The following is a 288,358-nucleotide window of genomic DNA, read 5'->3' on the forward strand; positions in this document are numbered from 1 at the left end:
CAGCTTTCAGTTCCCTGCATTTCAAATGTCAGTCCTGCTTGTCTGTAGCGGAATTCAGTCAAGCTGGGAAGAGTTTCTCACAGCAGGTGCTAACCTAAATTTCCAGTGGCTAAAATATCTAATTCTTAGGTGTTTCGCCATGTGAAGTTATAGTTCTCAAAAGTCAGATTTGTAGCATACTAGACCAGAAACCTTTAGTCTTAAAACACTTATTTTACTTCTTAGAGTGCTTCATCATTCCTACAGGTAGTTCTCGTAGAGCTAAATGTTTACATGCATTTAAATAAATGCAGTATTGCAAGGATATCATAGAATCATAGAATCACAGAATCATAGAATAGTTGGGGTTGGAAAGGACTGTAAAATCATCTAATTCCAAACCCCTGCCATGAGCAGTGACACCTCACACTACACCAGGTCGTCCAAGGCTCTGTCCAGCCTGGCCTTGAACACTGCCAGGGATGGAGCATTCACCACTTCTTTGGGCACCCTGTGCTCAGCACCCTCACAGTAAAGAACTTCTTCCTTATATCTAACCTGAATTTCCCCCGTTTAAGTTTAAACCCATCACCCCTTGTCCTATTGCTACAGTCCCTGATGAAGAGTCCCACTCTGGCATCCCTGTATGTTCAGTACATCCTTAGAGATGATAGGATTCCATGCCTCTGAAAAATCTGCTCAGGGTTGTCTAAAGGCTTTCTCCAGTGTCCTCTTAAATGTTCTTCAATCCTTTCAAAATACAGCTGCCTTTCAAAGTACAGCCTGTTTGGCCTCACCCTAGACAGTAGCTAGCCCTGCATGTCTGAAACTTTGTTTAGAGTGCTTGTACAAACTCAAATTTGCTGTGACATTTGGCAGTAATCACAGAAGCATCTTGGATGGAAGAAGAGTCAGTGCCCTTCAAATGAAACTCGAATGTTGAGATTCTCTAAGTGATTGCTTTTCCCTCCACGATCAAAAATAGGATTTACTCATATACCTCAGTTGTATCCAGATACATAAAGTATCAGACATACAGCTCCATTAACCTCCATATTACCTCCTGGATGGGCACATGACTTAATGAAGACTGCAGCAGCAGAGGGACAGGGCTTGATTCCTTGGAGCTTATTTGCTTTAACCTTTCATAATGAAAACCAAACGACCAAATAACATGTTGTGTAATTGTATAATTAGATCACTCATATTGCTAATGAACTGATGACATGAAACTTAGGGACAACTTGAATCTTGCTCTTAAAGCATCACTTGGCTGTTTCCCCTGGCTGATCGCAGCTGTACTGCTCATCCCTGAAATATAAACTTTCTGGGAAGTAATAGATGCCAGTACTAAACTAGTACAGCTTTCCTTAAATTGAAAACTAAAATGAAGGTTAATAGATGTGGCTGTACTGGCTCTTACTTTTATACCTTAATTCTGGGCACGAGCCACAAAATTCAGATCCCAGTTTTATACTGAACCAACAGGAGCACTGCTGAGGCATTTACTCTATGCAGGTAAAGACAAGAGCTCAAATCCTCATTTGGTCTAATTGCAGTTGATATAATTGTGGTTGGTGTAACTCAACTAACTTCACTACATTTAAGCTGTGCTACCTTTTGAGAGATGACCATTGGCAAAGATAGCTGCAGGAAATAGGAAGAAAATAGGGAAACAATAGGACTTAGTAGTTTGTAGATCTACTTTATTAATAATGCTTATATTATGCAGACTGGTGCCACATTCCCACACGGAATTACCACCAGCACCCTAGGATGATCAGTTTCATCTCTATCCATTTTGATATGATTATTTGTAATGTTAGTGTTTCATTGGACTGAACCTTCTTTTGTTAATACAGCTGCTGTTGATTCATCTGCACCAAAGAGTCTGCATACCAGTGTTAAATGTGAGTAGTTTTGTTTCATTTTGGTTTGAAAATAGCTTTGTCTCCATTTGTTTGGTTTGGAAATACTCTTCTTTTAGGATGAAAGGTGTTCTGAAGAGGCATCTACATGCTGAAAACATGCATCATTGTGGTTAACACAATATTATCTAGCATCTACTAATAGCTGTATCAAGCACTTGGTTTGTGTTTACACAGATTTGCAGACTGTGGGACTCTGATACACTCTCTTCAAGCAATATGATTGTTGGAGGCATAAATTGCTTTAGTTTTCCAGTCTAAACTCAGACTTCTGGCCCTTTGCATTCCTTGCTAATCCACACTGCGTTTTTCATTTCCTTCAATGCTTCGTGTGTCTCTGGGCATCAAGCATGCTACAGTTAAGACAGGTTTTGAGGAATGGATGGCGTTTTGGTAAGAGAACATTGCACTGCACCCCAACGCCACCTCTTGGCTGAAGCCTGCAGTACCCAACGTGTAGGAACAGTCTCTCCTGCCCTTCGTTTTTGGAAAGGAAGAAAGATTGATGAAAAGGAATACATTCATCCCTTACCCTGGAAAGAGAGCATTCACTTTGGAATGTGTTTAGTTTTCTTCTTTCACCAGGTTGTGTGGCACATGCTACTTCTCCATTTGATAGTTACGTACAAGGGAGCATCTACCTTTTCTACACAGAAACACCCTATCTTAAAATGAAATCCCAAAAGCTGGAAAAATGAAAGCTTCTATTTTTCCACAGTGCATCCATGATGGGAGCCATGTATCAGAGGTCTGCAGTGGGCTATTGCTTTGAGCAGGTTATTATGTACTCGGAAGCAAAGATAGCTCAAAGGCAATGGTGAGATGCAGTCATTTGAGCAAGATACAGGCCAAGGAGGCAAATATAACTCTTGCCCATAAAGATTTAGAAAAATCTATCATATGAAATCTTCATGAACATGAACATGAGCATAAACATGAGCCAGCTTCAGTGTGCACTCGCAGCCCAGAAACCAACCGTATCCTGACCAGCAGGATGAAGGTGATCCTGCCCCTCTACTCTGCTCTCGTGAGACCTCACTTGGAGCATTGTGTGCAATTCTGGGTTCCTCAGCATAAGAAGGACATGGAACTGTTGGAACAAGTCCAGAGGAGGCCACAAGAATGATCAGGGGACTGGAGCACCTCCTGTATGAAGATAGGCTGAGAAAGTTGGGGCTGTTCAGCCTGGAGAAGAGAAGCTGCGTGGAGAACTCAGAGCAGCTTCCAGTATCTGAAGGGGGCTACAAGGGTGCTGGAGAGGGACTCTTCATCAGGGACTATAGTGACAGGACAAGGGGTGATGGGTTTAAACTGAAACAGGGGAAGTTCAGGTTAGATCTAAGGCATTACTTTGGGGGTGGTGAGGCACTGGAATGGGCTGCCCAAGAAGGGGTAAATACTCCATCCCTGGCAGTGCTCAAGGTCAGTTTAGTCAAGCCTTGGACGACATGGTCTAGTGTGAGATGTCCCTGCCCATGTCAGGGGGTTGGAATTGGATGATCTTAAGGTCCTTTCCAACCCAAACCATTCTGTGATTCTATGATTCAGTAGAGAAGAGCAAAAGAACAAGTTCAGGATCATAACACATCACAATCAAAATTCCCTTCATTTTTTAACTCCTTATCCTCAATACTGTGTTCTTTTTTCAGAGCTGTCTTTTATATAATCAGTTTAAAATTCATAATTTTGATTGATCACTTTATGAAAACAGCATTGTAGTAACAGAAAGAATTGCCAGGGGCAGCTTTCTGAGGATGCTAGTTTGGCAGAGAGATGATCCTGACACAGAAGCACATGAGGAGTAGAATCTCACCTGCTTGAGATAAGGAGGACATAGAATTGGTTCAGCTACCTGCATCAGCTACCGTAACAAGTTTCCCTGGATGATGTATCAGAAGGAAACATCTTTATTCTTATAATGCTTTCTTAGGAAGGTATTGCTCTTACACAGCTGTGCAGGACTGTATTGTTGTGTGGAGTTTTTGTTAATTTAAAAGCCCACGTTGAGTACAAAACATCTGGTGCACACAGAGGCCATAACATGAGATTCTCCATCAGAGGAAGTGAGGACCCAAACCCGTTTTTGTCAGTAGCCTGCTGGGGAAATGCAGATTACCTTTGTCATTTAATATTTATCTTCACTAAAAGATACTCTGTAACAGCTAAATCCTTTTTCTGATAGGTTAGTTCCAGAAATATCTGTCTTGGCATAAGAAGTTTTGTCCCTTGAAGGAGAAAGCTCAAAATGTAGAAGTCACAATGAAAAGGTGTATCGGAACTTATGTCTTCTGAAACATTAAGTAGGGCAGTAGCACAATGAAGGTACAGTTGCTGCTAGTGGGGTTGATGTGCAAATCGTTTGAGGACTATAAAATGAATTTATTTCTACAGAAATAGGCTTCTGTTTATCGTTTGCATATTCAAAGACACAACATAAATGAAGGCTGGTTTGCCAGCCTACTAGAATAATAGGAGGGCAAAACTAATTTTCTGCTTAGTACAAGATTACAGTGTTTTCTTCTTTTAATGTTTCACACCAATCTCCCACTGTTGCTATTACTGGTTACTAAGTGTGGTATGCGTTTAAAACCTGGACATTTATCAGAACTCTGACAGATACCCATTCTGACACAGCAGAATTTCTTACCTGCCCTCAGTCCATGCGCTCAGGTAGGTGTAACTTTGTTTTCCAGATGTGTGGTTGGATACCGTGTGTTTCAATGGTAGGCTGGAAGTAGAAATTCAGGTAGTGATGCAGACATATGCAAACCTATTAAAACAAAGAGAAAAAGATCAGTTCTGATAAGACAGAAGAAAATACAGCGTGCAATGTTATGTTTAAGAATAAATGCACTGCAGGTAACATAGTGTATATAATTGGCTTTTCTGACAATCTCAAAATGCATCATTTCCTAAGCTGTCTGTACTGTTATACTTCAGATTAAGAACTCTATAGACAAAGTGGGAGATGTGCAGTGTACAGGACTTTCTCCTGAATATCTTCAGGAATATCTTGGATTTTCAATTCTAGGGTTTAGAAGGGTACTGTTTTAAATTTGCTGCTTCATTGGGCATTTTGCTGGTTTAGAGTTCATGAAGTTACTAATGTTGCAGTTGGTAAGAGTCTCATTGAATGAGATAGGTTTGTTTCATCTAGTGACCTTTAAAAATGGTTTATAAAGCATTGCAAATGCCAGCTTTCATCATGTTTTAATAGCATAGTATAGCATACAATACAACTGTTTCAGTTGGAAGGGACCTACAGTGATTATCTAGTCCCACTGCCTGACCAATTCAGGGCTGACCAGAAGTTAAAGCATGTTATTAAGGGCATTGCCCAAATGCCTCTTAAACATTGACAGCTTTGAAGCATCAACTGCCTCTCTAGGAAGCCTGTTTCAGTGTTTGACCACCCTCCCAGTAAAGAAATGCTTCCTAATATCCAGTCGAAATCTCCCTGACGCAGTTTTGAACCATTCCCATGCACCTTATCACTGGATACCAAAGGGAAATACTAATTGTGTCTCTCTACTGTCAGAGCAACATTAAAAAATTGCACAAACTTTGATCGAAGTTAGGTAGAAACAGCTAACACAAAGCCTCCTGAGCAGTCCTTTCTCTCTGACGTGGAGCTGCCTTTGTGCTAGCAATAAGACTGCATCTCTGGCGTTCTCATGCTAACAGTCGCGGTCCATTTTTCAGCTGTCATCAAAAGATAGAAACATGTATCTGTGCCCAGCCTTAAGACTAGATATATTAGCTGGAGATGCATCAGAGGTCGGAAATATGGGAGACCTAGTTCAGCATCATAAGCGGTCTGTGAAAATAAAGTTAAGCAGAGGTGTTTTAGGAGTCATGAGAGCATCGTGACTGATGGAACTACTGTGAGAACAGTGATTCCCTGGCCACCTCAGTGTGGAAAATGTCTGACTAGGAGGATGTTTACAGTTTTTACTAGGAGCAGAAGCCACATTTGCTAGAAAGAGCATCTAATGAGTATGGAAAGAGCATAAGCAGTGCTGCTGCTGAACACACACCAGTGACCAGGTTTCAGAAGAGTGTCTTAGCAATCAAAAAGCAGAATTTCTGTTCCAATGGAAATGTGAAAGTTCTGGGGAAAAAAAAATCCATTATGAGCAATTGTTTTGATTCAAAGGAGAAAATTCAAAATCATTTTGTTTTAAATCAGATACCTTATTTGTTTATACAGCATTAAGTCAGAGACTTAAACTTACCTGTGGCACTAAAGAAGTCCTCCAAATGTCTCAGTTATTAGGAATTAATAATTACCAATTAATTAGTAATAAAGAGCTGTATTACATTCTTGGACCTTGGAAGCATGAGACAGTGTTTCCATGACCAGCTCTAGAAGTCTCTTCCAACCATTATTTCCATGATACTATAATGCTCTGCTCCAGATTCACAGAGCCCAAGTTTGAGTCAGATCTCCTGAGGCTGATCAGCTTAGTAAGAGGAGTAGAAACTGGCTGATGTGCATATAAGCTGTCCCAGATGAGCTGGCGAGAAAGTAGGAAAAACTTAACACTCACAAAAGATTAATCAAAACCAGCCCCAAACAGGGGAATCCATAAAGGTAACCCACACTTCATACAGGAGAATACACTAATTATGAAAATCCCTTGCTAAAGCTCAGGTCTTTGGCTCCATCACAGACTCAGCCCACCACTCCAGGGAAGCGTGGTGGTCCAGGGCTCCCTGCCCTAATTTTCTCCTTACTCTCCCATTCCAGGAATGAGAGTGACTTCGCCAAGGGCTGCTCTCATGTACTGTTTGTCTCCTAGTCCTGCAGTAAGCACTCTGCTTCCGTTATCCATTGAGTAGCAGTCCAGAAAAATAAGCACACCAGCATGGGGAAGCTGTGGTAGGAAGCAGTCAGGTGCTTTGGGCTCACTCTACCCAAGTTAATCTGAAGGAAGACCTAAAGTAAATCTGGCTCTCCGGACACACCTTTAGGTCTCCATGATCTTGGTCTTAAGGCAAAGCCATTTCTTCTCCTCTCTGTTGAGCTGTGATTGGATTACCAAGCTAAGCTCAACTACTTACAATGGCAAAACTAGCTATTCAGATCACCTGAGTATGTTCTGCACAATTCCCTTGGACTGTCAGGAGTACAGCGTATACATTCACCCAGGAGGAATTGCAAGTAATGTATATATGTATATAATTAGATATATTACATTATATCTGACATGTGAGTGTTTCCTGTTCACCTATTATGCAGTGTTGACCATCTATTTGCATATAGGTGCTGTGAATCAGTTTTATAAATATGAAACCTAAACATACATCTAAGTGTGTGCAGCAGCACATGCTTTGGTGACTGGAAAAAGGAATAGTAAACTTATTTAAGAGGAACTTTACATTCCTGTGTACCAGCAGAGTACTGAAGTGCTCAGATATGGCAGAGTGGTCTTTTTATAACCCATGCTTTTCCCTAATTCTCTGCATTTGACAGGCATTAATCAAAATAATAATTTCCAAATGGGTTTTAACCAGTTTAAAATGAAGTTGCTTTGTGGCTTTGAAGACCATAACACCTGTGAAAAACAACAGGGTGTTTCTCCAGGCAGTTCAAAGAATACAAAATTGCATTTTACCTACAGTTTATATGAAAATTATATGTAAGCAGTTTTATCCTTACAGAGTTAGAATCTTAGTCACAAATCTTGGGCAATTGCATGGATCATTTAGCAATCATAGAGTAATAGAATGATTTGGGTTGGAAAGGACATGAATGTCATCCAGTTCCAACCCCCTGACATGGGCAGGGACACCTTCCACCAGAGCAGGTTGCTCCAAGCCCCGTCCAACCTGGCCTTGAACACTGCCAGGGATGGAGCATTTACCATTTACCACTTCTCTGGGCAGCCTGTGCCAGTGCCTCACCACCCTCACAATAAAGAACTTCTTCCTTAGATCTAACCTGAACTTCCCCTGTTTCAGTTTAAACCCATCAACCCTTGTCCTATCACTACAGTCCCTGATGAAGTGTCCCTCTCCAGCATCCTTGTAGCCCACTTCAGACACTGGAAGCTCCTCTGAGGTCTCCACACAGCTTCTCTTCTCCAGGCTGAACAGCCCCAATGTTCTCAGCCTGTCTTCATACGGGAGGTGCTCCAGCCCCTGATCATCCTTGTGGCCTCCTCTGGACTTGCTACAACAGTTCCATGTTCTTCTTATGTTGAGGACAGTAGAACTGTACACAGTATTCCAAGTGAGGTCTCACGAGATCTGCTGGTCACGCTCCTTTTGATGCAGCCCAGGATACGGTTGCTTTCTGGGCTGTGCGCGCACACTGAAGCCGGCTCGTGTTCATTTTCTCATTGACCAACACCCCCAAGTCCTTCTCCACAGGACTGCTCTGAATCTCTTCTCTGCCCAACCTGTAGCTGTGCCTGGGATTGCTCCCACCCAGGTGTAGAACCTTGCGCTTGGCTTGGTTGAACTCCATGAGGTTGGCATCAGCCCACCTCACAAGCGTGTCAGGGTCCCTCTGGATGGCATTCCTTCCCTCCAGGGTATCAACTGAACCACACAGCTTGGTGTCATCGGCAAACCTGCTGAGGGCACACTCAATCCCACTGTCCATGTCAGTGACAGAGATGTTGAACAAGACCGGTCCCAGCACCGATCCCTGAGGGATGCCACTCGTTACTCGTCTCCAGTTGGACTTTGAGCCATTGATCACAACTCTCTGCGTGCAGCCATCCAGCCAATTCCTTATCCACCGAGTGGTCCATCCATCATTGCAAGTTTATGGAGCATGACTGAGATGGTTTTCAATCAATTTTTTAGTCTGTGAAAAAGAAATGTGTATATCACTGTTACAAGTGAGCTGCATCGAATGTATAACTGCACTGTGTCATTCAGCTGTCAAAGATAAACCAACAGGTCTGCATCATAAATTCTTCTTCTCCCACTCTGAATCCTGTGCTATGCTAGCAGCTCCATTCAGGATCTGAGTTCCTTTATGGTAGCCCCTGCACAGTTTAAAGATCATCTTCTGGGGATAACAGCCCAAAATGATGTGCCAGCAAGAACAGAGTAAGTGTGTACTATCCTCCTCTTTTGCAGGGAGGAAATTAAGACATCAGAGATTAATTACCATACCTGTGATCACACTGTTTAGAGCTGGGAATTAAATGATAGTTTTCCAAGTCCTACCGCAGTGCTTTAATCGCTAAACCATCTTCCCCATCAATTTCAGAGGCAGTGCTGTTGAAAGGAGCATATGTAAAAAGAGAAGAAGAAGGTAGTGGGAGCTACTGCAGGATGCAGAGAGCAGGAGTCTTGTCATAACCACTGTGCACTGACTATTTTAACTTTGCATTCCTACTCCACCACCAAAGGAGAAAGCAGCGTATGTTAGTGATCAGTCAGTATTTTAAAGAGGGATGATACATCTTGACATTTCTCTGGTAATTCAACTTCTAGAATTCCTTTCCTCCTTGAATACCTCTGTGCAGTATCAGTATATAAAAGAAGTGCCATTATCCCTCTAGAGGCTGTTTATTCCTGCCAGTGACCTTCAGACAGATGTTATGACTTCTTCTTCTGGCCTTACCAACAATGTCTTTTCACCAGAAAACACAGAATCAGTTCAAATAATGAGTGACTTGGCCATAGGAAATTTTGTTTGCCAAAGAATAGGAATTCTAGAAAAATCTCTTGATGGATCCTTGGTCTGAAGCAGAGTTGTCAATTGAGCACCCCTCTGTCTGCTGCCCGTTGGCTTCGGGTGAGAGATTAAAATCTCTGGTTTGGCTAAAGAGGTTTTTATCAATTTTTCAGTAATTTTTAGAATTGCCAGAATCAAAAGCAGTGATGGTGGATGTATTCCTCTGTTGGACCACATTCTCCCAGCACTAATTGCTGTTGTAAATCTGTACTGACAAGAGGGAAAAAGGGAGGGAGAGTTGGCCTTTTGTATCAGAAATGTGCTGAAACACGCTTTAGGTGAGAAATGGGCTGCAAGAATGGGAGATGCTCTAAGTGTCAGTTTGCTTTTATTTGCTTAGGCAGGAAGTTGTCAAACCTTAAAAGACTAATAGTGGGTGGTAATTACACAGCTGTGAACCTCACCTTTTGAGTATCTTATTTATACTCACTAAAAGATTAAGAAAAATAGACTAACTTCCCCTACATAAGTAAAACCAAATGCTAATTCTTGTCTTTGTTTGAAGGAAAGAGTGTGCTCTTTCTTCATTTTGATGTGGTCTACAAAAGAATTGCATCAAGTGCTGTCAGGTCCATTGATATCCATGAATTTTTTAAACACTTGATCCTCACTTACCACTGGTTTCTGCTGAAGGAATGGTCTTGTTTGATATGAAATGCCAAAATAATAGTGCCTAAATTCCGAAAGCAGACAAACTTACCAGTGCAGACTGCAGCATCTGGCCCTTAGATGAGAGTAAGTAATGAGTACATCATGAGTGATTGGCCTGTGTCCTTTTCTATTGCACTGACCACAAATCTGAGATTACATCAGCTAACAATAGCAGCAAAGACTGAGAAAAAAATACATTTCAAAGAAGCTGATAGGTGATCCCTGGTGACTGATGCATATCTCAGGAGCTTCATAGACACAGCACGAATAAACTGCTGTGGTTGTACACACTGGTTTTGCTCTAAGTCTTTTCTCCATTCATTGCTGGTTTACAGAGCTAGGGGAAGAAGGGATTAGAAGTGTGTCCAAACCTGATTTATTTACATCCCACTTCACATTAGTCTTCCAAGACAAACTTACCTTGCTATGAGGAACATAGACTTTTCTTACAGGATGAGTTTGTCCAGTCTTCGTAAATCTTTGCTTGACAAACTGTATTGTTTCATTTCTGTTTTGTCTGTAGCTGTTTATAAACTGGAATAAAGTTACTTCTTAGCCATCCTTTTGAGGAACTAAATCCATTCAGCTCCTTAAATCTGTCACCAGCAAGAGTGTTTTCCAGACTTCATCATTCTTACAGATCTTCTCTGCATCCTTCCCAATTTGTAAATGCTTTTGGAGTTCAGAGCAGTTTTAGAGCAGGATATATAATTCCAGCAGCAGCCATCCTCCTGTCAAAGGAAACTGCAGTAAAGGCTCTGTATTTACTGTATTTACATCTGAGATTTCCACTCCTTATAGGTAATAATATTACACTAGTTTTGGCTGCACTGGGAAATTACAGACAGCTCTTTGTCTATGACAAAGTATGAATGTTTTTCAGCGACACTGGTTCCCAGATAAGACTCACCTCCTTTAAGAGCTTGCATTTTCTGAACGGAGAATATTCCATTCTGAATGGAGATGTTCTTGTATGCATGCTGAAAAGTCCACTGCTTGCCTACATCTGCCTGCCTACATCTACCTCACTGAGCAATGCAGATCACTTTGTTACAGTAAATCACCCCTTTATTGTTTGTGATCTCCCCAGCTGTAGCTGTTTAAGCTTTAGGAGGAATGATTTTATGTTGTCTTTCAGGTAACTGAAATAATTTCATGATATAACATTAAAAATGATCCTTGCATTAGAAACACCTGCCTTGCAAGGAGTCCTCACTTAAGGTCCTTTCCAACCCTAACTATTCAATGATTCTATGATTCTAATTGCATTTTCAGAGCAGCCCATTAGCCATAATGAATTATACGTGTAATTCCAGTGTTCTGATTTTCTTACTCCAAATGTCATGCAGAACAAAGCCAGGGAGCTTACACAAGTCTTTTAAACTAACACCTTTATTGGACTCAGCCACAGTCAGAATCTTTCAGCTCTCTCTTACCAAATTAGAACGGTGATCTATTTTTCTTAAGCTTTTTGTCTGGCATTGCTCACATTTCCCTTAACTGAGTCTTGTAACAGCCAGTCAGTTGTTATGCTCAGGACTGATATCAGCCTGTGGTTCAGTAACCACTTTTGCTCTTCTTCCCCCCCCCCCGCCCCGGCTTTGGAACTTCCCTGTTGTTTCAAAAGTCATCAGGAGTTAAACACCAGCCAACTCTTTAAAACCACTTGGTAGGAATTAAACCAGAACTCCCACTCCGAGGCGAAAATGAAGGCATGAGCCAAGGTGTGGATTCTATTTCTAGCTATAATCACTGAGTTTTATAACATCTGGTAAACAACTTAGGGGAAGCCTGTTCCAGCTTTATATCCCATCTTCATGCTTGGGCCGTAAAATTCAGTCTTAGACCTGAAAACAGCCTTCTGCCTTAGGAGGCAGCTGTGGAATCAGTCAAAGGTGTTTGCTGGCTCTTCTTTACTATTGCAGCTAAAGATAAATAAAACCGAAATGCACTAGATTAAAAATAGATGAATCAAAAATCTGCTTAGTTTGTTTCATTCTCATTGGCCAGTATTATCAGCTAAACTGTTTCTACTATGTTGAGTAAGTTTGCATCCATTCACTGCATCCATGGGCCTTTCACGCAGCAGCAGAGGAGAGACAAGATGTTTTGTTAACTGGCAAGCCACAAGAACTGCCAGGAGAAGAGAGCTGGGGCCATACTATCTGAATCTCCCTGTGTTTTTAAAGGTCCAAATTTAATCTAAATCCCTTCTATTTTCTGTACTTATGTTACACTGACAAGTACCAGATATCAGTACAGGTATCAGTGAAATTGTACAGTAGCATGATAGATTAATACCTGCCACAGTTAGAAGGATGATAAATTAGCAAATAAATGAGCTTAACAGAAAGGCTCTTTGAATGCATTTGGCTAAATAACTGCTTCATTGGCCATAACACATGATTCTATGCCCTCAGAAGCAGCAAAAAAGTAGTCAAGAGATGAAAATAATCATGTCCTGAGAGGTTGCAGGTGACACACTGAATCATGGTAAGCTTCTACAGGACAGGTTGGATGGGGCTTTGAGCAGCCTGGTCTAGTGGAAGGTGTCCCTGCCCATGGCAGGGGGTTGGAACTGGGTGATCTTAAGGTCCATTCTAACCCAGACCTGAAAACCTAAGAATGACTTCCATTCTTAGTCCCTTCATTCATGCATCTGGGGAGCATGCCAGGTCACCACAGGGCAAGGTCATTTTTAGCATAAGAGGGGAGAGGCTTAGACTGAAAGCAGCCTGGGACACTACTGGCAGCCTGTGGGTGCTGGGAGCAGTAAGACTCAGAAGCCCTGGAACTGTGAGATGGAGCATGGGGAAAACCATGGATAAGAAAAACTGGTAGTGAGAAAAGAGAAACTGGGGAGAGCAGGGCTAGAAGGGGGTGAGGCAAGTAAACCCCTTACAGACATGTCAGCAAACCTCTGTCTGCTCCCGTGGCTGAGTCATGTACAGACCCTGACAGTCTGGTGTCTGTTCGAGAAAGGGAAGGAGAGCTGCTATGAGACATTCTGGCCCTACTAAACTACTCAAAACTATAATGCAGTGGCACAGTACTTCTTTGAATAGGCTTAATGCCACATGGCATGTTTGTAACCCGTAGTTATAGTAAAAATATCAGTGAAATACTACACAGTCTGTTTAAAACCTGTGCCTCTTTGACCTGGAACATTTGATTTGCTTGTCTTTGGCAAGGCTTGGCAAAGGCTCAGCCGTGCCTCAGGCAGACAGTCGTTGTCCTGCCTCACCTGCACACAGATGGATGGCACATGCAGAACGGTGGACAGGCATGGTTGTCACTTATTCCTGTGGCACAGATCATTGGCACTGCCATGAAAGGAGCCAGGTATCCTGACTGGTGGTACTATTGCACAGCAAGCTGCCTGGCCTCTGAGTTTTCAGATGACTGCAGAATGAAACATCTTTAATCAGAATTAGGGGGTTACTTGGATCGGACACTACATAAACCTAGATACAAGGGGAAGGTATTAATCTCTGCATGAATGCGATTGAGCAAGTACATTTTGTTATTTGTTCCAGTGAGTTGTATAATCCTGCTTCCCAGTCATCCAAATAGGATTTAGCATTGTCAACATGTTTTTCTTGATAAGATGATGCTATGAACTCGTGTCCATGCAAGATGGGGAAGGCAGATTACATGCCTCAGGAGACTATATATTGGGTTTAGCTATTAGTGAAATCTGTTTTTTTCAATGACTAGGGCACAGCCTTGAGGCCACCTAACAGGGGAATTGTCAAGAGATGGCGTGCCCCATACAGGATCCATGACAAATTCCAGAGGAGCCAACCCTTTAGTGCAGTAACCAAGTGTTTGGATTTCCTAAATTAAAACCCAAAAAAGTCTCAGCTATTCCTTTTCCAAAAGAAGTATTACTTAAGACCAAGTAAAACCCTGTAACCCTTTTGCTAAGTCAGGAATGTACAACATTAAATTCAGGTTGATGCATCTGCCTTTCGAAAGTGCTGCTTTGCCAGGCTTCAAGCGTTATCACTAGTGAGACGTGCTGCAATTACACCAGTTCAGAGGAGGAGGAACTGCTTGTTACTAGCAAAGGATTTGCAGCATATTGTAAGTTCTCACAATTGCAGTGTAAGGGAGCCCTGGGCTGATTATGCATTTTGTCAGGAGTAAGTCAGTATAATACAAGTGACATAACACTGCCAGAAGTCGCATCTCAGCAGCCCACCTGAATCCCTGCTATCCCTCCAGAATGACCTGTTTGAGTCTGTGCAGATGCACCCAGAGGGGAAGGAGCAGAGCACATCTCTACTGGACTGCCCAGCACTACTGGTGTGTGCTGCCATGTGCCAGAGCTCCACAGGGCAAGGAAATTCTGTCAGAGCTGTATTTTCAACCCAAGAAGAGCCATAAGCAGCTTGTGAGACCTCAGTGGGGCCCACTTTATTGGTATTTTGTGTGTGAATCCTCAGTTTAAGGCAGAACTGCTGGGGCTATGATTTTTTAAATGCCATCTCCAAAGAGAAAGGTATTGTTGCACATTGTAATTCATATCCCTTTTCTCTGAGCTGTGCTTGGAATGCACGCAGCAGGTAAAAGGGCTTGAAAATTTTGGTCATGCATCATGCTTGTTTACACTGCTAAAAGTAAGGGTCTGACAAAAGATGGTGAATTGTGAGAGGCTTTGCATTATCCATCATTATCCCTGTGGGCCTCTGTGGTTGTGGGTAAGTCATATCCCTTTCTTATTCCTAGGTAGTCTTCTTATTATTTTGTAAGACTTAATGTATAATACAACATATATAAAAATACGTAGGATGATATATAGCAATAATGCTTATTGTGAGAATATTTTTATTCCTGCTCTAACCTACATAGAAACCATCGAATGGTTTGGGTTTGGGTTGGAAAGGACATTAAAATCATTCATCTCCAGCTCCCTGCCACGGGCAGGGACACCTCACACGAGACCAGGTTACTCCAAGCCGCTGTGGCCAACCTGGCCTTGAGCACTGCCAGGGATGGGGCAGCCACAGCTTCTCTGGGCACCCTGTGCCAGCACCTCAGCACCCTCACAGGGAGGAGCTTCTGCCTTAGATCTAACCTGAACTTCGCCTGTTTAATTTTAAACCCATTACTCCTTGTCCTGTCACTGATGAAGAGTCCTTCTCCCAGAAGACTAAGTTTGTTGCTCTTCTTTTTGTGTGTGAGGTACTAGCAGAAGAGTCACCCTCCTCTTATCACCCTGAGCAATACAAAAAGCACACTTTCTTGGCTGCACAGTCCACAGTGGCAGCCTGTCTTTGGTCACCCAGCTGTTAGTACATGGACTTGAATCCTTACTTGACTGCCTCAGCTTTTCTCCTGTTTTGCCCTGACTCAATTGCTGTCTAGGATAAGGAGAAGAGTGTGCAGGAAGTGGAAACAAAATGTTGCTGTACTCTCTCCAGTAGCTCATTACTTAATGTGTGAGCGATGTCGTGAAGTCCTGGCTTGCATTTATTCCAAATTCAGAATTTATTCCAAGTTATTCCAAATGCTGGGCATGGAAACAGCAAGTGCCAGCTGTAGAGAGTAAAGTGATTGTCTTCTTTGTCTGCTACTTGGTATTAAGAGGAGGAGACAGAACAGTCTTTAGTAGCAAAAAGAAGAGTGAAGAGAAATAGCTTATGACTTGACCATTGGTTGAAGTGTGAAGGGTTGTGTTTCCATATTTCCATACACAGACAAGGATCAGCAGAAAAGAGACAGACTAATTCAAGCCCTTGAGAAATACAAGAAGAACCTTGCACATGGTCTTCCTCCCTCGCTGCTGAACTCCAGAAGTGCTTCTTCAAGACAACAGAAGGTATCGTGATGCTGAGATGCATGATAGAGACCAGCTTCCCTTAGTTAGCTGTACTCTGAGGTGCTGAGGCATGCCTGTAAGAGCAGTTAAGTGCAGGTTTAGTCAGTGTGGCTTTTTATACTGTAGTCAAAATGAAATAAGATTTGACTCTCAGCTTTAGCAACTGGCAGTTATCCTCTCACCTAACTGTTGCTATCCCTACATGGCCTACAATGGCAGGTACCCATGTCATGGCTACATGTGCATGGCTAAAATATGTCCCTGCGCTGACAGCATGGGTATGTGTGTGCCACTCACAAACTTGTATGAGTTCTCTTTGTTCCTTGGGCAAATGGAATTAGAATTCTTAATTAAGTATTACATAGGTGCCCAGAAATTTGCTGCTGTGCGTGATAACATTCTTATCAGATGATTTCTGTTCACAATATTTGCAAGAGAACTAAATCACAATGATTTTCTTATCACGCAATTCAATAACTTGACACTGGTTTACAGTATTCTCTGAGTTTCAGAATGGTATTTACTGGTAAAAGCAAGACCTCAAAGTAGTTAATCTTAATTCTATATATTCTGCCAGATACCAGAAACTGTACAAACTCATGCTGGTGTGAGTAGGCCCGCTCTTCACCAAATTCTGCCAGTGGACGTCACCTCAATAGACAAAGTCTTGCAAAACATTTCCTTGTACATAGTCCACTGTCTCTTGGGGGCAGAAATTCCTCAGCAGGCTATATTTATATTGTAAAACTTTCTAATTTGTTGAGAATTATAGTGGGTTTACCGCTAGATTACTAATGATGCTGTTTAAACAGAATGCCATCCAGTTCAAACATGAGCATTGTTTTCATTTGTAAAACTTTGTGCCCCACAAAGATAAACAGCGAAATGACAGGCCACAATTTCACCAGTGGTATTTATGAGGATAACAGTGGTTCTGTTTGACTTCAAACTCACGAGATGGAGTCCTGCTTACACCTGCATGGGCATCAAGGAGGGAGAAGGGAAGACGCCCCTGAGATTGCCACTGAGACGTTAGTTCCATAGATGAGAATGCACAACGTCCAAGGGAGGAAAAACCTCCTGTTCTCCCTTATGGGCCCTAGCAAGCAAAATGGAATGTTTCTATGTAATTTCCCAAGACTACTTGTCATTAGCAAGCTCAACCTGGTAAAGAGAAGGAAGGCAAAAGAACCTAGAAACAGGTCTCTTTAGCTCTAGAACAATGGCAGAGTGGCTTTACTCCTGACTGTGGTTCCTGAAACTCAGCAAGTCACTTTGAGCACTTGAGACAGTTTGAAAACAGTTACTTAGAATTCCTCCTGTGTGAATCAGTTTGTAGAAGACAATGTCTCCAGCACATCACTTTTGTGATTTTTCTATCAGTTATTTTGTTCTTTAACTTACAGGAGAGCTGCTCACTGTTGGAAAATGGTCATCTATATCTGATGTCTGGTCAGAACAACTGTTACAGGACAAAGAAAGAGCAACCCCACTCTGTATCTATTCAGAAGCTCACTTCAAGGACTCTGATGCCAGCTCCTACTGCAAGAAAGAACATCCGAAATACTGCACAGCATGCTTTGTCTCAAATTCCTGTTCACAACTCTAGGACAGACAGATCACCTGTTTCACCACTTCTGCAGTCATGCCTGCATTCAGGCAGTCACAACAGGAAGAAGGCAATTCAAAGCTCTTTTAATAAAACATACTCTGGGGACCTCCTTGACAAACATTCAGTTTACTTCACAGCAAAGGAGCAGCGTTTTACACCCCAAATCTTAAAGACATCAAACCAATCTTTTCTTGTAAAATATAGGTATTATAATCCTCCTTCCCCAAAAAAGAGCTCCTCCCCTGGCAGACCATCACTTAAATCAGCAGACATCAATAATGGAAAGAAAGGAGACTCGCACAGGTACTTTGCTTATACCTAAGTGCTAAAAGTTAAGTCGTTTCACTTTCAAACACATCATTTGAAGCATGACTGCTTTTCACTGTGCTTTTAATCTTTCAGGGTTTTAGAAGATGCACGTGTGAGACCACATTCAGTTCGCTTTTCTCAGCAGCTAGTTAAGGTTGGTGTACCCGGTTTGTTACAAAGAAAAGGAATGGAGCTCATACACAAAAATTGCCTTGGTTGTGTAGAAATGAGATGGATAATTGTCGTGGTTTAAGCCCAGCTAATCCATTGTGCTTTGCACACGTGGGGGAGTGAGTGAGTGGCTGCATGGTTCTGAGTTGCCAGCTGGGCTTAAATCACAACAGTCGTTGGCTTTGGGGAATATATAAGAACAAAACCTAAAAATGAAATCATCTCATAAGAAGTCTATAAGACTGAAATTGTGAAATCTAGCTGGCACGGCTAGATAGGGTCAACAGACTGTGAATAAAATAGGAACAGGTAAAGTAATTGGTCTGAGAAACACAAATGAGGTATTTTGCACCATGAAAAAAACACTGTATTCCAGCACAAATCTGTTATTTTCAAAGCAGGGCTTTTTCCTCCTCACTGCACTTAAGGTTTCAAACACTTGCTTCAGCTGTAACCTGCTCTGGGTGGCCCTGCCTTGACAGGGAGGTTGGACTGGGTGCTCTCCAGAGGTCCCTTCCACCCCGAACGGTTCTGTGATTTACAGCCTTTCACTCCATCCAGATAATAATTTGGAGCCCAGAAATGTGCAACCAAAGTGCTCATCACCCAGCCCACACTCAGTGCTGTTTATGCCATACAGGACTTTGGAAGTTGCACTCCATTAGTTGCCTGGATTTTTTAAGATTAATGGGGGATTAATTTAGGGAATTTTAGTGCTCTTAAGAAAGAATAAGGGTTCCTAAATAAGTGTAGCCAAACCATGCATGACAGGGAAATTTTGTATGATTCTTTGGCCCGCTCGCCCCTTTACAGAAGCAGTGTTAAACTCCTACACAGCTCAGCCAAGGCACCACAGGCAGGATTTGTGATAGCCCTCTGCTAGCTAGAACTATTCTGTTCCTTGTTCCAACCACCAAAACCTTCTTTTTCTAACATTACCAAGAGAAAATCCAATTCCCATTTGATAATCTGCAGAAAAAGATAATTTCTATATCAGTCTGGGTTCCTAGGTCTTCTTTCAAAGATACGAATGTATTTTTCATGTCCTTTTAAACAAAAAGCTGCGTTATTTCACTGAAGTCTGCAAATATATTCTATTACATCAGAACTTCTGATTTCCCTTATAGTCTTTGCATCATTTTTTAGCTTATACAAGCTTGTTTCCATTTCCAAACCTACCTAATAATAATCGTTTTTCACTATTTATATGTGATTGACACTCAAGACATTTATTTCACATGAGTTGGCATGTCAGTTCAGTATGATGCTGTTATGATTTTGATATGTTATGAAATCAGATCAGTTCCCATGGTGCTCTGAATGGAAATGTGGGATATTAATACAAAGACGATTATAACAAAATCTACTTTTCCTCTTTACTTGTTTGTGGCAGAACTATGAATTATGGATTCCTGATTCTGAAATGCCACTTTCTTCAGGATCGCAACTTGAAGAAACGTAAGTTAAATATTTGTTTGTCCCTTTTAACTAAGTTTCCTATCAAAATATTAAAGTAGGAATCTAGAGGAACATTGAAAACATGGCACAAGAGCCAATTAGTAATGGCTGTATGCAGTGAGCAGAAGGGACTCTATGAGGGACATAGGATTTAGCTGTGTGCTTGGGAAGTGTAAAGATCGGAAGAGATTTTCAGAGTCATGCCACCCCTCTTACTGTAGGCAAACTAGGTATGTTAAGAATAAGTACATAACAAATAAATAAAAAGTGTAAATAATAATTTATCTTCTGATACTTACGCTTTGTGCATTGGGACTATTTTTAACTGAGTATTCACAAAAGGCATAGATATTCTTGGTTAATGAAATTAATGGCTTAAAGTAATCAGGGAGTTGGCCAACAGAACCAGTCATTTTAAGTATAAACCTAAACAGTAAAAACTGCAGACTACTAAATAGATTCGTCACTTTTGGCTATGTTGACACAATTCCTTATTTGAGTTGGTTTAATCACTCTAAACCTGCTACCTCTTCAGCTGGCATTTTAAACCTTATTTGTCTTCAGTGTGCGTTAAAGATGCTGACAGCTTGTGTATTTGTGTAGAGAAGAAGAGTATCTTCACTTTCTACAAGATCTTACTAATGATATTTTGATTAGAAGTTGTTTTCACAAAGAGTAAGTGCTTCCAATTTCTTGTTTATTCCATTGGGTAACAGATATTTGACAATCATTCAATCAGTGTAAAGAATTGGTGGTTTTAACGAGATTCGAGTGAAACTTGAAATCAGTTGAATTTAATGAATACTTTAGTGACTGTGGTTTATAGGAGTCAGGATTTCAGCTGAGTAGCTGAACAGAAAGTGTTTTCAGCCACCCTCATATTTCCCAGTGGCTACTAACAGAAATATGGAAACATCATATGCTTTGACCTTGTATAGTATGGTGATAGACATTATTGTTACCAGAGTCTCATTCCAGTTCCCAGTCAATCCAGTGCAGCCATGGAGCTGCAATGGGTCTTTGCTAACGAACTGCATCAGAGCAAGATTTTGTATTTAGACTTCTTCCTCCCTCCTATAAGAGCAAACTAAATAAATGCAATAATTGCTTTCTTAAGGACTTATGCACTATCAAGTTAATGATCAAGACATAAAGACTAGAGCCAAATGCAAGCAGTGCTGCTGGTGACTAACTGCAGCATCCTTTTCTGGTTTCATGTTCTGTCCATGAGATCCTGTTACACACGTGCACCACTTCACACTGCCATTTCTAATTGAAATCTATGACATCTCTAATGTTTAGAGAGCTGTGCTGAACCACAGGTCTGTTTGTAGACTTGTAACTGTGTGCTCCTTTTCTGTGCCATTTCCTAGCCTGCATCCTAAGTGGGAGAAACTCTTCCTGTGATAGAGGTTTTAACCCCAGTGTTTAAGATTTCAGTCTTTGTCAAGTGCTGTGCTTTGATGCTGGAGAGGTGCTAACCCACTGGAATCAATCAAGCTCAGTCTGACACCAGACCAAGATGCTTCCCTTTCAATCTAGAGGATTTCAGTTAAAATCCCTAAGGCTCTTTCAAATGTTGTTGGGGTTTTTTTTTAAGTGCCCATTAATACAAGTGATTAGTTTGTTTTCTGAGCGGTCAGTTAAAGGTAATAGTTTTCCCCTTCCTTCTGAAGCAGCTTTCCAACTTCAAAGCCCAAATTAGAAGTGAATTTTCTGGTTACACTGGGAGAAACAACAGTAGATTTGAAAAACACTGACTCACCACACATTTTAAACATTGCGAAGTATCATGCCTGCCCATATGTACAGTTAACAAGAAGATAACATTAAAATAACCCCCTAAAAACCTACTGTGTGCCAGTCTCCATATTAACAGGATTAGTATCCTTCAGAAAAATAAGGGGGTTTGTCTATAGATAATGAAAACCAAATGAGAGAACACAAACTTGTACCTGGATGATGTGAGTCGTGTTCTACATTCAGCCCAGCTCATAACACAGTGGGGCACCAAGGTGCCCGTGCTCAGGCTTGTAGGGTGAAAGGACTGCTCTGTTGACTTTAGATGGAGGTTGTTTAGATGCTGTGCACTCTTCCCTCAAAACCAGAGGTTATTAAAACTCATCCATTGTTTTCTTAGGTAGTCTCTAATAACAACTTGATTTCTCTGCAGAATAAAAGCGAGCAATCAATAGTAGCCTTTTGTCTCAAATCACAAGTTGAATTTCTAAATCGATTTAGTGACAGACTAGAAAAGACACAAATAATGGCTTTAGCTAATTTGCTGTCTGATTAATATGATAGACACATTTTAATATCTCCATTTATTTAGGCCAGTTTCTCTACAGATAAAATCATAAATGCCCTCCCAATTCAAAAATACAGTATAGAGCCAAAACAGCTCTGCTGAGCCCTCCAGCTCACTGCAGGTATTTTCAGCTTTTATGATTGCTTGAAAATGCAGCCATTGGGTTATATTTACCCAAGTTATGATTTTAGAACCTGGAGATCTCATTTTGCTGCTCAGTTAGGTCTTTATTTTTATTGATGCTCATCACTCTGAGCACGTTTTTTGCTTGCAGCTGATCGTACACCATTAAGAAAGGATATTGAGAGCACTTTCTGAAGGCATCTCTCTTTCCTTGATACCCCTAGTTAACAGAAGTATGAAAGTTCAGCCTTCCATGTTTCCCTTAGAAGGAAGCCAGAAAGCAGAGACAATGCAAATGACCTTCAGAGGTCTACAAAGTATTGGATAGAGGCAATTTAAAGTCCTGGGGGTAATGCAGTATCCCAGACAAAGGAATACCAGCTATACGTGAATCTAGGAAGCTGCTTGCAGGACTGTCCAGTACCCTCAGCATTTTCACCCAGCGAATGTGGTGGGACAGGGCTTGACAAAAGCAAGAAAGATTTAGGCCCCATCAAGATGCAGAGGGGGATGAAGAGCACTAATACTCTTATATTTGTATTGACTGTGGAAGTAGAAATTGGAATTGTGTATGTGAGACACAGTTCCTGTCCAACTGCATGCACTTGCAATGAGAATATTCAACAACCTTCAAATGTTTAAGATTGTATTTTTTAAATCCAGTGACAGGTATGATAGGACAGGGCAAAAGTGAGAAGTTGGGATGTATTTTGAGTGATCTGAGAGACAGGCTGAGTGGTAGCTTTCATTTGGAAGTGTATGGCCTTTGAACAATCTTTGTTTGCAGTGATGCTGCTTTTCATTCTTTTTTTTAAGGGCATTAGAAGATGTATTTGAAATGCACATTAAAAGCAAGAGGCATATCCTTGATGAGGTGAGCAAAAAACATCTATTATTAACTATTCTGTCACCTCCAGTAGAAATGTTGTATATCAATGCTGAGCAACAAGTTGTGGTAGATTGACTGCTATGCAATTTTAATACAAGGTGAGGAGAAACTAATTCTTCAAAAGCAGCAGTAAGCGTGTTTTCCACGAAGGACTGCTAAAGAGAGATTTCTTCTGTACATTTTTGTCTATTAGTCTAATTAGGTTTCTAAAAGATAGATAATGTACTTAACATGCAGAATGGCTTTAATTACGTAAAACCTATTTACAAAGAATGTTTGTTGATGCACTTTTTTGTTATGTTCTAGAGTAGACCAGCAAGAGAGCCTTGCAGGCTCTGACTAGATCCAGTAAGATAGACCTTAGGTTTTGATAACTTGCTTTTAAGAGTTTGGTCACCAGAGCAGAGTATAAAACTCTTAAGATCAACATTAAGGCTCCTCTTATGTGGTGCTTGCTGAGAATTATACAGCTCAAAATGCTTATCTGAACATCTGACCTGCCGAGAAGGAAGCAGCCTATGGAGATGCAATAGGAGATGCCAGGCACAAATACACAGCCACAGTCCTGTCTACTCTACAAGTCTGGCATCTTATTTAGGATGAGCAAAAGCACCTGTAGCTGTTTTAATCCAGATCTTAGAGCTGGGCTTACAACTGTTCTTATAAAAATCAGAAAGAACATGCTGTTTTCCTCTTGAAAGTCATTCACAGAGAAGATGGTATTAGCGGTTGTATTGTTATTGCTGCTATCCCAGACTGGTCAAAGCCCATGAAATGTAAATTCTTTCTTCTTTACGGTCTTTGTAGTAAATCAAAAAACAAGGAAGAAAAACACATTCCTACGGGCCTGGAACAGAACCACAAGAGCCACAGTAGGTTCAAGAGTTTAGTCACAGTCTTCCACATGCATTGCCTGCCAAGTGCTTGTTAGAGGGTCCCTGCCCAATGCATGGGGCTTGGGTCTGTTTCATCCCACACTTCTCCCATGTCCTGCCAGAGGTCAGGCTGCTAATTGTAGCCTTGACAGGGATTTGATGCCCGAGTCCTCCTCTAGATCTGACTTCAAAGGCCTCTATACAAAAAGGCATTTCATTTGGTCTGATGATCCAGAGGATTCATGGGCAGGCGTTTGGACTTTGCACTCTAAAGCTCTTATTACTGCAGCAGATTCAGGTGGGAACATTTCTGAGGAGCTGGCATAGCGAGGCTTTTAAATGGGCTACTTTTGCTTATTTGTTTCTGCAGCTTTGGAATGCTGCCATTTAGAACAGTACTTTCTTCAGCAGCAGCCATGTGGAAATTACACGTGTGCTTTGCATGACACATAAATAACCAACAAAGGAATTGTAAGATAATTAGAATGCAGAAGGTTATTTGGTCTTTCAAAGTGCCACAATTAGGAGAGAGATGGTGTTTTGGTATCTGTTTAGATGCTGGTCTGACTGACAGTCAGTAGGTGGCAAAGTGTGTGAGGAATAATCCGATGTGAAATTAGTGAATTTTAAATCAGTTTTGTGGGAGAGAAATCAGCAATGCACCTCAGTGTGAGGATATGCAATTTACAGCTGACTAGGGGATGCTGAACATGTTTGCGAGGTCAACTCTTGCAAGGCTCTCAGTGCCTTAGAAACAGAGCATCCTTTAAGAGGAGACGGAAGATCCTTGATTCCTTCCAGAAGGAGAAGTTTGTAAACAGTAGTGGATTTTTAGTATATCCTGTTGCAACATGTTTGATATATTTCAGCGTGTTGCTCTGCACCTTAGGAGAGCTTAAGCCTCTTGTTTTCCTCTCCAAAAATACTGTCTGAAGACTTTATAAAGAAATTCACCAAAGAGGAGTAAAATTAATTGGCCAAGAACAGATTTAAAGGATTTTTTAAACCACGCATTTGCATGTTTAGTCATGCAACGATGAAAGGAAGAAGACCAAAACTGCCTCTATTTATTAGAAGGCTGTAGCATGCACAGGAAAAAGCAGCATCTTTTGAAGAGATTAACTGAGGAGTGTGAGTGTAACCCATGCCATGAGAAGCTGGTGGGCAATTCATTAGAACAGGCACAGTTCCCATAAGAGAAGTAATGGAAGTTGAATCGCTTTGAGAGCTTTAAAAGTGAATTGGCCAGGGGCTGGAAAGGAATTCCAGAACGAGTGGACTTTTTGTCCTACAAAAATATATTTGTCTCTTTCATTTTGTTGTCTTCAAACCAAATACTTTTTATTCACTATCACTGTTTTCTGGACCACACAGACAAAATAAGGAGATGGAAACATTTGTCAAGGTCTTTGCAGTGTTTTGGTAGGGTTCTCTCTTTTTTACCCATGCTGGATGCCTTCCAGCTTGTTATTTGGGTACTGTCTTCTCTGGGCTCTGCTCTTCTGTGTGCTTTCTATCCAAAACCAACACCCCTGCACAAACTCCTGCTGACACTTTACTCCAGCATAGTGTCTGAGATCTGTTCCCTAAAACAACCTCCACTCTGATCTACTGCTGCTTCATGCACCACGAGGGTGCTTAAACTCATCCATCTGCATTGCCTGACCCAATGTCCACGTTCAGCCGATCAGTCCTTACCTCTTACCAGGGAATTTATGGCTGTAGTACCTATAGCCTCTTCTCCAGCTTTAAGAGGGTAGCACCATCACCCTTCCAGGGAGAAGGTTATACACTGAATGGGCTGCTACATCGTGACAGAGGGGAAGGAGAAAGCAATTAATTGCCTAATTCCCCTGTTTGGGGGGAAGTAACTGCATAGACAAGGAGAGAGTGAAAGACTATAGGAAACACATAAAGGACAGTGCCTCAAAGACAAGAGACTTTTAAAAAGACCAGCACCTTCAGCTTTGATGCTATGCTCTAGGTAACAACATGGCATAGCTATTGGTGTAAAGTAGGGCAGAGAGAGCAGTTCTTTCACTGAACTCGAGCCCAAGGCAGTTTTCAATGTGGTTCATCAGGTATACCTGAGAAGCAATTTGCTTTGCTTTAAAACACACCATTTCAAGTAGTGTGCCCAGGAGAAAGCATGCACCACTGCTCCCATCAAGATTTATTTCTGCTGTTCACACTGGTTTACTACCTCTGCATTCTGCTTAGAAATCTTCAGCTGAGGACTCCTTTCACCTACCCAGCCCTGGAGGTTCAAACTGTGCTCTGTGTTTTAGAACTGCATTACTTTTGAGCACACTTATCAAGAAACTGGATTTTCAATAATAAATTCCCACAGAGCAAACAGTGAAATGGTAGTGGCAATGAATTGGTCTCCTTGCAGGAAAGCTTGTAAAAATGTTCTTATCTAGCCACTTGCTCAAATCCAACAGTAGGTATAAAACACACCTTTAGAAGTACAAGGGTGATATTTGCCCATAATAGTGAGCTCAAACCCTGATCCATACTCAGATGCAGTTGAAGAAGCTATCAATTCCATGAGAAATATTTCCTTAAAAAGAGAAAACCATGCTGGTTCTTGCTAAGAAGTACAGGCAAAAGTGTAGCTCTTTGAACCCACGAGGGTAGAAAAATATCACTTCTGGGCTTGAAATAGCCTCTGAAATGGGTCTGCGAGTGCATCATTTCAGGACATTGATGGGAAAACAACACTGCAGGGGTGCAGGATCTGGTGCCCATCTATCTTCCAGGGAGCAAACTGCTCCAAGTAGCTTATTTCCTGAAGTTTTATCAAATAAAGCCAAAAGCTCCTGAAGACGCAAAGCAGTGTCTGAAACTTGCTTTATGCCTTCGCTTTTCGGAGGATCCTAAAGTGCTCATTCTCAAAAAATGCAGTGTAAAGACACCAAAAGGTTGACCTCAGGTGAGGGGGTGATGTTTGGTAACACATCCAGCTATGTTACCAAACATTTCAGTACAGGAACATGGAACAGCATAGGCAGCTGAATGGCACAGTGGTGTGGAAGCTGAAAGGGCATCTTACTCAGAGAGCCCCAGACTGGTTTGAGTTGGAAGGGACTTTAGAGCTCATCCAGTTCCAGCCCCCTGCCACGGGCAGGGACACCTTCCACTAGAGCAGGTTCCAACCTGGCCTTGAACACTGCCAGGGATGGGGCAGCCACAGCTTCTCTGGGCACCCTGTGCCAGTGCCTCAGCACCCGCACAGGGGAGAACTTCTGCCTAAGAGCTCATCTCAATCTCCCCTCTACCAGGTTAAAGCCATTCCCCCTTGTCCCATCCCTACATGCTCTTATAAAAGATCTGCTCAACCTAATAAAATCATTTGCTTTGATTACTGTGTGAGTATAACCTCAGTGACAAGACCTGGCAGGAAGCATCACGGGGCCTTTCACAGCCAGCACTAGAAATGTCTATTTTAACATTTCTAAGGGAAATAATAAATCCTTTTTGATGTATCACACCCCTTTGATGTACCACCCTGAGTCACACTGAACCAGACACAGGAGAAAGCACCTCCACTTAATCCCTGGCACTATCTCCTGCATGTTCTTTGTGCTTCCCTTCTTCCAGTGCCATATCCTTTCTACTCAGCCCATCACATCTCCTGGGATTGCCTTAGGAGGAGATACATCAGCTGAAAAGAGTGATTTAGATTGCTAATGCAATAATTACTGGCTTAATCATCAAAGTGCATAAGCAATTTACCAACAGTCCCTTTCAGCACTGTGCACTGGTACCATTGAAACACAGGTTTTTGTAATGTACCATAATTAGATACTGCACATGGGAAAGTTTTTAAAGGAAACCAGTAAAAATGAAAATGACTGCTCTGGGATGAGCACAGGACCCAAAGTTTATTCTTCTCACAAGAATATGTCAGTGAGCTGGTATGTGGAAACTTTCTTCCAAACCAGTATTGACCCAATGGCCCCACCATAAGCAGAAGGGGGAATGTCCTGTGAAACAAGTTTTCTTCTGCATGGGACTTAAAGAAGGAATCTTCAGTTCTGGCAAAGTGGCATGGCTAATATTTATAAAAGTTCCAGCATGAATAGTTTCATCTCAGTGTCTTAAATTTTATCTAAGTTTTAGCTGGACATGCTCTTTTCACTGCCTGCTCTGGCAAGGGACATACTGCACAGCCAAGTAGACTGAAATGTTGCTCTGGTTCTTCCCATTCCATATGCACATTTAGCTGTGTGTGCAGAGGCGAATACCAGCAGAACTAGATGATATTAAGGTCCTTTCCAACCCTAACTATTCTATGACTGTATGACTCTACAAGTACATAGGTACCTTCCTGTGTAAACCAGGCTTTCCATACTTTGAGACAACTGGGAAACAGGGACTGTAGTGATAGAACAAAGGGTGATGGGCTTCAGCTTAAACAGGGGAAGTTCAGGTTAGATACAAGGCAGAAGTTCTTTACTGTGAGGGTAGTGAGGCACTGGAACAGGGTGCCCAGAGAAGTGGTAAATGCTCCATCCCTGGCAGTGTTCAAGGCCAGCTTGGACAGAGCCTTGGGGGACATGGTCTAGTGTGAGGAGTTCCTGCCCATGGCAGGGGGTTGGAACTGGATGATCTTTGGGTCCTTGCCATCCCGAACTGTTCTGTGATTCTGTGAAATACAAACAGATGACAACATACTCTTTACACCTGCATAGCTTACAGCTTTGATTAGTTCAGCACTGCAGCTAAGCCTGATCCAGGCCATGCTTTAGTTATATGTCAGCAAGCTTCAAATGAGATCTAGAGGGGGGGCAAAGAGAGGAAAAGGTGACAGACACATAGTTAGAACACAGGATCAAATCTCAGCACCATGCAGGTCCGGCCACAAGCTCTCAGAGTCCTCAGCCTTCCATAGTCTTGGCTGCTGTACTGGATTTTTCCCTTTTGGTGAAGGTTCACTTTAGCAGTCAACTCAGCAAAACAGAGCAGAGAAGATAGAAAATTGCCCTATAATATTTAGAAAGAGCAGCCTTGCAGACAGCTTTTAATGACTTTTAAATTAGTTCAGAAATTATTACAAGAATCGATTTAGAGCTATGGAAGAGGTTTTGAAGTTGCTCTTTTCACTGTTCTTGGGCATTTCTTAATGTCTGTTAAGGCCATAAACTTCTCAAAAATAAAACCCCTGACACTGCAGATTGCAAATCTCATCTGTCATTTTATCAAAGCATATGCACACAGAAATCCCTAGCACAAGGAGTTTGGATTATGTATGTTCTGAGCACTGGTGTAGTGTTCAGAACTAATATAGCACTGAGCTAGAAAAGTGATTCTTTCAAAGCACTGGACATTATTGGTTTCCAGCTCCATTATTCATTGTCCTTAATATGTTTCAACAAGAACAACTCCTTTCTGTTAAAGGATTCAATACCCATTGTAATGGCCTTTCAACTGAACTGGAGTTTCTAGATTTTCCCCCTAGGTTTCTTGAAATCTGCCCATCTTTTGCCCTTTCTATGTGACAGGCTCTAGACTCCATTTTATGTCATGGATACCCACATGTCAAAGAGAGGCCATCATGTTTATCATCTCTTAATAAAGCAGAATTCCTTGGGGATGCTCTAGTAATCCTAATTGATTAACCCATAATCCATTTCCCACTTGATTCATTCTTAATGTAATATTAATCATTTCCTCAGTCTTGAGCAAGTCAGCCACACTGGTCAGGTCCATTCTGCAATCATCTGCCACTCAGGTAGGTGAAGTGTTTAATTGCTTACTAACAGCTGGAATCCAACCTGTGGACCACATATTCATCACCATTTTCCTGTCTCCCATGACGACTGTATTGGATCATCGATGTATGTAGCTTATGGCTCTTTGTAAGGCTGAAATAGACAAACACATGGTGTCACAGGGAAATGGGCTTTTTATAGAGAAAAAGCAACTCCTTTTGCTCCAATGAATTCTGGAACATCAAACTGGTGTTTTACTTCTGAGAAAAGGGTGCCCATGGTAGGCATAACTTTAGAGCCCAGGCTATGATTTAGTAGCAGTCTTCCACATTATTTTTACAAAGAAAAGGTAAATTTGCTGCTACCTTATGCAACATGTTTTATGGAGCTCTGCTCCATGGTAGCTTACTGCATGCAGGCTCTTACCTTCCCACAGGCGCTTACAACAGAAGAGGCCACACTGAGGGAAGGGGGATGAAGGGGAGAGTCAAGTGCTTTCAAGCAGTTACCTGCACTGTAGATGCCTAGAGATATTCTTCTACAGGCACAGAAGCACCACAGATGTTGCTGAAGCATTTCTAGCGCTGTAGTAGCTGCAGTCTTGTAAAGCAGTGCTTGTATTTAGCATAGATGGAAACTGTTTTTGCAATGTTAAAACTAAACTCTTCCTACAAAGTTCAAGACTGTTCTGGTAACATGCTGCGACTCCTGACTAACCCCTCTCATGCTGTTACTGCAGCACTGTTGGAGGCACATAGAATCATAGAATCAGCTCAGTTGGAAAAGACCTTTATGATCATCAAGATCTTTACCCCAGCACTGCCAAGGCCACCACTAAATCACTAAGGGCCTCATCTACATGCGTTCTGAACACAGCCTTTTGTCATGGCTGGCTGAATAAATGACCAGCTTACGTACACTCACTGCAGTTTTGGTTTGATATTGGATTGCTTTTCCTACCTCTTCTTCTGTCTTGCCTCTGTGCCTCCTCCCAGCACAGGATGCCTTTTCCAGGGGGATTTAGCTATAAAAAGAGATAATCTAGACTGCAGAATTTCTTGCAAATGAAAAATGAAGTCCCTGCACTAGAGTGAGCTAAAAGAAATAAATGAATGAGATAGTGGGGACAAAAGTGAAACACCTACTGAACTGAAACTTCATTTCAGGCTTTTTCTCCATGTTAATTAAGTATTGAGGAAAATGGATGCAGAAAGCACATTTTAAAGCAATCAAGTACTGCCAGAAATCAAACCGGCAATTTGAAAAGAGAACAACACTGCTCTCTGGCATCTGACGAAATAAGCTATTTGACAGGGAACAATATGTGCAGTACTGGTTAATTGAGAGGTGAGGAGAAGAATAATCATAGCTACATTACTGAATTTATAGAAGTATCTCCAGCGTACCACAGGGACGATATGAATGTGTGGAATCCTCCTGCCTGCTACACCAAGCCAGCAATCACTTCAGTTTTTACAATGTACCCTAGGCAGCAATGCAGAAATAGCAACTGTGGTGGCTGAAACTGGGAGCCTTGCCTTTAAAATGCCAGTAAAATCCCACACTTTCCTCTGCTGTGAAGAGATACGGGATAAGAAACAAGTGGAGAAGAAATCTCCGCTAACGCTTGCTGTCCTTTGTTATAGCTCAGGGTACGGTACAGCCCTTTACCAGTTGACAGAGGTTGGAAAACAGCTATTCCAGCACCATTCTCTTTCCTGCAGTTGATTCAATAACCTTCCATTTTTCCCCATGTCATTTCAGCACATTCAAGTGATGCTTACAACGCAGGCAGCATCCTGCTGTGTCAAAGAAACCAGAAATAGGGATCAAGACAGCTGAACAAACCAACCATTTGGTACCCTCCCATTCATACTAAAAGCACTGTGTAAGGGGATGTGGAGTTAATGGGAGATTATTATTCAGATTCTTTGCTATAAGCCAATAGTTCCACATGTAACAGGCTGGTTTAGCAGAAAAGTTGTTGATTTGAAGATAATATCAGAAGCCAGACACGAAACAAATAAAAAGAGGAGTAAAAGCTGACCAAGTTAACCAAGTTAAAGAAGCACTTAAGCAAGTAGGAGATCTTGGAATCACAACACAGATTCTTTTCCTCTGTAATTTCTCACAAGGAATTAACAAGAAAAAAAACAACAAAAGGATGAAGTATTGGTCATTTCCTTTAGTACTTTCAGCCTCTATGATCTGAATCCAAGTTAATTAAAAAAGATCCAAACTGTGCTCCTCAGGAGAACTAAAATCTTCAATCACCCAGTGCCAGCCAGCGACCGAAGCCACACGTACCTTTAAGTATCAACAACAGTACTGAAAACAGGTTGTTTTTCAGCATGGGGTCAAAAGAATACAGAACATTTCCCCTTCTCTACAGTGAACAAAATCAAAGCAGTCCCCAACTACAGTTAATAATTTCCCACTCCCCCATTTTGCCTCTAAAACCAAAACACATCTGTAATCTGATGTGGATACACAGACTTCTTGAACAAGTCAATCTTCCTTCACAATGCCAAACGCATTTACGCTGCATTTCATTACATGAGGAACTCAGCAGGCCTCATAAATAAAGGAATCCTGAAACACCAGTACTGAAAGCAGATTCTCACTGAGCTTTCACCTGCTTAGTTTATGGAGCAGCAGAAAAGCAAAATACAGAAAACTGCTGATGTTGCTGTGCACCCATCAGTGCACTCACCTAAGTATTCCAACAGCTGAATTGTTCAAGCCAACTGCACTGGAATCTGCTAAACAGATCTGGTTTATAGCTACACCATGTTTTTCTAAGCTCCATGCATTTTCTGAACTCTACACTGACAGAAGTGCTTGGGTGTGCCTAAAAGTGTGTCAGAGAACATGCACACACAAATATATATAGATATGTATATCAGAGGAGATATGCCTATCTCCTGTCACTAGAACTGTAGATATACTTAGTCTATTAAGCAAATCCACAACACTGCTTTTGAACACTGCCATTTCTATCTGCTTTCATACTGGTTCACCATGTATTCAGTTGTCAACAGCTTTACAAAGTTCAAACAGCTTTTTTCAGCTACTGTTTTCTGCAGAAAACTTCTGCCTCTTGCAATTTGTGGCTATTCAGGATGAAGTAGCAAAAGCAGAGGGAGTTGGAGTCATTTTAGGGTTAGACACCTGAAACCTCAGAAGCAGGAACAGAGGGGTGGCACTTCGGCCGTGGAGTGACACTACTTTCCCTACAATACAGAGTGTTGATGTCATTCAACTGTGTTTCCCTGTCTAAAAGGAACTCATTTGCAATGTATAGTACTGTCCTGGGTTCCAAGTACTAACTGAGCCTAAACCACAGCAAGCACAAAGAAAATCCCCATTAGGTGTGGGTTGCACTTCTCTGTCAAGGTTTTAGGGCAATACAGCATTATTGTTTGATACACACGCCTGGGACTAACCAGATTTGGATTCATAACTACTCCATATGGTATTTTGATTCCTCTCTTTAAAGTATATACATTTGCATCAATCATTGGGCACATCAACAAGATCAGTAAACTGGAGAGCGAGAACGGGTTTCTTCTTTCAGCTCCATCCTTCTCTGCCACTGGTTGTTACTGGACTGGCAGACTCTTCTGAGTGAGCTTGCTGTGAGCCAGCAAAATTAGTGATGGCAGTACCGTGCACAGGAGTGGAACTGCAGTGCAATGCAGAGCATCTTCTGGAAGCTGATGCTTGAAAAAGTAGCACAGGCCCATGTTTGATAAATGGCATTTCCCCAACTAAGGATTAGTTTTTACAGATTCTGTACAAACTCTACCCTAATGGCAGTTGATGAGACAGTAGTTATGTCCTGGGAAGCACAGGGCTGTCTCAGGCCAGCCACTGCTGTGCTATTCCTGTGCTCAAGGCTTGGGGAACTCCTGCTCAACTCTGGAGCTGAGGGGGCTCCCTCCAGAAATCAGGACAGGATCTGACCCGGCAGCATTTAAATTCTGACATAGGAGAGATCAATTCAAATATTGTTCCTTAATAATAAACATGGAAGAGCAGCAGCCAAACAAATCTCCTTTTGTTTTCCTTTCATTCCTAGGTAAAAAGGAGAAGAATAGTTCAAAGCCTGAAGAAAGAGCTGAACATCATGAACCAACCAGACCCTTCCATCAGCTATAAGGGCGCATGGCAAACAGACACCAGCATTCCCATGACACGCTTCTAAACTTGTAACTTTGGGCACAGCAGAAAGCATTTGAAATTAGCCCAGGACAAGCAGCTAGATTTTACACCAATTACCATGCAAACCTTGTGCAAACAGGAAAATGAAGAAAGGAAGATCCAGCTAATGCATGTTCCTGTGACATAACACAGCATCACTATGGGAACAACTGGGTTAGCTTGCCAAGCACAATGCCAGCGCACCAAAAAAAGACTTCTTCACATGGACTTCCACAATCACAAAGCCAGATAATAAGTGACCTTTTATTTGTTATGGAGAGCTGACGCTGAGGAAACACATCCTATGCAATCCTCTCACTAGGAATTCCGATGAAGCACTTAGATATTTTGATTTATAGAGAGATTGGATATTAAGGGTTTGATACACCTTTCAGAACCCTGCATGAATTGTGACCTGTGGTCTCATCAGTTTGCAATAGGATGTAGAATATCAAATCCCATTTTCAAATGATTTAGGTATTAATCAAAGTAACTTAAGATCTCTTGGAAATCTTAGCCTGTATTAGCTCCTATGCCAAAAGCTAAGTACTACAATACATACTAGTTACTGGAAAATAACAGGCTTTGTAATCTTTCAAAACACAAATGCTTACTGAAATCTAAAGGCTTCTAAAGCACAAACATGGCCAAGTGGGAAAATATGTAACTATTAAAGCCTCAATCCTTTCTTCTAGTAATATTTACTTATAACATAGTTGTTTAAATTTGTCTGGTTAAGATTAGGCAGCTTTCTAAAGATAGATGTTTTTTTCCACACTCATCTCCAAGTGGGACACTTTTCAAGGCATAGGATTAAAATAGAACAATCACTGGGACAAATAAATCACACCAGTTCAGGGTGTTTTTTTTGCTATTATTTGCTACTAATGTGTTTTCACACCCATGCTTCTACCTGAGGAGTGTCAGCTTTTTAAAGAATTGCTACAATTCCACACATGATCCCTAAATAATTTGAAGATACAAAACCTTATCTGAAATAACTGAACTTTGATGAGGAGCTTTGTTGGTACACTGACAGAAGATGAAACCATCAAAATGCATCCTTTAAGTTGGGCCTCTTTCAGTTCCCCTGGAAGATGCCTGTGGACATAGTGCCACAAGGATTGTTGTAATTACCTAATGCTTCAGTTAACAAACAGCTTGAGATGCTTAAGAAAAAGCCACAAGATCTACTGATCACAACCATAGCTCTATCTAGTTGCTGAAGAATAGCTTGTATGTGAGGTTTTTGTTGGTTGGAATATTCTGTTAGACATGAGACAAATGCTGTATTTCTTCAAAAGGTTTTTCAGTTTGAGCAGCTTATTTCTTCTCATAAACTGCATTCTAAGAGGCAACGCTGTAAGCAAGGCAGAGTAATAGCGTGTATGTAAATAGAGAAAATCACTCTCCTTTGCATGTAAATAACTCAAGTAAAACTTTATAGCATTGGAGAAGCACTTGTTACACTTTGAAAGGTCAACTTTTAAGCTAAGGAATCTTTTTCAAGAAGCAGAAACATTACTACACACTTTTGTTGAAAGCAGAAACATCTTTCTGATAGAAGAATAGTGTGAAAATGCCTCTCTGATGTGCAATTTGGAGTCTTAGGGCACTACTGATCAAGTACAGGAGTTTGATTTTCCTAATACCTGGCTTGGGCAGACAAGCATAACCAATATTAATGACTGGAAAGTAGTTTCTGTTCAGTTGGATAATGACTGATTTAGTTGATGCCACCCTTTTCTCTTGCAGAGAATTGCTCTATGCTATTGAGCAAGCCAAATTAGACCTTTGAAATCCACAAGTACAAGCTGGTTGTGGTGAGCTTACTTGTAATGAATCATCCTAAATTCAAACGCACTATCATGAACTAGATGGAGTTAGTTTCTTAAACTGTTGACACCAGAATCTTAAATGCCATTTCCAGGTGCGTTACCTTCTTTTGGGATCTGAAATAGGATTTTTCTTGAATGAAGAGGGCCTAACTCAAGGTGTTTTATGCAGGTATTTTTGACACCTGAGCATTTCTCCAACACATCCACTCTCATTACATCAGGAACAAGTCTGCAGTGCTTTTCATATGAAGTGACACATTTGAGGCCAAGAATTGTGAAGGTAAAGGGTGACCTGCAGAGAATCAGCAGGCAGCCATTACTGGTAGAGCAAGGCACAGTGTGTTGTGGTGTCCTTTCTGGTTCATAGTGTTCCCTTCATCTTGCTGAGGATTGCTGGCTAGTCAAGGGCCATTTTGGAGAGGTGAAGATGAATATTGTAAGACCTTCAGGTACAGTCAAAGCCAGTACCTACTGGGAAATACAAAGAAATGGATTGGTAGGTGCTTAGTCTCAGGGTAAACAGACAGTCCTCTCCGAGTTTGTTCACACTGGGTCTCATCCCCCTTTGCAGGATGTTATTCCACCTGGAAGAAGGGATACCAGTGCACTGGAATTGTGCACTGAATTGTCTTATATCTGATTTTATATTTGGTTTTCCAATCACAAATGAAGTCACTGCTTCATTTTGAATTATCCAATACTGGTTGCCTCATTTGTCCTGGAACCTAATATCTTTAAAGATACTTCAGTGAGTTTAGTTTCCATTTGTAAATCAACCTTGGGCACACAGAAAACATGGCAACAATGAACTGTGTGGCAACATGTAGTCCACTTTTTCCAGAGTTTAATTTTTTTAACAGATTTATGAAGAATTACCTACCAAAAGCTCTACAGAAGTTCAGTTATACCCATTTCTTCGTCATTCCATAAGTTTGAGTGACTATTGGCGTTAGTAAATATTCAAGAACAAGCCCTGAAGGACCCATCTATTGTTCACCATTGGATAAGAGAAAATGGTGCCCTCTGTATAGTTCTGCTATTTCACAAACTGGGGTTTGTTCATCAGTTATTCTGAATTGTGATGGAGTCCACACCAGTTTACTGCACCTTACAGTTTTCTTTTTGCTCCTCTTGCTCAGGTAGTCCTTGTTGGTTTAGAGAATTTTTGGCTTTGTGCATCATATGACTCTCCGTGGTATTATCAGAGGCACTTTTTGTGGACTGCTTATATGGGCAAAGTGGTGACCTTGAAGTAGATTGCATTGGTGACAAAGCTGTTAGCGCTTGGGACTTTTCTTCACCATAAACCTGTAACGCAAACGAAAATGTCCTGTTTTACTGGTAACAGAAAACCATGGGTCAAGAGACTCACTGCAAAGGACTAAACATTGGGAATTTGCAAAAACCATCTATACACATATTGAAAATATCTTGACAACACTCATCACTTTGAACATACAATACATTAAGACTTGATATCGTTTCAGTGTGCTGTAAGATGGAATATCTGCAACACAGCTGGCAAGCTATTTTGCTAGAAGCAGAGAAAAGCTAAACCAGGAACAGACAGTACCCAATCTGCTTACTAAGGTACCAGGTATAGAATCATAGAATAGTTAGGGTTGGAAAGGACCTTAAGATCACCTAGTTCCAATTGCCTGCTATGGGCAGGGGCATCACACACTAAAACCATGTCACCCAAGGCTCCATCCAACCTGGCCTTGAATGCTGCCAGGGATGGAGCATTCACAATTTCTTGGGCAACTTGTTCCAATGCCTCACCACCCTCACAGTAAAGAGCTTCTTCCTTATATCTAACCTAAACTTCTCCTGTTTAAGCCTGAACCCATCACCCCTTGTCCTGTCACTACAGTCCCTGATGAAGAGTCCCTCTCCAGCATCCTTGTGGGGCCTCTTCAGACACTGGAAGCTGCTCTGAGGTCTCCACACAGCTTCTCTTCTCCAGGCTGAACAGCCCCAGCTTTCTCAGCCTGTCTTCATATGGAGGTACTCAAGCCCCTGATCATCCTCATGGATGTTGTGTGGGACAGGTTGAATGCTTTGCATAAGTCCAGGTAGATAACGCCAACTGCTCTGCCTCTATCCATCAGTTCTGTAGCCCCATAACAGAAGGCCACCAAATTGGTCAGGCAGGATTTGCCCTTAGTGAAAGGATGCTGGCTGTCACCAAGCACCCCATGGTTTTTCATGGGTTTTCCAGGAGAATCTGCTCCAAGATTTTGCCATGCAGAGATGAGACTGACTGGTCTGTAGTTCCATGGCCCTTCCATTTTCCCCTTTTTGAGCATCGCTGTTACATTACCCTTTTTCCACTCATCTGGAACTTCACCTGACTGCCATGATTTTTCAAATATGATGGACTGTATCGTATTGTATCCAAATACTGTATTGTGCACCGAGACCTGTAATTCATTTTCTCTGTATTCTGGGAACATAAACCAAAGTTGTCACTGTTTTTGCTGACACCTGGACAGAAACCACTGCTTTCACATTTTAACTGATGTGCAGTCAAAGCACTCCATTTAAATCCTACATTAAATTCACATAGGAAAGGGAAGAAAGTTGCATATGAAAATGACAGGGAACATTTTAAACACCTTGAGGAATTTGCAACAGTTTGCAACTGAGTGTCTGAAATGAAGTACACATAAGTACCTGTCAAAGACAAGGAAAGAAGGCTTATTTCACTTTTAAAATAAGACACATAGTTTGTTGTATTAATATGAAATATAAACCAACATGTTTTAAGGGTTTCAACAAACGATGAAAGGATATTCTGAGCAATTCCACCAGAAATTCCCAGATGTACACGTATATCCAGCAGTGTCCAAGAGAGGAGGACACACATTCCTGCAACTGTTGACTTTGGCATATTTACAGGTGGTGGAACAAAACAACCCTGAAATCTGAATGTCTCCTGCATAGCTGAGGGTAAGGAGTAGCCTGTCCTTAGACCCAGACAATACAAGCTTAGGCAAAGAGGAGAACTGCTTGGGAAATCCCTCCCCCAGGTAAAGTAAAACCAATTTATTACTGATAGCTTGTTATTTGCTGTAACCTTGACTATGGCCAGTGAGAGCCTACAACAAGCTTATGCCAGCTGGGAGGCGATTACTACACAACATTCTGTGTCCAAGGCTTCCTTTTGTTTTTGCACTACTTTGTTTCTTTAAAAGCAACAGCCTCAGCTTGTTTCTAAAGTTACAGGAAAACATACATAAATGAGTGGAAATGGAATTTATGGGCATCACTTAATGAAACAGTAATAAAACACAGCTCCAGGCAATGTCTAATAAGCAGCAAATTTTGGCAAGCAGGGTAGTTAACCCTCGAAATGACATACATGAATTCAGTGGAAACCCTCACTTCAAAATATAGATTTCCCATTGCTATAGCTCAAAACAAGGGAATATTTCTGTGTAACCTGGCAAACTGGAAGGATTTTTATCTAGTGGCATATTTCTGTGCAACCCTCATGTAAACAAGTAGCAAAATATAAAAGCTATTCTCTTATTGCTCAACTTGAGATAGCACTGTTAAAAGCTTTGAAGATTTCAGACAACAAACGATTTATTTCTGCCCTAATATTCTCTATTTCTCTCTAATCAGTGAAGCATTTGCACCAGCTTGGAAAGACCATGTTTTGCTGATGTTCTGTGAAGCACTCAGCAGTGTGCCATATTACTGAAACTTCATGCAAACTTCAGCTACTGAACAACTTTTTAACTAAAAATCAGCTTTCAAACCCTAACTCTGGTATTTGGTTTGATAACCTTAAAATCTGGTAAGCACTAACATGAAAGTCTGGTTTCTTTACCATCTAAATGTTCCCTATTTATGTGTTTAACAGCCTCTCAACTAGCTGTACTTAGTTTACCACATCTTGAAGCTGAGATTCCAAGACAAGTTGTTAGGAGAAAACGTTAAGCATCAATTCAGACTCCCAGAGGTTCATTCTTTTACTGTTAATGTTCTGAAACCTAAGAAACCACAGTATGAGGAATATCTGCTCTTTAATACCCACCATAAGAAACTGAAAATATACCTGTATTTGATCTGCATTACTTGGTGGGTTTCCCTATGAAGTCACAGATTACACCAAGGGAACAACTTGCAGATTGCTAAAACCTGTCACATTTTAGTGGTTCAGTACCTATGATCTTATCTTTACCACCTTATATATCCTCAGACTTACTTGGCAAGATGAACACATTTTATGTATGTATTAGTTTCCCCCAGAGCTTTCATACCCAGATGTATAGTTTTAAGGTACCTTTTGTGGTTTGCTGCCACCAGATGTCGAAGAGGAGCGCTCACCAAGATTATCTGGTCTATGTTTATGTACATCGTGCGCAGGCAAAGGCAGTTTCTCGCTTGGGGAAGCCAGATGGGGACTGGTTCTTGGATTTAGGGTGGCTCGATGTAAAACGTAAGGGCTAACCTTTCCACTGGTGATATCAGCAAACCCTGAAAAAGAAACAGCTTTATTAAAATCAGCCAAATAAGTTACACTGCCTCAAACAAATCACCTCTTTTTTTTCCACAATGAGGCTAAAAAAAAGAGGAAACTAAATTTGTTCTATTGAAGACAGTGGATCAAAAAGATTACTGAACAGATCTTGGGTATCCCAAAATGCATATGCAAGCCTTGGAAACTGTAGGCAAGGTGCAACAGTGATTCTGCAGCTAAAGCTTTTCAAACAGTGTTTGGTCTTTTTATTTACAGGTACATTATTATCTAGAGAATAATTACAGAAACATAGTGCTGTTATCAGAATTCACTCAGAACACAATATGGTGACATGACATGCTTGATTTTTCATACTTCTCTGTGCGGAGAAGTACAGTGTTACAGGTTATCTATTATATTCTCTATTTAGCCTAGAAGTCAAATATTACCTGGCACATACATCCTCAGAACAGAAAATTATTCCAGAAAAACAATGCTGGTAAGAAAATGAAATGCCAATAACGTGCAGGCTTTGAGGTGATTCAGTATCTCTGTGGCTTGACTTCAATGACTGCAACTGCATTTATTTTACAGGGGTACTTAGCAGGTTGCTGAACATACATTATATTTTTCAAGCCCTGATTTGTGCATCTTCTCAGTCACTTTCTGTTACAGTGAACCCTTGCATGGAGTACTTAATTTCACTGCATTCATAGTAGGAAGAAACTGAGTTCTCATGAAGATGGCAATGTATTACTGCTGAGGGCAAGGGAGTTTTGACTCCGAGAACGTTAACTGATTTATTGTATTGGAAATTAACACATTTTAAATTGCTGATACTGGCATTGAAAGAAATAAAGGCCCAAAAAGAGGAAGACACTCAGCTTCCCCACACACACAACTCTCCTCTCCAGTTTCTGGTCTCCAATCACCTTGCTACACACTACACCTCCAGTGAGGCGATGGAGAACAGGAGATGGGGGTCAGATCCTGCTCCTTGTTTTTAACCCAAGCGCTCAGGGATAGAGGAACCTGCTGGCTGTAGTCGCCCTGAGGTTGTACCTTTTTCCTCAGAGCTCCCCCTGCAGCCCTCACCACCAGCCACTAACTGGTCAGACCCTACATAGCTGTGCCTCTGACTTCATCAGGAGTTACACTGAAGGAACTGTGGGGCTATGGAGGGAGCAAACATGACTCCATCACAGCACAGTACTCTAGCATTCCAGTCTTGTGGCCTTTAAGATTAGACTCACTCCACATCTATTCTCCTGTAAGTTCCAGTCAGTGGTTCAAATAATGCTGTTAAATGACTAGAGCAAGTCTTCCATCACAAGACTTTGTTGCTGTTACGCAGTATATGCTTAGCCCCTCATACATCAGGAGAATGGTAGTTATTAAACCAATATAAACATATTATGCTAGTTTAATACCGCAGCTCCACAAACACTAACTTGGCACTAACTGGCACATCTCACATTAACTACTTTCACCTTCCATCACTGTCACCAAAAATGTTTGCACAGTCACCTACTCACCCACAGTAAAACTAATCCAGCAAACCAAAAGAGAAGAAAACCTACCCACCCTGCTCAGAGGATGTTTGCCTTTATAAAACATTATGAATACCTTTTTTCACTCCTTCTGGAAGCCCATCTGGCTCACTGACAGTGCTCTTCTCACCTAGCAGATCTTGACAGACATCATCCTTCCTTTTTTTCCTGGATAAAGTCTCTGGCACAGGGGATCTTGGTTCTCCATTATCTTTCCTGTTGTCTTCATGTCTCTGCCTTTTACTTGAAAGCTTAGTAGCATCTTCAGCTGCCCTCATCTCTTTGACAGATTGATTGCTCCCTGTCAGTGAGTTATCTGAATTCAGCAAAGGAGTGCTGACAAGATTACTTGTTGGCTGTTTCAGCTGTGCACTCAACAAACTGACTTGTGTTTTTAGCATCTCATTTTCTTCCTCTAGTTTATAATATTTAACAATTAGAGAACAGTATTTCTCCAAGTTCTCATTTGCTTCTCTGGTTTTCACTTCTGTAGATTCCTGTAATTCCTCCAGTTTCAACTTCATTTCCTCCATAACAGCATTCTCATCGGCACCTTTCAAAGCAAAATATCATTATAACTGACAGAAAAATGCATATATAAGAGCTTACAATGGAATGGTTACACATCTTTTAACGAATTATACACGTTCAGTTACTGTGCCACTAGCAAAAGGTAAGTGACGGCGTATAACAAAATCAGTGATAAGACCCAATAACGTATTTGCTAAATAGGGAACAAACATGCACAATTCACAAAGAACCTTTGACCAGTGAATAGGCAAACATTTCCCTGTCGTTTTGTAACTGCTGAACACTCGAGTTTGTGCCCCTAGATTTAAATATCACTTCCAATACAGTGCATCTCATGAGAGGAGCCAAAATACAAAGAACAGAACATGAGAATCAGTGGGGAAAGCTGGAAAACTGATAAAGAACTTGTACATGAACTTTGGATATTAAGAAAAACACTCCTCTTTTTCCTTAGCTCACTTTTAAACACGAACATGTAATATTTAAAATATCTATTCATAATCCAGACTTGCCTCTGATACTTTAAGAGAAAGAAGACAAACTTTTTGACACGTTTGCAGTTGTACTTTTTTATGCTAGTTAAGAAGCATGTTCTGCATTAGAGCTGCATATGCAAATGGATATTTTAGGGGAAAGGGAAGTTTTACAAACTTAAACTGCTAAGAAGCATTAAGATGAAATCTAGATTTAGTTACCTTCTTTCCTACACTCTGTCATAGCTAGAGTTTTCTTGTTTAATAATTCATCATGTCCAACAAGTTGTTTCTGCAACGTTTCCTTTTCCTGTTCCATCTGTTTACAGGATTTCATCCACAGCTGCACTTCACTGTGGGTAAATTCATCTTCCTTCTTCTGTTGAACTAAAATGTTGTCAGCCTACAAAATGAGAAATGTACTTATTACATCAGAAAGATAATTCTTCCATTTAAACATTAGAATGTAAAATGGAAGCTCAACTGTTATGCAAGATAAGCCATAGTGCTTGGTTGTCACATATACTTGTTTGCTTGCTTCCTTACAAACTCATTATAGCAGCTCCTTTACTGCAGGAAAAGAAAGTCCTTACTAGATAGCTCCATCTCTGGCAGTGCTCAAGCCCAGGCTGGACAGACCCTTGGTCAACATGGTTTAGGCTGAGGTGTCTCTGCCCATGGCAAGGGGTTGGAACTGGATGATCTTAAGGTCCTTTCCAACCCAAACCAGTTGTGATTCTATGATTAACTCATCAGAAAAACAAGAATTCAAATACCAATAAGAGAGACTTACTCTCTTCAGGTACACCTAACAGATTATGAATGCTCAGATTACTGATGTCAAGGCTAGCAGTTTACCTGTGAACTCTGAGGCAATAGTCCTTTTTCTATCTATTATCACTTCATTGATGTGACTTAACAAAGCATTAACAATTTCAAACTAATACTCCAAATTTTCAAGTACTCCCTCCTAGTCTGAGCCTCATTTACTCTCCATCCCCATTGCATCTTATTACAGCAGAGGCAAGATCACCTAGGCCTGCTTTGCACTCCAAACTCTGGCTCAACAAGACTGTTCTGAGAAGCAGCAGATCATTCCTTTTCCACCCATTCCTTTCCACCCACTGCCACACTCCTCAGCTGCTCTGTGCTCATGTGGCCTGTTTGCAAAAGCCATGCAGTGAGCACAAAGGAAGCCTTGTACACTCTGCATTTACACTACCCTGGGTAGTGTTTTCTGTCGCTAGCACAAATCCTACTGTCCTCTGTATCATTGGACTGCTGGTATTAAGCAAATTAACCCCACAGTGGAGGGCCCTATGGAATAAAGAACTGATGAGCAAGATGAATGTATTGCAACTCAGTGTTTACTTACAAGTAAATGGAATTGACTATTTTTCTTTAAGAGTACATTTAGAGAGATACTCATTCCTGGAGTGGGAGTACAGACATAGAGCCAGCAAAGAAACACAGACAGAAGCAGAACAAAACCAAACAGAACAGGTAGATAAGAAAAGGGAAATTTTACATAAATTCAGCAACAGGGACAGTTAAACTTCTCCTGTTCTACTAGAAAGTAAACTAAGCACATCTAGAACTGTTCTGAGCTACAAGTTGTTCACAGTATGTGGAACTCATATATTGTGATCATGGTTAACAGTTGTCAGTTAGAAAATTACACTAGTTAATAAATGTCATGAGAATTCTACTAAAATGGAATTGATAAATTCTCCAGAATCAAGAGCAATGTATCAAGACTAATGTTTAAGACTGATGATAAAAGATGCCATGTTCTAAGTAATACACAAATTGAGGCACTGCAAAGTCTCTTTGAGTGTATTTTAGTCACAATCCTATTGCAATGTTCAGTGTAGACAGACTGCTGTATTGAGTATCACATACACCAGCCCTAGGTGGCACACATTGCAGAGTTTTTCTACTGTAGATCAATATTAACAATGTTTCCTCCATGCTCTATAGTCTCATTAATGAAACAAAGGCTGTATCAAAGTCAAGCCAAAGCTCTGGAGCACTGGCTCCCAATCCTATTTTATTTTACTACATAGTGCCATGGGTTTCATGCAATTGGCCATGCTTACATAACTTTTTCTTACCTTAGTTTTTAGGAGTTCTTCTAATGTTTGTTTAGCTTCTTTAAGGGAATTATTCAGCTCTTCTTTATTTGACTTCAAATGCTCTATTTCCAATTTTTGAGAGCTGATAAAGTGCTCCAGTGAATTCATCCTATCTTGACAGGCCTCAATTTCAGCTTCATTCTAGAGAAAGGAAATGTGCCTAATTACTATGATACCAAAAAGGACCCCGACTTGAAACTTAAAGATGTGCTTAGGAGCATATCACAGCCCACAGGAATTCCACAGCGAATCTGCTCAGTGTGTTTTGAGGAGTTTAAAACTGAAAGAACAATTTGTCTCCAGTATATATTTTGAATACCAGAATCTTGCCTTTAAGAAGTCTGCCATTAGAAAGCCCTTGTATTTTAGTAAAAGTTGGTTTTAAATTTACTTTATATTCACAAGAAGGAGAACTATTAAGAAATAGTCATAGTAAATTGCTTGCCTGTGTCCTACTGGCCTCAAGTAGATAGTTATAGACAGATACTTCAGCAGAAAAGATGAAGTGTCTTTGTGCACAGCACGGCTGACAAACTCATTTCCAACAAATATGCCCTTATATCCTGAAGGGGTTAATCTTTCTTCCCCTTTCCTATTAAAACAACCATTTCCTGGACTAAAACATGCTGTTGCTTTATAGACAAATTCCATATACACTTACACAGAGTCCTGAGGTAAATTCACCTTTCACTGCTTGCTATACGGATAAAGGTTAATTCAACCTTTACTGAGTTCCAAGGTAAGTATATTTAGTTTGGCAATACTGTTAGAAATACTGTTCTTTTGTAATAGATCAGCAAAATTTTGTAAAGTACATAGAATTAAAAACTCACAGCACCATTCTTCCCATTTTCTGATTTACCTTTCGGTTTGCTTCCATCAGAGCATCCTGATGTTCCTTCTCTGCTTGAAGTAATCTGGTTTTGTATTCTGATATTTCTCTCTTCATTTCACTTTCTTTTTCTTGCAGTTCTTTCTGGACCGTGCCCAATCTCTTAGTCAGCTCATTTTTTTCTGACACAGTTTGATGCAGCTGAATCTGTAAACAGTAATAGCACATCCTTTAGTGTTTAGAATTTCCTCAATGGAGAAAGAGTTGACCCATTAAACTATTTCACTTTACATCTGAAACATCTCTGAATTCCCAAAACCAACCTGGTAAAGAAAAAAGTATTTAATAGTGGCTAAACACACTGATTAAAGAAGGAAACATCTGAATGCAAAAGGCAAAACAGAAGGCAAAGGAGGGTCTTCTAGAAAGAAATGTTATGATCTGCAGGGCATGGCCAGAGCATGTTTGCCAACACTTAAACAAGCAGCAGTGCCAAAATTAAAGCTTAACCTCTCTAAACACTGGTCCCTCTGAGAGCGACTTGGGAGGTTAAGGGTCACTTTTCTCACCCTCTTTTAAGATAACAAAACTTTCTAAGCATTTTCATTTTGACCCACTTTTAGAACTGTACTCTTTGGAGCAGTTGGCCTGTATTTCCATACACATTTTCTGAAAGCTGCTGACATTTCCTTTCTTTTCCCACCCAAATTCCTTAACACAACAACAGAATCAAGCCTCATTATAATACTTTATAAATACTGTTAATAGGTCAGAAGACCATTTAAGCTGATTTAAACACAAAATATTGTTCATAAATGCTGTCTCAGAAGAGACCATTTAAGATTCAGAAGCAAGAACTTCTGATACTATACATTAGCACAGCTCCCTTGACCAACCTCCACACATTTACAGTACTTGAGCATCTAGCCTTGAACTCAGAAATACTACACATGGAGTAACTAACTTTGCTCTTTTCTGAATGTTCTTGAATAAGTTGTATTTCTTCAGCAAGCTTGTCTCTTTCTGTGGTAAATTCTTCCTGTAGTTGGGAAATCTTCTGTTCAGCATCACTTAGCTTGACTCGCAGCTCACTATGATTTCCCATCAGTTCATTTACCTGAAATGAAATTTTTCACAGTAATTTTTAATGACATGTGTCATGACCTCCAAATAAGCTCCTTATATACAGCAAAGCAGATTTTAAGATGAGTTATTTTATTCCCATAGCTGCCGTACCTCCAAGCAGCAGTCACAACAGCCTAATGCTGCTTTCACACGTTAAGTGCCCAACTGTTGTTTCGCTTTCCTTTGAGCTCCCAAAGTACTTTTTCTTGATATAAAAGCTCACTTATCCAATGCTAATTTGTTTTTTTTTTTTCCTCTTTATCTTCTAAAGGAAAGAGGAAACTACCCTGCATTATTTGATTACTTAAACTTCTATGCCTCCTTTCAAGCAACTTTCCCATTCACCCTACCCAAAACAATATCACGCTTTCCAGCTCTGTAACTTCAATGCAAACTCAGGATTCCATTGAAAGCATTTCAAAAATAGGATGCTTACTGTAAAAGTTAGTTATTATAAGGTATAATTTATTAAGGAAGTGCTAATCCCAGAGGACACTTTATCCTCACCCCTCAAAAGGGAGCTCTGTGCTAAAGGAAGCGGTATTACCTTTTCACGCAAAGTGCTCTTTTCACAACGAGTAGATTCCAGTTCTTTCTCAAGGTTCTTATAGGACACTTTTAGAATGTCCAGGATAGCCGGAAAGGTTTCATTCTCAGGAACATGTTGCTCCTTCAATTTCAACTCAGCAACCAAATTCAGCAGCCTCTCTTTTTCCTGTTGCCAGTGTGCGTGCTCGGGGTGCATATGTGTCAGCTGTAAAGACAGCTCCTCTCTTTCTTTCACCTCCTTTTCGAGATCACTGTTTTCCTGCACCTTTTCACTGAGCTTTTGCTTACAGAGCGTTAATTCTTGAACAAGTTCTTCCCTCATTTGATCCAATCTGATATTTTCATGTTTTAATTCCTGACATTCCTGTGACAGCATTGTTTTATCTTGCTCAAGATGAGCCACCTGGTTAATCAAGACTTGCTCTTTCGCTCTAGCATCTCCTTCCTCCTCTGATTTCTCACTCATCTCTTTGAGCTCAGATTTCAGCAATGCCATAGCATTTTCAAACTCTTCCTTGACTTGCAGCTTTTCTTCCTCCTTTTCTTCTAACAGTTTTGCTGTAGTCAATTTCTCAGCCTCTAGTTCAAGGATTCTTTCTTGCTTTTCTTTTAAATCTTTAGCCAAACATTCTTTTTGTGAGGTGAGGACTTCAATTTGTACGTTCAAACATTTCAGCTTTTCAGTCATCTCTTCCATCTCCACTGTTACTGTTTCTGCCTCTGCTTTTGCAGTCTCCAACTGAATAATTGCATCTTCTAGATTTTTCTCTGACATCTCCAGTTCCCTTTCAAGCCTCTCAGTTTTATCTAGAAGACAGTCAGCTTTCCGTTCACTCTCTTTCAGCTTTTGAGCAATGTGGAGCTTTTTCTTCTCATCCAATTCAATTTTGACTTTCAGCTTCTCAATTCCGTGTCTCATTTGGTCTACTTCTTTCTGTGCTGAGCCGAGTCTAGCAGCCAGTTCACCTTTCTCCATTAACAAGCCTTCCAAAGATCTGGAAAACTTTGAATTTTCCATTTCTGATGAACTTAATTTACTCCGCGTTATTTCCAGCTCTCTTACAATCAGCTCTTTCTCCTTCTTCAAATCCGCTGCTTCATTTTGGAGTTTTTCCTTTTCTAAGGTGAAAGACACGACATCATTTTCCAAACTTTGCAGCTTCTGCAGAAGATGCTCTTTTTCATTTGATAACTGATTTATGTCAGATTTTGCAGTCTCAAGCAGATTTGTTTGTGTCCTCACTTCACCCTCTAACCTTCTAATGAATTCATCAGAATCCACCTTGGCTGACTCCAGCTCTTTTAATTTCTCTTGTAGCTTCTGGCACTTCTGATCCAGTTCCTTTTTATTTTCAGTCAAAATACTCAGTTCTTGGTTAATGTGGTTTCTCTCAGCTGTGACTGAACCAAGTTGCTCTTGGAAGCTAGGAACAGTTTCCAGGTTAACTTCTGTCTCCTTTTCTAATTGCTGACATTTTGCCTGAAGCATTTCAGTATCATGCTCTGTGAATAAGATATGGTTCTTAATATTACCTTGCTCAGATTTAGGACTCCTCTGTTCGTTTTCAGCTGCAAGAAATTGGTCAGGACAATCTCTCTTGGTCATTTCTACATCATCCAATGTGTCTGCTGTATTAGGGAATCTAACCTTGTATACCTCAAGCTCAGAATTTATGTTCTCAGGTTCGTTTTCTGCTGTAAGAGAGACTTGCTGGTTATTGACAGAAACTGATTCCAGTATTTCCTTTATGCCACAGTTTTCTCCCTTGACAACTACAGCAGCTTCTTCCAGTTCTGCAAAAGCTGAACTCTTTGGAGCTAATTGTGGATTCTGAAAGTTCAGCTCCGAGTTTAATTGCTCAACTTTCATTAGTAAATCAACATGTTTATGGCTTTCTTCCATCTTATAGATCCGCTTCAAGTTTTCAGCAGTCTGTTGTTTTGCCTCCTCCCGAAGCATTTCAGTGCTTATTTGATTTTCAGAGAAATACCCTGCACTCAAACACATCCTATTATTGGAAACTGATAATGCACTGGCATGGTCTGAAGGGCTAGTTATTTTTCCTGACATATTTCTACCCTCATGTTCTCCAGAAATCTCAGTGTAATTTTCCATTAGTCTTGCTTCAGTGGTCTCAGTTGCATTTTCACACACAGAGGGACCTCCTACAGCCATTTTCTCAATGGGGATTAGTTTACACCTTTTGTTTTTCAGCGCTGAGTTTTCAGTAGGCACTCCCGATCGATAAGGAGTACTGGTTTCTTGGTCAGTCATCTGCAAGGGTAAGAATGAACCCATTAAAAAAGTAAAAAGGAAAAGAAAACACATTAAGAATAAAAGAAGGTGAGCTTTAAAAGTTTTCTTAAACTAGTAAATACTACAATAAATAAATAGCATCCTCTACTTCAGAATCTGCTTTCTTATGGAAAGAGTTTACACTTGTTTCTACACCCATACAACTTTGGTCAAAAGGTTTTAAAGATATCGAGTGAGAACTTTCAGCCAAATTTACTGAAAGACTAAGTGCAAAGACATCACACACCTCCATAGTTTGGGAAAACAAAGTGAAAAATTATGAGCATTGCTAATGGGGGAAAGTTTTACTGCTTACCTTCCATTAGACGCCAGAGAATCTTCAAGGAATACAAGCCCAAATCCTAAAAAAACCCAAATCTCTTTTCCAAATTACTACTGTGTCAGAGCTGGGCTTACATTTGGTGCCACCTGATGCTCTCATTGGAAGCAATAAGAATGAGTAACTTCAAAACTTGAGAACTCCAAAAAAGAACTAGGTCTGAAAGCAGCACCTGAATGATCTGTACTGAGGGCTTCATCATTAAAAAGCTTCAGCTAGGTGTGGTAAGGAGCAGTATTTCTTTCTTCCAAGTGTCTCTGTATCCATCCCCAGAGACAATGAAGGCCAGGCTGGATGTGGTTCCCGGCAACTAGAAGATGCTTCTGCTCATAGCAGGGGTGTTGGACTAGATGACCTTTGAAGGTCCCTTCCAACCCAAACTATTCTATGATTCTATGATCAGTGTGGATGCACTATGTGAATTGCAAGCAACACATAGAAGATTTTCTCCTCTGCAAGGAGCAGGTGCTCAGTGTTGCACAGCTGACCAAAATGTAGAGCTTCAGGATGCTCTGACTGGGAGAACAGTGTTAAACTTCCCTTTTGATGTGGCACTGGAGGCCACTTGCACAGGACTTATTGGTCAAAAATGGAATTCTCAAAAGCAGAAAATACACCTCTTAAAATTATTTTTAAGGGGAATTAGTCTAATACACTGTCTACAAGAATTAAACTGGTTTTCTTCCATTCGGAGTGAAGTTTTGATTCTGCCAGTCCTTACAAGCAGCAGCAGACACATACAGTGCATGCACGCCCACTTAACACACAGGATCCACACTGAAAACAACCCACACCTGAGAAAAAAGAAGAAAGTAGTTCTAAGTATTACACAGTTCTAACAGACTCAACTTGTTGGTTTTGCCATTGCTATTTCTCATAATCCCTGGGACGCATAGAACCTCAAGGGATGGATAACTTTTCTGCTTTCCTTAAACAACAGTACCACTTCGGTGGGAAATTTATACACATTCAATTTCAAGAGTTGAATTTGGCTTAGCATCAACAGTTTCACATAAAACTGATTTGCATGACAATGACTTATAGCTACTTACATTTACAATATCTGCACATAGCAGTGAATGAGAACTTAAATCAAGGACTCGGAGTTGAAGTCTTGCTGCTTCCAGCTCCAAAGATAGATTCTCAGTTTGTTCTCTTTCTGCTGCCAGTTTGCCCTCCATCTCCATAGTCACATTATTCAGTTTCTGCTGCCATTCTTCTCTGTCAGATAGATTTTGCTGTTTGAGATGATCTACTTCTTTTCTTTCAGAAAGAATAACATTTTTCAGCTCTTGTATTTCCTCGTTTTTCATATTCTCTTGGATGCGAAATTGGTCTTCAAACACCTTGATGGCTTTATTGTATGTCTGACACAGCATCTGAAGCTCTTCAATTTTACTCTCAAGGTTAGATTTCCCAGGAGTAATGCTCCTGGGCATTACAGAGTCCGACTTGTGATCATTGCAACAATTTTCAACCAAAGCTTTTGTTGCATCTTCTGGAATTATTTCTGCAGAACTGTCTGGCTGATTCATTTCCTCCATCCATTTACATCTACCCCTGTTACAAGAATCAATCACCTCACTCACTTCTGTAAAACAGGGACTTTGCAAGGGATCTGGGGAACAAACTGTGGACTTAGTTTCATCCGAGTGAGGCAGCGTATCACTTTGGCTGGAAGACAGTGGCCCTCTCACAGAAGCTTTATGTGCATTGCTCGTACTTGTTGACAGTGCAGAATTTTCTGCCTTTAGCATTTCAATACAAGACTGTAGCTCAGATATCTTTGAGCTCATACTGCAATGTTGTTCATATAATTTTATATGTTCATTCTGGAAGGACAAAAGCTTCTCTCTCACTTCAGCAAAGTGTATTTTAACTTCTTTGCTGGACAACTTCAAATCTTCGTAGTCTGAGCTGGATCCAGTACTGCATTCTTTAAGTGTGAAGGACATTTCCTTATTACCAGAATATATTCTCAAATCACTGCTATCACTTTGATCCATAAATTCATCAGGAAAAACAGCTTCCTCTGCTTTTAAATTTCTATCTGCATTCATTATATTCTCTCTCTCCTCTGCCACTTTATCAGTACCTGTACTGCCATTGTTTTTTGAGTCTTCAAATCCAGAGGCTAAAGCATTGTTCTCAGCCTGCAGGCTATCACACATTTTCTCAAGCTTGCTCAGGTTGTTCAGCGTTACCTGCAATGAGGATGCCAGCAAGAATGATGAAAAACTTTCCTCCATTCCTCTTTTGCCACAGTTCTGAGAAACACCATCATAATTATACTCCAGTGAGTGACCATCGTCATCTGACGCTTTCAGTTCTTTAACTGACAGCAGTTCTTGCAGCCTCTCTTTCTCTCTCATGCTTTTCTCAAGTTCTACTTCTACACCTTTTAAAGCGGTCTCCAGCTGCATCACTTCTAACTTGTAGTTCTCTAGAGAGAGTTCTCTGTCCTCAAAATCCATCTGAAGAAGCTCAAGTTTAACTTGGTATTTATTCAACTCAATGTCTTTTTCTTCTATGGATTTCCTCAACTGTTCTGAATGGAGTCTCTCTTCACACCCAACATCACACATTAGAGGTTTACTTTTCATTTCCAGTTTCTTCCCCAATTGCTCCTTGTCTTGAAATAAGATATCACTTTCCTCTTGCGTTATATTTGGTGCTGCCCTTATGTTTAACATTTCCTGTCTTAAACATTCAAGCTCTGTCAAAGGCACATTTTGGGTACTGGAAAATTCTGACTGTAGTTGCTGAAGTTGTTGAACCAAATCCTTTTTTATTTCTTCTGAGGCTATTAGTTTCTGTAAGATATCTTTATTCTCACTAAAGAACTGTTTCTCTTGTTCTAATTTTGCTTTCTTTTCCTCAGATTCAGTTGCGTGCTCTTTGAGAATGCTCTTCAGATTTGCATTTTCTTCTTCCATCGATTTATGCTTTGCTTGCAAAGCTTCAAGCTCCGATTTGATTTCTTCAGTTCTTGATTCAATATGTTCTCTTTCTTCTTTGTGTTTTCTGGACAGTTCAGAAATTACTTCTTCTCTTTCCTTTAAACTATCAGAAAGATGTTTATTTGCTCCCAGTAAAGTTACTTGTCCTTGCTCTAAAGTTCTGCTTAAATCCCTAAGGCTTGCATTTTCTTCGGTAAGTTCCTCAATTGTTTTGCTATACGAACAAATCATTGAAGACATGTCCTTCTTCTCTGAATCCCACGTTCCAGACAGAAGCTTCAGCTGTCTTACTGAATCCTCAAGCAATTTATGATTGACTTTCAAATCCTGAAGCTCAGCTTGTCTTTTCTCTAATCTTTCATTCAGAGTTTGCAGTTGCATGTCTTTTTCCTCAACTAATTTCTGATGTACTGAAATATCTGCTTGCAAGTTACTAATGTGCTGTTTAGTTTCTGTCACGAAGCTTTCATGCATCTGCTCTACACTAAGTAATCTTGCTTCTGTTTCACCCTTTATTTGCAGCAAGTCTTCATACTGCTGGCGCTGATTTGCGTTCAGCTGCTTTTGACCCACTAAGGAGATCTCAAGAGACGAGATCTGATCTTGTAAAATGGCCAGATCCTTAGTTTGTTCTAGTTCTAGAAGAGCTCTTGCACATCCATGATTGTCAGCAATGGAGTTACTTGCTGCGAGTTGTGTGTTATCTAAACCAGTTTTATCCTGGCCACTTTTCAAATCAACTTCTCCATCTTCTGTCATTTTGAAAGCATCTTTTGCTTTTACAAGATGACAGATTTTTTCATATTCACTGAGCAGCTCTTGATAACATTGCTCCTTTTGCAGTCCTTCACTTGCTGCTAACTGCAACTTTTCTTCTACTTCGTCAACTTGGTTGGTAAGCTGCAGTATTTTACAGGTCATGTTTTCCACTTCTTTACAGTGCTTTTTGTCAGAACATTCTGCTTTCCACTGAACTTCAGCAAAAGCTTTTTTTTGTTCCTCTAATTCTGCACTTTTACATTCCAGCATGTCTCTAAGTTCTCTAATCTCTGTGCTCTTCCTGTCATTTTCAGTTTGCATCATGCTGAGTTTCTGACTATGCTCATGAGTTTTGATCTGCTGACTCTGAAGGGACCTCTCCAAGTCATTAATATGGGTCAGCAAACCGTCCTTTTCAGATTTCAGTTTATTTATATGGTGATCACCTTCACTTTTCCATTGGGAAAAAGCAGTGGCCTCTTTTTGCAGTTCTTCACATTCTCTCTGCTTGAGTCCAAGGAGCCTCTGCAAAGCTTCCAATTCTTCCCCCATTTTACATATTTCATAGTTTTGTTCTTTAATATGATTCTCTTTTTCCTTGAGCAGGTCTTGGGTAGAATCTTGTTGCTTTTCCATGTCAGCTAAAGCTACTTGCAGCTTCTCCAGCAAAAGGCAGCTCTCTTGCTTTTTAAATTTCTCTTCTAGTAACTTCAGCTCTGCTTCTTGAATAGAATTCTTATCTGTAAAAGAAAGCACAATCAAATCTTTGCCACTCAATACCGGCAACTCCACTGATCATTTTCTAGGTGAATTATTACTATTCACTTTGACTATTTTCAATTCTCATTTTAGTGGAAGGCATTACTCTGAAACTGCAACACTGGAAAAAGAATTGTTGCTATCACCTTAAACGATCGGGCACTACTCACTCATAGACACCACCAACTTTTCACTCTGCAGTCTGACACAAGCCTGCACTCCAAGCCAGTCAGTCTTTACTTCTCAGGTGTAACTACCTGTTGTTTCTGTCTCACTTCCACCAGATTTTATATAAAGTAGCCCTGCTTTTGGTTTTTTCCTGTCTCTTTTTAGCAGGACAGGTCTCATACCAGTATGTGACCATCTTGTGGGTCAGCCTCATAGTCCACTTCTCCTAAAGGATGTCCAATTCCACAGACATTTCCCAAATTATCATAATTGTTTCCCTGCCTTGACTGGAGCAGACTTGCTCACTTGAAAGGCAATTAAAGTTTGGTCATTTAAGGAGAACAGGATCAAATTCAAAAGCTTCATTTTATAATCTTACATGAAGCTTGACAGACACACAGGTACAAGGGAGATGCATACACACAAGATGGAATCTATCCCCTTGTTTTCAGCCAGATCCAACAGAACAACAAGGTATATTTCAACTCAATTCCTGAAACACTGTGTTCTCAGAAGAAAACACTGCAGGCAAGACTCAACTATTGATAGATATGTAACATTTTTGTACTGTTTTTTCCTAAACTGTGAAACACATAAACCAGAAAACTCCTGTTTTGTAGTTAACTAGATTTTATGAAAATCATTTTGCTCCTAAATTTAGTACACCTTAATTTCCAAATGATGTATCTTTAGGAATTCTATATGTTCACAGACAAAAATTCATTTCCATTTAGGAGAAACTCAGTGTTGGTTAAAAACACTAATCATAAGCCACAGTGGAAACTTTTGTACTTAATTCCTAATGAAGCTTACGGGACTGCAGGAATCATACACCACTAAACAGGCAACAGGAGTTCTGCAGATTTAAATATGTAACTCACTTTTTATCTCTTCCGCAAAACTCTGGCTCTGCTTTAGAGACCGATTGATCGTTTTGAGCTCTTCTTCAAGCTGGTGGATCTCTTGCAATTTTTTTCCAAGTTGACAGTCAAGAAGGCTTTTTTCCTGCTTCACTTCCTAAACCAAACGCAAATAAGACTACATTTCATGTGGATTGTCAAGTAGATCAAAGGATTCAGTTAATTTAAACCAAAAGAAAGATATTCCATTAGGTCTTATTAAGTCTTCGGGCTGCCATGCCTGGGTTCCTAAACACTGCTTGGGAACATAAGCTAAACTAGTCTTAACTAGCTGACAGCATCAGAGGGAGCACCTCCCATGTGAAGACGGGCTCAGAAAGTTGGGGCTGTTCAGCCTGGAGAAGAGAAGCTGCGTGGAGACCTCAGAGCATCTGAGGCGGGCTACAAGGATGCTGAGGGTGGACTCTTCATCAGGGACTGTAGCCATAGGACAAGGGGTGATGGGTTCAAACTGAAACAGGCCAAGTTCAGGTTAGATATGAGGAAAAAGTTCTTTACTGTGAGGGTGCTGAGGCCCTGGCACAGGCTGCCCAGAGATGTGATAAATTCTCCATCCCTGGCAGTGTTCAAGGCCAGGCTGGACAGAGCCTTCAGTGACATGGTCTAGTGTGACGTGTCTCTTCCCATGACAGAAGGGTTGGAACAGGATCATCTTAAGATCCTTTCCAACCCAAATCAGTCTGTAATTCTATGCTGCAGCCACTTTAAGTAGTTAGCATACCCCTTGCTTGCACAGGGCAAACAGATCAAGACAGAACAGGACATACCCTATAGAATCTGAGTTGATGAAGTCGGGCTACTTTCCCAAAGCTACAGAGGAAACAAATCCCTTCAATGGCCTCAAAATTAACAAGAAATATATAGATCATATTTTACCTCATGTCTCACATAGAGACAACTTCTCCTTCCACTGATCATGAGCATGGCAATACTAGAGTGCTCAGTCTTCAAGAAGGTTGTTTTGCCAGTAAGAGTATTTTCTTCCAAATAAACCCAGTTTAAAAACCCCCAAACCACTACACAGACAAAACTATGTAACTCCATTGCATGTAGAAAGCCAAATAAAAGTTTTTCTTAAGGAAACTAATCCTTTTTCTCCAAACTCCTATGCTGTTGGACACCAGATGGCATGGAACTGGCAGGCCCCATTGGAAAGAGGCCATCAATTATTCATCTGTTTACTACTAGCAGATGGGCAGCAATTCAGAGAAGCCAAGCTCAAGAAATGGAAAGGTCTGGATGATTCAAAGCTTGCTGGCATGGCAGGCTTGTTTTTGCAGCCACATACATAAATCACCCTGAGAACATGATTAAAATTGTCACTGTCACCAACAGTTACCTTCCCTTCTACTCATGGCCTTCCCTACCCATAGCTTTTAAAACCCCATAATAATCCAGCCAGAGAAGTTTCAGTGAAGAAACTTCTCGTGATCTTAATTTTTTTGAAGGGCAAATGTCCAAACTTCTCACATTCAAAGTGCCACATGCAGATGCAATACATGAACTAAGCAAGCCTATTCATTAGAAAATCTGGAGAGATCTACAGAAAGAAGACCAAATAATTTTAAGGAACTGAAATGGCTGAAAGGTCCCATTATCTAATATATTTAATTATTTAAAACCCAGGAAGCCATGATTTAATGGGCTAATGTCTGACAGTAACTAAACATTTATACTTCCAAAGCTGTAAGCTTTTTGGTTTCAATCCAGCTATCAATTCTACTTGCACATTGTATTACTCAAGTTAACCATTCTGCCAACCAAAAAGCAAAAACCAAACCAAAGCAAACTCCAGAACCCACGTACAGGTAGTACTATTACTGTGGAGAAAACTGGGGCTGTTCAGCCTGGAGAAGCTGCATGGAGACCTCATAGCAGCCTTCCTGTACCTGAAGGAGGCCTACAAAGATGCTGGAGAGGGACTCTTCATTAGGGACTGTAGCAATAGGAGAAGGGGTGATGGGTTCAAACTTAAACAGAGGAAGTACAGGTTAGATATAAGGAGGAAGCTCTTTACTGTGAGGGTGCTGAGGCACTGGCACAGGGTGCCCAGAGATGTGGTAAATGCTCCATCCCTGGCAGCATTCAAGGGCAGGTTGATGGAGCTTGGAGCAACCTGATCCAGTGGAAGGTGTCCCTGCCCATGGCAGGGGGTTGGAACAGGATGATCTTTAGGTCCTTTCCAACCCAAACCAGTCTGTGATTCTTTGATTTATAAGGCAGACTTACAAGCAGGTTAGGGACTGACTGACCCATTGTTTCAAGAACAGTTATGGGCTGCTTGCACCATCAAAATGGAAACCACATGCTAAGATACCAGAACTGCAAAGCTATATAGATATCATCACTGCAAAGATTAGTAGTCCTTAAACTAACCATATCCTTGGAAGTCTCTCAAGTATATCTGTTTTGCAACATTTTTGGAACGTCAGTCTTATTATACAGTAAGGACTAAACACAGAAGTGGATTAACCAGTGGAAAACAACTGTATTCTCCATTGGGTAGTTAGATGCTTAGCATAAGACAACTTCCCTTTAACAAGGGAAAAGAAATGCCAGTATCTCTCGTTTTCTTTTTCTATAAAGAAAATCTACTGCCAAGAAAGCCTGCAATACCTCAAAACAATTCGGTGTTGTTTTCTGCAGAATATTTACAAGAGGAAGACAAGCCCTGCCCTAAGTGCTGCTGACACGTACCATGCCCTCTCATGTGCAAGACTTTAAGAGAACTGTAGTGTTACTGATGTCTTCAGACATTACAATCTCCCCCAGATTAAGCTTCTTTAGATCCTTATCAGTCATATTCTAATGCAACATCATTGTCTGATCAAGACAAACAAATACAAAGACAAAATCTGATTACATTTACAGCTTTGTAAGATGGACATACTACCGGTAAGTAAAATGAAGCACTCTCAAGAACTTGCAGCAAAAAAAGTTATTTCCATAAATTTGATACTCTCTAACAATGGGATCTGAAAAAACTATATCAAATCTATTCTAATTCCATAATTTCAAAGCCAGAATCCCACAATATCTGATATAAACTAAGGAGAGATGGTGTCCAGAAATGTGTAAATTACATTAAGAATTTGCAGAAGCTTGATGGAGGATTTCTTCCTCTGGGATACGCTGGAAGAACGAAAGTTATCTTCATTAGCCTTACCACTGGAAGGCATTGGTAACTTTTATTTACTAAATAGGTTTCAAGGACCACTCTCTGTTATGGAGGCCAAGAAGCCTGAACAGCCCAGATATGTACCACTGAAGTCTTCTGTCTTCCAAAGCAGGTGACTCAAACCAAACCATTTGCTGGGAATGGTCCCAGGCTCACATGAACTCCCAAATCGTGCCTGGGAATTATAATTGGAAGAGTGCTAATCAGCAGGGCTAAAGCCATGCTAAGTGTTGTTCTAACAATTTGCAGTATAAATAGTCACATTCCAATAGATGGGAATGATCTCAGACATTGTAATCTATCAGTATGAATAAACCCAAAGTTTCACCATGTACTAAAGCTGTACCAGCATTTGTGCTGATCTGACCAAAGCCCATTATTTCACTTTAAATCTGTTCATAGAATTTGGACAGGTATATTTTGGGCAGAAATTATGCCAGATTATTTTATATCTGCTCATGACAAAGAACAAGCGAAGTGTTTAAATAAAACCCACTGTGACACAGATTACACAGGTATTGAGCTCTGTTTTTCACTTCTGATTCTCCAAATCAAGGAGAAAATTTGCATTGAGTGGTCTCTAGTGGCACAACTGTAACAATTTCAAGCGCAGCTGCTCTAATTGCCACAAAAGCAAAGCACTGTAACTGAGAAGGCAAAGGAGACATTAAAGTGAAAAGATACCTGTGTATGTGAATATGAGAGAGCACGGCAGCATCCAAACACTTTTGAATTTATCTTCATTTAGAGGAACTCTGTACAGCAGTGTGTGTGTGCATTTTATAGAATCATAGAATGGTTTTGGTTGCAAAGGACCTTAAGATTATCCAGTTCTAACCCCCTGCAGGGACACCTTCTGCTAGACCATGTCACCCAAGGCTCTGTCCAACCCAGCCTTGAACACTGCCAGGGATGGAGCATTTACCACTTCCCTAGGCAAACTGTTCCATGTCCTCACCACCCTCACTCTTCCTTGTATCTAACCTGAACTTCCCCTGTTTCAGTTTGAACCCATCACCCCATGTCCTATCACTACAGTACCCTGTTGATGACGAGTTCCTGTCTGACATCCTTGTAGGCCCCCTTCAGATACTGGATTCATTGGACTGTGTTTCTTCCAAGAAAAATACATTTATTTCCTTTTAAAGAGGATATAGTAAGGCTCTGTACAAAAATCACTGAGGTCAGCAGTGTGCATCAAAGTAGTTGTTAGTGACTCTAGAGTCCACATTTAAAAATCAGGTAAGTATTGATATATTTTCATTTCAGGATCAAAAGCAAGAATATCTTAAAACAAAACCCTATTTTTGCTAAAAGGTAAGTCCAACATGAACTAAAACCATACAAGCAGCATTACAGCAATGAACCCTAACCACACAGCCACTTCCACACACTGCATTAATCTACATGACACAAGTGAAGACCTCCTTTTTTTGTGTTACAACTAAGATATATTATTAAGATACTCCACAAAAAGTTTTTAAAGATTCCTTATGGAAAAAGCACTACTTGAGTAAATGCTTGACAGTATTAGTGCTTACAAATTGGAACCAGTCCAGAGGAGGCCATGAAGATGATCAGGGGACTGGAGCACCTCCCTTAGGAAGACAGCCTGAAGAGGAGAAGCTGCGTGGAGACCTCAGAGCAGCTTCCAATATCTGAAGGGAGACTACAAGGATGCTGGAGAGGGACTCTTCATCAGGGACTGTAGTGATAGGACAAGGGGTGATGGATTTAAACTGAAACAGGGGAAGTTAAGCTTAGACATAAGGAAGAAGTTCTTTACTGCAAGAGTGTTGAGGCCATGGGACAGGTTGCCCAAGGAAGTGTTAATTGCTCCATCCCTGGCACTGTGCAAGGCCAGGCTGGACAGAGCCTTGGGCAACATGATCTAGTGCACAGTGCCCCTTCCCATGGCAGGAGGGTTGGAACTGGATGATCTTAAGGTCCTTTCCAACCCAAACCATTCCATGACTCTATGATTTATGGTATTAATACTGTCAACTGCTCCTCTGCATTGCTTACCTCAAAGCTTCTTGTCAAATCAGTTTCCTTAGTCTGGGCTGCTAACAAAGCCTGCTCTGCTCTGCACAGCTTCTGGGTGAGATCACTAGTGTTAAATTCCAAGTGTTGTTTTACTGCCGTTACCTGCAAGAATGTTGAAAATCAACATTGTGTTCAGAAGCAGAAATAAAACTTTTCGTAAACTCACCTTCTTGAACTCCAACATTCTATTACAAAATAAAACTACATTATTTCATCCCACCATGAACCTTAGGGTGTTTGACTGCGGTTTAGAAAATAGCTGCTTATTGCCTTTCCACTCCTTTGCCTCTGACCAGAAAGATGAGATGTCTCTGAAATACAGATTTCTAGACTCTGAAATTGGAAAAATACATCTAACTTGCACCTACATCACCACAACAGTAGTTGTATGGAACAGATGAGATTGGAAATGGAATAGCCTTTTTATTAAGCTATGAGAAGCAGAAAGTTAGGATCATAACTGCACTTACTATTCCATTGACACAGATTTTATACAAACTGGTTTTCTCTCTTTCAAAATAGTCTGATAATGTTCCAGATTAAAAAGGAAATAAATGCCATTATCAGATCAAAAGAGTGAGATCTATTCTGAGGTCATCAGGTAATAAATTTGCTTTCTTGGAGAAAGAATTGAAAGTCACTTATTTTTGTCTCTATGAAATCAGTTTCTCCAGTAAGCATATACAAAAGAATGTGCAAATAAGCACTGAAAACATTTGTTGGTGGATTCCCTTGGCTATATTTCTAAACTAAAAGAAGCCTACAGGAAAGCTGGCGTCAGCTTTGGAATTGCTGGTTCAGCTCAGCTTGCCTGCTAATGGGGCATCTCAAGATAGTTTTCAAAAACATGTGGCCCTTCTTAGAAATTCAGGTAGCTCTGCTGCATTACAGCTGCTCAAGAGTTTTCTGAGGCTTTTAAACATTTCTCTTTTCTGGGCACCCACTCTTCAGGCTTGTGTGTGGCTTTCCGACTTCCTTGAAATGGTGGGTTTGTGACAACTGATGTGTTCTAATAGCTAGTGACTGCGATAGCTGTGGAATCCTCCTCTGTATTGATGCTCATCCTTACAGAAGCCATGATGCTCATCTGATTTTGATGAGAACCAGTTCAGGGAGTGAAACTCACAGCAACCACTTGTGCCTGTGTACACATACTCTAATTTATGTGTTTCCTTTGCTCATTTAGCTCCTGTGTCAGCTCTCCACAGGGCCACATGAGGGGCTGCTGCCAAGCAAGTACCACCAGGAGTGCACAGCCAGTCTGTGTTTGAAACGGCAACTACCTGTTTAGCTCTATCATCAAGCCGCATTTCAACAAGTTCACTACTTAAGGAGTCTCTTGTGACCACACTTAGCTGCTCCTTTCTCCAACTGATTTATTTCAGGTGCACTGTTTTGCATTCACATCTTCCCTGTGGGAAGCAGACTACCCTCAAACCTTTAAAAGCCTGTCATTCGCATTTAGATACATAGTATTTTAGTGAGCAATGGTAAACACAAACCAGCTAATACTGTGCAAAACACTACTATCAATTATTTTTTGCTTTATGTAAGATTAAATTAAGGCAGTACTGCTGAGACAAGTAAATTCCAGGTCTAGTAGAAGATTTAATATACAATCACCTACTTTGTCAAATTCTGCCTGTAGAGCATTGAAGTCATTTTTGGCTTGCTGCAGCTCTTGATGCAGTTTGTTTATTATCTGGTTGCACTGCTGATCCAGTGTTTGTAAGGAGCGTTGCTGACAAGAGAGTTCCTAGAAACAGTGGTATAGTAGGAAAGAAATAAACATATAACTTCAATAAGTCTGTGTTTTGGTTACTGGAGCAATAACAACTGATTTGGAACAGGCTCAGTATCTCTTTGAGATGCTGGGTTAGCATCTAGACTAACAGACTTCGTGAAAACACTTTTTCACTCGAGAGTGAGATGCATGAAAAAGTTAACTCAGACTCCACAGAAATAACCGAGTCAGTTATTAAGTTGGAACTCAAATATACATAATTCTGTGGACAACGAAGCCTAGCTTTTCATGGATTTGTATCTCAGTTGGGTCTCTTGCCCATGTTGTCTATGTAGTAGTACCATAATTCCACACCTCTCCAGCAGCTTCTCTCCTCTATTGGGATGTTTGTTTTCAGTTTGCCAGTTACCTTTGCAATCTCTCTATGAATTGTGAATGCAATTAACTGAATAGCAGATACACAAAACAAGCCGTGCGATTTCATGTCCTCAGGAAGGCAGAATTAAAGCATCCTTCTTGACTTACCTGTTGATATTCCTTTTCCTTTGCCTTTATTTTCTGTTCCAAAGACTGACGAGCACTCTCAGCATTCTGTCTTTGGCAATTCAGTTCTTCTGACAATCTTTTCACCTTTTGCTCCATCATTTGGACCTAGAATAATTTAATTACGAATCACGAGTGTTAAAAATACAAGTGACCTTTTATTTCAGTTTCAAGGCACTCATATAAAAAGAGTGGTTTCTCCTACTACAATTGTTCTAGCATTCATATAACCTACAGTGTAATTTTAGCTGGTTCCATGTAAGTTCTTAGCAGTCCAAAGTACTAAACTTGCACTTGCTTTTGTTAGTGAGAATGTGTATATATAGAAAGAATATATATACTTATTTATATATTATATATACAAGTATATACATATGTATATGTATACACACACAACTTAAAAATACCTAGAAACATGCAACACAGAAAATCAGTCTTTGACAATCTACAGAAATGTACTGTACCTAACAAGAGAAACAGGTTATACTTTCAGCACCTCGGGATGTTACGAACTAAAGAATGACAATTAACTGCTAAACAACTACATGTTTAGACTGAAACTAATTGCATATTCCACTGAATTTGAGTGATTCAGCACATTGATTTAAACTTTAATTAAAAAAAAATAGCAGTCAATATTCCAGGTTAACCTCTGTGTTAGAAGATGTTCTCCGTGTATGTCAGCTTGGTATCTAGTTCAGTTTATTAGGTTTATCTTACATTATGAGAGTGAAACAATGTTCACCTAACTCCATGAACAGAAAAAAAAGCATTTTTATCCCCAAAATAATCTCTTAATACAAAGCAGGTACAATTAGTTTTTCCTGGGGGTAAGGAAAATGGCAAAGGGTGAACAGTGCTGTTTTCCAGTAACAAGGGCTGTTCAATGAGTTAGTGAAACAACAGTCCATCTGTGCTGTAAGTAAAGAAGCAGCAGGTAGTAGTATTGGGGTGTCTGGTTATTAGGCACAGACCGCAGGGACTGTGCGCTCATGTGAAATCACATGTGTGTGCAGAAAGGCTGCAGACCTTACAAGATGTGAAAACACTTGATAACAGAGGTGCTGTCCTCAAGGTCTCCGAATAGTACCAGTGACAGAGAAGTGTACAAGGGGAATGCAAGAAGTAAATTCAGGCTATGAGGCAGAAAACTGAAGTCTAGAATCTCAATGCAGTTCTACGTCCAAAGCCCATTTGTGGGCAGAGATCATTTCAGTGGGAGAAAAAAAGCACAGAAAAGAATAACCTTCAGATGGCAAAGAAACCTTCTGAGACAAGATGCTGCACTGCACCTCAAGGATGAGCTGCACCTCAGTTCACGTGGGGCCAGTCAGTCCTACTCCTCCTTGTCTTTCCCCAGGCATGATCCTACCTATATCACCTTGCCCCTTGCACTGGATTTAACGCCCCTTTGATTCCTCAGTAAAACAACTGAGCTCTCTTAAACCTGTAGGTAATTAACAAGGCAAAATTAAATACATAATAGCCTAATTTGAGGATGATCAGCCACTGGAGCACCTCCCTTTACAAAGGCAGGCTGAGACAGTTGGGGTTATTCAGCCTGGAGAAGAGAAGCCGCTTGGAGACCTCAGAGTATCTGAAGGGGGTTATAAGGATGCTTTTAAAGGGACTTTTCGTCAGGAACTGTAGCAATAGGACAAGAGGTGATGGATTTAAACATAAACAGGGTAAGATCAGGTTAGATCTAAGGAAGAAGTTCTTTACTCTGAGGGTGGTGAGGCCCTGACATAGGTTGCCCAGAGAAGTGGTAAATGCTCCATCCCTGGCACTGTGCAAGGCCAGGGTGGACAGAGCCTTTTGGTCTAGTGGAAGGTGTCCCTGCCCATGGCAGGGGGTTGGAACTGGATGGTCTTAAGGTCCTTTCAAACCCAAACCATTCTATGATTCTGTGATAATCATTTTGGAAGTTGAATTGGGTTATTTGGGGAATCAAATAACTTGAAAGACTTTTTCAGAGGAACTGAGCTGTTAGGTTGGGTTAGCTGCCTTCCCACAAACTCACTGCAATGACAGTGCCTTTATGTAGTCAATGGACTGTGTTAAGAATATGATTTTACCACATTCACTGCGAAGACTTTCCCTAACCCGGCTCCTCACAGAGCTAGCAACAGCTGAATGCTCCTGCATCTCAAAAGGCAAACCATCAATATGTAAAAATTTACTTTAAGGACCAACACAGGAGTTGTGGGAAAGAGTTTCACAATAAACTTAGGTACCATGTAGAAACTTGCTGACAAAGATGGATAACAATTATTACACCCCGAGAAGATACACATAGAAGCATCTTTTTTCCTATCCTGTAGATGAATCAAAGTACTATAAATAAATACAAATATAGATGGAAATAGGAAGATTCAGGAATTATGAATCTCTGCGCTACTTACAAGCGTGTTCAAATGCTGTGACAAAGGACTTCAGGAAAGTGATGCAATCAAGAAAAAAGGTAACTTCTTACTTTTTACCTTCTACAGTTTGAAATAAATTACTTTAAACACTGGCATTCACTTCATATGAGTATGAGCAAAAACCTGAACCACTTCATATTTTTTATGTATGTACTTAAATACACTCTGTAAATACTTGACTAAGCCAGTTGAACTACGCTATTGGTTTTATACTATGAATCCAAGCTCCTCAGGATTAAAACCCACGAAATCTCACTTTGAAACTACATATTCTGAACCTTGCATGGTATTTTACCTAGTTTTTATTTTACACATGCAGTTTACAATCCAAAGCTATGCCCCCATACCCCACAACATCCAGTAGTATAAGCAGCATACCGATTTTCAGGCAAAGTTGCATGACAGAGTCTATTTAAGGTCAGAAATTGCCACCAGATGTCATTGTTGCTCTACGCAACAGAATTCCATTCTCTGTTTTTCAGAATTCCAATGAATCTTGCCTGAGGATGAAAAATTACTCTTCAGGTGGTATAAGAACCTTCCAGAAAATGGGCGACCACTTTATGAGTATTTCCATTGTTACAGGTAACATATATCAAACCAACAGAAACTCAAAACTTGGTCCTCAGCAAATACTCATGAAACTCACCTGAGAATCTTGATTCTCACTAAAATGGCTGCAAATTGACACACATTAACACTGGGAATGAATTGTAAGGACAGTCCAAAGATGTGTGATGAAACTTTTTACCTGTGTGGTAGCTTGATCAAGTTGTGTTCTCGTTTGAGTCAGTTTATCTCTGGTTTTGTTCAGAGCCTTATCCTTCTCTGTTAATTCCAGCTTCATTCTTACCAGCTGCAGTTCAGTTTCTTGATGTTTATTCATATGGGATTTCCTCATTTTTTCTTGAGCTTGCAGTTGTTGTTCTAGGTCCTTAACAGTGGAATTTAGCTCTGAAATTTAGAAACAGTAAGGATTAAGGGTACTTGCTGCTTTGAAAGCTACACCTCCCATCCTGGTACTCAAATTTCCAAGTGTCCACACATTATAAAATATGCAGTATGTTTGATAACAACTCAAGTCCCTGACACAGACAGACACCTTGTAAAATGTTCAGCAAGCTAAAACAAAACTCTCTTGTACTACTATATCAGTGATTAAACCTATCGAGACTGAAAGATAGTTGACTTTAAACAATTTCCACTTTGTGATATATTTGAACACAGCAAAACGTGACATCAGGCACAAATGCTGCAGAGGCAAAGTCAATTCATTCCTATGCTGGTTTGTCTTTGTTGTTTCTAAACACACAGAAATATGTCACTTATCAAAGCTGCTTTAATTTTTTTGCTTTTTAAAAGGAAAGATATCCACTAGAGTTATTTGTTTGGGTCTTCTCCTTCCAAGAGGCTTTTCAGCTACTAAGCATATCTGTAAGTACAGTATTTTACCTTTCAATCTTTTTCCTGTCCCAAAGCAGAATCCATATAAAGTGAAACCAAGTGATCTTGTCACAATATACATCAGTAAGAGTTTACCTTCCAAAATACAATGTAATTTTATAGTAGAAAACATAGGCACCTACAGGGAACATTATCCAGAATTACTATTATCTGGTAATATTATCTGGTAATTCTTTTGTTAAAAAGTAAAAAAGTCTTGCTTCCAAGTTGAAAATGCCACCTGATTGAAGTTTCACATGCAGGTATTTGGATAAACATTTTGGACAGCATGGGAACTTGTAAAACAGTCCTACAAGAAACAGTGGAAAAGCTGGTCCAGGTAGTAAGCTTAAGTAAATGCTCACCAAATCCACAGCGAACCAACTGTTTGCTCTCTTCCGACTATAAGATCTTAGGAATAACTATTTCTTCATGTCAATATGCACAATACAGGATCATATCTTGATTCTTTATTGTACTTTCTGCATCCTACTTCCTTCTGTGCTTCCAGTTATATCCATTATGGACCAACTGAGCTATGCATTTAGCATGTTCAATCAATGAATTTTTAACACAGGTATTGCTTAGCTGCAAACCTCAAGCCATACAAAATGAAGGAAGCGATAGAATGGAATTTAACAGTGAAATGTAATGAAATCCTGAAGGGGTTTATCAACTGTTTCAACAGAATTGTTCCATGAGCAATGGAATTATTGGAGAAGGCTCTTTTCCTTTTATATATGATGTCGACTACCCACCCCCAAAAATACAAACTCCTCCCTTCTAACTCTCAGACCCCTTATGTAAAAGATATCACAGTTTGTTGATAATTTCTGTGTACTGGCTGATCACTGAAGATACACACACTTGTGGCCAACTAGGCTAGCTGCCAAAGGCAAACCCAGGTATCTTTTCCTTGCTAAAGCACTAATTCCAATGCCTCTTTTCCTATCTGCACGCCAGATTTCATGAAACCATATAGCAGACTGTCTGTGGGTTTTAAACAAATACTTCAGGTACCTTGGTTCTGTGCTCTTAGCTGGATCACGAGTGAAGAATTACAATCATCAGCAAAGCTGCTGTTGAGCTCGTTCTTCTCTGATATTACACTAGGATTTGTTTCTTTTTCCCGTGGAAAAGAAGATGCTGCAGAACTTCCCTTTGCAGGTGTTGCTTGATTTCTAGATGGGGTCTTCTCTTGTTGCCATGAAAACACAGATGAGGAAGCCTGATGCCGAGCAATCTCCCTGTGACTCAAAGAGCTTTGAGGATGAGGCTGATTTATTTTCTGCGTCCAAGAAAAAACAAAAGGATCTACCTTTACACAGCTCCATATCCAGCATATAACAAAATAATTATTGATATGTAAATAATAGGTTCCTGGTCATTTCACATTACTTTTATACTATTTAAAATAAATAACTTTAGCCCAAGTATCCAGTATACTGGATACAGTAACCCAAACCAGGATCTCCAAAAAAACTAGTCTGATCTGTTCATAAGTAACATAACCAATTTTTTGCCTTTTTCAAGAAAGATCCCATCATTTACCCTCTATGTTTTTCAAAATTCAAGCCTCCATTTCTGCAGGCAAATGTTGACACAAGTAAGCCTGTATATAGAAGTCTAGACTACCATATCTGATATCTGACCCACATGTAGTTCTTCCAGACAAACACAGGTAAACTCAGACAAGAATTAGACTTTTACACACCTAATACCCCAAACCTGCAATAATAAAATACCTCAGGTAGAAGCTTTCAGCCTCTTCCTACAGAAAAATTAAACACAGCTAAAATAGTAGATGTTTTTTTCTCCTTAAGTGGAAAAAAAGATCATCCAAACTCAAAAAAACCCAAGCCAAAACAAAAACCCCCACCTCAAACAGTAAAATCCCCACTGTATTTTTTAGCTTGGTTTTCAAATGCTTCTAATTTGAATATTTCAATTATTCTTTTATTAAACTAAACCCCTAACCTAGGTAATACCCAGTGTGACTTCTCAATCCAACCAGAGATTATGTTATGTAGGAATAGCTGTGCTAAGACCAGGAATCTATATAGTCCAGAATCCAGTATCCAATCCTGTAATTTGTCTATAGATAAAGAGCATAAAACCCTAACCATGCATAAAGCCATCATTCCCCTTATATACCATTTAAATTTACAGAGTTTGAGGCAAAAGTTTGAATCCAGGTAATGAATCAGTTTTTACTGAAATACTTGACATGTTCTTTCTCTTTTGGATCTGTTTCAATTTTACAATACCCTGACAAAGAGGTCTGCCATTTAACACAGTACAGTGGAATAAACCAGTGTTTGTTCTGAGCCTGCAGAGCTGGTTCTGTAATTATGCCTTATGGAAAGTAAGAAAATGACCAATTCCCTGTTTCATCTCTTGATCCTCACTTCATCTTTGTACCACCCACTTCCACCGTATCTGTTTGGAAACGAGTGAACAGAATTTGCAATACTCAAGATGCGAGAGCCATTTGGCTGTATATGGGCAAAGAGTATTTTCTCATTACTTCTTAAGTTTTTTCCTAAAACATTCTTTTTCATCATTGCTGAAGAAAACACTCAAGTTTTCAGAGAACAAGAATTGCTGAATTGCTTCCTGGAATCATGGAGCCTGGGTGCACCAGGTATGCATCTTTCATGTTATGTTTTCCAGATGCATTACTTCATTACTACATTGCCAGGAATCAGCACTATAAGCCTTTTTTAGATGGCATCATCCTTGTCCCCTTCCAGTGTCAAGAGAAGAACGAAATAAGAACATCACTAAGATTCAGCAGTCCCACACTGCAGTGCCTTATCAATTTATGGGTATTACATGTATTTGGTGATTTTTAATTACTATTTATTTTATCAATTCATTTTAAGAGTACTTCTGACTTTTCAATTTGAAGCTGAGCCACACATTCAGCCCCAGTAAAGGAAAGACTCTAATAAAGGAAACTTTTTGAGCCTTTAAATAGTGAATACCAAAGAAGTTATTACAGCTTTTCTACAGTGGCTTCTTTTGCCTTTGAGGGATTTCACATCTTAGTCATCTAAAGGCCTCCGAGATTCCCTCATACAGTTCCCACTGTATGTGTTTGGAAAACTTTACTAGTTCTTATTTGCGAAGCGAGTTATTTCTCATTATCTTTCCAAAGCTATTTTATTATTATATTTAGCTTGGCAAAACTGACATTATTTTCTCTTGCCTGTGCTTGCACAAGATCTCCACTTCTTGAAGAATGCGTTCTCATTTTTAATGTCTTTCTTTCCTTCGCCATTCAGTTATGTTGGCTTTTCTGGATTCTCCAAGAATACACCTGAATGGCAGTACACACAGCGTAATTCTCTCTAAAATCATATTTTAAGTGATGTAGAATACATTTCACTAGTTTTCCACTCCATGTTCCAAGTTCACTCAATAGTTACTTTCTTAGATATCACACATACCATTTTCAAGAGATACTTACTTTTACCTGGATGGTTCTCAGTTCTAATTCTAGCTTTTTCCTTTCTTGTACTTCTTTCTTGTATTTTTCTTCCAGTTCTTCAAACTCTGTATCTACAAAGACACAATGAATACTTCTTCATAATCTAACTTATTACATAGGTAATAATTTCTAATTGCTGTTACAGGAATGATTGTAGAATAGTTTGTGCTGAAAGGGACCTTCAAAGGTCACGAGTCCAACTCCCCTGCATTGAGCAGGGGCATCTTCAACTAGATCAGGTTGCCCAGAACCACATGCAGCCTGACCTTGAATGTCTCCAGGGATGATGCATCCACCACCTCTCTGGGTAACCTGTTTTACCAACCTCATTGTGAAGAATTTTTTCCTCATGTCCAGCCCAAATCCCCCCTTTTAGTTTAAACTCATCACCCCTCATCCTATCACAACAGTCCCTGATAAAAAGTCTCTTCCCATCTTTCCTTATAAGGTCCTTCTAAGAACTGAAAGGCCACAATAAGGTCTTCCCCGAGTTTTCTCTTCTCCAGGCTGAACAACCCAAACTCTCAGCCATTCCTCACAGGACAGGCACTCTAGCCCTGCTCTGTACCCTCTCCAACAGGTCCATGTCCTTCCTGTACTGAGGACTCCAGAGCAGGATGCAGGACTGCAGGTGGGTTCTCACGAGAGTAGAGGGGCAGAATCACCTCCCTTGACCTGCTGGCCACACTCCTCTGCGTGCAGCCCAAGATATGAGTGGCCTTCTGGGCTGCAAGCACACATTGCCAAGCCAAGTCTGATCTTTCATCCACTAGCACTCCCAAGTCCTTCTCCTTTGGGGTACTCTCACTCCCTTCATCCCCCAGCCTGGATTGATACCTGGGGTTGCTCCGACCCAGGTGCATATAGTATATATACATAATGTATATATATAACATAGATGTGTTGCATTATATATATACACACATATAGATTTTAATTTTTACTTTAAGATTTCCTACTAGCAGCCCAAGAACATTAATATGACCAAGAAATGATCAGGAAATAAGGCTGGATCTTTTCTTCAAGTTGCTTTCAAATGCAACAGGAATTGGACAATGAATTTACTTAGGATTCTTCCACTGGAATTGTAAGAGGAGCATATTAGTCCAAAACAAAAGGCCTGCTTCCTTTTCTTTGTACTTATGTATCAGTCTACAACTCCCAGGAATATCATAGAACTAGAATGCTTTGTAGCATTCTATGAAACAGTTGAGGGAGTGCAACAACCTCATCCTACCCTGCATTAGCGAGGTCCCACCTCAAGTACTATGTGCAGTTTTGAGTGTCTCAGTAAAAGAACATCAAACTATCAGGCTGTTTCCAGAGAAGGGCAACAAAATTGGTGAAAGGCCTTTGAGAGCAAGAGTTTTGAGGAACAGCTGAGGTCACTTGGTTCATTCACCTTGGGAAAGAAAAGGCCAGGGCTGATCTTATCACAGGCTACAACTTCCTCACAGGGATGGGCTGAGGGGAGTGGCAGTGGAAGAGAGGTGCCGATTTCCTCTCTCTGGTGACCAGTGACAGGACACAAAGGAAACAGAATGAACCTGCATCAGGAAAAGTTCAGACTGGACATCAGGAAAGTGTTCTTCACTGAGAAGGTGGTCTTGACACTGGAACAGGCACCCCAGGGAAGTGGTCATGGCACCAATCCTGTCATTATTCAAGGAGGACAATGCTCAAGTCATATGACTTAGTTTTAGGTAGCCCTGTAAGGAGCAACCTTATGGGTCGCTTTGACCTTCAGATAGTCTGGGATTTTCAGGAATGTAAAACTCCAACTTTCAAATGAAAAAAAAACCTCTCCAGCAATACAATTTTAAATAGTTATTTAAATAATTTTTTATCTAATCCCCATTTCAGAAGTGTCACGTTTAGTGGAATGCCTGACCCTGCCACTACTGTACCCCTAGTAGAAGTTAAAAGGAACAAGAGTACAAGAAAGTATCTTGGATTTCCCACCTGAGTAAAAGTGAGATGCCAAACTCACAAAACATTTGTTCACATCAAAGATAAGAGGTAAACAGCATGCATAATATTGAAGCTGTCAAGTTTTTCAGCAGATACAGCATAAGGGTGTCCAGCTACAGAACAGTTTTCCAGTTAAGGAACCTTCCCTTTACTTTTCCAGTTCATTCAAATATTTTAACTCTGATGTCACTAATTTGAAGACAGAAATGATGGTTTGAAACAGTGCATAAATTGTGCAGATCATCATGCACAAAAGCAGTCTAAATAAAATTTTCTAAAGAAATAACACGACTGTTGACTGAACTTTAAAGTACCTGTGGTACCCAAGAAAGATTTGCTCTTCACTACATCAAGGGAACAGCTGACACTAGGAACAGGCATTCAAAAACTTGCTGCAGTCTGTTGAAGGATTTCCTACTATTCCATGTCTATCAACATAATCCTGAAAAGATGTAATATTTGCAATAAGTGTTCAGTCTGCACTAATCACTTTTAAACTTATGGTGCTATGAATTAGACATTCTCATAATAAGCTTTAGAATAGGGACTAGGCAACTCAGTACAAATGTAGTGTGTGAAATACTCCTCCACCCTCCAAGAAAACTGTTAACTATCTGTGCTAGGCAAAGAAAAAGTCATTTACCATTATGACTTTGAACTGGTGTTAAAGAAGCAGTAAAGCTTTTCTGTGGAGCACCACTGAATGATAAGTCTCCTGCAATCAATGTTTGCTGACTTCTCTCAAGCTCACATTTGTATCTGTTTCGGAAAAAAACAGCAACAAAAATTAGTCACGAAAACTAAAAGGTTAATTATCTGTTTTTAAAAGCCTGAAGCACACAATTTATATGATTATAATAACTTAAAGATCAAGTCAAGATACAGTACTGAATATTTTCAGTGAATGTAACGCAGAAACAGGAATGCTTTGTTCAGTTTCAGTATATTTAGTCAATTACATAGGAGTCAAAGCTGAAAACCAAAACCAATCCCAGAGTGGCTGACAATCAGAACTGCTTAAGGTTTCACTTATGAAGCTGTGGTCCAGCTAAACACACCCAAATCACTGTAAACACTGATAACATATAACTCCTACTCTTCAGTAAGGATCTTTATGATAGGAAATATACAACTTTTATCCTATGTTCTGATACTGCACACTTTGAGAAACCGATGCATACTTCATGGGAAGGGAACACACTCCACCTGACAATGTATTTTTCTCATGTACTATTTACTTTGCTGCCCAGAACAACACAGCAGACTACCCATTCTTGTGACTCTTGTGAGCATGAAGAGTTACAAGCCCGTGAAGTGAAACCAGATAACTAGTTTGGAGTTTATACAGCAACTTTCATCCTGCCCAGCATGCACAGGTTGATAAGACAATGGTTTTGATTTCCCCCTCCCTTTTGCAACATAAAGAACTCCCCTCCCTGTGGCTTGCTAATTGCTATACAACAGTAAAGGATCAGTTACCAGCATAAAACATACCTGAACGCGATTGCCAAGTTCAAGCTACATGTAGTAACTGATGATCTTATGTAGTGGACAGATACACAAAGTAATGTAATGGAGAGAATTCAACTAAACTGGACTTAATTTGGGGAATGGATTAATGGAACACACATCCTTAGCCTGCAGCTTCCCTGGCCCAACATTTGGCATGAGATACAGAAGCTTAGGTGGTTCTATCAAGCCCTGCTGAATCTCACTAGATTCTTTGATGGACCTTAGCAGCTCCTCACAGAAAGCTGGTGCTTCTACATGTTAAATTGTTATGTTGAAATTTAGAATTTTACCACAGCAGTCAAATACCTAAATACCTCAACTATCTCTAGTTTTCCCAAAAAGGGCACAGGGGGGAGGTAAGGGAGGAGGAAGAGGGAAACAAAGAAAAAACAATCAAACAAAACCCCAGAAAGATCAACACACTTCTTTATTTGCTTCTCTTTAGATAGAATGAGGCATTCCACCAAAACTTAAAGGAAGTAGACATATTTCAGGCCACAAAATAAAAGGAAAGAAAAAGAAAAAAAAAAAGAAAACTCACAAAAAAAAATACGTCCCCCCCGCAAATACCCCCACAAACAAGCAATAAAACTAAAACAAACACACTCCCAAAACAACTAAATCAAACCCTTAAGAAACCTGCTCTCACACCCCTCCCTGTGACAGTACTTTTGCATTACTGTACCAGCACAACAGTTTATTGCACAGGCAGAATACTCAGCTTGACTGATGCACACAAAGTTTCAGAAATACTTTTATTCAAGAACAGAGGGTGCCTCTAGTAGGAGAGCAAGTTTAACGTAACATTCACTTCACTAAGGGCAACTGTTCCATTTGCGTAGCACCCACAGATGAAAGATTTTAGATGTGTCTGCATCACAGAAGATTCTTTTATTACTTGCATTCCATCCCCAACAGACAGCACACACATGCTATCTCAGTAATAACAGTGTTTAAGAGTTGAGGTCTTTGAATTAAGCTCTTTTTCACCAAAGCAACTGGATTCAGTGACTCAGTCACTGCTTTTGGCAGCTTCCTCTTCCACTCCCAATAGATGTTTATGCCTCCTTCCAGTAGTATTTTATTGGTAGACTTGATCTTACAGAATGAATTGTCCATGCACTTTCTGAGCAACTCCAAGCCCTTTGCAGTTTACCTTTGTCAAGTGACTCAGCTGTGCTAGCTGTTTTGTTGTTCAAGATCATAGACAGTTCTCACATGACACTGCAGAACTCCCCCAAATTAGGGAGGAACTATAGGTATTAACTGCTTCAAGTGGCAGACAGATTTATGTAGAAGCCTGTATGTGCATGTGTGTATGTAAAAACAGGTCCATGTTTTGTGACTTCAGTCACAAAGTCTGAATTAATTATAAGAAGAAACTAGAATACCATGAAGGATACACTAAATGAATAAAACACAAGAAAATAACTGTTATACGTGGGTTAGAGACAGAGCAAATCCTTACCTTTTCAGTTCTTGTTCTAGCCTTTCTATGTCTTTCTTGCTGGAATTCAGCTGTCCTGACTGAATGTTAATTTGAGATTCTTTTGCTTGAAGATCATGTGATATTTTCTGCTTTGCTTTCTCGAGAGTATCACACAATTCCATCAAGCTCTGGTTCTCTCTTTTTAGTAATGCAGCTTCATTTTTTTCATTTTCAACCTAGTTGGAATATAGACCATTTTAAAAAGATCTCACCTATTCTCTACACTTCTATTATTTTAATAACACAAAGTTTACAAACTGCTTTTTTTTTCCTAGCATTTCAAAATCCTAACAGCACCAAAACCTCAACTATACACGTCATTTAAATACTCTTGGGTGTGAACAAAACCACATCTCCTGCAATTCAACACAGTGACATTAACAATTGCTATTTATTGGCTAGACAAGCTCATAGAAAAATTAATCAATCCTTAAATATTAATAATCCACACTAGATTGCTAATCCACACTGACCAACTCTCTGCTCTTTCCAGCCTACCAACTTCAGCAATCAGAATACCTTGACTAAACAAAGAACGCACAATGATTACCAAGAGTCACAGCTTTGAAACTGGAAGTAGAGCTTGGCAGTAGACATCCTCCTCCCCTACAGCTTCTGAGGGACAGGCACAGTCAAGCTAGAGCTTTGCACAACATTATTCTTCTGGTTGAAAGAAGTATTAACTACTGCTTACAAGTCTTAAAGCACTCCTATTTGAGCACAGCCCTTTGTGTTACAGGAGCACAGCAGTTCCTCTGGATGGTTGAAGAAACTCACAGGAAGAAACTCTAAGAAAACTACAAGGCTTAAGTTCTGCTAGAAAGTTCTATCAGCCTAAAGGGAATAAAAGGCAGCCTCTGTAATTTGCATTTGAGCTGTATTCAAACGTTACAAAACAATATGAAACTAAATGGGTCACCTCTGATCTGAAGCACAGCAGGACCCTGACCAAAAGGGTCTCTGGTTTCCTGGCTGACAGTATAGTCAGATGAAGCATAAAACTACAGCCCTAAAAAAGGAAACTGAAAACCCAAAAACAGTCGGGGGGGGTGGGGTGGGGGAGGAGGGGGAAGGAGAGAACCAAGCCAAACAAACAAAACCACTCAACTGAGAATTACATAAACTAAGTAAAAGATGAAAGGGATCTACAGGCAAGGTAGAACAGCAAGAGGCTGTCAACTATGCAGCTCTTATATAAAACAGGCCTAGTCAGTATCAAGATTTTAAACAGGCACAAATGACTTTTCCTAATCGTAAAAAGATGTAGCAAAGCCTCAAAGTAAACATAAACAACTGAGCCCAGAAAGCCAACCATATACTGAGCTGCACCAAAAGAAGTGTGACCAGCAGATCGAAGGAGGTGGTCCTGCCCCTCAGCTCTAGTGAGACCCCATTTGGAGCACTGTGTACAGTTCTGGTGCCCTCGGCATAAGGGGGACATGAAGCTGCTGGAGCAAGTCCAGAGGCGGCCACCAGGATGACAAGGGGGCTCAAGCAAGTGCTGTATGAAGATAGGCTGAGAAAGTTGAGGGTGGTCAGCCTGGAGAAGTTGCATGGAGACCTCAGAGAAGCTTCCAGTGTCTGAAGGGGGCCTACAAGGATACTGGAGAGGGACTCTTCATTAGGGACTGTAGCAATAGGACAAGGGGCAATGAGTTTAAACGTAAACAGGGGAAGTTCAGGTTAGATATAAGGAAGAAGTTCTTTACTAGGAGGGTGGTGAGGCACTGGAACAGGTTGCCCAGAGAAGCTGCGGCTGCCCCGTCCCTGGCACTGTTCAAGGCCAGGGTGGACAGAGAATTGGGTGACGTGGTTTAGAGTGTGGTGTCCCTGCCCATGGCAGGGAGGTTAGAACTAGATGATCTTAAGGTCCTTTCCAGCCCTAACTATTCTTTGATTCTGGGATGGGCAATCACGCCAAACATAAATAGAAGGCAGGAATTCTATTAGCAATCAATGAGAACCAAACAGAAGGGAAAATATGATGAAAATTAATATAAGTAGTTTATATTCTGTTTCTCTGCTATTTCCAGTCAGTGGGAAAGAAACAAGACACTAACCCACCCCTAGGGACAACCAGATAAAAACTTTGTAGTTGTGTTTGGCATGGAGAACAGCATTTTAGGGGAATGACCACAGGGCCTCTGTTACCTTCTGCTTCTGCTTTTGCAAAGCTGCCTCCAAAGACTCTAACTGGAACTGTCTTTGCTGACGCTCCTTTCTAAGCTTGTCCACTTGACTTTCCAGCTCATGAATCTTCTGAAGGACTCTGGGGGAGACGCCTTCTTTCCATTCCTCCACAGCCCAGCTCATACTGACACGATTCTTGTTTAACACAGAACAGACAGTGCTATGCCTGAAACACAAAGACAGAATTGACCTTTCAGCAAGCCTTCTTTTAAAGCAAACTGCATTTTTAACCTTAGCAGTAATTAGAACACAGTATTTCACAACCATATAGGCTTCCTGACCTACATACCAAGCAGCAGCTTTTAACATTAAGTCCTATTTTGACACACTCTCATTCAGCTTAAAATCTAAAGCCTCACATCAATCAATCAAACAATAACAGGTTTATATTCGTATAACTGCATTTGACTGCTGTATTCCAGAAAGTTTCTCTCCATACCTTATGCTTATGCTAGATTGCAGAAAACCATTAGCGTTGTACTTCAGGGGCATTTAATCCGAAAGCTTTGCAAAAAGCCATCCCTTCATTTTGACCCGGCACGGGCTCACTGCCCGAGATACCAGCACAGTTCGGAAGTCATTTACAAGGAAGAAATTACCTCAGAATAACTAAAAGCGGAGACGAACGACAGCCGGGCGGAGCCCACCCAGGCCTGGGGAGCTCGGACTGTCAGGACCAGCCCTGCTCCCACCCTCAGGAAACACCCCATGGGGACACACCGCAGCTCACCAGCCCGCTCAGGGTGCCTGACACCCACGAAGGGGGCAAGGGGGAGAGGGAAGGCAATTCAGTCCAATGCTGCCTATTCTCTACCCTAACATACAAACACAAAGTAAAAAAACACTTCTAAGTGTGTTCTAACAGCGATCAGAGAATGCAAATGGCAACAGCAAAAGCTTCAGGACTCCAAAACTTACATGAACTCCCTTGGGTTCCAAATGCTTCCTCTGGTGTTCCCCTCTCTTCCCCCAGCCGCCACTCTGAGGGGGGTTTGGCTTTGAAACAATGATGTTTCCATCAGAATCTATGATTACTTCACCTGATGTCTTGCCTCTTATAATATTTACCCAAGCACTGTTCTTTTAATCACATTTAGGAAATTGAGTTAAATCTTCCTTAAGAAAAACAGCTGAGCAGTCAGAATGTAAATATGGCACAACCAACTCGCTAGCACATTGTTATAAAGCCTCTAAACTAGCTCCAGAACAAAACAAGCCATCAAATTGGTGGAACAGATCCATCTGAGAAGGCTGCATGGAGACCTCATAGCAGCCTTCCTGTATCTGAAGGGGGCCTATAAGGATGCTGGGGAGGGACTCTTCATTAGGGACTGTAGTGACAGGACAAGGGGTAACGGGTTAAAACTTTAATACGATAAGTTTAGATGGGATATAAGGAAGAAGTTCTTTACTGTAAGGGTGGTGAGGCACTGGAATGGGTTGCCCAAGGAAGCTGTGAATGCTCCATCCCTGGTGGTGTTCAAGGCCATGTTGGACAGAGCCTTGGGTGACATAGTTTAGCATGAGGTGTCCCTGTCCATGGCAGGGGGGTTGGAATTGGATGATCTTAAGGTCCTTTCTAACCCTTTCTATGATTCTATCACAAATACCTCTGAAAAATGGTAATTAATAAAAACAAGATAGAGAATTCTATGGTGAGCTTCATGTACCCTTAGACATGACTGTGCAGGTGCTGCTGAGGGAGCAGCACAGAACAGCAGTGGAGCAGGAAGCAGTGCCCAGAGAAGCTGCGGCTGCCTTATCCCTGGCAGTGTTTAAGGGCAGGTCAGATGGGGCTTGGAGCAAGCTGCTCTAGTGGAAGGTGTCCCTGCCTGTGGTAGGGGTTGGAACTGGATGAGGTTTCAAGTCCCTTCCAACTCAAACCAGCCTGTGATTTATGAATACCTAGATAGATGAGGCTAAAAAAAAGGAACCTGACTGCTGTTGTAAACTTAAATACAAGAGCACAAACTTAAATACAAAAGCATGCTTGTTCTTAAGCCCGTTTCTGAGAATGGTCAGATTTGTACTGGGCTTCTGTTGATAATGGTTTACAAATGAATCCTGTCATATGTGGCATCCTTGCCTTGACTATTGCAGCAGTTAATGAATTATCATGAAAAATAAAGACTCATCAAGAGTACAGATACTTGAATTTTTTTGCCATCAACCTTACTTTGCACACTAGCTTCATAAGTATCATCTGTATTAGTTATACAAGTAAATATAAGATACAAAAATACTAGCAAATGTAACAGTGAAGTATAAGATACAAGCATAAGGTCAAATACACTGAACAAATAATAGCAACTTCTAAAGAGTGTTAATAACAACCATCACTTTGCTGAACTCAATTCATTTTATCACTCTCTACTGGCTAGGATTCTTGAGGTCTTTCTAAGAGGCTCCTCAATTTAAAGCACTCCATGATTTTGAGCAAAGAAAACTACCTCAGCCTTGTGAAGTGTCTTGAAATTCCATTCAGTTCTTACCAAATGTTAACAATGACCATTTACTTTTTCTTACCTGCATTCCTTACTATAATTTTTGGTAAAGGGCCAGAATACATAAACCCACTAAAGACTGAATTCATATTTCAGAGCACACAATGGAACAAAAGCAGCAGAGAAAAAAAGGAAAGAGCTTCGGATGAGAAAATCCCACCCTGCTTGGATACTGCAAGGAGCAGAAACCAGACCAAGCTTTTTCTTCATATTCTTCCTTGCCAGATTCAGAATACATCAGGTAAAGCCTATTTCATTTATATATACGTATATACACATATATACACACATCAAAGAGGAGCTGGAGCAATCCCATTCACCTAGAGAAAGAGTGAAACAGGCCTTTGTGTCTGACTGGTTCTAGTTTCCTAGCTTCCCTGTCAAGGCACTAGAAGTACACATTGCCAAGTTGAGTGTGAGAGAGAAGAAAGCCAGATCGTTTCCTGTAGCCTCACCCAAACCCCACCCTGTACTAAGTGATGCCTCTTGCTTCTGGAAAACATAATTCTCCATCTCTGCCAATGTGGGTATGTAACTGAGAAAATGGCAGTTTAGGCGTTGTACTGGAGTTGTGAGATTAAGTCTGCGCTAATAAAGCCCAGTGAGCTACTGTTGTAAAATACAATGTTTGACTGCTTGTATACCCTTAGGTTTCCTATTCTTCATGCAGTTGTGTTTCTCCATGGAAGCCAAACCTTGTTAGGTGAGCAGAATGCATGTAAACAAGGGTACTATTAGGATACATAGAGAACTTTACACCTTAGATTTCTTAACTGCCTTATGCTTGTAAAAAAGGTTGAAGAGACCTGCACAGTTTTTCTTAAAGTTCATTTGCAAAATCAGAGACCACAGATAACACAAATTATAATCTGTAACTTTGTTCCTAAAGGAAATGGGGTGTTTCTCTAGTGAGTATTAAAGTATTTCTTACCTACTAATGGAAACTGTTACTGAAGTGCTCGTGTTGACACCAGGGTCAACAGGTTGACTGTATTAGTGGACAAAATACCTACAGCTGCTGTATTGTTTGGTGATCACATTGTCTAGCATAGTCTACTAAACACCAGTGGGTAGCTTTCCTGGTAATGAGAAAGTGACTGAGGTTCCAGGTGTCTAAGGTGACACAGTGAATCACATGCAGGTGCTGGATAGGAACCCACAGGTGCGGCTCCTGGCAGTTTAAAACACCTCAAGGCAATGTTGCCATGTTGCTACATTCCCACCTTCCCTCTTGTTCCTTACCTGCATGCTGCCACTGCTCCCTTATGACACCTTCTGCTGATCTGAAGTGCCGGGGGAGATGGCTAAACTGGTAAGGGGTATTATCTTAGGCAAAGGCCTTTCTGGTAACTTTACCCTTGTATACAGCTTGGGTCTGCAAACTGTTGCACTGTGGGATCAGATAAATGCTTGACCCAGCTCAACAGATGGAACCAGGATATGCAGGAGAGAGTGGATAGGACTGTGGTGACACCAGCTTGGATCAGTTAAGACTTTATGTAACAACACCCTAAGTCCCCATGCTGTAATCCCTAACACCTGTCTATCATAAATGATAGTAAGAAACCTCCCCACAGTAAATGCATTCTTGTGTTTTATAACTTGTGTATTTTACAAGGATAAAATCAGCTTACAGCTCCTGCTTTCATTTAAGTGTCTTTTACTTATTAAGTGCAATTACTCTGAGTAATTTTAATAACAAGAAAATATTCTTTGACCTTTGCATGTAGTGCAGCATTATTATGATTTTTAATAATCAGACCTCAGTCTAGCTGAGGACATTAAGGGCAACAGGAAAAACTTCTAGAGGTACATTGGGAATAAAAGTAAGATGAGGGAAAATGTGGGACCCCTCTGGAAAGAAATGGGAGACTTTGTGACCTGGGACATGGAAGAGGCTGAGGTACTCAATGACTTTTTTGCCCTGGTCTTCGCTAGCAAGAGCTCCAGCCACATGGGAGGCAAGGACTGGGAGTGGGAGAATGGAGAACCGCCTTCTGTAGGAGAAGATCAGGTTCAAGACTATCTAAGGAACATGAATACAGTCATTAGCATGATGCTTAAATAACTAATACACAGTGAAGGGAATCATACATGATTATGTTATGATATGACACATCAAGTCTAAATTGTCTTGGTGTTCAAATTACCAGTTACTGACTTGTAAAGAAGATTGCAACTCTTCTTTTTTTCTTAATGGTAAATTCCTTCTCTCTCTAGTTCTGCTGCTAGAAATAGCAATGCTACACAAATCTTTCATGCTACAGGTACTAACATCAAAAAGTACATTAATAAGACTATCAAATACTTCTATATCTTATGGGCAAGGAGTTACCAGGTTTCAGAGGACATTTGGTAAGATAAGAACCTATTTCCTTTATGACCCACTCCTCCCTGACTTTCATGGGTCCACAGCTTCTGTTTCCTTTGTTAGAATTGTACTCTTAACTGTACGCAGGTACAGCTACTCTGAGTATCATTCCATTCAAATGAGAGAGAAAAGTGGTTAAGACATAAATGCACTGCATATGAAGTAAAAGACATACACCTTTCATAGCCATGTTTGCCTCTTTCCATCTTTACCACCAACTCTTTTTTACAAATGGGGAATGAAGAAAATACCCAGTGGTAACTGACATCACCTATTGTTCTCATCTGCACAATTGCCTTCAGTAGTCTGAGTTTTGCTTCTTTTTTGACCTCTCTATTCTAAAGTCATGATTTATCATGGCTACCCTTGCTGTGCCTAATCTCCATTTGAACATCCTATTCCTATGAACTTCCTAAATTAAAGCCTGGAGCTCATGCTTTGTTTCTCTTTTGTTATGGCCTGTATATATATTTATCCTACACATCTATTTATTATACATATTCTTATATACTACTATATATATTAATTTTATGTAGGTATTAGCTGAGAATCTATACTTGCTTCTTATTGTGTTCACCTACTGGTACAATCTTTTATCAGTCAGTGAAATAAAGAACATCACCTACACCATTCATGAGAAACAAATAAAATTCCTTGTTAGCCTCTACCTAGCTTAATGCTGTCTCTGAAATCTTTTGATGTTTCTGTTAGAAGGTTGAATAGATAAAAGTACAGCTCCTTATCTTACACACACCATAACCACCTAAACAGTACTTTGGTCATTTTTAAGGCAAGTTCTAAAGTGAGTTTTCAGTCACCCAACTAATTGCAATGGGAAACCCATCTTAAACAGCCAGAGTTTATGAACAGTCAATTGAACTGATCTAATAGAATAAATAAATAAATGTGCAAGGAGGAAACAACTGCGTTCTATGTCTTAAGGACTTTGGTTAATCACCTGATTTCCTTACCTCTTCCAAGTCTAAATTCCAACGGTTTTATTGGTACTTCTCATATCATTTTTGTATTAATACTTTCCAGGAAAATGTTTGTAAGTGTTTTATATCTCTCCAGGGTATCTACTGTGTCATGCAAATGATAGTCAGCATAGAAAACAGTATTTACATATACATCTCAGCATTCCCAAAGTGCTCTAACTAAGACCAATTTTCCTATTATTTGGACCAAAAGTGAGAATGAGAATCAGGGCTCTTTTAGAAATAATATACAGACTCCAAAAAGCTGAGGTACATCCACCTGAGGTCTTACTCTTCTACAGTGCACTTCACTATTGATTTCAGAAAGTCTTAAATATGGGGTTTCATAGAACTGTCACACCCAAGCATAGCCTTACACCCATTTGAGAGAGCGAAACAAACATTAATGGCTAAATTCAAGCTATGCAAGTTTGTAATGGTCCCCAAACCGCATTTTATATTATAGCGTTAGCTCTTTGCTTTCTCAAGAAACCATTTATCTCTAAGTGGCAAGAAAGTACTTTCAACTGTGTACCCACGGTCAGACACTTCAATCCATGCTGAGAGGCATAAAAATTATGACTATCAGAAGTGAGCAGTCACTAAAACACCTACAAATCCTGGTGTGTGCTGGCTTCTGGGCATGCTGCTGAATTAACTGCTGTCAAAAGCTAGGGATTTTTTGTTTGTGTGTTCAGGAGACCACTGCTTTCGGAAGTCTGAAGACTTAATGACCATGCTAAAGGATACATTTAAAAGTACTCAAATCGATAATCCATGAAAACTGAGAAAATGTTATTCATTCTGTCATTAGACTATTTCAGTTTGGAGAGCAGTTTTAACCGTGGCATGGAAAGGTATATTCCTTGCCTAAACACCATTTGAAGTACTTCCAACTCTGGAATCAAAAGTTCATTACTTTATTCACACATACTAAAAAGCTTTTCATTGTACAACTCTTACTGCAGAGCTGAAAAGAGGCACAGAGATGAAGTCCTCAGGCAGAATACAGCTGTAAGCAAATTAGAATATCCAACACAGCACAGTTTATTTGCACAGATAATCAACCAAGACTTTTTCTACTCTTCAAAACTGGGTGCTGGCTCACTTGTGATAAGCCGTAGAGTACTGGAACATGTTGGCTCATGCTTGGTGGCAGCAGGTTTGTTTTCCAACATTGGGTAATCCAAATTCCTTTTCCAAGAGATGATTTTGAGAAGCACTATTAAATGGAATAATTAATGAGAGCACAGAATACTAGAGAAGTAAACTTCCCCCCTCCTCCATTTTTTCTTTTTGTCAGTTTCAAATATTTATAAGTTTATTAAGAACAAATATGATTTTAGAAATGGGGATTTCGGCTGGTGCATGAAGTTTTTCCTTATGTTACAGTCAGGTCAGTGTACCCAGCTGTAGCACATGACACAGATTTTAGGAACACAGTTAGGGTCACATTTACAATACAAATTGGGAATGTGTTGCAACTGCATTCTTTGATTTGATTGTAATGTAGATGACTGTAAGACTAATTAAACTTCATCTGCTGTTCACAGGAGAAACCACCAGCTCTTGCTTAAGCACAGTTTAAAGACAGTTTTATATGAAACAGGTTATGACATGGTTTCACCAGCCAACGAGGACTGAGATTTTTCCATGTTATAACAAGACTCAAGACTCTAACTTTAGCCTCAATTTAAACACATTCAAAAGAGGTCTTGCTAGCGAGGTGCTAAGGCACTTCAGAATTCATTGCACATATCTGCAGATAACATTGACATAACAAATGTCTCCTGTATTTTGACGCAGATAAAATCAGTTTTCTTCTGCTGACAGCTAACCATTTGGTCAAACTGCACGGTGTTGAGCTTTATTTTCACAAGGGTTTTGAGACAGCATTCACGCCTGTCAAAACCACAGTTTGGAAAAAAAAAATAAAGTCTCTCTCCTATACAGTGTTTTCATCTGTGACTCAAAAAGCACTTCTTCAGATCACTATCATTATCTCAGTTTTCAGATAAGAAAACTAAGACACAGGGATGTGCTGCTACATGCCTGAGATCAGACCGAAGGCTGGTAGCTAAGGTAACCGAGGTACAGTCCTGTCAATAAGTTATTCCCCATTTCATGCTGATGAAATTGCAGAAGGAGCCGGTATAAAATTTAAATTATACCAGAGCAGAGGAAACATTTTGGAGGTAAAGTCCATAAATCATTACAGCAAGTCAATAGAGTCTCTAAATACAATTTAGAGCTGTCACTTTCGCAGACAAAAAAATAGTAACAAATTGCTGTAACATGGTTCCCCAGCAGCACAGAAGGGTAATACGTAATCCAGTTTACATATGATTGATAGAAGATTTACCATCAAGGTTTAGTGGACAAATCTGAACCAGAACAGGGGTTTGGAACCAAATCAATGATTTGTATCATTTTAACATAGTGTGAGGATCATCTAATCTAGTTTTAGTATTTTAGGAAACCAGTCCCCAGGAAGCAGGTAGGAACTGTTGGGTTTAATCCCAGGGTTGTATATTCCTGACAGCTCTCAGGGAACAAAGATGTATGTGAAGATTCCAGGTTTCAATGGTCCCAGAAATCTGTAGTAGCACCAACACATTTCCTTATGGAAGACTCTTTGCAGTAACTGGCTATAATTTCTAGGAAGCTTGGTTTTTCTAAAGCACCTACAGTCTCTGAGAGTCTAATACAGACTGCATTAAATAATCTCATGGAAAATTAATAATCTTCACCATTCCCAGTTTTGGGAGCTTCTTTTGCTTGGGTAAGTCTGAAATACAATTCATTTTACAGAGTGGGTTCAGCTGGTCTTAGAGCTGTTGCTGACAATTACTCTGATTATACTTCTTCTAGGTAGTTTTTGTTTTTCTGGAGGCCCCCATCCTGTAGACAGCCAACACATAAAATCTCCCCTCCAACCCTTTGCATCTGTCAGCATGTTTGTGCTTCTTGCCACATTATTTCATTTTGCAGTTATTAAGTTTACTTCAAATGCAGGCACCTAGGAAAGCGAAAGTGTCCAGGGGCAAAACAGGGATTCCACTAAAAGACTTCAGGTAGCCACTGCCTTGAGGCACAGATACAAAAGTCAGTATTTATTGTCTTGAAAACAAGATCCTTACACCTGCCCCAGCATGGGGAGAACCTGTTGGGAACCAGACAATTTAAACCCTAGTTTTGACGCACACTGTCCTCTTGGGCAACTGTCCACTCAGTCAGGGAAAGCTGTTTTCTGGCATAAAGCTGAGCTGCATAAATGCAGAGGGCAGCCCCTCTACGAACCATCGTATCACCTCGTTCTGACACCTGATGTTTCTTTCAGATTGTTACTCAAAAGCTCTGTATCTACATGTGGTCAAGTACAATTCAAGTTCAGCTCTTACGTGGTGTCACTTCTTAGTGCCTCAGTGTAGCCATATGTAAAATGGGGATAATTACTTACTTCATTAAGGTGTGGTGTTTGTAAAATGTTCGAGAGTCTCAGATGAAAAGGACTTTCCTTGCAAAATGTAATTAGAATATTATGCCAGAGGTAAGGCATAAGCCTATGATTCTACATACAGTATTTAAATACAATTACTTATCTATCCAAATCAAGAATCTGTGTTATTTCTCCATCTCTCAGCTCCTGATCCTCTTTGCCATTAATAATCTGAGTAAGCCTGACTCCAACAAATCTACTCACGTACTCCTTCAGTAGCGTGTACAAAAGGCAAAAAAGCACAGCAACTCAAAAATGGTATCAGTTCTCATTTACCACTATTTTTCATCATTTGCCATGGTTGTAAGAGTCCTTCATTTTTGGTGTCACAGTTTCAGAGGGGTACCTCCTGCAGGTGCCCACTGGTACCAGAGGCGTTTGCATACACTTTGGGGGATGTGAATCACTTTATATTAATGTAGTCTAAGGACAAAACCATCCTGCAAATTGTCTATCACTGATGACACGCAGAAGCATCTACATGTCATTCCTAACACACCATTCTTCGGCCCGTGTGATCCATTCAACATCCCTTGGTAGCCCCAGCCACCCTGATGGCACTCTTTGCACTCTCTGTCCCTACTCTCTCTTAGAGCAGCAATCAGGAGGGATTTCCTGCACCTGCAAAGCACCAGGTGTTCTGGGCATTTCACGTAGTTACCAACCACCCTGTTTCAAGCCAACTTCAGTCTTCCCCTGCTTACTGTCCAGCAAGGCACATGCATGAGGTCACCATGGGTATTTTTTCAGCCTGTCCCCTGCTCTGTGGGCAGAGGGTCACACAGAATGCAGGAGACCGAAGGGTCTGAAATGGGAAAAGCAGGAGTGCAGATCTGAAGGGCAGAAGAAGCGATGCTGTAGCGCCAAGCCAGCGGGAGATGGACAGGGACTTGTGGAACGGCAGAAGGGAGGCAGCGGGCGGCCCTGCGCACGGGAGAGAACGCCGGAGCTCCGAGGCCCGTGCTGTGCCGAGCCTCCCTTCCCTTCCCTTCCCACCCCTCCCGGGCTCCAGCACCGGCTCCCGGCCGCGACACCCCTCGGGATCGCAGGGGCGGGGCCGCGGGAGGGGAGGGGGGGACGGGACGGGGGAGTCGAGGCAAAGCAGGCGCCCCGCACCTGGCAGCTCTGCCCTCCTCGGGAGGGCTGCCGCCGGCACCCGTCCGGATTGGCAGGAGCCTGCGCCCTCCTCTTCCTCCCTTCCTTCTTTTCCCTCCTCCGCAGGGTGGGTTTCGGCCCTCCTCCTTCCTTGGGGAAAGGGGGAGTAGTTTAAAGAGAGAAAAAAAAAGAAGAGAGAAAAAGAGAAAGGAAATCCCAAGTCGCGTCCCCGACGTCTCCGGGCCTCGCGGCCGCCCCACATTCCTGGCATTCCTAAGCCGTGACTCCCTGCGCCGCCCCGGCCCCAGCCCTGCCCCGGCCCCGCCGCCTCCGGCTCGCCCGCCACTGGCCCCACTCGCCCCCGCGGGACACCAGTCCCCTCCCTCCTTCCCTTACGCTCAGCCTCCCTCCTGCCCGCACCCCGCGGGCGGCAGCCGGAGCTCAGGGCGCCCCGGCCCCCCCCCAGCTCCCGGCCGCCCCGCCGAAGCTCCCCACGTTGGCCGGGCCGGGGCGGCGGGAGCGGGTCTGCCTCCCCACCAGCTTCCCCTCCCGCGGGAGCGCGTAACGCCGGAGCCGCCGCCGAGCAGGTAAGGAGCTGCGGAGTTCGCTCGAGTTTGGGCTGGAGAGCGTCCCCGCCGCTTATCGGCCAGCCGCGCTGACTTTGAATCAGCCTTTTACTCTGCGGGAACACCCGCGTCAGACTCGCTTGTGCTCTTCGGTGTGCAGCTACGAACGCTGCTGCTTGTAAATTACCAAAAGAGCTAAGTTTGGGTTACAAATGCCAGTCGGTGACCTGCGGTAAACAAGCCTCTGATGGCCCTTCCAGCCCGTGAATTTAATCTGGTAGGCACCCAGATAACGCGGCGTTTGTATAAAATCAAGAGGTATTTGTAAGAAGCTAGGAACGGGCAGGCTACTCGTATTTACAGCGCGGTGTGCCTGTGTTTGTCGTCCCCCCGCTCGGGGGTTTACCTTGTTCTTTGTTAAGTTACAGTCAAGGCTAAAGTGGCCGTCTTGAGCAGCTCTGTAACGCCTAGTTGTGCGGGCAGGAATGACATCTGCTCTCATTCCTGATGTGGCGGAGTCGATGAATTGTTAAGGTCTCAGCAGAGCTCTCTTTATCGGGCTGTATTTGGGACGAGCGTCAGATAATGTATGTGCGGTATGTGGATACAATAATGTGTGCTAGGGCTTTCCTATCGAGAACATTGTAGCTCTGATTTGCATAAAATATTCGCATGTTGCCATTCATAAGCAACTATTCGGCTGTTTGGGACTTTAACAAGGTGGGAACAAACATTGTAAGGTAACAGTAAGTAAGTGTAACAGTAAAGGTTTGGATTCAGTGTGGTGGTACCCAAAAAGTGATCTGGGGTTTTTGGCATGTAGCCTGAAACTGTAGCTGAAAGAAATGCTTTTACAAGGAGCCAGTTCTTTCTGTTGTCTTTAAACTCCGTGTGGGTGATGGCTCCTGGGTTTGCGTATTCCAAAAGCACTTTTCTATGCTGAAGTTCTTGAGAGTTTGGAAAACTAGACATATAAAATGGCTCCCCCCAAATCACAAGCCACCACCTGCCAACCTCCATCTTACGAGAGAAGGTAGTCAGGTCTTTTGGGGGGGAGAGCCGTTAGGGGAGGCAGTCCCAGCAGGAGAGCAGGAGCTGCTCTCTGGTTGTCCGGCTCAGAGTGTCCTATCGAGTATGAGGGACAAAATACAGATTATCCAGCTTTTGCTCTTGCCCTCTGGGGGTCTGCCACTGACACCTAGTGCTTGTTACATGGTGTAAAATAAAGTGTGTGTTGATAGTATAGGAATGCAAATAAGCTTTAGGCCCTGCTCTGGTATTGGCAGTACTTTCCTCAACTTATTTTGGTTTCTTCAGGAGGCTGTGCCAGAATTGCTTACAGGCAGAGGGCACTTGTGTGTGTCTAATACGTTGTGATACAAAAGTTGGGAGCTTTGCAAATTTGGGCTTTGAAGCACGCAGCCCGTCAGCTAAAAGGTAGCTCCAAAAACCTGTGGCAGAGCTTGTGGCTGTCCCTTCTGCCTCTCCATTCGCGTGGGAGAAGCTGAGAAGCACGACTGTCTCCATGCGGCCTCGGAGGATCCGGAGGTGCAGATGAAGGCCAGAGCAAGGGCTGCAGGACTGATGTCTGTGCTGAGCAAACCGAGTTCTATGTACATATATATATGTTTCCAGTTTTAAGTATAACTTTTCCATGTTTCTGTAACAGTAGAAGCAGCTTTGTGCAGTGTTCCTGAGAGTGAATTAGCAACCAGTGTCAGTACCAGTGACTGACTTTTCTCCTGGTCCTTCTTGTCCAGCAGAGGCCCGTGACTCAGTTGTTGTAACTTACGTATGGAATGGCTTTCTATGACATACATCTGCTTTGGTGTACTTAGCAAGTTATCTTGGCCACCAGTGATTCCTCCAATTTTGTAGACAGTATTTAATACGTTGAAATAGAAGACTTGTCTACATGTTTCTGGTAACTTTGTGGCTTCTTTTTTCTGTATTTGTTTGGTACCACTGCAGCCAAAACATTTTTAAGCTAAAAGATGCATCATTCTGTGTCTTTTAATATCCGGTGGGGCTGTGTTTGATTAAATGTTGCTTAAGGAGCTCATTTTAATCTGGATTCAAGTTTAGCGTAGGTATATGGAGTGTGGAAAGTGTAATTGAACTCCAGCTCCTCAGCTGAAAGCAAGTTCTTCTCTGTTGCAATGATTAATCAGCTGAGGGGGGGTATAAACTACTGGTGGGATACAAAAGGTAGAAGGTTCTCAGCAGGCAGCACTGCTCAGGTGCATTTGGGTCCTGGTCCTGCAGAAGACCCACCCGTGTGCTTAAATTCATGTTCATGAATAGTGCTTTTGAAACCGCAGAATTTCTTTCATATCCATAATAATAAACATGTATACAAGTCTTTGCAGGAGCCAGGCTGTAATACTTGGTATGCAATAAATCTGTGCATGTGCATCCAGCTCAATTACAAGGAGATTTCAGTAAAGGCTTAATTTTTATGCTGAGCAGATGCCATAAAAGTCTTTTTTATGTCTGAGTCCATCATGGAGTGCAGCATGCCATGGCCTATTATACTTTGTGGAGTTCCACTGAGACAGATCCTGGTCTTTGAAAGCAAACTCTTACCCTGTGAATGTTCCTCCTGTGAGGAGGATGCCTGTGCACAAGAGGCACTGAAACTTTATGTGCAAAGGTCTGCTCCCATTTGTTAAATCTAGTGGTTCTCTATTCAGAGACTGTGGAAATAGCCTCAAGAACAGGAACTACAGTTCGTGACTCTTCCCTTTTTCCTTCGGGCTGTTGCAGGGAGCCAGGAGAGCTCTGCAGTGTGAAAGGATCAATGGGGTGGATGTCCAAGTGTCCAAAAGCTGTCATTTAGCTGCTGTATCAGGTTGGGTGGGTTTTGTTGACTTGGCCTTCATCTCTCTTGTGAAACAGTGTGATTTGGAGGCAGTATTTTTGGGTTGTGTGGGTTAATGGGATGGTCATTTTCCTTTTCCCCATCTCCTGATGGTGTTTGGCAATCAGAACACAAAACTGGAGCTTGCTGAACTTTTTTAAGCTAAAAGGTGTGTCAAGGTACAACTTAAATATGAAGAATCAGAATTGGTTTTGACTATTAGTCCTTGGATGTAAATCGGATTTGGCTTTCCTTGTTGAGCAGGTACGCACACTATCCTTCTGCTTGCACCTCTTCTGGTTAAATAAACCTTTAAATGATATTAATCTGTTCATTCACAGTTCATGCTTTGGTAGGCAAGAAATCTCAGTATTGGTTTTACTGATTCCTTTAAGATAGCACAGTTTGAGCTATTTTTCATTGGAATTAAGGAGAATGATTTTCACTAGCTAAATCTGGTTGTTTTGGGTTTTTTTACTCGTTAATACATAAATATAATGAAATATGTTTTGAAAGCAAATTTGCTCAATTCAAGGATGACTTCATGTGAAGGTTTGAGGGATTAGGAGCATTTTAATTTCACTGTCTTTAACATTCGATGTCCACGTAGACTCTAGTGGAATTTGTCCCAGTTTTAGTGATTTGGCAAGATTAGGTCGTGGTCAAATCAAGGTAATGTAACTACGCAAATGAAATGGCATCTGAACAATGGTGACTGGTGTTTTTTGCTTTAGATGCAGAGGAAAGTAGAGAAGTGTTAAAGACTGCCCTTCAAAGTGCTACTCAAGGTCAGCAAATCCAGGCTCAAAATGCTGTCTGGAGTTAATGATGCAAGACTGGTGCAGCACATAGCACGTAAGAGGAACGTGCACATTTGGGTTAAAATATATCCCCCTCCATCATTGCTGCCCTAATAGGCAGTCTTACATCCTATAAACTGTATGTGAGAAACTTCTGAAAGTACCTAAGGGACTATGAACTTAGCACTAATTAAGCATAAATTTAACTGTTATTAAGGTTTTCTAAACCAAAGGGTATGTGACGTTGGATGGGTGATGTACTGGGGAGAAGAGAACACTGACCTGCTACAGGCCTGCTCTGATGAGCTGTAGCTGTTGTGGCACTCTTGTGTTCTGCTCATGTGAAGAGTTTAGCATTTGAGCTTGGCTCAACACCAAGTGAGTCTTTTGGGAGCTACCACTCTCCAATCCTCCAGGTGTGTACTTTTTCTTATGACTTAGAATACTCTTTTTTTCTTACTTTAAGGCAATGTAAACCTTAAAGCACAACGTGATGTAAAAACAACTCTGAAAAGAGGGTGTTGAATGTGTATGTTGGTGATCTAATAAACTGGATGAATGATGGTGTGCCAAAACTTGCTAATGATGCAGAAGTATTTTGATTAGGCAAGATTGAAGATGACTGAGAAATTGAAAAGGGAATCCAAGGAAGCTGGGTAAAAGGGAAGCACAGCAGATGATGTTGATAAATTCAAGAATATGCATGTTGGAATAATCAAATGACTTGTTCATGTTACTGGGTTGTAAGTTAAGTGTATTAAGGGAGGGAGATTTAAACAAGGTTTTATTGGAACATGTGTACCTCCTTAATGCTTAGCACTGGGCAGAAAAAAATGCCATATTTGTTGTGCAATGCTGTGTTAACACAAAGGACGTTATTAAACTAGTGCTCACATTCACCTGGAATAAATAATTTGTGGTCTCCTAACAAAGAAGAGAGATGGAAAATATTACACGAAATTGAAGTGAAAATACTTGTGTGGTTTTGTTTCAATCAGGTCAGAGGAGGTAGGATATATATGTGCAAAATAATGATTCACCATTAATAAGTGATAATTCCATTACCCTTTGATACAATGACTAGTTATAGGGAGTAGTTTGAAAGACAATGTGTATAATAATATACTTAAATAACTTCTTTTGTATAAGTAATTGTAATATTTACTGCCAAAGCAGATGATGGATGCTGGAGAGGGATGCTTTGTTGGGGACTGTAGCAATAGGACAAGGGGTGATAGGTTTAAACTGAAACAGGGCAAGTTCAGGTTAGCTATAAGGAAGAAGTTCTTTACTGTGAGGCTGGTGAGGCACTCGAACAGTCTGCCCAGAGAAGTGGTAAATGCCCCATCCCTGGCAATGTTCAAGGCCAGGTTGGACAGAGCCTTGGGCGACATGATCTAGTGTGAGGTGTCCTTGCCCGTGGCATGGGGTTGGAACTTGATGATCTCAAGGTACTTTCCAATCCAAACCATTCTGTGATTCTATGATTCTATGATATAAATGAAATTAAGATCTTGGTAGGATGAGAAAGATAAGTAACTGTTCCTAGGGACAGGAGGAACAGTCACAGATACAGCTGAAGGGGTGCTAACTGCAGTACTCTAGGGCACAATCAACGCTACCTGATACGGACCAAGACATTTCTTTTAGGGACAGATCATCTTGTAAGTGCCTGCTATGGTATTTCATATGTTTTCTTACTGGGTAAGCTGCTGTTAAAAACAGGCTATTGGGCTCATGTGTTGACCCACTATAGCAATTTAATCTCTGTACTATACTATGAATGATGGTGGCTTTAATTAAATACTAATGCAGGTAGAATTGAAAGTTTGGGGGTTTATATGTGTTCAGGCTTGATGGAAAGTATATCTTTGCCTTTAAGTCTTTAACACAATAAAGTTTGATGTTTTAATTTATTGAACCTTGCTCTGATGCAGCCTGGGCTGGGGTAGAGAGCAGAAATGACAGCCTTCATATAAAAGGCAGATAACATTGGTATCTGTTATTAATCAGTTTGGTTATAATGATAGATGGTTTCTAGTATGTGCTTTAATGGGCAACTAGAAATACTTATATACAAATATACATATTTTGTATATTTATATATACAAATTTGCACATTTTTATAAACATTTGTATATACAAATATACAAAAGGAATGTTTTGTAATCTGTGTGGTTAATACAAATATTTGTGAGTTCTGTACCAATGGTAGGTGTGTGTTTGTGAGAAATACGAGGATCAGGTTTTGGGGGTAACTACATCTTGTGCAACTTAGCGGGTCTTTCAAAACAAATGATGTCAAAGCAATAGTAGGCCAACACCGTGGAATTCTTGCACATCTACAGGCTATAAATGTGAATCTGTTACAGTAGAGCAAGTGGGGATCATGACTGATCTGAAAATCAGCACCTCACGTTAACAGGTTAATGTATGGAGGGTGTAAGCTTTGCCTCTGAAAGTTTCAGGAAACTCTAGTGTAACTTAAAGTATAAAAAGCAAAGACTTTAGCAACTTTTAGGTGCTCTGACCAACCATAATGAGCTGTCTCACAGGCTGCCTGCCTGCTGTCTGCAAAATCAAACGTGGACTGATTTTCTGACTTCCCCTGAAAGGCTGAAGCTGTTTTGGGGGTAGCCTTGCACTGCTTTTCTGAGCTCAGAAAATAAGGTTAATGAGAAGGCCTTTGTTGGTGAAGGTGCATCAAAGCGGTGGCCTCCTTTGGGATTCCATCCCTTGACCCTTGGGCTGGGTTTGAAGCGTAGCTGCCCAAAGGACGCTGGGCAGGGCCTTGGCTGGGGAGAAGTTGGCTGTGTAGGAGAAGCAGAAGGTTGCCAGTAGTTGTTTGAACCTGTTTTTGTGCAATTCTTGTTTTTACAACTGAGAGAATAGTTTGCATTCCTAAGGTTTTTTAGATTAGCTCTTATCACGGAACTCCCTCTTTTGAGAGGAGACATTCACTACCTTGTAGATAAAATACCTTTAGCTTTTATTGATGATGATAACTAAGGTAGGGTTTTGGACAAGTCTGAGCAAGAGCAGGGGACTTTGCCAGTCACAGATTTAACCAACAGAAGCTGGATCCCTTTTTTGATGTTTACTGCTACATGCCATTTTCATTGCTACTCCTTCCCTCAGCACTTCCATTTGTTCTTTCAAAGCAAAACTGTATCCTGTTGGTAGTGGAAACTCTGCATTTTCTGAGGGTGTGATATGCAGCACTTAGGTGGGACAACGTAAAGGAATTTCCACACAAAACCTTGTGCCTGTTGTTTACTGGGACAGAGGGAGAGGAGAGAGAAAATCAATACATCCAGAGGCCTAATTCACCTCTGTGCTGAGGGTGAGTAAAACTTCTGATGCCTTTGGGGGGAGCAGGCCTTGAAAGTCCTAGCCCACGTGTAAAAAAGGAGAGATTCCTGAGGAAATCTGACTTCTCCCTGAAGAGCTTTCTGAGGGGCTCAGTGTGAACAGATCTGCCTCAGGAGGAAGCGCTCTGATGAGCTTTGGGGGCAATGGGGAAACAGGCATGTGAAATGATGGTAATTCTTTTGCCCTTGGTTGGCCTACTTTAAGAGCTACTCAGTAAGAATGGCATCTGTTTACATTGTTCACAGTGCTGTGAAGATTCAGTCTGTTTAGGACCATACCTTGGCCAGTTAACCACATAAAGATGTTGGCTACTAACGTCAGGGGATGGCTGATGCAGTCTTTTGCTGATAGAGAGAAATATTTCCAGAGGTTCAGAGCTCTGGTAGGTTCAGAATGGGCAGTGCACAGGGCAAGTTTCTGCTTGTGAATAGAACAACTTACGTAGACATATTTGAGTGAAGGTCCTGTGATTCCTTGCACCTTTGCCAAGACTGTGTTGTGGGAATCTGTGACAACAGAGCTAAATCACAGTATTGATACTTGAATGGTGCTGCTTCCCGCTTTGTTGATTCTTTCTGAGAACAGAGCAAGGCAATGGCAGGGTTTTCTTGTGAGTCTTATTCCCTGTGTCCCTGTTGGTAGCCTGGTGGCCCAGAATGGATTTGTGCATAGTTGGAAATCTTGTTCCTAAAGCAGAACTGAAATATTGCAGGAGAGTATTATTGAGGCAGCTTAGCATTTAGCATCCAGACACAGAGTATGTTTGTAGCTAGTAATTTCACTTCCAGTTTTATTTTTATTAGCTTTCTTCCTGCTAAGCAGGACATAAAAGCTGCCGTTTCAAGATGGAAGTTATTTTGCCTCTTAGATACTTTAGGGCTTTTAGTATGCGGTTTAATGTTTTCCTAACTTAATGTTCTGTAGAGAAAAGTGTAAATAAAAACTATGCTGTATATGGAGAGTTAGATTTAGTTTAATAATTAATGGCTTTTATTTGCTTTCTGCATTACAGAATGTGCTGGGATCTTTGCAGATAGCTAAAGGCATAGTATGTGTCTTGAATTACAACCTAAGGAAGAAGAGAAGAAATGGTTTGGTGCAGTAGGCAAATGGTGTGTTGGAGAGAGCAGGTATCTATGTGAGGATTTGGGTTTCCTTGGTCATAGCCTGTCCTTCCCTGTAGCTGGTTAATTTCTTAGTTTTTCTGGTTTCTGTCTTTAATTGGGAAATTGTCTTAAACACATGCATTTGAATATGCAAATTCAGAAAGGCCCATTTCCTGCAAGTTTCCACTTCAGTAATTAAGAGCCAGTTATGTCAGAAGAGAATTACTGATACCACCTCAGGACTTGACTTCATGAAGCGATGAGCATGCCCCGGAGCTGGAATGGAGGCAAGCACCTTTAAGAAGAATGCAGTAGCTTGGAGTATGGGATCGTCTCTACTTGCTCTGTGTTAGTTTTGCTCTAGCGCTTCTTGTTCTTTGTTGCTGGTGTAGTAACCTAAAACTTGCTCACAGAGCAGCTCTGAGTGTTTGTCTTATACATTTGCATGTAACTCCTCACTGCTGAAAGGGTGAATGATTAATGTGGGTAGGATGTGCTTTCAGAAACCATGAAACCTTGCCTAACGGTGGCCCAGTTGTTTCTTCTGACCTACAAATAAGGTTTATCCAGAGACTGATCTATTCTTACAGTTTTCCTAGAACCTGGCTTAGGAATGACAGTTGTCACCCCTGCACTAGGTAATCGTTTGAACCATCTGACAAGACGTGGGTACACAGTAGAGACACATCGATAACATCAGTTTTTGTTGATGTTATATGTAAGGTTTCTCTCCTGCTTTTGTATTTTTGGCTTGGGTTACAATAGGAGTTTTTAATGTGTAGCTTAACTGTGGATGTGTTCAGCGTCCTGGACAAGTGCCACTAACTCTCTGCATGCGGCTGTGCAATTGTGCACTTCCTTCCCCTCCATGAGCAGTATGAAGTGGTTGTGACTGGCAGGACCGTGAGCTTGCAGTGATAATACAGTAAGTTCCATGCAAGTAAATACTTTTAAATGAATGGGGTGTTAAGCTAACTGCAGAGAACACTGTCCACTCTTAAATACCACTGAATTTTGCTTTCTCTGTCGTCCTCAGTAGTATGGATTCATCATGTAATTCATTTTTTACTTGGGGTTGGAATCAGAGCAAATGCATTTCTGTCTGTCCACGTTGTATGTTGTAATCAAACAGAGCCACAGAGGATGTGACGGTGACTGGGAAGGATATCCTCAATATTTTCTTAGGATGAAAATAACCAGACTTGTGCATGGTTATATTCAGAAGGCTTTTTGCTATGGCCTGAGTGAGCTGTGGCTACAGTTCAGAAAGCAGAATGTGTGTGTTAACTGTTGAGTGCCTTTTACAAAAGCTAAAACACGGGAATGAAGTCAGATAACATTTAGAACTTACGTGTTGAAAAGGACCCTTTGGTAATATAGTGAATAAAATGATTTTATCAGTCTATGGCAGAATCTAAATTGTTTATGAGGAGAAACTTCCCTATAAGTAGTTCTATGATTTATTGTATTAATCTCTCAGGAATACCAACTGTGTTGTTGGGACCATGTTACAGTAACGCGAGGCAGTCCACTAGAACAGGCACTGGAAGGTCTGAGCCTCTGAGAGAACCAGGCAAGTTTCTGGCCCTGGAATCACATAGGTCCCTTTCTTCACAGGGGCTTGAAACAATGAAGTCATTTTACAGTTAAGCCCATGTCATATTAGCTCCCGTGGTTGTTATTTTTCCACAGCTCTGTTAAGGTTGGGTTACTGAACATGGGAAAAAGTTGAGGGTTTGGGTTTTTTTTGTTTGTGTGTTCTGGTTCACACCCCCCCCACCCCCCTTTGGGCATTTAGTGTGCTTTTTTAGCACATAATAGTGCTAAAATAGTGCTATTTTTTCTAGTACTGTGGTGAAACAGTACTTTGAAACCAATCCAGAGATATTTAAGTAACTAGTTTTGGCAGAATTGTGTTTTGGGGCCCTCGTGAACAAAGTGACCTCCTTTATAGTATTTCATCCTTTTGTACCTGTATTGGTAATGCTCTTCATTTGCTGTATCCTGACGCTTTTGAAAGGCTGTATATTTGTTGACCCATGGGTATTCCTGCCTTGAGGTGTGATGCCCAAGCTGCTTTCATGGTAGCTACGCCAGGTGACCAGGTTTCATCAGACATCATTAGACCTGCTGTCTACAACATGTTTTAAGCAAGGTGGTAGATGCATTTCAGAGAGGACCAGTATGGGCAGGAACTGTTTGTGTGGTGACTTAAATGTAGATTTCCTCCACTGCTGTCTCAAATGATTTTACTGGCATGTGTGATGATGTTTGTGTAAAGGGGTCAAACCTAAAAGCATTTCATCAGTGTAAGGAACTGATAGTGCTGAGTATTGAGTGCTAGCTGCAGTGGAAGGGACTATGCACCAAACAGTGCAGAATCTGTGCTGGATGGTGTTGTCAGAGTTGGGGGTTTATTAAGTCTTTATGCAGTGAGTCCTCTGCCTGGTAGGAAAAGACATTGAGGAGAACTTGAAATTTGTGTTGTTCTTTTCCTTTGTAGCTTTTGTTTTAAAAGGGAGTATATATCTCATCCCTGTGATGGTAGAGAAATATAGGAAAGGCAAATGAGGTTTATAAAAGACCAAAGGTAGATAGTTTAAGAGTAGTTCTGTCAACTACTGAAAACCATTAATCTTTAGCCCCCCAAATGTGATGTGTTTTATTACAGGCTCTGTATGATTGCATCATGAACAGCCTATGACCACAACCACTGTGGCATTTTGCACTAGATAAGTGGTGTTTAGACATGGCCGTAAGCTTTACTTGTGCAGTTTATATCTCTCAGGAGTTAGAAATATATCGGACAAAGAAAATCTCCCTTTGGATTTAGGAGACTTTGAAATACAGGAATCGGTTCCAGTATTTTATTGTAGCATTTGGTTATGCCTTTAAAGACTGTGTGTAAACTCTTTTGTATTATATTTTCAGTGATTTGTATACCTTCATTCCTTCTTGAATTAAGGAACATGGCAATAAACAGTGGTTCTGATGGTCTGGTAGAAGTGTAAGCAGAAGATGTTATCGAGTGTGTGGAAGCAGTTCCTGTACTGAGTTTGTTCAAACATAGATGCATTAGCTCATGAACAGCGAGAGCTTTACAAGGACAAACTGCAAGGCTGGAGGAAGTTAGACACAAAAGGGTGCCCCATTGCCATGTCTGGTGAGACTGACCACTGATTATCCTTGTCCCGCCAGGATCATGATGACAAACTGCTTTATGTCCTTTGGCCAGATAGACTATAAGGCAATTGAGACTTTGTTAGGTTAAATTCAGACCTCTTCCTGCAGATGGTTATGGAGCCAGCATAATTAGACCAAAAGGGCTCAAAATCTCGTGCAAGAAGCCAGTACAATACACATGGATTCAAAGAATTGGAAGTTTAAGTGTTGCAGTTGGGTAAATGTTAGCATTGTAACACAGCTCACATCGTTATGTTACCTGCTAGGAGAGCGGAAAGTTACAACTCAGTTATTCAGGACTGTAGTAAATCTAGTCAATACCTCATACTCCTGACATCTGTCAGTGTGGTGGTATGATTATTTACCTTGGCGCTGCAAGCTCCAAGCAGGAAGTCCAGTTGGTGAGCGCTGCATCCCAAAGCCTCCGGTGTCTGCTTACCAGCATAACCTGCAGCCCTGATTACCAAACCAGAGTGTTTGTGTGAGCAGAGGCTTGCAGGATCAGGACATCACTTTGTAATAGGAAATGGCATTTCCAAAGGTGAGTGTGTTGAAAGGGTCAGTAACTCTTGACAACTTGTTGCAAAGGGAGTTCTGTTGGAGGATTATTACTTGTAAAGTCAATTGCTGTAGGGTTTTTTTTTTCCCAAACAAAAAACCTGTAGTGGTCAGACTGTGCTCAACCTGAGATCCTTTAGCAGTGGTTTTAGCTATGTCTGGGAATAAGTAAACACCTAAAATCATCTCTGGTTTTGTCAGCTCTCTGGTAACGTGCTTGCTTCCTGTGTTGTGGCAGTAATCGTTAGATTAGCTGTGTTTAAACTTCCTGTCTCACCAAGGCTTTTTCCAGTATTTTTACAATATCCTTCAGGAGGTATCCATGTCATGTTTCTGGAACAAAGGGTTTGCTTAAATTAGTGGGGTTTCCCCCTTTTTTTACCCTCTTAACTACATTCTTTCTTTGTCTGAAACAGCTTTCCAGCTCTGATACTTTCTCAGGTTTCTTTTTCTTTATTTTTTTAGCTTTATTTTGTTGGCAACGGCAGATGTTACAATGATACGCAGGCTAAAAAAGCGTAATGCTACTTCTGTCTGCAACTGGTGCTCTTTAATAACTTGTACAAAAAGCTGAACAACCTATTTACTTGTATCACTTGTTATTCTCTCTCTGTGAAGTACTCCAGGGTTTCCAGTGAACTTCTGAGTGTGGTGCATGTGCTGTAGGAGCAGTGTCCTTCACTGTGCCGGAGATTGGTGCCTTGAGTTTGCATGAGTCAAGAGAGGGCTTTAGCATGTGGTATTATGGAGTGGGGATTTTGGTTGCCTGCTTCCAGTGGGTGAGATGTCTATGTATGAGGAAAGGGGTAAACTCATCTATGTGATATCTCAGGTTAGGCAATAAAAATGGCATGAACTGTGTTGTTCACCTGCTCTTACGAGCCATTTTACTCTTGGCATTTTGTGGGGATACTGCTGCTTAATAGATTAATACTGCTGCTTAATAGATAATAGACCCTTCAGCTGTGAACTCTAGCTGGGAAAATAAGTGGCTGAGATGCAGTGTCATTGTTCCTGTTCAGGGTAGGCATACTGAGTACATAAGTCTTGAAACAGGTAAGTTTTAGCATATTCCTTTACCGTTAAGCATGGAAATTGTGGGCACTGAAAATAACGAGGATGCTGTATTTTACCTGTGCTGGTTTACTTACCAAAGAAAAATCTAGGCATGAGGTTTTCAAGCAAAAAGTGGAGCTGAATTTCCACAACAGTGAGGCAGAACTCCTCCGGGACAGTCTGGCCTTAGTTATACCATGGGTAAACATCTTGCCGATGCTGCGTACCCAGCTCAGACTTATAGAACCATAGAATAGTTAGGGTTGGAAAGGACCTTAAGGACATCTGGTTCCAACCCCCCTGCCATGGGCAGGGACACCTCACGCTAAACCATGTCACTGCGTGTTCCTTATGCTTAAGTCTCATTTTCCACTAACATGCCATTACTTGCTAGAGTGGGGGTTTGCCTGTAATGTTGATGAGACTGCAGCTTTTAGTGTAAGTGAAGATTGAAGTGACACTTGAATGTGAAGGTCTTTAAGCCTGTCTTTAGGTTTTACCCCTCTGGTTAAACTCTTTTGGCTTTGCAAATGCAGCCGCTGCCTTGCCAGTTGGTGTTTCTGTGTGGATTTCCTACCAACTCTTATGTTGCTGCTGTCGAGTTTGCATTGGCTCCTTTTGTGTTCTTTTGCATTCAGATGTAATGCTGAGTTTGGGAGTTATCATGATAACATTTAGGTTTTTTTTCATATTTCATGTTTTGGGATGCTGAATATATTCTTGATTCATTCCATGTGAATTGTTACTTACAGTTTCCCATGACAGTTTCTTTCTCTGTTCGTTGATTCATTTATTGCATCATCTGGGTTCTTTCCATATATGCATCTATAGTAGAGCTGAATGGGAGAGTTTGCCCTAGTTTGACACCAGCACTCACATTCATCCACTAACTCAATTCCGTGTTTACCTAAGTTGTGGCAGTGGCACTGTGGTATCAAATCTTGATTTTGCTCCATGATGATGCTGCTTTGTAGCTACAGTAATTTAATTTCTTTGCTTCTATTATTTTAGAAAGTGTCAGGTTTATGGTTTGTATTTTTAGTCTATGTTGCTAGTAATAAGCAGCCCCTTCCTTCCCCTTAAAGGATAGTTTCAGGGCATGCAGATTGGTTTCTTCCACTCACTTGCCTGTGTTGTGCTCTTCATTTAAGTGTCATTGTCCTGATGGAAATTAAACAAAAGCCCAATTAGGTCTCACACTATATTGGAAAGGAGCTTGCCAGGATTTGAGAGTAGAACAAAGGATGTTTCATTGACAGATTTCTTCAGAGGAAGATGTCTCCGTGGAAGTCTGCAAAGCAGCACACGTGAAGCTATTGTAGTTATTACTAGATGACCTTTGAAGGTCCCTTCCAACCTAAACTATTCTATGATATTCACAAAAACTGAACACTTAATATTTTTGTTTTAAAAGTTGTCACTTGAAGTCATTTGGGGAGTGGAAAGAGAAGAATGAGTTAGAACAGGGTTTTTTCCAAACTGTGCCTTGCTGTTGGCATTCCTTCTGCAGAGTAAAGTGATTTGGGAAAGGGAAGAAAACACGCAAGATGAAGAGGGAACAGCCCAGAAGAACCTTCTTCTTCAACAGGAGTCTTTAGATGGTTACAGGACCACTGCTTTATTGCCTGAAGACTTGTGAGGAGTCTGAAGAGAGAACGTTCCCGTCGGGTCCCTAGATTTCTCTCTCTTTTACCGTTAACCTTTATTTGAAGCCAAGGCTCTGTACCACTGTATATCAAACCCAAGACAATAATTGTCAACAGTTCCAAGCACGTGTATACATTACGATGTTTGATTTCCACTGAGCCATAAACGCTCTTTGTCCTTTACCTTTTACTAGCTATTGGCTATTCCTTGTGGACAGGAAAGCTGTGTTTAATGCTTTGTAAAGTGGCCATCAGTTCCTTGCTTTTATCTCTCTTCAGCATAAATTATTTTGAGCAAGGCCACAGGACTGTTCTGGCCAAGATTTGCAGGTGCCCCTTGTGAAAAGCCATTTCAGGATAAAGGCTTAATCTGACTGTTTCTTTCCTCCCCTTCTCTCTATTTCACCTCTCCTTGAAGAACACTAATCCTGAGCCATAGGAGCCCGTGGCTGGTCATCTCCCTCCTCCATGGCTCACTTCTGGTGTGTTTTTGTCATTTTCAGAATTAACCCTTGCCTGGATAAGACAAAGGATTTTCTTCTACCTTTAAGCTTAGAAACCTGGTGTGTGCTGCCATCGCAATATTTCTAATGGGAAATTCAGCCCCTAATTATCAAATTAGATGCACATTCTGCTTTTTTTGGCATGCCTTGCCTTCAGCCCATCTGTCAGGTTGGCACTGTGCCTCAGAAAGTAGCCGACCAGTTTCAGCTGAGCAGGAGAGCCAACCGAAGATGGGTTAAGAGAGGCAGCCCGCAGAACACTTTATGTTCGATTCCTCTTGCCAAAAGCTCTTCCTGTTTGCAAACAATGTCAGCTTAAGCCCGTATGCTTCATTACATGGGATGACATCTGTGGAGACAGATGCAGGGATGACAGTACAAATGACATTTGATAAGGAAGGGCATATGCTATGAAACCAGACACTGTTCTGAGCTTCAGACCCTGTCTGTGCTGCATGTGTGTGCACGGGAGCATAGATTGCTTGTAAGTTTTGTTGTGCATTCATCAGCTAGGATTGGACCTTTGAAGTGCATCACAAGTTTGCAGTTGTGTGATTTGGTTGTTGCAAATTATTAGCCCAGATCAGTATTTTGCTTCAGTACTCTTTGAATGGTAACGTGCATTAATGGCCCAGTGGTTTGCACCGTGTAAGGGAACGCATCTGGGGAGTGCCAATGAAAGGGGTGTCTGGTGTTGACAGAGGATTCTGCTGGGAACTGGCCTACTGAAGAATTTCAGTATTACCTTCCAAAATGTCTTCATTTAGAAATACAACCTTTGGATGTGAATTTTGCACATTTGGGTAGAAGAGGTGTGAAAAAACCTTTGGCTTTGACAACCTCTTTGCCCCTTTGTTAGATAATGCTGCTTTTTCACTAGAGGTGAGGTTCTAATCTAAAGCTACTTTTCTTAAGTACCTTTGCTTTTTGTGTTTCCATTGTGAAAATGAAGTTTAAAAACCAGGACTTAATTTTAGTTATGGAGACTGTAAAGAGATAACGTCAAATCAAGATCTAGTGAACTCTTTCTAAAGTGAACTTCACATTCTAAACCTGTCTAAGACAGAGCACTTTGGTTTTTCCTCTTCAAAAATGTTTATTGTTGTAATGTGTACAGTACAGCAACATAGGTACACACAACAAAGGACACAGGGCTCTTCTTGGAGCCTTCCAGACCAGCCATGTCAAAGAAGTGATGCAAAGTTACAGGAGAGGAGAAGGAAGAGCAAGCAGTGGCCCCAGCACAGCAACCTCAGGGAGGTCAATCCTCTGTCTTGAAGCTGGGAGGACATCAAAAGTGGTTTCAGAAAGTCGCCAGTGAACAGGAAAGGAAAGAAAGGAGTTCTCCAGTAAAGTGGTTTTGGTTGCTGGTGCTGCTGCCTCCAGAAATTCCAAGATTACATTTGGAAGAAGAGTGGTTTTGCAGTGACAGTAAGGAAACAGAACAGTTATTATTAGTTATAGAGAGTTGGTCTCAATCACAGCAGCACCAAACAGGAAGGGAAACAGCAAGTGAGTGTTCCCATCAGTTTGTGGTGAGATAAGGGGACTTCAGTGTATGTGGAAGAAGTGCCCTTCTCTGCCCTTGATGTATCATGTCAAAGGCATCAGAAAGTCAATCACTATATTCAGACCTTGGAGGAGAATTGGCACCCTTCCTGCTGAGGCTGATGGAGAAGGTATTAAGCTTTTGTTAAGTGCACTTTGCATGTAACCCACCTTAACAAAGCTGAAGGTGCTGGAGTGGGGCCAGAGAAGGGCAACGGAACTGGTGCAGGGCCCGGAGCACAAGTGTGGTGGGGAAGGGCTGAGGGACCTGGGGGGTTCAGTCTGGAGAAGAGAAGGCTCAGGAGGGACCTGATCGCTCCCTACAAGTGGCTGACAGGAGGATGGAACCAGGAGGGGCTGGGCTCTGCTCCCAAGGAACAAGGGGGGAGACAAGAGGAAACGTCCTCAAGCAGTGCCAGGGCAGGTTTAGATGGAGCTGAGGAACAATTCCTTCCCCAGAGGGTGCTCAGGCATTGGAACAGGCTGCCCAGGGCAGGGCTGCAGTCACCGTCCCTGCAGGTGTTCACATGCCGTGGAGACAAGGCCTCAGTGCCATGGGTCAGTGGTGGCCTTGGCAATGCTGGAGTAATGGTTGAACTTGATCTTAAAGGTCTTTTCCAATGCAGTTGATTCTATGATTCCAACTCTATAGGAAAAGATATGTTTAAACATTTTCACTTTGGTTTCCATGGTCAGCAAAGTGTTAATCACAGCACCATGCAAAATGTTTTGATGCCGAGGTGTATCATAAAGCTGTGTTAGTGATGTTCACAGGGGAGTTTCTTTCTGAGAAATTTTAGTGTGACATACTGTTAGCTTGGATCAGATGTGGTTCATTGAATTTGCAGTGCTGTGGTGGGGAAACTAATCTGGAGGAAGAGGATTTCCGTAATTATACTGATACAATCACTTTCTCTACACAGCTTTTTCCCTCCCTGCACTTTCAGAAGGGTAATTTCACTTCCAGTTTGGATTAGACAAAGGAATTCTCCAAAGCTTGTAGATGAGGCCCTTAGTGACATGGTTTAGTGGCGGCCTTGGCAGTGCTGGGGGAATGGTTGGACTTGATGATCTTTTCCAGCCTGCTTGATTCTATAAGCATCAGCTGCTGTGGTTGGTTGGGGTTATTAAGAAAACTTGAGTACCTCATTTGTATGTCTTATACAGCTCAGCTGTTTTATCTGTAATAAAGGGTTAATAATAATGATGATGCCTATTTTTCATTCTCCCTCTTCCCCGGGTGCTTCATCACCTTGGTAGAAAAGATACTGCCAAATATCTTTTTCTATATATTGTAAGATAATGCTCAAGTTACGCTCATATGAGTGCCTTCATACAAAAGATACAAATAACTACTTCTCTGTTGAATTTTGAACCTGATTTAGTAGCTGCAAAACGTGATTTTTTGATAGCTGTCCAGACTAGGTGAAAATTCAGTGCAAGTAACAGGGATTAAATTGTAGGCACAGACATTTGTGCTGGCATTTCTTTTCTCACAGTATTGAACTGCTAAAAATGGCTCCTATTTGTAAATAGGGTATATTTATATGAAACTGTCTGGGTTTTACAGTACTACAGTGCTTCTGGTGCATTTCATGGCAGTGATTTTTCTGGAGTTTGCAGAAAAGTTGGCCTTATTTTGCAAGAGGTCCAAGAGGATACCCTTATAATTCACTTTTTTGGCCTGGCGTAAGTCTGGGGTACTTAGTTATCAATGGATCTCTCTGCATGTACATCTCCATGTACTGTTTTCTTATGGAAAGATCAAAGAAGTGTTTTTTTTTTTTGTTTGATTACATGATGAATCTCATAAGTTATTGCTTAGGCAGAGTAGCCAGAGGGTAAGCTTTGGCTTTGCTTGGCCTGCACCATATTTTAACGGCAGCATTGCTGGAGCAATGGGCAATGCTAAAATGGAAGAAACTTGCTTGACTTCCCCCTTGTTTCTTCCTTTATAGAATCACAGAATGGTTTGGGTTGGAAAGGACCAACCCAAGGATCATCCAGTTCCAAATCCCCTGCAATGGGTAGGGACACCTGACACTAGACTATGTCACCCAAGGCTCTGTCCAGCCTGGCCTTGAACACTGCCAGGGATGGGGCATTTACCACTTCTCTGGACACCCTGTGTCAGCGCCTCAGCACCCTCACAGGGAAGAGATTCTGCCTTATCTCTAACCTGAACTTGCCCTGTTTCAGTTTGAACCCATCACCCCTTGTCCTATCACTGCAGTCCCTGATGAAGTGTCCCTCTCCAGCATCCTTGTAGCCCCCTTCAGACACTGGAAGCTGCTCTGAGGTCTCCACGCAGCTTCTCTTCTCCAGGCTGAACAGCCCCAATGTTCTCAGCCTGTCTTCGTACTTTGTGTGCTGATTGTCAATGTTGCTGTGACCTTCTGTATCACACACTGTTCCCACAGAGAGATTCTGGGCTGTTTTTATGCGCAGGAGATTTCTGGTGGCCTTTGAGGTTGGCTTGTGTCGATGGGACAGGAAGAAGAGGCATTGCAGGATGTGCTTTAGCAATGGGAATTGTCTTCAGTATTTACTTTTAAGAGCGTTGCTCTTCTTGCCTCCTTGTGTTGCTGTGAGGTGTTTTCAGTGTGTTCCTTTTCCTGTGCATGATGAGGATGCACAGGAAAAGGAACCCTGATACTCTGCCAGCTCTGGGATCAGGCTCTCCAGCCCAAGCCAACCATACAGGCTGCAGTTTTTCCATGTGATGGCAATTTTAGGGTCAGCACTCAGATTGTTCTGAGGAAATCCATTGCCTGGTGCTACCAGCCCAGCAGCTGCATGACACTTGAAAGCTGTAGTCTGCCACACTGGAAAAATAAGTTATCATTTCCAAAACCTCTCCTGTCAGTGCTTATTAGAGAATTTAGGTGTTATGAACCTCCTTGGATAAATCATCTCCAGTAGTGATGGCTTGCTTTGAAAAGGCTGTTTGCTTGCCCCTCTGGTACAGCAGTGGCAGCTATCTTGAAAGGAGGAGTTGCACAACTCTGAGATATCATCTTGAGCAATGTGGGGATGAAAACAAATCTCTCCTAGACAAGCACTGAAAGAAATTCCAAAACTTGAGAGCTGCCTTATCCCACTAACCAAATGCTCTGCGAGTGCTGAGTACGTTGACATGGGCCAGCAATGGGGAGAACAGTGAGGTGTGTGACTTGCTACTTTGCAATGTGCTAAATTAAGATAACACATCTACTTCAAAGAGTTAGCATCATTGAACTTATGTATATATATAAGTAGAATAACGATGATGCCTACATTGTAGTTGCTGAAGAACAGAGAACTTTACCAGAAAAAAAAAGGGATTTCCAAATCATCATGGAAATTGTCTCTGCAAAGGCAATAATTAAGGGAATACAACTTGCAGCTTAGCTCATGGTTGTTACAAGATTCACAGTGGTTTATGGCATTGCAGATCTCTCCTAGTGATATCAGTCCTAATCAGGCTAACTAATGATAGAGGAATCCTCTGCTGCAGATTGTCTACTGCTGTGATCATGTTGTACACAGTGCTTTGGAGACAGGGGAGAAGAAATGGCAGCAGCTCGATGGCTACTTGGGGAACATGCAAGTTAAACAGCCGACATCTGATGAGCCACCCTCCAAGAATGTGTGATTGAATGATGGTTAACTGATTGCAGCTGTTGATGAAGACCAAATGTGTCTGAAATGTGAAACACCTTATATTTGTAGGTAGTGAGTGCACTGTAAACACCCATAGTTTACACTTAATATAACTGTCTGCAACAACCCCCCCCCCCCCCAGTTGTCCTCAGGAAGAGGTGCATTAAGTGTTTGTTGTTGCCAAGCAAGTATTTCTACCATTTTTAACATTGTTTTCTAATGATACTGAGCCTTGATGAGCTTTGCTACACCTGGTTGGGTTTGGGTTGCCTCCTTTTTAATGAGGCAACCTGCCTGTTCAGAAGTTTCCACACTATCTTGACTTAAAACTATCCAGGCTTTGATTGTAAGAGCAAAATGGAAATGTACCAGCAATTAGCAATTTTTTATGGTCCACGTGTTTAGCAGGAGAAAAAAAAGTTCAGGTTTATGGCCCAGATGCTAAACAGGTGAAGTATTAACATAAATCATGGTGTTGGGAGCACATAGGGTAAGGATTGGAGGAGTTTTGACCTTGCTGATGCAATAGCTAAAGGCAGAGGTTGCTGTTCATCACGAAGTTTTATTTAGCGCTATCAGCTTTTCAGAGAGAACAGAATATCATCCGGTAAGCCTTAAGCAGCTATTATAAATAATGAATCATTTCAAAATGTGATTATGGTTGTACTCCTGTAGGATGCAGGTTGGGCCTGGGCATTGACAAACAGGCCTGTTGGAGAGGCAGAATGCCACCTCACCTCCTGCAGCTGTGTTGTCACTGACCTACGAGCAGCTGGTTATTCAAGTGCTTAAATATAGATGGAGAAGCCCTACTAGTAAATAGCTATTTAAACCATTGGTGTTTCCAGTACAATACTTAAGCCAAGATTTACTGTTGCAAAACATGTCTGAGGAACAGTGATGATGCTGTGGATGAAAAGAAAATCAGTGAAAATACAAATAGTGAAATTTTGTGCTGGATTCACTAGCAGTGACTCGTTGCTGGAATGTGAAACAGTAGTCCAAAATTAGTTGAAGTGTTTATACGTGGATTATTGAAGTGATGAAGCTGTTTGGAATGCGGGGTTTTGAAACAACTAATCCAGGGCAGTGCTTATGCTTCGTTAGTTTTGTAGCTGCTTTTGTATCTTTGGAAGGAGTTATGACCATTGTTTCTGGTATTGTGCGTACTTAGTGCACAAGCTTTTAGTAAATTGCCATTGTTAGACTTGCATCTTGTTAAACAAACATAGATTGAAACAGATTCTGTGCTGTAAAAACAACCGCACGCAAGCCAACTGCTTTGTGCGTGTGGGTTATGTATCATTTCCCCTCAGGAATTAACAACATACCTTCAGCTCCACTTTTTCATTTGATTGAAAGAGAGAGCCTTGCACACAGAAGAAGAAAACTCTTGGACTCTAATCTCTTAATCTCCATAAAATGCATGAACGTTTAGCTTTGATAATCTGTGAAACAAATCTGGTGGTCCGTAACATTTCTGATGTGCATTCCCCCTTTTTTGCAGCAAAAAGAAATCAAAGCAACCATAACATATGACAGATGGGTTGGTGTTGGTGAGCTCTCAAGTGTGAAGAAATTCCATAGCTCTAACTCTCCCTTCTAATTCACTAGTGGAAAGTCAGTTTGGTGGCCTGATGATGATTCCTTTGCTGATGTTACATAGTTTTCCTGCTAGTGGGATCACCATGCACCTTGTGGCCTTCTGTATTGGGTCTTTCTGATGCTAGAGAAGAGACTATCCAGGAGTAATGTCAAGAAATGCAACTTTGTGACTAACAAGCTTTTGTGCTTGGAGGTACATCTGAAAAACGTGTGGAGTTTTCCTCATGCTTGGGATCAGGAACTGATTGAGATTCAGAATGAGGTGACTGAAATGAGAAGATGCCCATAGCAGTCCCAGCTCTAGCATAGCTTTTAGAGTCAAAGAAAACAGCTTTACAAAAATCATTTCTGCATGGAAGATCCTTCAACCCTGTTTCCTATCTATGTTTCCAAAGGCAGATAGTTCTTGGGATCCTGCAAGATCCAAAATGGAACTTTCTTCCCTCCCACCTTCCTCCAGAGTAGCAGGAGTGAACTGAGCCCTGGTTTTGGCACATACTCATAGGTGAGGTGATCTCCAAACGTGTTGTAACTACTCTGCTATAATTATTCCTAGTACAAGGAGGTTCAGCTTCTGATTTTTAAGTCTTTAGGGCTGGAAGAGTGTTTTCTTGTTGGTTATGTGTTTCCTTTAGTAGAGGTGGTGGTTTGATCTTTCCGTTGTAAGTATCTTGTACAAGTAACATGTCCTGATTGCCTAAATGTAGGCAAAATAGACATGATTTAGAAGCACTTTTAGCTCTTAAAGTGGATAGCTGCCACTTGCCCCTGGTATTTTTCTAGCCTTTGGAATCTTACAGTAAGAATGGCTTTGGAGGAGGATTGCCTGCCTGAAAAGCCTGCTCCAGAAATACTTGTAGGACCTACCTAAAGCAGAATAAGAAACAAAAAGCATACTGGTGTTACATGATGTGTGGATTAGAGTGGCAGGAAACTGGACCATGGTGAACTTCACTGGTGTGTACTGAAAACAAACCGAGCCCCACGCCCACCCTGCTGGTCTTGGTCTTTAAAGTTTTGTTGGCCAAGCTCTGCCTTTTAGGAGTGGGAAAACAAGTCAGACCCATGCTAGACACAGTTATGCTGGCAAAAAGCTCAATGTAGTCTCTGCCAGTTGAATGAAATCCTGTGGCTTATGTATTTTATTCCATTCAAGGAAGAGCCTTGGCTACCCCTTCGCTGCCCCCCATCCCTTTTTCTCCAGCCCAGCAGAAACTGCATCTCCAGTAGTAGGATTTGTGGAGCTAACACTGCCAGTAGAATTCCTTTTACATGTTGGTAAGCCAATAGAGAAGCATTAGCATCATCTCGGATAGCAGTTTTTTCCAGAGATAAAGTGAAAAATGCTATCAGAGGGGACAGACAGATCAGCTGGGTGCAGAAAATGCATGAAAAGAGCAATGCAAGTCCTGTCAGAAGTGCCAAAGCCTCTGACGAGCTTCCTTGGGACCTGTCAGTCTTTGTGCACCGACTTCACTTTCTCAGTGACATGGGTTTGCCTGGAGGCAGCAGTAAACCATTCAAAATATAACAGGATATCCTGGCATGACAGGAAGATGACCTTGGGGATCTAGGTCTCCCAAGGCTGGTGTAAGCTATTACTGTGTAGAAGCTCCAGTTTTGGAGTGATTTTCAATGGGCTGTTTGGTTTTGCTTTGAAAAGAAAAAGTTGCATGGGTTTTGCACACCAACAACTGCTCATGGAAGATAAGGAATTGCAGCAGCCAATGCTTGGGATTTATTGCTGTGGTCAATTTCCTGTTGTTTTTAATAGGATATGGCCCCTCTACTTCTGAACCAGTGAGCTGTAGCAAAGAGACTGTATCGTGTCGCAAAGGACTGGCTGTCGGGTCGTGAACACACGCTCATGGCCGCGATTCAGGCTTCCAAAGCAACTTTAGAGCTGGTTTGGTGTGTTCATGGACACGTTTCAGCTCCTTATAACAGGGATTTTTTTTTGTTTAGGAGCCTTTGGTTTGTTTTAAAGCTATATAAAGAATTTATGGTGAGGTTTGCTCGGGGCAGACAGTGGAAAACAAGGATTACCTGACTGTTAGGGCACCTCTGGCCCAGCGCTCCTGCCTGGGTCACTGCATGGGTCAGAAATCAGGGGATTCTTGGCTGGCTGCTGGGGAAGAGATTGGCTGGGAGCACAGGAAGGAAATCTGGCTGGTAAACTTTTAGCAGATAAATTTGGGTTAAAAAGCAAGGTTTTAACAGTGGGGGATGAGTGCTGTGTATCGTTGTTTCCCTTTGATTAATTTTATTTGGATTCTTTTGTCTACTTTCATTCAGAAACATTCCGTAGTCAAAATATCCCAATGCTCTCATGTGCGATAAAAATAAGGAAACAAAAAAATTGAGCTGGGCACTAGCAAAGAACCGCACAGGGAGTCACAGGAGGGAGATCATCTGCTCTGTAATTTAGAAGGTCTTGGTAGGTCTTTGAGAAGGGGGTCTAAGTGCCCTCCGTGGGATATCAGCATAGCTTGCTGGAATTGTGCAATGCAGTTGTAATTTGGCAAGCTAAATTCATCATTGTAATTCTTCAGTGGCTATTTCTGGATTTTATAGTAAATTTCAGAGCTGCCCTTGAACGAATGCTTTGTTATATTGTTTTTCAGCTGGGCTTTCTGCAGACCATTTGGGGTTTCTTTTTGCTGGGTGGTTACTTTGTCCTCAGATCATCTATTTAAGTTTTAGTAGTATTAATGAGCTGTGAGCTTCATTTTAGTTGTGTATCTTTTAGTATTTTTAGTAACCAGGATAACTAAGCTGCAAATCAGATTGAACCGGAGGTGCATTTCTGACCAGTATTTCACCAACCTTACGGGCAGGGAGATGCATGTCTTGGCATTTAGAAAGTCATGATTCCTGTCATACTTTTGACATTATAATCCAATTATTTTGCCTTTTGCTGCCCTTATCCATAAGATTCTATTGCCTCCTGTTAATGATGCTGTTGACAAACCCAAGCATTTAGGATCATCCCAAGATTGCTAATTTGATTTCTTGTAGCAGTTCTGTAGTATGTAATGGTACAATCCTTTGGGCAGTTCCTATGTGTAAGAGCTGGGGAAGCAAAGTAGATAGAATTTTCAAGTCCAGATGAGCTGGGAAGTTTAAATAGGATTCAGCATTACTTGAGGACTGGTAAAACTTTGTCTGCTGATTCTGGACAAGAGATCAGAAGTCAAAGCAGGTTTCAGTTCTCAAAGTGAGGTAGCGGTTTTAGTTTTCATGGATCCAGTTACTAGTGTGTTTAAAGAATGAGGTGTTTTCTAAATTCCATAACACAGCTCAAAGGTATATCTGAATTACAAAGCTTGTTTGTAATTAAAAGTAGCTAACTCTGTTGCTACCTACAGTTTGTAATGCTGAGGAACCATGTTCTGTTGACAGGAATACATTTTGCTGGTAGTGGAGACTGGTGACTTTTACTAAGTAGAGTGCTGCGACCTCTAACAGCTGCTTAAGGTAAAATATAACGGTCTTTGGCACCTGTTTTCCAGCACTAATGCTCTTTTTGTAAGAAGAGCCTGTTGCTCCAGAGCCCATAAGATACAGGGGCTTTCTCCATGTTGTCTCTTTATATGCTTGCCTCATGCTGTTTACTGGTACCTCTTCATACAGAAGCAATATGCACAGTAGTGAACATCAGTATTTTCCTTTAAAGGTTTCAGTATGTTCATGATGTTGACTAGCGCTAAAGAAAATGAACTGTAAAATTCAAGCACGCCTGATTGGTTTTTATAGTTAGAATGGGAAAGAATTAGTACTTGGCATCCAGAATACTTTAAACCAGTGCATGTCTCAAGTGTTTTCTGCAGCTTTGTTTCAACAGAAGATGCGTTCTCCGCAGAAGCCTTTGTGTTGCCAGTTTGTGTTCAAAACAAGGTGTTTTATTTCAGACAACTTTGTACTAGTAGTGCCCTGTGTTTAGATGGCTCATTCAAGCAGGTCTGTTGGCTGCTTATAGTGTTCCAGACCATCTGCATTTTATATCCAGGTCTTTATTTTGAGAGCTGTGACTTTCTTTCTTCTTGGGAAACACAACTGAACACATTTCAACTGTGTCTCGGGTTATTTTGGTTTTCGGTCTGTATTTCGTTTGGGATGTTCACAGTACATTTCACATGCTGGATTTTACGCTTTTTTGGTTGCAAGAGCTATACTATGTGATGAAGGTGTGCTTGCATGCAGTAAAACTATCTAGCTCTCAGATTCTAGATATGAAAATCCCCTGGTTAAGTTTCTGAAGACATCTGGCCAAATTCGTGGAGTCATAGTAACATCAATCTCAGTGCTTACTAACATGACATAGAGCTTGAAAATGGCTGCAAGGGCTCAGAAGGCATTATTCTTCTCAAAGCAGTTGTGTTTTAGACAAATTAGCCTGTCAAGCTGGCAGTCAGATGTGGTGGCTTCGACTGTAGTCAGTCATCTCAGGTGCAGAGCCCACTGAAGCCTTGTTTCCCTCATGGGCACTTGCCCAACTCAGTCCTTACCACCTTCTGCCCGTGTCACGAACTGCCATAGTTCCTTTCCATAGGGCTTGTAATAACTATTTCTGACCATCTTTTTCCCTGCTGCTGGAGCAGGAGAACTGTTTGTCTTTCTAAAATTAGATATCCATGGATACATGCAATATTTTTCTCTGTTTGAACTTGGCAGTTTCAGTTGCATATGGAAAAGAAAAGTGTGTTCCATTACAGGAAGTCTGCATGCTGTATTCTTCAGTTACAGGAGGATAAAATGTTATGTGGAGTATTTCAGTCTTTGTTCTGTAGAAGGAAAACAATACTTATAAAACCAGGTTTATACTAATGTCTGCAGCCAGACTCTTCCTCTGTTGTCATTGTGCAGCATTCAGGGTACCACCCTACGAAGGGAAGCTAGCTATATATGGGATACAGCAAGGGCACATGACTTTAATACCACTTGAGAGTTTGTATTGCATTCCTGTTTTGTTTCTCCAGCTGAGAGTGGGTGTTTGAACCTCCTCAACTGCATGGACCATTCTTTAATGTAGGTCATCTTGCCTGAACATCTATCTTTAATTCTCAAGATTGCAGACAATCTTCTCTTGCTTGCAGTTTGTCTTAGGACACCAGAGGTAGCTGTAGTAGTGGTAGGAAATTATATAGTACTTTAACGCTTTTCTTGGCTATAAAAGTAGTTAATTTTGTTTTCTAGAACCTCTTAAGTTGCATTAAGACTGTTCCAAGGACAGCTAAAGTGAGAAACTGGGATGCTCTTTGGTGTCTGGAGTGGTGGGCAGTCTTGATTCCAGAACAGGCTGCTTCACCTTGTTAACTTCTTGAAACTACTGTAGTATTTGTTCTCTTTTGTACACAAATACATGGCTCTTACTTCTCTGAGGTACTGGGTGATAGGGATACTGTTAGGGTGGTGAGGCACTGGAATGGGTTGCCCAGGGTAGTTGTGAATGCTCCATCTTTGGCAGCATTCAAGGCCAGGTTGGACAGAGCCTTGGGCGACATGGTTTAGTGTGAGGTGTCCCTGCCCATGGCAGGGGGTTGGAACTGGATGGTTAAAGTTAAGGAACTTAAGGTCCTTTCCAACCCTAACTATTCTATGATTTTATGATTCTAATGTGAACTTACTTTCATGGAGTAATATAATTGCTCTGAATAAAAAAACCCTGCATAAATGGATTAGTCTGACTTTCAAAAATGGCTTATGAGTAGTTATGTTGCACCTCTGCACTGAAGGAGCTAAAACATAAATTAGAGTTGAGGTGGTTTCTGGCTTTGTTTTGATCAGTGGTGTTTACTAGTTATCTACAAAAAAGAGGTAAATGGGGTTTGACTGCAGTGGGAGAAAAGCGCAGCCTGAATAGGTGACGGAGTTTAAGGGAAGAGGCTGCTCTTCTAAATTCTGTATGTTACATTGGATTCATGCCACCCGCTGTTTTACTTCTTCAGAACACTTGAAGCTTGGACAAATCAGCCAACAGCTGGGAAGTTTTTACTGCACTTTCCCATCTGCATTGAAGAAATGTTTTCTTTGTGTTCTTTGCTTATCCTTGCCAGCCTTTTTCCTTCTTCTCCCACTCTCTCTCCACTTTACGCTGGCAAAGTGATGGAGTTTTTCCCTTCTAACTTAAAAACTTAACTTTCCCATTGCTCTAATTCTAAAGAAACCCGACTTTCTTCTGTAAGGCTAAATACTTTCATACATCATGGTAAGGAGAGGGTGCTATTTGAGTCTTAGCAGCCAAAGTGTTGTCCAGCCCAGTGACCCAAAGAAGGAATCTGCATATGAACTTGGCTTTGTGGCTCTGCTAATATATTTAATTTCCTTGTGAAAGCATAGTAGCAGATTTTGTGCTGCCCTTGTCACTGTCAGAAGATGTGTGTCTGCCAATGCGTGCATCTTAATGCCAGTTAAAGTGATTGCGTGACCGTTTGGAGGTAGTAAGGAGGGATTTGGGAATTGTCTGTTGTGAGTAGCTTGTGTCAGGATGCTGCATCTCCCATGCTGGCACGCATTTGCTACACTGAGATCTGAAGATGCCTGTCACTTCTAAGAGTTTATGTTACTCCAGGTTATTTATGATTCAGCTGGGCTACCACTTCCAATAGCTGTGAACAGCTAACACCATGTCCTGCAGGAGCTGGTCGCTCAGATGGGATAATGTGGTTAGAAAGATGAATAAATCCTTTCATAGCATGGCCTTTAATTGTCCCCAGTGACACTTTATTTGGAAGTTAATGATGATTGATTTCCTCTCCCAGAACACCTGATGGTGTAGGAGGAATACAAAAAGAAGCAGGTTCTTGAACTGTCTTTTACACTTCCTTTCTGTCAGTCTTCTATCTGTGAGGGTTTGTTGTTTGGCTTGTTTTGGTGTGGGTGTCATGTTTGTGTTTTACCTCTCAGCTTTCCTATGAAACCTTTTTTACCTTGATCCAGTCGTAATGTTTACGCTTGGATGTTTTGAAGTATTTATTTTTCAATTGTCTTCATGATTTGAATAGCTTCATATTATTTTTGGCATAAATTGCAGTGTTAAGGGCCAGCAATATTTTACTCTGACAACTTTATATATCAAAAGTTGAGAAGAAAGACTGAAAAAATGTGATTTGGGGGTATGTAATCCATGGCTGCCAATGAAAACTGATACTGTGAAATCCCATGAGGATAAACCGTATTCCATTACATTTTCTTGCCTTGTCACTGAGAGGAACACAAAAGTAGACAAGTAGTTATTTAAGCACATGACGTGTTTCTTGCTTCCAGAAACTTTATAAAAATAGCCAGGTAGAATAACAATAAATTCATTACTCTTACAAGGATTTCCTGAATGTGACATGCCAGTATATGACTTTGAACTTTAATCTTACTTGAATGGAGGTTGTTTTGAAGATAGCCCTTCAGAAGGATTCTCCTATTTATGCTATGTGAATGCCTGTGTTATATTTAGGCACTGAAAATACTTTTGGACTGAGTGTCCTGTATTCTGCAGTGGGGGGGCCCTGGGAAGATAGGAGCTGTGCTTTCTTTCGTGAGCATACTTAAAACTCCTTCCCAGCAATCCTGTTCCCTCTTTGAGAGTGAAGGCTGGGCTCTGCTGCCTCCAGGCTCCCTCCCACAAGAGCAGGTTAGAATCTCTCCTTACGCTGAGATGCAGGACAGTGGTTTGTACAGCTCCCATAGCTTGCAGTCAGAATTGAGCTGGATACCTTTCCAAAGCAAGGCAATGTCATGTCAGTCTCTTTTCCCAAGTAACAAGTGATGGGACAACAGGAAACGTCCTCAAGTAGTGCCAGGGGAGGTTTAAATGGAGATGAGGAACAATTCCTTCCCCAGAGGGTGCTCAGGCATTGGAACAGGCTGCCCAGGGCAGGGCTGCAGTCACCATCCCTGCCATGGGTTAGTGGTGGCCTTGGCAGTGCTGGGGAACAGTTGGACTTGATGAGCTTAAAGGGCTTTTCCAGCCTGGTTGATTCCATGATTCATAATGCCTGCTGTCTTCAGCAGGTGGGCTTCATTCCTTCTTTTTTGTTCTTGTCAAGTAGAGAAGTGTGAACTTGGAAATGGAAAACTGAAGGTCTTGAGTCTGATTTTGTATTTCCATTGTAGTCTGTCAGTACCAAGAAGGAAGAGCAGAGCTGGAGTTCTTCGTGGGGATGGTCAACAAACTGCAGGGGTTTCTCGCTCCTTCCTCTATGTGGCATTTGGAATGGCTTGATCTGTCTATTCATGCCTGGCATCAGTGCCGTAAATAATTACCCTGTGGCCTTTTGGTCCGTAGTAACTCTTTCAGAAAAGCACAGCTAATCATTTTATGGAAAAGGCAGTTAATTCTCGGCACATTTGTCTTGGAGCCTTCTCTCTGCAAATGGAAATGATGAACTTCAGCAGTGCTGAACAGCTCGGATGGAATCGCAGTGCCCTGCCGGCTTGGCGGCAGCACTTCCCTTTTCCCTTCCACTGGTACTGTTGCCTTGTATGCAGTAGATATTGCTGTAGGACAGCATCGTGTGCGGTCTTGTCTTCTCCCTTTTTGTCATCACATACAGCAACTTTTGCATGAGGCCTTTAGTGACATGGTTTAGTGGTGGCCTTGGCAGTGCTGGGGTAAAGGTTGGACTTGATCTTAAAGGCCTTTTTCAACCCCCTTGATTGTATGATTCTATTCTTGCTATTCATCTCCTAGCTTATGAGATTGCTGTGCTGTTCATTGAGCTCCTTTAAGAATGAGTGTGATCTGTTGGCCGTGCCCCCATAAAGCTGCAGAGGAATACGTATATCAGGCTTCAAGTTAAAGAAACAAAATGCTTCCCACTTGCTAACCAGAGACAGAATTACAGGAAGGGCTGCACTCGCTTTCTGTTCCTTGTTTCTTCTCTTGCTTCTCCCTGCACTGCAGTTAATGCTGAGTGTAAATGTTAGGGATACCTCATCGCCTTAGACTGCTGTATGTTCAAATACAAGATACCAAAAGAGAGAACATATAAACAGCAGGGTTATTTAACCATTTTTATTTTACTCCACCTTCTTCTGTCCCAGTGTTTAGGTTTTGTACTTGTAAGAAAATAAACTTAAGTAATCTGTCCTATATTCGTATTTGTCTGCATTCAGTAGAACTTCAGTGGCCACTACGGTGGATCAAAGGCCGTTTTGTGCCACTTTTGATATACATGTACAATAAATACACCTACCTGTGGTCATACAGAAGATGTTTTGATTTTGTGCAAGTTGTGTTTAGGTGGAGGTTTCTTTTTTCCATATGAGAACTGAAAGCCAGGCTAAACTATGTGGTTTAAATCTGAATTGCTTGTAAAGAACAGCAAACCCGTGAAATGGTCATGTTAGATGTTAATGCTTCTGTCTCTCCATTTCAATATACAAAGTCTATTCTGTGAGCTAGGGAGGGTCACAACTTACAAGTCAGTTTTGGTCTTTGCGTTCTAGTCATGCTGCAATGCTAACATAAAAATGGATTAGTGTGAACAGAGAATAAAGCTCTTTTAAAGAAAATTTTCCTTTTGACTCATGGCTAAATTAAAACTTTCTGCAAAGCTTTTTTTCCCTCTGAAGTGTTACAAAGCAGCTGCCTTCTCTCATAGAGTCGGCTAACAAGAATTGGGCTGTAATCTCATTAAAAGCTGATAACGTCAAGTATGACTCCAAATGAAGCTATCATCATATGAAAAGGGTGAGTAATTTGTCCGGGCTTATAGGGAATGGTGGCAAAGAGTTTATTGAAGCACTGTTCTGAAAGCTGAGCAGAGAATGGCATGCCACAGGTTTTACAATTTATTACAGTGATCTTGTGTAAAAAGCTGCAACTTGTATTTTGTACTCCAAAACTAACAGTTTTACTAGCCTTCAGTGCAAAGCTGTTCTCTTGAGGAGAATTAATGACAAATAGTATGTTAGAGGAAAGAAGCCAATCTAAACCTATCAATTATAGTGCTGTTATAAGTAAAGAAAAAAATCACACCTTTTTACAATGAAACAATATGGAATCCGAGTTTGTACAGTTCCTTCCTCTGTCAGTGCAGCTAGCAGCACTTATTGGAATGCTGTGGAATTATATGTGTAATTTTCCTCCCAAACTCCTTTGAAAACTTTTGGAAAACATACTAGTGTTGAAGGATTCCCATTGATAGCTTGAGTAGTATTTGAGGCGTAAGAGTTTCCTTGTTGAAAGTTCTTAGGCAAAAACAGGCCATCTGTTGTTAATAATAACTCCTATCTGCTGTCCAACTCCCTGATACCAGGTAATTGTGTTCAAATCTTGTTTATCAGTGCGATCTGCAGCAGAGATGAAGGAAGAGCGCCAAGGGCTGCTCACAGAGGGGTCCCTTTGTAGCCCTGTGGTTCTGAGGCACCAGTCAAAGGAGTCAGTCGCTTCAAAGCAGGTCCCGTCCCCCCCCCAACCCTGCCTTTAGCCATAAATCTTTCTTCTCAGTATTTTGACTCTTTCAGGCTGGTGTTTAAGCCCACACAGTGGGCACTGGAAAATAATCCCTTACTACAGAAAGAAAAGTCCTGTTAGCTCATTTCCGGCAGCTATTCTGTATTTTAGATGAGGTGTTTTGCTGTCGAAACAAACACCGTTATTCATAGACCATGGCTCTGTGATTTACATCAAGGCCTATATTCAGTAAAGATAACAGGGTTACTTTCTTCATAATCCTCCTTGAAGGAATTATTTCCATTTTGTAGCAGCATTTTGTAGCATCGATGTTTTAATGCTTTGAGTCATGGAGAGGCTTTTTTCCATGCAAGTGCAGAAGTTCATGTTATGATTGTGGATGAAATATCTACTTATGTAACTAAATGTGCTCAGTTGTGAGTTAGGATGTACAGTGTGCATACTTTTACTGTGTTATTCCCCCCACTTCCTTTCTCCTCCATCCCATCACACTCGCTTACCTGAAGCAATACTTCCTCCATTGCATTATCCTGATTCAGTCATGAATACCTGTATGGGATCAAGTGAGCCTCTCTTGGGAATGTACGCCATTGCTCTGAACTTCCAGAAACTGGGTAAGATTTTATTGTTACTATAAGCCTGCAGGTATGGGTCTCACTTCATTTGGTGCCAGTCTGGTTACTGACATCAGTGAGAGTAGCACTGCATCCATAAGGAAAATGGTAGAGTTGGAGCAGTCATGCTGTTGACATTTGATATGCTGCAAGTTGAGTGCTTCCTGCTGATTTTTCCCTTCTCCCTCAGTTATATGTGTGATTCTTTGGGCTTTACAAGACAGATTTGTTAAGGAAACATTTTCTTTCCCTGTGGGTCAAGGAATGCCAATATGTTGGAACTTCCTTAAATAAGGTAGGTACCTTTTAGACTTTTGCAGCCTTTAGAGTTAAGGGCAGGATGATGCATTTTAGCAATCTGTAGTTCTAACTCATGTTTTCCCAATTTCAGTTCATTTTAAAGACTATAATTTTCCAAAATATGTATATGAAAGGAAGCAAACCACAGTGAGAGGTACACAGGCATGCCCACTGTTGGAGCAGAAGTTGTAGAGACTCACATGTATAAGCCACATTCACATCAGAAGAAAGGCAGGAGCAGAATAGCACACCTTTATTAAATGCATAGGACCATATTTCGCTGGGACCATATTACCCAGCAGGGTCTCATGTGAGGGCAGCACTGCATGAACTGCATGCTTGAGAACAGCTATTTTTTTTCATTAAAGCAGGATAGGTGATGTTTGAACTTCTGTTGTCTTCATTTTTGACAAACTTTTTATCCCATTGGTTGAAATCAAAGAATAACCAGCACCAGCTGGTGGATGTTTAACTAGTGTGAATGCACTGGGGTGTATGATTTTACTCTTGACACTTGCCTCTGTTAGAGCTATTGCTTCTTCATGTTATCCTGTGTTCAGAACTTAAGTTTTACTCATGTCTTTGTAACATGAGAGACTAATGAAAACACAGTGTAAGGAGTTTTTCTGTGGTTTTAACTAGGCATATCTGTCACTGTTTTATAATGGTTTTATATGGCTATCAATCACATTTAGCAGGAAATGTAATCTCTTCCAATCACTGTAGCTCAAACAAGTCTGAAGGAGCTGAAAACTCACAGAGATGACTAGCTGAAAGGAAAAGTAAATGGCACTGATACGATGTTGCTACTGATTGTAGCCGGGGGGGGGGTGGGGGGGGGGGGGTAATATAGGGACACAAAGTGAAGAATCCAATCAACTCTCCTGAGAGGTTTTAAGTCATCTGAATGTAACTGATTTAAAATAGTTGACCCTTACAGTAACAGTTAAGTTTCCATGATATTTGATTGCTAAGAAGTATTTAGTGAAAATTTAGGGTGCAGGAACTTGTGCTTTTGGTGCCTTTCTTAGACAGCTGGTGTAGTACCAAGCCTGAAAGAAGGATGTGCCCAAATACCAGTGTTGGTCTGACTTCTCTTCTTCTGAATGGTTTGTCCATGTTGAAGATACAGCCCATCCGGAGTCTGTAATAATAACTTTTCTTAGGGGCATTCAATTACAGAATGAATTGCTTTATTTGGGGTAAAAAAAGTGCTATCTAAATCAGCTGGCTGCTTCACATTTTATTCTTAGACTTTTATTCTACCATAGCTTTGCCGTAGAGGAAGAATAGGATTATGTTCTAGGAAGCTCCTTCGCCTGCTGAGCCCAGGAGCCTTAGGCTGTGAGTTCAGAACTTGCCCAGCTGACCTGACCAGCTGCTGTCAATGAATGCAGCACTGCTCTTATTCTTCCTCCTCTGAGGTGTGTGGTTCTGCTCTCTCCCCTGTGCCGGGTGAGCTGCTCATGCTGGGCTCCACCATGAGCTGTTTAAGCACACTAACCAAGCTGAAAGGATCCCATTTTACTGAGTTAGAGATGTGAAGTGGGGAAGAGAGCAGGAGTTTCCTCTCATTCCTGGCAGTAGGGAGCTCCTGGATGAGACTGCCTCAGGGGCAAAACTGCATCCTTGGTCCGGTGCCATCCAGGCACCAATCACTCTTGGCTGTTTCTAGTTTGAGGTCTTGCAATAACATAGCCAAGGTGTGAGGTTGTAAATAGTCAACTGCTGTACCCTGGTGATCTAAAACCTGCCATGGCGGAGAGGTGGAGCTGCTGCAGACGCTTGGCATGGGCAGGCAGGCAGCTTTTCCTACTCGAAGGAAAACTGCTGGGGTCTGGCATTTCACTTCATTGGGGGTTTTTGGCTTTAGAACGCAAGGTGTTCAGGTGAATGGTAAAAACTCCAGCTTCATTACTCACGTTGTTGTGGACTAAAACTGACTGCAATGGCACCCCCAGTGTCATTTAGTTATGTTACTCCTAACTTGAATGCTTACACTAACTCAAAGAATCCTTCATAAGTAGTTAGAAAGACCTGTTGAGGGTATTCTGGAGTGAGGAATAAGGAAATTATGGATAAGGCTCTCATCTGTGTTTGGGAAGTTCACATCTTTTCTGTGATAGAGGCTGTTGGACACTTAGATCCACAAAAATGCTTGTTACATGTGGACCTTGATGCTGAAGAGTAATGGGTGTTTGTCTGCCTGATAGATGTGTCCACACAACTGTAGTTCTGTGGATGCACAAGAATGGTGTTTTCACAGAATGGTGCTTTAGCATGGGAGAAGGGAATAACAGCGGTGCACCTACTAACATTTATGCGCTTCAGAGTCAGTGAGTACATACTCTTGGAGGTATTGTGACAAAAGGGAAGAAAGGGTAGAATTTTAACTGTCCCAAATTAAAGTGTTTCTTTTGACTTCATTTAAACCTCTCTGGACATTTTATTTAGGCTACTAAAAGCAGAATCTGACCCAAGTCAGGTACAATGACTGTGTGAAAACACACAGTGGCTTTGATAAAAAATCTCTGCTACAGCAAAGATGGATCTGATGGAAAATGGATATTTTCCTGGGAAGGGAAAGCTGTGATGGAATTGGGAAAGTAGAATTGTAACTGTGATTTTTGAATCTTTGGCCACTGTGTACTGGTGTCTGATGGTGCACAGTGGTAGCAGCAGTAGCAGTCATCTTCTACTTTGTATGTCTTAGAGAGCCCTTGGCATCTATTCGTGTACACAAGTATTGGGTTTATTACTACATGGATTAGGGTAATACCTAAATCTCCTGCAGATTTAAATGCCTGAAGATGAGGTCCATGTCTTGTCAGGGACTATATAAGCAAGTAGTTGAAAATAGTGGCCTTGCAGCAGAAGGCTTGTATAATGTAAGGGTTAAAACCCCCTTTAATCTCTGCAGAGATGGATTTGGCTCCTGGGGGTTTACCAGGCTTTATGGGAATTCCACTCATAACTGGGTGGGATGCGGACACCTCGCCAGGCGCAGAAATACACCACACCATGCTCTACCTGCATGAAACTCTCACATGAGAGCAGTCAAGGCAGAGAAAGCTATTCCACAGAGAGAGATCTCCTCCTCTAGACAGAACTCGGCTAGATGGAGATGGGTTGTGCCAGACTCCCTGTCTCCTGCACGCTGTTACTCTTCCCTAAAACTGTAGGCTAGCACATCCCTTGCCGCTTGCATCACATGCTGTGGTCTCAGGCCCAGCCCAGGGTTACATACTTCTGTTAGGTGTGCTGCTGCTCCTGCAGTCTTGGAATGCTGGAGGGCTGCCATGTGCTGTTGGTAAATACAGGCTGCAGTTTGACAGTAATCACTGTCTTCCTGGAGTTTCAGAAGTTACCCACAGAAGCAAATGAAGTGAGAGCAAGCATTCTGCTTTCAGCGCCTTTCCTATCGGATGCTCCTTTCAGCGTGGTTCAATGTATTAACTCTGTAACAAAGAGCAAGTCGTGTACTTGGAAATGTCCTGAGAGAAGAAGTCTTTCTCTCTTCTGGCCTTTAAAGAAGTTTAAGGAAGCAGGAGAGTGCCCTGTGATTGGAGCAGTGCCCTTCGCCACACAAAGCAGCTTCTGTGCCATGGCCTCCTCCTCCTGAAACACATAGTGGTTTCCCTTGCTCCCCCAGTCTGTCTATTAAAAGTACTAACATCTGGCCAGCCCCAGCTGGCTTTGGGGGAATGAAGGAAGAATTTTTCCTGTTTCTACCTTCTTTGGTTTTAGGTTTGGAAAAGTCCTAAGACATTCATCGGTTTGCTTTGTGTGTGCTAGTGGTTTGACCTGGTTTCACTGTAATGTCTCATAAAGGAAAGAAAAATACTGGTTTGGAAAGGCACGCATCTTTATCTGCGTAAGGAAATTTAAATCCATAAGGAGGTTTTGTATTTCATACAGAAACTAAGTAAATGTTCTTAAAAATCAGAACTAATTCTGTGTTACATATCACAGTGTGAATCTGACCTAGTTCTTCTTGCAGAGCTGGCTCTGCTGATAGGTAAGTGCTATTGCACTAGTCATGATTAGGCTGGTTGCTGATAGGTAGTGTTATTGCTCCAGGTCATGATTAGCCTTTTCCTGCCCAAACCATTACAGCTGTGCCATCTGCAGCTTGGAGCTGTTTCAGTTTGGTGCCCAGGTTGTGCTTGGGAGATATTCTTTGTTATACAAGATGAGTGTGTTTTCTTACCTCTGCTTGTGTGAATAACTGTATTCTGTTGCTGAGCGATGGGGGAGTGGTACCAACTGAAAACTCTTTTGTCCAGGGAAGGACTTCTTGCGCAAGTACTCAGTGGCTTTAAGCTGAAAGAGGGGAGATTTAGATTAGATATTAGGAAGTTCTTGCCTGTAAGGGTGCTGAGGTGCTGGCACAGGGTGCCCAGAGAAGCTGTGGCTGCCCCATCCCTGGCAGTGTTCAAGGCCAGGTTGGATGGGGCATGGAGCAAGCTGCTCTAGTGGAAGGTGTCCCTGCCCGTGGCAGGGGGTTGGAACTGGATGAGCTTTAAAGGTCCCATCCAACACAGCCCAAACTATGATTCTGTGATGTCTTCTCTCTTCCCTTGCAAGATGCAGTGATGTTATGAGAGACTGAACTGCCATTGGATAGATCATACATCCATATCTGCTGCCTTTGCACAGGCAGTATGCTGGGAAGGCTTCCATGTGAAGTAGAGTGAGATAGGTAAGCTTGTCTTGAGCTGAAATGTAGATGTTTTGTATTGGGCTCCATCCTTAAGCTGCTTTCTAGCCGTAGAAGAAAGTATCCAAAATAATCGAAACATGGAACAAAAAGATTAAAGGAAAAAAAACCCAAGTTTGTAAAGAGCTCAGTCTAGTTTCTCTTCAGAAAAACAAATCCTTAAATAGAAGGTATCAGCTTAAAAGTTGTCATCTTGATGTCTTTCACACTTGAAATAAATCCTTTTTTAGAATTAGAATAAGTTCATGTTTATTTGATGAGCCGTTTGGAGGCTTGCTTTAGTTTCACTGGTTTTATTTGGTTTTAAGTGAAAGTGTGAGTTTGAGAAATGTTGTGGACGCCTTCATAGTTGGTTAGCTTGGCTGGGGACATTGCCGCTCTTCGGCAATCCTTTAGCCAGGAAAGGAGATCCTGTAATGGAATAATCCTTCACTTGAAAGACCAAACCCTTCTGTTTCTTGTCATCATCTTCTTTTCTCAGTTGTCTGCAAAATAACTGTGAGTAAAAATGGATGCTCCTGATGCTTTTAAGATTATACAAACAAAAACCACTGGTTGCTTTAGGAACCTGTGTGTAACCAGGGCCTTCGAGATCTTCTTTAGGAAGCTTACCAGAAAACCCAAACGGGAAGTTGGTCATCCAGAAGAAGTGTAAACAGGAAAGTTAGACATGTGCATTGGATTGAAAATTAATCGTTGCCACAGGCTGGGCTGATCGGAGCCATTTCGAGCTGTCTTGATTCATTCTTTAAGTGCAAACTAAGTGTGACAAGTTGTACTGAACAGCTGTCATCAGGCATTCATGTGTATTTAAGTGAAGTGAAAAAGTACCCCAAACCCTGTGGCACGAAGTGCATTGTTATCAAATCTGTATGCCTGACTCATCACCTTCAGCAGAGTTAAAGGAAAACGCCTGATACTTTACTGCTTTTGGAAAAGGGAGGGAAATATCCTTGTTTATGATAGAGTAATTCATTTGCAATCCATGTCAACATTGCCATTGTACAAGAATTAGTGGGTTTATTCCAGAACAGCATGTTTGCACACATGTCTTCTGGGACGGCTTATCCTCAGAAAGCTGTAGCGTTCCTTGTGCCTGGTCAGCAAGGCCAATCACATTGACTTTTTGTAAACTGACATTGATTTCTTAGAATCATAGAATGGTTTGGGTTGGAAAGGGCCTTAAGATCATCTAGTTCCAACCCCCCTGCCATGGGCAGGGACACCTCACACTAGACCATGTCAACCATCCAACCTGGCCTTGAACACTGCTAGGGATGGAGCATTCATCGCTTCTTCGGGTAACCTGTTCTAACCTGTTTCAGTGCCTTACCATCCTCACAGTGAAGAACATCTTTAGGCTGCTACTAACTGTACAACTACTGTATAGAGGATGGCTCATACTCTGCAAAGAGATGTGTGCAGCTAACAGTAATGAAAGGGAAGGGGTTATTTTTAGGCTAGCTAAAACTCCCCATGTGTCTGGCTTAGAATAATCTGCAAAGCCAGAGACTGAACACAAATGCTGTTCTTGATAAGATGTAGTCCTCCACACCCTTCCTTCTCTGTAATTTCCTTCCATACTTCCCACTTTTCAACCTCATGCTGCAGTTTTGGATACGTTTGTCGGCAAGATAATTGCCAAATAGTTGACATGGGGTTAAAGCAGTAGCTTGGCCTGTGTGTTTTAGTACCCAGCTCTGCTGCCATCCTCCTGAGTGATGTTGGACAAGCTGGCTAATGTTTGTTTCAATTCCTCTTGTTTGAGTCATGGGTCACCAGGTTGTTGTGAAGATGTATTCATGTGTCTTGGATGGCTTCTGATGTTAGGCATGCAAGGTATAACAGCTCTCTCATGCAGTCCTATGAAAATAATACATTATTTCTGACCCCATGAAAGTTAGAATGGGAGATTAAACTACAGGAGCTAATGTGATAGGTTTGTTTGCACTTCAGTCAAATAGCAAAGCCCCTTCTCAAAGTCTCTAGGCTTTGCTCTGGTGAAGCTAGTAGGCTACCAGGGTAGTCACACACCTAAGTGAGAGGGTTGCTTGTGGTTTTCTGTTTCTGTGTTTTGGGGTTTGTTTTGTGTTGCTTTAACCCCCTAATAAGCATGGGGATATACTGGCTTTGGAAAATACACTGACTCAAATACGTGATGGTTCTGTTTCTAGTATAACGATAATCCCTGTAGTCAGTTGGGCTGCTTTTAATGATCTCCATAGCAACTACATGCAGTAAAAAGTGAAAATAACCGAGTCATGCAGTTCTCTGCCAGATGATACACGTAAGCAATGTACTAATATCTGCTTGAAACGTCACACTGGGCTAAATGATGCCTACTCTGCTGGCAATGCTCTTCAGGACTTCTCCTAAGCAGCAAGGAAATGGGAGGTAGCTTTTGTTTGCAGTACTATTTGTTACAAGGAGTGGACTTTTAAATGCCAGCTTTCATGTCCCTTCACTTCTTGCTCCAGAATATTCAAATGGAACCAGGAAGGCTTGGTAGCAAGTAGTTTGCTTTTTACTCCATGCCTCTCTGCACGTGAAAAGTGACGTTTTAAAGCTGTAAATGCTTTGGTTTGGTTTAGCTTGGACCTGCTCCTAACTAAGCTTTTGAGAGAGAAGTGGATCTCACAGATCCACTAAATGTCCTTTTTTCGGTATCTCTGCTTCTTCTGTCTACTTTGTATTTTGGCTTCACAGTTGCATGTGTCCCTGATAAATATCAGTAGTCATTAGAACCAGTGTCTAGAGTATGTGTTCTCTCCCTCTCACGGAGTGTTATCGAGGTGTCTGACAGTTGTCTTCCTGCAGTTACTCATTCCACCTGAAAGGGTGAAATACAGAATTGCTTTGGAGCTGGAAGTGAGCAACATGTCAGGGATTGCATCAGAGGAGCCTTCTCTGAAATGGCTTGGATGCTTCTTGCCTTTCACATGCATACTTGGGGGTTTATTTTTTCAGAGGTGCGTTTCCTGCTGGCTGCAGCCAGCCTTTCTTCTTTCAGAATCACACCTCTTTTAAATGCCTCTATTCCTTCTCTTTTTTAAGCTAGCTTTCAAAGCTGGCCCGAGGGCACCAAAACTTAACTTGAAGATTATGTTATGGACCCCTGTGGTGGGGGTAATGGTGGGAGAGTTAGCACCTCTGGATGCCTGCCCTGAAGAGTTGCTGTTTGTTCTGAGCTTCTCAAAGAAGGGCTTTGCAATTAAATCTGTGCTTTGCATTCAGTGCCAAAAGAGAGTTTTGAAAGACGTATGAGGTGTTCTTCTGGGAGGTGTAAGTGCCTGGCAGTCCTGTGCATGGAGGTGTTTAGTTTATGGCTTAAAATGTGACTCTTTTCCTTTAAGCTTTTTTGCGCTGAACTTTAGGAACATCTTGTTTCACACTTAACTCTACGGATTTGTATGTCTGTTGCAGGAATCCCTTGAAGCTCTCCCTGGGAATGGACAGCTACCTCTATTTCTGGAGGAGAGTCGTGGCACTTGAAGAAGCCTTCAAGGCGAGTCGACAAGGGTGCTGATAACTCTGGGAAGAGCACAGGGAAGGGGCCGCCTTCCAGGCCAGCAGCCATGCCTTTCGGGCTGAAGCTGCGACGGACCAGGCGCTACAACGTCCTGAGCAAGAACTGCTTTGTGACAAGGATCCGTCTGCTGGACAGCAATGTGATCGAGTGCACCCTCTCCGTGGAGAGCACGGGGCAGGAGTGCTTGGAAGCTGTCGCTCAGAGGCTGGAGTTACGTGAGGTAAGAGAATCTTGGGAAAGACCGTGTGTCACTGTGTATAATCTGACACGTTTTGATCCCAGTTGGGCAAGCTGTTCATTTCAGTCGTGGTATTCTCGGAGCTAGAGCTTGGGCAAGCATACTCTGGCTGCATGAAAACTGAAGGCAGAACAGCACTTGGGGTTATGCGCTGCTGCTCATTCATCAGAGCTCTGAGAGCTCTTGTAGTGTGAAGATGAACTTTCTTCTTCTCTTAGAAAGCGATGGGTGTTACTTGTTGAACTGGGATGCCAATGGCTGAGTTACAATAAGTCTTGACTGAACCTAACCCTGGTTCCACCAGCGCTGGTGACTGAATTATGCCAGTGGGAGGGAAATCACTGGCTTTTAAGTGTCCACCTTCCTATTCTTGTTTCAGAGAGAAGCAACAGTTGTGTTAACACCAAGGCAACTTGTAACAGTTTGAGGATGGTGGTTTTTTCCTTCATTTTGTTTAACTGAAATATTTCACATCTGAAACTCTGAAAGGCTGCTTTTACATTCCCAATGCTTCTGAAAAGGGTGAATAACTCAGTCTTACTTTCTTAAAGACTGAAATCCTTTATTGTCTACTTCTCGCTGTAGAGTTCGGTGTTATTCTGAGCGTTGAGATGTTTTATAAAAATCTCTCTCCAACATGCATGGCACAAATGAACTGTATTATCTCACTTTCTATGGACTCCTTACATGCATCCTGCATACTTCTGGGCTTTTGCAAATCAGAAGTTAAAAACCCCGCTTGGAAGTTGCTGCATTATCATGACTGTCCTGGCTGGTGCTTTCTCTATGCACAGCTGGGAAATCTAATCGTCATAGAATCAACTAGGTAACCTTGAAGTGTCTTACGTTTGTTGTTCCACAGCAATGGAGCAACAAATGAAAGACATTCATGGTAATGCTGGCAGCTGGAGCCTGGCATACAAATAACTAGTGCAGATGAAAACCAAACAAAAATCCCTTTTTGTACATCAGTAATGATAAAGAATGAGAAAAGAATCTCACTCTGTGTGTGAGTAGTCAGGAACAGGGCAGAGTCTGAATATTGCATGATGATTTTTCTTCCTTGGATTTTATGTAGATTTTGGTAGAATAATCTTCCCCCTTCCCTTCTAGGGGTGAGCATTTCCCAGAAATGACTTGTTTTCCTTTGTTTTTATTCTTTTTCTTCTATTGGTGCTGCTTTAGGGTGTCCTCACAGAGAGGTCAGGTCCTTCCCTTCAGTGCAAAAAGGAGTTAAATGAATGATGTGGTTCTCCTCTTATTCCTTGTGGGCTTATAGAAAGATGAAATGATTTGGGTTGGAAAGGACCTTAAGATCATCCAGTTCCAACCCCTCTCCCTTGGGCAGGGACAGCTCACACCAAACTATGTCACCCAAGGCTCTGTCCAACCTGGTCTTGAACACCTCCAGGGATGGAACATTCACAACTTCCTTGAGCAATCCATTCCAGTGCCTCACCACCCTCACAGTAAAGAACTTCTGCCTTGGATCTAACCTGAACTGCCCCTGTTTGAATCCGTATCTGCTTGGTGGAGTAGAAGTCTGGGGCCTAATGGCTCTCTCTGGAGCTTCACCTGTGTTTGTGAACAGCAGTGCCGTGTGGGTCAGCATTCTTTTCCACAAAGCATGTTTTGATTTTGGAATGTGTTTTTTTTCCACTTGGGAACAAAGCCTGAAGTTTCAGAATTTTCCAGAGAAAAGAGATTGGGCAGTAGAGCAGCAAAGGAAGTTGTTCTGTTCAGTGTTCAATTCCACGGGCTTCTTCTATTGCTTTGGTTTCTTTCATTTTCAAACTGATTTGTGTCATGCAAAAAGAAATATGTCAGCACAAAATGTTTGTGTTTCGAGATGAAAAATACTTGAACAACACAGAAGAGAATGCTTTGATGTTGCTGGAACACTTTCCCCTTCTTTCATTACCCTCCCTGCCTTTTTTTTTTTCCCAAACAAAGTTTTGGCAACATTGAACTCATTTTGCAAGGTTCAGATTTCAACAGGAGAGCAGTTTTTGACAGAAATTGTTGCCTTTTTTTTAAAATCTCCTTTTCTGGTTGATTCTGGTAGCATCCGTTGCTGCTTTCAGTGTTTAGGGGAGAAGAGAATTACTGACCTCTTTCATAGAATCCTAGAATAGTGAGGGTTAGAAAGGACCTTAAGATCATCCAGTTCCAGCCCCCTGCCATGGTCAGGGATGCCTCACACTAGACCATGTCGCCCAAGGCTCTGTCCAACCTGGCCTTGAACACTGCCAGGGATGGGGCGTTTACCACTTCTCTGGGCAACCTTTTCCAGCGCCTCAGCACCCTCACAGAGAGGAACTTCTGCCTTGGATCTAACCTGAACTTCCCCTGTTTCAGTTTGAACCCATCACCCCTTGTCCTATCACTGCAGTCCCTGATGAAGAGTCCCTCTCCAGCATCCCTTCAGACACTGGAAGCTGCTCTGAGGTCTCCAGGCAGCTTCTCTTCTCCAGGCTGAACAGCCCCAATATTCTCAGCCTGTCTCCATACAGGAGGTGCTGCAGCCCCTGAGCATCCTCGTGGCCTCCTCTGGACTTGCTCCAGCAGCTCCATGTCCTTCGTATGTGTTCTCTTAACAAAAAAGATCATTTTTTGTTTGATGCTTTACCTTCGTGTTAGGAATACATCCATCAAGACGACTTCTTCTGTCCACATACCCCTATTAAAAAGCCGAACTGCTTGAGATTACTGTAGGCATTGTTGTGAAGGACTGTCAATTGTGATACACATGACTGAAAAACGGTATCTAATGGATTATGCATATTTCTGTTTGATCTCTGGGGAATGCAGCTCCCTGCCTGCCTGAGTCAGGGTTCAGGGATAGGTCAGTAGAAAGTGTAGCCATGTAACTACTGTAAAACCTGGTTTTATCCTTTTCAGCAAAGCTCTTTAGAAAGCATCAGGTCTCCTAGTTGAACAATTACTGCTTCCAGTGAAATGAGCTCTTAGGCCAGCGTTATGTAAAAAGTAAAGATGAGAAGAGGGGAGGAAGGGAAAGAGAGAAAAGACAAAGTCGGAAATGTCATTTTATACTGTTTTATGTGTATGCACAGATTACAAAAAGGATATTTTTCCCCAATGTAATGGCATTTTTCCCTTCGAGTGAGACTAAGTGAATCTGCTTGAAATAGCAGAGTAATCCGTGCAACTCTGTTGCGAGACTCCACGTCTCTTTCTCCTTTTTGTTCCTCTTAATTCAATTTGCAAAATGATAAGAAGTTCAAAGATGGAATGTGCTGACGTGGTGTAAGGGGGTTTGGATGGTAAGAAGGTCCTCTCCAACCAAAATTACTCTTTCAAGCTCTGTTTCCCAGCGGTACCTCCAGCACTGAGGTGCTGCAGGATGGTAGCGGGCTGAGCACCTCAGACAGATGCTGACTGCTTTGGTGGCCATTTGCTGCTGTTCTGGCCTTGCTTTCTGTGTCCTCCTGAAAGCCTGTTTTTGGCAGCTAGCTTGCCTTGCAGTTTGGCTTGGTTTGACTTGTCCTGCAGCAAAGCTAGGATAGGGTTCAGGCAGCGCTTGGACAAGAGACCTTCTAGGAACACTTGGCTGCTGGAAGTGGTGCGAGAGCCCTGGGATAGCAGGGTTTAATGCTTTTAGCCCAGAGGAGCTGGAACTTTGCCTCTTCATCAAGGATAAATATTTAGTTGGCCGCTTAACCAGATGCTTTAATAAACACTGAGCCTGTCTTGTTGGATCCCTTTGAATGAGATTTGCTGGTTTAGTAAGTGGCTGTCATCTGCTGTTGACAATTCTACTTGTTTTGCCTGACGTAAAGGCAGGGGTAGTTCTGGGTTTGGCACTGTAGCTAAGTCCCAAGCAAGTATGTTGCCTTCTGAAGTGGCAGCTATAATGTCTTCTTTTGGAAGACTTCTCAGCACAGGTTTTGTGTATCCAGATTTCTTTCCTGGCTCACCATATCTTGAGGGTCAGCTTTTCCCGTAGAGTTGTTGCGATGTGCTGGTGCTCTGGTTCTTGTCTGCTGCTTTAGCAGAGGACTACAGGTCCTGGAGGAGTGTAAGCCACTTTCCTTGTGCCACTTATGGAATCATGTTTGGTAGGTAAGGCAGATTTTTAAACCTTGAGAGGAAAATGAATGTAAACTCTTTTCTAACAGAGCTCTGTGTAATTGCAGGTTAAGCAGATCAACTTCAGTTCAGTAGCAACTGAAAGTCTGTGTGTGTCAGATGGATGTGTGTGCATACATTTGGCACTAAGAAAAGCTTTCCTTCAGTGTGTATCATCAGTCTGTCAACTGTGACTGGAAGCATCATTCTCTTTCTTTGCCACTTTGCTAGACCAGCCCATGATACTTCAGAGCCTGCCAGGGATAGGCGTAGATGCTTACTCCATGAATACTGAAGTCATGGTTTACTTTGTATAGATGGACAAATGGACCAGCTTTTGGAATCAACTGAGTTTTCAATCAGCTACTGACTGAGGAAAAGATCCTAATTTTATATTCCTTCATCTAATTTGTGGGATATCTGTACTCTGAAAATATTTTGTGGGCTGAAGTGTATAGCAATACATGAAACGGGTTGCATAAGGCCCTTGAGACAGTCATGCCTCTTGATAGCATACTGAACTTGATGGTCCAGCCATTTCCATCCCATGTTGCTCTGTTCTTGTTTGGGCATTACTCATGTTCTTAGGGAATAGAATTTTTTCAGGCATTTGATGTAGTGGCTACACAAGTCCTTTCCCACTGTGGGTTGTTAAAAATGCTGATGTTCTCAGGAAGTGAAGTTCCTAGTGGCAGGGAGCTGATAGTCACACAACTGTGTTGGTTATGGTTGGTTTGGTCTCTCCAAAATGCATTTGTGACTCGAGCGCTGCTCTGCAGCCCCTGTGCTTCATCTCCAGTTGCCTGATCCTCTCCAGGCTGCTTTCAAAGAAAAGTCATCTTTCAGTTGCATGAAATGCCTGCTGCTGTGGTCAGCCCACTGTGTCTGCTGGAGTCTAGAAGCTTAAACACTGCATTCCTTTCAGTCGGTTCTTAACCCTTGGAAGTGATTCAGGAGTCTGGATTTGGTACCTGAAGTGCCTTTCTGTAGCAAATCTAAACTTCTGTTGTCCTCCTGCCCTCCTGTGCTCTTTTGAGCTGTTTAATTGCAATACCCTCATAATCCCTCGAGTAACTCTTTTAGTCTTCAGGCTCCAAATCATTTTAGTCGCCAGATCTTTTACAAGTACTTGCCGTGGCAACTTTGGGTCCTAGGTGATGTGAATCACCTTTTTACAGTCATATGGAAGATCTGTTTCCACAGCTCTGCACTGTTTCTTGTTGAGATGAGCAGCCCTGCAGTGATTTTAAAGATTTTCTGCGTTAAAGGATTTCCCTTATGAGGTGGTAAAATCACTGCTTTTTTCTGCCTTCATGTGAATTCCTTTCCTTTGCCATCTCTGCTGTACCTCCCACCTTCATTTTAATCTAATTACTGTCATGGGGAGCTTGTCAGTAAGAACTTTTTATCCAGTGATGGCTACAGAAGGAGATTAGACATGTATCAGTGAATTGGTTAGGTTTGGTTTAAGTTTATCCTATGGGAGATGCTGTCTTCTTGGTTTATTTGTGCCCTGGATTGATGGATTTATTGAAGATACCTTTAAATTCTACAAGGAAATATTGTATTGATTCTCTTCAAAAAAGGAATGCTCTTGCTTCACTGTACCAAAGTGAGCTCAAAGAGAAAGGGCTGAGCACTGTTCACTGTATGCTTGTCAGGCCTAACTGAGGAATTAAGTTGAATTAGGTTATCACCTTAGTTAAACGCTGCTCTGGCCAAGCTGTTGATGGGGGCTTTTGCAAAGAGTAGTGATTACAATTGGCCTGCTGCTTTTGAAGACTTTATATATCAAAGCATGAACTTGTGGAAAATCCAGGTGGTGAAATGTTGATGGTTGATTTAAAGGCCAAACTTTCTGGAGGCATTGAAAGTCATTTCAAATGAAAGCTTTATAAAACAGCAAATAGAGGTTTTTCTAGTCTTTCTTCAAGTATCTTCATTTAAAAATGACATATATATAAAGGATTTTGACTGCCTGTGGAAGGACTGTTGTCCACTTAAGCTATAGCACCACAGTAAGTGTTGTGTGTGTTTTAGGCTTAATCTAATCCAATGGAAAGTTCTGGAAAGTCTTTATGGAATAGGAAATAGTTGGATTAAATGCCAAGAAACTATACTGAAATAAAATGAGAGAAATAAGCAGGAATAGGAATGATCCCACTTTCAAGTTTTGGTGCCCACAGAAGTTCCTCTCGCAGCTACAGTGTCTTCATTCCAGTGTTTAGTACAGAGTGGTACCGTGTATTGAAGGCACTGCTGGAAGTCTCCAGATGATCTCAGCTGAAATACTGAAGATGTTGAAACAAACTTCACAGTTGGGCTACAGTCAGATTTCCAAGCAACTGAGGGATGAGTTCCTTTGCTAAATATGAATGCATTTTTTCTCCTTTTCTCCAGATCTGTAGTTGTAGTACTTGCTCTTAGTTACAGTATGCATTTGCCTGCAGTAGTACATCGGTGTATTCAATGCACTGGTGGAAGAGTTTTTCAATAGAACCCTTCATGACGGATGGGCTGCTTATTACCCATTTGTCGTATTGGAAGCTCCAGTTCCGAACACTGTTCCTTGTTAATTGCTCTCCACCAGCAACTGTCCTGTGTGGCTTATACAGGAGGTGACTACAGATTTACACAGGATAGGAAATGGCTGAGGTTTTCAACCAGGTATTTCTGTAAAAGCCTAGAGCAAACAACTTGGGTGCTGCATGTTTTAAGTGTATCCATCAGAAAACCTTGTGAATGCATTAAAAAAGTAAACACGTTCTGTATTGGGTTCTGTTATTGGCAAATACACTTTGACACATACATGTAGGTTTGCATTCTGCATTTCATAGTTGGAAGAGTCCTAGTGCTTTGCCTGCAGTGATCCAGAGTCTCCTGAAGCCTTTGTGCTTTGATTCAGACCTAGTGTTTGCTGTTTGTTCACAAGGCTCAGTGTAAATGAAGACAAAGACTCAGACACTGTCTGTAAATCATTTATGTAACCTGTGCTACAACGTCAGCTAGAGTTCTTTCAAGGGCACTTGAAAGAGATGGGAAGGGGCAGATAGTACTCCGTGAAGTTTATTGCAATATTAATTTATCATTGCCTTCAAGATTGTCCTAAAAATAAAGGGCAGTAAAAAAGAAATTACTCTGATTTTGCATATGGAAAAACATACACAATGCCATCTGTTCTTATTTGCATTTGTGTCATTGATAGCGTGTGTGTGATCTAGCTGAACAAGGTAAACTGACACTCTTTGCTTTCTTTATCTAGACACACTACTTCGGCCTTTGGTTTCTTAGCAAGAGCCAGCAAGTCCGCTGGGTTGAACTGGAAAAACCTCTAAAGAAGCAGCTGGACAAATTTGCCAATGAGCCTTTGCTTTTCTTTGGGGTGATGTTCTACGTGCCCAGTGTTTCCCGACTGCAGCAGGAGGTAACAAGGTATGTGCTTTTCCTCTCTTCACACTATTGTGATACAGCTGGGAGAGAACAGGCAGTTGCTCCGTTTCTGGCACTCAGTATCTGCTTAGGTATCATCTGGTTCTTTCCTTTCCTGGTGATTGCACAAATGGGGAGAAGTTAGAGAAGTCACCTCTTGAATTATATCTGTTTTGTGGGGGGGAAGCAATACCGGTGAATGATTATACATGACCAACTGCAGGAACAAAAAGGGAGCCATAAATACATGTTCAATTTTAAATGGGACCATGGTGAACATAGTCTTTTCTGTAACCCACTATTGATTAAAAGGAAGCCATAGGCAAAGGACCTCTATATACAGCTTTTGTGTGTTACTCTTATGTCTGCCTGTGCTTTGCTGAAAGTGAACTTTGGCATCTTTTCTGGGGTTTGCCCATCCCACTCCTGACTTTTTTCCCCTTACACTTCACAAAAGGAGGAAAATTGTTAGAGGGCATTATTCCTTTAATTATGTTCAGGGTGTACCTTTGCAAACAACTCGAGTGGGAATTGCTCTTTTATTCGGAGCCCTGTGCTGCAGTTGTAACAATGCAGCTATTTTGAGGGGCTATTTCTTGTAAACCACATCACTGTGTGGTTTTTGCACATCTGTGCTGTGTTTGAATGTAAAAAAAAAGGGGAGAAAACAAGCCCACCTCACCCCGAAATGGGTGGGCTTGTTTGCTTTTTAACCAGAATTATTTCATTTATCTGGTCTACAGCAGAGTTGCATCAGCACAGCTAAAGGTAAAGCCTGGGATAAGTGGGTGAGGGCTATGGGGTGCTGGAAGCATCTGCACTGAAAACAGTGTTCTGTTGCTGCAAACTTGCACATGGTCAGTGTGGCTAAATAAGTAGTGGAGAAAAAAGTGGCTTTTTCTTTATATTGCATTTTTCATATTGAAGTTTATGTATTTTAAAGGATTTCTTTGAACACTGGAGAATTGACTTTGGTGGGATGTGACAGATTCGCTTCTTCAAGTGGCAGCTGTCGAGCAGTCCCTTGACTACTGTATGTGCAGAATTCTTGCCAAACAGTAGACTGAAAGCATCACAAAGCTTCAGTTTCCCTGGGAATAGACTGAACATCAATGCTTGTCTGTGTCTGTGTGTTCCCGCTTTGTACATGTTGGGAGAGGGAAGCCTCATAGCTTTTTCCTTCAGAATCCTTTAACATGCAGTCAGAATGCCTGTTGCTCACTTTTGTCAGCCTAAGCCTGGCCTAGCTGTGTGCAAGGTAGCATTGTAGCTACTTGGATGCTATTACCTCTTCAAGCTGCAGCCTGCAGTGCTGATTGCTCATTCACAGCTCACCTGCAGAGGTATATTTGCTTGTTCTTCCCAGGTTGGTAATAACAAAACATTTCAGTGACAATTGCACTTCACGACACTCAGTTGGAGTGGCTGCTGAATTGGGTTTCTCTCTGAAAGTGATTGATAAAATAAGCTGCAGTCTTATAAGTGCCCCTTGTGTTTCTTTAAGTGTCTGTAGCAAACCCAGCAGCTCCCTAATGGATCTCAGGTACAGAATAGCCTGTTAAGATTTTTGCTTGTTTGCTTCCTGCAGTGTGGAATCGCTTTGCTGTGATGATGTGATGTAGGTGATGTGATGGCAGGAAACCTTCAACTGTGCAATTCTAGGTAGATGCAGTAAATCTCACGTTTGAAGCAGTGTGGTGGAGGACATGGAGGACTCTTCTGAACCAAGTGGTGGAGAAAGACTTAGTCTAAAGTGTGATTAGATGGGCAGGTGGGGAGGTTGTGTATTTCTTTGTTCACTTTTGGTAAGCAAACAGATTTGAAATTGAGACTGGCTGCTTTTAGGATTAGGTTTGATCATGATGCAATTACCTGTGATGGTGAGGTAGGCATTAGACTCACCCACTCTGGGCCTATGTATTTGACTCGTGTTTACGTACATGACAAATCTGTCTTCAATGCAGAACTTGTGATCAGATTCCATCTCCTTCTGGGCAGCTGCAGAACCACCACCACCAAACCAATCCATCACCAAAGGCTGAAGCTGCAAAGCAAGTGACAGGACTGCTAGCAGTGTACCTGTTGCCTTTGTAACCTTCTCTTGGTGAAAACATTTCCAGCCCTGAGCTTTCTTGGCCATTTCTGGAGCTTGAGGTGAAACCCGTCTCTCAGTCCAGGCTTTTAGTTAAGAGTAGACTCCAGGATTTCCAGGATTGATTGATATTCCTTGAAGATGATGGAAAGTCTTCCGAGAAAACTTCAGCAAACACATAATCCACAAGTACTCACAACTCAAAGAATTGAATTATTGAGATGGCTTATATATTATATAATTATATATTATACATATTATATATAATATATATTATATTTTCATATATTGTATATTATGTAGTATATATTATATATTAGGTTATAGATTTTTTGCTTGATAGCTGGTTTTGAGAGATTTGTCCTGAATTGACTATTCCTCCCTGCTTCTGGCAACTGCGCCTCATGTGCTGTCATTGCAAAGAGGGAAAATGATCCAAGCTTTTAGGTTTTGTTGGTCGAGAGGAGCCTTACTTGTGGGGTTGGTCAGTGGCTCTAAGGCAGTGTTCCTAAATCATTTTTATTTGGAAGACCATCTGACTCATCCAAACAATCTCTGGACCATTTGTGTTTTGCTATTGCTTGGGACTGACAGGGGGAATCCTTGTACAAAAAAGTTCATATTCAGGTGAAACAGTAAGGATTTATTGAGAAAATTCAAACTTCTTTCCATTTTATCGTTACTGTCGGAAGCCTGAAATGCTAATTATGCCTGCAGGATCCTGGATTCAATGCAGGCTGGGGGATGGAGGGTGATAGTATCCCAGAGGAGAAGGGTAAAAAGATGGTATGACAGATTGGACATGACCTGGCAATGTGTGCTTGCAGCCCAGAGGAAGCCACTCATATCTTGGGCTGCATCCAAAGGATCATGGCCAGCAGGTCAAGGGAGGGGATTCTGCCCCTCTACTCTGCTCTCATGATGTCCCACCTACAGTCCGCCATCCTGCTCTGGAGTGTGCAGTACAGGAAGGACATGGACCTGTTGGAAAGGGTCCAGAGAAGGCCACAGAAACGATCAGAGGGATGGAGCATCCCTCCTGTGAGGAATGGCTGAGAGAGCTGGGGTTCTTCAGCCTGGAGAAGACTCCAGGAGGATCTTATTGCAGCCTTTCAGCTCTTAAAAGGGGCCTATATGAAAGATGGGAGATACTCTTTAGCAGGGCCTGTTGCGATAGGATGAGGGGTGATGCTTTTAAACTGAAAGAGGCTGGATGTAAGGAAAAAATTCTTTATGATGAGGGTGGTGAAACACTGAAACCTGAAGGTGTCAGTAGGAGTTTCACCGTGTTGTCATTGCTGTAATTTGGAAGTTTCTAGAAGAATTTGTGATAAAGCACATGAAAAAACAAACGAAACCACCCCTCTCCATGCTCGATGACAGCTACAGCAGGAGCCATTTGGGTGGGAGTAGGGGGGGCTTGGCACATTAGCAGAAGGCACTTTCCATGGGAGCCTACTGAGAGACAACCTCTTTCTACTCACCCAGCTGCTCTTGGAGTGAGCAGCCACCGCAGGTGGAGATGTTACCTATGCTTCTGGCATAGTTAAAGCACCTGGGATCTGCATCCTGCCTGATATAAAGAAGTCTTTGTGATGCCCCGTAGAGTAGATATTTGCATAGATTAGAAATATCAATGTACCTTTTATTTTCTGCTAACCCCTCAGAGGGGAGGCATCCTTTCAACCATTTACTACTTAAAAAATCACTCTTTGTGCAGTGTCTAAAGTAAACAAGCTTCCTTTCACTGTGCTCTTGTTCCAAACCCAGAGAACCCACACACTCTTGTGGCTTTCTGACAGTGTGGGTGCAGTGCTGCTTTCTGCACAAGTATCGGACAGCCCATGGTCTTCCCCCTCACCCTTGCAGTTCTAAGGTACTCTCAGCAGTATCTTCCATCTCCATACATGTTACTGCTCTGCCTTCTATGAAAGAATGAAGATGTGCTTGGGTCTGGCTTTCCTGTTTCCTTTCTTGGAAGAAGCTTTCAGTATCTTACTACGTGTTCTGAACCCAGTCATACCCAGTGGTGTCTGTGCTGTCCAGATTGGGGCATAATCCTGTAAAGGAAGAGCAGCTCCTGGTATGGGTGCCACCAGTGGGTCCCCATTGTGCTGTGCACAGGAGATCTGGTGTTCACAGCTGTGCGGGGAGGGACATACCCAGCATCTGCACTGGGCTGCACCGGGTTTTTGCCCCAGGTTCAGCTGTTAGCTCTGCATTTTCCCTGAAGAACGTGCAGTGCAGCTTCCCTGGGAAAGAAAATACAAGGGCTGCTTGGAATGGAATAGCTGCACCTGCAAAGTGTGGGAATGAATGTGTTTGCAGGTGGAAAATCAGAGCCTGTGGCTGTCAGGCCTCTTTTCTGGAGGGCCTGTGAAAAATGAGCCTCAGATTTACCCTTCTTTAAGAGAACATTTATTTCCTCTCATGTTTTGCTGCCTTACCCTTTTCTTCCCCATTTCTTGCAGCTGCTTTTTCTGTCTTTTAGGGAAATACTTCTTCACAATTCCCTGCCTTTCCCTCTTTGTTTCTTGAAGTGTTAGATGAAGAATTACTAAAGATGCGTTCATCTCAAACATACTCTCAGGACTGTATGAATTTTTAAGTCACATGAGGATAAAGTAGAGGGAATAAAAAATGGTGTTTGACTGCTTCATGTTTACAAGGAAAAGGGTTCTGGCAAATCTACTTATTTTGGTTTTGTCTTTTATAAACTGGACTTCTTTTTTTCCTTCTTCTCAAAAAAGTCCTTCTTAAATGTCTCACCTACTTGAGCTTATCTTGGCTTTTAGTCTGCTTTGCTTGCCTGGTTTTGAACAGGCTAAAGTTTCACATCCTCCTGTGTCGCCAGCTTTTAATACAAGCACAGCCAGCTGGAATCTTGTACCAGTCACCCCTGTCTTTACATGGTGCTTTGAATTGCTGTGTTGAGGCTGGATATTCCATATCCTCCTGTGCCAGCCTGGTTCTATGGCAAGCTCGATAGTGTGGATACTCCTGTGGGTGTTAAGGTTTAAGGTAAATGAGGCTGCTTTGTTCTTCAAGCTTGGTCAGTCCTGCAGCTTGTGACTGCCCGAGAAGTCTGTGTGTACTTTAGATTTGAGCCTTGTGGTGACTGCATTGTCCAAAATGGTTATTCTGCATATCACAGTGCATCGGGAAAAAGCAGCACTACATGTACCAACTGATTTGTTCAGGCTGTGCTTGCCTGAAGCGATGGACTGTGATAGGTTGTGTGGCCGTGCTTACTAATATACCTGTGGTAGACCCAGAGGTTGTTTTTAATGTCAGTGGTTCTTAAGAATTCAGCAACACTTAAGATTTTTTTTCCCCCTATGAAAATACAGAGTATTATCATTATTCATTATTATACAAAGAATTATCATTATTCTTTCCTGTTAGGGTGGTGAGGCACTGGAATGGGTTGCCCAGGGAGGTTGCGAATGCTCCATCCCTGGCAGTGTTCAAGGCCAGATTGGACGAAGCCTTGGGTGACATGGTTTAGTGTGAGGTGTCCCTGCCCATGGCAGGGGGTTGGAACTGGATGATCTTAAGGTCCTTTCCAACCCTAACTGTTCTATGATTCTGTCATACAGAATGGGAGGAATAGAGAGATGCATGGTTAAGTTGCATGAGTTGGCAAGTGAGCAAGAACAGAGTGATATAAGGCAAGTAGGAAAGTTTGAGTATTTAGGCAGACAAGAGGCCAGATTTTGGTCTCTCACACTTTAGATTCAAGTCGGGATTTAACCATTCAGTATCACTGGTTAACTAAGCAGAAAGAAGTTTGGGTTCCGGCAAAGGAAGCCTTATTGCTGTGTCCAAATGTGTCTTTTCCCGAGAACCGTCATCATTTGATGTATACGGTGTACTTCCAGACATGTTTTAAGAGCATGGCTGCTCTCTTGGATAGATGCTATCCAGGAGCAGGCTATGTAGCTTCCAGAGCAATGAACACAACCGGTTTCTCCTTGCGGTCTTTTCTGGGAGGAGATGCAGCTACAGTGCATGTGCTGATGAGCTGTGCTGTGGTTACAGAGCAGCTCTGCTCATGCTGTGTAGGAAAGTCATGACACACAGCCCTCTCTTGACACTAGAAAGAGCTCTTTCCAACTGGAAAGATGCTGCAGATCTTCACTGAGAAGCAGGAGTGCTCTCTTCAATGCAAATATGATATTAATCATAGAATCAGCCAGGTTGGAAAAGCCCTTTAAGCTCATCCAGTCCAACCGTTCCCCAGCGCTGCCAAGGCCACCACTGACCCATGGCACTGAGGCCTCATCTCCACGTGTGTGAGCACTTGCAGGGCCGGTGACTGCAGCCCTGCCCTGGGCAGCCTGTTCCAATGCCTGAGCACCCTCTGGGGCAGGAATTGTTCCTCAGCTCCATCTAAACCTGCCCTGGGGCAGCTTGAGGCCATTTCCTCCTGGCCAATCCCTTGTTACTGATTAATGGTCAGAAGAGTCCCACGGTTTTAAAAATTTCCAGTTAAAAAGTCTGTCAGTTCTCTTTGTTTCTCTCATTGGGCTAGATCCTCGCAAAGCATAAGCCAGGGTAGCTCCATTCTTCTAACAGATTATTTCCAACTTTACATGTATTTTATGTATGCTTCAGTTTATAGAGAACTCTATGTCATTGGGCTGTGGCTGTAACTTTAAATGATTCACATAAATTCAGACAATCACTGCTATATTGCTATATTTTATATATATTGTGGAGAGGGACTCTTCATTAGGGACAGTAGTGACAGGACAAGGGTTTAAACTTAAACAGGGGAAGTTTAGATTGGATATAAGGAAGAAGTTCTTTACTGTGAGGGTGCTGAGGCACTGCAATGGGTTGCCCAAGGAAGTTGTGAATGCTCCATCCCTGGTGGTGTTCAAGGCCAGATTGGACAGGGCTTTGGATGACATGGTCTGGTGTGAGGCATCCCTGCCCATGGCAGGGGGTTGGAGCTGGATGATCTTAAGGCCCTTTCCAACCCAAACCAGTCTGTGATTCTGTGACTCCCTGGGGTTCACAACTACTTCCACCTAGCAATGAATCCCAGAGTCAGCCTTTCTCCCAGTTTTGGGAGATACGGTGCAGTACCAGTCATGAGATAGTTGGGAGTGGGACCAGGACCTGGCAATTGCAGTCTAAACCAAAACAGAAAACATAAAAGCATAGAAAACACAGAAGTATATGTATAAGTGCAAAAAATATGGAAGAGAACAATAAAAAACAGTGTCCGGGTGTAGAACAATCTTGTACAGGGCAGTGGAGCATGGTAAGTGGAGCATTTACACTTCTTTGAGCAGCCTGTTCCAGTGCTTCACCACCCTCACAGTAAAGAATTGCCTCCTTAGATCTAACCTGAGCTTCCCCTGTTTAAGTTTAAACCTAGTACCCTTTGTCCTGTTGCTACAGTCCCCGAGTCCTGAGTCACTGGGGATCTCGGCTCTCTTCTGTTGGACAAGAACGTGGATAGGTCCTGAACTAACTTAGTAATGTTGACCTTCCAGCTGTTGGAATGTGGGACTAAACACCATTGCTTTCAGCCATCCCAGCTACCTCGCAGTCTAGCAGCTCATTGTAACCCAGGCAGGGGAGCAGCTCTGGAGCTGCTTGCAAGCTGGAAGAGTCTTAAGAGCCCTGGGTGGCCACCCAGGCTTAGACAGTCTGGGGTATTTGCATTTTGGTGCTTCTTTGATGGTATTATTGTTTTGTTTTAATTAATAGACTTTTTTAATATGAGTGGCTACTGTAGCATGGAAAAAAAACCCCACGAGGCTCGTAGCCTGACTTGTTGTAAACAGGCTGATCCTTAATTAGCTTTAATGGTGTTTTTAGAGCAACAAATAATATGCAGTAGTTGCTTGGGTCTCCTTGTGTTTGTATTGTTGCAGCGTATGTGTTGTTTGGCTTTTCAGTAGTATTCTGGGGTTGGCTCTTTTTGGCTCTTTGTTTCAGTGGATGTTTCAACTCTGACTTCAAAATAAGGACTCCTTCAAGGCAGACCTGAGATTTGATGTTAATTCCCTGTTTATAAAATATTTGGTGAGGAGGGCGAACCCTTCTCCCAGCTGACTTGCTTCATGAATGGGGAGCTTGTTCTCTGTGTGTTGGGTATTGAAAGCTGAGCTCCTTGTGCCAGATATTTGAAGGAACTCTTGATGCTTAGATCTAATCTATTACATTATACTGTGCTTTTAGACCCGAAAGTGAACGTGTTTTCATGTGTGTGGTTGGGCAGTACACATGTAGCAGTTCTAAAAAGTAGTGTTGCATAACTATAAATACAGTGCTGGATACTCCAGGCTGCATTCCTGCTTCAGAGTGTTTTGAAGGCAAAGGTTAGAAATGTTGGAACAGGAATGTCTTGGCATCAGGCAGGATCACATTTACATCTGATCACGAGGAAATAATACTCATTTTATGTTCTGGGGCTAATTCAAGTGTTCCTATGTATTACTGTCCTGATGGGCACTTTCCTTATGTTAAATTTTAGTGGAACAGATAGTTTTGGAGGGCTCTATGCTTTTTGTTGGGCCCCTTTGAATGGCAACAGAGGTTACACTTTTGAGTTTCTACTTTTCTGACATGATAAAGATACACCATTTACATGAAGTGCTGGAGCTTCCTCAGTGGTCCTAGGCTGGATCAGCTTGAGTCCTTCCATGCCAGTCATGCTGGTGGAGGCATTGAACTGTCTTCCTGGCCTGTCTGGGCACATGTACTGTTGGAGATGCTTGCTGAGCCTGTATTGGGTGGCCTGAGCTTGCATGGAACGCTGAGCAGCTCTTGCTGATTCTCATGAGGGGTGTGGAATGTGGATGGCTTTTACCATAGTTTGAGAGCAGAAATGTTTCAGATTTTGTGGGGAAAATAATCTGCGCCTGGGTAGAATGATGTAACAATTTTATGGTGCATGCTTGTGATTTTTATTGAGTATGGTAGGATTTTCCCTAAACTTTGCAGGTCTTGAAATGAAGTAATGATATGAAATTCAGTCTGGGGTTTTTTTAGATGTTCAAACTAAAGCTCAAACTAGATGGGTAAAACAGCAAGGGAATAGAGGTGTGACTCCAAGTGCTCTGTAACATTCAAAAACCAGAAGGAAAAGGAGCACCTAACTTTACCCAAGAAAGAAATATCACTCTTCAGTAATAGCCTGGCTTTGAGGGGGCTTGATTCATGGCCTGTGAAACTTCAGAGGGGACAGTACATTCATTGTGCATCCATGTCAAAAGTGCAGAAGGAGCCAGATGGATAGAAAACATAGATCTGCGCAGTGGACAGAGGAGGAATCACAGAATGTCTCAAGTTGGAAGGGACCCATAAGGATCATGGAGTCCAACTCCCTGATCCACGAAGGACTTACCTAACACTAAACTGTATGACTATGAGCATTGTCCAGATGCTCCTTGAACTCCGAAAGCTTTGGTTCCATGACCACATCCCTGGGAAGCCTGTTCCAGTTAGCAGCCACCCTTTCAGTGAAGAACCTTTTCCTAACATCCAGTCTGAACTTAGAATCACAGAACAGCTTGGGTTGGAAGGGACCTTTTAAAGCTCATCCAGTCCAAACCCCCTGCAATAAGCAAGGACATCTTTAACCAAATTGGGTTGCCTGACCTTGAACGTTTCCAGGGACGGGGCATCCACCACCTCTCTGAGCAACCTGTGCTAGTGTTTTACCACCCTCATAGTGAAGAATTTCTTCCTTATATATGGTCTGAATCTCCCCTCTTTTAGTTTAAAACCATTATTCCTTGTCCTATCACAAGAGGCCTTATTAAAAAGTCCCCATCTTTCTTTATAAGCCCTCCTTGAGTACTTCCCTTGATGCAGCTTCATTTCACTTATGTGTCCTATTCCTGGTCACCGGAAGAAGCAACTGCTTATGATTATGACATGGCTGCAAACCACCATGTGAAGAATGTGCCCTCCATTGCATGCGACAGGTTTGAACCTTAATTCCAGAAGGTGAATGTCCATGAGACTGTTTGAAAGTGGTACTTAGGGCACTTTATAATCCTGAAACAAAAGGAATAAATGAAGCAGTTTGAACTTGCTGTAGCGGTCAAACCGACTTCTAATACATGGGAGAGAGTCTTCTGCTTTCCTGCAAGGAAGCAAAAACCTTTTGAGTGGGCCTAAAAGTCTGTCCTGCAATATCTGACAGTTGAAATGCTGCTGAGGCTACAAATCTGGCTTCTGTTTTTACCCGTGAGGAGCTTGCTTTGTGTATGAAGCTGTGTGTTTGGATGAATCACACCCACCACTCTTTGTTTCTCAGCCTGTGAGGAAGCTGTTCTCACCGCTTTTGGCAAGAAACACTTGTGTTGTGTAGATCACTGGGATAACCTGCAGCATCAGTTCTATTTAAATCCTATCCTTCTTGGCTCTTGCATGCACATATGATTGCATATTCTTAGAATCATAGAATCATGGAATGGTTCAGGTTGGAAATGACCTTAAGATCATCCAGTTCCAGCCCCCTGCCATAGGCAGGGGTGCCTCACACTAAACCATGTCACCCAAGGCTCTGTCCACCCTGGCCTTGAACACCACCAGGGATGGAGCATTCACAACCTCCCTGGGCAACCCATTTCAGTGCCTCACCACCCTTACAGTAAAGAACTTCTTCCTCATATTTTTAAATGCTTTTTAAATCTTGCTGTAATTAGCAGTGGAACAACCTCATGCAAGCAGCAGCTTACTTTTAGGAATGAAGTGGAAAGTTACATCCTGCTTTCTTTGAACTGCAGACTCTGTTAAGGCGAGTATATGAGCGTGTGGATCACAAGCTGCAGTTTACACAGCTTGAGGATTTGTTGGGAGAAGTTGGATTTAACAACATGGCCCAGCTAGATCTATGCACACATGGAAAACTTCACAAGAAACCTTCAGCTAGGTATTTGCTCTCATGGACTGTCAGGCTTAGGGTAGGATGTAGAGATACGAATTGCCAAACAAATAATGGACTTTATTTTATCATAGTTTTGTTTCTAAAAAGAAATAGACCTGAATTTTGTGTTGACATAGTATTAATGTCTCCTGGCAGATGGGAGTGTGCTGCTGTCACCATGATGGACAGGGAGGTTCCCTGCCACCTTCATTGCTTGCTTTCTAAAGCAAAGACTGAGCTTTCATCAGTGGTTTCTCTAAACTTAGTGAAGAAGCTTTTGCTGTGGTTGCCATTGGAATCGGTTTTGATGGATTTTCAGCTTAGATCTAAGGCAGGAGTTCTTCCCTGTGAGGGTGCTGAGGTGCTGGCACAGGGTGCTCAGAGAAGTGGTAAATGCCCCATCCCTGTCAGTGTTCAAGGCCAGATTGGACAGAGCCTTGGGTGACATGACAGTGGAAGGTGTCCCTGCCCATGGCAGGGGTTGGAACTGGGTGATATTAAGGTCCTTTCCAACCCAAACCATTCTATGATTCTGAGTCTATGATTCTATGGTTTTGTTCGCTGAAGATCGCTAGTGTATTGTCGTCTTCTTAAAACAGACACAACTAAAAGCAAGTAGAGGGATAAATTTGCTTTCCTGTAAGGCAGAATTGCTCCTTTCATTTAGACTTCATCATGTCCTGCATTGCATGAAAAGAAAAGGTGAGTTGAACTAAATTAACTGTCCCTAAGTTTAGGGGTGAAGTAGCTCTTTATTGGTGTGCATATGCCAAGGGCAAACTTCTTTAAAGCTAAGATACCTTTTCTCTTTTTTTCATTACTACTAGCTTCAGAAAGAGCACTGAGAAGAGATTACAGTAGTGATGAGATTTCCCTGTACCTGAAAATGAAACGGCAGCAGATGCAGGAGGAACGTAGTTCCTTGGCTTTGCTATGCAGCAGTTACAACGTTTAAAAGTCTTGTAAGGGTAATATTGTTTTCAAATGGGAATGCTACTACGTACTGGAAAACTAGCAGGGCATCTGTTACACTGTCTTTTCAGTGTTTCCAGTGGTCTCAAACTGATCCAAGGGCTTGATTCCAAGCTGTTAAGTAGTGTCAGTCATGTCTCCCCTTTGGATTGGCCACAGATGAGAATGTTCAGGGTCTGAAAGCACTTTGTGTGATAGTGGGTGCAGTTCAGTTTTGTGGGTGTGTTGGTAATGTTACATCAGTATAAATGTTGTATATACAGGCATCCCTCTGTACTGGCAGGTTCATGGAGCAGAGGACTTGGCTCATAGCAGCATGGAGGAGGTGCAAGAAGTAATTGGGTAGCCTAAAAATACCTTATATTTTAATACACTCTTATGAACATAAACAAGCCTATGGAGTTCTAGTATCAAACAAATAACGTGCTGGTACTAGAACTGTTTCCTTTTGCTTCCTCAACTGAGGAGAAGAAAGAGAAAATAAAATAAATTCTTATTGTCCATAAGCTAGAAGGAACATTTGCATGAAATGGCACAGTTTCAAAGTACAGGGCAAGCGATGCTTGGTAACTTCTGAAAGAGGAACAGCTTATCACCCACTTCACTTGTGATAGCCCTACCAAGGCCCTGTCCGACTCTTCAGAGCTTGGTTCTGAGTTGTTACGTTAGGGTCTTATTAAGTAAGGCTTTTTAGAAAGAAGGCATGGTGCGTATTGAAACCATTTGCCACATTTTTAGGCAAAAGAAAGGAGCGAGTTCTTTCAGGAAAAATCTATTTGTAATTCCTCACTTGTGGCTAACAGCGAGGAATTTGAGAGTTACTCTGAAAATCACTGAATGCATAATGTCTGGTCTGCCTCTTCTGTGAAGTTTTAGTGTAGTGTCTATAGAGAGTTACTGTCATGGAATGATCTTGCTTTCCCTAGGAAAAAAAAAAGATGTTCTGCTCAAGTTTATGGTTTACAGGAGAAAGGGTAAGGAGAGTGGAAAATGGGAAACACTGGTTATCCCTAGCTGTGAGTCACGGAAGTGCCCATCAGCCTTTATGCATCTCCTCAAATGAAGATGAAAAGGATGATTCCTCTTCTAATCGACTGCCTTTGTCATTTAGGCTATTGCACAGTGCTTGACTGCCTTATTCTCCCCTTAAGGTGTAGTAACAATGCATATCATTGCAGAATGAGGCTGCCCATTCATTAAGCACACAGTGAATATTATGGTGTACCTCACCGATTGCTGTGCTGCTTCTGACTTGTCTCCCGGTGTAGTTTAAGGCACTGCTTTTTGCGGATGAATATGTTACCTAAAGTGGGGCTAGTATTCTCCTGCCTATCTTCCCATGTGATGCAGTAGCAGTGACTAGCAGTTCCTCCTTAGGGAAACGCAGGCTGCTATGGGATATAGTACTTAAAAGTCTGCATGACACAGATCAACCCTACCTAAGTCATGTATTTTCTCCTGATGAAGCCTCGAGAATGACAGTTGCTCTGGACTTCCTGTGTAATCAGTGAGAAGAAACGGGCATTTCCACAGCATGATTCAGGATTCCTCTGCTGGTGATTCATTCTCTTTTTCTCTACTGCATGTTTTGAAAAGGAAGTTGCATCTTGCTGGTCTGCAAGTCCCAGATAGATGCCTGAAAGCATCAGGAAGAGGGTCAAGCCATCAGCAGCAGCCTGTGAGCAGACAGGCTTATGACTGGGGTTTCTAACTGCTTTTCAAATGGCTGAGAGTTTGATAGCAGTGGAAATCTTGGCTACAGCAGCAGTGCCAGTCTTCAGCTAAATTTCCTGACCTATGGTTGTCGCACTGCAGGCTGGAGCAAACTTTTCCCCTTCTCTTATGGCAGAGACAAACCATGAAAACTAGTTGTAAACATCCCCTTTTTGAGGGAGCTGAGTAACTTTGATCTTTCTTTGCCTTGCTGGCAGGTTATAAAGCAATTTAAAGGAGCTGCAATTGGATGTCAGTACAGTCTGAAGTCTCTGAATGCGTTTAAAAGAAGCATTTGTATGGAGGCCCTTATGCAGCTGAAAATCTCAAGAATTTGGCCGAAATGTCAGCGTCGGAAGATGGCAGATTCCTGTGCAGTGAGATGTTTGCTGGGTCACTGCTTTATCTTTGGCAGCTGCTTTTCCACTTGATATCTTCAGCTGTTTTTGAGGCTTTTACAAAGAATAATTATTCATTTCATGAAATGGATCTACTTCACCCACCCAACAGGGCACCAATTCACGTATTTCACTGGCAACATCCCGTTGTTATCAGAGCTGTGTTCGCTTCTGCAAGGTTGCATTCACTGAGACGGTGGAACTTCCTGGGCCATGGTTTTGTTCCATGATTTACTGATGCCTGGGGTGACTGTTTTCAACTGTTCCTGTGGAAACGCTAGGCTCACCAAGCTCTTCGGGAGGTGAAAACAACCTGAGTTTTCCTGTTTTCTGCTGGCAGTGAGCTAATATAGTTGCTTCAACTATCTTTCCACAAGAATATGAGGCTTTCTACTGACAGCCTATAGATAGGTGAGAACTTTATTGTGTCCCGTTTCAAGCAGTGTTTTCTTATTACCACGTCAGATTGCTGTAGAAGGCAGTAGTGAATGGAGTGGATTTTAGCTTTCTACAAGGTAAAATTCCACAAAATAAAGCTTTCTCAGGCATTAATTACATGAGGTCGGGATACAACCTAAAGGTTTTTCACTGGTAGGGGGTTTTTTAAAGTGCTCCATGTGTTCATGAAGGAGGTTTCACTGCAGGCTACTGGAGTTCAGATTAAGCACACATTCTGAGAGTTTGAACATGTTCATTTGCTCTCTGCATGAGGTAACACCTGAATACACTCGCATGCTACTCTGCACCCACGGGCCAATCATGTTGGGATGTGCTTCTGGGTGCTTACATATGCAGACCGGTTGTTCACTGGGAGATGTGTTCCACTCTGTTCAACTTCCACATCAATGCGCAGTGGCACATGTAACCAGAAAAGGCTGATGGATTTATGACATTCCAGAGTTTACAGAAGGAGAATGTTGAGAATACATAGAGAAAAATGAGGAAGGGCTTATGGGGTGCACGCAGTATGTTTTGTTACTCCAAGTGGCATAATGGAGACCATGGGACAGTCGAGACTCTTCGTGTTTGTTCTGTGTCCAAAGAATAGTTCAGAGTTACGCCTGTACTTAACCCAGTTTTAAAGAGTTATCTATTTCTTTTCAGTGTTGCAGAGTATGAGCTAGAGTATGCATATGTTCTAATTAACTCACCACATTTTTTGAGCATGATCTTCTAACCTGCTTGGCCATTAACCTGGCTAGCTACCAGGAGAACTTTCAAACTGTTGACTCATATTGCTTCCATATGTAACTTAAACCACCTTTTCCCACACTGGAGACAGCTCGAAGGTTAGCTGCGTTTTCTTTTCAAGGCAGGGAACAGCATATTTTGAACTGAGTCAACACACACAAGTAAAGGAAGTAAATCTAAGCTGTTATTAACTCTTGGGGGTCTAATCTCATGTTTTCTGTAATCTTTCTTGGGTCCAAGTCAGGAAAGACCAACAAGGATATTTGTGCTTCTCTTCCCCATGAGGTTCAGTACCCTTCAGCATACATAACCATGGCTTATTTTTTTTCCATTTCTGCATCTTTGTGAGGATGGATCTTCACAGCTGCCATTACTTTTATGCCATCCAGTGATCTAGGGGCATTCATTGCTCTCTGAGCATGAGACCTGATGTGAAGGGGATGTGACTAATTGTGGGAAAAGACATGTAGGCTTCAAGCCATGTCATGTTATACATATATATAGGTGAAGCCTATATGTGGTTGGAGCTCCTGTTCATAGGTGGAGCCCATGTTTTGTCATTCACCAAAGGAGGGGTGATGGCTAGTAGAACCACTCCACAGAGGGACTCAGAGTGGTGCTCTGTAGTGTTGTCCCTCTGATTTTGCTGTCGAGACAGATGATGCTTTGCATTTAAAAGCCCTGGCAACTCAGAGTCCTGCACCAGAGCTATGTGTGTGCCCAAGGTGAGGAGAAAAAGCCCTGGGAGCCTGCGTGCGAATGGGGGAGCCCATGTTAGCAGGAAGGTGATGGTGAAGGCAGGAGTTGTGTGAGACTTTGCTGGCATTTTTTTCTCACAGACTGCACAAAAAAGCCGAAGGAAGTTTTAGCAAGAGGGATTTTTCTCATAGGCTTTGATACCCGTTTGACCCGTGGACTCTACTGATGAAGAGGCAATCTGGGTTGAGTTCCAGCGTTACCACCATTAAGGGAAGTTATATCCTTCCTCGGGGCCCTCTTTTCTGACTGCAGTTTGTGGGTTTTTAATCTCTTCTGGCAGTGGGATGGCAGATGAGAACACTCATTGTCCTTTATGGCATTTAAGACCTATATATGAAAAGCAGTATGTGGCATTGCTGCAGTTCACCTGCCTGGCTCAGTCCTACCTTATTGTTTTAATGCTCAAAAAAGAAAGCAAAGCTCATAAGAAAGAATAGTCTCCTGTATTGTAGCCTTTGGCTCTCTGGAGCCAAATGCAAGAGTTTTGCTCACTTCAGGGCACACGAGCCCGTAGTTGAGCCTGTATTTAAGCTTAACTGTGCAAGCAGTCTGAAGGCAATAGGATTGCCATGTTGAACAATAACACTTTTAGCATGTGCTTAAAACCCAAACCAGATGGACACATGGCTTTTTTTCAAGGATGCACGGCTAACAAACTCTCCATTCCCAAATGTTTTATTCTAGTGTTTCTGTGCAGCATTGTGCTTGCAGTGAATGTTGCTTTTCAGCTGAAAACACTAAAATACAGATTATTCTTCTCCATATGATACGATTTTGATTGGTTTGCTTTACTTTTGCAATCCCACTCCAGCCTTTCATAAAGATGAATGCTCTGGTGGTGTCCCCAGGGCCTGGCTTTGCCGGACTCCAGCTTGCAGAGACCAAACATGGCCTTTGAGACAAAGGGCTTGGAAGACAAGAGAATATCGCTTCCCCCATGTATTTTTTCACTCCAAAAGGCATGTTGAAGTTCTGTGCTGTATAATTCTTCGGGTATTTGGATTAACTCTGATAAAATTATAGGTGGTTGTAAGGGAGTTTATTGTGCTTATAAATTGTAGTGGGGCTCCCTGTAATTTGTTATAATTAATTCAAGAGTTCAAGGGCAGAAAATGGGGATCAGGTTGTGGCATGCCTTCCTTTCTTGCTAAAGCATGCCATTACTGGCCTTTTGATTTCAGGTTTAACTTTGTGTTTGTGGGTTTATTTGAACTTGGAGGATCCAGAAAGTATAACAGACTTAACAAAAAGTGCAAGCACAGAGGACGGACCTGCTGTGGTTGGGGGGGTTCCTTTTTAAACATCGAGACATTGGTGGCTATTGTAAAGCTGCATCTGCCGGCGAAGGCTCTCACGGGAGGAGCAGCGCGTGGTTTCGAAGGCTTATGTCATGTCTGTGGGCTGCAGCAAGGCCTGGGTGCGTGTCCGTGCTTGTGGCCCATCAGGAATGGCAGGAGCACAAAAACACTCTCGGAGCACTTCTTTACAATCCAGGCTCTGGCTGTCACTCCCAAGGAGAGTGCCCTGTGAGGCTGTTGTCGAAGGGTTTCACTAGCCATCTAGTTCACGCTGGACACCAAAGAGGCACAACACTTGATAGCAGGCTATGCTGCAAGCAGCTGTTTATATAGGAGAGGCTGTAAAGTGTGTGTTACCTTCCTAAACAATCCCATGTCAGATTGCAAAGCATATATGTTGGTGGAAATCTGAAATTATAATGGACTGCCTTTCAGGGAATGCATGTGAACAGCCAACCTTGTAGGAGTAAACTGATGAAACAGAGGTGGTAAAGAGCAGCTAAGCAGTGCAAAATTCTCATCAGACTGGTTTTAGGTGCACAAAGGTTCTCCTGTTTTCTAGTATCCTTAGCCAGGGGTTGCCTTCGTAGCTGGACCTTAACCTTTGGAAGACATTGGCCTTTGGCAGGAACTTCACTGGTCAGATGTGGTTTCACTGTGTGCCTCGTTACAGCTCAGAGAGGAAGGCACCATCAGTGCTGTGTATGATTTATCCTTATGCTCACTAATTGTGTATCAAAATAAATGGAAAGTGACTATCATTATGAAGCAAGCCTGTTTAGACAATCCTCTTTGCTTCCCTTCAGCTATAAACTGTTGCTTTTAAAGAGATCAAGTGATGTGGATGTAGGTGATATGAAGTGTATTTTGATCTGTCCTGCGTGTGGAAATGATGCTAACCCAGCATTGTTCTGTCTCATTAGGAAGGGGAAAAGGGATGACACATCTTTCCATGTATTCCATTTATTTTATTTTTAGTTTCGGGTATGTTTTCCATCCAGCAGCCAAAGGACACCAGGCTGTAGGCAGTTGGGTTCTGCTTTTGAACAACCTCACTTCTCAGTTACCTGAAGCTAACCTTGACCTACCTTATAAGGTTGTTATGATCAAGGAGTTCCTACCCTAGAAACTGCTATCACTGTGTTTTTACTATTGGCATTGACAGTTTGAGCCTCTGAAGGAATTTCCTCCTGCATGCGTGACAAAGGCTCTTTCATCTCCTTCCCTTTTTTTCCTGGCAAGTCTGCTGATCCTTCTGAAGGTCTGTAAAAGGGTGTGGTAGACTCGTTCTCAATAATACCCTTCCAAAAATATTACCCTATAGTAGTGAAAGCCCAGCCGTTGCTTTTTATGTTCTACCACAAATCCCAGATAAATGGCTGTTGTCTAGTACTGAGAAACATCAGGCTTCTGCTGGGAGAAAGGGTAATGAAATTCCAGAGGAGTAAGCTGGAGATGTTCCCTTTATCAACGCCATCTGCATCTTTTACAATGGCAGAGACAGGGCTTTAGCGCTGCGTTACTGACGGTGACATCACCAATGCATATGCTCTTCTTTTAAAGTGCCTTTAGATTAAGATGTGCTGATTGAATCCTTGCATCTAAAATATGTTTCAGCATGCTCAAGCCCAGAAATCATAACACCGTTTTTGCCAATACACTGGATGTTGTATCTGAAAAGACCAGTCTTGTCTGCCTGCCTGCCTTTCTTGCCATATAAAATCCAGTCTAAGGTTGCAGTTGGTTTTATTGCAGTATATTGAATGATCCACATGAAATAAGCCCCATTGAGTAAGTAGAACTTTGGATTGGGACATGGGAACAAAACCTAGATCTCCCAACCCTGCCTTAGTTTCCTGCTTGTCTTTGCACAAGTAACTTCACCAGCCATTTACGCGGATACTTGACTTATAAAATGAAGCTAATGATCATTAATAGTATTTAAGGTACCGCTTTCTCAGAAAAGCAACCAGAATTAAATATTATGATTATCTCAAATACGTAATAAATAACCTTTTGGCCATTATCCATTAGTTGCTTTGCCATTGAATAGCTGAGCCATTGGCTCATCTAACTTTAAAGGCTGAGAAAAAATGAAAACCCCTGTGTTTACAAATGGGTTTCTCTTTAAAAGGTAGCATATCAGTATCTGTAGATTCCTGTTGCTAAATAGTATCAAAGTCAAAATCATGGCAGGTTTTAAGGTGTGAGATGAACAATGGACACATCAATATCAAAGCTAATGCTTAAAGTAATTTTCCTAAGCGATAAACGGCCTCTGTTCTGGAGAAACTGCTTCCCCTGTGGGTAGACCATTGCAGGAGTGCACATTGCAGCATCTCTGCTCAGCAGTATGTTATCATACTAAGATAAACCCAAGTGAGCTGTTGGACTGTTGCTGTGATTTAGTGAGATTTTGATTGCGTTCCTAATTTTAGAAGATCATGTTGTAGTCTAATGGCAGTGTGTTTTTAAAGTTGGAAAAGAGCTGAAAGTCTGGAGCTAAACCACTTGTGGGCCAATCTGCTTCTCCTTTGAGCCTTAAAAACCCGTAAATCAGTTCTCTTTTCCGCCAGAGAAGAAGTTAAACTACATAGCTATGCAGTTATCCAATAGATAGGCTTGATGCCAAAAGGGTGCCTAATGAGTTGTAAAAAAGTTAGTCATGCCAGTAATTGCATCATTAGGCATGATTTTAAAAGAGTTGTACCTCTTGGGTAACTCATACGTGTTTTGTAGTGCTTTGTTTCTTTTCACATATACTCAAGGTAAAGATTTGTTGGTATTGAAACTGGAATGTAATTGTTCAAACTGGCTTGAAGTTGCCAGAAAAACTGATTGATTTAAGAGAGAAGTTTCAGTGTTTCCTGCTGCACGAGAGATAATGAGACTGTTCCAAACCCTTCCTGTCCCTGATGTACAGAGAGGGAAAGTAAAACCAAGGGAAAATAATGCAGACCGATCACAGTACAGCAGTCAAACAGTATTGATCCTTACTGACTGATCCTGTCACCTTTTTGTATATAGATCTATGTATGTGTATGAAATACCATAGAGTGGTTTGTGTTGAAGGGACCTTAAAGCTCATCCAGTTCCAACGCCCTGCCACGGGCAGGGACACCTTCCACTGGAGCAGATTGCTCCAAGCCCCGTCCAACCTGGCCTTGAACACTGCCAGGGATGGGGCAGCCACAGCTTCTCTGGGCACCCTGTGCCAGCGCCTCAGCATCCTCACAGGGAAGAGCTTTGCTTAAGAGCTTATCGCAGTTGGATGCTGCTTGGTTACTAATGCTGGTGGGCCTGATAATATGGAGTAATTATTAATGAAGTATTTGCCTTGTTAGCTCTCCATGGAAGTCACCAGTAGGAACAATGTGAAGATGCAGGGCACTAGTTCAGTTACTCTGCACGACTAACTCATAGTTTCCTTTTGTAAATCTCATAGCAGCCTTCCAGTATCTGAAGGGGGCCTATAGGGATGCTGTGGAGGGACTCTTCGTTAGGGACTGTAGTGATAGGACAAGGGGTAACGGGTTAAAACTTAAACAGGAGAAGTTTAGATTTGATATAAGGAGGAAATTCTTTCCTGTGAGGGTGGTGAGGCACTGGAATGGGTTGCCCAGGGAGGTTGTGAATGCTCCATCCCTGGCAGTGTTCAAGACCAGGTTGGACGAGGCTTTGGGTGATATGGTTTAGTGCGAGGTGTCCCTGCCCATGGCAGGGGGTTGGAACTAGATGACCTTAAGGTCCTTTCCAACCTTAACTATTCTATGATTCTATGATCCTTTAATTTCTCTGCAAAGATCTTGCTTCTAATATTGATCAGGCCAGGTTCTACGTGGCTTGTGGTACCTGAAACAGTGGTCATTGAAAAGAACAGAAATCAGTAAAATTGAGTTATTTTCTGTATATCTAGAACAGCAGCAGAGGTTATACATCAGACAAGGTACAGGGCAGGGTACAATGAATTCAGTGCCGCAATACGAACACCCATGTTCTTCAATTTGAGGTGACAGGAGAACAAATAGGAATCCTGATCCTGGGAGGTCTGTGTGCAATTATATGGGCAAATGGGAGTTTCTCTACATTTACACAGCTGTGGCTGAGTCTGAATCTGGGTGTTGGAATTAAATGTTAAACCAGTACCTTTATCTCCTGCTTGCTAGCAGTATGCTAGAGGGAAAAGAACCCAAATAGCATGGATTGCTAAAATTCAGGTGTTTATTCTGAATTTCAGATGTTGTCTCCAGGTTGTCCATTTGAAGCTTATTTAGTTTACAAAAAGTACACTTTTTTATGCAATAGAAGCAAATATAGAATCATAGAATAGTTAGGGTTGGAAAGGACCTTAAGATCATCCAGTTCCAGCCCCCCTGCCATGGGCAGGGACGCCTCACACTAAACCATCTCACCCAAGGCTTTGTCCAACCTGGAACACTGCCAGGGGTGGAGCAAATATACTTTTAGTGTTTTCTATATTGGCTAAAAAGAGTTTTGGGAAATGATATAATTATGGCTTTGTTCAGACTTGTCCACTCCCATTCCCCTTGGAATTGGCTACAGGCTGGCAAAGTATAGTAGCCTTTATTGTATTGAGTATGCAACCGTTCTGCAAAAGATGTTTAAGCCAAAACGGGCAATGAAGGTGAGAGATTTCAGCTCTCAGACCACTTGGTTATGGCGGTATCTCTTCTGCCCCTAGTATGCCACAGTGGCTCTGTGATTAAAGCTTTATAAGTCTTAATTTTGAATTTCTTGTCTTATTTGGGGGTGCAGATTGCAAACTTCTGTTCAGTTTCCATATGCTTCTCCAACTAAACCACCTAATAGGAGGCTTATGAAACATGCTTTTATCTGCTGTTCTGGAACTGCTTTCCTTAGTGAATCTATAGCTGAAGCATTTGTAGAATGTTTGATTTCCCTCAAATTATAGATCTACTTTTGCAACCCAAGCGAACAAAGAGCAGTCTCAGCTCACATAGTGACACCTGGGCTGGGGCAACCCCAGGCACAGCTACAGGTTGGGCAAAGAAGTGATTCAGAGCAGCCCTCTGGAGAAGGACTTGGGGGTGTTGGTCGATGAGAAAATGAACATGATCCGACTTCAGTGAGCGCTTGCAGCCCAGAAAGCAACCGTATCCTGGGCTGCATCAAAAGGAGCGTGACCAGCAGGTCGGAGGAGGTGATCCTGCCCTCCACTCTGCTCTTGTGAGACCTCACCTGGAGTATTGTGTGCAGTTCTGGTGTCCTCAACATAAAAAGGACATGGAACTGTTGGAACAAGTCCAGAGGAGGCCACGAGGACGATCAGGGGACTGGAGCACCTCTCGTATGAAGACAGGCTGAGGAAGTTGGGGCTGTTCAGTCTGGAGAATAGAAGGCTGTGTGGAGACCTCAGAGCAGCTTCCAGTGTCTGAAGTGGGCAACAAGGATGCTGGAGAGGGACTCTTCATCAGGGACTGTAGTGATAGGACAAGGGGTAATGGGTTAAACAGGGGAAGTTTAGATTGGATATAAGGAAGAAATTCTTTATTGTAAGGGTGGTGAGGCACTGGAATGGGTTGCCCAGGGAAGCTGTGAATACTCCATCCCTGGTGGTGTTCAAGGCCAGGTTGGACAGAGCCTTGGGTGATATGGTTTAGTGTGAGGTGTCCCTGCACATGGCAGGGGGGTTGGAACTGGATGATCTTGAGGTCCTTTCCAACCCTAACGATTCTCTGATTCTGTGACCCTTGTCACTGTCATTCCAGGGGAAGGACGAGGCTGGTACACACCATAGGTTTCTACCATGTTCTCCTTCACTTTACCTTGGCACTTCCATTAACAAAGGTGTCAGAGCCATAGCAGGTGATTGCTTTTCAGTACATTTGCCTGTTAAAGGTGTAAACGTCCTCCAGGAGGTTTTTCCTGATGGATATATTAGTTAATGTCAGATCACGAATTATATACGTGTTTTAAACTCTTACTGCATGTCAATTTGCATATACAATATAGAATGAATCCTAAACTTTTATTCTGCCCCAGTGTTAGTAAATGCAATGTTGTACTATAATGATGTAGAATATTCCTGTAAAGACTTTTAAATGTGACCTGTTTCTGACGGTCAGGGTGAAACACCCGTCAGTGGGCATCTTCCCTGTAAAGTGGGTGCTGTTGGTCTTTCCAGCCTAGTTGATTCTATGGTTCTATGTCTGCTGTCTGAAAACAGTTTCTCTAAAGCACTGGCAGCTCAAAGTGCAACTGAAGCCCATATCAATGTTTCTTTTGAAAGTCTTGGTTGTGGTATTTCATGCTGTAGTAACTCACGGACATACTTTTGCTGATGCTGCCTTTTTATGGCTTATCTATACCTTTATGGCAATTTGGTTGAAATCATGGCTCCACTGAAGCTGGTGACAGACTTGACTAGGATGTCATTGTAAGATTTTACCTAGTTGTGGTTTTCATGTAGCCTCTTAACTTTGTGGGGTTTTAACAATAGCTCTAACTTTATGGCAGATGCAGATTTTACTTTAGTTCTGCTGGACTAGGATATGTAACTCGTGCATGTGTATGTAGCATTAAGATAAATAACCTGCTTTTGGCATTACAAGTGTTGAAGACCGGATTCAGCAAACACTTGTTCACCTGCAACGTGACAAAGCAGCTTATGTCAAGTTTGTATGAACTGGGATTTAGGCGTTGCGAGGAAGTGGAAACAACCTGATTTGTCTCTTGGACAGAGCAAGTGTGAAACTTGGGGCTGAAGCATAGGGCCCAGGCTGAGAAGGCATGCGCTGGCTGCACTGCCTTCATCAGAGTTTAAAATCCCCTGAAGTTTTAATCTTTGTTAGGCCATGCGAAAGCCAAATTGAAGCCTTTTAAATGACATTATCTTTTTCTAACAGCTCCACGCAGAATTAAAGAGTAACATTTGTGGGCATAGTTAAGGCAGCATGGTCCCTGTAACGTGGGTGATGCTGCATAGAATCATAGAACAGTTAGGGTTGGAAAGGACCCTAAGATCATCTAGTTCTTTCCTATTGGGAAGGTGATTTTCACTCAAAGATCAGACTGGAATAGTTTCTTTGCTATTCCCAAAGGTTCAAACTATAGCCAGCTGGTTCAGCTATTGGTTGGGTGCGTGGGGCTGTGTGCATGCATGAAGTGTGGCTGCACTGGTACAATACTTCTACCTTTGGGCTCAGACCAGATGAGGATGCATGTTGGCTGCCACGGAACTGTGTTTCATCTGTGTTGGGGCAGGTTGCATACATCTGCACCAAAAGTTTAAGGTGATGGATGCGAGAGCATTACATCACTGTTACTCAACTATATAACAAAGCTGTCTCCACTAGACCTGATATGCCAGAGGGGCTGGTACCTATCCCTGGTGCTTTAGCCAGCTCTGCTGTGGGTCTGGTCCAGTTCAGTGAGTGGGAGGGATGCATGGATGGGGACAGTAACTTGTTAAGCCTTTTTGTGGAAAGCTTATTGTTTGCCTTAATCCACTCTATTGCAAATGTAAGGTGAAACGTGCAAGTCCTGTTGCTGTGGTTAAAACTGACATAGTTTTCTTGTGACTGGTTATTGCAGATATTAGAAGCTGGTTTTGCTTGATTTGTGTGTCTGAATTGTCCTCACAGATGCGAGGGGCCAACTAAAAAAAGCTTTTATATGGGCCATAGTTCGAGTGGTGTCAGTAGGCTAAAGTATATTGCTAAAATTGTGTTTCTTCTATCAAATGGTGACACTGGAGCAAAACCAATTAAAAGAAATATGGAACAGCTGCTTTTTGTATTGGTGATTGCATGGTTCTTGGTAACCTCTACAAGACTGATGGAGGAGGTAGTCCCAGCAAAATGTCTCTCTCCTATGTGGACTAGGGAACGCAAATCAGAACTTCTTCCTTTCCTTTTCATCCACCTGGAAGCATTGCACCCATTGTAGGGATCATATTGATTTGTTCTGGTAATGTGGAACATCCAAAGCCAGGAGCAAACTGCTGTTTTAGCAGCCTGACCTGTCTGTGGGGGTGCTTTTCTTACTTTCAGCTGTCTCTGTGCTTAGAAAATGTACAAAGATGTAGATGTTCTCATTTGTGCTGTTTGTGTTTGTTTGTAGATACCAGTATTACCTACAAGTGAAAAAGGATGTTCTTGATGGCCGGTTGCTTTCTTCATTGGAGCAGGGAATTCGACTAGCTGGTTTGGCAGTGCAAGGTAAGATGGCATGACCTGATAGCCCCTTTTCCAACACTGGCATTTTTGGTTTGTTGTGTATGTTTTATATGTTGAGTGGGCACTAGCTAAGGCCTCGTATTACTCCTACTCACAACAGCTGGGTTTTCTATCGATTTGAGAGTGCATAGGTGGACTGCTGTCGACGAAACACACCCTCAGGGAGGGAATGCTGGACCACATCACAGTGTGCAGCTTTCCTCTGTCTAAAAATCCATGTAAGTGAATCTGAACAAAGCTCCAGTTCTTCGAACCCCAACCACGGAGCACTTTGCAGTAATGAATTTGCTTTATGTTCTCTGGTTTGAAATGTAATTACATCAAAGAGCAGAGCAGCAGCTTTAATTTTGCCTTTAATTAAAAACTTGTTTTGCTGTATAGTGCTATCTGAAATACGAAAGAACACATGACCGTAATGGTTCTGTGAGTTATAAAATAGTAATAAACTACTTCTTACAATGTGATTTTTATTCTGAGCATCCTAAGGACATCAATAAAAGTGGGATCGTAGAATGTGTATGGGCAGAGGAAGAAGCCCTGTATTTGGAGAATACCTTAGTCAGTCAGTCATAGACTGAAAAGTAGAGTTTCAGTGATCATGCTCTGGGCATATCCTCTAATGGGGGGGAAGGGGGAAGTAAATAGCAAACATGAAGATCAGATTCTTAAAAATTAAAGGCTCAATGGAGAGTAATGCTGATATGATCTTAGAGTAGTAGAAATTCCATTTTTGTACCTTAGTTAAAAATTGAAGAAAAAATGTTTCTTGTCACATCCTGAAATGTTCTTTTAATAAAGGGAGATCTACGTATTAGATTCAATACTAAACCTTGCAGTTTAAGTAAATGATGTTTTCCAGTGTGTAAGTTTGGGATGAGTATGTTTCACTGGCCCTGTGGGTTTTTTGGAGCTTTTTGCTGACTTTGAGAGTGAGTCAGTCTTTGTGGTCAGTTTGAAGTAATCACTGTGATTCTGAAACTTCTACATAATCTCTTATATTTCAGAGCCCGTTGCATCAGAACGCTGCAACTAATCTTGTTTGCTTTATTCCTGACCTTGTATTACTCCCTTTGTCCTTTGCATGTGATGCAACTGAAGATAGGTGAAATACTTCTTTCTTTTAAACTTACAGGCTCTGTTTCATGTCCATTTGGAGCTCTTTCTGTTTATGTTAAAACATAACTCTGAGGTGAAAACAAAATGAAACTGCATTTTTGGCATCCTGCAATACGTGAAATTGTCTCGAAGCTTTGAAAGAATGTTTAGATAATGTGATTTATGGTGGGGGTTTCCAACTTCTATTATATGAGAATCTCGTAGATGGTGTTTGATCCAGTTCAACTAACATAAAATAAGAACCTCCTGGCAAGGTATTCTTTTGATACAAGCTGTTGTGTATTTAACAGATAGATACATGCAGGTTTTGGTTTGTAATTTTTAATGCAGTTTAGCCTTTAGGAAGCGTTTTCAAAACTCCACAGTTTCAAGGATATTTAGACAAGAATCCTCAGCCCAACATAGGAGTGTGAGCATGGAGACAAGTACCTCTTCAAGAGATTTAGAAGTAGAAAAGCAAGTAGAAAGATTAGACTGGCACTGTTCCTGTACTGTTACATTGATTGCAGAAGGGTAAGACCTTCCTTCCTCTGCCCCCCCAAACTATGTTGGTTGTTGGCCATTTTTAATACAGTTGTCAAGAGGACTTTAGCCCCTATGCTGTAAAACTAAGCAACTTTTGTACAGGTATGTAGAATTGTACCAGAGGCAGGTTAGTTTTTGCCTGGTCAGGATTGGAAAAGCTGGGGAAGCAGAAGTGTGCACCGTTTTTCAAGAGGCTGAGCAATCCCAGCCTTGTTAGATAGTGGTATTAGTGCACAAAGGCTACAGAAAATCCTGCCCTGCTGATGGTTAAGCATTGCAAATGGTCATAATATTACGGATCAAAAGGGAGAAATTACTTGTTGGCTGTTATTTGATCTCTGGTAATAACACTATTATTTTCAGACCACCATGTTAAAAGCTGAAATGCAAGCAGAAATCTTTGTTCTAGGTTGTGGCTTCAGAGAGAACTCGCCCACTTGAAATGAAGCATCTGTGCAAAGGTTGAGTGCGGTCTTAACATGTGTGGAAAGTACTAAAATGAGTAATTGTGTTATTTTGTTTTTCCAGCGGATTTTGGAGACTATGATCAGTTTGAATCTCACGACTTCCTCCGGGAATACGTCTTGTTTCCTATGGTGAGTTCCTTATCCCCGTCTTTTGGGGTCTTTGACAAAAGATTTCTCCATGCCTCGCAGAGGGGTTTGTTGATAACAGAGTAAAAGCACCAGCTCTGAACCATTAATAGTGGAAAAAATCTTTGCTGCCCCAAACCTGCAATATACTTGATTGTATCTGAATGAATATGTGCTATGGAAACTCAGCCCCTTTTTAGTCCCTTTCCAGTTACGCCTCTACTAGGCATAGGTGTCAACAAGCGGACTTCTTGAATCAAAAAAGAATGTGTAGCTGTTAAAAAAGGTCTATATTAACAGTACTACAATACGAGTAACATGGTGTAATGAAAGGGATATGAGGGCTGCTGGTGTAGTAAATGTGTCACAGGACAAATCATACAGCCCTCCCTCGAGAGAATGTGGATTTACATCACCTGACTATTAGACTGAAGTGAAGCATGAATTAGGTCTTCTCAAAATGCTCTCTAAGGACTGTACTGTATATTTGTTTTAAACTTCCATTGGAAACTAGCAAATAACTTGAATCCTGAGGGAGGTGGTTTAGGTCACTAATGATGTTAGTTTGTACTGACAAATGCCAAGCACTTGCAAACCATAACATCGAACCTCTCTGTGATAATGGATTAGAGGAGAATTTAGGGAAAAATAAAAGCCTGCTGAGGTTAAGGCTGACTTTATCCTAGAGGAACAAATCCATCAGCACGACTCCTGAGTGTAAGTTTCATAAAATGGAAAAGATCATGGAATTCTTTGTAACTGGAAGAAAAGTCTGGAGGTGGGGTGGAGTTCCCATGCCCCGAGTGTAGCTGCCTACAAGTGAAGGCATCTGGTTTCCCTCCGCAATTAGTGGAGCGGTAAAGGGAGAATGATTCATCTCGTTGTAATTTGCAGGCTTGAGAAAGGCACTTCCCGAAGCATTTCTTCCCATTTACCAGCACTGTTTGTACAAGAGCTGCAGCAGATAGTCCATTCTTGAGTCTAAAAAGGTGACAGCAACAGTATCATGAGGAGAAAGTGCAATTTTGAGCTGATAGAATTCAGTGCCACCTGGAAAACAGTCAGCAGGAAGAAGGGAAATTAAGGAATGTATAGAGCGTGGATTATGCCTTGTCTAGCTAGAATGTGGCTTCAGTATTGACCTTTCACAAGAAATGTGTTAGCCTGACTGGTGGAGCAGGATTCCTTTGGTAGGCATCCTTTATCTATTGATAAGCAATTGATGAACTCGTGTGTAGTTGATGACTTAGGAAGTTGTGTTCGATAGCCTAAGTGGAAAGGACGGCTGGGAATGCAGACAGAGAAATGTGTTAAGCTGTCACTTTGTAAATTACTGAACTTCTGCAAAGCTTTTTCAATACATTGATACTATTTTCTATTCAGCTGCTGCTGAATTCAATGAGATCAGCAAAGATCTACAGTCTTCAGAAGCCTGCTCTTAAGCCAACTCTTTCTCTAGACGTTCTCTAACTGCCTTGTCTTTGCTCTTCCTGGGAGGAGTGGGTAACGTAATAGTAAATATTTCACTGCAAGTTCAGTGACTGTTGCTAAGTGCTGCAGATATAAACTAGTCCTGAAGCAAGTGGGAGGATTTGGGTGAATCTCGGGCGCAGAAAGAGCCTCCAACGAGAGCGCTGCTATAAATTCATTAGTGAAGCGAGCTGGTAGGTGAGGGGAGGGGCAGCTACATTTGTACTGTTTGATCTTGCGAGGCTCCAATGTGTGTCAAATGGCATTTCTTGAGCAGGGAAAAGAGCAAAGTTATGTACACAGTACACCCCACAGGTGTGTAGCTGTGCAGAGGCATGTACCATTGCCATTTTTCATTAGCATGCTACCCCTTTCACATTTTTGTGTGGCAGAAGCAAATAGGAGAGAGGAGGGCCCCAATGGGCAAGAGGCAGGCAGTGGATTTCAGTACCGTATGTGCAGCCTTAAGGCTTTTAAATGCAAAAAGAAGAACTTTGAGGTTTTGCAAGAAAGCTTCTCGGCTTCCTTTGGGTTTTTTCTTGGCCTTGAATTTATGAGCACGTTTCCTTTCTTAACCTGCTCCCAGTTATGTCTGAATTGTTGCTACTACATAGAATTAAATTCGCAGGAGAGAAAAAAGTCTGCTCAGAAGCGCGTTGCAAACATAAAGTAGATTTTGTTACAGATTGAAGAGGTAGCAAAACTCAGTGGGGATTTCATGGAGATTAAGGGGTACCTGCAGGACTACAATACCCATGACTCCATTTTCCATGGTCTATGCGTTAATTTTGGCCTGGCTTAAAAGGTAGATACTAATTTGTAGACTTCCAAGTGGTTTTAAAGACTTGTTTGGTCCTTATCCAGGGAAAAATTCCTTGTCTGTGCTCTCTATTTTGGAATAATAAATATCTTAACCTTATTTTCAACAGTATCTTTTTATCCTCCCCCTAAAAGACATAAAAGAAATCAGACTCTTGTGTTCTCCTTGCATGGTTTCAGCATCCCTGCTCTGAATTTTCAATACAGCTGGCGATAGGGTCTCTGTCTCTGAAAGACCTGGAAGAGCACGAACAGGAAACGATCCTGAAACATCTGTCATAGTTCCTGATTCGCATTTTGTCGTCCTTCTCTTTGGATGACTTTTTGATGCTGCTTCATATCCTTACAGGATTGGACCCAGGATGAAGCTGTCTTGGAGGAGTTGACTCAAAAGGTTGCTCAGGAGCACCGAACTCACAGGTAAGTTTGACGTGTTAAGGTTTGGATTATTCGTTGTCATCATTCTCCTGGTACTTCCCTTCTTCCCTGTGTTTTTCTGGCAGGAGCAAACTAGCCTGTCTTCGTGTTACTATTATGCTGTGTCTCATTGAGGTTTCTAATTAGTCTGTTGCAAAAGATTATCAGCCTCTTGTGAACACAACATGGCTAAGGAACTTAATCCCAAATAAACAAGCACCTGCACCATAAGGTTTAATAAGCCTGTGTAACACTACTTGCACTAGGGAGTAGACTCCTTTCTCTTCTTGGTTTTGTGTAAATCCTCCTAGTGAAAGACACTGTGACTTAAATCAGGGGGAAACTGAAGGTCTGGCAGGGTTTTCTCTCATTCCAGAGAGAGGGGGGAAACATGCTCTCAGTGGAATGGAAAAGAAAATAACAGCAGTTGGGTTTTAAGTCTCATTGTGGAAAAGATACAATATGGTGTTAATAATTAGTTGAGAATTAGGCTAGGAGGGGATGGATGTATTAGTGCTGCAGCACAAACACCTTTGTAAGCAGGCTTCTTTTGTGTCATCTAAGTGTTTTGGTGGTGGAAGGATTTGAGCCTCTAGAATGCTGTTCTTAATCAAATGCAGTGCCTGTACTTCACTGGAAATAGGCTCTTGTGTTAGCTTATGCATTTACATGTCAAGCTTTATTACATGAAACGCAATGGGAGTATTATGTGGAGGGTGCAGCACTCCCTATTGTATGACAGAAAAAGGTTGTAATGAGGAAAATAGGAGTCTCTGAGTATAAGTTCTCAGTCTTAGTTTCAATGCAAGCTTGGACCTTTGATGAAACCAAGGAGTTAGCTTCCAAGCTGGCCAGGAGCAAGCCTGGTTCTGTTCTGCTCTTTCTGCCATGGGCTGTGTGTGTGATCTTGGGTAACTCCCAGACTTGAAAGGAAAGATTTCTCTCCCCTGCTGTGCTCTTTAGTGCTATTTCCCTAACACAAAGGACATATACTTATCCTCACTTCAGCAGGTAGATCACATTCCACCTCCTTTCTGTCCCCTTTCTCCCAAGTATTTCTCTGGTTCCTATATTTCTGTTCCTAAGCTATGGTGAGGAGCAACGAGGAGGTAATAGTGGCTTTCTTTTGGAGCAACTTGCAGTCTATTCTGACCTGCTTTTGAGAACTGAAATCTGTCTGAATTCCTGAGCTGTGACAAGAGCGTGTGTAGACACGTGTGTAGAAGCTTTCGCCCACTTTGTTCTCCTATTGCAAAAGAGATTCTGCTCAATATTTGGATTTAGTGCCTGTGTTTTGGACTTGAAAATGTAGGTCTTCCCTTTTAAGTCATTTTAAGAAACTTCAATGGGTATATGTACTATGTATGCAAATTAGGACCCATTTGGCTCAAACTGGCTGTCCAAAACTAGACATAACCTGATGCAATGGCCCAGTGTTTTAATAAAGCATGGAAAATATTTGATGTGTGCTGAAGAAACTGAGTAACATGATCAGTTCAGTTTGTTTCTCCTGTAATTTGAACTGTGCTTTGTACCTTACCTGAGCAACATTGAGTACAAGTCCTCTTCTTTCTGATCCGAATGTGAAAAGCCGGTTTTTTGTGGTGCTTTTCTAGGCACCATCTCCAAAGTGGGTTTGTGAACCTCCCATTCTTTCTCTAGTGTTTTTTGTGTGCATGTAACATTGAACCGTTTGTTGCCTTTTGTTACTCTAATTGCAGTGGCATTACAGCAGCAGAGGCTGAGCTTATGTACATCAGTGAAGTGGAACGCCTTGATGGGTTTGGACAGGAAATTTTCCCTGTGAAGGTATGTTAGTGGATATTATAAAGGAACCTCTGAATCAAACGATGCAGAAGTCCGCAGCTTCCTTTGGAATACATGCAAGTTGTGTTTATCCAAAAGAGCCAGGACTTGCTTGACTGTTCTGGAAGGTGAAATGACTGCTGGTGGTTTGAATGGACATTGCAGCATGAGGGTACCTTAGGCCTGTAGTGTTACTTCTCTTCACCAAGATCCTTTTCACAGAAGAGGTTGCTGTGTGCTGGGGCTGCTCACTTGGGAAGCAGAGATGCTCCTTGTTTCTCTGAGTGCTGTCTGAGGAGATGAATCTCAGCTCTGGTTGTCTTTAACAGGCTGGGAAGATGAGAACATCTCTTGTCTTTCTAAGTTGCTGTTTACCAAGTATTAACTTCCCCTTTTCCTAGTTTCTTACATGTGCACACAAGTCCTCCACACATTTAAAAGTGGGGAGGGGGGGGATTGTTTTGTGTTTGCCACTTTTGCTTCCCTGGAAGCGCCTGTCTGCCATGGATGGGCTGCCTGGCCTCATGGAGCACATGCCACCAAGTTGTGCTGAGAAACTGAAAGCTGTTGGTACAAACATGACCCATGTCTCTTTGCACACCAACCCAGCCAGCAGAAGTGGTGGGCTGCAGGCAGTTCTCCTGCCAGTTAAAGATGACTTGGAATTTAAAAGCAAACCAAAATGCCACACCAAACAACAACCCTGTTCTGCTGAAGTCAGAATTGATCCTTTCTCCATCTCAGAGTTGGCCTGAAGGGGAGGAGCTCAATGGCAAAAAAGCCTTTTTACCTAACAATGAAAATTATGGAATGTTTATTGCCAATGAATGAAATCCATGTTTTCCTCAAATTAATTCAGATTAATGCTATATGATGCCAAAGTTTCTGTGTGGAATTGTCATCAGATATTATTGCATGTCAGTAAGATGAGCAAGAGAGAGTTTCTCTTACCTCTCTTATTCTAGAGTTTCTTCAGAGAGTTTCTGTGTTAGAATTGTCATTAGATATTACTGCATGTCAGTAATGTAGTAAGAGACTGGGTACTCTGATAGAAGGGTAACACCTTCCTGCAGTTTTGCAAAGAGCAGCATGCTGGCCTTGTAGGCAGCTAGAACAGTGTATAAAGGGGAAAATGAATGATTCCTCTTTTGTTCCTGTGAGAAACTGCTGCTAGAAACATGTTTTTCTTTCTATATAAATATTTGTATACCCATAGAATCACAGAATCAACCAAGTTGGAAAAGACCTTTAAGGTCATCAAATCCAACCATTCCCCAGCACTGCCAAGGCCACCACTAAACTGTGTAATATAAGGCCCTCGGCTACACGGTGAGTGAACACCTGCAGGGACAGTGACTCCAGTCCTGCCCTGGGCAGCCTGTTCCAATGCCTGAGCACCCTTTGGGAAGGAATTGTTCCTCAGTTCCATCTAAACCTGCCCTGGGGCAGCTTGAGGCCGTTTCCTCTTGTCCTATCATTTGTTAATCTGAGAGAAGAGACGTGCATGGGTGTGTATTTATACGTGTACAAATACATACATTTTCCCACTCTCTTTGCCTTCTTAAGCTGCCTCTGGAACAAGGTAGAGGAACATGCAGTCCTTTAATCAGACTAAACTGAAGACTGTCAGCCATAGGACCTCTAGGACTTGTAGTGCATGTGTAAGAATGCTGGTGTGTGCAGCACTGGGAATCAGTGCATAGGCAAAGGCTAGAAAACTGGCATCCATCATTTGTTTGCAAAGGCCTAACACTTAGATACAGGTGCAGATACTCTGCTGTTGCCTTGTGGGGATCAAGTACAGCAAGGCCAGGAGAACAGATCTATCAGTTAAAATGCAGGAGCACCCAATGGTTTCTAGAATTTGCTCAAGTATAGTGCATTAACTTCTCTCATGACCTTTTTTCTACCCGTTCTTTTTAACCACACCATGTTAGCATGATTTTTATGTCCCACTTTAACACGTGAACCAATTACCATATATGCAGCTGGGGGGGGCGGTGGCTGGTGGTGGTTCTGTTGATAAATGTAGAAAAATCTTTGTCAACAGCATTAAGCTTTTGGTGCTATAAAGAAATAGCATGGTTTTAAGGAATCAGCTGATTGCAAAATGGAACAGGAGAGCACTGATTTCAAACAGGCGCCCACAAGGAGACATGGGTGGTACAAAACCAACAGAACCTCTCAAAATCAATATAAGAGCAGTTGACCTTGTGGTACATACAGGTGAATATTTAACCCAATAATGGGGGGGGGGTAAGGAGGAGGTATCTGTATAGTGATACAAGTACTTTTAGGGTGACATGCTGTGAACAAGGAGTACTTAAAGGAGGAAGCATGAAGGGTATCACTTTTGAAAGGAATTCCATCTCCAGGTGTGGTTTTCTGAAATCTCTGCATGTTTTAACAGATGACTGGAGAAACACTGTGAATGTGAAAGAGGACTTAGTGCTTTTCGTGGTCATACAGCCTCTAGACAGCTGTCATCACAATGCTAGGGAATGTGGGGTTTTATACAATCAGTGCCAGTTTGTGGTGTGTGTAGTGGTTGATAGAGGAGAACCTTGGGCTTGGTTAGCCTTTGTCCTCACTAATCAACAGAGTGAATCCAGTGAAGTGCCCATTGCTTTGAAAGAACAAAAAATCACAGTCTGATCAGGCAGCAGTATACAGGTTAGTGAAGGGTTAGTCCTGCAGCCATCCTGAAGAAGGGTTTCGGTTTGGTAGCATGCATTTGCCAGTTTCTTTATGAAGCTAAATATATTATCTTTCCTCTGCAGGATAATCATGGAAATGACATACACCTGGGTATTTTCTTCATGGGAATCTTCATAAAAAACAGAATTGGAAGGACAACTGTGATCTACAGGTAAAAACTAGGGTCTTCTATAAGTAAAGTGAGTTTCTTTTCAGAGCTCCATGCGTGGGTTTTTTCCCTTGCATGTGTGACTTCAATAGTGCCAATGCTCTAACTGAGGAGCAGTCACCTCGCTGTTTTCAGGATTGGCCTCTTGGCTGTAAGAGATGTGATAAAATATAATTGCTGATGTCTGTGAATGGGTTTGACAGCAAGAAAGATGTAGTTTTCTGTCACGTGTCTTGTTCTACTTACAAGGCTTTGATCCCTTTTATTTTCTTCCCTTTATGTCTGCTTCTGAATGCAAATCTGTTAAACCTCACGGCATCCTGGGCATTCAACCTGTCTGCAGATCTGGTTGTCTCATGTAGGTGCCCCACTACAAACCCCTGGACTTCCTCATCGTGCATGTTTAAAACTCCTGGCTGTGTCACTTGTTTATTTGTTCTGCTGGTTTGGTTATGAAGAATCATTTCAGTCTTTCCATTCACTCCCTTTTGTGGGTTTGTTGCTTCTAATAAATGTTTGTTGTGTATAAAAGTGTTGCTAGAAGCGTCTATGGTTCCAGGGAGGCAGGGGTTTCACTCATTCTACTTTGCTGCTGTTCTGGTGGGTATTTCCATTACTGGTGGTGTTAACTTGAAGTGGATTTCCGCTGCTGCCTGTTATTAGACTATGAACATTGTGTAGCCAAAAATATGTGGGTTATGAGGTGTGCTAATTTTTAGTGAGCAGCAAGGCTTGTGTCAGACTTCAGCTGGAGTGGGTTGTGCCTTCAAAGGGCTTTCATCCGAAATGTTAGGGCTCCCTTTTCCGCAGGCTTTTCTTCTTTTTAAGAAGAAAATAAATGATCCTTGAGCTGTGCCAGGTGACAAACCCAAGAAGTTTCTTTCCGTGTAGAAATGATAGTTGTAGCATAATAGTAAGGCAGGGAGCCTTACTCTCTGGAAACATGCACTTCGAGCATCCTGCCATGACATGAAGAGGAATGCATGCTGCAAACAGAACAAACAAGTCCTTTCCATCCCCATGGATTGCATGCAATGTAGGTGAATGTCTGTCAGCTCTTTGTAAGAAGATTATAACTCTGATCTTGGGTAACCTGACAATTACTTGGAGAAGAAAAAAAAGAAAGAACCAACAAAGATTGCACACATAAAAACCAGAGTATTAACATGGTATGCATAGCCTACGTAACCGTGTTGTCAGCTTAACCTTCTTCAGGAAGAACTGGCACTGGAGCACGTTAGAAACAGCATTTGGAGAGGAATGGTACCATTGAATAGTCATTTCCATTACACATGGCTAAAATCAATCAGCTCAAACAAGCCACAGTTCAGTAAAATGCTTAGCATTCATGTGTTTTCAATGTATCTGCTACTGTGAGTCTTCAAATTGGTGTTTCTAAAGAGGGTTTTGGGCTCTCCTGGTTTGGGTTAAAAGGTGAATATCTATTTCTCCTTTTATCAGAGCATGACTTCCTTTATTTTCCTGGCCATGTTTCTTCACCAAACAGCTGCTGAAAAGCTTTCCCATCAAATGAAGCTCATGTTGACTAAGGGATTCTTAATGTGTTTGTGAAACATTTGAATGTATGTGTTGGCAAACTCTACTGCGTTTTTTTACTCTACAGGTGGAATGACATTGGGAATATAGCACATAACAAGTCTTCCATTGTTCTAGAGTTGATCAACAAAGAAGAGAATGTGCTCTTTCACACAGTAAGGAAAAGATCTAATCGGTGTAATCAGAAAGCTACTTGAATAAAAAAGAAACCTTTAAAATTACCCTTTGCCAAAGGGGCTCACTCACCTTAACCCCTCTCTGCCCAAGCTCACACTTTATGCAGACAGTGAAATGGACTTCATTGAGCTCCCAGTATTTGTATTCTCTTCCAAGAATCCTGAAGGATACTGTGCTGGGAAGTCTGCAAGAAACTGAAGTGCTTGTTGGATGAAACATCCACAGTGCCACGCTTTCATGCTGGCATAAATATAGCAGCATGAGCGCTGGTTGAAACTGGGCATAAGGTGCCATGCATGCACATACTGGAACTCAGAGGGCAGTGCTGTTCAGTGCTATTTAAAATCACATCTCCCTGAGCCAAGGCCAGGATAGAAACTGGACCAGCAGGCTTGAGCCATTTCTTGTTGTTGTCCCTCCTCCCCTCCCGCTGTGACTTAGCATTGAAGTGGCAGCATGTAAAGGCATGCGACTGTATTTCAGTAATTCAATGCCTTGAATGCTCTTGAGGGCACTAGACATGTTCTTGGCATCCAGATTCTGTACCTGATGGACCTTACCAAGCCTTATTGCAATTGGATGTGTAAACCTCCTTTTTGTTACTTCTTGGTAAGAATAACAAAATGAATGATTACGTTTTCTTTCTCCCATTTTTCTCTTGTGTTTAAAGGATGATCTTGAAAATGCCAAATATATTTCACGGCTGTTTGCAGCAAGACACAAGTTTTATAAACAGAACAAAATCTGCACAGAGTGAGTACTCTTTTCTTCAGAGCTGTTTGCTGATATCCTGCTTTGAAACCAAGCTGAGTTTTGGCATATCTGGGGTTTTTTCTAGTCACTTGTGTCAGTTATTTCTTTCCCCTTTCCCTTTTTTTTTCTTGCTTTGTTTTAACCACCAGCAAGAGCAGACAATTGGGAACGAAGTTTCATTCTGAGCCTTGCAAGGCGTGATGCTCCCCAAGCAGCCAGAGCTGACAGGGGGTCTTGAATTAAAGGCCTTGATCTCTGCCATTAGTAACCCAGAGTATTAGGATAAACTGGAGTGAAAGGCGACATAAGTTAGAGTGTGAATTACAGTAGCAGATGCACTACCCATCTAGCAGCGAAGGGTGGTGGAAAACACAGGTTGTCATCTTCTAATTTGGGCAGTATAATTTATCTGCTGCTTATATGTGCCAAACAGACACGTGGGAACATTAATCCATGTAGCCATACGAGCACAAAGATGCAGAGACTGTAAATCTGAACCCGAAGTCTCCTTTAGGCTCTACTTTGGGCACTTACTAAAGAATTTGGCCTTGAGCTAGTCCTCTCATGCAGGTGGATTCACTCTAACTGAAGGAGGAATTGGTGAGGCTTTACTTACAGGTTAGAAGCCTGGAAGCTGAGGATGCTTCCTTTATACTAGCACGCAGCAATTGTAATTTGGGATAAATTTAGCTGTTAGAGGCTCAGAGTTTTGAGGAATTTTCATGGTGCACGGGGTTTGTATAGCAATGAGAACGTGAATTCCTTGCAGAACCTTCCCAGTTCAGTTAGCTGGAAAGATATGAAGAAGCCTCATCTCTATCAACAGCTCTAGTTAAGAGCTGGACATCCCATCTGTTCAACTGGGTGATGCCATCTGTTGGAAAATAAAGCCAAAATGATGAAGGGAAGATCTGAAAGTCTAACTTTCTAACGTTACATAGGCACGCATTGTGTTAGCATACAGTGAGTCAGAGTAATGTAGAGACCAATGAGCTGATCTTTTCGCTTACAGATGTTGATTTGATTTCAGGTGGTGCTTACAGTTCTTGGGAGGGGAGTGGGAGACCAGAAAAGACATTTCTTAGCAACGTATCAGGCATTTCAGGTTTTAGAGCTCCTGATTGTCTCCCCTTGTGACAGTCAAGAAAGAACACAGAATCCCATAGTTTGTCATCTTGGAATATTTCCCCTTTGAAGCTGCACACTGGGGTCAGCAGGAGAGGATGGTTCTGTCACCGTTCATAATCCAGACTGAAGAAGCAATAGGTTTTGGTCATGTTTATTACTAAACACTGAGCCATAAGTACATGGGTGCCATGAGCGGGGTGTGTGTAGCAGTTTCATATCCAACTTACAAACAGTTGGACTCGTAAAGATAGGGAACCCTATGAGGGCACTGAGTGAAATAACTGGAGTGTAAATGTATTTTTGCCATTAGAATTGCTCTCCTTACCACAGTCTCATATGGTATCAGCTTCTGTGTTAGAGCCACAGACACTGATGGCAGCATATGCCAATGTGTGTTTTCTAGCCATGTAATTTTCCTGCTCTCTGTGTGTAAATGATAGTTGTTTGTTTTCCTGTGTGCATTTCCTCTAATAGCACATAACATCATTCACTAGATCAGAAACTGTAAGAGGACAAATCCCACCTTTCCTCTCTTCACGTAAGCACTATATTTCTGCCTCCTTCACCTTGTTTCTTTCCCTTCCTCATTTTGTATTTCCTCCTACACTCCTTGATGCTTCCACTACACCTGGCTACTCTAACATTGTATATGCTTCTGCTAGTTTTACCTAACCAATTGCTTTTTCCCCTTCCTGATCTGTGGGCATTGCTTTGAAGTGATTGCTATGACTTTCATCCGATAGTTGTTGCTTTAATGTTCACCTTAAGTCACCTGAGACTGTGCCTGTGTTCACTTTTTGTTGCTTAAGAGACTCGTTTGATTAATTTTTAAGCCAGTTTTTCTTGTGTTTCCAAGTTAGCCAAATAGGATAATGAACAGAAGGCATGTGTATTTTGGAACTGGAATACTTCCTGTATTTAGAGAAGAACTGGAATTCTTTTCATTTCTTCATTATTTTCAATCTCATTAATGAGCAGTACATAAAAATTCTTCATCCCTTGTTTCTCCCATTCATTCTTGGATCTCAATTGAAATATGGTAGTTTCTAGTATCTCTCTTTCCTTTCTCTCCCACAGACAATCAAGTTCTCCTCCCCCTATCCGACGACGGCCCACTTGGAGTAGATCATCCTTGGTATGTGCCACGGTGGGGGCTCTGTGAATACCTGTACCATTTCTAATGGGATGGGGCATTGTGTAAGATGGAATACCTTCCAGATTTCAAATAAGCACATGATACCATTATTCTTGTTGGCAATGTGATTGGAATGAGTTGCAAAGGTGTGGCTGCTCAGGTTGATTAATTTAACTGGATAATACCAGCACTGAGTATTAAAAACTACAGTCTTCAAGGCATTATATTTTTAGTTGCCCTGCAGAAGCTGAACATCGTTTCTACTGGATTGAGGTGACCTCAATAGGTAGAGAAAATAGTTACCTAAAAAGAATTGGAAGTGTCTTGTGCTGTATCCATCAAAACTAGTCATGAGATAATTTTACAGCTCCTCATTTCATGTTTCCTCCATTCCTCATGTTTTTGTATGAAGTCTGCTTACAATTTACTAACCTCTTGGGTTAAAAACCTATTTTCTGTGTGAAGTTATTTTGCTTTAAAGTAAAACTATTATAATCAGTACAGGAGTGTGATTTAGGATTTTTCTTAAGCTATATTTGTTTCTGTTTAACGGGTCTCCATAGATACCATCAAAATGGTTTGGGTTGGAAAGGACCTTAAGATCATCCAGTTCCAAGCCCTGCCATGGGCAGGAACACCTCACACTAAGATCATGTTGCCCAAGGCTCTGTCCAGCTGGGCCTTGAACCCTGCCAGGGATCGAGCATTTACCACTTCTCTGGGCAACCCTGTGCCAGCCCCTCACCACCTTCACAGTAATGAACTTCTGCCTTAGATGTAACCTGAACTTGCCCTGTTTCAGTTTGAACCCATCACCCCTTGTCCTGTCGCTGCAGTCCCTGATGAAGAGTCCCTCTCCAGCATCCTTGTAGCCCCCTTCAGACACTGGAAGCTGCTCTGAGGTCTTCACACAGCTTCTCTTCTCCAGGCTGAACAGCCCCAATGTTCTCAGCCTGTCTTTGTATGGACGATGCTATAAATCTGACAAAGCTGGGTAACTCGTTCCTGAAGTCTTCACCAAAAAAGTCTGTGAGAGTATTCCCCCGCCCCTCCCCGGTCAGTTCTAAGGACACTGGTTTGCATCCAGTCTTAACATCTAGTGTATGTCAGCAATTCAGAGTCCATTAAATAAGTTTTTAATAAAACAGATTCAAATAAGAAAGATTTCAATGAACAGCACTGCTGATTCCGTCGAGGGCAATATTATCTATATGCAGGTTGCAAGTGTCCGTGTGTGATATAGATTATACCTGCTTTGTAGACCTTCCCAGTGGTAATCCCATTAGCCTATTGCTGTATGGTAGAAAGCTAGTGTGGGCAGGAATGTTTCCTTGGCGTGCCCCCACAGTGTGGCTACAGCTTGTTGAAGATGTTCCCAAATTAAGCTTAAGCAGGTACCGACACTAGGATAACTTTATCTTTGCAGATTGCAGCACAGGTTGTTTCCCTGTGTGTTTTTATATGGCCCGTTATAGCTAAAAGCTGCATGCTGTGTTTCCCAGCCATTGGGCAGGAAAGCTGTTGTAGCTGGCTCCAGATTTCTTTGTGCTTTCGTTCTTAGCATGTCTCTAAGGTGTCACGAATGCAATACACAGCTTGTGTGTCATGTTCTCTGAGGCATATTTACAGTGGGTTTTGTATCTGCTAGTTTGGCCCCTAGAGATGCCTCTGCAAGACTGAAGATGACGAAACCAAATGTTCTTTGCATGCTCATGCTATGGCCTCAGGGATATGATAAGGGGAAGGAGAGAGCTGCCCTCTGTATTAGATATGGAAAGTAGACATCTCCTTTTCCAAGGAAGAAGCAAATCCTGCAGCCTCTTTATGGTTTGAACATAAGCATGCAGCAAGGTTTGGGTTTAAAACCCAGCCTCAGGAAGACCAAGAGGAGGAACACTCATCAGTGAAAAACGAACTGTGCTGCTAACCCTTCACATTGAACTTTCAACTGCTTCTTTCCATAATTGTTTTGTTAACTTGTTGGAACAGTTCTCTTTGGGGAGAAGGAAAGGGGAAAAAAAAAGGCCTCCTGACTGTTGTCTGCACTGTACATACCTTTATATACCTGCCTATTCATTTGTCTTGCATGGTAATAAATCAGTAGCCATAAACGGGAAGTGAAGTGGAATCTTAAGGGTGAGGCTCTGCCACTTCACTGAGGATCATGTTCATTACTTTCAGGTTAAAACCCTTTATATGGTTTTGGCATCATGGTGAACCTGTATTTTATCTGTTACTTTAAACCCATTTTATGCTGTTTCTTTTGCCTGTCAGGCCACCCAGTGTTGCTGGATTTCCAGCCAAACCTCCTCAGTGTAGGAGATCTGAATATAATAAAAACCCCAAGTGATCTTTAATTTGGGTATTGATGTTCTGCAGACCTCAAGCTTCTCCTGTTCCGAGGCAGATGGGCCTCCAGAATAGAAAAGGGGAGGGGGGAGGAATAATCCTTAATTTCTTGCAGTTATCTTCCATAACATCTATCACAAAGAAAACTGTCTGCTCCAGAGCTATACATTCCCAGTAGGAGTCACTTCTTCCTTGCATTTTTCCTCTGCTCCCCATTTGTTAGACTTCCCAGCATCTTGGTTTAACCCAAGTAGCAGAGCTTAGCCTGGAATATCAGCAGCAGGCTCCTTGGCCCAGTTTGATCAGTGAGAGTAGGGTTTCTCCCCTCAGAAGTCATTGCTGTAGCAGAAATAGTTTCTGTCATCTTCCAGCTCTGGCTTAACACAGCCGTTTTGTATGCAAGAATTCATGGGTGCTCACGTTCTTTGATTCTCATTCCCTCTCCCCATTTACATAGAAAATGTGACTAACCCTTCCCCACCCCCTCTTGAACAGCTAACTTGCGTGGTGCTCATTTTGTGCATGTGCATGCAGAGGTGGTAAATTATGTGGTGTTTCTTTTTTGCCTCGGGCATCCACAGTATTCCTTAATAGTCTGAACTACTTGAATCAGCCCTGATGAAGAGCCTTTATTCTGCTGCTCAGAATTTATTCATGCATTCACAAAGCAACAGTGTCTTCCTTCTCTTTCTGCTTACTCTGTGTATCAAAGTATGCTTTCCTAAACTCTGCTCAGTGGCACCGGGCAGGACATTACAGTGCAGGTAGTAAAATGTGACTACAAAACACGTTGGTTTACCAGTGGGCAAAGCTGGTTGCTGCAAAGGGTCCTACTGCTTTAATGCTGAATTGGCCCCTATGATACTTGTAGTGTTAAAAAGCTTCTTGCAGTGCAGATTGTTGGAGGAAGGCTCCAATTCATCATCTAGGGACCCGAGTATTCATGTTACTTTATATGTACTCCTGTTGCTTGTATAACAGTGTTCTAGGTCCTTGAATTTGTTCCATCTCCTCCTTTTGTCCTGATGGGATGTTTGGTTTGGTTTAATTCTTCAAGGGCAAGGGCTTTTTACTAAACTGGTGAAAAGCTGTAAGTGAGCGGAGAGCCTGGGTGTTGTTTTCTGAAGTGGTTGAGCTTAAAGGAGTTTTCACTGGTTTTTGGGCTCTGTAACAGAATTCAGCAAACAGTTTGCAAAACGTTATTCTCTGTTCCGTAAAGAAATGCCAAGCCACGTGTCTTTGGCTGGGTAAGAAAGGGCTGTATTCAGTGGAAAGGGCATAGAACTGTTTCTCTTGTTTCAGCTGCAAAAAAAACCCTGTAGCAAACTAAGTTGCTAATGCTTTTTATTTTACCTTGTGCTTTTATTTCAGCCAAGACAACATCCATTTATACTGCCTCCTATGCATGTCCAGTGTGGAGAACACTACACTGAAACACATAATTCACAAGGTACTTAGAGCATATATTTTGCCTTTAATGGACTTCAATGTTATGTGCATGCAAAGAGGCTCCTAACCTTTATGTCTAGGTTTCTAATGCTGTCCTGGTCAAATGGGAGCTGCTGCTGGAAAAGAGAGAGTAGTTTTATGGTTAATGTTGCAGTAAATCTTCTGTTTAAAGTCCAATTTCAGTTTTCAAATTTCTCTAAAATGTCTGTGCATGATTATATGGACCTTAAACTTGGAATTCCAGTTCAGCGAGCTGGAAAGTAATCTCGAAAGGAAGTAGGATGGCTGCACTCAAAGGCATTGCCAGCTGGGGCCAGGGAGAGAAACAGAGTTAGGGAAAAGGAGAAATCGGAGCATCCTGGTCATGAAACTGTGTATTTAGATGGTCTGTTCTGCTGACTTTTCACCAACATCTGCCTACATCGTTAGTCTTGCTGACGTAGGGAAGGTTAACTGTTTTTACCCCCATATTTGACAAATAAATTGTCTAAGAGGTTGTACCAGGTTACTTTGATCAAGGCTGGGAAGGGTGCCCAGCCTCTAAACACCTTGAATCTCACACCCTTAACCACACCACCTTTTGGAATACACGTAGCCACGTCTGTTAGGCAGTTCCTGAGAGGCACAGTTGAAGTGCTCTCAGCAGCAGAGGAGATCTTAATCATACCTGAGGGTGGTTTAGAGTTGTGATGGTCTGACTAATTTTAAAGTAGAACTTGATAAGTTTAGTTCCTTGCATACAGTAAAAGGTTTGTCTTAGTGAGTGCTACTGATTTACTGCAGAGCTGACGGTCTGAAGAGGGACAGTCTCGGGTTTAGAAGGATTATAAAGTTCTCTTAGTTTTACACAGACATCTCTATGCTGCTGGATTAGCTGATTTCACAGCTTTGGAAGCTGCTACTCCTTTCTCACAAGACTTTCAACAGGGACAGTCTTGCATAAAGCTGTCATCATCTTTAGCATCTTGATTCCCTCTCAAATATCCTTTGCTGAAATGTTTAATATTCTCTAGTGCGTCTGTAGAGTGTTTTGGTTGGTTGTGGTTTTCCTCTGAGTCTTGATCACCCTGCAGTGTTCTACTTCAGGTTTGGAGTAGGATTTCCAATTTCAGAGTCTTCTGCTACTTCAAATCACAGACAGCAGTGCACCAACAGAAAAGATAAGAGAACTGTTAGGTTTGCCATGGGCTAGCAGCACTGGGGTTTTTAAGGTGGCAGCAGCAGTGAATCATTACAGGATGCTGAGGGAGGAGATGCCCCCTTATTCTTTCTTGCCACCCCAGGCAAAAACACTTCCTCTCTTTCCCCTTTCATGTCTCCCACAAGGATCTGAACTACCATATTTTGCTAACTGCTGGCAGCATTTACGTGAGTAGCTTTGTTTTAGTTCTGTCTCAGTGACTCAGGGATGCTCCCAAGACCAAATGTTCGTAGCAGTTGTTGTACACCAAGCTGTGTCTGTACTCATTGGTGCAGACTTCATTTGAAGTTTTGTTAACATGGAACGAATCCTTGTATGTTAAAATCATCAATGTCTTTATCTTTGCTCTACACAGATAGCATTTTCCATGGAAATGAAGAAACTTTCTACTGTAGGTCTCAGACCAGTTTGGATAGGTGTCCAATGGACTTCAGCTACTTGAATGGTAATAGACCCAATGGGAGCGTATGCAGTGCCCACAGCATGAACTCTCTCAATCGCTCACAGAACTTCATCCAGGCATCTCCAATGTCCTCCAATCTGAGCATCCCTGGAAGTGACATCATGAGAGCAGACTATATCCCCAGCCACAGACATAGTGCAATCATAGTACCATCTTACCGGCCAACTCCAGACTATGAAACCGTCATGAGGCAAATGAAGAGAGGGGTGATCCAGATGGATAGCCAGAGTCAGTCTTTGAGGAATCTCAATATTGGAAACACACATGCTTATAACCAGCCAGAAGACCTAGTTTACAGTCAGCCTGAGATTCGAGAGAGGCATCCTTACACAGTTACATATGGACCCCAGAGCAGTGGCTATAACAAGCCCGTCGCCCCGTCTGACCAAATGAACCCTAGTAATGCTGCTCAGAATAAGACAGCAGCCAGTGCCATATCCCACACCGTCAGCACACCCGAGCTGGCTAACATGCAGCTGCAGAGCAGCCAGAGCTACAACACCGCTCACATGTTAAAGAACTATCTCTTCAGACCCCCGCCTCCATACCCACGTCCGCGTCCCGCCACGAGCACGCCGGACCTGGCAAGCCACCGGCACAAGTACGTCAGCGGCAGCAGTCCTGACCTGGTCACTCGCAAGGTCCAGCTCTCGGTTAAAACCTTCCAGGAGGACAGCTCGCCCGTCGTCCGTCAGTCACTGCAAGAGGTCAGCGAGCCCCTCCTGGCAGTGAAGCACCACGCGGCTGTGAACAAGCGCCACAGCTTGGAGGTCATCAGCAACATGGTACGTGGTATAGAAGCCATGGCACTGAAAACTCTAAACGCTCCTCTGCCGCGCAGGAACACCCTGCGGGAGCAAGTGCAGCCGGAAGAGTCGGTTCAGATGGGGCACGAAGTTCAGCAAGTTCCTCACTATCATCACAAAAAGACGTTCTCTGATGCCACCATGCTGATACACAGCAGTGAAAGCGAAGAGGAAGAAGAGACCTCAGAATCCGTGTCGCAGATTACAGCCCTCCATAAGAACATGGAGTACAGTGCTCAGCTGCAAGCTGCCCTGGCTAGAATACCAAATAAACCTCCTCCAGAGTATCCTGGGCCTCGGAAAAGTGTCAGCAACGGGGCCCTGAGGCAGGACCCTGTTAGCATTTCTGTGGCTGTAGCCAGGGCCAAGGCCATGAGGCCAGGGCCTTCCAAAGCCATCAGTGTGTCTCGAACTGATCAAATGGCAATAAACGGGTCCTCGCTCGGGCCCTCTATCTCAGAGCCTGACCTCACAAGTGTGAAGGAGCGGGTCAAGAAAGAACCTGTCAAGGAAAGACCTGTGTCTGAAATGTTTTCTATTGAGGACAGCATTATAGAAAGAGAAATCATGATGAGGGTAAGTGCCTTCCTCTGTTGCGGTGGCTTCCTGGTAGTCCTACAGGTCGGGATGCGTGCCAAAAGCTGCTGGATCAGTAAACTGTGGGGAACACCTGGGTGGGAAGATGCTGATTTGCTCCAAGTAAGGAAATGTGATGTTAAGTGCCAGATCCAATTTGGGTTTGTGGATCTCTGTGGCCACCAAAGGGGCTGATCTCATGCCCCAGTTTTGGGCTGTATGCTTCCTCCAGTGTGGTTTTTCGCCTGCTGGCCAGGTCCATGCCTTGATCCAGCTGATGGTGCTACCATCACCCCGAGAGCAGCGCCAGCCCAAGGGGGGTGCAGAGCATGCACTGGGTGATGAGGAGGCTGACCACAAAGCCCCCCTTCGTACCTGCTCCCCTCTGCCTGTGTGGATTTGAAAGCAGGGTGGGTCTGAAACGTGTTTGCCGAGATGGGCAGGAGGTTGCGTTTCAGCACTAGTGTTTTATTGCTTCTTTGCAGGGCTGTCGAGCTAAGCACCACGTAATCTATAACACAGTGGAAACTCACCTGAGTTTCAGGTGATCTCTGCCTTCCCTCCTACTTTACATAACACAGTTACCTGAATGCAACCCTGGTAGCTGTAGACCATGGATTGCTGGTTTTACCAGTAATGAATGACTGTAGATCTAATTCCAAAAGTAGCAGATGGAGAGGCTGTGTGGTTGAGGATCTGGATTGTTTATTCATTAAGAAATGTATTCAAGAATGAGAAACAGCACCCTTTTAAACTTGAAATGACTTCAGCATAAGAAGCATTTAAAAGCTCCAGTGCCACTGCAGGCAATGGCAGAAGCATGAGGGGTGCTTACTATTTAGTGACTGAGGGATGCGTTTATGCACCGCTCTGAGAAGTGCAAGTGCAGTCACAGAAGGTGAAATGTGTGCTGTAGGATTGAGGTCTGAAACAGAAACGATTCCTAAAGCAAATTAATAAAGCATCTAAATGGTCCAGAGCAGAAAAGAGCTTGTAATGTACTAGATCAGCAACTAGTTAGATTGAAATAGTATTGTGTATTCAAAGAAACTCTGAACGTGTGTATCGTGCTCCTTAATTGTTGGTGATCCTTACGCTGATGTAATGGCTAGGAGTCAAGCTTGGGCCACTGAGTTGTATAATGGAGACTGAATTTACTCCTTGCAGGATTTTATACTTTAAATGTAAAATAGATGCTTGACTGTAAGTAATCAAGTCAACGTCTACTCCACTGTAACAACAAGCGTATATGTGTTCTTTTGATCTTCTGAGGAAAGGAAACATTGAGAAACAGGAATGCAAAGGATTGGAGGATGGAAATGAAAGCGAGAAGAGAACTTAGAGATGCTGTTTGAGTACTCTTTGCTGTTCGAGTACATTCGGAGCAGCCTTTGGTCAAAAGGTTCTTTGTTGTTGTTGTTGTTGTTTTGGAAGGGGTAGGCTTAGCATTAAAGCTTTTAAAGTGGTTTCAGCTTAGGTCAGCAGTCTTAACACATGCAGACCTTCCTTTTGTCACAGGAATTGCATGTTATATGAATGGTAATTTGATGACCATCATCTTTTAAACACAGACTTCTCTATTTGACTTTGCCAGGAGTAATAATAATAAAATCCCCAAACAAAGGAAAAATACTCGCATTTTCCTACTTTCTGAAAGCCGGAAAAGAAAGCAGATGGGTTTGGATTTTTGTTTTGCTTTTTTACATTGTGCTGCAGAGGAACCCAGTGGTGAGGAAAAAGCTCACAGGGCTTTTGAACAATCAAGCCATTTACAGATGTCTGAGAGCATTCATGTTCAGTAGTGTGTTCCTAGGAGCTGAGCTTGGCCTGTGTGGTGCCCACACCATAGGCATGCAGAGAACCAGGCTTCCCTTGTGCTCATCTCTCCTTCCAAATCCCGCAGAAAGCATTAAGGAAATGGAATAGAATATTCCACACATGGGCATGATAAACAATATCCCTTCCTGGCTGCTGATACAGTCAGTTTCTGGGATACGTGAGCTCAGGTTTTAGTGCAAAATACATCACGGGTGCTGTTTGAATCACTGTAATAGCTGAGTGCATCAAGAGACTTCTCATTTTAAGTATTGCTATCACAGAAGGGAAACAATGGCCTGTGTTTTGCTGTTTGTTGTAATAGATTGAAATGATTGCTTTTCCAAAGGTGCCCCAGGTATCTTGGCTACGGCAGGGCTACTTTAACGCAACAGGGTGATGCTTTGTGTGTCCTACATCCAGCATCATGTTTGCAGGGAAAGGCTCAGGGTTGTATTTGTGTGTCTTTTAATGGCACGTAAACTGAATTACATGCTGGGATTGCTGCTTTGAAATTAAAATTCTGTGCTCATGTAGGAGCAGGCCTTTGAGGAATAACAGGAAGAATAGAGGTTGTATTTGAATTTACGATGCTAATGGTGATCATCTGCATTCCTTGGCCAGAGAGTTGCAGATTTTGGAGATTAAAAAAACATTCCAGCATTTTACTGGCATTATAAATAATCACACAGAGATGAAAACGTGCCTTTTCTTGCCAAAAGAATCTAGAAAAGCAGAAGATGGCAGGCCTGGAGGCCCAGAAGAGGCCCTTGATGTTGGCAGCACTGAACGGACTCTCAGTTGCTAGGGTTCCAGTGCCAGAGGACAGCCAGGATGAAGTCACCAAGGTGCCAATGGATGAGAGGGTAAGTTGGAGGCTCATGCAATGTCTTTCATTCCCTTTGTTGCCAGCAGCACAAAGTCCCTAAAATATGAACATTTGATTTAAAATGTCAAAAAAAATTGTCTTAAAGGTGTTCAGAAGCATTAATGGAAGAGGTCCGGGGTTAACCCTGATGTGACTTTGGATTCTGTTAAATGTCTGGAACATTTACTGAAGTCGGTGAAAATTGAGACTGTTCACTGTTTCATGTGACTATACAAGCTCGAGCTCTAAATCAAACATTTTGCATGTCTTTCTCTTGGTCAGGCAGTTTTTCCTGCAGTGATCATCCATAGATCCCATATTCCGTGTTCTGGTACAACCAAGGAGCTCAGTTAATGTCTCTGAACAGGATTAAATTGTCAAACAAGAGTTGTTTGCCTTCTGATGTGTGTGCATGGATATGGAATTCCAGAAATTAAAACCACTTGCTGCCATTAAGTTTTGAAAGACGTATTTGCAAAGAGGCTTTCTGGATAAAGATCCTCAGCCTTGTGTTGTCTGGTATGCAGACAACAGGCCTTAACCTCTGCCTATCCATATGCAGGGTTGTGCCCAACCACAGAAGTTGCACATTTTCAAGTTAGGGAGCATTTTGATAACGTGGACCACATCACAGTTCTTGCAGCACAATCTTCTCTAAACGTGAAATGCTTTTACAGGTATCTATTGTGGTGAAATCACCCGCAAATTCATCCTCAACCAGGGTTGTATTTAGCAGGGCTTTGCTTTTTATGGTATCAGTCTTAAATAATGTGAAGGTAGAACGTCAAAATGTAAAATTAGCTTGTGGTTTTACTCAGTAGAAATCAGTGTGTGTCATGTTCCCTCAGATAACTGCAGCTGAAAGAAGTGACTGAGAGGATGCTATGGCTGTATATTGAAATTCAAAGAACAGATGGATGAGTCTAGTAGTAAATGTTCCTTCAGGCGGAATTAATGGATTGATGTTGCTTCCTGTTAAATCTTAGTGCAAAATCCTGAAGAGGAAGTTGGAAGAGGGGATGGTGTTTACAGAATATGAGCAGATTCCAAAGAAAAAGGCAGATGGGATCTTCACCACTGCTGCCTTGCCTGAAAACACTGAGCGCAACCGCATCAGGGAGGTCGTTCCTTATGAGGAGAACAGAGTAGAGCTGGTGCCGACCAAAGAAAACAACACAGGCTACATCAATGCTTCACACATAAAGGTAAAACCTTCCTTGCACTTTGCTTTGCAAATGAAGCTATGTTAAAGCTGCTTTTTGCCTTTCTGTAGCTCTAGAGCTTCTGAAAATGTAACTTAGAACACATTGTTGTACCTTTGTGTCAGCATCTCCGAAGTCTTCTGTCAACTAACATAGAGCCATAGAATGGTTTGGATTGGAAGGGACCTTAAAGCTCATCCAGTTCCAACCCCCTGCCATGGGCAGGGACACCTTCCACTAGAGCAGGTTGCTCCAAGCCCCATACAAAGTTGCTCTTGAACACTGCCAGGGATGGGGCAGCCACAGCTTCTCTGGGCACCCTGTGCCTGTGGCATGCATGAGTTGATTTAATTGCTAGGGGCTGGGAATTCATTTCAGAGAGGCATCTTTACTTTTTTGATGCCCACCTCTGCCAGCTGGTTGGGGAATATCTCCATTGGTTAATGTAGAAAGAGATGCTGTGTTTCTTAAACCTCATGAATATGGGTTAGAGTGGACCACTGCCTGCAATGTGACGTGGTTGTGATGACCGTGCACCTGAAAGGATGTGCAGTCAGTGTGTGTTCTGATTGATCCGTCCCAATAGCCTTGCAAGCCACTGGGGCACTGCAACAACCACTATGGAATGAGTCACTGTGACTGACTGGTGCAGCCTGCCAGAAATACTGCAAGAGGTTTGGCTGAAGTATTTTTTTCATCTAGTAGTATATAGGATATGATTTTTAGAACACAGGGATGGAGCTCCATGTATGCAGTTCCATGCCCAAAGCAAAAGCATGTAGTTAGGAGTAACACATTCACATAGATACTGCAATTATATATAAGAATAATGTATTTCTTCCTTTAATGATGAGTTTAGTGATTCTAGAAGATTTTTTAAGTATGCATTGATAGAAGGAGCATTGATACAGAGAACACCTTACACCTTAGTTAATCTCTGGTTGGATACTGCATTGAATTTCTGCTCAAAATAACTTTTTATCAGGAAACTTCAGATTTCTTCTTAATTCAATGTAGAAATAATTTAAGAAATGGTCTGGGACTTACAAACGTGGCAGGTTGTACCAATGAACTATCCTGCAGTGGCTGTAGCTGCTTGGTTTTCTTTAGGCTTCCAGTACTAATTGCAAAGTTCTTTTTGTTGGCTTTTACTCCTGTCCCTCAGATGACAGATTCTCTTGTCAGAGAAGGGCTGTCTACTTTTTCTCATTGGCAAAATCCAAATTAAAATAAAATAACTCAAAAATAATAAATAAAACCTCTGTTAAAATAGTATTTTCCTGGAGTAAGAACTTAAAGAGACTTGCTGGCCTCCTTGGTTGTGATTTACAGTGTTAATTCCTGTTCATAGAATCCCAGACTGGTTTGGGTTGGAAAGGACCTTAAGATCATCCAGTTCCAGCCCCCTGCCATGGGCAGGGATGCCTCGCACCAGACTATGTCTGTGCAATCTGTCCTTGAACAGCCTAGATAGATGCTGAGGTTTTGCAGAATCAGACATTGCTGTGATGCATTTCTGAGCCCAAAATTTTTCATCTCCTTTGTAGGATGCCAACAAAAAAAGAGCTTCCTAACAAAAATGCTCACAAAACAGCAGTAGCCAGAAAAGTATTTTCCTTGGCTGGTTTTGAGTCCACATTTTCCTTGTGTGTTAGCATTGGACACATCTCGCATTCACAGAGCACCCAGGAACATGCACATGACAAGAGTCCTGGCCAGTATTTTCCTCTCCCTGCATGGGGAAGCCAAGCAGATGTGCTTTTGCTTAGAAGGTAAAATTGCATCTGCAAGCTTTACCTTAGTAGCACAGTACGTGTGTGTTTGCAGCCCAAGAGTCAGTTTTTAAAGTCCTGCACTTAGGGCATTAGAATGCAGTAAACATTCCAGACATCCCATTCCCTCCAGACTGTTTATGGTCCTTTCGTATCATGTGCCAGAAGGCTGCATATTTGGACCAGAAGTCAGTAGACAAAGACTCCTATATCATCCTGATAAGATCCATGCCTGGAGGATTCCAGCTCCCACTGCTCAGAAATAGCGTGTAATCCTGCTTATTTGCCACTGAGCTTTGCTGTTAAGGTACGAAGATGGTCTATACCAGAGAGAAAAAGTGTGATTAAATTTATGGATCAAGCAAAAAAGTTCTCAATACCACTTGGTTTGACTGGTCAGGTCAGTATTAACTTGGAGAGCTCAGTGATACTGTCCCAGCAGTACTGCACATGAGCATGCAAGCACAAAAGCAGCTCAGATGCAGGATGCTGGTTAGAGCTGTGCAGCTTCTATTCATTCCCACCTAGGAGAAGAACTTGAGTCTGCCTGCACTGGTCTCGCAGATTTTAACCATCATTCAAAGAGAAGAATGCTGCATAGGAAGGAAGAAATAAATGAGCTGATACACAGAGTTGAAAATGGTTTTCAATACAGAGAAAAATGTGTTATCATACAAAATGCTAGTTACAGGTGTAAAACCCCAAGTGTCTCAGCTTAATGAGCAGCTGTTTAAATAACAGAGAAGTCCATTCTATTTCTGCAGATGGGTTCAAAGACCTGTACCTCAAACGCAGTATGTGGTTAAACGGGACGCTCCTTGTAGCATTGTCCGCCAGCACCTTTGTATTTGTGGATGTGTCAGTATTCCTGTTGTAAATCATCATCTCTGGGATTTATATATATAAATATTGTATATAATGTGTATGTTATATTTTCTATATACAATATATATATATTTATATCTTTGTTGTGAGCAGTGAGTTTGGGCTAATGTGGAGAATTTGGAGCTCTTAGCCTGAGAAGGGAAAATGTTTTACCTTGCCGTCTTTCTTTGGTTTTCCTTGTTGCTGGTAAGCATATTTCCAGCTGAGAGCTGGTAGCTCTCAAATTGGTTTTGCTTTTTTGGCTTTTTACCTAAAATGTTGGGGAAAAAAAAAAACTTTTTTAATGAACCTTTCCTGATATATAGCAAATAAGCCCCCATAAAATTGTATTTTTTTTTATAAACAAGTCATTTTGCTGGTGGTGTATTTTTAAACTTCATAGTTAGATGAAGATCTGCCTCAGTCAGGTAAGTGAAGCAGTGTTCTACACTGGTTAACTCCAAGGGAATGCTCAGGGCACTACCTAATTGACAGTGTGTAAATCTCTATGTTCATGCTTTACAGATAATGTCTTTACTTGTTGTCATGCAAATGTTTCTATAAGATGTGGTTGGTAATCCAGTTACGTGTTGGGAAATAGATTTGTATGACTACAGCTTTGGACCGTGTTAAATTTGGCCAAAGAAATAATAAGTGCTCCATCCCTGGCAGTGTTCAAGGCCAGGTTGGACAGAGCCTTGGGTGTTATGGTCTAGTGTGGGGTGTCTGTGCCCATGGCAGGGGGGTTGGAACTGGATGAGCTTAAGGTCCTTTCCAACCCAAACCATTCTATGATTCTATGATATGAAAGCCATTTAAGATGCTGGATTTACTTCATAGTAGTTTGCAGCTTCTGAGCTGAAAAACCCAAGATGAGCGAGGAAGAGTTAACTTGAAATGAAGCCTGTCTTGATCTCATTAATAGCTGGCAAGAGGCCCGTCCGAGCTTTGCGTTATGTACAGTGTGTGGGCATAACTGCATCCCCTAGGGACAGCTTGGCCACATCTTCAGCAGTGCTCAGTGTAATGAGAGTCTGTTTAAGAAGTTATTTTTTGCCTGAGTGGAAAAGACTTGAGGGAGATCCTAAAGAGCAGAGTTCTTTAGCTTTCATTGTGGGAAATGACATTTGCACCGAGGCTCTCTACACCACTGTCGTGTTCGTTTGCAGCAATGCGGTTGCCTTTTTAATGCATAGCGACACTTCTGCTGCTGCTCAGTTTTTCTCTCATTGTGGCTCTGTCACCCAGCGCAAGAGCTCAGTCAGCTGCTTATTTGTTTTTAAGCCATATCAGAAACAGAGCCTCAGCAAAACAGCCCCAGCCTTTTTTCATCTGTGTGATCCAGATGCATTGGCATTTCGGTCAACACTTTATGTTTATGGGCTTCAAGAAAGAACTTGGAAACACCAAAGATTGTGTTTTGTCCGATTTGCTCTTATCAAAGGGTGATTCTTGTTCAGAATTTTGAGGGGAATGGGACAGGCACTGCTGAGAACTTGGGCATTGACTGTATTTTCCGTTCCTTTCCTCCCCAGGTTACTGTAGGTGGAGAGGAATGGCACTACATTGCTACCCAGGGGCCTCTGCCACACACATGCCATGACTTCTGGCAGATGGTGTGGGAACAGGGGGTGAATGTTATAGCCATGGTCACAGCTGAGGAGGTACGTAAAATCACAGAGCACGGCTCTTTCTGATGAGAGCAGATCTCCTGTTATCATCACTTCCCACTCCAGGAACCTCTTCTTTCTATCAACAATCCTTTTTCCGCTTGCTCTGTTTGAACATATGCCTGCTATAATACCAGACCTGGTAACTTTCTGATACTGAGTTTGGCAAGTTCTAAAGCGAAACAAGCAGCACTCCCCCCTCTCCCTGCTTTGCTCCAGCTTGGCCAAGCCAAACAAAGATGTTTCCACTGAGAGCACTGAACTGCTCCTGGTTAAAGTGACACAGACTTCCCCCCTGCCCAAGGTCAGTGCTGCATGCCATCACTCCTATCAGCTGCAGAGAGACCAGGAGCTGTTGTTTCTGTAGAAGTGTTCATGTTTAAAAACAAAAGAAGAAATCTTTTTTATTCTTATGCCAAGCAAACCAGTTATTTCCATTGTAATCCAAGAACTATGTGCTGCGTTAGAACAACTGGCACATGGTGCTAACTAACGCTGCCTTCAGCTTTGTGCAGGGGTGCTGTTAGCAGACCCAGGGAGTGCCATAGCACAAGTCACTGTCCAGTTCCCAAGGCTGATCAGCAACAGGTACTTAGAAGCTGCTGAAGAGAATCTCCTTCCATTTAAAGGAGAAGCTTCTCCAGGAGGAGAGCATCTACCAAGGTGTAAGCAGTAGCTGGCTTTCACCACAAGACAAGAGTTAGCTCTTCATGCATTTTTACACTTAGAAATATATGGCTGAGAGTTTGATGTTTCAATGCATATTTTCTTTACTTTGTAGGATGTTCCTTGCTCTCCCTGCAATTTGAAATAACAGTACTTGCCTTGCCTGCAGAGTTTTATGCCCTCTGTAAAGAATCTTAGTTGCAGGAACTAATGGCTTTTTTCTGTTTGTTTGGGTTTCCTTTTGTTCTTAAGGAGGGAGGAAGAAGTAAGAGTCATCGTTATTGGCCCAAACTGGGCTCTAAGCACAGCTCAGCCACTTACGGGAAGTTCAAGGTGACAACCAAGTTCCGCACAGATTCTGGCTGCTATGCGACTACTGGTCTGAAAGTCAAGCATCTTCTCTCTGGACAAGAGAGGACAGTGTGGCATTTGCAGTACACTGACTGGCCAGACCATGGGTGTCCAGAAGAAGTCCAGGGCTTTTTATGTAAGATTTCTTTAACTTGCACGGTAACGTACATCAAAGGTTGCTCACACTGGGTTCAGTTCTCTGCACCTAGTTACAGCTGGGATTGGTATTAAATGGTTATTGCGGAGCATATAAAGGTTGTACTTTGCTGTGATTTGGAGAACAAAGCAGGATTCAAGAGGTAGGAGCTAAGGTGATTGAGGATTTTGGCCCTGAAAGGCCTGACATGAGACGAGAAAAACTCAGGCAGCAGCAGTGCTAAAGACTCGGGAAGTTTTACATAAATACCTCTGTTAGCTGATCTGTTGGTGTAAGTTATCACTTCCGAACTCCCTAATGAGTGTAGGAGATACTAGGCTGCACAGAAATGTGATTAGAGAGGTTCGCTTGTTAGTGAAATTTGGCACAACTCCTCCAGTTCCATCGGAGGCTGTTATTGCTGTCAGCCAGCATTTAGTTGTGCAGAGGCATCAGACATGTTGCAAAAGAGCAGAGGGCTCCATCACATATGCAGCAAATCTGACCTTATTGCCACTCTTCCAACTACAGGTACCCGAGCAATGCTAAGAGCCTTCCCAATTAGATGTGGTCCTGGTATATGCACTTCTGAGAAGACAGACATTATATTCATCTCTGTTGAGTTAATAATGCTTCCTACTTCTTCCCAAGGAATAAACACTACCCTGTTAAGTAATAGGAGTTCAGTCAGTACTTAACTAAAGCCACACCTCTGCCTCTGCAGTAGAGTGGAATGTAGAGACCCTTAAGTTACCACTAAAGGAGTCAGCACACGGTGTACTGATGTGGTGTTGATGCTTGCCCCTCTTAGTTCCTGACAGCTCTGCAACTACAGACAGCTCAGTCCTCCCTCAGGAAGGTGCATTAGTTCCACTTCAGTCTTGACACAGCTACACTCCTTCAGTGGTGCACTTCCTTTTACATGGAATAAGCTTGATGTCAATAACATCCTTCTTTTCCCAGTTCTGTCACCAAGGCAGAAAATAAAAATGACATTTCAGTTTTGGCAAAGGAGTGCCACAGGATCTGGCTTTAAGGCAAAGCTATTGTCCAGTTCTTGGTTTTGTTTCACGCTTTATTTCTCCTGCCAACCCCTGTAGCTGTGGTTGGGTGTGACAGTAATTGGAACCTGACTGTCCTCATTTCCTCCGTCTCATTGTTTGCCACCATGTACAGTCCCATTTCAGTGCTTGCACTGAAACACAGCCTTTCTGATGTTAGTAGGCCTTAGCTACAGCTGCCTGTGTCAAAAGGACTGCCCAGGCTGCAGTGCCGTGACACCAGGAGTCAGGGCAGGAAAGTTCGGCTTGCATCTCACTTCCCACTCTGGCTGGTGGTGGGAAGTGAGGTGTCCAAGAGTTATGCATCTGGATCTACGTTTCTGGGTGAGGTCCATCATCTTTGTCATGCATCTAGGCTATGCTGGAATGATGCTTAGAGGTCAGGGTAGTTGTGTCACTTGGTTAGATAAACACGCCATAAACAAGATAACTGTTCTTGAGTCATGCACTTTCTAGAAATGGCTTCAGGGGAAGCAGACAATGAACTCCCAGAAGGGCTGGGAACTGTTGAGAAACAAACCCAGAGCAGAGAGGTGGGTGAGATTCTGTCTCACTCTAGAAGGGAGGATGGAGGGTGGGAGAATCGGGGCAGATGGATGCTCTCTTTCCATTGACAGGCAGTAGTTTCAGTGGGACTTAGCTGTTGTTTTGATCCCAGCCTGTTTAATGGCGGGGATTGCTGTAAGTAATGTCTAGAATCATCTGCTTTGGGGACTTGGAGATTTGGGGGGGGGGGGACCAGAATTAAATATTTTAAAAGGACTATTTAATTTAAAGGAGCAGACTCCCAAGTAATCACTAACACCCAGCTGGTATTTGCTGCATCCAGTGCTGCTCACTGCATCCTGGCCAAAATAATCAGGATGTTGTAAAAACCGTCAGTTATTGCCACTTGGGCAGAGAATGACTTCTCCACGTTGTGTTTTCCTCCCCATTTTTACATGTAGACATATAGCTGCCTGCAACCCCGCCTGCGTTTTCTCTTTGCAGCTTACCTGGAGGAGATCCAGTCGGTGCGGCGCCACACCAACAGCGTGCTGGACAGCAGCAACCCCTGCAACCCGCCCATCGTGGTGCACTGCAGCGCTGGGGTGGGCAGGACCGGTGTGGTCATCCTCACCGAGCTGATGGTCGGCTGCTTGGAGCACAATGAGGTGAGCCAGCTGCTTTCTGCAACCACGAGCTCCTTCCTTGGCTAACCAGCTACATTTGTGAGGTGAAAAAGGCATTGAAGTGCTTGCTTTCTACTGCCTCTGAGAGACCGGGGCCTTAAATGCAACAGGCAAAGGTTTCTCATGGCAGCTTACTTGTAGTTTTCTTTTAAGTTGATGTTATGTGTTTTGTTATTAGTGTTATTTTGATCCATTCAAAATCAGGGCTTTCTTCTCTAAGAATCAAGTCTAATTCCTACCTGTATTTAATGAACAGCCTAGAGATAGCTTATTACAAAGACTACCTGAGAGAGGCTAGAGAGTAACATCAGCTTCCTTGCTCTTTTAACTCGTTTTTTTGCTCTCTAAACCAACTCCTTGGACTCCTTCCTCTCCTGTATTGCCTCTAATCTCATCTGGAATGAAACTTAACTGTGTTTTAAGGAACAAGTGTGTACGTTGGGGAATAGGGTTTTAGGCACTGCAGTCAGTATTACAGTATTACAAGGCTAGTAATGCAGTCTGGAGTTAAGAGCACCAGCAGAGTAGCCACGTGTAGCAACTTGCTTTACATCAGTGTTGTGTGTCACTGGGGAACTGTCCAGGAAGAGCATCACACCTTGAGTGACAATGTGCCCCACATTTTCAGTGTGACACCTATTGAAACTGGGGATTTCTGTTGCCAAAGAAACTGCTCAAAGACCAGAGCCTCTTGTAGAGATAACAATGCAGCAAGAGTAACAGACAGACACATATCATCTGCCCCTCCCATTAATCCTCCATTGGAGGAGTTGCTTGAAATTCAGGGAGGACTGGATACATGCACCTGCAATGCTTGCCTGCTCTGTGTTACCACAGAGGAGTTACAGGTTTGAGCCTTCCTGTGCATGGAAAAAGTTGATGCAAGACTTTATTTTTTTGCTTTCTACTGTGTTATCCCCCCGCCTCCAGCAGCTCATCCTTCTGTAGTTACAAGATCTTGTAGAGATCCTGTGCTCAGGTCAGCCATGAACCACCTCCAGCTCTGCTTGGGCCTCACTAGAGATGAAGCTGTCCTAGATCTGTGATGCAATTTACACTTGTTTTCCTCAACATCTTATTTGGGGGTGGGGGAGGAAAAGGGAAGGAGGAGCTGACCTGGACAGAAGGGACCCATAGGTATGTGCTTTGGGAATCCTGCACCCTTCCTGTGCTGGCTGCTGCTCAAGGAACTGCTCCTATATGGGGCAACAGGTCTGACTCTTGAGCATGCTTGACTTCTTCCCTTACGCACTGGCACCTGGAAGTGACTGCTTGTGTTATTCACATAGCAGCCATGCCATTTCTGCATGCCAGAGGAAATCTGGATAGCTGCAAGAGCCATACCTGAATCGCTTGTGAGCACCAGTGTAACTGCATCTGCCTTACAGCAACCTGATTGCGTGCCCAGGAGCAAACCCCAACAGTTGTGTAACATCTTCTGGCCGCCTTGGTTTGTCTGTGGTTTATGGTAGTCACCTATTTGGCAAAGAGTAGTTGAGCACTAAGTGAAGATAAAGGCAGTGCTGCAACATCTGAGCATGGAGGTGAGCCTTGACATTCAGAAGGATTCTCATCAACTTCACTAGGAGCTGATGCTAGTGCTCAATAAGGGATTTCTCTGATGTCCCTTAATTAAAGCATTCTTTTGTCTTGATTAATAGTGAAAATCATCATTAATATTAAAGATGATTTTCCTTAAGGGCTTTTTTGCTCCAGATTGTGCTAAGTTAATATTTTTTCTTATTAAAACCTAATTAAAAGAATAGATTAACAGTATGTTTTCAGCTTGTGACAGGTACTGCATTTTGCACGGAGAGGGTTCCTTTCCAGGCAGCAGTTTATTCTGAAGTAGAATGAATAGGTTTTTTTCTCAAATAGAATGACTTACTACTTCAGATGCTTTAGTCTTATGAATTGGCTGATTTCCTCAGAAACGTCCTAGAAAGTAGATGGGCTAATGTTAACGTATTAGTGGTGAAGGAAGAAAGGGGACAGAGGTTGGAAAACTTTATACAGACCGTCTTGGAAAGCCTGCAGCACTGCTGGACCTCTTTGAGTCAGAGGTTTCAGGTTTAGGTAAAAAGCCATGTTTAATCAAATTCTATACACCTTCAGTCACTGTGGCTTCTATGGAGTTGCTGGTTGAGTCTAAAGCTGCAGGGATAGAGTTTCAGTAACTTGCTGTATAGTAAGTAATATGTCACATCATTGCATCCTTACTGCGGTAGACGTGTCGAACAAGAAAGTAATTGAGATCCTGCTCTACCCAGTTCTGGTTTGGACCTGGCACTGGGACATTAACTCATGATTGCAGCTGCAGTGGATTTTCACAGGAGAGATCCCTTAGTTTGGGAGCCAGAAATGAGTGGTGTTTTTGCTTGTTCTTTTTGCAAATGCCACCTCTTTTTGACATGTACGTTGTGGTGAAGGTGAGTGTGAAGATTTGGCTCACCTGCAATAAAGCTGCCTACAAACAGAGGTCAAATAGGCAGGATGGAGTTTCATTCCTGAGATAAGCCAAAGCCACATCATTCTGGGGAGGTGCAAGGATAGCTGTGTGCTCACTGACAACCGAGGAGCTGTCAAGCACTGAGCTGCTGAGAGTGGAAAGGGATATGCAGGTCAAAGCTGGCCTGCTGTTCTGTTGCAGTGGCTTAGTTGAGATCAGGTTCCATATGACTCTGCTGTGCGAGGACTGTGTGGCTTCCATAAGCATCTGAGACCACAGGGAGGCTTTCTCTGAGTGAGCTGGAAAGAGCTTGTCTTGCTTTGCTCCTGTTTGAAAAGAACATGATGTTACTCATCACAAATCTTTATGCTTGTTGACTCTCTAGAGATGCTCTTTTATAACAGCTTGTTGAGATATGTGGCAGAGTATTTAGCCTTGTTTTCAGAAAGTGATAGCCTCTGAGTTAAGGCTTGTTTATGTGGAAAGCAGATTGAGTTTTATATATATGGACAGAAATGGATATGCCTCACCTTGCCAGAAAACTTGCAGCATGCATGGAAGCAGCCCCCATGCTCATTGCACCTCCAAGGATTAGCAGCAATCTTTGTTTCTGTCTTTGTCCAGGTATTGTGCTTGTAACATTTCTTATCTCAGCCAAATCAAAAGACCTGCTAAGTTCCTTTCTGTGTTTCTGGAATGGCAAACTGGCATTACAAAGTGCACTTTGTGTTACCTGGTAGAGTAACTGGCCTTCAGTTTTATATCATGAACTGCTAAAGAGTTTCCTCAAAAATGGTGTGTATCTTAGTGCTTGCATTTACTGCTGCCATAGAAAATCTGCATCCCTTATGTTGGGTCATCCTCCGCGCTCTTTGAATCTGAGCCTGGGAGGCTCAGCTGTGTGGCTCCATGGCTTCTGAACAGCTCCTCATGTACCTGTTGTAACAGATAAAGCACAACAGCATCAGAGGGGTTTTTGCTCCCAAAATGCTGGTGATATGATGGTAACACCTAATGAAATTTGCAGTGTTTCCTAGCGCTTTACCTCATGGGCCTCTGTTTCAGACACTGCTACATGGCACTGGTGCCCCAGGGTGCTCAGTGGGGTTAGAGATGTCCCTTTACCATGGGTCTCCTGATCCATGCCCACTTACTGTGATTTAGTTCCTGTTGCAGAGCATTTTCAGGGCATGTGAGTGAACTTCCTTTGGATGAAACAGCTGGAAGAGACCTTCATGGAGAACACCTTAATGTGTCCAGCTGCTAGTGGATGTTCAGTAGATGGAACAGACTAGCGCTGGCCTGAAGTCTGCAGGACGTATATTGTAGATACTGGGTTTCACTTGACAGATTGCTTTCTTCTATGTACTGGCACAGACTTGGCTGTGGGAGGTGTCAGTTTCTGGATCTTCTGGTGACAGTGAGTCCCCTTGTCTTTTAGTGAAGGATCAGTGCATTTGCCTGCATAGGGAACCTTTGTTCTTATGATTCTGATGCCTGCTTCTCATTTGAAAAACTGTCAGATCCTCCCTCTATGAGTAAGTTTCACCATGGATCAGAGCACAGGATGCCAGTGGCCATGGGACCTGTTGATGCCCTCAGTGGTAGAGTCTGAACTGAGCTATTTAATCTTTAAGTTCTAGACTAGACCTTCCTGATACATCTAGCCTTTAACCTTAGATAACACAATATATTATTTTCTCGAGTTGACGATATGCTGAAGCAGAAAAAAATTCCATAGAGCAGCAGTCGTTTTTTAGGTGTTGAACTGATGATCTGCTGATAGGTAATCAGTGGTACACAGCTGGAAGACAAGTCTTTGGTCATCTGCCCATTTACATCAGTCCAGAAGTTTCTGTAAGCTTCAGTGGGAAAAGCATTGGATGTGCAGTTCTGTACATACTCCTTGACACGGAAGTTGGTAACAAAGTTGTAGTTGGTTATAACTCATTACATGATATAAACACAGTGCAGTTCTCTGTCAGGTAGCTGATACTGGAGACAGTGACTGATTTAATGAACCTACGTCCTTATGCCTTTTTCTCTCCTTTGCTTTGCAGAAGGTGGATGTTCCCATGATGCTGAGACACCTGCGGGAGCAGAGGATGTTCATGATCCAGACCATAGCCCAGTACAAGTTTGTCTACCAAGTGCTCATCCAGTTCCTGCAGAACTCCAGACTTATTTAACCTTTCCAAACATCCCAGACCCTGCTTTGTGGATCTGACTGAACCTTACTGACGAACAAGAGGAACTGCCTTGACAACGCTGTGTGCATGTATTGCACTTCTTAAGGTTGTCTTGAAAGTAAGGAATGCTTGTTCTTTACTAGCATCTCCCATGGATTATTTTATACAAGATATAATTTATTTTTCTTGGAATAACTTGTGAATTACTTTAATAACTTGTAAAACTTACAGTGACCTTCAAACTGAACCACATTCGCATAACTGGTCTGCATTGTAACATGTCCCTAAGGAAAGCAATCCTTTGTAAAGGTAGTTTGCTGGCTTTTATTTTGCTGCACGGCTTCTGAAATGAGCAGTTATTTGGAGGTGGGTTTTTTCTCATGTAAGAACATTCTGGACCCAGATATGCGGTGTCCATGGTAAGAACAAGACCTGCTACAGCTACAGTTCTGTTTGAGTGGAAGCTGTGGGAACACAGTCCTGGAGCATGGAGCCCTGAGCCGCTGCACTCAGCAGGGCACGTTACAGAGGGCTCAAACACAGGACATTGTGAGGGCAGAGTGTTTGGGTGCTAAACTGTTCAAATTCCACAGGAATTAAGGTTTTAGATTAGGCCTTGAAAAAAAAAGCAATATTGGATCTTTTAAATGAGGCCTTTGCTACTGTCTGCAGTCCTTGAAGGGGTTCAGAAGAGCTGAAGCACTGCAGGGTGAAGGGCAGTGACCTGGAGCAGACTGAGGTCAGTGGATGGGTCTTTCTGGTAACTGTGGTGGGCTGTGGGTTAAACAGCAGAGGAATTTCAACTCGGTGCTGCTGAAAAAAAACCTCAAACCGAGCACCTTCTTATGGATTACACTGCCTTGAGGCTCACCTCCTGTAGAAAAGGAATCTCATTCAACTTGGGCATCTCCAGTTGCTTTAGTTTTATGTGTAAGCTACTGTCTTCATCGTCATCATTTTACTTTCTAGTCATTTGAACTCTGAATCATCATTATGGTCTTTCCTCCATATCTGAGATCTCCAAACAGTGACCCTTGAGAGCTTTAGCTCAGAGTCTGCCTGAAGTCTTCCCCATCACTCTCTTGTGGTTTCTGAGCACAGGGAGCAGTCTGTCTTTTGGTGTTGGCCAACCTCACTTCGTTAGGGTATTTACTGTATTGAATTGCACAGATCATCTGTCTTCTCTGTCTGGGTCACTTTGGATTCTCCCTCCTATTTATTGCTATTTTATCTAGGTAGTGTTCAAGGATTCCAGTGAGGATTCAGAGGATGATATGTATTTATGTATAATAACATAAAGGAGAAATGGTCCTTGCCTGAAGTTTACAACCAGAAAAGCAAAGGGAAACAAACCTCATCCACTGCATAACTAGGGCACAGCTCCTTAACTGGCTTGCCCTAGGCCAACAGTGAAATCTGTAACAGAGCTAGGAAGAATGTCCTAGAAGTATCTCAGACCTCTCCTCCTCTGTCTCAGCACTGGCTAGCTACTTAGTATGACTTGGAGCATATGCCTTTCTCCAAACTGTTCATTTCACAGGAGTATAGCACGTTATGAATTACCTTGCAGTGTGTGTGTGGCTTTTACGTACAACTAGTTAGAAGTGACAGTAACTGCACTTCTAAAAGATTTTAAAAGGGATAAAACAGAATTAAAACCAAACCAGCCAACCAAAGCTTTAGCAGATCGTGGTGGGTCTCCCACAGTTACTTCTGGTGTAAGAGATGGCAAGTTCCTGCACTGAGGTTGCTCCCCTCCCCGCACTGACTCCTGTTTCCTGTGGGCAGTCCAGCCCTACTCCAACTTGGCAGTCCTGATGGATGGCTGGAGGATGGATCAGGCTGGAGAGGAGCCCTCAAGGTCTCTGCTCCCTCTCTGCCCTGCTCACACCACAGCTAACTAAATGGGAGGGGCTTGCCCAGTGTCACATCCAGCTTCAGAGGTCTGCAGGGGTGGTGATGTTGCAGCCTCTCAAGGCACACGATGCAGTTACTCTTTCATGGTGAAATTGCCTTTCTTGGCATCCCTTTCCCAGATTAAATTAAATCTTTTAGTCCTATTATTGCTTTTCCATTGCATTCCCTCCTCCAAACCCCTGGTCAGTGTCTGAAGGCCTAAGCTGACAACTTCAGCACTAGAAGGGGCCCACACACTGGCCCCTGCCTAAAATCAGTGGGAGTTTAAGTTAAGGCTCAATACCAGAATGTGTCTTAAATGTGTTTAAACCTTGATTTGCTACTCTGCCACAGAGGCCTAATGAGGTGATGAGGATTGGTGGAGGCTTCCAGCTACCAGCAAATGGTGAGGAGTTATTCAGCTGTAATATCTTGACCATATTCCTTTTAGGGCTTAGTTGGGTTTTCAGTCAACTTCAGTTTTCCTCTGATTCTTTTGCCAATGCCAACACAGATCTTGTTAAATTAGCAGCAACCATTTAAAGTCTTCGCAGCAGCATCTACATGATAATTACAGAGAGATGCTTTCTATCTGGGAAACAGGCCAAGGAATAAACCTTGAAGCAAGCGTATTAAATTAGTTATCTCGTTAGAACTTTCTGAATAATTTCCTAATGATGAATTAAGTTTGAACTCAGGGCTGTCAAGTCCCATTGCTCCACTTGGATGTGAGAAGGGAGGGAAAAGAAACCGTCCCTATGTCTTATTATTCAGCTGCTCTTGGCTGAAACGTCTACTTCTGTTTCTACAGTGAGCACAGGAGAATTATTGCATAAGAGAATGTAGAGCTGTGATTGAAAGGAAGAAGATTAAGCAAATGGTTTTTATGCAAAGATGCATCATAGGTGTCTTAGGAAAAATATTAATTACAAAATGGCACCAAAAATCCTTTCCATATTAAATCAGTGCCTATTAATGAGCCAAGTGAGTGGCCATGGCGTAAACAGTCATTTCCACTTGCCTCCTGCCGTGCCTGCTATGGTAGATAGAGGCCAATGTGACTCACTTTTTCCTCTTCATTGTCAAAGAATGGTAATTTTAAACTTTCCCTTTCATCTGACTTCAGTGTGTTTTTTCCAGCTAGATTTTATCTTGACTAGATCTGCTAATACCGTAAATGAATTGGGCTGGTGCATGTCTTCAGAGGTCCCTTTCCACCCCAGCTTGCAACCAAACCTCAGCGTGCCGATGCTTTATGATTGAAATGTGATACGCTTTTGTAGGGGAAAAACTGAACCTGCTGACTTTGAACCTGTTGTAGTTTTATCACACCGAAATTGCTTGGGCAGTATTTCCTAACCTTTAGGGAGTGACAGGAAAATGCATTTTGCATCCAATTTTATTAGTCATAGCAGGAATGAACGCATGACACTTAAAGCAACAGTACGGTTTAGTTTCTGTCCCACAGACCTTAAACCGTGGAGTCCATAAGTAGAAAAGGACAGCCTGGAGCTGCTGTATGTTGTGTTGCATGGGTTTAACATCAAAGCATGACAGGTTCCAAGAGACCAGTGACCAGTTTCATCCGTTTGGAGGAAAGTCTGCATTGAAAATCCCACAGCGATGCATCCACGGTCAATGAATGGAGCCGCTCCTTAAGAAGTTTGACACAAGTGGTCTTCTCCCAAGGCACCCATGTTCATGTTCAGCCTATGCTCCCTGACTCTTGGAACGGATGAGTAAGTCTGACTTGGGAATCCTTTTTGTGCACTCTTTACCTGTACTTAACCTGTCTTTTCTCTAAGTAAGTTCTCACCAATGATAGTATTGAGGTGGCTGGCCTCCAGTCTTCAGTTAATTTTGGTCTGAGCATTTCATGCCTGACATTGTCTGATCAGGGATGGGGAGAGATGACAGCTGAGCTGTGAGGATGGTGGACATGAGCTGCTCAGGTCCCACTTGTTCCAGCTCCTCCACAGACCTGCTTTGGCACCTCAGGTCCTGGATTAACTGAGGGGGACGATGAAGCTTGTTCCCACAAGCCTTCTTCTATATAGATGATAGGGACCCTAAATGCTCAGCCTTATTGGAAATACCTTTTCCCTGAACTAGTTTCAGCTGGCAGGAGACACATCTGTGAGGTTTTATTCAACCTATTGCTAATGAAATCCTTTATAAAAGTATACTGAAGGACATTTCTGTTCCACTTATTTAAAACAGTTGCCTCACTCCAAATATTAATAAATAATATTTGCATTATTTCAGTAGCTTTATTTTTAATTACTTTCTTGTAAGCAGACAAATGCAAATGGCAAATCATCACTTGGTAAAGAGTGAGTAAGTCTTGGTGCTTCAAGAGAGATGGTCATTCCAAACTAATATATTATTGTTTTGATCCAGTATCTGCTGCCTCTGTAGTCCAGAAGCCACTCTAAAGTAAATGATGACGGGCAATGTCATACATGGATATAGCACACAAATCCACAGGGAAAATGCAGCAGCCACTGATCATGCTGCATTCTCAACACCTGACTTCTCCTCCCAGGAGACCAGGGGGATCATGATTCCATTGGCTGTTGTCAGTCTCACTTACAGTTTGTGATCCATGTGCTCAGAAAGCGGAAGCATCAGTGTGGGTGATACCTACTGTGCCAGCTCCTGGGCATCGCTGAGAGAGGCGAGGGTTAAATTTTGCTGCTTGTCTTTGTGGGAAAGGACACTTTACACCCAGAGTGGTGGGGTGGCACCCCTGCATGCAATAAAGGATGCATTGCGTTGAAGGAGCAAATACCAGAACTGAGCCTGAAGGGGAAGCACTGCATGAAAGCAGCGCCTCACACCCCTCTACAGCACTGTCAATCTGCTGATGTATAGTCCAAGTCATATGAGGTTTGGTGGCAACAAGAGAGAGGTTTCAAGTTCAAAATGCCAAAGGCAATTGTCCTCGGCTCGTTCTCAGCCTTCTAGCAAAGTTTTCTTGTAGAATCTGGTGCTGTGTGATGTACAGATGCCACGTGAGGTTGGAGAAGAGGAGGACACTGCACAGGCGGCTGTGTGGCTTGGCTTGCAGGGACTGTGATTTGGGGAAGGGAAGAGCTGGCTGCTGGGGCCGTGAGATTGTGAAACATGTAGTGCACAGCTCAAAAGTAGCAGTGCTTAAATCTTGTCAGAGTTTTTAGAGTATCATCTCGGACTGCAGTTCCATTGCTCTCGGTCATTTTTGGCCAGTGTCTTCCTTTGTGGTTCCATTGCCTGTCCTTTATGTGTGTCCTCACTGAGCATTTCACATGCTACAACAGCAGGGCTTTGCTTTTGGAGGGTGAACTGGAAGTCAGTGGTGAAGTAGTGCTGGGATTCTTCAGTGAAAGCTGCTCTTGTACAGTGAGGGCAAGGCTAATGCTTCTGCTGATCCCTGAAACATGCAGTGCTCAATAGTTTTACTCTGCCAAATCACGTGGGTAAGACACTGCTCCAGGTATTCCAGGGGCACTGTTCCCTGATGAGACAGGCAGTAGGACACGAGGGCTTCCTTGCTCTCTTGGACAGTGACTGGTAGCTGACTCTTTAAGAGGAAAGATGTCTAAGGGTGCTCAACCCCTTCAGCAGACCTGGCAGCCAGTCCTGCAGGGCCTTCCTGAGGCCAAAGCTGAGTCCTGCTTATTGTGTTTAATAACTGCTGATGGAGCCATCTGCCATGAAACCTCTTCTCTAGCACCCATTTCCTCCTCTGGCCTGCATGATGTCCTGCGTTGGTGAGTTCCACAACTTAATCATGCATTAAGTGTCTAAGAACTTTCTTTTCTGTGCATGTTAAAAGTTATTTTCTTGCTGCTAGTTGGTCTTTGACAGAAAACAAACAAATCTTTAGTGCCAGAACACTGTTAACAGGATGTTTATCCCGTTGCAACTGCGCCATATGGAAACCACATTTTCCTTACTAGTAAAGTACCTTTCTTGGGCAATTTTACACAGGAGAAAAGTTTACACATGCAGATGACTGTAATATTCCCATATATAATTGTGTGGGACATATTAAATAACATGTTTAAGTAAGTTTTATGTCACTGGATTTTACTGCCCTGTTTTACTTCAGTATTTCGATGCTTCCTCGTTTGTTCTGTAGCTGTGTATGTGACAGTTCAGCACAGAACAGTGAGCTGAACCTCACCACCGTGTTGTATGTACACCATTTGTAGAGACATGAGACAGCAGTTATGTGCCCTTCCTGCCCCCCCCACTGCCTCCTGTCAGGGCTGAATGGCGGAACTATTCTATGCTATTGAAAGCCTTTAAAGAAAAATCTATGCATGCTATTTTATATTCTAATGTATTATTCATATCAGTCCATAAGCTTATGCTTGTCAGTTTTATCTTGTGTATAGAACTGATTACTTTTGACAGTATTTTTGCACTGTTTCTCTTCCTTCTCTTTTTATAAAGTTCTATTCAGCATTAATTGACTGCAGTAATTTTTTTACCCTTTTAACTGCCTTTGTGTAAATAGTTTATGACATACTTTGGCAAATACGAGAATGTTTCCAGTCACTAAGGTTTTTTGGTAAGGCTGTCCTTCATATTCACAGTATACAATAAACTGGTGGGTTTTTTCAAGGAAAACCTTGCTTGTGCTCTGTGTTCTCTTCTGTAACAGCTTAAGGTTTTGTATTTGCACCTACCGTGCTTGTGTTAGCTTCCCATGGTAAACTGACAGGCACAGCCAGGGCTGCAGCGAGTTTCAAGAACCTTCTGTAAGGGCAAGGCTCCTGCTGGTGATCCTGCTTGGCTAAGCTGATTCTTCAGCGTTGAGGTATGGTCTGGGCTCTGGAGAGGCTTTCTGAAGTGAAGGTGCTACTTCCCTGGCATGAGGGTTTACTTGACAAGATAAGGTTAGGATAAAAATAGCTGGTGCCCTCTTCCTTGGCTTCCTGGAATCGTAAGATCTGGTGCAGTTTTACACACTCCAGCAACAACTGCTGGCAAGGGAGCAATGAAAGCTTTCAGCAAAATGAAAGCTTGTTATCTAGCAGTTTTGTTTTCAGAGCAGTGCTTAAAAGAAAGGAAATATGACAGAGTTCTTGATGATGAGCTGTGCTCTTTCTCTCATTATACTTTATAAGCTATGAACACCATACACAATGCTCCTGTGCAACATATTTCAACTTTGGTGGTGGGAGTACACACAGCCACACTCTTGCTTCCTCTTCCCTCCCCCAGCCTTAAATGCAATCTCCCACCATTCATCCCTGGCAGTGTTCAAGGCCAGGCTGGATGGAGCCTTGGGTGACATGGTCTAGTGTGAGGCATCCCTGCCCATGGCAGGGAGCTGGAACTGGATGATTCCAGTCCTTTCCCACCCAAACCATTCTGTGATTCTATTTTATGAAGGGGAAAAAACCCCACTCTCCAGGCTTAACTTTCTCTGCCCATGCTTAAATCCTGGATTTTTTTCCTCAGAACATGTTCTTGTTCCTCTCTCAAAAGTAAATTCTAACATACAAATAGAATAGTTTTACTTCACTAGAGGCAAAGGTATGGCTATAAGGAAATACAAGCTCTCCTCTGCACTAAATTCACTTTAACTTGTAAAGAGGGTTAAAAAGCCAGAAGTAAGTTGCATCATTCCTGCCTTGTGCAAGCCTTCCAGCTCTGCCATAGGCACCAGCATTCCCTGTACAGGACACGCTGAGGTCCGGGGCCTTGCAGTGATGAACCCCCTGGGACTGGCACTGCAAACAAAAATGATTAGTGAAAGGAGGACCTGGATGCTAAACCACAACTGAAAAAGTACAGCTTTTGTAGTTATTTAGTTAGATTAAATGAAACAGCTTAGGCAAAAGTGGATGTCACAAAACCACTGCACCCAAGAAGGGTCAAGATGACTTTATTTACTTAAATAAGGTACACATTAAAATCCAAAGAGACAAAAATGGCCACTTTTGCACATGAGCTGTCAAAAGGCATCACCTTTAAGAAACTATGGATGCATCCTTAAAACAAAAAATACAGGGAAAAAAAGGCAACTGTAGATGTGTGGAAGCTGGGCACATTTTGCCAGGCATAAGTGTGTTTGTCATTCCAATTACAGGCCAGAACAGTGTTCATACTCTACCGCATTTCAAAGTGCTCCTGAAGGCTTCCGTAACAAGGCTTTTAACTAAAGGTTTGAGGGATTGCATAGATTCAAAGGCTCAGTGGTCCTCTAATTCCTTTTTGATCTCTGAAATGTATGGATGATCCTTCCCGTGTGCTACTTCCATGATAGCAATTGCCTGTGAAAAGAAAAAAACTATTCACACAATTGATTCCTATATAACACCAGGCTATAAATACTCACTTTAGAGGTTTGAAACAGTCTGACACCTCTGGCTACTTTTTGTCCCCTTGTAGTCATAAACGCAGTAGGAAATGAAATGGAATTCAAAACTAAGTAATAAAGGTTTTACATTCAGAGAACACATCTTTCATCTTACAGGGTCCCAAAGCACCTTTCAAAATGATATTCCTGACAAAACTACTTTGAATGCAACCAGCTCTAGGACAGAAAACTGCGAGTGGGGTGGGTGATGTTCTGGCAGAGGACTTGACTTAAGCACTATCAGCCCCAGCTTTGTTCCTACCAGTTAATCCTTCAGCTGTCAAGAGCAGGCCCACTGCAGAAGTTGCATTAAGGCATTCTAGCCTTGCTTTTGTAAACCCTTCATCAGTTCCAGGGGTTCCCAAAGGAAGCAATGGCTCAGACAGCCACCGAGGCAAAAGCACAGTCTTGCCAGCTTTGGCCAGAGGCTGCTGTGCCCATCCCTGCTCTGCTCCCAAAAGCCAACATTTCAGGCAGCTGAACCTACTGATGTGCACTTCCCTGCCACTCTTCACCCTGCACTGTGGAGTGGGTGCAGAGGCAAGATACCCACTTGAGAAAAGGATAGCAGTGGCCCCAGAGAGGTGTAATAAAAGGCAGCAGTAGGTAAGACTGAAAGAAGCAAGTTCAGAGTAAGTCTGGTAACATGCCCACCATGCCAAGATCAAGCAAGGAACGGTGGCATTCCAGCTCTCAGAGCACACAGTCATTTTCTCCTCAGGAAACTCCGAGGGAATTTTGCTCTTATATTTAAATCAGTGCAATAACAACCTTTGGTTCCACCTCAGGAGCAGTGAGAACTGACCCCACTGCTGCTCCTGCCCAAAAGAAGAAAGGAGGAGGGCCTTCTGGAGGAGCTGATTGCAAACAGAGAGAGAACAATGGCTTTGTTTTTTCACTAAATCCCAAACAGCAGGGGCTGGGATAACTTTGGGCAGTTCCCGTAGGCAGCTTTTGGAAGTGAGTCATTAGAAAACATTTGTGTTAGGAAGTGAACTATGCCAACAAACCTACCTACAATTCCCAGCCCCCAGCCCGTGTTCCTACTGGCACAACTCCCAGTTTTAGTCAAAGCTTTAACACCACAGCAAAAGAAAACCTATGTTAAATTTAAACTAGGTAACAGTTAAGGTTTAGAGTATAGATTTGTGTAGCATCTTTCACCATGGCTGCATGGCTCTGTTATTGCTGGCTAAAAACTTGCCAGCATCTAAAAAGGAATTAAAAAACCAACTACGGTGCCATTCCACACCAACTCATTATATGCTACAGTAGTCACCGAGGCCTAAGAAATGACAATAAACTTCTGTCCAACAACAACAGGGGAAGGGAGTCAAGAAACATGGTACAGCCTAATAAAAAAAAGAAAAACCTAAAGAATAAGGGAATAGATTAATAAAAAGGGATGAAGAAAAACACAAACCCAAACTCTGTATATGCCAACTTCAGCATTACCAGATGCATTGAATTCCCTTCAGCTATTTAAAAATCGATTTGTTCCAGAACAAATAACCACCAAAAGCACGCCTAGTTTAGCTAGGATATAGTTTAACTGGATAGAGAAACCACAGGCTTCAGGCAAACACTATGTGCCTTTTCCAAGAGCCAAGCATTTTCTCTGTCCTTACCTAGCAAGTGAGAAACTGGAGTTCTCCATTTACAGGAGCACAGCTCTAGCTCAGGGAAGAACATAGCAAATGCTTAAGCATATATGTAACTCCATATGACCTTAAGCACACTACTCCAGCTGCTGCAGAAGTCTGCCATGACAAGGCAAGACCCCTTGCATGCAACAACAGACCGATACTGCATCTTTCCAAAAGAAAAACTGAGCCCAAAATCCAGTAACCAAATACATTATTAACACATGGTGCGTTCCCTACCACGCCAGGCCTGCTGACAAGAGCGGCACATAGTGTTTTCAGTGACCCCATGCCTGAACTGGTACCGGTAATGAAGAAACCTGGAAAGAAATACCTTCTTCAGGGCTTTAACTCCAGCTGCTCTGTTCTCCAGTGCCATGTACAGTCTCCCCAGTTTCAGCCACATGGAAGCAACGTTCAGTGAGTAGGGGGGATAATGTTTACTGTAAGAGAGAAAGGGGTTCACTTTGATCAAACCTGGCAGTTCCATTGCGTTTCCCCAGCCCCTGTATCCCTCTCAGGGGGCAAGAAGCTGCCTCTCATTGTCCCTGCCCATTCTCTGCTCATCCCCCTGCTGTGACTGCCAGGAGCCAGCGCCAGTTGCGCTTGGGATAGAGAGGCTTGTCCACTGGGAATCAAGCTGAAACTGCCATATGCCTCTGAACAGCTGTCAGATGGCAATGACTTTCTGCCACTAGTTTTAATCTAGCCAGCTACAGAAAGAGGCTGCATTGTTTGGAGGTTTTGGAGCCACAGAAGTAACTCTGCCTATTCCACAAAAGAGTTGGTCTTTAAAGGAAGGCGAGGGGCCCTCGGCAGTGCTACAGCACACATGCCACCCTGTACTCACCGAGCTAGCAGAGTCCAGCTCAGCAGAGCTGACCTGGAATGCCAGGCTCTGAGCCAGAGGAGCTGGGCAAGTCCCAGGGAAGATAAATAGTACTGCACCCCCAGGAGGGGGAATGTTGGCTCCTTCTTTGTATCGCTGTTCTCTGCCAAGTGATCTGTGACTTTACTTTGGCATCTGCTCCAAAGTGAGAGCTTTACTTGCACTCCCCCCAGCTGGCAAGAAAATGATGTCTCAAGATGAGAATCTGCTTGGGAGATTTATGGCAGGATCAGATACGGCGCGTAACTGGCTGGCTCTGATGAAGGAAATCACTACTGTTAAGAACACAGGAGGACTGATTGGAGAGGGGATGGATTTCTCCCTGCAGAGGCTGCGTGCTGCCTTACCCCACACGGGCCTCTAGCCTGTGCATCTCCCACACCTCCAGCTCCAGGGCAGTGGAGCTCAGGGATCTCAGGGCACCCAAGATCTCCCTCTGCTGCTCAACCTCAGCCCTGGGATACTGGAAAAGGGAAAGGACTGGAAGAGGACTGGAGGCACAGCAACAGCTTTGCCTCCATCACGTGATGCAACCCAAAACTCTGCTTTAGTAAAGTATTAGGATATTAAAAACCCCACAAATTTGCTAAGCAGAACTAGCACAGTCTCTAAGGAGGTACAGACTTACTTTGAGAACCCAAAGCAAGGCTCTCAGTCACCTTCTGCTACATCTTGCAGATCGCTTTTTGACCGAAACAACATCTACCCCAGCATTACACGTTCCTTTTCAAGCAGCGATGTCATGAGCAGCATGTTCATACAACACGTACTGAAAGAAGTGATGCCTGTCCAAACTTTTCTTAATTATCCAGATTACTGAATTAGAGTACTAAAGAAAATAAAGAGTCTCATATTTACCTGTATGGCCTGATAATTTTTTGCCCATAACGCAGTGCACCTTCCCAGTCCTGCACGTAGAGACACACACCCATGGCCTGGTACATCATATGTAACATATAAACATTACTGTTTTCAAACACTGCACCCATCTTGTCCAGGCTGAGTTCACAGATCTCCAGTAACTCGCTAGGAGGTATGAAGTCAAGGAACCCAATAAGTAGATGGCCTCTCATTAGATGACTACCTGGTAATGCCAAAGAAGCACAGACTTGACCTTGTTCACAATGGTTCTCAGAAGTCAGCTTTTCTTTCAAATGGCATCAAAGCATCTATGATACAACCCCAGAGCTACTCTGAGGGGTATTCTGTGCTCAGAGGTATTCTGCTCATGAGTTTATTCCCCTCCTACTCAGACATTCTACAAAACTAGCTTTCACATTTAAAAAGCAACAACAAAAAGCAGCTTTCCTGGTTCACCACTGCACCGACAATATGCCAGAAGAAGGGGGAGTGAAATTCCCCATGCAGCAGGTACTGAATCAGGCGTGACACAGCCTGTTCTGCTTCTGGCCCAGTGAATCTTGCATTTTTCTCTGCCACACCACTGTTAGAACAGCTAGGCTTGTGATCCCCAGCAATAGCTGCAGTCTCACATGCTCTCTCTCTCCAAACAGGGCACTATGACAGTAGAGTAGCACAGCACACACCTACACTCACTCCAGCCTCTGGCTTGCTGTGTGGAGACAGCCACAGACGGCACTCTTAGAAACTGAGAGCCACGCAAGAAGGAACAAACACAGGGTCTCACAATCCCACACCACCAGGACAGCTTTTCAGACACAAGGAGGACAGAGGTAAGTTTAACTTCTAATGGTTATAGCATTTCTCCTGCAGGTACCTCAGGAGCAATCCAGCAGGTAAGCTTTTTAGGTCCCACACCAAGCCACATAAGTCAGGGTGGAGAGACAAAGGATATATTTGTAGTGTTTGGCTCTTCTGAATTCCTCAATCACATTCCTGGCATATTTGATCATGTCCCGCACTGTCTCTGCTGATGGAGGATCATTCAGCTTGCAGATTTCCAGTTTATCTTTATCCTGAAGGAAACACAATAGACATTATAAATGCAGGTTCCAAGCCCCACAAATAAAGGTGCACCTGCTACACAAAATTACTCTAATAAAAAGACACAGATGGGGACTTAAGCTCTTCAAAGAACTTGAAAACAAAGGTAGAATGTGCACCTGCAATTTTCCTCTAAAGCCTTGACTAGGAAACCTAGAATTCTCTGTGCCTTCCAGTTCATCTGCCATCCTCTACTTCCATGAAGTCCCTTTCTTTTGAAAGATCCAAGAGCTTTTCAATATTGTGATGAAAGCAGTTTTTCATTGGAAATTTCACTGCTTGCAAGAGATTAGGGATTAAAACTAATTTAGTTTTAAGGCTAGAAAAGCCCAAGTACCTTGGGCCTAGCACCAAGTGACAGCTCATTTGAAAATGAGATGCTATTAAACACAGATGTTCGTATTTACAGACATTCCCACATATTTTTTCTGCTGGACAGCTCCACTTACTCTTACCTTTCTATCTAACTTACTATACTCCATGAAGAGTAAACTGCACTCTGGAGACAACTTTTTGCTGTTTAAGCCTCACACTGTTGCTAGATGTCTTTGTCCTTTATTATTTCATCTTCCAGCTGAGAGGGCTATAGGGGACTCTTTCTGGAGCTGAAGGATGCCGAGTGACAGGTGATCCCAAGAGTAACATGTCATTGGAAATCACAGCTGAAATCCTGGCTTCATTAAACTCAGTGGCAAAATTAGCAAAGTAACTGTGGGGAGAAACACAACTCCGGTATCAACAGAACAGCCTCAAACAAGGATATTGGGCACTGTTTGCAGAGAGTTACAGAAGATGCTTCCATTTAGAGGAAGGAGAGGGTTGTGGGGCTGTTTGTGAAGCAGCTCTTGAAAAGACACCTTTGTGAAAAGGCAGGGAGAAATATCTGGAATTTAAGAATCAGACGATGCCAACCAGACTGATCCTGGCTGGAACAACAGTTAAGCCCAACAAAGCTCAGTTCTCCTCAGGTCGCCAGTGAAGGAAGTCCAAATGGCTGCAGAGGTACACTTGTTTCCAGATCTGTTGGATTTGGGTACCTTATTTTGTCCCCCACAAGTGCTTTTCTTCAGAATAACTAATGCCTTGCTTTATGGAACACTGTGTCAATGTCTGCCTTTGTCCTTTGAAGGCACCAGGTGATGTCTAATGAACAAATCTAGCCCACATGTCACAAGGGGCTACTCTGTCCATGAGAAGGCAGTTTCAATGCCACTGCAGGATTCTTTTGGGTCTCCAAACCATGCAGCAATGTCATACTATGTCACCTAGACCTGGCTGAGATGTATCAACCAGGAACTGCAGCAGGACTCTACCCCAGAAATGCTCCAAGCAAGAATCACTCTCTGGGAGCTGACAGAAAACATGCAGTTACAAAAACATGCAGTCCTGAGCTAAATTCCTTTGGTCAGGTAGTGTAGACACAGGGTAATTTTCTACTTTTAACAGAGTTTTCATCTTTGCTTTGTAGCTCAACTTTAAATTGGCTCCTACCAAGAAATATTCTGACCTGTCACGATTCCAGTAGAAAGAATGAGTATCAGAAAGTCTTGTAGACAGAAGAACAAAACCAGCCCACCCCCTTTATCCTGCTTTCCAAAGCATAATTAAAGATGGAATATTACATCAAGGCCCTGGGTAGGTGCTTTGCCAGTCAGAAGCACATTTCACACCAATTTTTTCACCTTTTCTTTGGTAACACACTCCTCGCAGTCACAGTCAAAGAAATAGGAGTCTCTCAGCCGGTTATTTCTGTCTTCTGTGGGATACAAGAGATCAATGTAGCTGGTGAAAACCTGTATGGTAAAAACACAGCAATCAATCAGTGAGAAGCAGTATAACTATACATATTTATCACTACTGCTTCTGGTATATGTAGTATGACACCTATATATTCATGCAACCTGCGGATCCCTGCAGCCACATCACCTGCCTGTTCCCCTCCCATTCCAAGCCTCTCGGCAGCACCACCACTTGCAGTTTGCAGTCTCCAGAGAAGTGTTTCCTTTCCTATTCGTTATGGAATTTCCCCTCAAATATTAGCCTGGCTTAAACCCAGGACAGCAAGATTCAGGTGTGGATAAGGAAACTACCACAGCATAAATCTCAGGTTCCTGTCAGACTACAAAGAAATGCCTACTTTTCAGAAGTAAAATAATGATTTCAGGTATCCTGCTTAGGATAAATCACAGCGGCCTGGTTTTTTTGGAGGCTGGAATCTCAGATTTTTCCTTCTGAAAACCTGCAAAAATTGGGGCAACAGCAGTCGCTAGGAGCTTTAGAAACTTAGGACAAGACCTTTAGATCTCAGAAGAGAGGCCCAGTGCTCCAGTTCTAGGAGAATGAATATCAGATTTACTTCAGCAATATTTTAAAGCAAAGAAAACCTGCTTTTGAACATTTTAAAAGCCCTTCATACATGCTATTCTTAAGTTTTCCTCTACTTCAATGCTCTTCAGAAAAGAACCCCTGCAACTAGCTTTAATGCTCTATTTTTAAGGTGAAATCTCCCCCAAGAAACATGTCACGCACAGCGCAGTTGATCGTTTGGCAGACAGAGGAATAGCTTTAGTTCCATTTCCTTATTTCTAGCTATTTGAAACATTTTGCTCAGTCTTTATGCTTTAGGTTTCTTTTTTCTTTAAAGTCAAATGTAGATGTAATTTCATACAGTACATCTTCTTCTGTGGGATCTCACACCTTCCCTCACACTCCTCCCTCCCCTATTTTCAAAGCACACAAAACGCTGGAACCGCATTTACACCAGAAACGTTGCGATGCAATGACTCCACTGAACCTGAAGATGGAGACACAGGCTGTAAGACCGCACAGAGCCTCGCAAAAATCACCATCTCCACGTTTATGAAGTCCTTAAGCGTCAGAAAAGCGACCTCAAAAAAGCCATGAGGTCCTGGAGACCTCATGCAGCTCTTAAGACAACTCAATCAAAAGAATATGCTAAGCACAGTCAATACTCCACATCACTACCTCTCAAGAGTTAGCCCTCCCCAAAACCACTGAAAACATCGGGATTCCACAGTAAAATTCCCTAACCAGGATCAGCCCTTGTCCAATACCACAATGCATTTGCAGTGACTGCCAACATCACAGACAAAACATCGTGTTAGTAAATGGCATAGAAAGAAGTGGCTCACGAGTCATTCAGCCTTCCAGCATATTAAACTCCTTTTGTTCACAATGGTGAACAGCTATAATCCACAAAAATAACCTCCCTCCTCCTCTTCAGAACTGCTATCACACACTTGAGAAGCAGTGGGAGTTATCAAAATCAAATCTGAACTTATTCTGAGCAGCATTAACCTCACCTAAGTTAACAAATGAGCCATTGAAACTCTATGCAAATCCCATCCCCAGAGAGAACATTCAGCATCTTCATCCCCTGCAGACATTTGAACATCCTCCTCAAGTCCATTTAACATCTTTTTGCTTTTCTTTATAAAGCAAAAAGCCGCCCTGCCAAGTTCATTATTTGATTGAGAAAGTTTCAAGGTAAAGCCGGAGTCTTCCTCAACTGCCCAGAATTTCAGTCACCATTGTTCAGCTTCACCTAAACCCACACTCCTGTGCTCCTGGGACTTACCAGCAAACACTACCGAGGTGATACGAGCAAGTCCCATGTTTTGTGGATGCTGTGTCCAAACAGAAGTCAGAGGACTTATCTGTACCCATTTACCTTGTTTATTCTGGCTTCAACTCCAATGCGTTACTATTATACTGGGAACTATTACTGCAGTAATAATTTGCTTTGATCTTGGAATTTCAAAGCAGCAGCCAAACATCAGTGAACTCAGCCTCATTTTACAGCTGGGTAAAGCAAGCCAGAGCTGGCAGATACACAGTGACTGCTGCAGGTGCCCTTCCCTTGTTTTAACACAAAAGAGGACACTGCCTGCGAGAATCCCTCCAGAGCCACCCCAACCTTCCATAGCAACATCTTACATTTCTCTGAGAAATGAGATCCTTCCTCCCTATGATTAAACTAATTGAAATGAATCCTGAAACGCAGAATGGACCCTACTTTTCGGATGCATGCATCCAGAGTACATTCAAACACAATGCATTTACCTCCTCTCCAGGCTCAATCTCTTTAACAGCTCTGACTTCAGCCAAGGTCCCCTTGTAAGTTACAATCACATTTGGGCAACAGCTATGGTTCATCAGTGCAACACTGCAAAAGCAGAAAAGTAAACCTTTTCACCCACCGCCAACAGGCAAAAAGCTAAGCACCACTTCACATGTAAGTCTGAAGGATTGAGTCCGTCTCCCTCCATAAGCTGTTTTTATTCTGAGGCTTAACATGAAGGTAACCTTGGTAAAATCTGTTGTAGTGTTATTTATTGTAATGATATGGAGAGCGGCTGTGCGAATGAATCATTACAGTTTTTAAATCCTGTTACTGCAGGCCCAGGCAAGTTATTATTTTCCCATTCTCATAGTGCTATGGGACAGCTAACAGGGGCACTCACATAGCTTAACTATCTACATCCTAGTTAGGTACCCTTGATAGACAGACTGTTCTCAGAGAAGAAAGGAAGAGAAACAAATCTAACCTAAAGGAAACAAGCAAACAGAAGAAAACAAAGTCATTTGCTGCATCAAAACTTAAGGCTCCTATGAAAAGGTAAACAGCCTCTATTTCTGAAGTGGGGAAGGAAGAGATCTCTCTTATACAAGTACACAACTTACAGAAAAACTTCAGACTGCTCAGGAAAACAACTCCCCCTTACTACCAAGCTTGGAGAAAGTGCAATTTGCTGCTTATTTGAGATAAAGCGTATAATTTTAATTCTTTCTCTAGCAGAATCATAGTTGTCTCTTCAGTCTTTTAAGCTCACAGGCATAGCTGTTAAGTAGGAAAGATGTGGCTCTTGCCTGCTGATCATTTACAAACAAAGGGTGGTGATAGATGCGTTTCCAGAACATCCCGGTTTCATTCTCTCCTCTCCCCATCATGACTCTGATCCTGTGCATTTCAAGGTCTTAATTTCCAATCTGTAAATCACAGATACAGACTTCAGACAGGCCTGCCTGAAGAAGGAGAATCTGTGAAGCAAGGACTATCTACTATTGTCTGTATGCAGCACTTAACAAAATCAGGTCCTGCTTCAATGTGGCATCTGGAAGTTTCAGATTACTTTGACACAGATAAGCTACTGGTAATCTATGCCTCACAAGGAAGTCAACCTAAGCAGACCGTGATAACGCTTTCAGTACAGGGTTTGCAAAGAACAGGGGTGGAAAATATCCTTCTTGGCTACATGAAGTGGGAAGGACACTTTCATTTAAATGGAAGAGATGCTCCTCAGCCTTGAAAGAGAGCTGTGCTCCCCAGTCCACAAACTGCAGTTAATATTTAACATCTAACATCTGCAGATTCCTTGTAAAGCTAAGAAACACGCACATATTTTTTCCACTGTCACAACAAGGAGGCTGACAGAAGTTATGAAAGGGATTTACTGTCTGCTGAGGAACAAAGGTAGAAGGGACGTTGTTAAGAGAACACCAGGTGAAGGAATATACCCAGCCAAAACAGAAGGTTGTGACTAGAGCAAGTCACCTGCAATCCTTTTCATTTTGCTTTGATCATTACATGATATCCATGTCCAGAATCTGCTAGCCAAGGAAGTGTTTCCTACCAACCTCTAAGCTTCAAAATAAATTACAAGTGCAATTTTACCAAAATCACCAGATATTTACAGAAACCTGCAGCAAACCTTTGGCCATATTTTATTTGCTAATCAAAGACATTTAAAACTAGACTATCAGGTATTTAATTAAATTTCTTTCAGTAAAGATCTGCTTCCATAGATGTGCGAGAATCTTTGGGGTTTTTTTTAAGTAAGTAAATTTTAACTTGCAAAATATCAACATCAACCTACTCAGGAAATATGGCTGATCCCAAATGGGAGAGTTCTTCATCTTCAATTGTGAAGCCATTACAGTTAACCTAAGGAAAAAGAGAAAGAGGCTGGATCAGCTTCTGGTCTGCTAAGCACTCCACACTCACATGTCACATTCTTATACTTCAAAGTCAATTGCAGTAATTTGCTTACAGTTTTCTTTCCATCTCACCAGTACTCACAGGGAGCTACATGACATCTTAAAAAGTGAAGACAAAGTCCCTATTCAAAGGGATGTACAGGACACTAAATAACTGACAGTCCCAACACTTACTTGCACCTATTCCGGACACAATATTGGGTGGTTGCTCCTTGGAAAGTCCAGCAAAAGAAATGGGGCTTGAAAGCGTCAGGCAAAGTGAGGCCATTGCACGAAAGAAAGCCTGACACTGACAGGGCAAAAAGACTTCATTTGGCTATGACAAATAAAGAGCTGGAGCAGAACTACACGTATTAGGATGTGGGGATGAAGAGCAGCAAACTCGGCAGGGCTGGAGCAGTACACAGCCTTCATGGAGCATATGGTACAGAGACCTGCCACAATGACATCTGTCATCAAGCACTGCACATATCAGCTACAGCTAAAGCACATATAAAGAACAAAGGCAGTGGGAAAAACTTGAGCCTAATAAAGACACAGAATAAGAGGGGACAGAAGAAGGACAGAGTATGAGAGGAAATGTATTCCTAATTTAAACAGACACAGGACCAAAAGGGCTCATTTATAAATCCTTTTTCATAGGATAGATTCAATCAGGTTTTAAAACTTTCTCCCTCTTTTACTTCACTAAACTCAAGGGACTCATACAGGAGTTTCAGCTCTGTTTAACGCTGCTTGTGCAACTAAGCAAGAAAAATGCACCTCAGCTGAGCACTTTATTCTCCTTTCACTGTGAGTCACACACATGCCAACATGAAGAGCACCCTCTCCACATGCACCAACATCTCCCTACAACCTAAACGTTCACAGAAGCACCAGTAAAGCACTAGAATAACTACTACTACTACTATCACATAGCTAAGTCCAACTGAAGCTACAATGGGCACAGGAAAGTCAAATCAAATACGAAGTATTTGCTCTGGAAGGGTAAGAGTTGACAAATGCTACCAACAATGATACATCCCACAAGCTGGAACGCAGCTCAGAATGGATTTTAGAAATACACAGACACTTCCAAAAGCCAAAGCCACTCCTGAGGTATGAAGTGTTCAGGATGAGCTCACAATTAAGAGTCCTGTTTCTCTGATTCACTCACAAATACCTTTGCTATCTTTGCTTGATCTTTATCAAGCTATTTTTAGCAAGGTAGCATCCGAAGGCTCCCTGTCTCTTCAGACAGGCATGCTACTGCTCTAGCCAATGCATGAGCATACCTGAACCAAAACCAAAATATAACTGCTGAATACAAAAACAACAGAAGGGAAAGATTACATCAACAGCAAGTGATAACATAAGGCGATGAAGGCTGAAACGAAGAACAGCGTCATGGTTCTGAATCACAGGGAAATACTTAAAAAAGATGTAGTGAGTTATCATCAACTCCCTCCACTAAGCCAGAGACAGCCCACTTCTCAAATACATCATATCGGAAATGACAGAAGGGATGAGATACCACTGGTTTCTCCTGATGAATGCATGACTGAAAAGGGCAACGTGGAGGGCGACAGTAGAGCATGAGGCTGTTTCCAGTGGTGGAAAAGAGAATGTGCAAAGAGAGGCATGAAATTATGCAAGGTCTTCTAGGAAAGGAAGAGTTCAGGAACCTGAGACAAGAGAAAAACCATCTGAAGAGCATGACAAGGTGAGACTGAGGAGGAAGAGCACTAGTCTCAACAGGTATGTTGTACAGGGGCAAAAGAGAGACTGATACCAGCATTTGGGGTCCTTTGCTCCACTCAGAAGGACTGACTATACCTTAGCCATGTTGAGTAAGAAACATCACACAAAGCCCACAAAAAGCAGCGAGGAAGGCGTCAGAGGTATCCAAGTCCCAAATGACTGCCCTGACCCACAGGGAGAAGGAACGCCAACTGGAGCAGCAAGGTATACAACATGAGGCCAGAGGAAGTGTTGAAGCAAAACAAAGGAGCAGCTGCTTATCCATACTATTGCTTTTAGGTCAAGTTCACTAATTCTTGCACATACCAAGTACAGACACTCCTCTCCTTCTTCTAGGAAGATTTATGCTGGGGCTCAAAGGACTTGTGCCCTGTAAAACACTTCTGAGGAGCATCTGAGTGACCTTTGGAGATTTGTAGTTCAAGAAATGGTAAAGTCCACAGTAGCAGATGATCAGGATGAGCTTAAGGTGACAACTAAGGGCGACATTAAACCAGACATTAAATCTCCAGAGAAGACTGGATGAAATAGCACATCTGGGAGTCAGCAGTTAACAAAAGTCAGTTAAAGCACCACGATCTGGTGGAGCTGGTGCAGGACAAGAGGGGAAGGGAAAGTCATAGCCCAAAATAATGTAACCTTTGGGGATTCTAGCTACATTCTAACAAAAGCATTCAGAAACACCCCAAGGAACTGGATGTACTGATGTATTTAAAGTATCCCACTGATGAATATAAATTGTGAAGTCTTCACGACAGAAAGAACTTTTCATTGAAGGGAAAAATACCATTAGAAACAACACAATGGATGATGAGCAGATGCCAAACATGTTAAAGAAACATTCCCCTACAGAATAACTGTACCTCTGTATTAAGGAAATAGTAACTGTGCCAGGGTACTGCCACCTCAGCTTTCATCACAGCACTCTCTTGCCCCCATCTCAAACAAAAATAAACTTTTTACTCAGATGCTGAAGTTTAAAACTAGCTTATTTTGAAGTACCAGAAGAAAGAAAATGAATCTTTCAGTATTCCACTGGTGAATTATTCCATCCACTACAATACATTCAATTTAGATGCATATGAAAAGCAGGAGAGAAAGAAAAAAAAAAAACACACAAAAAAAAAAGAGGTGACACGTTTCAGAAGCTATCTAAGAAGACACCTTGCCCTTCCTTCATCTCTCCAGATGACCAAGCTACCTGACTGCATTTAAAAGCCACACAACAGATCAAAGTTTCAGACCGCTCTTTCTACTTCTCTGAAGTTTACTCCTTGCAAAGGTCAAACACAAGGATGACCCAACCCACAAGGATTTCCACAAGTCTGAAGCCTGAAGGATTTTGCTCCTGCAGGGTCTCAGACCAGCAGCCTTCTGTGTAAGTCAAACAAGAGCTGCACTATCTTTGGCACACAAGAAGCCTAACTTTGACAGGGTCTAATACAGGCTGTTTCTCCCTTTTCTTCAGTGTTTGAAAAGCACCTCACAGAAATTCTACAGACGAGTCTCCTCCCGACTGAAATGGGACATGTCCGGCCGCTTGCCCTCAAGGAAGTGGATCTTCTTCATCAAGCACACTCAGCTCTAAGGTAAGTGAAGAGCTACCACTTGTGTAGCCATTAACACTTCTCCCCCTCCACAAAGGCTAAACTCCTACAGCACCATCCACCTAAGCAGGCTGTACTCTAGCCAACTTACTTGTGCAAAGAGAACTACAAGGGCAGCATTGTCAGGGTACTCCAAGTGCTTTGAGTAAAAGTGATGAAGAGCAGCAATGTCGTTCTGAATCAGCTCTCTCTTTTCATTGTCTAGTTTGTCAAGGTCTGTGGACAAAGAATACATTCCATTTCAGTAACAGGAACACTCCCCCACGAACTGCAGCTAGACTTAGGTTAGAACAAGCCTGGACTTAAACAGAAACCCTTTAAGGAACAGCTACTTGGAAGCACTGCAAGAAGTGTCTGTTAATGCTGCTTCTGCCCAAGCTACATGTGCACTACCAGAGCACGCAGGATTACAAATCATTTTCTAACATCTTTACATTAGCAGGTAATTGGACACGTTTCCTTTTCTGGGAGAAGGGTTACAGTCTATAAAGTGTATTTGTTAACCCTAGCAAACAGGCAGCAACTGTGGGTACCTGTCCTCAGCTGTCTAACACAATCTTATCAACTAGTCCCATCTACAGCGGTATGAAGTCAGAGTCAACATCAAACTTCTTAAAACATGCTTTACATCAGGAAACTTCCTCATACAGACCTAACACTTATCAGTACAAACCAGCCCAGAAGGCTGTTTATCCCTGCTTTCAAAAGATGTGGTCTTTCGCAGCAGGGAAACTCGCTATTTGTGGCTGTGTGTGACAGGGACCTAACAAAGGTTGACAGCAGTGCTGAGGCTGGTCACCAAGAGCACCCTTTGCACCAAGGGAAGGATAATATGAGGGTGTCCAGGAGTGCAATCCTCCTGATCTACTGCAGGCACCTGCCTCAGGAAGTAACAAACAGTGCCTGAGAATGCCCATCAGGGTATGCTTAACCTGCAGGTATTGAAGGACAATAGGAGACAGCAGGAACACAATGGAAATGTGCTGCCACACCTGCCAAGTGTATTTCCTTATGGGTTTGTTCAGATTTACACTCAAGCCCATGACAGGTTCTACCCAAGGCTGTGGCCACTGAACCTTTTCCTGCCTGGTCCATGCAAGGTACATGATGGACCACATACTCCTGGTCACTTCTCTTTCCTGAGGAGCAGACTGTTGGGAAGTGTTTTTCCTAATGCTCTCCCTTCAGTGGCAATGTCACCAGCTCACTCCTGCTCTGAGAGAGCCAGTAACTCATCAGCTTTCTCTCTCCAACTCAAAATAATAGTGGAGAGAAAAATCATGCACAAACCAAAAAGGCTACACAACAGTGGAAGGGGGAAATGATTTATAGCAGCAGATGTAAATGACAGGAGAGTCACAAAAAAAGAAAGAGGAAAATGAAATGGGACAATTTGATGAGAATTAGGACAAAACAGAAATAATTTTTGAGTTTCCAACTGAAAGCGAGGTGCCTTTTCCTCTTCTCACAGGGTGTTCAACTTGTAAGGCAACTGCTGAACATGACAAAGGTGTACTAAGAGATGAGGAGAGTCAAGGCAGAGGAACAAGGCTCTTACTAACAAAACCATGGGCTCCTAGAGAACAAGGGGGACACTGCAACAGAAAAATCATTTCATCCTTTTAGCTCCAAATTAATAAATTATTGAAGACAAGCTGCAGTGCAGAAGAATAATACAGAAATTACTTCAGCACTTACCCATCCTCCTCAACCTCAATCCTACTAACCTACCTGTAAAAAACATCCTTGCCTTAGGCAAAGGCAAATGTTGGCATTTTCCCCCCTTCATTTGTCCCAGGAGCTGTGACTGGAGCTTTTGTTCAGGAAGCAAGTAAGACTGTAGTGTTGCTGTGCTTGGTTACTTTGCTACCTCAAGTCCTAGAGAGGACTGAATTTATTCAGCATTTTACAAAGGGTTGTGGAAGCCATCAGAGTGAGAAATGTGAATATACAAACCTATTATCTCCTTGTATATTACCCCCAGCACCAAGAGAAATGACAGACCAGTGAATGCTATGCCAGGCTGGTTACTAGTCCCCTATTTGCTCGGCTTCTAACTCTGCCTCACCGGACGTAAGCAGGAGCCTTCCAGTTAAAAGCAAGCCATTGCCTCATCTCCTTCCTTGGATTATTTTGGAGCACTTAGGACACGGAATTTCAACACAATTATGTACAACATGTCAGATTTGACTGGCAGTGACAGATACTGAAGCACAGTCCAGAGGGTACTGCAATTAGCCCCTTAGTCACTGTCATCATCAAGCAACTGTGCTGTCTCTGATTTTATGCCTCCCGGTAACAAATACCAGCTATTTTAATTTTACAACATCACAATTCTCAAAAGACACTAAAGTACCAGTAACCACGAGATGGATGTACGCTATATGATTAATTCTGTCTAGGTTTTCACCCTGTTTCATAGCCCCCACAAGCAACCAAGGAGGAGGAGGGAAAGGAAAAAGAAAGAAAGAAGAGCACTGCAGTTTAAAAAAGCCAAGGAACCACAATTCTCTTTGTTTACTCCCTTCCTCCAACAGGAGCGGGATGCTCTGAAAGGTTTTGATGGAGAGGGGCTAGGGGAAGCAAGTCATGAATACAGATAACTGCCTCCGTCTACCTGCAAGCCTCTTTTACTTACGTGATTCAAACTCTTTTACAGCAAGCAGTTTCTCCGACTGTGTTCTTTCAGGGTGAGTTTTCTACCAATAAGGAAAAAAAATGAAGCAACAATATTGTATTATTTCAAGTTAGCAGTTTTATCTAATGCATAACATGCGTATTCCCACCTGCAAGACAAACCCTTATCCACACTGTACAGACTTTACAGAAGTTGATGAATAGCAATGAGTTAAATTAACTGACCTTAGTAAAGCCACAGAAACATTCTCTCTGCACCCCATTAGGCAGTCAAGGATTAACTCCTATCAAATTTATATACATAAACTGAACAGTGTTTTAAATATGTCATTTACTTTGTTCTAGACACCCCAAAAGCCGCTAACAATAGCAAGCAGGCAGGGGACAGGCTTTGCTTTGAGGAAAGCGAATAAACTGACTGTTGACAGAGTTCAAAAGCAATGCTCCATTGTTGGCCTAAGGCCACTTCTTTGTAATCTTGGCCATTAAATATGGCTTTGCAGGTGGCCCAGCAGCTGAGGTTCAGGGACTAGGGTTTGCATATTTAGCTTTTATATGACATGTAGCATTCTCCCCCCTCCCTGTAAATGATAAAAGCACAAGTTTACTCCAATGGCTTTTTGTCATTAAACATTTGATTTTGTTTATGGATCACCACTAAACCATGCTTTAATTAAGTCACACACATATACACATCTACACATGCAGCAAGTATGCTGCTGCCTTCGCAGCAGGTCACCAAAATCCTTGCTCCACATAGTATCCAGATTGCCCTTGTCACATAAGCAGACCTCAATCACACAAATGTGCTTCAAAGAGGATTTGTTTTTTTGCAGAGAGAGTTTAGGGCTTTATAAAGATACACAGCACAATAACCTTGAAACTCGTGAATCCTGTCCTCTCCCTGTAAGCACTTGTGTTATCTTCAGCATCCATACAGTTAGGAAACACTGAAATGGAGGTTGACAATGCAATCTTATGTCCTTACCAAAGACCAAGGGCCTGAAATTTCTCTCCATCTCTGTTTTTCACCAGTTATCTCCAGTAATCATACATATTTATGCCTGAATGCCTCAGAGGTGTTCTTGGCTCACTAGGAGTTATATACTACACAATGCTATGCAGATATAGCTGAAATACAGAACAGGCAACTGCTTCATACAGACTTCAATGCCTGCATGCAGGTAGCACTAGGAACATTCCTTGGAGTTGTAGACTAAGTCTTATTCTTCCTTCTCTTCACCAACATGGCCTTGGTACTAGCCCACACATGTGGGCCAGAGCTCCAATCTATCAGAATGGAGGCTGAAATACCAGGCACATTGTAAAACCTTTCCAGTCTCTGTTCAACAGCACCTTGGCCAAAGGTTATATCTACACAGCTCAAAAAACCTCACTAGCTTTTGCCATCCCCCTCCAAAAGTCTCTGGCTGGACTATGGTGGCTCTGACGCTGCTGCAGCGGTCCGAGTTCATTCAGCTGCTCATGTGTTACAGGAAGCTAGTACGTGTGTGCTTTGCAGGGACACTGTCAGTCAGTTGTCATCTTCCTGCCTTCCCTGGCACCCAGAGTAGGAATGTACCTCCCAAGTTTAGCCTCCTGCTCACCTGCTTGGCAAGAATCCTTGCTGTTAGCCTCACTGTCTCCGAGGGATTCCAGTTCTGCCCAAAAGCACACATAGCAGAACACTCCAGCTTGTGCATCGGCCAATCTTCCTTCTGAAAATGCAGAAAAATAGTTAAAAAGAAAAAAAACAAAGGCAAAAAAAAAAGCAAGCCATGAAGATAAAGTGATGAAAAAGAGGATGCAGAAAGTCCTGCCACATCCTAGAGGTCAAGTGAAATGTGTTTCCTTTAACAAAATAAGATGACGCTCACTAAATCTGAACAAAAGCTGGAGTCACGTTTAAGGGGTGCAGCTATCCTGCTTTGCTCCAACAAATTCACAAGGGATGAGTTAAGGTCAGAACATCTTCATTTATTCAATGGAGAAAAAAATAAAAAGGAATGAAATGACAAAGAAGCAAACAGACAACATGATTTATAAATCACCAGTTCTTATTGTTCAGATCAAGCATGTGAGGACAGAGGAGGTCTGAGCTTGATGGCTTTATTGGGTTCATTTCCATTTAATACCTTGGCCCCTCATTACAAGGCGACCCTGGTGTAATCAGGAGTAATGCAGCTAAAGTCAATGGATTCACAATCACTGTAAGAATCAGTACATGGAAGGTCAGAACCAGACCTACTGAACTGGATTATCAGATTGTTTCCCGAGATGTTGTAGAATAGGCAATAAAAAACACACTAATAAAGACAAACAGGTTTTAGTTAAGAATGTTTAGCATATTCCTAGCTCAACATAGAGTAACACTTGGAGCAATGGCACAAGCCATGGGGCTTTTGGCACTCTACAGATTTCCTCCAAAGCAACAGGATCTTTCAAAGATGAGCACGGAATCAGAGATTAACACTGCACTGGCACAGGCTGTCTTCAGACTGCATCAAAATTCATCTTATTTATTTAACTGTGGAAATATTCTTATTTCTCCATGTGAGCAATGCACAGTTATTTATTTCTGTATCTCACCCCAGACACATTTTTATAGCACTGTGTTAGAACAGACCTAGAGCGTCCTGCTTCTACAGCATCAACTTGGGGATGTTGGGCAGCATCAACTTTTGTTTTCAGACCAGATTTAAACTGGTGGAAAATGGCAGCAGAGGAAAGAAGACACAATAAATCCCACAAACATAGAGTTAATTGAAATTGAAAACCTGAAAACCTTTTTTTTTGCAACATCCAGAAAGTTCTTAATTCCCCTTACTGTGATTCACCCAGTATCACGGATCCTGTGTTAGCCCACTGAAAAAAACAAATGAATCAATATACAACAGAGTGACTGAGGAGCAGGTACAGAAGAAACAGCTTCCCTCAGCTACCTAACCACTGATGGCAAGGGCCATTTGAGACACTCTAGTTTACCTAAAACACCTATTGTGGAGAGGGACTCTTCATCAGAGACTGTAGCAATAGGACAAGGGGCAATGGGTTCAAACTGAAACAGGGGAAGCTCAGGATAGATCCAAGGGAGAAGTTCTTCCATGCGAGTGTGGCGAGGCCATGGCACAAGTTGCCCAGAGAAGCTGTGGCTGCCCCATCCCTGGCAGTGCTCAAGGCCAGGCTGGACAGAGCCTTAGGAGACATGGTCCAGCGTGAGGTGCCCCCACCAATGGCAGGGGGTTGGAACTGGGTGATCTTAAGGCCCTTTCCAACCTAAACCATTCTGTGATTCTACATAGGAGCAGTAAATATGATCCAGGTCTACTGGGAGATGCATTCCTTGTAGGAGCTACAGCTGAAGGTCACATAGGACAACACAAGGCACCTCAAAAGAACAGGTGAATAAGGATCTTCAGTGTCTTCTGCCTTGGCTGGTCCACCTATTTATAGATTTTGCAGGTCAAAACAAAATCTGAGATCATAAACTTCAGAGTTTGCACACCAAAAACTCTTCCATTGAAACCAGCTGTTTAAACTGCTCTGGGCATGAACAGCTTTAAGAGTTTATTTTATTAGGGTAAAAAAGTGAACCCCTACCCCAGCCTGGTGTAGGATTTGAAGCAGTGCAACACTGCGAGGATATTCAACCCTTCGCAATGTCAACTTCATTGTCCTCGATATCTCAGTAAAGTACTTCAGAAAAAACTCTACATACAGGCTGCTTGAAATAAGCTCAGTGTAAATGTTCTAGGAGGACGCAGCAATACAGACCAGGAGAACCAAAATAGTACATTACACTGTAATCATGCCATGTGAAATTACACTCACAGCTCTCCTACAGCTGTCACACTACAAAATGAATCCTCAGATAGGCCTATGTCCCAAGACCTTTTTCCTGATAGCTTCTGTTTAGGAACCCACAGATAAGACTAAGAAGGGAAAGAGATCTCATCTCTCACCCTGTCTTGCACACCCATGACACTCACCAACTCCAGTGTGATTGCTGGATGTGCAAAAAGTGAAGGCACAGAACCTGAAGTCTCACAGGACCCATGCTCATACACACCAGTGAGATAAACAGGAGACATTACCCAATGAAAGAAAACATCAAAATGCAAAATCACATGCCTGTCTCAAACCAGTGGTTTTAAAAATCCATGTGTTCCCTTTATTCTTCACACATTGTTAATTAAAATCTTTCCCCAGGCAGGATCATACTGAGTTATATGAACTAGTAGGGAGGTTAAAGGGACAAGATAGGGCTGAATTGTGCAAAATGAGATAAAAGCCCAAAACACCACAAGAAAAGAGAGTACTGATGACTGAGTAATACCTGGGCTGGAAACACTGTGGCAGCAGTTTTCTCTGTGAGCACAGCAGGACTGTATTTTGCATTCTTTCCCAGGTTTTTCTCTAAGTAGTTTGAATTATAACAAGTAGCACTGTTCTAGTTGAACCCTTGATGCTACATTAATGATATTTTCTTCCTATTTTCACAACATCCACAGTATTTTTCCCATCATTTAGACGTGAGTGACAACATTTTTGGAAGGGCAATTCTTTCAAGCTTATGCTTTTCACATCAAAGCATGGAAACCATCTTCTCCAAGTTCTTCAAAGTGACTCCACCATCCAAGACTACTGAATTCATTCCCAGAACACTGTCATATAGCTCAGGAAAAAAAAAAACAATCAAAACAAAAACCAACCCACCAAAGCTGTAATACTTAAAAAAATGAGACTCAAGTCCCAACAATTTCTGTGCTATTTCATTTGATGGAAAAGAAACCCACACAAATACTAGACAGAAGCGCTGGGCGAGTGTATGAGTTAAGCCCACTTCTTCAACAGCTTATGGCCCAATTATGTTCAAATGGCATCCAACTCTTTAATCCAGCTTCAGTGAGGCAGCTTCTGATGCCCAATATTACCTGTTAAAGTTCTCTGACAGAGAACTCACCAAGCAGTGAAGGCAAGAGTTTCACATGACTTCATCACAGCCATTCTTCCCTACCATCATTTACCAAATGCTGGGCCACAGAGGATGCTTGGCTTCCATGGCTTAGCGTTCAAACAGTTCACAGGAGACATTTAGCAAAGAAAATTACATTGAGAAAGTTTCTGGATAGTGGGACAGACACATCCCCAAAGCAATCTTAAGCAGGGTCTTGCAGTGTCAGATCCCTCTTGTGCAGAATCACTGCAGCAAGAAGTTTGTGAAGAGGAGTGGGCAATTTCTACAAGATCCCATTTGTAACACATCTGCTTGATGCTGATTCTACAACTACATTTTGAGGCTTTCTAGTTAAATATACACATTTCCCTTACTCCCAAAATACCAACTGCAGCACTCTTTAACACGACATGTTCAGACAAACCAGTGAATATTTGTTTGAAATATATTTCAAATATGGAAAGTCATGACAAAAACATCTCTTTTTGCACTTTGTCCAGCTGATCTCCACTCTGTCTGGGACAAATAATAGCTATGTGTAATAACAGATAGAGGAGCTCCAGTAGCTGGTTCAAGTTCACAGATTCCACAATTGCAACCACATAACCCTCTTAAAACATTTCTCTTCAGAGTGTTTCAGCAGCTAATTTCTGAGGAGAAAAAATGAGCACAGGTCTCCTGCTGTTCCACTAAAATTACTATAATTTAAGAAGTCAAGACCCAAACAGCTGCAGATGGGGTCAGAAAGCCACTATATAATAACAGGCCTGTGCTTCGAGGAGGCAAGAGTGGAGAGCAGAACAGTATGGATCAGCTGGAAATCACAAACCCTTTTAAAAGGAGAACTGGATTAGGGGCTGGTGAAAGGCAGAGGCAGCAAACCCAGGCTGGATCCTACCAATCCAAAGAACATTTCAAGGCAGCAAGGACAGGCAATGAAGACAACGTCCACTCTCACATGCCCCGCATCTGTGACTGAATCTACACCTATCAAAGATCCATCTTAATACAGGCCAAACTTAAGGTTAGTTATCTAAAAAGCAACATAATAGACCAGAACAGGCAAAAGACATGTTATTACTAAGAATTGTGCCAGGGCCACCCCATGTGCAAATACATGCGTACAGAGAGAGCCCTACACAAATCAGCCACCATATCACCTCAAGACTTTGGTTCTTTCCCTAGGTTCAGTCCCTCACACTCCAATGTGACACCACACCAGCAACCAGGGCAAAGGAATTACCCTGCAAACCAGAACAGGATCCGTGCATCAAACACGTGGCCATATGGCAGGAGATGCACTCTTTTCATCAAGCCAATGTATCTTTGCGTACCTATTCCCCATTTGGAGAAACAGAAAGGCCACAAAGGCTGCTGTGAGGCTTCATTCATTACATGCTTGGAAAGCATCCTCAAAACAAGGATACTGTATGGCTCAGAGTGGGAAACATATGCAGTGTCACTAACTTAATTTTCAATAACCATGGAATTCTGAGGAAGGAAAAGATCTCATTCAACACAAATCTCTAGAAAAAGACTAGAGAGAGGAAGATGTCTGCAATTATAAAATCTGGAATGCTGAAAAAGACATCAAAAAAACGTGTTTCCGGCTGCTCACTTCAGCCTCTTTCTCTTGTTTCCTTCTGATCCATCTCTCGCCACCACTAGAAATAATTCCTATGAATTGTGGTATAGCAGATCTTTAAGGAAGAAAAGAGGAAGCTTAAAACATTTGGTTTTCTATCCCATACAATATACTTCATATGATAGACACCTGGCAAACTAAATTACAATAAGCATCAACATACTAACCAACACAGGAAAACATAACCATGGGTTGGGTACATGTAAATTTTAGCTGAACTGAGCAAGGAAAACATGGATTTACAGGGAAAATTTAACTTAAAAATTAAAAGCAGAATGAACAATGCCATCATAATCCTCAAGTACAGCCCTGCCCTTTTGTTAGCGTTGCATGAAGAAGTCTCCCATCCGTGGAGGCAAAAGGGACACATTTACTGTACATCCCAGTGTTACAAGTTTAATATCAAGACACAGACGTCCTTTTTGGCTTTGACAAAGTATTGCTGAACTGCTGAAAAGTGCCTTTGAACAAGACGGGGACGAAGATGCTGTGCAGGCTGTCTGTGCAGCACGCACAGTCAGTGGAGACTGGTTTCTAGAGAATATTATGGCTGAAGGTAACTTTCAAAGAATTCAATCTCAGCAACTTTCATAAATTTCAGCAGACTGACTCAGAAACATGGAATATAGTGTTATATCAGCTAGGGAGTCAAAAGCCATATGCGTAGCACCAGTAAGAGTGAAGCGCTAGTACCTGTGCTTGCCATACAATTGTCCAGATGCCACAATATCTAACAAAGGCCTTTATATCTAAATCATCATACTACACACCAAGGGACTTGGAGGTAAAAGCAAAGAACCATGGGTTAGCAGAAATAAGTTCTACTACTTCCACCATGACATCTACTTGCTGTTTTTTCTTGGCACAAATCACTGAGCTTTCCTACTTGAGTAAATCTTCCTTGCCTGCTTCATAAACCAGTGTGAATTTTATATGGTAAAAGAAGCTCACAATCTCAGGTAAAAAGCACTACACAGCCAATAAATTGCTTTGTTCAAGTATATTCTTCCCTCACCTAGTTAAAAGCTTCCTAAGAAATACTGTCATATGGTAACATCTCTTACAAATAAGCATTTCTTATGAATGAATCATGCGGTTTCTCCTCTCCAGAGCCTTAAGGAGCTCATACAGAAAGTGCTTGCTTTCTTCCCAGCCATGTCAGGCTGTCAGTCTTTCAATACTCTGTAAACTATAGCAAATTTTGTTAAAAACTTGCTTCTTTTGAGCATTTTGAGTCCTCCCGGTGCTTCAAAAACAAAAGGCCATTTGATTCACCCACAATGCACTAAAGCACTGTGAGAAAGCAGGAATGTGGGGAGGCAAAAGAAGGAAAACTAAGGGGAAGCCAGGTTAGCTTTGGAACTTGTGCAACAGGAGAGCAAGATACATCCTTGAAATAGAACTGGGAGCCATCTCCAAAGTGCTCAGGAACTGAACACACACAACCACAATGCCTCTGTCCAGATAATGACAACGGAGAACACTTTGCTTGCAACCCACACACTCAATAGCACGCTGTCATGGAGGAGGTTTGGCTTATTTATAGCTAACACGTAGCTACATGCCAGATCTTTGGTGACTCAAATCTGCTCCATACCCTGTGCCCAGCACCACAGATCTTACATAGCTTACATTATTTAGCTAGCAATCCACTTGAGTTTTTCCACACATAAGCTGGATAGTTCTTCCCTATCAAGCTGACAGCCCACAAAGGCTAGATACTAGTTCTGGCCAAAAATATTGCTTTGAAAGGTGCTTATTGTAGTTTGAAGGTAAAAAAACAGAACTAAAACTGCATGCAAGTATTTTGGATGTCTTTAGATTGCTCTACCTCTGTGTATGCTTATATTCTGTTTACAGGAGCTTTTAGAAAACAAGGTATACAAAAAGAACAAAAGTTGCCAGAGTGAGTGAGTTAGGGAGAAAGCATGGTGGGTTTCAACTGGTTATGACCACGGTCAGCTGCGGCCACCCACAATATTTGCAGAGTCTAAAAAACACCCACAAGAAAACCCTCTGAAGATGGCTATTTAGTGATCTGATTTTTCCATTAGACACAGACTCTCCTACCAGTATAGGGAGCTAACATTTAATCATCTGGTTTGTGCTTAAAGAAAGAATAGAGACATAATTAGTGGGCTGACAGGCAGCTCTAATCAAAGTCTCAGTGGTACCAAGCCCTGGAGCTACTGATCTTGAAAGACTCATGCAGACCATGTCCAAATCCTGTAACTGTCCAATGCACAACTCCATGGTCAGCATCTGGAGGTTGCTGAGATTAGCTGCACTACTATTAACCAAAGCTACAATTAGAGACTATCATTGCCACACAAACAAAAACTGCAGCTCAGCAACCCCCAACCTCTTCCCCCCGCCCCCAGCATCTTCACAAATTGTGTTACCATACCTGACATTCCACATCGCAGTAAAAGGCCTGTTTACATCTTCCACACTTGGACAATCCTTCTTTCCTTAAAGAGAAAAGAGAAGTTATTCTAGTCTATAAATCTGAATGAAAAACCAATGTACACCCCTATCACTTTGTGCACAGTATTTTGCATTTCACAGTGAAAACTGTATTTTCTTCAGAACACTACAACTACAGCTTGAACCTCATCTTCTGAGAGCAGACACTATGTTTATTTAGTTTCAAAAGCAAGCTTTTCCTAACAACTGTTATTATGCAAAAGCACTCTGCTCTCCTCACAAACTGCTGGGTTTGGAAACGTGCTGTTCTCTGCTGTTGGATAGACAGCATTATTTTTTGTCACTATATGATGTATAGTAGTAGCTCACTTGTCCTTGTTTTCCAGACTTCCCAATTGCTTTGCATACTTCCCCATCAGTATTAACCCTTTTCTTCTGCTCTGCCACTTCCATTGCTTCTGTCTGGTTACAGAAAGCATGATGTTGTTTCAACAACAACTGCATCCCAACACCAAGAAAACACAGAATCATAGCTGGAAGGGACCTGAAGATCATCTAGTTCTAACTCCCTACCACAGGCAGGGACACCTTGCACTAAACTATGTTACCCAAGACTCCATTCAACCTAGCCTTGAACACTGTCAGGGATGGAGCATTCACAACTTCCTTGGGCAACCCATTCCAGGGCCTCACCACCCTCACAGTAAAGAACTTCTTCCTTATATCAATCTAAACTTCCCATGTTTAGGTTTGAACCATGTTGCATTATTAATACAGTGTTTGATCTCCTGTCACCACATGGGATGTCACCACAGCCTGTACTGTCCTGCTAACATCTGCTCCAATATCTATGTTTTCTAAGGCGACCTAAAGCTCACACTCTCCTGTTTTTCCTTTTTTAATATTTGTATCTCAATACAGGAACTGCCAAAAGGGAGGTCCTTTTCTGTTTCAAGTGTTTCTGTGTTACAGCAGATTCCATCAAAAATAGAGCATACGTTACCAAACGTGATGTTTTGTTGTGACAGCAATAGGGATCTCTCAGCAGCATTTGATAAATAGTCTACACACCCTCCCAGGTATAAGTGGCAAAACACTGTCTTAAACTGAGGTGAAGTCACTGGAGTAAAACAGGGTGAGTGTCCTTGTGCAATGCAATAGTATTCAACACTTCAGAGATCACTTGCACTTGAAGTCCATCAAGTGTAGCAAGTCTTGACATTCTCTGATTGCTCTTGCGAAGTAGAAGGCGCAACATAAGCGAGCCAGGCTAACATCATGACCCTACTTGCTGACTGTGTATATCTCAAGCACAATTGGGTAATTAAAGTCACAAATACTACCAGCTGCAAATACAAATCTAGTTCCATTCTGTCCATTTTACTACAGCAGTTCCACAACCACTTAACAAAGACTAGTGCTGAGCCCACAGCCCTCTTCCTAAACTCTTTGCAAGTTCAAGAGAACCTAGAATGTACTAACACAACAGGGCACAGTCACAAAATGCACTTCTGAGCACTGGCAGGTCAAGTTACATCATGAGGTACCTTTCCTCTTAGTGGAACCTCATCACATTGGTGTGAAGTAGGTTTCAGACTGCCCCATTGCAACCTCACTGAATTCAGAACATTCCTTGCTCACTGTGCTCCTCATGAGCTCTATAGGAGAAGCTAGCAGGCAGAACAAGCAGCATTTAAGTAGGCTGCTCCCACAGATGATCTTTAAAACTATTATCTCTACAATATTGCTTCACATGAGTGAAGCATAGGAAATACTCTTTGGTCCTCTACAGAGATAAATCTTCTGGATGTGACAAACAAAACCAGCCAGCTCCCCACAGGGGAATTTGTGGTTAGGAATAAAAGGAAAACCAAACAGAAAAAAAGATAGAAAAGCCACCAGTGTGAAGGAGAGGAAAATCACCTCAGCTTCAGTTCTTCTGTTCTTCAAATTAATGGGACTTGCTTCACTAACTTCACTAGGTGCATATTAGGTGTAAAGAGAGGGATGAATAAAGTAAGTAATGTAAGTAGATAACCTAACGAGGAAAGAGTCGACGAGAAGAAAATTGAAAGCGTGAGTTAATATGACAGGACAAGAGATGAAAATACCTACTGAAATGTAATAATCATATTCTTTGGTCTGACTCTCAGTCTACATACACAAGCAATCTGTATTGACAGAAACAGCAAAAGTGCAACAGTTGCTTTCTTTTACTGAAACAAACGCTAACATTTGCTCCGAGTTACAACCAGGTAAGCACTGCAATTCCTCCGCAACCTGCCAGGAGTCAGGACTAAGCCTTGCACCTCTCACACACGTGGTGCAGTGTGACACACCAGTGTCCCATCTATGCCCAGCGTGCCAACGATAACCCTCAGCCACTTGCTTTCCATTTCACTGCCGCAGCTGACAGAGAGGTTGAAATACCCAGTGCAGGTCAAACCACCCCTCCACACAACTGCTGAGCCCCCAGAACCCCCGAGCGCCCCGCAGCCTGCCAGAGCCTGGAGCTGGCACCGAAACCCGGGAATGGAATGAAACACACAATGGAACACTTGGTTAAGCCGGTACCAGGGCAGCACGCCTGCGTCAGCAGCACTGGGCTTTAAATGCTAACAGCCTTAGGAGGACGAACCTCCCACACCGCTTGTGCCTTGCCATAGTAAGCTGCCAGAAGATGAAGGTTTCAGAGCAGCAGAAACACACGGAGTATTTCTGTGTATTTCATTACAGACACATACATCCCGTTCATGTATATCCCATTCTCACCAACACAATGCGGGATTTAGGCAATCGCAGACCCTTTCTCAATTATCAAAACATCATTAAAGTCAACGAATATTATGTTACTGCAAAACCACGAGGATCAGTGGAAGTTCCCACAGCTGCAAGGTGCCTCGTGCCAGCGTACGTGCACAGCAAAGCTCTTTCGTTTTATCTCCTCTTTCCCGAACTGTTGAGCAAGGAAAACCAGTTCTGAGCTAAGTTTCAGCACGGCGCTGCCGTCAGAGAACCCCGAGCAGGGGAGGAAGAGGAGGAGCAGGGCAGGTGTGCAAAGGCAGGCCTCGGGCCCCCGGCAACCCCTCAGCGGGCCCTGCTGCTGCTAACGGGACCTCGGCGGCAGCCCGGTGCCCGCTGCCCGGGCCGGGGGACGCGAGTGGGCCGCCCGCTGCCAGTCGAACCGCGAGCAGCCTCCCCGGGGTCAGCCCCGCCGAGGAGCCTTCACGGCCGTGCCTTGGGCCCGCCCCAGGCCTCCCTACCTGGCGAAGCAGCCGTCGCAGTGGCTGCCGCGCTCGCTGGCGGTCAGCACGGCGGTGTAGGCCGGGCAACTGAAGAGCAGCTCCCCCACGGCGAAACGCCGGAGTGTCCGCAGCCCCCGGCCCTTGCCGGAGCTGGCGAACTTCTCCAGGCCGCACAGCTCCGCCACTGCCTCCGACCGCATCCCGCCGCGGGGAAGGCTCCCCCTCTTCGTCGGTAGCGGGAGCCGGGGAGGCCACAGCCGTGGCCCGCCGCTCCCGCCTGCCCCTGCCGGCGCGGGGAGCGCCTCCTCCGGGCAGCGGGGGATGAGCCGGAGGCTGCGCAGGCGGGAAGCCGCCTTGCCGCTGTGGGAGAGCCGCCAGGGGTACGGCTCCCTCAGGCCGGTGTTAGGTAGGAGGCTGACCGCACACACCGCGCTCACAGGCGGGAGAGACCTCCCCGAGACCCAGCAAGGAATACCTCAGGGAACGGACTCACCCCGCCGATCTCACAGCTTCTTGCCTGTATACGAGCGGTTCTGCTGTTCAGGTGGCAGCTGACTTCAGGTGTTGTGACTCGCTGGGTAACAAGGGCTTGATTTATGTAAGTCCTGTGATTGTCAGGTTTCCCCACCGCCCTTCCTGATTTGTACCACCTGCTGCAGGGCTGTAAGGGCAGAGGGAGAAGCTGCACCTCAGTATGAGGAAGAACGAACTTACTTTGTGGATGGCAGAGCGCTGGGACAGGCTGCAGAGGGGTTGTGGACCTGGGTTCCTGTGTAACCTGCTCTAGGTGGCCCTGGCTTGGCAGAGGGCTTGGACTAGATCTCCTTCCAACCCTAATGATTCTGTGACCCATTCCTGGGGTGACGTGAGGAAGCAAGGCCACTGGAGATGGCGGGGTGGGCAAATGGCCTATGGAGGAGGCCAGCCCACCCTGCTGCAGTTGGGCTACCCTGAGCATTAGGCCAGGGCCTTGTCCAGGCCTTGCGGATGCCAGAGCTTGGTTACTGCTCAGGGCTGGAAGGCTGACCATTCCCTCCTAGTATGGTAGGATAATATCCTGTAGTCTGAGCCAAAAATATCCCGTGGAATTAAGGGAAAATTTCATACAATGGGCTTCTCATTATAATAAATCAGTCAACCAGCAAAGGGACAAAACAACAAGGTCTGAATGTGCCAGCAACAGCCATGCTGTAAATAAAACCCTCCAACAATAAGAAAATACTGAATTTCTACAAAGTATGAATTCCTATGCTAGAACTGAATGAATCTATTACTCAAATCCCAATGCAACCCAAGGGAAACCCGTAAAGCTGTCTGTATTAAGTGCTACAGCTTTGTGCCTATTTTGCATGTAATTATCAGTTTTAGAACACCCTGATACAGCCCTAAGAGAGTATTCCTGTCAGAAATACAAGTGCACGTGAATGAAATGACATGAAAGTGAATGAAAATAGTTTTGATGTCACTTGTAGTGCACAAGCAGTGTAGACTGATGTAAGCATCCACAGATTGTGATCTCTGCTATTAGTATCTGTGTATGTAGTTTTGTGTTACATTCTTTGGGCAGAAAATCATTGGCAAGCTCCTTTTTGACTAAATACACTGAAATTTGAGGCTCAGAATTTCCATGAGGAAGGAAATCATAAAGTAGAAAGAAGTATGTTGAAGAAGCAAACTTAAAAAGAAATTACCTTGCAAAAGTGCTTTGAGAATGTCACTAAATGAAAGTGAAATAAAAGTGGATCCAGTAGGATCAAGGTGAAAGGACTTGATTCTGATCTTATCAACGGTGCAGCTTGTGACAGAGCTATTCATTTTGCTAAAGCTGCTCTTGTGTTGCTGAGCTGAGAATCTAGTCCTCAATTAAAACAGCAGTAGTAGTCTGTAGCTATTCTATAGTAATACTCCAACCCAGTCTGTCTCGCTGCATAATTCCAACTAAGTAGAAGAATAAACACTAAAATAACAGGAGAGAAAGTGTGCAAAATTCAGTTTGCAAAAGCATAGCACATCTCATGCTGCCTCATTGCAGATGCTGCTGCAGGTGGGGATCCCCAAGGAGGCTGGCCAGGGAAAATTAAGGCCTATTCCTGCCTCAAGGCCCTAACAGTTTATTATCCCATATAACTAATGCATTTTATATCCATATCTTTAAAATCTTTGATGTTCTCGTACACAGAACATGATGAAACTTGCAGCCACTGCAAAAATAACATCTCTTTCTGGACCAGAATTATTTGAATTAGTTAAACCATCACTTTTTTAACAAGGAAAGTGTGAGCATTCACTGAAAAACATAAAAAACATCACCCTCTACCACTGAGCTAAATGTTAATCATGACCCACTGTAGATCTATGGACAGCAGGGATGGAATTGATGTATCCAGTTAGAATAATGAAAGCAGCATCTAATTGATTAACCAAGTACCGTATCTTGAGTGAAAGGACTCTACATCTTACAGTTCAGTATAGATCGTGGATGTCTGGCTTAAAGGTTTGGACTCTTAATTGTAGGCATTTCTACGACTAAGAACAGCCAGTCTTGATTTTAAAATGTCCTTAATAAGTGGTTTTACAAAAAGAAACCCAAACCTACTGAACACACGTGTTTTATTTCTAGCCTTAATATGCCCTGTTGTCTTTTCAGCTACTGGATCTTGTTATAACATTATAGAATCATAGAATCAACCAGGTTGGAAAAGACCTTTAAGATCATGAAGTTCAACCTTTATCCCAGCACCGCCATAGTTTTGAAAAGTTCTCAGCTTTTTTAGCACTTATAGATAGTGGTGACATGAAATGGTTCGGCATTTGCATCTGAAATCAGACAACACAGCATTATGCACTTCAGTAGTGAAATCCTGGTCACACTGAAGGCAATGACAAATTCTTACTTTCTGTAATGGAGTCAGGATTTCATTTCTGTTTCAAATAATGTTGTGTCCAAATAAAAGAAGTCTTAACAATTCATATGAATTATCAGATCACTTCTGAACCATACCTTGTGCTGGGCCATAGGCTTCTACAAGATCATGTAGGTTCACTGGTAAGAAGCTTGGGAGGAGGTGTCTTTTGGGGGGAACCAGCTGGGATGATGGCAAATGTTATCACACTCCTGTTCCACATTATCACCCCTGTTGAACAGCTGACAATTTGATTATGCCTCAGGTAATGAGGAAAAATCTGCATTTCAGTAGCTCTCTTTTTTAATAAACAGTCATTTAGTTTTAAAAACAAAATAATAATTTACTAAATAGGCTTTATTCCACCCTGGAAAAAGTTGCTTTCTAAGAGATAATCAGGAATTTATTCACCAGAGTAAAATTCAGCACCGGCCTGCAGCCCCATTCAAACCCTCCAGGAGAAATTCAACCAGCTGCCTTCATAGCTTTTAGCTTACTTTGGATGATTTCAAGAAATAAAACTGCTTTGATAAGTTATTAATGAAAACAGTTTTGTAACTACTTTGTTGGTATATTTATCCTGTCCCCCTTTTTCTGGATTTATACAAAACCTGTAAATAAAACATACACTTTTTGGATCTCCCTATTTCATCTGTGGTTTTACACATCAGCAGCGAATCTGAACATGGGTTTTTACGGATCAGTTTGAATGCGTATATAAATACTGTTTATTGCAAAACACAGACTTGTTAATAAATTCCTGAAGATTCTCAAGGCTTTAGCCTTGAATATATCAATAGTCATGCAACTGCTGAAAAAATAGCCAACACCAGGGAGCTGAAACTTGCTTGAAAGCAACCAGAAAAGGACTGGAGTGCTCTCACTCCCCATTGTTCACAGGATAGGCAGGGGAGTCCATACCCCACAGGATGTGTTGAGGACCTGGCAGGATTGGGTGATAAAATGATACTTTGCTAAATTATACCCTCACATCTGCAGAGACTTGTACTTCTCATCTTCTCGGTCTTTTTTTAACTTCCATTACGTCTGGTTTAGATATGAAAGCTGATGAAAGGATGTGAAGTAGGGTATAGGTTTAAGGAAGTCGCAGAACAAAGTGTCATGCCTGCTCTTTGAATTCCTTAAAATTAAGGAGTCTTTAGAAGTAGAGCTGTTCACCTTCACTCACAACCTTGGAGCTGCTCTCTGGAAAATTGTGTGTGTTTGACAGGAAAAGATCCACCCCTGTTAGTCACTGTTAGGCTTAATCACTTAACCTTCCAGAAGCGGGACCGCCGCACCACAGACTGTACTCTGCAGAACGGCTGCATGCCCTGTGCTCAGAGCTGTCTTTTTGTGTTACGTGTCACCAGAGACTTTAGCCAGAAAGGTTCTGAACTTGGAAAGGGAGCGGGGAGTCACTCGCTAAGACACAGGGCCCTGAGCAAACTGGAGGCTGAGCTAGGAATAAACAATAAAATCAGCTCCAGGGTAGGTACAAGGAGCAATCATAGGCCAGCAGCCTATGGGAAGAGAAAGGACAAAGGAAAATGTATATTGAATGTATATTTAACTTTTCTATATTTAATGCAATGATTTCCAGAGAGATGAGGTTTCCTAACCTTGTCTTTTTTTCCCCCCCAGAACTATTGGTACCATGAGCTGCTTTCAGCTGGCCAGTGCAGGTACCGACAGCAACATAGCTGGGACAGACGGAAGCATATCCCATGCTGCAGTCCAGGTAACAAAAAAGTGTAAGGTGCTTTAAGAGGCTTTGTGGGCAGATTTCACAGCTCTCCTTATGCTCTCCTGCTGTAGCTAGGCATCTGTTTCTTGCATCTCGGCAATTTAGGGGTTCAGAGATTTGCATCTTTTCAGCAGGTGAGTGTAAATCTACATTATTCTTTGTGAACCAGAGATTAAGTGTGATGGTAAAAAAATCCCAGCAAGAGCTGGGAAATGCTGCCTTTCAAAGAGGAAGAGTGCAGTTCATCACTTTTAGGAAATAAGCTGTGAGGTGGGAGTTCACGGACGACAATGAGTTCAGAATTCAGTAGGGGATGCAAGCAGAGGGTGTCACCAGTGTGTCTCTCAGGCGGGCGTGCTCCCAGCCTTAGAGGGACCTGGACTTGACATTCAAAACCTGTCCTTGTGTAATCTTGCACATCTCTGCCGTGGATTGTTGACATGTTGATAGTATTGACATTGCCCAATCCTGATACACAGACAAAAATGCTCCAGAGATGCCCTGTCTCTGTTGATAGTCAGGATGTTCCTGACCTGAGAGGACTGGTGGAAACAGAGAATCAGGGCTTCTGTCTGGCTTTTCTCTTTGGAGACATTTGTGATAGGGAAAGACTCACAGATCTAGAAGGAGGCTTCTCACTTTTTTCATGAAAGGAACAAACTTTTCACTGCCCTCACCCATGTAAATATTAACATCCCTACTGCAAGTCTTTAAAGGGGGACAGTGCAGACTTAGAAGTAGAAAAGACTCAAATTTCTGCCTAATATATGGAAGTGATTTGCTTGGTTTAAATATATTTTAATCTACTCATTTGATGTTTACAAGCAGTTTTAGTGTGTCATTACAGAAAGGCTGTACACAAATTTCCTGAGACAAAAACTGACAGCAGCACAAATGCGGTTTCAGAAACATATCACGATGACAAAACTGGATGACTGTGGGGAACAGGCAAGGGCAGCTGTTAGGTGTGAATGTGACACTCAACACTCAGATGCTTGCAGTTCACAATTCGCTTTTATCAGAATCAGCAACCTCACAACTGCCATTCTGTGGTAACTCCAGCCTGCCCCTGGCAGACCTGCATTAACCTTTGCTTATGGAGCCACGGCAGGACTCCAGCAAACTAAAAAATATAAGTTGTCAGATTCTCCACTGGTGTAACTCAGCATCTCTCCAACTGACTTTGAAGGAACAGCACCTGCTTGCTCAAGCTGAGGATCTTACCCGGTGCTACTATAGCTTCATTAAGTTGTCACATTCTTGCCCTGCCTCTGCTTTTGTTGTCTAGCTACAACTTTTCTGCGTTGAAGACTAGAGAAGGGTCTTTGATCCTCTGATAACTCCTTGAGACTCCCTGAGATAATTGGCCAGGACATTTCCTGACTTATCCAGGGTCATTTTATCTGCCCTTTTACTTGGAGACAGGTTACACGCAAAAGAAAAGTCTTGGAGCCTTCACAAATGTGGACGGCTTACATGAGTGCTGCCGTGTGTGGTAGGTCAGGCACCCCCCCTGACATGAGGGACACCCCATTGTCACCAGGCCATGCTTAATCTTTTCTGCTACTGATGTGGAGACAGAAACCCTTCAGGGTGACCTGGGCCCTACAACTGTATACCTTTTTTGTCCCAGCTCACTGGGGGTGCTGGAAAAGCAAAGTAGTGAGCTGCTTTTCTGCTGATGGAGGTATTTACACACTGTAATCAAGCAAACTCTCCATATTCTCTAAAGTTCTCATGATAAGGCATTTTCTTCAGTTCTAAAAATGATTTTTGCGGCTATTTTCCAAACAACTGCTTTTTTTTCAGCTTCATTATAACAGATGGTCACTGAAACTGTGCGGCGTTTCAGTAACCGCACAATGCCGTATAAAGATGTAACACCACATCTATATACATATTGCTTTTTTATTCAGTGATGACTTCCCAGTGATAACTCATTTTTGAGTTTTGCCACTTAATAAGACCACTGTTCTGCTAGTGGGTATGTCAACAAGACTGCACAGTATTCTTTTCACTTAGAATGTTTTGCAAAATTCCATCAAATGCCTTACAAATGTCTCAGTTACCTTTTCAGCCAAATTTGTAATCTAATCAGGTTTGTCTGACAAGACCTGTTTTCCATAAACCCATGCTGACTGGCATTAATTGCTTCCTGTCCTTTCATTCTTTATCAGTTGAATCCCATATTCTATTATTTAGCTCCCCCCTCATCTCCCCTCCAGTTTGATATTAGGTTAGCTGGCTTTTATTTACCAAGGTCATCATGTTTGTCCTTGCTGAATACTGGCAAAACATCAGTCTTCTTCCAGTCTTCTGGAATTTCTATATTATTTCAAGACCCATTAAAAATTAACGTGTGGAAGGAAGAATCTCCTCCAGCAACTATTTGAGACTCCTCAGGTGCAAGTTATCTGGGCCTGATGAATTACAGGTTTTTATCACAAGTAGATGTTTAACATCCTATTTGGTTACTAATGGACTGAAAAGGCTTTGGCTGCCTGATATGATACTGCTGTCATCTTACTTTTTCCAGGTCTAGGAGAGACATGTTTATTGAATATGGCTTTTTACTGCCTTCATCTGGTAACTGGCTAATTCCATTGCTGGGATTTCTTCTGCATATGATGTACTTCAAATACTCTTTTATTTGTTGTCCTGTTTTGGTTTTGCCTTGCTGGATATGCAGATGTCTTAGGCTTCGATATTCTATGTGTCATAAATCCCCTTTTTCTTCCTTTTGCTGCAAACCACTGTTCCTCCTTCTAATCTCTGCCCCTACAAAAAGAAGTCATAGCTGGAAGGAGAGAGAAGGGGAAAGAAAGAGTTCATTCTTCTCTATCTTTAGCATCTCCTTAATTATTATTAGTATTGCTCTTACTTTTTTACCTTAACATCCCAGCCCACTTTAACTTCATGAATGATTTAGCTGCACCCAGTGCTCTAAAAAGCATTGAATAAATGGATTCTGGAAACCAAAAAGCCTTCCTTAAATATGCTCCAGGTAGAAGGGAGTGCCAGCTTCTTCTTATTCCCTTTTCTGGTGTTCCATATTGACTGAAGAGCCCATCTTTCAGCAGGCTAATTCACGTGCACATAGTTGGGGGTTTCTATGTCAACCACCTCTTCTTCTTTTCCTTCTGTGCCTGCTTTTCTACATGGATGGAAGCTGAGAATACACAGGCTTTTACTGAGAGAAGAGTCACCATCCAGCATCAGGTGACAGGCACTTTCACTTCTTCAAAGATGAATTCTGGTCCAGCAAAGTACTAAATCTTTGTAAGCGACCTCATGATGAGAGGCATCATGCCAGCAGCAGCTGGAAGCCCTCCATATGTGTGTTTATACAGAAATACAGTGCTTTCCTATAAAGAAACACAGTGCTTTCCCAGCTTTGCATTTGATACCAGCAAGAGCTGTGGGTACAGTCTGCATCTGAAAATGAAGCCAAATGCAGCCTATTCTTTTTATAATCAATAACTTGAGGATTTCTTACTCCTTGCAAGATTTCTTTTTGGTGCTGGTTTTGCTTTTTTGGGATCCTTACTGCTTAGTGGGGAATGAAAAAAAATACCCTGGGAGTTTTGCTTTAAATGAAAGTAGACTTGTGCCTCTTTTAGGTTAATAGGAAGATGGCTGTCAGGCCACGTGCTACTATGTTACACTCACACTTGGCAAAGTAGTTATCTAAACAGAAGTTGCACCTTAACCATGTACTTGGGATCTGGAATGGGTTTGGCAGCTATGCTGTTAGCTGCTGGCTGAGTCTACCCTCCTGCTAGGAGAGGATGTGGGGGACAGATCTGGCCTGAGGGGTGGGGAGCATGTGCACTCCTGTCCATAATGGCTTAGGGAATGCTTTCTGGAGGAAAACATCTGCCAGACTGCCCAGGTACTGTTTTGGGGATGTACTTGGAGCAGTCCAGAACAGAGCCAGTGAATGGATCAGGGATTTCATATATTTAGCACTGTGGAAATTTACACTGTGAAAGTCTCATAGATACGAGCACTGAAACAGGTTGGCCAAGAAAATGGTAAATGCTCCATCCCTGGCAGTGTTCAAGGCCAGGCTGGATGGGGCTTGGAGCAACCTGGTCTAGTTTGAGGTTTCCCTGCACGTGGCAGGGGGGTGGAACTGGATGGTCTTAAGGTCCCTTCCAATCCAGGCCATTCTATGATTCTATGAAATACTTGCTTCTTCCTTGCCTGTTATTAGTGCTTATTAGCTTTCAGAATTAAGAGACTGGCCATAACAATAATAGTAGTGATAAAAAAACAGGGGAACATTTAGCTTCAAATGTGACTGCAGGTTTATGTCACTAAGAAGTCAGTGAATGTGGTGAGAAAGAAAGGCTACGTGGGACTGGGAGTTGTCAGACTCCATACATGTGGTGGGGCACCTGGACTGCACAGAGTAAATGGACTGTAGGGCCCAGGCATGTAGAGGGACCAGTGCAGAACACATGATTGACTGGATGGAAAACAAAATGCTCTTTAAGACAACAATTTGGAAAATTACAATATGTAAGAGAGGAAATGAGGTTATTCAGCAGCAGATTTGGGTAATATAGCTGGGTTTAGATTCACCCAAGGATTTGGTGCAAATATGAAATGGAAGTAAAAATACATTGGAATGTGTGGACAAATATATCACCCATGAACTCTGTCCCAGAAAATGACTGTGTTAACAGAAGGTCAGGACCTCTTCAAACAACAGGAAATCAGAAACAGAAATCAGTATCCCCAAACATTAGTATGGTACTTTTCCTGCACTGCTTGAAGAGGAGTAGGGCTTGTCTATACTTCAAGAAGGATTTTAAATGATCAAAAGAAGGGCAGAAAGCAGAACATGCATTAGGATTACAGGATTAAGAGTTGAAAACTGTTCAGCTGGACCCATCGTACCAGCTTCAGCAAACACTTGTGATGTGAGTGAGACTCTACTGCTCAAGTCAGTCTGGGAAGCAGTGTTGAAATCATAGCTCGTCAGTTCCAAACATCTTCAGAGAAAATCCAGAGAGACAGAACTTTCTTAAAGAAAGGAAAGAAAGAAAGAAAGAAAATCAGTGCAAAGCTGCTTCTCAAGGGAGTTCTGTGGAAAATGAGAAGTAAAAACTCAAAGATATGCAGAAACTAGATAAATTGAAACAATCATGAAAGTGGCAAGACAAGGTAGTGTAGTCTCAGGAATGAAATAAACATCTGATAGTAAAACTAAGTGGATACATTCTCCACATAAACACTTTGGGTGTTTGAACTTATCCTTTTATATGACATCTGATGATGCTTCGCATGGTATTGAATTGTGATTCATGTATTCAGAGATCTTTTTACGGCATCAAAGGCATCCTCGTGAGCTAAAGAAGCTCTTGATGAGTCAAAACTGACACAAAATAGTTGCTGAACAAATCAAGCTACTCATCTCAAGGAGGATGGCTGTAATTTGTGTTTTTCCTGTGAGTCATTCTTAAAGCCATTTTGACTTCAACAAATCTGTCTGGGACCTCTTCAAGCCACAAAAGCTGGCACGGGTAATCCTTGTGTCAAGAATCAGTAACTAAAAATACTGTTATCAAATTGATAATCTAAAGCCTGTCACTTTGCTTTATGCTTCCATCTGCCTCTTTAAGATTAAAACATGGTTACTCTATGAAATTCATAGAAGGGAAAAGAATAATAGACCATGGGACCTTCACTGGTTCAATTACTTCAACTTCTAGTCTTCTATACATTTCTTATTATACCCAGCATTTGCCTTTATAGATGTCAAATTACTTACTTTGATCACTGCCCTCTGTGCATGTAAAAACTGAATAATGAAAGCCATTTCTTAGACAGCATCTTTGGCCACTGTAATTTGTATTGCTCATCATAAGGTCATATGGAATTTCTTGCAGCCCCCTTCTCTCTGAATGGCATCTGTGAAGGCAGTTTTGTATTTGAAGCCATGACTGTGACAAACAGGGACTAGTGAACACATTATTGTTATAGTTAACTAGGTGACCTTTACAATGAAAAATTCAACTGATATCACTGCCATTTCTCCACTCCATTTTAAATTCATTTGGCCTTTCATTGTTAGCTTAGGCAATAGTCTGAACTATCTTTCCATGGTGTATTACCACCTTCTGGTTATAAAGGTATCACAGAATCAACCAGGTTGGAAAAGACCTTTAAGATCATCAAGTCCAACTGTTCCCCAGCACTGCCAAGGACACCACTAAACTCTTTCAGCTTTCTGTATCAAGGCCAAGGATGAGGAAGAGGCAGGTGAAAGGTTGTGCAGTGTTCTGCTCTCTGAGCCTCTGCTGAGTTAAATTAGATGTTCCTTTTTAAACCTAACTTGCTCTGAGTCTGGGTCACTTGTGATCAGGCTGTCACAGCCACCCTCCTGAGAGCATCACCATCCCACTGGCACTGACACTGGGTCTTGCCAAGTGTAAGCAGCTTGTCCCCATCTCCAGTGTCCAAATTCCCACCATGATGTGCTCCTTTCTAGGTGGATCCAGAGTCTATTCAGGAGATAGTGGGGTGGGAACACAGGAACAGTGAGTCTAATGGAGCTCACTGGGTGCAGTCATAAGAAGGTAAGAGGTGGATAAGGCCAAATTGTGAAATTTTTCACTGATAGGAGATGAAAAAGAAAAGAACCATTTAAAAAAAATGTTAAATGTTGATTATTCAGCCTTAAAGTACCTGCCATCTTTGTGTCCACTGACAAATGCTAAGCAGCCCATTTTGATGGAGCTGCTTGAATCAGCACCTAAGACAACTGCTGCTGTATTCCAGAAGGCCAGATGTGTAAAAATCACAGCAGAATTTTGGGGCTAAGATGTGCCAAACACTTCCTGAAGACGTTTTTATTTATCTGAGGAGCTAAATTAACCCTTGCACAACTTACTTCATCTTGCAACATAATGTCTTGAGAAGACATTCACAAATAAAAGTTTCTATCTGCTTATCATTTGTGATTTGCTTCAAAATTACATTAATAAAAGACTGAAAGCTCAGTTTTCCCCCTCTTCCACACTAGTGTTGTCTCATGAGCCTAATCAAGATGAGAAGGCACTTGCTATTTGTATTTGCCTGGTTTTGACAGTTTACTTACAAGTTTACTTAGCTCACTAGCCAAAAGTTAAATAATGCCTTTGCCACATGTGGTAGTAGCACACCTAAAATCATGGAGTTGTAAGAAGCACACACTGTAATATAGACATCTGTACACATTTTGCTATACTTAAAGGAAAACAGAGAGAGAGGGAAAGGGCCTGTTATAACATAGGTCTTTTATGAAAAGTTCTAGGTAACATAATTGGAATAGAAACAAGGGGGTCCTATAGAAATGTAACAGAAATTACTATAAAACCTATGGAGCATTACATCTTTCATATGAACTTTTCTGAGCCTTTGTATAGAATTTAATAGCAGACGTATCTGAGCTATAGGATGGTTCAAAAAAAAACCCCAAACCCCTGCAAAAAGCTTATCATTTTGTGTTAAATTCCACAGGAATTTTCCATAAGGGCTGGGCTGTTTCTGAGGTGTATCCTGTGCGTGTTTCTTCTCTGCTCCTGCGGCGAGCTGAACTTTGGTTTTAGTCTGCAGCACATTCTGAATGCACGAGTAGTCTTTTGTGGGTAAAAAAAAAGAAGATAGTTCTCTGTCTCATTAATCTGCAGATTCATGTGGAAGTCTATGCTGTCTTAAACTTCATTGGCAGGTCACCATCCAGCTGCATGAGCCATTGTGTTTGAGTTTTAAATGGGGATGTACAATAGGCACCGTACCTTCTGGTGTAAAATATACACAGAAAATCACATACCACTTCCATCAGCAACTGAGGTTTTGTATTATTTCAATGGACTGAGGGCCCTTTTTTAGTGCATGGGGGAGCTAAGAAAGTGTACATAAAGGACTGCATAACAGCATCCTTTCCTGACTTGGTAGAAATGAGAGAAACTACACATTTTTGTTGGTGATATCTGAGGCAGGTAGATTATGTCTGAACCGTGAACACAAGATTAGCTGTGCATTAAATCTACTACTTTTAGAAAGCCAACCAGTTCAGATATTGAAACTTTTCAATTGTTCCTACCTCAAAATGAAAAACAGACTTTGGGAAGATTGCTGCTGAAGCCAATACAACAAGGATTCGAAATGACATAAAGGTATAAGTTCCCCCAAATTTAGGAAGGAGAAAAAATGTCCAAACAGTAATAAACCACCATCAGGTCAACGGGTCCATCTACATGAGAAAACCACCATTTTACAGAAGGGCCTCTGAAACTTCTGAAGAACAGAAGATTGGTAAGAAAGCATTTTTATGAGAAATAAAATGTGCCTTCCTGTCGGGGAGGAAGGGAGTTGCAGGGTGCTTGAGAAATGGAAAAAAGAATGCCATTAAAGCCTGATATGAATAAAGATCAGGTGAGAGAGGATGTCACCCTGTGGCCTTTGGAACTGCATTTCTGCTGCCTCCTGAAATTATGTTTTCCTGAAACAAAGGAACAGTGTTATGGAAAAGTGGGTGCCAGGTACTTTAGGAAAATGAGACACAGCGAAGCGGATAAAAGAGACAAAGACAATAGCAATCGTATGCAATAAAGTGAAGGCAGCTGAGGTCTGAGACAAAGGTGAACATTCTGAGCCAGCAAGATGACTGAAGCAGGGGAAGGAAGGAGGGAAAGGTGATTCACAATAACATTTGAAAGACATTGGCTTGAATATTTATCAATGTCACAGCAAACTTAGCTTGGCAGCCTTGGTGGCTGACTTTGTTCTTTCAGCAATTTCCCACCCTTAAGATGACAAACAGGAGTGTGTTTCGAAGTACAGCTCTTAATGTGAGTTCAACACAACAGTGCTCAGGCTCACATGCCAATTGCACCCTCATTGTCATGCAGTTTTATAGCTTTTCCATAGAAAAAGCTGAGGTATTTACTTGTATCAATATCACATGGAGTGGATTCAGTCCAGGCAGTGTGGACTGTTGTGCACTTACAGAGATCAGGAAGCAACATGCCCCCACCACACAGTGGGACATGCAGAAAACTCGGCAGCTGCATCAAGTATCTCACTTGCTCTGAGTTCATTCAAATCCCAGTGTAGGTCCTTGTCCTTGGTCAGTGTTCTGCTCCGTCTTTAGTTGAGAATAGCTGAAACAACTCTGAAGTAATTAATTCACCTGAATGACGATGGATGCAAAAGCATTCAAATAATTATTTTTTTTTAGCTGATAGTGAAAGCCTAATTTATGCTGCTTTCCTAAGAGTTATTTCTGCACATAATAATGGTATTCTGAAGTGAATGGTTCCTGAAGGTTAAGATGCACATACTATTAAGTGTCTTGGAGAAGTACCCAATCAGTGCATTTCAGAGCTATAATCAATTTTTCCAAACTTAAAGCTGCAGCCCAGCTCGTATCTATAGGTAAGGATGGAGCAAATGTCACGCTACAAAAAGACAGAAGAAGGAATTTGTCTCTTGGTAACATTGGTAGAAGTGGAGTTAACTCCAGATGTCACACTGCTGTAACCAAGAGCTGAATTTGGCTATTCTTCTTGAATCAATGCTATCAATAAAAGTCTGCCAAAAACAACCAACTGGTAAATATTAATTTAAACAGAAAAATTGGAAATCAGTTTCACACTGAGTTGCAACATGGGGCCACTGCATGCTGGCAGCGAGATGACAATGACACCAAGTGCCAGCAAAATACCTGGAAAGCATTACTTCTATGTGACATCCAATAAAGATGCCGCACACACCCCTACATTTTTCAGCAATTAAATATTTGCAAATGAAAGTACCTCTTTTCCCAATCCCCTGTCTGCAATGGCCAAAATCCAGCCCAGCAGTGCTGTAAGAGAAGTTTTTCGGGGTGGCCCCTCTGCACAACAGCTGTTTCGCAGTCTGATAGTAGCGTCTCCAACCAGCTGCTTCAGTTTGCTCCTGGCTGTCGCTACTATAGGTTAATAGGAACACAGGCAGGAGAAGGGCCTAGGCCAGCATAAAGCAGAAATAACAACATTTTCTGCCAAAAGGGAGTGTGGGATAAGAACTTTAATGGGCAAGCAAACAAAGAATCAGACTGAAGCCTGAGGCGCTTCAGTGTGTTGGCAACAGACAAGCAGTCCTGGAACAAGTGCAGCCCAGAGTCTCAATTTGAAATGACTGTGTGGCCCCCTTGCCAAAAAAGTTTGGCTCTGTGTATACATGTGTGCATGTATATCTATATCCCCACACCAAATATGTAGTTGTGATAATCATGTAGTAAATTACAGAGCCATATGATAAACTGCGTGTGCCTTTGACCACCTCACCTGCCCTCTGCTAGCTAATCCATCTCCATTTGGATTTACTCTGTCATTCCAAACGGAGGCTTTAATCCTGCAAACACTTATGTGTATGCTTAACTTTAAGCACTTGAACAGTTCAATTGAAAACAAGCTTGGCTGCGTGTAATTCCAGCATCGGCTGTAGGTACACTTGTAGTCCTGCCCTTTATGTTCAATGGTAGCAGTCTGGGCTTGTGATTTATATTAGCTGATAGAACATTATCTCTAGCACTGGTGCTGACTGCTGGTTTATTGTATGCTGTGGATAAATCCATATTTTTCCACTTACACCAATTTACACCAACTGAGAACCTGCCCTGTCGAGAAAGGAAAGTCATAATGATTACTAGACCTGACCTATAAACACTAGGTGAGTATCAGACCAAGCATAAAATGAGGGCAGGGTGCAAGTACTGGATTTCTTATTCCCACAGGATGGGGTGCAGGCTGATGGTGTTCTACTGTGAGATCTATGCAGCCCCCCCATTTCATGAACTTAAGGAAGGTGTTGCAGAGCTTCCATCACCTGCTCTCGTATGGCTTCAGCTCCTGATTTTCTCTCTGCCCACTTCCATAAACTGTGCAGAAAACAAAAGAGTAAGGCAGCAGAAGAGAAGTGTAATTGTATACTGCAAAATAACATTCATAAGTCACACAAACACTAAACCCTACGTATAATAAATCTGTCCTTTAGGGACAGTCCTTTCCATGTCATTGTCTGGTACTTATGTTGTTGTTCATCTAGCTAATTACTGCTTTGAAAGGTATAGTCCTGCTGTCATGCCTAGATTAGCAGCAAGTGTTTGGCCAGCTACTTTCTTGTCACAGTTGATAATTATTTAATGAGTTCTGTTCTTCCTAGGAAAGCAAGATTGGGATAGAATTGGACTTATTTTATCACAGTAGCATTGCTGCGCCTGTTGGCAGCTTTGACAGCAACAGTGCTGGATTTCAGTAAGACAGAAGAAGAAGAATTTCCATAAGTAGTTCCTGAATCGGTTGGAAGCAACGGGGAAATTAATAGTAATGAGTGAATCTCAATAGATACTGACTCATTACTATGTTAGCTGCCAGTCTTTTCCTGCAGCTGTAACCAGGCTGGAAATTGGGTGATGCTCTTAGCTAAAACAAAAGCTATTATAAGTTAGTTCAATATGTTGCTAAAATGGGAAACCTAACTTTAGATCTCCAGATTTCTCTGGAAGTCACATTATCTTTTGTTTTAATTTTATTTGTGCAGCATAAATCCGTTGATAAATAAAAGAGCATCATCAACAGGACCATCTTTCACATTACCTGTCTGGAAAAGCATTCAGAGCAGCAAAGGCAGGTAAAGAGACTTTGTGCTGAGACCAGGTTAGAATAGCACTGGCAAAGGCTTAGCATATTTGTAGCTATCTGCTGCAGTGGGGTGTGTTTTAAAATCTATGCAGTAACTGTTCCCAGTTATTTTCCCTGCCTGTCTGGAAATTTTAGGAATAAACAGAAAACTGTATGGCAAATGTTAACTCCTGGAAAGCTGATTACAAAAAATATGAAAACAATTTCATATTTTCATATTTCATCAGGTGAAAAATACCTGCTGGAAATAAAGATGTTACATTTGCATTTCAAAATGGGTCTTAATTCAAGTGTTTCAAAATTTTTAAAGTCAACATAAAAGCATTTGGGTAAATTTTAAACACCTTTTTTATGTCATCATTTTACTTCAAGGAAAACTTGAGAAGAAAATTTTATTCTTTTTCAGAATAGGGAAAACGCTTTCAAAGAGACAGAATTTCCTACAAAATGGGACTTGTAGTTCCTGCTTACAATTACTGTTTCCCCTTATACTGAGTTGTGTTTTGATTCCCAAACTGTACAAACCTTCTAATTCCTCACGGCCACAAAGCATGGGCATGCTTTTCTTTAAGGTTACAGGTTCATTTTGAGCTCATGTGTAATCCTTTCTCTTACCCTTAACTCTCTCCAAAACATGATTCACATCTGAGATACACAGGAGGGTTTGCCCATTACTTGCTTTTCCTAGAAATGGCACTGAATCATCGACTGGCCACCAGCAAACAATGCCATCATGTCCTACATTGAAATGCCTTCTATATGGCCACATCACTAAGCACAGCAGCAGTAGCCAGACAGGGAAAGGTTGGTTTGTCTGAAATAAATGGCCTGAAAAGCTGGAGGACTGCTGGTCTCAGCAAACTGCTCTTATAAACAGCAGGAGCAAGTGAACTCTGAAAACACAAGAATTTTCTTGTTAAGCAAGCATGCTAATAAATAATAGGTACTCATTCAAAGTATACAAAATGGACAACATCTGATTTTTAAAAAAATATTAGATCTAATATTTTTCTATGCAAGATGATATATTCTGTATTAAACTGTCATCCCAAATGAGGACCATGCAATCAGGGGAAGGTTTAGCTGGTTATCTCGATGCATTTTAAGATTACATCAAGTGTTTTGATAACCTGTACTTGCTGAAGTAAGGGAGGAAGAGCATCCCTATCTCTGATACATCCTTTAACCTTCCTTCCCGCCTCACTGGCTGAGCTGTGCCATGATGTTTGCAGAAGGGATACAACCCCAGAGAGGAGCCATTCATGCAAGATAAGGCACTGAACAAAGCCCAAATTCAAATATCCCCTAGTCTGAGGGGAGTTTAGGGCTGGATTTGCATCAGATCTTTGCTGCCATTTTCAAGTGAACGCATATATTTTCACAATAAGCTACTTTTGCCTATTTCTCGTACCAGAAATGTGTGTGCATATATATCTATATGGTTGCATGCTAAAAGGAGTATCAGAACTAGTGTTAGAAATGGCTGCTAATAATCTACATGTTGAACATATTATCCTCTTAGTATTTCCATCCAGTCTTTATCTCTACCCGTTTCTCTACCCATACATGTAACCAGAGTGTTTTGATGATATTCAAGGTGGCATAAGAGCTTGCTTGTTATTTTCTTAATCCAGAGTTTGGTCTGGACCTGAACTCTACAAAAGGCCCCATCTATGCTCTGCTGGTTCTCCACATACTTTGTGCAATCAGGTTGAAACAGGATTTACTTCTCATTAATAAGATGCACAACTCCAACCTGAATGGGCAAGGACACCCCAGAGCTATATGGTCACAAGTATATCCCGCTATGTGAGAGTATCCCCATGTCCAGCCACTGTTAATGTGAGTCCCTCTTGCCTCCTCCAGTAAATCTACCCCCTTGTTACCTTCTCTCACTTTTGGCAGTACGGCAGAAAGAGATTAAGCCTGCTAGGCAGGTCTTGCCAGGCAGACAGTATCTGGAGGAACTTCACCCACTGTACATATCCCAAAGTTAATATCATAAAGTTAAGGGGCAACTCTATTATGTGTTCTGCAGTTGTCCAGGGAAATGGAAAACAAGAATCACAAGTGATAAGAATGAAATCCTTCTCTGCCCTACATCAGTGCAATATAACTTCCAACAATATATTTTCTATGTGTAAAAATCAAAAGGAGCTCTGCCTGCAGAAGAAATACAGGAGAAAAGTAAGAAATAGGTAATTGCTTTGTGGCTGAACTAATTAGCAGTGCAAAATGCAAGCAGCAATAATGCTCTTCCATTCAAGACAGTCTCATTTTATTTTGAACTGAGAACATGGTGATCTTTTAAAGCCCCAAACGTTTACTCATTTGACAGAGGTGACTGACACAGAAGTCAGCATCTTGTGATCAACAGGAAAAGAAAGGAAAAGAAGAACACTAACTATTCTGATGTCATCTCCCATTGTTATTGTTGTTGTTCCTCCAAATAATGGAATTCTGGAAGCAAGACCATAAATCTCAAAGCTCAGCATTGTCTCATTCAGAGATCAGGGTCCTTGTTGCTGATTGATTCATGCATTTTTCATTTGGCTAGCTAATATCCTTTAAATGGAACAGACACTTAGGAGTGAAACTGGAGCTATTCTCCCTTCCCCCAGAGGATTTAGCATAAGTTAAGCAAGCTCTTGTATGATTTTTGGTAGAAAATATACTTTGTGGAAAACAATGAATATTATTCGTCTCAAAAGTCTAACATTAATTTTACCAGCAATAAGCCTGGTGCATCTGTACATTAAGAGCATTCAGGTTTTAAGGTTCTCAAGTTGAATAATACCTAATTCTTTGAGTTAGCCTATTGGAAAGAAGTATTAAGACATCAGTTGACACGGGTAAGTGTCAATCAAGTATCACAATCTAGTCCTTAATGAAATTTGTAGAAACTGAGAGTGTTCTCTACAAGAATGAGTCTGTAATCTGTATTTTTCTAATTTTATGGCTATGTTCTACCTTCATTTGTAATCTTTAGACAGCCGCATGGTAATAGGCTAATGTAGCTACTTATATTTCACTCCAATTTTGCTAATTTTAAAGCTGTATGAGATGGTATAAACAATACAATCATAGAAAAGTTGTCTTCAAAATTTCAAATGTTAATTTGCTATATGACATTATAATTTTTTTTTTCCTAAATGCAGATAAAATAGCTGTTCAGGAATCACAGAACTCACTAGGCTTGACATGGGATAAAAGAATCAGCTTTACTCTAAGTGGGTTATTCGTTTTTCCTTCAGACCTTTAGGTAAATTGCAGTTTATCTCAGGTTTATGATATAAACCTCAGTGTCTCAGAGAGTTGATATCTTTCCTCTTTGATCCTGCTTCAGTCTAGCCACATTGCCAGTTCTTCAGAACTCTTACCCTCCTCTTGAATATCAGGATTCCTCAAGCATTCCCTTGCAGTGGAATCCCAGGTATTTCAAAGAATAATTTTTCTTCCTGTTTTAGACACAAAAGCGTATGCTGAAACTGCACTACTTCCTAAAACATAGCCCAAAAGATATTTGGATTGCTGCTTAGCATGACCAAATCTAAGAGGGGTGAACAGTATCAAGATTGAAATAGCAACTCCAATACCTCTATCCATTTGGTAGCAACGTATAGCACCTGATGGAAGACAGGAATGTAGCCCTTTGGCGTTCATGTTTCTGGAGGATTCCCACTAAAATGTACTTCATGCCTTATGGCACACTGAATTATTTGCCATCAGCACTGTCTGACTGCTGGATTTGGATTCCTGAAGGACCTGTACTCACCCTTCCTGAACTGCGTTTTGGGGCCTGGATGACTCCAGTGTGCTCAGAGGGAGCTGAGAAGAATAGAGGTGATCATAGACTTCTGGGAATCCTTGGAAAAAATTGAAGAAACACATGGGTGTCTCCCTTTCCACAGATAAAGGGCCCTATGCCTGTTTTCATGGACATAATAGGCTGTTGGGAACTGTGCATCAGCAGCTGAGACGTACCCTTCTTTTGTCTGGAAAAAAAAAATAGAGCAGGAGTCATGAAAACAGCTGAAAGAACTTTCCATTAGAGATAATTCAGTCATCAAAAGAGAAATCTGACAACACAAAGAAAGGAACAGTGAAAGACCTAAATAGTGTGAATAGAGAATAGTAAGTTAGAAAGAACTGTCAGATGCTGAATGGTGCATTTGGAAACTGTGCTGCTCTTCCTCCTGGTATCTAAAATAACACAATCACAGAATGATTTGGGTTGGAAAGGACCTTAAGATCATTCAGTTCCAACCCCTGCCACGGGCAGGGACACCTTCCACTGGAGCAGGTTGCTCCAAGCCCTGTCCAACCTGGCTAAGAAAAATCCCACTGAAAAAACATTTGATACATTCTGGCCTAGACAAATAACTCATAGTGTGGGGTTATATCTGTAGTTAAAGGAGGAGGAAGAACATGACCTTTAAGCCAAAAGACAGGGAGAATGCTAAGAATAAAATGTATAGAAAGAATGAAAAGGACATTCTGCAGTATTATGCCAGGCATTTGTTGGGTTCGGAGCAATTCTGGTTGAGACTGGTCCATGTCCACATGCTGAGAGAAGAGCAGCCACGGGACAAGGAAAGTTTACACATCCAAGCAGAGTTCTTACAGTGGCATTGGGGCAAGATGATCTGACCTTCTTCCTGCTGGACTGTGAAGGTTGTTTCCTGCTTGGTCAGAACATCGCCTCTGACATTGCATCTGTGCTGGTGTTTTGATTGTTATTCTGGTGGATACTGGAAAAAAGATTAAACTCCTCTGGAAACCGGGGACATTTCTGTAAAAATGAAGTGCTAGGGGAGAGGTTTGGGGTTGTTTTTCTCTTCTTTTTTTCCTCTTCTCCAAATTTCCTTTCAGGGAGGGGAAGGCAATTCTCTGAACTCCATGACCAACTTCGTGTGTCATCTGTTGATTCTTCCTTCAGGCTGAGGAGAAATTGGGGGGTTTCCAGGCCTCAGTTCCACAGATCATTTAAGCATGTGTTTAAATGCCTCTCTGTTCAGTCATGCAACCACAACACCTTCTTAACCCTGCAAGTACACATGGAAGTTTACAGCAAATAAGGTGGGCAGGCACCTAAGAACTGGGTCTGAACCCTATGGAAACCCTAGGCATCATATTGGCACCAGAAAGCCCCTCAGATTACAGCCACCCTCGCTAAGTTTTGTGATAAATAGTCCAACATCACAGAGGTGTTTTCAAAGGAAGATAAGGGGCAGGAGATGAGGAGGGCTGATGACAGGTACCGTGCTGTGGCTCTTGGTCTCTGCCAACCCCCAGCACCTGTATCCACTCCTCTGGGCTGCAGCTTTTGGGAAAAACCCTGGAATAACAAACACAGCTGCACCTGTGCAAACATCCTTGGTTGTGTGTTTTGTTGGGGTGTTTGTAGCAATAGCAACTGAGCATAGAAGAAAGCACAAAGTTAAAAACTGGCCTCCGTGGAAACCTGCTCTGCCTTGTTTTAGTGCGGTAAATATTAATGTTAGTGATACCTTCTGACTTGGGGTTACTTTTTTAGTAGTGCACCATGGACACGTGGGAGCCTGAAGAATTAGCTCCCTCCATTAATAGTAAGATTTAAAATACTATGAATTGGTCTTTAAACCTGATTTTGCTTTCCAACTCGTATAAATCTTATTCAGCAATGGTTTTACGTCCTTTACTGCTGAAATTATAGATCTTTCTGGTGCTTCTTTAAGCCAGCCTGTGTTTTAGACTTTCTTGTTCATCTGGATGGACTTAAATCCAGTGCAACAGGTATTGCTAAATCATGACCGACCCCTTTAGTCACATTGTCTGTTTGCCCTGTATTCCTTCCATACGTTAGGGAATTTGCTATAACTTCCTGACCTCATCTAGAAATTTCACTGATGAATTTCAACATTCTCATTCCAATCCACATTCACCTTCTTCATTGATTTAAGCACAGAGGAAGTGCTCCCTGCCTGAGCAACTTCCCGGGAGGGCAGGCAGGAGGGTTTGGTCTTACTTCACTTCAGCAGGCCATAAATGTCAAGGAGCAATTCCTTTGGGGCTGGTATTTTCTTTGCTTGGTGACAATTTGGACAGCTGGGGCAGAACTGGCAAAGCCCTTGGCATACTTGTATGAAAAATACCATTTTTTTTTCTGTGTAAATTCCAGTCCATTTTCAGGCTCAGATAATTCCAAACTGCCTGAAATAAAGAGTTTTAAAGTGGGGCCAAAAAATGTAAGCTATGCAGCTCACACACCCAGGCTCAGTGAAATCAGAGGGTTGAGCTACGGCAGAAAGATTTCTTCATTGAGAGCTGAGACTTGAAAAGCCAATATGAAGAAAACAAGTTAGACAATTTTAAAGGTGCAAGATCAGACCCTCATATGATGCCACTTGGATGCCTTTTATTTGTATTTAGAAAAAATCCTTCCTTCCTTTTTAAAATCAGATACTTTGGTAATCAGATTGCTTTAATCAGATGCTTCCCAGCCTTTCTATAGAGGAGGGAAATCTGAGTAACACAATTATGTGTGGCCCCAAGTGAGGGAAGTAGGTATTCTTCCAAAGAGCCGCAAAGAAGATTTAAACCCACCACTACCTCTTGGTGCGTGCTGTCTGCCTCCAGGATTCAGTGTTTCACTCGAAACTTCAGCTGCAGGCTCCAGGACATTGGACTTGATTGTGCTTTCCTGAAGGCCTGCAGAGCTCAGTGCAAACAGAGATTACTCCAAGCTTAGTTGCAAGGCTTTACTTTAGAATCCTAGCAAATGTACAGCAATCTTCCACATGCCTTGTCAGCGCTTACATGGCTTCAGTTTCTGTGATGAAGGGATGCATTGGTCACCCAGAAGTGCAAAAAGAATTAACATTTGCTACCTCACCCTTCTTTCTGCTGGTGAGGCCAGAACAGAGTTAGCAGCCAGCAGAGAACTCGCAGGATGTTGGTCTGGGATCCTGCTCACATTTACTACCTGGGGCACTAAAACCACGCTAAGAACTGAACTACTCTTAGCAGCTGGTATAAAGTCCTGGTATGAAACTTGCTGCTGATGGTAATTAGTGGTTTTGTAAAGCATTGGATGTTTTGCAGAGGATCAGTATGATACTCAGTTGAATGCATTCCCACTTCCACTTCTGGCTGTGGCTATATTAAAATCTAATACTGTATAAGAGCATGCTACATTGATACAGACACCACTAAATGGGGATTACTGCAGTGCTATTTTGTCACTTGGTGATTCTTGAATATATGTGGCAAGAGTTCTGGGATAGAGCTTTGCAGTTTGGGGTTTTCTTGTTTGTCCTTCTTAACAGTAGTTTGTCCAGGGACATAATGGCTGTTCACATACTACAAAAAAGTGCTGCCAGCGAACACTCCAAAGCACTGGCACTTTGAGCACATTTCACTTATTAGAGGAGATCATAGAACGGTTTGGGTTGGAAAGGACCAGCTCCAACCCCTGCCACAGGCAGGGACACCTTCCACTCGAGCAGGTTGCTCCAAGCCCCTGTGTCCAACCTGGCCTTGAACACTGCCAGGGATGGGGCAGCCACAGCTTCTCTGGGCACCCTGTGCCAGCGCCTCAGCACCCTCACAGGGAAGAGCTTCTGCCTAAGAGCTCATCTCGGTCTCCCCTCTGGCAGGTTAAAGCCATTCCCCTTGGCCTGTCCCTACAGGTCCTTGTCCAAAGCCCCTCTCCAGGTTTCCTGGAACCCCTTTAGGCACTGGAGCTGCTCTGAGGTCTCCCTTTAAAGAACCTTCTCCTCTCCGGGCTGACCCAGCCCAGCTCTCTCAGCCCCTCCTTCACAGCCTCCTCCTGACTCACTCCAACAGCAACATCATTTTCACCTGGACCCTCTCACCTGGTGCTTTTGTGCCCTGCTTCCCCAGGTGTCCCCATGTTGGGCTCAGGGCAGCTCCCCTCATTGCAAGGCGGTTTTTAGGAGGGGATAAAGCAAACAGAAAGCAGCTGGGAGGTGGCTGCCGGCGGGCACAGCTCGTTCCCTGGGTTGCAATGCCGCAGGTGGGAGCACACCTCATTGCTCGCTCTCCTCTGAGGCTGCGTGTCCCATGAGCGCACCGTAGCCATGGCACCCCTCGAAGCCTCCGAGCAGCGCAGGGGCCGCCTGCCTGCTATGGGGAGGATGGGGCGAGGGGTCCAGGTGCCTTCTCCAGGTGTGTTTATGTGCGGACCACCCCAAATTCGCCCTCTGCGAGGCTCGGCCTGTGTTTTGTTATCGCTTGCTGACATCTGCTGGCTACGGCACGAATTATTTCGGAGGGCAGCGGGCAGGGCCGAGCCGCCGGTCGGGAGAGGCTTTGCTCGGGTAGAGCCGGGCGAGGCGGCCCGGGCAGCGCGGCGGTTGCAGAGCTCTCGTCAGGGCCGGCGGGGCTGTGTTGCCGCGGAGCAGGGCAGCCCAACGCTCGTCTTTTGTGATAGTGCTCTTTTTCGTGGTCGTTTTTAATGGAAAAGCCCTTCTTTTAGTATCTGTATAGTTAGTTAGAGCGGGCGTTGGCGCTTGTGGGTCAGCAGCGTACCCTTCAGAGGTGCCGAAGCACGTAAGCAGTTTTTCGCACTGCCTTTGAAGTGATGGGAATTGGAGGGGTTGCAGGCAAATCATGGGGCTCTCTTGGCTATGCAGTGTCCACTTACACTCTCCCTTTCCTCATGTTTACAGAAGGGAAACTGATGGACTGCCCTGCTCTGGAAGGAGTTGGTGTTCTCACACAGGGCCTGTGGCTGGTACGTCCCTCAGAAGCCTCTTGCCTCCAACTGTTTCACTGAAGGTAACAAAGAATGTCAATGCGATGCTCTAGGCCAAAGGATGAGTTAATAACAGACTAAGATTCCACTTCTTCAGGTATGTGCTTTTAAGGTACTTCATCAGCACCAGTAATCCCTGGCTGTGGTAGGAGTTGGATAGCTGTCCCTATCTTCTGGATGGTTGCCTGAGACAAATTGCAGATGACTGACTCTGAGCAACATAAGGAGAAAGAGCCAGGTGTAGGATTTCTACACAGGTGTTCAGGTTCTTTTTGAGCTGATCTCTGGTGTTTCAAATTAGTGCTGCCTCGAAGTATTTCCCTGGAAAGGTTTCAAGCAGTTATTTGTGCTTAACGTGCCACTTGTGAGCAAAACTGTTTGTGGTAAAAGGGACTAGAAATAAGCAGGCGTTACTCTCAATCTGAACTGTGTCGAAGTCCTCAGAGCTCTGCATATCTCTGTGTGCTTTTCCTGTGTACTAGAAGTCACATGGATGCTGCTAACAGATTGAGTTTTGTGTCCCTTTGCTGTCGTGGTGGAAGTGGCAGTTTGGGTGGCTCATGTTGTAGGGGTGCCTGGAATTAAGAGCTGAATTAGAAAACAAAAACCTAATCAAAAGCAAAGCTATCCCAGGTGAAAGAAGAGTATTGATGCAGAAAATATCCATTGGGAATCCAGTGCTCCTTTACCTTGCTGTGCTCTTTTTCACTGAGCTGGAGGAAAACAAAGTTAACCCCTTTCATGTAATTGTGCCCTTTACTGTATCTTAAAGGCTGGAACTGATAACCTTTTATCAATCCTTTCAGCACTTTAAGAGGATAAGACACTTAGTAAGCAAAGACTGGTCGAAGTGGTGAGAGGAGACACTATTTAAAACAGATAGGAAGGTATATTTTACTTATGCAAAACAAGTAGTTAACTTGCCAGCCTGGGAGCATGTAAAAGGAACTTGAATTGTATAGTGATTTAAAACCTTGTCTCCTCCTATACATTAGCTTCTCTATGGGTGCTGGAAATTTTCTTTGGTTTTAGTCTGTTGATACCCAGCTAAAAATAGCTCTCTCAGAGTTTATCCATTACCAAGAAAATAGAAGTCAACCTTGCAAATCACAAAAGGACAAACCCAAAGGCCTGCACCAGAGACTTGTGGCCAAAATATTCCCTGAATAGCAGACAGCATGGATTGATACATAAGCACTTCTGGCCATTCCTATCAGAAATGATGCACTGTGTGGGATTCATTGTTCCAAGCCAAATGACAAACACAAAGAAATCACATGAGTTGTGCAAAGGAAGATTTCCATGTTCTCGGAGCTCAGGGAGTCATCTTTTCAGCAAGCATATCTGAATCACATTCCCAGAAAGACTTAACTAAGGCTTTCCACCTTTCCTGATTTGTAACCCTTGAAAATATGTCTAGTGGATGTTTAAATGCTTGCAAAGGAAATATATCTATTTGCAGTATACTTGTTTTTCTGAGGTATTCCTTAGAAGTAGCTTTCAGATCCACCAGGTTTTGCAGTTCATATATTAGAAACCCTTGCACTGAAGGCCCAGTATCAGTAAAAAGAATTTGAATAGAATCTTTGTTATGTACAGGGCATACAGATGATACAGACTTGAAGCTCCTGATTTTGTGAAGAAATGTTGTAGGAATGGGTTCAAAATGCTATCCTAAATGCTTAAATTAGGATAAAATCAAGGAGAAGAGATGATTCATAAGTAAGGGAAGGAGTATGTTTCCTTTTGACCCTTACTGGGAAAAGATAACCCACCTATTTTGGGCCAGGTAGGAAAGTGGACAGCATGTATACGCAGCAGGGTGACATCCTAACACTGTATGCCAGAGCTGGAGTCACTGAAAGACAGTAATCCTAGAAATCCTTTGGGCCTGGGGCAGTTGTGCCAAGTGGGCTGACTTAGAGCTGCCTTTGCATGCCAGATTTTAAGGATTGTTTCCCAACTGACGCAGAATTGCGAGAAGCAAGACATTGTGGCTAGCACCATGCTGACCTTTTGGCAGTAATGGAGAAGAGTTGCAGGTTTCTTGGTTTCCACTGAAATTCTGGCTATTCAGCTAGCAGAAGCCATGAAATGGTGAAATGCCAAGTACTAATCCAAAATTTTAAGACGTAATTCAGGGATTTCTGTATTAAACGGTCACTGTGTAATGAGAATTGCAGTTTTATTGTGTTCCAAACCAATTCTACAATTGTAGGGTTTATTTTCCACATCAGATAACCACATTGTTTGTAAAACCGCCGCTGTAAGGCAAAATGGGGACTTCGCTTTCACTGAAATAATCCAGAAATACACAGTTGAAACTCCCATAGCAACTTTACCCTGCCATGTTACAGCTATCTACCTGCTGCTACACTTGAAAACGACCCATTTCCACTAGGGTAGAACACAGAGTGGAAATTATGCAGATTCTAACATCTGCAATATTTTCTATCACAGCCGGCAGTGCTGGTGTTGGGTTATGTTTCTGCATTTACTTCTGTTTCTCAATAGAATATTAACTATATTCTTCCCATTTGCTTTCAAAATCAAAGTTCAGTCAAAAGTAACTATAAATGGTGGAGAGACTGCTGAGGGAAGCCGACTCATTGTCTCTGTTAGCAAAATGATTTGTCATGGCTTTTTTGCCTTGATTGCTCTTTCTTTTCAGGCAACTAGCTATCTGGGTAACACAGGAAAAAGCTTCTACGGCAGGAGCTGACACTGCTGCACATTACTTTAAATGTGCAGAGAACGCATGCAGAAAGCCCACTTCTAGACCTGCCATGCATTTAAAATTCATGATTTGTTCTTCTTGTACTGTTCCATCCTCTCACTATCTTTCTTTGTCACTTCCCATATTTTGGACTCGAGTGCTTTCCAGGGTGGTTTCTTACAGCTCAGTGTCACAGTAACCCTCTCTCAGGCAGTGTTTCAGCTGTGATGAGGAACCCCACAGGCAAGCCAAGAGTTAATGCCCCCCCTCAGACCAGCCAGGGGCCCTACAGCTGCTCTGAGCTGCCAAGCAATTAGGCTTGTCAACATCCCTCAAATAAACTCGGGCAGTATTATCAAACCCCATTGTTACCTGATCCCCCAGAGGCTGGGGAGGCTGTTATATCAGGACTGCAAGCTGCAAAGAGCCATGTCTGCTTTCTTTTTTAATTCTGGATGACCCATCCTTTACCAGTTGGAACAGAGGCTCAAGAAAGATGGATCATTTGGGAAAGGATTAAATCTCTACTGTAATACCAGTCTGGGGGGAAATCATGGTGTGTTTCACTGAGGAACCACATATAGTGCTGCTTTCCTTGTGGTTTTGCCTCAAAGCAGTAGCCTGTTTCAGTGAACTACCTTAAAAATAATGGGATGCAAGCTGCCATCTTAAGGAGAAAAGTATTGCCAAAAAAGGGTATTTATTGTTCCATCTAGGGTTGCTACCTTGGAAATACAAAACCCAAGTCACTTCAGACAAAGGGCTGCTGTGCAGGCACAGATCAGTCTATGTGTGGGCCAAACTGGGCAGTGTGATTGGAAAGCAGGCAGATAACAGCCCTACCTGAAGCCAAGGATGCGTTTGGAAGACTGAGTTCCAGGTTCAATAGTGCCACAATAATCCCATGTATTTACAGAGACATGCAAAGCAAGAACCACAGTTTTCCCTTGGATACATTACTTTTAACTTTAATTTTTAGACAGAGACACTGTAAATTTGAACTAAGCAAAGCAGATTTGTCTATCCGAGTCTATAACCCATCTAAACCAAATACCCTAAACTAACTAGATGATTATTCCAGTTATATTGCTTTTTGATGCCTGTTGCTCTGTGGACAACAGCAGCAAGCATCAGTGGGGCAGGGAGGTGGGACTACCATGCCACCACAGTTTTGTTGGAATGGGTAAAGGGCAGTGATGTAGCAAAGACTTGGGGAAAGGCACAGCAGACCCAGACATCCCTTAGAGACAGGCGGTACCCAGGGACAAAGATTGGCAAGCCCTATGGCTGGATGAATGCCAGGCATCTCTTCCAGGAAAGGGTTTCAATTCTGAGCATTTGGGGTGAATTTTTTTTTGTTTTTTAATAAAACATAGTATGCTTTGCTTAAAATGGTTTGAGGTAGGTGACATTTTTAGGAGAAAAGAACTATACGTTCTTTCTAGAATGTTGAACAATTGCATGCAAATGCTCATGAGCTGGCAACAACGCAAAATAGGCTTTCAGCTTTTGGAGTCCCTTTTCAAGCAAAATCCAGAATTTCTGTGTAAAACTCCATTTGTGTTTAAAAGCAGAAGATATTCCTGGCTGCAGGCAAAATAGAGAGATGAAAAACACCTGATACAAAGGAAAGGGGATCTTGCAAGATGGAAGATACTAGGACACAAAACTGTTCTCTTTCAATGCACATCTAATACGCTATGCGTTCAAGTGGATAAGCTTTACATTAGCATGAACACTGCTCACCCTTTTACATGGGTGCAGAGGGCTGACCCTGTAGCACAGCAGCCATGATTTATTCACTTGCATTGTACCAGGATGACTGTCAGTGTTCAAATATGCTTTTTTCCACATATGAGAAATGATATTGTACTAAGGCCAATGCTGAACTGCAAACTGATTTCCCTTCCCTACCCAAACCACTTTGTGTTATTTGTAAATCTAACAATAACAAGGATTCAAAGATCTATTACTCAGCATCTCTTGATTTCCCTGTTTTATTTTGCGCCCCTTATCGATGCTCTTCAGAGCTCAGGGCTGAAGCAACATAATGGGAGCCTGGAGACATTGTCTGCAACTCAACTAGGGTCTTGGCATTCAGTAACAACACCAGGTTGTCTTTTTTTTTTTTGTCTTTTCAGAGCAGAACAGCTGGTGAGTATTGGAGTGCATGTTGGTGGCACAGAACTTGTAGTAATACTGGCCGTGACTCCGGCTGCAGAAGCAGTTATAAGATACTAGCACTGGGCAGAGAAGCACGATAGATAAAGGGGACAAAATGCAAAATATGCTGCTTTGCTGTTGGTCAGAAGTTACAGCTGTTTCAAAATGCTCAGGGTCTGCTCAGATGCTTTCTTCCACATTATGTGCATGTCTTGCATGACTGAGTAAAGCCTTCCCCTTAACCTGCAGGCTTCTTTCATTTAAGTTTTCTGAAACACCTTGCTATTATAGTGATGGAAGTTGGAGATTATTTAATGATGAATTCGCTGACATGTCAATAACATTTATCTGATTACTTTGGAGGGTGAAGAGGGGCTTCAGGGAAAAGCCCTGTTTGTTTCTAATGCCTCAAGAGGTATCATTTCTGAAAAAAGGAGAGTCTTTGTAGAAGAGATTTTTTTTTTTTACTGGGCTTGGCAGATACATGTTCGTAAATGTGCACATCAAATGCACATTAATACATTATTCACTCAGTCATTGAGATGAACTGACACATTTATTTAATCCTCAAAGACATTATAGTGTAGATCGACAGTACCAATATTAGTGGGAGGCAGATAAAAATTGCATATTTGCTTTTCTTACTGTACTTTATATTCCCCTCTAAAGTACTAACTCTTGGCAATAATAATATTCACAAATGCATCCATCTCTTATTCATGCATTACACAACAAACTGTCCACGCTGCAGCTGGTAGATCTATCAGATAAATGTGAGTACTGACTTTAAATAGGTAAAATATAAACAGAACTCTTAAACCTGTAGCTTCGACTCTGGATTGCATGCACATGCACACCCATGTGCATACTCTAAATATTATATGTAAGTTTCTAAAGGTGCTGACATTAAATTCCATAACTAGCCTGAGAAGCCCAGCTTTTAAAAATCAGGTTGCAGTCTTTATGAACCAAAGAACTATAATTTAAAATAACTTTATATAGAATTAATAAAGAAGGCTGAATTATACCAAATGACAGTTTCCCCTGCTCACTATTAATAAGTTTTTTCTGAATTCATGCACATTGTCTATAGGTACACTGGGATATGATTTTAAATGGTGTCAATCTGGAAAAGCTCAGCAAAAGGGAGCTCAGTGGCTCCAGATGAATGCTAACGTTACCAAGTGCCCAGTCGAATTTCAACAACCCCCCACCACTGATCATTCCAAGTCAATCCTGGGATGCATAAATTTCTCTGTAACAGGCAATATATTCCAAAGCATGTGCAAACCTACCTGCCCACACATTCAGCAATGGGTATGGTGAACTTTCATAAAGTGCCCATCTTGAGTGCAATGGATTCATAGACCTCAGCTTTGAAATTCCCCATGGTTCAGGTTAAAAAAAAACCATAAACTGTAAACAACTGTTCTGTCTCCAGCATTTATTACTCAAACACCATTGTCAAGGGGTAGCAAAGCTCTGATGAGGAAAAGTCTGTGTAAGAGCATTGCGAGATGGATTTGGGCAGAAAGAGATATTTAAAATACGATTTGCAGATCAAGTAGCAGGAAAACTGGCAATAGATGTTCATTAGTTTTGTATGTCAGATTGTTTGTTCCTAATAACAAGCTAGTATATTTTCATCTCAAATCATAGTTCACTGTTTGTCTTTTTTTCATCTCTATTAAGTGCTGTATGTCCATCAACATAATTTCACATACATTCACATAGGAACTTTCTGAATAACACTGAAAAAAATGGGACTTAGTTTCTGCACAAAATCCTATAGGAATCTCTGCTTTTCAAAAAGATGTCTGCAACAGAAAGATACTGCTAATAGAGAAGAAAATGAGACTTAAACTATCCTCAGCAAACATCACTGGTAAAGCTTCATTAGTATGTATTTTCACATAATTCAATTAGTGAAAATACATACAAATGCTGGCAGTGCTGTTCCCTACTCGGGGAGCATCGGTGAAGCTTTAAACAGATCTGAAACAAAATTGCATAAATGGCATGTAAAGCCCTGTGCATACAAAGATACCTTCAGGGTTCTAATAAATTCATGAAACTTTTTAAAGTATGATTTCCTAGCAGGCAATCACTTTTAATTAACAGGATCACCTACAGCAACACATGTCCTTCAAAAACTTACATTATTTTTTCTTTTTGAATTTCAAAGTTTCTGTAGTAAAAGTTGAATAGCTGAGTAGCTTAACCTCAAAAGGATTGCAGGCTTTTATGACAGTTATAAACCACTGTGGTGCCTTCTTTATAAGAAGAAAAGATTCTTAACACAACAGAGAAAGAAGGAAATCTCTTTTTAGTCATAGCTAGAAGCAAGCATTTCCTCCAAAGGTCAGAAAACTTTTCCTCAGTTAAAGAATATTTTTAAGGACATTGGAGGCTACTTGTACAAGTAATCTCTGGTAATTTGCCCTATGAATTAAACATATAATTTCCAATATTTATTGTTTTATATACTTTTGCCTTTTGTTGCTCTGAGCTGTCAATGCGCAGTTGTAAACATGGGGGTGAACTGGTGCAACTGGCTTCCATAATGAGCCTTACGACACAGAGAGAGCAATGAGAAGTTCATCTCTTTGTTTAAAATAAAATCATTTACTAGTTTCCTGAGCACATCTTTCAGGGTTGTGTGTTTGAGGTGGCTCTTGCCACTAGCTTGGAAGCACATTTCCATGTTCCAAAGCTGGCTAATCTTACCTGCAGATTTAAAGTGACAAAAGTATGCCATATTTTGAGTTGAAAAGAAAATAACGGGAAAAACATAGGAAAAACCATAATGCCCAAGACAAATTTTAAAGGGCCAAAGCCCTCCCCAGCCCTCATTTAAATGAATCAAAACATTGATATTGGTACCTGGGAACCTTGAGCAGTATTTGTACAAATGAATTCAGGAAGAAGGACAACAAACAAACGTTATGCCTGCTTTGGTCCAGGAGGTTTTACAGGCTGTAATGGCTTGGATGCTATGTGCTCTCTTAACAGTGAGCAATGATAAATATACTTTCTTTGCTTGATTTTGTGGCTTCCTTCTAGGTGACCATCCATTTATAACACAGGGAGGGTGGTAGAGGCTGAATTTGTGTGTCTTAGCATAACAGGCAGCCTCACATCAGTGATGTGCATGATGTCTTTTGTGAAAGTGTTGGCACGTTTTCCCTAGGTGCGTTTTCTGACTTGGAAAAGGATAGATATTGTAAAACTCTGGGAGTGGAGGGGGAAACAAACACCCTTGGAGCATTTGAAAGTGCCACTCAAGAATTACTTGAGAGGCACAGGTGAGCCTCTAAGAGGACCAAAGAGTAAAAAAGTGTGTTTATAGATCAAACAGCCTTTCTGGCTAAAAGGAGCATGGTGCTTACAGTGAGCCTGTGTTTGAAATGACCATGCAAGGACAAAATCAGATGTCATCTAATACTGTCTGTGCTATAAATGAGTGTGCCATGTACTTACCAAGGTGCTCATAGTGCTGAGCATCATTTAGATGGATGCAAGCCCTGTGTGAACACACGGGGGTGTCTCTGCCATGGCGTGAGACACCCCAGCCAAGGATAGCTTCAGCACATCTTCCTGTCTCAGCACAGGTCCTTCTGCAACCTGCAACAGGGCATTTCAGCTCTTTAGTGCTCCTCTTCATCCAGCCTCTGTCACTGGTAATTAATTATTCCTATAGCTTGCTTTCCCTCCAGTGGCTGCCCCATCTCTTTTCCAGGGTTAGTTTCTTCCTGCTTTAAGCAGAAGCCTATAGGAGCTTCAAAACCACCACATATGCTTGACTTGGGTCAATTTCCTTCTGTGTGTATCTGCTTCCTACTTGGTGTCATCTCTTCTGTACATAGACTGCTTTTGGAGCAGCGGCTCAGTTTTCTGTTGCTGTACAGCACCCAGTAGAGGTTGCTCTCATTTTGGTGGAGGCGTCTAGTTTTTACAGAAGGCCAAATACAGAGATTTACTTCTAGGAATAAGATAACAGTTCTCTGTATGGGGAATGCTAACGCTTTGGGTTTTGGAAATGCAGAGAAACTTCAGTCTACAGTCATACACAAACAGTTATTGGACTGATTGTATTTCTAATCAGTTCTGTAGACTGAATCTTGTTTTAGTTTTGTTGAAATTAATGAGGCCTTGTGTACCTGTATGCCTATCCATCCACCTGTACCACACAAAGTGTAATCCATGTCCAGTATACAATGTGTGTGTGCAGTTGTGTATCTAGTGTTGACATAGTTTACTGTATATTTTACTGTAGCCAGCAGGTGGATTATAAAGGACAACCACTGGACAATTAAAAAGCATTCAGAAGGACACAGCCACAGTACAGTCATCAAGATATGCCAAAATAAATTAGCATCATGCAAAGTTAGGCAATGTTTAATTCATAGACTGGGCCTATATTTAGCCATCTTATTATTTGCAATATAATCCCTTCATTTATTGAAGGTTAATGCCAAGTTTTTCTCCTGGGTGTTTGGTAGATGTGTCACAGGGCAGTGTAGCCCTTTTAATTTCCATCTACTATGAAAATACATATGCTCGTGGGTGAGTGTGTACATGCAGGCCAGCCTGATGGAAGCACGCTCAACAAAAACCAGCAGAATTCCCTAAGCATTGTTGAGACACCTTCTGTCATCCCGGTTTTCCTGGGAAAGAGCACAGACACAGGAGAAATATTAGTAGTGGTTTATGAAAGAGCAGTATCAGTGCCTTCATTAAGAGAATGCTGTTGATTTTGCAAATGTACGCATAAAGGATAATGACTGAAGAGAAGGCAAATCACCATTCACTTCTGAGGCACTCCATGAGATGGTGGAGGAAAGTCTCACAGGGCACCATAGAAAGAAACCCTTTGAAAAGGATATGAAATGGAGGAAGAGGACTGGGGAACAGAAGAAAAAGCATCAAAACGGCAGAGTTTGAGTGGAGACATTAAAAGGTGAATGTCCTGAGACTGTATCTGGGAAATGATGTTTGTTCTGGTGCTGATGTGATCAAAAATAGAGCTGGCCTAATTGAATGGATAATGTGAATAGCCTAACCCTATTGAACAGGGTAAAATAAACTGTTCTGCTGCAGAGAAACTGGACTGGATCATATAGAAATTTAATATACTTTTGACAGGGTTTTGAAGGAATGGGATTTGGAATTAGTGACGAGATTTTGAAGGAGGAATACTTTTATATAGATCACACTGTCTAGGGATATACCTGGTGCCAATCATTTTGATAGCTAAGCACAAGAGAGCCAGGTTTTCAAAGGTGCTGAGCACACACACAGATCTTGCTCACTTCACAGGGAATTATCTTTTTCATGGTCCTTCAAACTTGAAAATCAGGCCCTGGGTTTCTGACCATTAAGGAAGTACAATGTTACTGTACATGAGGAAGGGACAAATCATCAAATCATAAATAGGAAGAGAACACAAAGTCTTTTTGGACACAGGATGAGATGTTTTATTCAGAAGATAAAATTCAACATTGTAGAATTATCTTAGTAGCTGCACAGCTTAAAAGTGTGGAAGAGGAAAGGTGCATCTGTAAAGCTGACAAGGCAGTGCTGATCTGACCAAAAATCTGATCTTCTACACAGTCCACCAGCACTGGATGCCACAGCAGGTTGCTCCAAGCACTGTCAAACCTGGCCTTGAGCACTGCCAGGGATGGGGCAGCCACAGCTTCTCTGGGCACCCTGTGCCAGTGCCTCAGCACCCTCACAGGGAAGAACTTCTGCCTTAGATCTAACCTGAACTTCCCTTGTTTCAGTTTGAACCCATCACCCCTTGTCCTGTCACTACAGTCCCTGATGAAGGGTCCTTCACTCCTAGGCTTGCAATCAGCATGACTTTAGCTCTTCCATGAGGTCTTGAGAGCCAGAGGCATACATGCCTTTCCTTTCACTCTACACTGTTATGTGAAGTGAGTGGGGTTCTTTACTGTCAGACTGAGAAGGCTCAAGGTGTTGCACTTCTGGTTGGCTTCTCCACTGTTGAGAGAGAAAAGGATGTGTAGACTTCCCACGGAAGCACCACTCTCGGATCATATGTGGTTCTTATTTTCTTCTTCACTCAAGCAAACAAAACTGGCAAAGTGCTTTGTCAACAGACTGTGGCTGCCTCATAACAGAGATCATCAGGCATGGGTGCCATACCATCAGACTGCAACAGGTCTGTACAGATTGCAGGAGAAACAAGTCAAACCTTACTTGTGCTTATATTCCTATACATCCATCTACATAAACATGCAAAATGGGTAAAACGAAAACAATAAATGAGCTCAAACTCGCTTATAGCTGTTCGTAAGTGTAAACTACTCTGGCAACACTGTAAAGTACAGTCCAAGGACTCTTGGTTTTGTAGAAAGACTGAGTGAAGGAATCCAATCAAGTGTAGAATATACTGAGGGTCTGAGTGGAAACACTGAGGCATATCTGTTGCCTCTTATAGTGGGTACTTAAAAAGGCACCAGTAGAGTTGTTCTCTACTCTTAGCTTTGCTATGTGACCTTCTTAAAACACTTCACCTCGATGCGTCTCTTTCCATTGCCACTTTATGTCTTTTTTTTATTTTTATTGCTAGTACTTTGCTTGAGAGACCATCTCTTACCTCAAGTTTGTACAGTCCCTAGAACTGGAACTTAACCCCACTTGCAGCTTTCTGTGTTGCTGAATGTAATAGCCAAGCCTAGAAACTTTCATGTCACTGAAAAGGTTGGAGATAACACAGCTTTCCTGAGCCAAAGTGGAATTAAATTAAAACTCAGAAAGGCAAAACAAGTTTTGGGTACTTTTCTGCCTGTATTTTCAAATAAATTTATATTCAGAACAGTATAGGCTTCCTTTACTTCTGCTGATTTCCAGGAAGCTGGAATGCTGTGAGTCATGCGTCTGACAGTTACCGTGGTGCAAACCACATTCATTTCACCTCCTCTAATTTTACTTGTTATGGCTTTGTTTGTAGGTTTCAAGGCATTCCTCCATGAGCTTGGTACTTAGACGTAGGCAAAGCTGCAATTCCCTCTCCCTTGGGATTGACTGGCTAAAAAGTCTGTGTCCATCCACCATGGGACAATGCTAAAAGCAAATAGATGAGCCAAGTTCTTCTGGGCCTCATCCTGGAAAGTATTCATTGCTTTCTGTGGACTAATCATAGAATCACAGAATGGTTTGGGTTGGAACGGACCTTAAGATCATCCAGTTCCAACCCCCTGCCATGGGCAGGGATGCCTCACACCAGACCATGTCACCCAAAGCCCTGTCCAACCTGGCCTTGAACACTGCCAGGGATGGGGCAGCCACAGCTTCTCTGGGCAACCTGTGCCAGGTCCTCACCACCCTCACAGTAAAGAGCTTCTTCCTTATATCCAACCTGAACTTCCCTGTTTAAGTTTTAACCCATGACTTTCCCTTCTGTCACTTCAGTTTTGAAGTAGCTGCTGGGTTTTGGTTGGCCCCAGGGAGAAAACCTGAAAAGAAAAATGGCTGTTTAAGAGAACAAATCCTTTTCTTAGGCTCCACCTTATCCCCCATTAAGATGGGCCATATGTGCCCTACCTCAGAGCAGGGATACTGATGAAGGGAACAGCAGAGGGAAGGTGGGGACTGTGTTCCCTTTTACAGATTCCAGCACAGAGACAAAAGATAACAATAGCTTTAGGGCAGGATACATTTCTAATCAGGATTGAAATCCTAAATGAATGAATACTAATGAATTATTACTCCTTTCCTGTTAATTAACAGAGTTTCACAGCACCCTCTAGAGAGCCCAGCCAGAACACTGTTGTGCTACACATGGCTTGTGTAGTTCTCCCCTGTCTTGGTTATCCCACTATTTTGGGGGGACAAGGGGGGTTTTGATACTTAGACATCAAAATGCTTGGAAATAGCTGAAATCAGTTGTAACTTTGGTAAACCAGCTGGGTCTGAGGAGAGTGGTGCCCAGTCTTAACTTACAGCCATCTTCCTCTTTCTGGTTCACCTGAAAGTCACTTTAATGTTTAACTTACTTGATTTAATGCTCACAAGAACCAGAGAGCTGGAAAAAATCTGGTAGAAGAGGCCTGAGGAAATGAGGAAAGGAAGGATTCAGGAATGTCGGCAAGTAGCAGGAGGCTGCATCTCCTCTAAAAATGCCTCATTGCAGCAAGGAGAAACGCTAAGAAAAGTATTTGACTTTCTACTTGGGTTTGCATGGCTGAGAGCCTGGATATTTAACTTCATGTAGGGAAAAAAGGCTGTGGCATGTGTGCAAGTATCAGCCAAGATGTAGCTGAGCAGCAGTAAAGCTAGTGCACGAAGTAAAGTAAAGAACGTATAAAAGGAAATAAAAGGATCTGCCTAGAGATCAAATGTGGCATTTGTACAGAACCTTATTCAAAATGGATATAAATGCATCAGTTCCTCAGAATTATAGGTGAATCAAAGGAAAATTACAGCCAGGAAGATAAAGCAATCAACCAGCAGCCCTACCATGTGAGAGGCAGAGATGCAACTTTGAAGCTTTCCGTATGGCTTGCCAAAGAGCCAGATGTTGCAGGTGGAACAATGTCCTTTCTGGCTTAGCATCTGGTTCCTGTCGTTCTGATCCATAGAAAAAGGAGATGCGGAAGGATGTGGTAAAAAGTATAACTTCATTTAAGAAAAGAGTCTTTTCTGATGCTTTTGTAATAAAATCATATTTGAAGTGAGCATTTTTCTTCAGAGGTGGAGGCTATTGCAGAGAATAAAAATGTGATCCCTACTGTTCACTGTAGTTTGCCATCCTGGAACCTGTTAATTCACTTGGAGCTGGAACAACTAATTTCTTGGCCAGTAAGAGGTTATATAGCCGTAAAGGGTAAAAAACACCCCTATTTGGGAGAGCAAGGATGTGGTATTTATAACCACTTGATTCCATCCATGGCTCTGTCATCTTCACAGGTGTGTTGCAACCTGACTGTACTCTAGGTTATCCTCACCTCTTAAGTGATGAGCTTTCGTATAAATGTGGATAGAATAATACTAATTATAAAATATCTTAAAATATATATTTTGTTGTTGTTAGGAGTGAAAGCAGTTCAAATTCTGGCTTCCCACAACCTTAGTAATTCCTGTCTAGTCTTTACTGGTATTTCAGTTTCCCTTGAACATGATGTATCACCCAAATACATCAAAATAGAAAGTCAACATCATCAGTTCTTCTCCCTTCCTTCCTCTCCCATCCTCTCTCTTCCTCTTTGTACATAGTCCATCTCCAACAGGAAGAAAGATGCAGTTGCTATTGTACTAGGGTACTTTGAATAATTGATTACAGTAGTTCTCCTTCAATTTAGTGCCTTTATGTTGCATGAAATCTCACTGCTATTAAGTTACTTCAGTTCTGTGCTCATTTGTATCGATTGGTTAATCGGTGTTTTTCTCTTACTCGAATACTTTTCACCACCAGTGTTGAGCTTGCAGCATGCGAGAGTGGTTATACTGCTGCAAAAACATGAAGACCTGTAGATTTAGGATGTAATGTCAGGTTCAGGAAGAGAACATTGCTAAGCAGCTCACAAGGCAAATGACAGGAAATATGAGTACAAATGAGGTGATTGCTCTGCCAAAACCCAATTTTATGTGGCTGCTGGATCCTTGTGATAGTTCACTGTGAAGGACAGCAAGCACATTTCTTGTCCTTTTCATGCATCACCATCCATCAGGCCAAGAGCAAAGTCTCTATTTGAGGTCAGGTTTATTATTTTAAATCTAAACCTGTTTTGTATTACTCCAGAAGTTGTAAAAAATACTATTGCTCCAAACATTCTCCATGACCACTGGAAAGGGTTGTGAAACTCCATATATGCAGCCCTGTAGGCAGTGTCACATAAGATAGGATATGACATGGTAACATAACAGACACTGACAGGTTATCCAAGTGCTTCCAGCAAGAAGGCAAGTATCTTAGTACCACTGGCACATCATTATAGAAATTACCAGTGAGCTATTGTCTACTGTAGGTTTCAGAAGGAGCCTCTGGGGAGAGGAGTGTAGTTTCTGAGAGGAGTCAGTTTGTGGGAGCGGATCCCACTGCAACTGGGCCACCAAACAGAGATTAGCAATCAATGAATGTGTAACAGTGAGAAAGCTGGTGGCTGGGAGAATCCATGGCAATGCTTGCACAAAACCTCAAAAGGATTTTGTCTTGTTATTTCCACCTCATGATCACCAGAATCACACTCGTGTTCTATGAGAAGCACTGCTGAATGCTTGTTATCATTTCTGAAAGCAATTTTTGCAGTTTCTGTCTGACCTTCTGGCCTTCACAGTTAAAACCAGGTGATGTCCAAGGCTTCTGGCAGGGTCTGGGTGCTTTGATGATGTTAGCTCCATCGGCTTCCTTGCTTCTTCCTGAAAGGCCAGAGCTTCCTGCTTTACTTTTCCCACTAAATAAAAATGTTTATAACTAGATCCCTCTGTATTTGTACCCTATAGTTATAAAAAAACCTTCCCTAGACTTGGCATCAGGTCATGAAATGAGCCTGCCCAAAAATTCACATCCAGGTTTTCTTTTGGATTGGAGTGTTTGTCTCTAATGTGTAATATTTTTCTCAGGGAGTGAAAACCTAAGTCAGGAGCAATGGAGATAATATTTGGACATATTTCTCCATTTTAAATCATACAGAACCTTATTTGACACCAGTATTTTAACAGTCTGAGAAATTATACACATATGACATATGCCTTTTATAACTGCATTTGCTTCCATTAAGCCTAAATCAGCATTCTCATTATAGATGAGTTCTTGTGTGTTTGTGGGTTTAGGTACTTCCTGAAAGCGGTTGGTTGGACTACTTGGTAGTTGTCAGGGTCTAGTCCCAGTAGGCAATTTGAACACAGCCACCCTGTTCTGGGAGAAAGAAATTGGTGTATATGGGCACCAGCCGTTTCGTTCCACTTGGCCTCTGAACACAGCAGCATCCAGGTCCTGTTTTCTTTAGTCGCACTGATCCAGTGTGTGTGTCCATTCTCCTTCCTTCCCAGCCCTGCTATGCTATTTTGAAGGTCTTGTGCCTCCCCCCACCCACCCACCCCACCCTGTGCTATTTAGTGCTGTCTTTTCACAAATATCTATTTTAGGCTGCTTTATTAGTACTTCTCAGTGCTCAAAAATCAGAAGATGCTGCAGCACAGAGAATTATGTCATTGGCTTAAATGTTGGAAGATTAAAAATAATACCTTTTAGGCTCCTTTTATTACCTCTGAGGGATTTTTTTGGCAGGAGAGGAGAGGTTTTAGGATATATTCTGGTCGTACTTCCAGGCTTTCCTCTGCATCATTGATGGAAATTACCTTTTTATTATTAAACGAGGGTAGACTTTCTTAGTGCCTCATACAATCCCAGGAGTAGGGGCTTTAAGACTGATGCAGTTGGCAACAATAATTCAGAATAGGGGAATATCATTAGTGTTATCTCCAATTTTGCATTTGTCAGAGGTAGATGAAGGGGGTCTGTCCCTCAAGCTAACTTTACCCAGAACTCTTGGGAACATACCACCATAAACCTGGGTTTGGGCTGTGTTTACACGGCACAGTGTGATGCCATGTAGACAAACTGCATTTTGTCAATTAAAACTAGTTTGGTTATCTTAATATGGCACTATATTTTTTCACTGTAGATAGACTCATTACCTTCTTTCAGCCTCTACCATAGTTTTTCTTGTGTGGGATAACGAAGGGGTCCCTTTGTTCCATGTTTGCTGCTGCTGCTGCAGAGAGTAATGGACAGTGTTCAGGCAAGCCTGATGCACTGACCTCCAGTGCAATTCCGTACACACTTGATAAAGAAAGAGCCAAATCCATTTAAGCACCAAAGCACTGATCTGGGAGCTTAAACTTTATGCTCCTGTTTTGAAGATTTAAAACTTTTATACAGCAGTTAGGAAAAAGTATGGTTGCGTTTGTGCTCTTATTAGTGGACACTGAAATAGTTTTCCCATTTGGTTACCGTCAGAGGGAATCCACAGAACTGATTTCAAAGCTTAGAGGCAGTTTCTTACCCAGATGAATGGTTCCAGCAATAAAGCTTTATATTGAATGCCGAAAAAACTTACTGGATGTTTATCTTCTCAAGTATACTGTAGAAAACATAGAGAACTGTTCAGACAGACCTATGAAGCTGAACACCTGGTATCTGGAAAACACCACACATACATATACAGACACAACTAAAAGGAAATCAGCAGTGAGCAGGGAATAGCACCTTTCTCTCTTCAGACAAATGGTTCCATCTGAGCTCTAGCATCTTACTGAACCATGAAGGTAGTGAAACAGGGCACATAATTCATGTTTCAGGCCATTAGAATGAATTGAGTCTCCACAACTTTATAGAAACATTGTCTCTTTAGCTCCATTTAGGCTATGGGCTCAGCTTGAGTGAATGCAAACAAGATCTCCAGCAAACAGCACTTTCTTAAAAGCAGGTAATACTCTCACAGTCTTAATCTTTGTGGTGGTTTCTTAAGCGATACTCTCAGGTCTTGGAGCAATGTAAGTGGCATGCAATGCAGTAAGGACAATAGCAAAAGTCCATGTAGCAAGTAATCAGAAACCGTGGCTGCTTTTTCCAGGGAGTGGATTAAATCATCAGACCTGCAGGAAAAGTGGACTCTCTGCTCTCACCAGTAATTTCCACCTTGCTTCTGCAGATAGAGAAGCAGATGTATCACAAGTAGCCTAATGTGGTCATAGTTGCTCAGTCTCTGACCTGGACACCTAAATAAATGCATAAACACCTCCTTCTTCTAGCTCATTTTGTTGACTAAGAGGTCAACCCCATGTGTGAGCTTGTTTAGGTGCTGTGCTTCTTCATCCTGAGACCAATATGGTTCCTTACTTAGACTACAATGTACTTTTTTATCTTTACAGACCATAGCCACCATCCTTTCTGTGCACTATAAATCAGGCTTTCATTTTGGCACATTTTTTCACAATGCTGATTCTTGTGACAAGATATTCCTTAAGGCTATCCTTGGTGGGACATTTGGTGACAAACGGGAATACCACGTTTGTGTCATTCAAAACATTCCCATGGCTGTGGAGTATCCATGTGGCACTTTTGAGTGTACAGAGCCCTCATGGTGTTTGTGGGGTTGTGTTAGAGGGCATGGCTGACACTGGCATAGTGCAGGCTGGTGGCAAGAGCAGCAAAGTAAGACTTTTTAAGGGTCTAATTCTGTGTTCCCAAGGATTTGCTGCTGTAAGCAGAACCACTTCACCCCTGAGTGGCAGTTTGCCTGTGTGCAAGAGGCTTGTCTTGGGGTGTTCTGAAAATGTAACCTATTTACACACAGCGTGGGATCCTGGGAAGGAAGATACTGGAGAAGTGTTAAGGTATTAACTACACTGTGCTAGCTGGCTGTGCTCTACAGAAGTGGCATCACCCCCTAAGAGTAGATCATGCCTTGGAATTACTGAACAGCAGGAGATATTTGCCACACAATTTCATTTAGAACTGCTGGTGTGACTGTGGCATGTGGGATGATGTAGTGGAAGCTCGCACGGTCTCTCCTGGCATGAGAAATAAATGCCTTAGCCTGAAATTGTGACTTCAGATTAAAGTGCCACATGGAGTTATTTGGTTTCAAAAGTTACTCAGAATGAAAACACATTTATTAGAGTAAGTGCGATCTATATCTGATAAATGGGAACACATCTGGTCCATATCCCTGATACAAACCCCACAGTATTAATTATATTGATGGTTAAAGCTGAGGAGTGAGTTGAACATTATTTATAGTGATCTTTGCTAAGTAAATAATTTTAAAAATGGCTTTCTAAATGTAACATTTCCCTTTTAAGAAGCCCTACAGAATTAAAGAGGCTTTCCAATGGAACATGAAACATATTGCAGAGGGAGAGCCAGAAGCTTGCTTGATTAATGTGCACGATTATCAGCGATGCAAATCACTTTCACTTATTAAGTCTTGTTTAATATCCTAATGAAGGCTTCCTGAGCAGATTTGATAATTCCAGAGAAAGTGACTGTGAACTAATGCCCTTTCAACATGTTGAGAATGAGCAGCGCTATAAAGAAAACCTCATTTACTATAATTCCCACCAAATGTGGTATCCTTTTCTAGACTCCTACCTCACAGCAGGAGACAATTAACCTTTTCAATGCCAGAAGTGATTCCCAACGTGTTCCAGCTGTGAAGGCCAGCAGGTCAGGCATGAATGAAGTTTACCTTCCGCTTTTGGTCTGAAAAAACACAATTATGCAAACATGGCAAGAAAGCCCTGAGCAGCTCTGGGCTTTCACATGGGTTCTGTCAGAGGGTATAAATGGGCTCCTTACCTTAGAGAGAAGGGGTCTGCATCACTCGACAAAGCAGCGTGCCTCTCACAGGGAATGCTGTGTATCTCTCACATTAATTTGAAGTGGGTCTTTCTGAATGCACCACGACAACCCAGAGATTCCCTGGGTTGAATATCTGGGTAATTAAACACTTGTCACTTCTAAGCCTTTAACAGTCGTATTACCATATGAAGACAGGCTGAGAAAGTTGGGGCTGTTGAGCCTGGAGAAGAGAAGCTGCGTGGAGACCTCAGAGCAGCCTCCAGTATCTGAAAGGGCCTACAAGGATGCTGGAGAGCGACGCTTCATCAGGGACTGCAGCGACAGGACAAGGGGTGATGGGTTCAAACTGAAACAGGGCAAGTTCAGGTTAGATCTAAGGCAGAAGCTCTTCCCTGTGAGGGTGTTGATGCACTGGCACAGGATGCCCAGAGAAGCTGTGGCTGCCCCATCCCTGGCAGTGTTCAAGGCCAGGTTGGACACAGGGGCATGGAGCAACCTGGTCTGGTGTGAAGTATCCCTGCCTGTGGCAGGGGGTTGGGACAGGATGATCTTAAGGTCCTCTCCAACCCCAACCATTCTATGATTCTATGGTACTGTAGCTGTGATAGTCTACTGATAAATGAGAGTTAAGGTGTGTTGTGGGAGGCAATGACATTTTTCCATAGACCTTGGCTCACTTCTAAATTTGGAAGTGGTGGGAAGTGATGGAAAATGGCACATTTTCCCTGTTCCTCCCTTCACCCTCTCCATGCAGTGTGTCTTCACATCATCAGCCTGTTCCAGAGTTAGGGTAGTCACACCTAAGCCCTTTACAGGTGATGTGAGCCTTCATAGTCAACTCCAGAGCTATAAGCTTTGCCTTAAACCATGGCCTTTCCCATCCAGAGCTACAGTCCAGCCCTTTGCAGTCTCAGAGATTTACGGATTCCCCCTTTAATTTAAAAGAACAAAACCAATATCAAAGATATAAAGAAATAGCTTTAATGAAATAACATAAAAAAGCCATTTCAACGTGTGCTTATCTGGAGATTTTCTCGGAAAAACAAGACTTGTAGTTAGATTTGGTTTTAAAGCAGGCAGTCCCCTGGGAATGAAGCACCTGAGGGAGAGAAATTGGAAGGCAGAAAACCCTTAAGAATTTTGTGGATATTTTTACTAGATCTGTATTAGGGCAAGGAATATGGATTGGACTGTGCTTTCAGGAAACACATTTTCTAATTCACATACTCATATGAGACAGGCTTTTAATACAGATTTATAATAAATACAATTTGGTGGTACACATCTCCCACATGACTGAGAGCTGTCATAAAATATGACTTTAGGACTGGATTTGTATCTTTATTTCAGTGTATAATGAATTAAGAACTGCATTTCAGATAACCATAGGTGACATGATGGATCTCAAAGACATAATCGCATTTCAGCTGCTAATGTAGTAGTAACAGCAGTAAAAATAAAGATACTTTAAGAGCTTTTCTTGTTAAAAAAGAAAAGGCACCCAGGTTATATGAATCAGTGTCAAACTGAGAGGGGCTTTTACACACCTTCTGAAACATTGCAGTGCATCCAGGAAACTTTCACAAGGAAAGCATTTCAGTGTATAGATGTATCCTATGTTTCATTTAAACATGGAAAGTAGTTGTGGCTGAAAAGCAGGAGTGAAGAACATGTGAAGCATGTTTGTCTTTGAGCTATCAGCTGAGGTAGACTGGGTCAAAGAACTATTACACGTATGTCTGTTGCTGTTCGTGCTGGTGACATGAAAGTGCTGTGTTCACATGAGAGAACTTGGTGGCTTGGAATTCCTGAAGAATTCAGCCAGAACAAATGTCACTTAAAAAAATATCTAATGTCAGGTCAAAGGGTTGCTCCAAGTCCTTTTGTCATATAAATGAAAATAGAACATTTAAGCAGAACAAAAAATAGGAGATATTTTAGTCAATCTTGCTTCAAAGAGTGTGAAACAGCAGCCTTTTGCTTTTTCCTTTGATACAACAGGGTTTCAAAGAGTTGTCAACATCTTTTTCATAAAAAATTAAGAAAAATTATGTCCAAACCAGTTCTTAGCCCTTGAAAAATGTGACTATAGGAAAAATAAAGTGTTATTTTCATAGCCTACCTCTTGAAAGTTTTCCAACAGAGCTGTTGCACATGCACTGGCAGAACGAGAATGAGAATAGCCATAAAGATATGCACAGCATAGAGACTAAGTAGGTGTAACTAGAATAACAGAGGGGAAATGAAGCTGAGGAGTGGAAGACTAAGTACATTTGGGGTCATATCATACGTACCAGTGTAATTCAGTTCCCAGATAACAGGAATAGGGACATACATTGCTAATTCTCATTAACAGTTCTCCCTAAGGCTGTGACTGTCCCTCTCTGTTAATCGACATCATCATCTCTTTGTAACCTCTATGTTACTGTAGTATAATTGGCTTGAGTAAACCCTTAGAGATCCCTGAAGTAATCAGTGCCACTGCATATTTGTGTGCTTCTGGAGGGGGTGTCCAAGGTGGGCAGCAGGTCTTATGATAAATGCAGGTGTATCTAAAAAACATCTTTGCCCCTGCTTTGGGCCAGCCTGCCTGCTGGATCCAGCCTCTTTGTAGCTCCTAAGAGATGAACTCCCTAAGCTATGGTTATTTTGGTTGAAGTTCTCCATCATGCCTGCCCTCACAACTGGTGTGGCCACACCTGAGTGGGCTGTAGTGTGTGCTGACAACTGCACTGGTTTGGTTAACTTGTTGATTGACTGTGCAGCAATATCTGGAGGATCTGGAGAGGTCTACTCTGGGGAGATGCAGTGTAGCTGCTGGGCTTCAGCTAAGACAGTGTTCAACACAGGTTTGTTCCAAGTGTCATATATAAAATGCACTAACTTTTAGTGGATGTTTTATAAATTAACTATACATCTTGAAAGAAATAGAGGCACGAAGAAACTCTGTCTACCTGCTGAATTCTTCATGTGCCAACACCTCATTTTTTGGAGGTAGTCCTATGTAGATGGGCTTTCTCCCTCTTTTCCTTGTTCTTTACCTTCTTACTAGAGGCACAAAAGGGCAGTTTCCTTTAAGCTGATCTCATTCACATAGCCTATATAATAAAAAGGGCTGCCTGCAAGCCTGCTCTTAAAAGACAGGTATCTGTTTCCTACCCCCGGGCATTTAACGTGTGTGAACATCACAGAAAACTGTACCTTTAGTGTGTAAAAGAATTTAGTACCCATTGCCAGCAGTCATAAGTAAGCAAGTAAAACACTGCACTGAAAACCAGCCCGATTTTATGTTCCACAAAGCTACAAAATAATAAACTCCCCTCCCCCTGATTCCAATGAAGGACTTTATTAAAGAATAATTCCCTTTGGAGGCAGTAAATTGTTTGCAAGGGGTAGCGATAAATATGAGCCTCTTGTAGACTGCTGTTTCTAGGTTACTGAGTGACTGAAAAGTATTCATGGCCCCCAGTCTACTTCCAAAGTGCTCCTGCTGCAGAAATTACTGTCATACCTGACATCCTTCCCAGTTACACAAGAAGAAGGGCCTTGAGTTAAGGGACATGGGTGTCCAAATCATCCTTTTAGCTACAGAGGTGTTTCCTGTCTGTACAGACTAAGGCAGTGTTGAGATGTTGTGGAGAAATCACCTGTCATCCTGTACATATTGGGTGTATAAAGAAGGGGGTCTTCATGGATGCTAATCCACCATCTTTTATAATACCAACCACGCTGTTCCTTTCTTTTTTACCTTTATGAATATACTGTATTTCTTCATATTTTCTGTTGAACAACACTTAGCGTTTTAAAGCGTATTGTGCCCAAACAGATAAACACACTATGCTGTCCAGCACAGATTGACTTTTATTGTTGATCTTGTCCTGTTTTAGTATGAAATCACAGAAAAGTTTGGGTTGGAAAGGACCTTAAGATCATCCAGCTCCAAGTCCCTACCATTGACAGGGACACCTCACAGTAGACCAGGTTACTCCAAGCCCTCTCCAGCCTGGCCTTGAACGCTGCCAGGGATGGGGCAGCCACAGCTTCTCTGGGCATCCTGTGCCAGTGCATCAACACCCTCACAGGGAAGAGCTTCTGCCTTAGATCTAACCTGAACTTGCCCTGTTTCAGTTTGAACCCATCACCCCTTGTCCTGTCGCTGCAGTCCCTGATGAAGCGTTGCTCTTCGTCATCCTTGTAGGCCCTTTCAGATACTGGAGGCTGCTCTGAGGTCTCCACGCAGCTTCTCTTCTCCAGGCTGAACATATCATACAAGCATGTCCCTCCTGGACAGCACCATCTTTTAGTAACTATGAGTATTTTGGAAAACTTTGCACCAGTCACTATTTGCAAAATAAATCTCATCTAATTCGCTAAAATCCAGAGTGAAACATTGGTTTCTTCGAAGTAAATGTACCCTTGACCTTAGTATGCCCAAGATTGTATACAGGTTGTTTATATATACCTGTGTTTGTTGCTAGTAATCTCAGCCTATTTGCTGCAGAGGCAGAAATAAATCAGTGGCGAGGCAGTAGATGATAATGATACATATACATACAGATAAACTAATTTCCAGAGATTAAAGGAGAGTGAATTTCCCAGATGAGCAGTAAATTTCGCCACCCACCTGTGGGGTGTGTAAATATAGATATTGGGTGGGAAGCAGGTTTTATTTTACTGCTGACGCGATACAGTGATGAACTCTGACATGCTGCTGACTGTGGTTACTTGATAAGTGTAAGATGTGAAAAGCCAGCAATAACACTAGATGGTATCAGATCTCTAAAATAATATGTGTTTGAACGTGTTAGGTATAAATATGGCAGTACAAAAATAAAAACAGAGAAAAGTATAGCTCATTCATCGAGGGAAAGGAACATCAGAGGAAACAGATCTTTTTCTGTAGACTTTTAACAAGGAAATTGAGCACTAAAAAACAACTCTAAAATTGTGTTTAATATTCTGGTAAAGCCAACTGATGTGCTGCCAGAATTTTAACAGGGAAAGCTTCTGAGAAGTGCTCCTCCTTAGCTGTTGACCCCTATGGTGCCACCTGAGTAACACCATCCTCTCCCCATCTTTGCTTCATACACCAAGAGTTATTTGTCCTTCTTCCTTCCCTCCTATTGCCTTCGCTGCTACTGCCTGTGCTACAGCTGGCATCTGCAACCAGGTTTGGCCTGTACCTAAATGGAGAGTGGTGTTGCCACATCTTGGTTCTGAAGGCAGGTGAAAAAAACTGTAAAAAATAACTAACAAAAAAAATTAAATCAAAGGACATACTTGTATTTTACCTTGAATCACTGGAACAGGCTGCCCAAGGAAGCTGCGGCTGCCCCATCCCTGGCAATGTCCAAGGCCAGGTTGGACAGGGCTTGGAGCAACCTGCTCTAGTGGAAGGTGTCCCTGCCCAATGCAGGGGGTTGGAACTGCATGAGTTTTAAGGTCCATTCCAACCCGAAACACTCTGGGATTCTATGATTCTATCAGACTACATGCAACCATTGTTTACTGATCTATTCAGTGAAGCCTTACTCGGGCCAAATCACTTATGGTTGGTTAGAAGGTGTGTTTAATGGCCTCACATCATGCAGGCCAAGATTCCTCCAGGTGCTTATGTGTTCACCTGCCTTCCCATCATCTAGATGTCTTACGAGAGGATTTTCTACTTCTTTCTGGCTTTGGGTGGACCAGCATGATAGCCTGTTACTTTTCTGCATTATCTTCTGGAGGTTCCAACTTCTTTCATTGTAGTAAGTCATCATAGTCAGGATTTACAAGCTCCAATAAATCTAGATTTCTTAGATGTGTGCAATGACTTCAAGCTTCAGACCCAAAGCAGAAGGAATACATGTGTTCCTCCATCAAGAGCCCACATTATGCGGAGAAGTGAAACTGGGTCAAATTTCTGGGCACTGTGAGTTAGAGCAGCTTCTTTGAAGTAAATGGACTTAGACCCGTTAACATCAGATAAGGATCTGCTCTGCAGGATTCCTGGTGAGTGTGAGAGGGCTGCCTAATGAGACGCAGTGGGGAAGGGACTGTAAAAGAAGGGCTCTAAATAAGTGACAGCCAACCCTTCTACTCTGCTTAAAATTGTTCTAGCTGATAATACAGTCAAGATCAAAGATAGGACAAGCGGGATATATCACAAATGGTCCTGGCTGGGGGAATCCCAGGGAAGAACTGCAGGTTTGCCATCTCTACTGTTCCCTGTAGCTGCCTTTGCCCCAGTGACAGCGCTGGAAGTCCCTCTTATATCTTGCAAGCAATGCCTGTGCTTTCTCCTGCCCTGTTTTACATTGCTTCATCTAGAAAGGGGCATGAACATTTCCATCTCTTCTTATCTCCATTTGGTTTGCTCTCC

General features: G+C 42.2%; 3 protein-coding genes and 1 long non-coding RNA gene across 7 annotated transcripts; 2 read left to right on the plus strand and 2 right to left on the minus strand.

Moving 5' to 3' along the window:
- The first annotated feature begins 17,998 nt into the window (after positions 1-17,998).
- LOC130592607 (uncharacterized) lies at positions 17,999-34,165 on the plus strand. Its single transcript, XR_008970590.1, has 4 exons — positions 17,999-18,156; positions 19,567-19,631; positions 22,879-22,936; positions 33,625-34,165. It is a non-coding gene; the product is annotated as an uncharacterized LOC130592607 (long non-coding RNA).
- Positions 34,166-36,402: 2,237 nt separating this feature from the next.
- Positions 36,403-77,649, minus strand: CENPF (centromere protein F). Of its 3 annotated transcripts, none has more exons than XM_057397037.1 (19): positions 77,449-77,649; positions 75,277-75,473; positions 72,940-73,055; positions 70,305-70,396; positions 67,853-68,120; positions 66,141-66,343; positions 62,946-63,071; positions 62,304-62,432; positions 60,656-60,778; positions 55,414-55,549; positions 50,939-54,345; positions 47,249-49,525; positions 46,541-46,693; positions 45,607-45,783; positions 44,724-44,885; positions 42,832-43,012; positions 41,736-42,158; positions 39,879-40,072; positions 36,403-36,892 (listed from the first exon to the last, which is right to left on the minus strand). In XM_057397037.1, exons 1-19 carry the CDS (start codon positions 77,608-77,610, stop codon positions 36,683-36,685), a joined length of 8,736 nt encoding a protein of 2,911 aa, XP_057253020.1. In that variant the 5' UTR covers positions 77,611-77,649; the 3' UTR covers positions 36,403-36,682. The 3 variants fall into 3 exon arrangements, with proteins under 3 accessions (XP_057253020.1, XP_057253019.1, XP_057253021.1); XM_057397036.1 differs by having other exon boundaries at positions 41,682-42,158; XM_057397038.1 differs by lacking the exons at positions 75,277-75,473; positions 77,449-77,649 and adding an exon at positions 72,611-72,738 and having other exon boundaries at positions 41,682-42,158; positions 72,940-73,060.
- Positions 77,650-79,948: 2,299 nt separating this feature from the next.
- On the plus strand, positions 79,949-201,522 carry PTPN14 (protein tyrosine phosphatase non-receptor type 14). 2 transcript variants are annotated; one of them, XM_057397040.1, is made up of 19 exons: positions 79,949-80,232; positions 129,850-130,175; positions 137,545-137,714; positions 163,134-163,231; positions 165,419-165,486; positions 168,122-168,192; positions 169,911-169,998; positions 172,776-172,864; positions 174,486-174,573; positions 175,266-175,348; positions 177,554-177,611; positions 181,332-181,410; positions 182,966-184,455; positions 186,993-187,136; positions 188,125-188,343; positions 192,512-192,640; positions 193,565-193,799; positions 195,851-196,014; positions 200,542-201,522. In XM_057397040.1, exons 2-19 carry the CDS (start codon positions 130,002-130,004, stop codon positions 200,668-200,670), a joined length of 3,576 nt encoding a protein of 1,191 aa, XP_057253023.1. In that variant the 5' UTR covers positions 79,949-80,232; positions 129,850-130,001; the 3' UTR covers positions 200,671-201,522. The 2 variants fall into 2 exon arrangements, with proteins under 2 accessions (XP_057253023.1, XP_057253022.1); XM_057397039.1 differs by lacking the exon at positions 79,949-80,232 and adding an exon at positions 88,104-88,520.
- Positions 201,523-208,503: 6,981 nt separating this feature from the next.
- Positions 208,504-238,034, minus strand: SMYD2 (SET and MYND domain containing 2). The gene is made up of 12 exons (XM_057397042.1): positions 237,713-238,034; positions 234,430-234,493; positions 227,028-227,138; positions 225,422-225,482; positions 222,875-222,999; positions 219,316-219,383; positions 217,502-217,604; positions 215,101-215,211; positions 213,270-213,390; positions 212,312-212,486; positions 210,899-211,007; positions 208,504-208,835 (listed from the first exon to the last, which is right to left on the minus strand). Exons 1-12 carry the CDS (start codon positions 237,892-237,894, stop codon positions 208,755-208,757), a joined length of 1,311 nt encoding a protein of 436 aa, XP_057253025.1. The 5' UTR covers positions 237,895-238,034; the 3' UTR covers positions 208,504-208,754.
- Positions 238,035-288,358: the final 50,324 nt, after the last annotated feature.

Source organism: Pezoporus wallicus, unplaced genomic scaffold, assembly GCF_028554395.1.
Source record: "Pezoporus wallicus isolate ANWC-B61680 ecotype Strahan unplaced genomic scaffold, APGP_CSIRO_Pwel_v1 contig_14703, whole genome shotgun sequence".
In the NCBI taxonomy this organism is placed as follows: domain Eukaryota; kingdom Metazoa; phylum Chordata; class Aves; order Psittaciformes; family Psittacidae; genus Pezoporus; species Pezoporus wallicus.

Coding starts and splice junctions, on each gene's coding strand:
- CENPF (XM_057397036.1), bottom strand. CDS start 77,610: ATGAGCTGGGCTGTGGAGGAATGGAAAGAAGGCGTCTCCCCCAGAGTC. Junction 45,784..46,540: donor AACATTCAGAAAAGAGCAAA/GTTAGTTACTCC, acceptor TACTGTTTACAG/ATTCAGCTGCATCAAACTGT. Junction 40,073..41,681: donor TCCAGAAGGAGTGAAAAAAG/GTATTCATAATG, acceptor TTTCTTTTTCAG/GGTTTGCTGATATCACCAGT.
- PTPN14 (XM_057397040.1), top strand. CDS start 130,002: ATGCCTTTCGGGCTGAAGCTGCGACGGACCAGGCGCTACAACGTCCTG. Junction 163,232..165,418: donor AGCTGGTTTGGCAGTGCAAG/GTAAGATGGCAT, acceptor TTGTTTTTCCAG/CGGATTTTGGAGACTATGAT. Junction 184,456..186,992: donor AAAGAGAAATCATGATGAGG/GTAAGTGCCTTC, acceptor TCTTGCCAAAAG/AATCTAGAAAAGCAGAAGAT.
- SMYD2 (XM_057397042.1), bottom strand. CDS start 237,894: ATGCGGTCGGAGGCAGTGGCGGAGCTGTGCGGCCTGGAGAAGTTCGCC. Junction 227,139..234,429: donor ACTGCGATGTGGAATGTCAG/GTATGGTAACAC, acceptor CTGCATTTTCAG/AAGGAAGATTGGCCGATGCA. Junction 212,487..213,269: donor AAGAGCCAAACACTACAAAT/ATATCCTTTGTC, acceptor TTGACTTCATAC/CTCCTAGCGAGTTACTGGAG.